The sequence below is a fragment of the Balaenoptera acutorostrata genome, chromosome 1 (assembly GCF_949987535.1).
Source record: "Balaenoptera acutorostrata chromosome 1, mBalAcu1.1, whole genome shotgun sequence".
NCBI classification, from domain to species: Eukaryota; Metazoa; Chordata; class Mammalia; order Artiodactyla; family Balaenopteridae; genus Balaenoptera; species Balaenoptera acutorostrata.
This window is the reverse complement of record NC_080064.1, coordinates 133817413-134043493: the sequence shown is the minus strand read 5'-3', so window position 1 is coordinate 134043493 and position 226081 is coordinate 133817413. Positions and strand designations below refer to the sequence as shown.

At 38.5% G+C, this 226081-nt stretch overlaps 4 protein-coding genes and 1 long non-coding RNA gene across 7 annotated transcripts; 1 reads left to right on the top strand and 4 right to left on the bottom strand.

Annotated features, from left to right (window-relative positions):
• Positions 1 to 12235: 12235 nt before the first annotated feature.
• On the bottom strand, positions 12236 to 15315 carry LOC114237357 (uncharacterized). Its single transcript, XR_003623039.2, has 3 exons — positions 15199 to 15315; positions 14784 to 14968; positions 12236 to 12399 (listed from the first exon to the last, which is right to left on the bottom strand). It is a non-coding gene; the product is annotated as an uncharacterized LOC114237357 (long non-coding RNA).
• A 4-nt stretch (positions 15316 to 15319) lies between these two features.
• Positions 15320 to 166566, top strand: LOC103001493 (ankyrin repeat domain-containing protein 45). 3 transcript variants are annotated; one of them, XM_007165340.2, is made up of 32 exons: positions 15320 to 15426; positions 23223 to 23414; positions 31431 to 31598; positions 47115 to 47209; positions 49004 to 49142; positions 76954 to 77115; positions 78811 to 78911; positions 80331 to 80459; positions 83189 to 83354; positions 86055 to 86171; positions 87361 to 87522; positions 92022 to 92121; positions 93834 to 93977; positions 96485 to 96653; positions 99213 to 99294; positions 103229 to 103395; positions 104001 to 104099; positions 108617 to 108714; positions 109734 to 109853; positions 112874 to 113072; positions 113775 to 113963; positions 116566 to 116715; positions 127074 to 127125; positions 138525 to 138673; positions 140831 to 140956; positions 151917 to 152015; positions 154133 to 154300; positions 155353 to 155484; positions 160966 to 161151; positions 162682 to 162766; positions 164601 to 164656; positions 166307 to 166566. In XM_007165340.2, the coding sequence occupies exons 1-32, from the start codon at positions 15393 to 15395 to the stop codon at positions 166340 to 166342; spliced, it is 4071 nt and encodes a 1356-aa protein (XP_007165402.2). In that variant the 5' UTR covers positions 15320 to 15392; the 3' UTR covers positions 166343 to 166566. The 3 variants fall into 3 exon arrangements, with proteins under 3 accessions (XP_007165402.2, XP_057383684.1, XP_057383686.1); XM_057527701.1 differs by lacking the exons at positions 15320 to 15426; positions 76954 to 77115; positions 78811 to 78911; ... (23 more) ...; positions 164601 to 164656; positions 166307 to 166566 and adding exons at positions 18157 to 18193; positions 61566 to 61756 and having other exon boundaries at positions 23051 to 23414; XM_057527703.1 differs by lacking the exons at positions 15320 to 15426; positions 76954 to 77115; positions 78811 to 78911; ... (23 more) ...; positions 164601 to 164656; positions 166307 to 166566 and adding exons at positions 18174 to 18193; positions 70332 to 73302 and having other exon boundaries at positions 23051 to 23414.
• Positions 35891 to 37370, bottom strand: TEX50 (testis expressed 50). Its single transcript, XM_007165338.3, has 2 exons — positions 37047 to 37370; positions 35891 to 36124 (listed from the first exon to the last, which is right to left on the bottom strand). The coding sequence occupies exons 1-2, from the start codon at positions 37368 to 37370 to the stop codon at positions 35891 to 35893; spliced, it is 558 nt and encodes a 185-aa protein (XP_007165400.1).
• Positions 64850 to 65438, bottom strand: LOC103001222 (60S ribosomal protein L32-like). The gene is made up of 2 exons (XM_007165339.1): positions 65325 to 65438; positions 64850 to 65149 (listed from the first exon to the last, which is right to left on the bottom strand). The coding sequence occupies exons 1-2, from the start codon at positions 65436 to 65438 to the stop codon at positions 64850 to 64852; spliced, it is 414 nt and encodes a 137-aa protein (XP_007165401.1).
• A 4555-nt stretch (positions 166567 to 171121) lies between the features above and the next one.
• PRDX6 (peroxiredoxin 6) lies at positions 171122 to 181645 on the bottom strand. Its single transcript, XM_007165337.3, has 5 exons — positions 181460 to 181645; positions 177467 to 177623; positions 173657 to 173803; positions 172746 to 172892; positions 171122 to 171425 (listed from the first exon to the last, which is right to left on the bottom strand). The coding sequence occupies exons 1-5, from the start codon at positions 181552 to 181554 to the stop codon at positions 171297 to 171299; spliced, it is 675 nt and encodes a 224-aa protein (XP_007165399.1). The 5' UTR covers positions 181555 to 181645; the 3' UTR covers positions 171122 to 171296.
• Between the last annotated feature and the right edge of the window lie 44436 nt (positions 181646 to 226081).

The following is a 226081-nucleotide window of genomic DNA, read 5'->3' as shown; positions in this document are numbered from 1 at the left end:
AAAGAATTGGGATTCTTGAATGTAGTTTTTAAACTACTAATTCTCCCTTGCCCAGACACTTCCCTATTGCTGGCCTTGTAGTTATGTGAGATAATAAATTTCCAATAAGCGAGTTGGGGGTTTCTATTAATTGCAGCCAAAAGCATACTAGTTTGTGTAAAAGGATATAGACAAAATAAACAAGTAAACAAATAAGTAAAATAATTTCAGTCAGTGGCAAATGCTATCTAGGAAAGAGCTAAACAGGTGATGTTATGGACAGTGACTATTTGGGGAAAGGAGAGGCTGCTTTAAGTAGCATGATCAGGTAAGTTCTCTCTGAAAAGGTGGGTTGAGATCTAAAAGGTGAGGGAGAAGCAATCCAGGTGGAAAGCTGGGAGAAGAGTGTTTCAAGTAGAGTGAATAGCAAAGGGAAATGACCTGAGACATAAATAAGTTCATCCTGTTCAAGGAACTTAAAAAAAGCCACTGTGAGTAGAAATAATATTAGATATGAGGTAAGAAAGATAGGCAAGAACAAGATCATATATTGTCTTGAAAGATATTGTAAGAAGTTCAGATTTTATTTTAAATTCTATGGAAGATATTTGGAGATATTTCAGCTCAGTTTAGGTTTAACAGTTGATCCTAAATTCAAAACCTTGAAAATTAGAGGAGGAAAATGTGGATGTTCCATATTAACTATAGGGACAGTCACATGTGGGAAAGAATACAGATCAATATTTCAAGAACTGTTCTTGCTATGGCTGATGGAAAATAAAGGCAGATTTTATTTGATTAAATTGGGGATTTTAATGAAGAAATTTTTCCTTGGTAAAATTCAATAATACAATTAATTAATGGCTATAATCCAAAATAACTGCCGTCCATAGCTAATCATTAGTCCCAGAGTGTGTTAATGACTTATAAAGGAACCAAATGTAGGCACTAAGATAGCTCTCAGTTTTTACTTTCTCATCTGGGAATTTAAGGTTGACTTCAGATGCAAAATAATAAGACTAAGCCAGAAAGCAGTGAGTTTTGAGTTGGGGATAGGAAATTCTAGGGAGTTTTAGGAGGGGTATGTGGTTGGTTTTAGGTAGATTTAATTTAAATCTATGATTTAACATCCATGAACTTGGATATCTTGTGTAAGCAACCCAAACTGTGCTTATATAAACTCCTCTGTAAAATGGAAAACAATTTTACAATATTCATAGTGCTATAGGAAGTAGTAGATAATAATCATCACAAATTCTACAAAAATATCCTTAAAAACAAAACACTAGGAGAGAGAGATTATCCTCACTCTATAGATGAGGACGTTGAGGCACATATGTGTTAAATGATTGACTTAAGATTCTGCAGCTAGTTAGCATTAAACTAGTAAGTGATAAAGTATAGAGTTAAATAAAATCAATCTAATGCCACTCCCCCTCATCTTATAATTAAAAAATTTGTCACATGAATTGTAGGAAACTCTTCTGCACAAAATGAAAAGGCAACCTACTAAATGGGAGAAAATATTTGCAACACATATATCTGATAAGGGGTTAATATCCAAAATATATAAAGAACTCATACAACTTAATGGCAAAAAACAAACAAACAAAAATCAATCTAATTTAAAAATGGGCAGATGACCTGGATACACATTTTTCCAAGGAAGACATACAGATGGCCAATGGGCACATGAAAAGTTGCTCAGCATCACTAATCATCAGGGAAATGCAAATCAAGACCGTAATGAGATATCACCTCACATCTTTTAGAATGGCTATTATCAAAAAGACAAGAAATAAGTGTTGATGAAGATGTGAAGAAAAGGGAATTTTGTGTACTGTTGGGGGAAATGTAAACTAGTGCAACCACTATGGAAAACAGTATGGAGGTTCCTAAAAAATTTAAAAATAGAACTACCATATGATCCAGAAATTCTACTTCTGAGTATTTATCTGAAGAAAATGAAAACACTAACTCGAAAAGATATATATACCCCCAAGTTCATTGGACCATTATTTACAATAGCCAAAATATGGAAACAACCTAAGTGTCCATCAATGGATGAATGGATAAAGAAAATGTTATATATATATAATGGAATATTATTCAGCCATAAAAATAATGAAATTTTATCCATTTGTGACAACATGGATGGACCTTGAGGGCATTATGCTAAGTGAAATAAGTCAGACAGAGAAAAACAAATACCATATGATTTCATTTATATGTGGAATCTAACAAGCAAACAAAAAACAAGCTCATAGATACAGAGAACAGACTGATGGTTGCAAAGGCAGGAGGTGGGCGAAGTGGGTGAAGTAGGTCAAAAGGTACAAGCTTCCATTATAAAATAAGTAAGTCATGGGGATGTAATGTACAACATGGGGACTATAGTTTATAATGCTGTATTGCATATTTGAAAGTTGCTAAGAGAGTAGATCTTAAAAGTTCACATCTCAAGAAAAAATAGTTTGTAACTATGTATAGTGATAAATGTTAATTAGACTTACTATGGTGATCATTTTTTAATAAATGCAAATATCAAATAGTTATTCTGTAAACCTGAAATGAATATAATGTTATATGTCAATTATACCTCAATTAAAAAAAACCCACAAAAATAACTTTTAGAAATTAAGGAGAGCAAACTTTAAATGAAATGGTATTGCTTTTGTCTTTAAAAAATATATATATATGAATTATAGGCAGATTGTTACTGTTTAAATGGCAAATATGTTAATGTTTGAACCTCCTTTAAATGACTTGCTTTAATCATGCTCTTTGAAAACTATAATTATATTCCACCCTTGCTTAAAATATAATATAGACTCAGTTATCCACAGGATAAAATTTAGACTCATGATTAAATTAAAGCCTATCAAAATCTATAAGACTAGTCAGCACCTAATTCAGAGGTTCTAAATCTGAGTGCTGTGTATGCCTTCAGTATACTGTGAACCCTCTGCATTTATTTTTTTTCTTTTTTAAAAATTTTTAATGGAGTATAGTTCTTTACAATGTTGTGTTAGTTTCTACTGTACAGCAAAGTGAATCAGCTATATGTATACATATATCCCCTCTTTTTTGGATTTCCTTCCCATTTAGGTCACCAGAGAGAACTGAGTAGAGTGAAGACATGTGATGTGATTGTCTCCAGAGTCCCATTGCTTTCATTAAGGAGAAAGTGACCTAACTTAGTTTAGAATTTGAAATCTGTTCCCTGCCTCCTACTAACCCTCCAGTCATATGATGAATAAGTCATTAGCTAAGGAAAAGCAAAGTTATCTCACAAAATGGGTTTATTTTGTGGTAGAGAAGCAATCTAACATTTAAGCAACACTAACCACTTACAAATGGGTACCATTTAAACTAATTATTAATGGCTTATAAGGTAACTGGAAACTGAGGTCCATAGAAATGGAGGCAGACTTTAGAGCTATTCCCAGATGTGAGGAAATAGAAGATTTAAAAAAAGTAGAACTCTAAGCATGCTGTGAGCATATTTCTGAGGAAAAACATAGTAAATCCCCTTAGATGAGTTTTAGTCAGATACCCGTTTCTCAATACTGCAGATACAGAGTAAGAGTGAGAAATTCTTTGCCAAGGACAGCTACAAATCTGAGTGTTTCATGACATCATGATACATCTGATTATAGCCCTGGGTTAGAGCCACAGGGATTTGTATAATCCTGAGTAGCTGATCATGATCTGAGACATTAAATTTAGAGAATTTACTTACTTGGATATATCAGATTCCCTCAAGGCTCAAGGAGGAGCCACCCATGCAGACTTTTCTATACATAAAAGTGAAGGAGAATTCCTAAAAGAACTGGGTTAATTCTGTTTGTTTGTATGTTTTTCATAATGCACTGTGAGCCATCCTGTTAGTCAGAGTAAAGCAGGTATGGAATCATAACCCTACCAACATAGGATGTGTGAGAAATTTTCTCCCGTACATTGCAGTTCGACGGAGCCCATTTAAATGCAAATCCTAAGGCAAAGGCCTCATGCACAATTCAGATCTCCGTGTTGAGTAGAGAATTCACATGAGAATCTGTACATATTTATATGTATTTAAATGTGTGTGTGTGTGTGTGTGTGTATACAGACACACACACACATATATATATACATGAAAAATAAACCATACCATTGTAAAAACTATGAAAAAGCTTCATTAATAAAGAAAAAAATCACAATAATCACTGAAGAATCTACTTAGGAAATACACCTAATAGTGTTTAGAGTGTGCTCAAACTTCTGCCAGGTGGAACCCTTTCAATGCTATCAAAAAATGTATATTTTAAACACCAGAATATACATGCCCCAAATAATACCTAATCAAGGTCATGTCTTATCCTGGTCCAAGAAGAAAGTTAATGATGATGTGCTGTCTCGACTTATGAAGAATAAATGTCGTGATACATGTGAAGTACTTAGGAAGTACCTGGAACATCATAGATGTTCAACAAATGCAATTACCTAGATTTTTAAATGAAAAATTTAAGGGAAAGCTCAGTGACTCACAGAAGAGGATGAAATGACTATGAAATAATTAAGAGATAAAAATGGTTCTTAAAAAATGAAAGATGGGGGCTTCCCTGGTGGCGCAGTGGTTGAGAATCTGCCTGCCAATGCAGGGGACACGGGTTCGAGCCCTGGTCTGGAAAGATCCCACATGCCGCGGAGCAGCTAGGCCCGTGAGCCACAACTACTGAGCCTGCGCGTCTGGAGCCTGTGCTCCGCAACAAGAGAGGCCGCGATAGTGAGAGGCCCGCGCACCGCGATGAAGAGTGGCCCCCGCTCGCCGCAACTAGAGAAAGCCCTCGCACAGAAACGACCCAACACACCCAAAAATAAATACATAAATAAATAAATTTTTTAAAAAATATTGTGCTTGGACCCAAGGTTTAGCAGTAAATAAGACTCACAAGGTTCCTTGTTTTATGGAATTTCATTCTTGAGGAGACAGGGGTTCTAAAATGAAACCATGAATTACACAATTAATTGTTTAATCACTATTGGGATAATTGTCTGAAAGAGACCTCTAGCATGCTAAAGAAGATATATAGTAGGGAGCCCAGATCTGGTCTGGAGGATCAGGGGCAGTGAGATGGACAATCTCTAAGATGGCTCCTGTCTTGGTTCAGGCTGCCATGACAAAATACCACAGACTGGGTGGCTTAAACAACAGTTTTGGAAGCTGGGAGGTCCACGATCAAGGTGCCAGCTGATTTGGTTTCTGGGTCCCACATCCTTATAGGCCTTATCTTCAAATGCAGTCACATTGAGACTTAGAGCTTCAACATGTGAATTGGGAGGTGGCGGGGCACAAATTAGTCCATAATAGCCCCCAACGTTCTCTGCCTCATGGTATTCATGCCCTTGTGCAACTTCCTTCTTTGACTGTGAGCTGTATCTAGTAACTGACAAATAGAATATACTAAAAGTGATGGAATGTTGCTTCCAGGATTAGTTACAAAAGGACTGTGGCTTCTGTTGTGGATGTCTTCTCTCACTTCCTTGTTCTGACGGAAGTCAGCTGCCATATTGTGAGATGCCCTGTGGAGAGGTCCTCATGGCAATGAAGAGAGAGAGACCTCTGGCGAACAGTCAGTGAGGAACTGAAGCCCTCAATGCAATAGCTCATGAGGAACTGAATCCTGCCATCAGCACCGTGAGTGAGGTTGGAAGCAAATCTTTTCCCAGTTGAGATTTCAGATGAGATTTCAGACCTTGTCGATAGCCTGACTGCAACTTCATGAGAGACCTTGAGGCAGAAGCATCCAGCTAAGCCATGCCTGGATTCCTGATACACAAAAATTGTGAGATAATAAATGTTTGTGTTTTTAGTTACTAAATTTTGGGTAACTTGTTATGCAGCAATAGGTAAGTAGCACAAAAGATTTCCTTGAGGGAGTGACTCTTACATAGGAATATGAAGGATGATGGGAGTTACTAGGTGGCAGAGTTTGAAGGGAGGGAGGAGTGTTCTAGACAAAGACACGAAAGCCAGAGAGGCAAGGACATCTTGGCAAGAGTTCACTGGAGAGAGCAGTGTGAGACAAAGCTGGTGAAATGGGAAAGTGCTTTGGAAAGTTCAGGAACATAACAGGAGGAATGAGCACAAATCAGACAATGAAAGAGCATTTTCCTAGTTGCCTAGATGCATCCATAGAATTATAGGGTGGAGAGCACCATGATGAGAGCCAGGAGACCTGAGTCCTAGTGCTAACTCTGTGACCTCAATCGATCACTTGGTCATTCTGGTCCTCAGTTTTCTCATCTATAAGATGGAATCTGAATTCTTTACAACTCTCATTCAAGAGTCATTATAGTTATATGAAACCTATATGAGGAAAGCCATAAGACACTCCTGAAAGAAACAAAAGTAGGCTTGAGCAAAGAGAAAGACATCCTATGTTACTGGAGAAGAAGACTCAGTTTCATAGAGATGCCAGTGCTCCATAAATTAATTTATAAATTTAATGCGATCCAAGTAAATCAATATCAGAGTTTTGACAGAGCTAGATAAGTTGATTATAAAGTTCATATGGAAGAATAGACAAATGAGAATACCCAGAAATAGCCTAAAAGTAGAAACAGCAAAGGGGAGGGCTAGCCCTAACATATTATTACAACATGTTCTAAACCTCTATAATTAAAACTGTGATTTTGGTGTATGAACAGACAGATGAATAAAGCAGGGTAGAAAATCCAGAAATAGACCTAGGAACACATGGAAATTTAGCGTGTGATAAAGGTGATATCTCAAATCAGTGGGGAATATATGGACTGTCGCATAAATGATGCTATACAACTATGGAAAAAGATAAAATTGAATGCATTCCATATAAGGAGTTGAACCCCAGTGCAGTCTCAACAAAGGCCTCTGAAGACACTATGGGAAGCTTAGAAGCAGGGATGGCCCCTCAGAGTTTTCACAAGTTGGAATAAAGGAGCTGGGTCTTTCTATCCCACAACAACCAAATGTATCAGAAGTTTAAATGCAAATAATGAAAGTATAAAAATAGTACAGGAAAACACAGATGAATTTTTTAAATTAAGTGTGGAGGAAAACTTCCCTGTGATTCAAAATCTAGAGGCAAAAAAGATAAATTTGACTGCATAAAAAAATTTCCATGGAAAAAATATTACAAATGAAGTAAGAAAATGACAATTAGGAAAAACATATTTGCAATATAGGACTCATAATGTACTACATCCATGGCTCTAAAAAATGGAGACAAAAACCAAATAATACAGATACTTGGGCAATATATGGACAAGCAGTTCACAGAAATAGAAATGGCCCTTAAACACTTGAAAATATATTCAGTCTTATTCATAATAAGATAAATGCAAATTATAGCTATACTAAGACATATCAGGTAGGCAGAAATCCAGAATTGGACAACATGCTTTGTTGGCATGACTGTGGGGAAGAAGGCATTCTCATTCATGGCTAGTGTGTGTACAAAATGATTGAACTTCTATGGAGAGGGATTTGGCAAGATTTAGCAAAATTATATTTGCATTTACCTCTGACCCAGCAAACTCACTATCCCAAGGAAACGCTTGCAAAAATTAAAAAAAATTATGCACCAGGCTATTAACTGCAGGATTCTTTGTGGAAGCAAAAGAATTGAAACAACTCCAAGGCTTCTCAATAGGGGACTGATTGAATGAGCAATGGGATATCCACATAATGAGGATTATGCAGCTAAAAAAAGAAGTGAGGACAATCTCTGTATACTTACGCAGCATGATCTTCAGGGTATATTGTTAAGTAACAAAACCTAAGTGAACAGTGTTTACAATATGCTAACTTCGATTTTAAAAGGGGTAGAAATATGTGCGAGTGTATATATGTGTATTTACTTATTTTTTAAAAAACAATGGAAAGATAAACTGAGAATTAATAAAAATGGTTAGCTAGAGGGGAGAGGAGGGAACAGGGTAGAGGAATTAGAGATGGAAGCCAGATTTCTCTGAAAGTATTCAATTCTATATTTTTATTTATTAAATGTTCTTAATAACTAAAAATTATTTAAGCAAGTTACACTTTTATTTATTATAAATTTTATTTTATAATAAAAATAAAAAATAAAAATTTTTATTTATTTAAATAAAATTTTATTTTATTATTTATTATATATTATTAAATAACATTTATTTTTTATTTCAATAGAATTAAAAGCATTTTATTTAAATGTCTTTAACAATTTTTAAACAAAATTTAATCAAAAGAGAAAAAAGCAATACCTGAATATTGAAAAACAAATGGGCCAAACAAATTGGTGGCATATGGTGAATCCTGTAATGCACCAGTCAGACATCTTTTGGGGAATGAGGGACATGATCCACCAGCCACTAGAAGTGCTAGTGGCAGAGAGATCTCAGCTGGCAGCCCTTTGTGGGAAGCACCTTGGTGGAAGAGAGGGGCTTCCTGCCCAAGGTCTCACTCCCTTCCTGGGGCAGCCTGCAGCCAGTAACTGGTTGACGCAGGGGTACAAGGTACAGCTCCTTTGCCCCATCTTGGGACAGCTCTGTAGGGCCACCCAACTTCAGAGCTCCCCAGATGGTCTGAATCGACCTTTGTTGAGACTATATCGCAGACCAGATTCTCCTTGTGCCCTGTTTCCTTACCTTTCTTTCCAGGTGTTGCTCTCAAGAGCACTCCCTAATAAATTTCCTGCATGCAAACTCCATCTCAGCATATGCTTCCTGGGTCACCCAACTATGACAGTTGGTGCCAGGAATGCCAAGAGTGGGTCAAGAAGCAGTCACTAAGATAGTGGTGTTGGATCACCTGCTGCCAGGCTGGCAGAAGATATCATCACTTCTAGTAGAAAGTGTACAAATAGTCCCTGACGCAATTGCAGTGCATACGTTAAAAACTTTCACTATTAGCAAACTGGTGGGGAGGAAATATTCTAGTGGGTACAGTGTATCAGGTGTTAGAGATATATAGAAGAAATATGGGTGGATGTTGCTAAGCTTATTTGATGCTATTTAATGAAATACTGAGAGTGATTAACTGGTTATTAAAAACTAAACATGAAAGCTAAAGGATTTCCCTGGTAACAAATATAGAGGCTCTCATCTTCTGCAACTGGAGAGCAGGAATAGCTGAGGACCAGGTCCAGGGCTTAATCATAAGAGTAGCAGAGCCTCAGAGGAGCTTAAACTCTCAATATTGGCAAGTCTGGTATGCCAAGGACGTGGTGCTAATTAGGAAAAAGTGGGACCTTGACATATGGAATGGGGATATCTGGGTTCATGCACCTAAAATATTTAATTCCCAAAGGTCCGTGAACACTTTGAGCCAAGGGAATGACTCCCACCTCCCTAGGGCTAGTCCTCCTCCTTTCTGCAGGACAACTCGAGCCCTTTCGGGGTCAGCTCTACCTTCCAGGCCAATACAGTAACTAGAGTTAAGTCACTAACTGGGGATGTGATGGACCTGATGATGAAGGAAAGGGACTATACGTTAAGGTGTTCAGGATCCAGGAGGGTACACATGATGATGGAGTAAAAGGGACTATATCCTAGGAGCTCAGGATGTGGGTGAATACACATGGGACTGAATTCTGAGAGTGCTGGATCAAGAGGGATAGAATACAGAGTTGAGTAAGGGAGTTTAATTAATTTGGAAGCACTCTCCTGGGATACAGGATTTAACAACCTGGCAAGGATCTCAGGACATGGTGTAAACATGCTGTCAGAATGGTTTCATACATATGGATAGTGATGGCCCATACTAAATGAGGTAAAGATGCCTGAATTGCCATAGAAGGCAGTAGAACAAGGGATTAAAAAGTTCAAAGAAGTGAGCATGCTAAAATGGATATACGTACTAAATATGTAAGCCTGGAAAACTCACCAGGCAATAATATTCCATGGGACAGACCAGAGGATACACCATTTACCAAAGTAATAAGGAAGGTGCTAGAGAGATGGGAACCCAGAATCACTAATAAATTCAGTAGTGGCTCTCCTCTATAGACCAGATTGATGGTAGGAGATTCCAATACAAAACTGGGCTCACTGATTGCATTGGGGATGTTAGAGATGGCTCGAGAGGCTGAGCTGATGCTGCATGACCCATGGCCCCACCATAAAGCACATTATTAGCACAGACTATGCAGCATGGTCCAAGGCCTCCAGGTAAACAAAGACAGGCAGGACATACCAAGGGTTTAGAGGTTACCTCCAAGAAGCTGGGGGGAAAGGGCCAACTTTTCTTTGGACAAGGTTAATCCTTTACTGTTCATCTTCTCACCAGAACTTTTTATCCTCATGCACCTTTATCCTTCCGTCACACCCACTTCAGATCAAGCTGGATGTCTGAGCGTTGCTGAAGAAAAGCACTTGACTCTGCAGGTTGGGGGTCACTAAAATTCATGGTCTTCAACCTCATTCACCTCTTCAATGCCATCAACATTTTTAAACTTTATTTTGCCAAATCTTCAAGTCCCTCTCTCATCCCTTCCTCCCTCAGTTTAAGCATACTTTGTTCAAGGCCATCAGGCTTGGTTTCTTTAACTTCCAATACCACAGTCCAGAAAAATTATCTGTATCCACACCACTGCTACCTTTTCCATTTCAGAATTAGAGGACCAAGCCACGTTCCTTCTCTCTGAGGCCAACCCTCCCATCTATACCTTAACCCTTTTCCCTCTAATTTCCTTTAGGATCTTACTTCACCTGTCATCTCCTTTCTTAATCTTCTCTTTCTATTAGTTTCTTGCTATCATCCTATAGATACACCCAGGCTTCTGTGATCCTCCCGCTGCCAAGACATCTCCCTTAATACCTTGTCTTCCTTTCACTTCTGGGCAATCTCCTCCCTCCACATCTTAGTCAAACTTCTCAAAAGAGTAGTGTATATTTACAGCCAGCACTTCATTTCCAATTATAGTTGTTAAATTGATGACCCTGATGTTGTATCTGACAAATGCCAAAATTATCTTACATTAAAAATAAAGATATTTCTTGCATGTAGAGAGTCAAAAAAAAAAAAGCCTTTAAAAAAAGAAAAAAAACTTAGTGGTTCTACTTCCTGACCTCTCTCATTCATTCCTCAGTCCACTGAAATCTTGATTTTGCCTACCACCCTTCACTAAAACTGATCCCACAAAGGTTACTCCTAAGTGCCAAATTCCATTGTCATTTTTTCAGTCTTTTTTGAAACTATTTCCTTGGCTTCTAGGTTGCCACACTCATCTGGGTCTGTTCATTCTCAGATCATTCTTTCCCTATCTTCCTCTGCTTACTTCTATGTAATTGCTCCCCAGGGCTCTGTCCTCAGCCCTCTGTTCTTTCATTCACTCATCTTGGATGACTTCATCTTCTTTTCAGGTTTTTGATAACATTTATACTCCAATGACTCCCAAATCTATATTTATATCCTGGTCTTGTCTACTAAGCTTTGGATTCAAATATACAGTAACTGATATCAGGCACACTGATATTTCTACCTTTTCTAAGACTGAACTCATCATCCTGATTCTGACCCAGCCCTTCTTCAAAATCTCTCTTATTTAGGAAACCACAAGCCACAAACCACCTGGTCACACAAGATAGAAACCTGGGAGTCAGCCTTGGCTCCTCTTTATGCCTGCAGTTTTATCCTCTCCAACCATTCTCCCCATTGCTGTCTGACCTCGTCTAATCTCCCTAACTACGTCTCTTGCCTCTCTCCCAACCACATAGTCTCCTGCTACTTCAACCTACTTAGGTATTCACTAATGCACTTTGCTGTTTATTTTGTGCCTCGTGCATTTTTACATTTCTTTTGGGTTGCCTTTTTCTACTCCTTTGCCTGTTGAATTTCTAGTTATCTTTTGAGTTTGGATTTTCACTCTGCCATCCTCTCTCATATTATTTATTATTCCAAGCCTTGGGTCATCTGATAAGTATGCCTTATATAGTTATATTTGTCACTAACTCAGAGATGGTGAAATGGAGAGGGTGACAGAACATTAGGGCATTTTACTAGAAACCTGCCTCCAGGTTAACATTGATCAACTAACCAATAATATTCAAGCACGGTTGTTCTAAGTGAAACTTGTAACTGCAATATTATCCTTCCCAAATTTCAGGTATTTACCCCTAGGGATAGCATGTTTCTAAAATAAAGCCTTCCTATATATTCCCCCCCCCCCATATTATGGGACACTGATGTTACAAGTAACAAAAATCCAATCTTTGTTTGAATTAGAAAAAAGTAATTTATTGACTTACACAATTGAAAAAGGGGGGTAAAAAATGGCTTTGGGTATTTCTAGCTCCAGGGCTCAAGGAATGGCCTCAGGATTCATTTCTTGGCTCTTTCGTTGCTCTGTCAAACTCTCTCCATATAGTGGCAAGATGGTTACTGGCAATTCAGGCTGACCGTCTCATCAACCCCTGCTGAAAAAAGAATGCCTATTTACCTACTGCTCTGGCAAAAATTCAGGATTAGCTTTGATTACACTGATCTGTGTTCCATGCTTTTTCCTGACCTAATCACTGTTACCAGGGGTGTAGAAAACACTGCTTGGCTGGGACTTGATCTGGAGTGGGACTGGCCCTACCCAAACGACTTGGGCTGAGAGTGTGTGAAAGGGGTCCCCTACTAGAAAACTGTGTGCTGTAACCAGAAGAGGAAGGATGGGCAGGCAGAAACAATGGATGTTCAGTACATTCTCCTTCAAGTTTCAGCTGTGAAGATTAGCTATATGCAGAAACAGTCCTTTAGTCATACAGAGGAGTGGCATTGATATTTTCTAATTACTGCCAAAACAATGGCTCAAGAAAGATTATTTTAAAATTAAATTATCAGTTTGGATGGGCATCCTCTAATACATAATTAGTTTATAGCTAACCAGTGGCAATCCTGTGGTAATTTAAACCACACTGACCTAGGTTCAAACCCTGGTTCAGCTCTTTTCTAGCTGTGTGGTCTTAGGTAGGTGACCCAACTTTGCTGAGTGTCAGTTTGAAGAATAATACTACTACCTTCACAGAGTTGCTCTGAGGATTAGGGATTATTTATAAGAATCATTTCATAGTACTCAGCATATGATAGGCTTTTAGTTAATGAAATATGAATATTAATATAGTACATTAAGTTACCTTGGAGTAACTTTCTCAACTAATTTATCCTGTTATTTCACCAGAAATTAACTTGTATAAAGAACATGATTCTCAGTCTATGAACTATGGAATTTAAGAAATATAATAATAATTAAAATAATTTAAATTCTTTTTTTAAAATACATTTATTTATTTATTTTTATTTTTGGCTGCGTTGGGTCTTCATTGCTGCGCGCGGGCTTTCTCTAGTTGTGAGCAGGGGCTACTCTTCATTGTGGTGCGCTGGCTTCTCATTGCGGTGGCTTCTCTTGTTGCAGAGCACGGGCTCTAGGTGCGTGGGCTTCAGTAGTTGTGGCACATGGGCTCAGTAGTTGTGGCTTGCGGGCTCTAGAGTGCAGGCTCAGTAGTTGTGGTGCACGGGCTTAGCTGCTCTGTAGCATGTGGGACCTTCCTGGACCAGGGCTCGAACCTGTGTCCCCTGCATTGGCAGGTGGATTCTTAACCACTGCGCCACCAGGGAAGACCAATAATTTAAATTCTAATCAGAGGACCCATTGTCCTAGAGTGGAAAAAATGAATTTCAATCAATTTGGAAACCTCTCTACTGTAATTTTTTGGAGCTGACCTGATTTTAGGGGGGCTTGAAGAGTGCTTATCTCATCTGCTCCTTAAGTAATTTGTACGTCAGGCCTTCACTGTCTTATCTGGACCCCCATTGTTAGTACCCACAGGTTGTTGTCGACATGTCTCTTGTACATCCATTTGCCCCCTTCAGATCCAATGGCTCTTTATCCCAAGCTTTGGGTGGCGGGCATGGGAGTTAGAGGTGATCGTAGGAGTCTATCTGCTGCATCTGGGCCACACTGGAGGCGGGAATCTCCTTTGTAAGGCTGTTTCTAACCCAGTCTGCCCCAATGAATCATGCAGCTGTTTCTGACATGGAGTTAAGAAGAGAACAAGGCCCCTTTGATTTTAGGTTTCTCACACCTATTTAGTGTTTTCCCACCCTTTCTAGCATTCAGAGTACTAAAAGTAATCTTTAAGAACTCTATTTAATTTTTAGTTATTTAATTCAATTTAAGACTTTCAAGAAACAATTGTATTTGGGAATTCTTCACAACCAATGAAGATTAATTAAAAACATAATCATGCACAGTCATGCATCATAAGTCATCTTGCATTCAGACATTAAAAGACTCTCCCCAAACCAAAGACTATGAAAAAGAACATATTAAAAGTGAAATGCCTAAAATGTCTTGCTCCTCCACCAACTTCAGTAGGAAATGAGTGTTTAGTAGAGCAAATACGCTGTATCGGTGATTGCCGGAGCAAGCTAGCAGCTGACAAAGCTTCTAGACTACTGTCTCTGTCTACAAAGTCATCTCTACAATTCTGATTACCACAACTTATCTGAATAAGAAATTTTAATACTACAGTTTAAAATTCTTTCAAAATTCCTCTTGTATTTCAGAAGTTCAGATCTATGACAGTGATATTTTGCTTGGGCCTTAGGCCAAATATTCACTTTAAAGCTAGGCTATTCAGCCTTCAGCTAAAATGTTTGGAGTTTCTCTAAAATGGTACCTCTTCCTTAATGATTTCCTTGTAGAAATAGATGATGAAAGAAATGAAGGTTCTTTTCCTTTTCAGTACAAAAACTTCCCGGTCTTCGCTCCGTGATCGATATGAACATTTACATAATTTCTGGGTAAGCTTACCTCTTCTCTACTGGTTTCTTTCGATGCTCCTATCCCACTTCCAGTCTTTTCCCCGTTTTTAAAGGTCGACTGTTTTGGATCTTAAATTCCTGAATCAAAAGAGACACAGTTTCCAAACTGCTTCCGCTCCTGCCATAGTTGGCGCTTGTGAGGTCTCAAGAAACGCCTTTTGTTGGTGACAATGACTGTAAACCATAGGAGAAAGATCCTCAGTAGACTACAAAATTAAGCAAGTTGTCCGTTTTATATTTACAATCTTCCGTTGTTTTAGAATGCATCCTCATATTTCCTGAAAATTCTTTCGTTTAAAGGCCAAACGTCTAAGACTGGCCGGCAACCAATATACACACCTTATTTTTAAATTTTATTTTTTAAATTTGTAAAATAGATATGCACCATATTACTGAAAACTTACAAAACAAAGAAAAAACTAGCACGCCACCGTCCAAACACAGCAATTTAAATCATTTTGACGAACTCCTCCCGGCCTTTGGCCTCTCGCTTCCTGCACCTTGTACCCTTGACGTTTGCGCGCAGCCGGAGCCGCCGCGCTCGGGGTGGCGCTGCCGCGCTCGGGGTGGCGCTGCCGCGCGCCGGTGCGCCGTCGCCATGGTAACCGCAGAAGCCCGGGGCCTAGGGAGCGGTGAGTCCGGGTCGGAGGGTCGCGGGTCCGGGGTCCGAGGGGTCTAGGGTGGGCGCTCCACGTGGGCGTGGAAGAGAATGGGCATCTCCCCTCCACGCTGCTCGGCAGGGGCTGGAGGGGAGTGGGCTTCAACCGCGGCGTCCTCAGTCTTGGCCTTTGCCCCGAGCTTTGCGTAGCCGGTCACGCTCCGCGGGCGGTCCCTCGGGCTTCAGGCGGAAAGGCGAACTATGGTGCCCAGAAATGACCGGTATTCCCTCCGCCCCACCTCCGTGTTCTCGCACTGGGGCTGCCACTGTCTGTATCCTCGGGTCTTCCCTTTGTTTAATCCTGGGAGCCCAGGGCTGCCCTTTGAGGCCTTTCCATTGAGCTGGGACTTAAAATCCTTAAGGGACTACACTTTTTGAAGAAAAAATTCAATTGGCTTAAAAGGCCCTTAAGATCTATTCCTCTCCCACAAGTTCATAGTGTCTTGTCTGTGTCTTGTCTGCCTTCCTTGCCCTTTGTTTATGCTAATCCCATTACTTGGATTGTGCTTTTCTCCTCCTTTTAAGACTCCTGCTCTTCCATACTGAAGGGTCACCTCTTCTAAGAAGCCTTTCCGGGACCTCCCCACTCGGGAGTCTAATTTAGAGGTTCAGCCTCTTTTCTCTCCAAGCCCCCTTTGCTTATGTCCATTATGACCCTTATCTCACTCTGTCCTTGCTGATTTACTTGTCTCTTTCCCACCAGACTGGGATGCCTGTGGAGTAGAGACCTATGTGATTTTCTATTATTAGTGCCTTAGCAGCCTCAAAAGAATTCACACTTAATAGTTAAAATTCACACTAATTCAGTAAGGCAGAACTATTCTCAATTCACAATTGAGAGTAAGTTCAGAAAAGTCTCATAATTAATAAAATAAGTACAAGAATCAGGACTAAAGCATGGGTCTTCTGACTCACAGTCATTCTGCCTTCAGAGTTCCAGCCCTCCCTCTCCCCTCTCCACGCTCATTTTCTATGTGAACTGTTGGTTATATGTAGTGGCGTTGCAATTTTGATTCATGTTATAACTTTTCTGGGCAAAGAAAGTATCTATCCATACAGTAAATATTATAGGTATAGTAAGAATTAGAACTTAAAACTGAGAATTAAAAAAAGTTTATTGTTTTAACAATAACACAAATAAACCCACTATATATTAAACATAAGTTACATATTTCTCATGGGAAAAACTGTTTTCTAAAACAAAAATATTAGTGAGTTAAGTTTTTTCAATATCTAGAATGTTGATAAAAGGAAGAAAGGAAAAGCTATGTATGTTAGTATGATCACCCTGTTACAACTTATATTCACAGTAAACATACTTTAAAATATTCTAAATCTTCTATGTTATAAGAAGAAAAAACCCATAGAAAATAGAATTCTTTGCTCTGTCTTCAAAGGACAATATGATGAAGGGCGTAGTCAGCAATAGACCACCAAACACATGAGAGTTTACTTTTATTCTCCTAATTAGATATTGTCTTTCAAAAGTTAGGCCTAAGGATAAATGGCCTATAAGACTTCACTTTGTCCTTTTATTACAGAAAGGCTGATCCTAGTTCAGTCTAGATTTGGATTAGAACAGTCTTGGGAGCTTGCCTATAGACTGGAGTGGCTTGAGGGTTAGTCTTAGTGCAGTGGTTCTCAGAGTATGGTCTGAGAATCCCTGGGGATCACTAAGACATTTTCAGGGAGTCTGCCAGTCAAACTGTCTTCATATTAATTCTTCGATGTTTTTTGCCGTTGCACCCTCATTCTCTCACATGTCACAGTGGTTTGCTAGAGGCCACATGACATGTGATATCACAGTATCACACATCATTGCAGAGAATGCAGAAACAGATATGAGAATCCATCTGTCTTCTATTAAGCCAGACATTAAAGAGATGTGCAAAAATATAAAATAATGCCACTCATCAATTTTTTGTCTTTATATAGTTATTTTTTATAAGCTATACTTTTATGTTAACATGTAATTGTTTTAAGATGAATTAATAAATATTTTAAAGATTTCTCAGTTTTAATTTCTAATATGGTAAATACAGATAGATATAACCCTCATAAACAAAAACTTTTGGCGTTCTCAATTTCTAAGAGTGTGAAGAGCCCTTAGATCATAGAATTTGAGAACTGCTGCCCTAATCATATTACTTCTGGATTGGTATGGAAATTAAACTCTATTCAAGGGTGTACCAAGGGTAGCTTTTAGTATTCTGGCCTGAATCATATTCCTAGATTTGATCTAATTTATCTCCAAATCTCTGAATTAACCTGGGATTAGATTGATCTCTAGATGCAGAATAATCTGTCTGTAATCAACTGTTCGGTGGTCGTAGAGTAGAAAGCCATTTACTCAAACCCTATGTAGGAAAACTGTGTATTAAAAAAAAAAGAATAGAATTACCATCTTGTCTTTTGCTTCATGGATGCTTTTGCTCTAGGAATGACAGTACAATGATGATGATAGGGTCCGCATACCAAGTGCTCACCATGTGCTTAGCACATGCATCATCTGATTTATTTTAAGTCTCACAATAATCATATAAACTAGGTTCTAGTGTTATTTCTAGCAGAGATTAGGTAAACTTCCCAGTATTATGTAGCTAATAAGTTGCAGGGTTGCATTGTGAACTCAAGTCTTTCTAACTCCAAAATTCATTGCTCTTGGCTGTGAAGAAAAGCAGGGGGAATTGCAAGCCTGATGTTAAGAGTTATTGAATGCATACGACAAGCCAGGAATTGTGGTAAGTCTGAAAGTGACAGAAGAGAAACATAAAGCTTGATACTTGCTCCTATCCAGTTTACAGTCAAATTGAGTTGGTGTCTTAAGTACTTGAAACAAATAGAAAATAATACAATACCATATTTGGTAGGTTGTATGGTACAGAATATATATAATGACCTTTGAAGTTCAGAGGAGGGAGAGGCCTGGGTACATTCTAGAGAGGAGTGAAGAAACGTTTTAGGAAGAAGGTAGGTTTATAGCTTGGCCTACATAGGATTTGGCTAGTAGGAGTGGAGGAGGAAAAAAAGCTATTCTAGGCCTAGCAGGAATACATATGAAATACAAATAGAATTTTCTCAGTATCTTCAAGGTCTCATGTCTGGGCCCCTGATGGGCCAGTGAGGAAAGGCATTTCAAACACATCCTGCCTCTATTCTCTAAGGTTTGAATATGGATATCTTTAGTAGAGTGTTCCAGAATATCACATTATTAGTAAGGTGACAAAATAATTTATTGTGTAGTAGTAATGGACGTTTTGAGAGTGAAAGAGGATGCTATTAAAAATCACACCAGGGCTGGGGCTTCCCTGGTGGCGCAGTGGTTAAGAATCCGCCTGCTGATGCAGGGGACACAGGTTGGAGCCCTGGTCTGGGAAGATCCCACATGCCGCGGAGCAACTAAGCCTGTGCACCACAACTGCTGAGCCTGCGCTCTAGAGCCCATGCTCCGCAACAAGAGAAGCCACCGCAATGAGAAGCCCACCCACTGCAACGAAGAGTAACCCCCACTCACAGCAACTAGAGAAAGCCTGTGCGCAGCAACGAAGACCCAATGCAGCTAAAAATAAATTAAAAAAAAAATCACACCAGGGGAAGAGATGTCACTGGAACTGTCCTGGGTGCATGAGGACATATGTCACCTAAGCTATAAACCACAAGCACATGCTGTCTAACTTCTGTTAGAGTCTCTCTTGTTGATTTCATGGTAGAGTTTCCTTAGTGGTTATTCAAGACTAATATTTTTTCACACTGTGGGTTGCAACCAATTAGTGGGTCATGAAATCAGTTTAGTGGGTGGCACCCAGCCTTAAAAAATAGATGGGATTAAAAACATCAGTATGTTACATGTAGTAAGGATAAATGATATTTTGTTTAATTATATGTATGCAAATATACCCATAAATGCAATGTGCCCAAGATAAAAATGTCCATTACTACTGAACAATTAATTCTTTGGTTACCCTATTAATAGATGTTATATATGTTTACATGTATAATTAAAACAAGATATGACAAACTACTATATGCTATGTATTATAATTGAAGTAATATATATGTATTTGGACAGGACATCTACCTCATGGTCTAAATGAGCTGTGCAAGCTCTAGGTATCAGGCTTGCAATCCAGTGAGAAGGAAGTACACTTTTCTAGAAGTTACATACTATCAATACATATCTACTTACATCTTATTGTTTACTACTTGGACATATGGCCACACCATATTACAAGAGTGCCTGGGAAATAGTTTTATTCCAATATAAATATTGGTTAAAAAAAGTATGGTTAAAAGAAAAGAGGGAGGGAGATTAGATTTTGAGAAAGAACTAATGTCTAAGTGCTATACTTACCAGGGGCCCACATGATTAGGGAGGCTGGATGAGCAGGAACCAAGGGAGCTCTGGGGGGCTCAGACCACAAGAACCACAGCATGTTCTCATAGCAGGAAGTTCGATCAGTACACTGTTGCTGTCACTTGTGTTGAATGTCCTTCGAATAGCCTCATGTCCTTGTGGCCCATGTTCAAGAGTCAAGATCCTGTTTTTCTATATGTAGAAGCTAAAAAAACCCAAAGTCATAGATGCAGAGAACAGATTGGTAGTTGCCAGAGGCAGGTGTAGGGGGTGGGTGAAATAAATGAAGGTGGTCAAAAGGACTTCCAGTTACAAGATAAACTTCTGGGGAAGTACTGTACAGCATAGTGACTATAGTTAACAATATTGTATTGAATTGAATACAATATTGTATTTGAAAGTTGCTAAGAGATTAGATCTTAAATGTTTTTGTCACAGGAAAAAACTTTTGTAACTATGCGAGGTGATGGATATTAACTAAATGTATTGTGGTAATCATTTTTCAATATATACATATATCAAATCATTATGTTGTACACCTTAAACTAATACAGTGTTATATGTCAACAACAACAAAAATCATACAATGATTAACAACAACAACAGCAAAAAGTCAAGATCCTGGGACTTAGTAGCTGATTGGCCGAGCCTAACTTATGTGCCTGCTCCCAAGCTTGTGCTGAGATGGGGAGAAGGAGGATCGTGCCTCTCTGGCTTCTGTAGTGGGAAGTTAGCTTTATCTTCCATTAGAAGAATTTTTTTAAATGGAGATTGGGATTCTTTACGGAAGCGAGTGTGTGTGTGTTTATGTGTACAGGGATGTGTTTTGGGAGGGTGGGTAGTGGATGTCAGGCACTCAAAGGATTATAAGTTTCCTCTATATTCATTCTGTAAAATGAAGGAATTGAATAAAACAGTCTCAAAGATAAGATTTGGACCAGATTTTATGGTGGAGTCATGATTGATTGGCTAACTCAACTCCCATCCCTAACCCCATCTACCTTGCTTGCTTCTGTTATTGAGGCAGGAAAATCAGGAAACTTTTTTTTTTTCCTTCTCTTAAATATAAGGAAACAATCTGGGCTTTGAGATATAACTGGAAGTTTGTTGGGTCTTGTTAGGAAAGATTTTTCTTTTGCTTTCCTCTCAAAAGGGATGAATGCCACTAGTGTCCTCAGGGTGATTCCCCCTTTTTACTGCCATAAATGCAGACGTGATGCCAGGAATTATGACAGTCATCTTGTCACCATTAGGCAACAGCCATGATGATGAAAGTCTTATGAACTGTGATAGAATAGAAAAATAGAGCTTAGATCTATATTTTTGAGCTGCTGAACCATCTCCACCTTTAAACTTCCTGCTATGTGAGAAAATCATCTCCTACTTTTAAAAGTCAATCCTATTATTTTTCTATTATTTGCAATCAGAGAATTCCTAACTTCAACAGATTACAAGTATTATACACATTTAGTGACGGTAGAGATTAATATAGGGCTATGGTATAAAGAGATGTTATTCTGTCTAACTAGATTTCCCTTCCTTCTGACTTGTGAATGACCAAATCTTGCCAATTCTTTATGACGCAGCTTAAATGCCATATTCTTTACTAGAAGTGTGATTCCCTTTATTCCATTTCCTGCATCTTTACTCACCCCCTCAACACTATCCTGAATCTTGTGTTCAATCTTGCTTTTCTTCTTCTTTTTAGAATAGTGTTATTGTACCTACTTATATTCCTAAAAAGTCTATTTTAACTTAATTTAATTTTTATTATTTTAATTTTTTTCCTTGTTGGTTATTTATTTTAAATATAGCAGTGTGTACATGTCAATCCCAAACTCCCTAACTGTCCCTCCCCCCATCCTTCCCCCTTGGTAACCAGAATTTTAATTGCTTTGAACTTTACAAAAATATATCTTGGTATGTTTAATCTTTTGGATTTACTTTTTTCATCTAATACTGTATTGCTAATATTCATTCATATCATTGTGTGCCTTAGTTATTTATAGCTGTATAACAAATTATTCTCAAAGTTGGTAGCTTAAAACAGCACATTCAGTATCTCACAGTTTCTCTGGGTTAAGAGTCAGGGCACAGCTTAGCTGGATCTTTTACTTCAGGGTCTCTCACGAGGCTGCAGTCAAGGCGTTGCCTGGGACCACAGTCATCTCAAAGTTCAGCTGGAGCAGATCCACTTCCAAACTCATTCAGTGGTTGGTGGCAGAATTAAATTCCTCACTGGCTATTGTACCGAGGGCCTCGGTTCCCTCTGGCTGTTGGCCGGAGGTTACCAGGAGGTGGGGTAGGGTCATGGGAGCCAAATCAGAAGCCGCCTTCCACATAGTGTATTACTGTAATTTCTTCATTTTAACTACCATATACAATTTTGTGTGAATATGCCACAGTTTATGCTCCTGTTCATAGGCATTGGGTTTTTTTTTCCTGCCCAGGGTTTTTGCTTTTATGAACAGTGATGCTGGCAAACATTTTTGTACACATGAGGGAACCATGCTGCTCTTCTCTGAATCATCCCCAATTTAATATGTGTTCTGACAGAGTGAGTACTATTAAGACTTACTTGATTAACTTTACCAGGACTTAATCTGGTCCCTTCTAAACTCCCATAGCACTTCATCTTTTATGATTCTTAGCACTTGTCACCATTTATTACACTTATTTTGTACATGTCATATTTTCTCCTTTGAAATAGTAAGTTGTTAAGGGCAGGAAATAAATTTGATTCTTCTCTGTAATTTACATAGTGCCTATACAGCACTTAGTATATTAGTAGGCTTTCAGTAAGTATTACTGAGTGAATGAATTCTGTCTAAATGTCAGTGCCTGATTTTTAAGTTCTTAATAATCTGGCTTCAATGATCCAACTGTATTTCTCACTTCTCCCCACCAGGGACCCTTGTTTAGGCAGGTGAGCCTCTTTAACATTCTCTTTCAATCTTTTCCTAATGAATCTCACCCATGTTGATATTTCTTCTCCTGTTCCTACTGAATTTACTGTTTACATCACACATTCAGCATTTTAGTATATATTCAGGCAGTGTGTTGGTGTACAATAAACTTTATTGAGTGAATGGATGAAGTATCTTCTTTTATAACTGGTTTATTTTGAACCAGTTAAGTACTTTCATTTCATTCAGTTGACTGAATGTCAGTTGACTGATCAAACAAATAAATAAACAAATACTGATTTGTTTGAGTAGATTTCTATTACTTTTTTTGGTCTCAGGTATTTTTGGAGTTAATGGAGTCAGAAGGACCCCCAGAGTCAGAGAGTTCAGAAAAATCAATATTTTTCTCACAGCAAGAAGAGGAAGAAGATGATAATGAAGAAGAAGAAGAATCCAAAGAAGCAGAGGAAACTGCCACCATTAATCCCCTCTTACCCCCTGCTCTCACAGGGGATGTAGAAGGTTTGCAGAAGATTTTTGAGGATCCTGAGAACCCTCACCATGACCAGGCCATGCAGCTACTCTTGGAAGAAGACATCGTTGGGAGAAATTTGTTGTATGCAGCTTGCATGGCTGGGCAAAGTGATGTGATTAGAGCTTTAGCCAAATATGGTGTGAATCTGAATGAAAAAACCACCAGAGGTATTTTGTCTTTTTTCTCTTATCAGTATGACTTATGACTACCTAAAGATGCTATGTATTATCTTTAAATTTGGATAAATTTGATGTGCCTGCTTTATATTTTGCATATGTTGTGTGTGTGGGTGTGTGTATATATATACACACACATATGAATGTGTGTATATGCATGTTGATGTATTTAGTATAGCATAGTAGTTAAGAACACAGAATTCACTATTTATTAGCTGTGTGACTAGGGCAAGTTACTTAATCTTTTTGTGTCTCTTTCATCTACAAAATGGGGATGATTGTATTTTCTTTATAGGGTTTTTCTTATAGGTTATGAGGATTAAATATGATAATAAATATAAAGTTGGTATACAGTAAATGCTCAATAATATTATTATCTCTTTCCTTTGAAGATTTATTTGTTTTTGCAGTCATTATCCAATTAACTCTTTAAATTCAGTCACTTGTTTTTTTCAGATTGCAAATATAAAACATGGTCATTGTAGAAAATAAAACAATGATCTTTAGCAAATAGGGACTATACATTTTCTTCATGCTCACATGGAACAATTAAAAAATTGATATGTTAGGCCATAAGGGAAGTGTCTACAAATATCAAAGAATCCGTAGCATGCAGTCTGTGGTCTCTGACCACAATAAAATAAAATTAGAAAATAGTAACAAAAAAGATAACTGAAAATCCCTATAATTTTGGAAACAAAAACACACTTTAAATTATCTGTTGGTGACAAAAGATATAATAGAAATTATGAAATATTTAAGTGGCAACAGGATCTAGTTATGTCAGGACCTGTGGAATAAAACTAAAATTAAAATTCTAATTTAATGCATATATTAGAATATAAGAAATATTGAAAATTAGAAAGCAGAGTATTTAGCTCAAGCAGTTAGAAAGAGAACAACTGAAAATCCAAAGAAAGAAGAAGAGAAAATAATAGAGTAAAATAATGACATTGAAAATAAAGAAACAAGAGAGGGAATTCCCTGGTGGTCCAGTGGTTAGTGCTCCACTCTTCCACTGCAGGTGTCCCAGGTTCAGTCCGATCCCTTGTTGACTAAGATCCCTGATCCTGCAAGCTGTACAGTGCAGCCAAAAAAAACACCAAAAAACAAACAAACAAGCAAAAAACACAATAGAATCAACAAAACCAAAATCTGGTTTAGTGAAAAAGAGTTGAAAAACCTTTGATAATATTGATAGTTTTTGATATGTGATATAAGAAAGAGAGAGCATAAACAATATTTGGAATTTTAAAAATGAAGCATTCACACAGGAAAAACTAAGATTTAAAAAATTACTAGAAAGTATCATAAACAACTTCATGACAGTACATTTGAAAACTTGGATGAAATGGACAATTTTCCAATGAAATATAAATTACCAAAATTGATTCAAGAAAAAACTAGGAACTTGACTAGAACAATAGTTATTTAAAAAAATTGAATATGTAATCAAAATCTGCCTCATTGTCCCACCCCCACCTAATTCCAACTCAAATGTTTTAAAAGGTAAGGTTTACTACACTTGTAGGGAAAAAGTAATCTCTAGCTGATACAAAGGTTCCAGAGAATGTAAAGAGAGTTGGAAAACTACTTAACTTATTTTATGAGAGATAACTTTTATAGCAAAACTAGTTAAGGACAGCACTAGAAAGGAAAATTATAGGCCAGTCATTTAATAACACAGATGCAAACATCTTAAGTAAAATATTAACAAATTGAATCTAAGATTGTGTGTTAAAACATTTATTGGACTAGGTTGGGTTTATCCCATTAATGCAGGATGGTTTTAACATTAGAAAAAAATGTTAGTATAATTCACTACATTAAAAGATTAAATAAACAAAACCGCATGATCATATCAATAGATGTAGAAAAGTCTTTTGAAAGAAAATGCAGCACTCGTTCATGATGAAAGCTTTTAGGGAGATAGGAACAGAAGAAACCTTCCTTAAGGCTATTGAAAACCTGAAGCAAACTTACCTAGTATTGAATCTTAGCTATGACTTGGGCAAGTTATATAACCTTTCCATGCTACAGTTTCTTCACCCAAAAAATGGGACTAATAGTAATATCTAAAATCATACTACATAAAAGAAAATGAGAGCCCCAAGTCAATATCTGACAGTGTGCCCTCTAATACTATTCAAGGAAGGTGGTGTTCTGACTAATTGATATGAGTATTGCCATCCTCTTGTTAGGTATTTTCCAGTGTGTGGATATAGGTGTACAGTCTTTCAAGTTTGATGATGTGCTCTAAGATAATCCATTTCTTCATTCTGATACCATGCTTGCCATGAAATCTTGTTTAGCGGAGGTTGAAGGTGCATCCTGCTTGCTTCTTGCTGCTTATAGTAAAATGGAGAGGAGAGAAATTGAGAGAACTGGTAAATTAAAAGGAACCAGGACTTGATGATTTGGGAAATTCTAAGCTTATTTGGCATTCCATGAAGATGATTTTATAATGGAAAGTATGCATGAACTGGCCAACCTAGTTGTACCAATTTGGCAATTATTATTTTAATCACTATAAAATAATGAATTACATTACAGTTTACCAGTAAATTTCTTGTTTGGTTGGTATTGACTCAGTTCCCATGAGCTTGTTCATGTGGGAGAACAGATCAATTCAGGGTTTTTTGCATTTTTTTTTGTGAGAACATTTACGTTCTACTCTCAGCAAATTTCAGTTATACAGTATAGTTATTACCTATAGTCATCATGTTATACATTATGTCCTCAGACCTTTTTCATCTTATAACTGAAAGTTTGTACCCTTTTACCAACCCCTCCCTGTTTCCCCCACCCCTCAAGCCCCTGGTAACCACTTTTCTACTCTGTTTCCATGGGTTTAACTTTTAATTTTTATTTTAGATTCCACATATAAGTGATACCATGCAGTATTTGGCTTTTTCTCTCTGGCTTATTTCACTTAGTATAATGCCCTTGAGGTTCATCCACGTTGTCACAAATGACAGAATTTTTTTTTTTAAAGGATGAATAATTGTGTGCGTATATGTGAACACTATTAATTTTTGGAACATAAGAAACCATTGGCCTAAAATTAAGGGACTTTTGGGTGAAGAACTGCAGGTAGATATCTCTAAAGTAAGAAGATGTATGCCATTTATTTGTGGATGATACTCAGATGGATAGGAAGGAAAATGACTTTCCAGGTGATTGATGGATCACATTTACGTTCAGGATTTCCTTTCCTTTTAAATACTGAAGAATTGGACACTTTTGATCCAAAGGGAGGAGAATGAAACAGTTCTTACAGTCTCAGCTCTCTGTACTACTGACTTCTGGTGTATTGGGAAGTGCCTTGTTTTCTGTTTGAGCCAAGGACAGGTGTGTGCAGTTTGCCGTTTATTGATGGTGGAACCTCCTCTGGTTCTGGCAAGGCTTTGGTCTCTAAACCTGGCCATACGCAAACAGGCATGATCGGAACTAATTACTGTTTTAAACTCTGTCTTTCCGTACAATCAGCAAACATTTGTTAAGGATGGAGGACTAGCCAGGTCTTGTGCTGGAACTGGGGAAAGATGAATGAATTCAACAAACTTGGACAAGTTCACAGTTTAGCAGAAAACAGATGTGTAAATAGATAATTAATATACAGTGGGACAAGGTACAGTGATAGATCAGAGGAGAGATTAGTCAACTTTACGTGGAAGTGTTGGACATGGTCAAGGAAGGCTTCACAGAGGAGGCGATATATTGAATCTTTTTTTTTTGGCTGCACCGCGCAGCATGCGGGATCTTAGTTGCCTGACTAGGGATCGAACCTGCGCCCCCTGCAGTGGAAGCGCGGAATCTTAACCACTGGACTGCCACGGAAGTCCAATATATTGAATCTTGAAGAATGACCAAGAGTTTACCAGACAAAGGAGATTGAAGGATTGGTCATGGCAGGCAGTATAGTAACTGTAGTATCAGATTTTAGTGTTACAATATTGTTGTTATTCTGGTATACTTACCCACTATTTTAGGTAATGAAACACTGGCCTTTTTATAGGTATAATAGTTTTATTTGGTATTTAAAAAATATGAAATCGGAGTCATTTATGGGTTGAGAACAATTTCAGTGATTTAATTGCTCAGTGTATATAAAAAGACAAACTGAAGATTACAAACTTAAACGGTCCATATTGTGGTATTACAAAATTTCTACTGTAAGAATAATTTTTAAGTTCACAAACTTCCCAAACAAGTAGAATGTGAATCTCATAGTTTTGAAATTGATCAGGAAACTGAAATGGAATCTCTCTCTGTATATGTGGAAACTAAAAAAGACAAATATGAACCAGAAATGTTTTCTTTGGCGATAAAGATTACAACTTACTCTCAATAAAAAGATTGCAGTTCTATCAAAAAAGCAAAAAGCTGTTCGGAGATATCTCTCTCTTTTAAAATTAGAGTTGAGGTAATTTGAAGGAAAATATTTGGTATTGGTTTATAACTACTTCCAACTAATGTTGAGTGAGAAAAACTTCAGTAGCTGAAAAAATTTGTACAGAAATATCCTGTTGATACCATTGACACACTTAAAAAATCAAATAATGTGTTTTTTGCAATTTTCATGATTATAGTTTCTTCATTTTTATAGTATTTGTGTTTTTTAAAAATTAATTAATTAATTAATTTTTGGCTGCATTGGGTCTTTGTTGCCGCGTGGGCTTTCTCTAGTTGTGGTGAGTGGGGGCTACTCTTCGTTGTGGTGCGTGGGCTTCACATTGCAGTGGCTTCTCTTGTTGCAGAGCACGGGCTCTAGGCGCACGGGCTTCAGTAGTTGTGGCACGTGGGCTCAGTAGTTGTGGTGCACAGGCTTAGTTGCTTCGTGGCATGTGGGATCTTCCCGGACCAGGGCTTGAACCCGTGTCCCCTGCATTGGCAGGTGGAGTCTTAACCACGGTACCACCAGGGAAGTCCCTAGTATTTGTTTTTTAATCTTTAATTTTGATTTGTTTTATCTGACAATTTATATTGCTAATAGAATGACAATTATACTTAATATTCCTATTTGATAGTTGTGCTTTTATCTGATATTTTATGCTTATACATTTTCGTATTTAAAGTGTATTAGTGGGCTTCCCTGGTGGTGCCACGGTTAAGTGTATTAGTTACACTAATTAAAAAAATGAATTCTGAACTCTGAGTTTTACAAAATACCAGTATTAATGCTAAGTAAATATAAAATTTATACTTCTATTTTTTATTTTGCTACTGTAATTACTGTATCAGTCAGAAAAAAGCAGCATATGCAAAGTTATAGAGGCATGAAACAACATGATTTGGGGAATTCAAAGAGTCTGGTACTGCTGGTGGTAGGCAGATTGTGAAAAATATTCTAGGTAGGGGAGTATTTTGCTCCATGGCCTATTACTTGTTTGTGACTATCATCATTGGAGTTTTTGGATTTTGACCTTATTAATGACCTTCATCAATTTATAGCAACCTTGAGAAAAGTACTTATCCTCTCCATGCTTTTGTTTCCTCATCTATAAATGAGAAAAATACTCGTGCCTACGTCATAGGATTGTAGTGAGGATTAAATGAGTTGATACTTGTGAAGCACACAGAACAATGCCTGCATAGAGGAAAAAGATTACTTTTCTTCTTGTCTGATCTTTTGCCTTACTGTGAACTACCTGCTCAATTGACTCTCTCTATTTAGTAACCAGTAGTCTTCCACAAAGAAATTATTTTTCTCTTAGAACCAATCCCAATTTTTCAGAATTCCATTTATGGTCTCTTTCTTCCTGCTGGGATTTCTAAATGTAACCTTCTGTATCTCCCTTCTGGGATCAAATACTCATTGCCAATATTATGGGAGAACTTTAGGAAAATCCCCTTCTTGTCTGGATGCTTTTGAAATCGTCTTATTTAAATGTTCTTCTTTTCCTGGGAAGGCTGTGGGGTTCATATAGTACAAAGATCTGTGTGTTTTCTTCTAGAAAACACACCATCTCTCACAAGGGGAAAAAGAAAACATACAATGGTTTTTTTAAACCCATGGTTTAAATCCATAGGTTTAAAATTCCTTTGTCAAAGCCTGTCTCTGTTTAGAAATCATGTTTTCTTGTTTTTAAACTATGTATATTAAGAAATAGGAAAAAAATGTAGATGTTACTGCTGGCCTGGCCTGTAACTTCAGCCTTAAGAAAAGCAATATCAGGACCCAGAATATCTCATTTGGAATGGCCTCCTGCTCCTGCTACTGCAGTGTCTTTTCCGTAGATAGTGTCCCCCTCTCCCAGCAAACCAGGGGCCCTGGTCCGTTTGGCTGAAGAAATGCATCTTCGGAAGGCAGGAACAATGAGGGTTGGTATCTGGGTATTTCTTGGCCCCCCATTTTGTAGGGGCTAAAGCCATGATCACATTCTTGGGCCAGTCTTTATCTCTTGGTGTTCTGAAATGTCTCACTGTTGTAACATTAAAAAAAAGAGTTGGGGGCTTCCCTGGTGGCGCAGTGGTTGAGAATCTGCCTGCCAATGCAGGGGACACAGGTTCAAGCCCTGGTTTGGGAAGATCCCACATGCCGCGGAGCAACTAGGCCTGTGAGCCACAATTACTGAGCCTGCGCGTCTGGAGCCTGTGCTCCGCAACAAGAGAGGCCACGATAATGAGAGGCCCGCGCACCGCGATGAAGAGTGGCCCCCACTTGCCGCAACTAAAGAAAGCCCTCGGACAGAAACGAAGACTCGTACGCAACCAAAAATTAAATAAATAAATAAATAAATAAATAAATAAATAAATAAAACTATTAAAAAAAAAAAAAAAAAAAAGAGTTGGGCCAAAGAGGGGAAGTAATTCCACTTTTGGCTGATCGTGGAGTAGCTTACTTCATGCTCCTTTTGATTCCTTATTAATTCTTTATTATCCCTTCTGGTTATGATAGCCTCAAGACAAAGATAGTTTACAACTTGGTCTGAGACCCAGGACTGTGGGAATGTGGTAAATAGGGAGCCAAGGGAGAGGTTTCTGGAAGGAAGTGGAGGAGTCCTTGTTCTCCCTTGCGCTACTCTAACCAGTGGCAAACATTTGAGTGCTATTTCCTTTTCCTTATAAACCTTTTATTTGGCAACAGATCTGGGTTTGATTTTGCTTTGGCTGCTTACTACCAGTGTGGCCTTGGGCAAAGTATAGTCTTTCTGATCTGCACTTTCCTCTGTATCCTTTAATGGGGCTGATAATACCTACCTCATAGTGTTAGTGGAAGGATTAAATGAAGTAGTAGCCCATAAAGTACCTAGTACTTAATACATTTAATACATGCTAGTTCATTCTTTTGCTCAACTCTTCTTGTAGTACTACATGCCTCTTTGGCCAGTTAAGTGAATCACAAATGTATCCTCGTGGTTAAGTTAAAACAATCAGTCTTGACTTGATTTTTTTAAACCAGTCTGAAAAAATTTTAAAGATGCCGCCCATGTTTTTCACCTTTACAATTATACCTCATGGTAGTTGCCTCAGTAAATCTAAGAAATAACTTTGTAATTTGATAGGTCATAATTTCCATTTTAATTCAGATGATTAATTTCCAAACCAAAGGCATACCAGTTGTAGTAATTTGTATGATTGTGTTAACAATAATAGAGTAATCAGAGTTGATGCAGATTCCTTAGACTAAAGTCATAGGTCTAATTGTGTTCCAGTAGATGACTGTTAGGGAGATTGCCATCTTCCTTAGAAGATGTTGAAGAGCTCAGGCTTCAGACTGTCTGTGTTGGTCTCCTGTGTTCATCATTTACTGGCTGTGTTCCTTGGGCAAGTTTAGCTTCTCTGGACCTCTGTTTCCTTATCTGTAAAATAGGGATTATAATAGTTCTGACCTCATAGGGTTTTTTATGAACTAAATGAATTTACTGTATGTGAAGCACTTAGAATAGTGCCTAGCCTGTAGTAATTGTTCAATACCTGATTGCCATTGTGATCTTCTAGTCCATAAAATAGCCTAAAACAGCACAGTCTTCTTGACCTGACCATCCTCATTCTATTTGTTAGGTTACACGCTCCTACACTGTGCTGCAGCCTGGGGTCGTTTGGAAACTTTGAAAGCACTGGTGGAACTGGATGTTGATATAGAATCTCTGAACTTCCAGGAAGAGCGAGCTCGAGATGTTGCTGCTCGGTATTCCCAGACTGAGTGTGTTGAGTTCCTGGACTGGGCAAGTAAGGAAGCTCACGAGGTAGTAGCACACTGACTCAAGTTACAGGGTTATAGGCTATGCATTTAACAAATCAAAGAGGTGATTAACATTTTCACCTTCTATCAAGATGTTTTATTTGTAGACCTAACCATAGTCACTGGTGGTGATAATACGTGAAATCTGCCTTTTTTTGTTGTTGCTATTTTGCTATTGGCCTAAAACATTGTACTTAATAGAAACTATATTGGTTGGAAGCTGGTTGATTTATCACCTTCTAACAATTTCACCAGTAATTTTCTGTAAGAATATATGTATAAAATATGTTCAAGGCCATTTTCTGAGAGACCTAGGCAGAGTGGACCATTCCTTAAATGTGTAAAAAAAATGACATACTTGAGGAATATATTTGATTCCCCAGGTAGAAACAATTGTAATAATTTAAAATGGTTTGCTAGGCAAAATTAATCTATGGTGGTAGAAGTCAGAATAGCAGGTATCATTATGGCATGAGGGGGACTTCTGGGGCATAATATTTTTTTCTTAATTTGGTTGCTGTTTCCAAGGTATGCTCATTTGTGAAAATTCACTGAGCTGTACACTTAATAAATTTTGTACTTTTCTATATGTATGTGATGCTTTAATCAAAGGTCAAAAAACTATGTACTGTTTTGAGTTTCACTAATATTTTTCTTGCATCATTTCCGTAATCCTGTAGAATAGAGCTTAGAGATTTCACGAAGATATACCTGTGTAATTATGCATGCATACAAACATTGGTTAAAAAACTAGTACTAAGGAAGTTCATGGCATTCATTTTACATAGTTATCTGCATTTGTGTTTTTTTAGCAAGCATTTATTAAATGCCCACTATGAGCATAGCACCGTTGTGGTACAATGAATTGTTCCTGCCCTCTGGACGTTTGTTAGGTGAGGGATCATAACCTATAGACACACTCCAGAGTTAAATAACAATATCAGAAAGACTATAATTAAGGGTTAAAAGAGGCAGAGCAGGTGGTACATGCTGTGGGGTGGTCAGAGAACATGAAGTCAGAGCATGGTGGAGTTGAGGTGGGCCTTGAAGAAAGGGTGGGATTTGCATACACAGTGTAAGGGGAAAGGGTGTGAGCAAAATCTTATGAATGAAAGTGACACGTTGGGGAAAAAGTGATGAGATTACCTTACTAGAATAGCAAGTCATAATTTACACAGCTAGGCTACAGCACAGGCAGAAGTAAGTACATGGGCTTTTGAATCAGATTGCTTGAGTTTAAATACTCGTGTCTCTGCTTGAAACCTATGTGACCTTGGACAAGATACTTAAATTCTTTATACTTCAGTCTTAATTTCCAGATAAGGGAGCCAATAATAGTTCTTAACTCTTGGGGGCGTTGTTGTGAGAATGATATGAGATGATATAAAGCACTTAGCACAACGCCTGGTGTGTGATCACACTCGAAGAATGATGCTACTATTATTACAGTCAGATTATACTCCCAAATGTCAGGCTAAGGTGATTTCATTTCTGTAGCCTTTGGAAGCCACTGAAAGATTTTACGTAGACGAGGGAGAGGATTAGAGTGATATTTAGGAAGATTCATATGGAAGCCATAACGAGCTTGCTTATTAGTAAAATGAGAAGGGTACTGGGAGAATTAATAGAAGTAAGGAAATTGAGGGAAGGTAACATATTTGGGAAGAAAAAGATGAGTTATACTTTTTAGATTATTTTATACGTAATTGTCCACTTGTACTGAATATTTTCTAGGGGCATTATTTCTGTCAATACCTTCGATTTTGTGATTTTGTGTATATATATATATATATAAGCAAAAAGAAAATAGCAAAGAATTTAATTGATCCCTTCATGAATAGTTATTGTAGGTGAAATTCACATTATATAATTTAAAATCCATTTTTGAAGAATGACCCATGGTACTTAAAAAACACAATCCAGGAACAAATTTTGCTATAACTTTTCTGAAAGTCTGGGGCTTACGGTGTTGAGTTTCATTGGTTTTGTTACCAAATGCAAGTCCATGTGCCTGACATTCAGTGAGGCCAAACAATACCAAAACGTTGGAGTTTGGAGCAGAGAAAGGTTTATTGCAGGGCCATGCAAGGAGATGGGTGGCTTATACCTTAAAAACCCCGAACTCCCTGAAAGCTTTCAGCAAAACCCTTTTATAGGAAAGGTGAGGGAGGGTCATGGTTAGTTGTTGCAAACGTCTTGGTGTCAGATTCTTTGTTCTTGAGGTCAGGTCATGGTCAGGTCACGATGTTCCTGTAAACCTCCACCAAAATAAATGTTATTCTTTGTTCTGACAAGAAAGGGCAAGGTCCCAAGGCTCTGCTTTCGTCCTCTGAGGTCCAGGCCTGGCCAAGAGGAGGGGTCCCTGCACAGGCCGGTTACCCTGCCGGGGAGCGTTTGTCCAGCACCCAGCCTGGGTCCTCCTGCCAGTGCCCAGCCCCGGCTGAGGAGGCAGATCTCAGCTGGTGGCACCCTCAGGGCCAGACCCTGCCCAGCCATCATCACTGAGGAAGCCAGGCTCCCAGGACCCAGCTGGCCCTCTGACTCCTCAGGCCACCCAAACAGTGGCCAGGACCCATGGAGACAGCCACCGCCCTTTGGTCGAGGAGGTGGGGATGGGGGAGAGGTTCGCTGCTGCTTCAAGGCCTGGACCTGGCCAGTGGGCGGCCGTGGAGAGGGCTCTAGAGCTCTGCGGGACACAGCCCTCAGCCTGTCCCTGGGCCCCGCAGCTCACCCGCCAGGCCCAAAGCCAGAAGGCCTGGAGGGCCCGGGGGAGAAGGACGCGATCCGCCTCTCACTGCACTCTCTGCCATGAGGACCACTGTGAGGCTGACTGTTGGCAGAGCGGGACCTCTAAGCGCCAAGCCAACGGTCATGCTAAAGGCTGCGTGCCCACCCCACTTTCCATCTCCCTAATGTCCGTCTGTTTAGTTTGGGTCCTTACAGTCTTAGGGGAATTACACCTACCATTTCCTAGTGATGAAGATAAGAAGACTATAATACTATAAACTAGTCTTCTGTTTCCAGATCAATGATGGGATTGCAAGAATTGGCGCTTCATGGTAATGTAGCTGTGAAATGTCAAAACACAAACTACTCAACATAAAATGTAACGTTTGTTTAATTCAGACTGAACAAGAGTATAAACCACTTCCATTTCTTGCTCTAATGATGAGAGGTTTACGGCGCTGAGGACTCCCTACCCCAGAGACTCCTCTATACTACTGAAAATTTGACTATTAGAGATAAATTTCATTGGGTCTTCAAGGTTTGTAGACTTTTGAAGTGTTCAAGGGTCCTCCATTAATAGAGATACATATCAGTGTTCTCTTAGAGGGAGTTAGTTGACAGTTCAGAACTCTGAAGGTACGGAGCAGACATTCATGGAAATGTGGGAGTAGGGTTGTGGTTAGGGAAGAGTGGAAGTGAGGAGGGGAGTGGAAAGTGGAACCATAAACAAACTTTTAATAATCCACAATAACCCAAGGCAGGCACTGTTCTCTTCTGTTATTTATAAAGACTGTAGCATTATCTATTACTGTACAAAGGATTGTTTTTTTAAAAGTTTTTTTCCCCTTATATTGATGGGAGGTATATTATAGATCTGGCATATTTTTCTGGGATTCTTCAACATGTTGTTAAGAAAATCTGTCCTAGTCTCAGACCAGTCTCTCAGTTTTTGTTTGGAAAATATGGAAACCATACTTTAAAAAATTGAGGTGACTGATCAACGAAAGTGTGGAATATTTTAAAAAACTGAGGCATCTTATCAACAAAAGTTTGAAATTAAAAAAGTGTTGATACTTAATTCCTCATTTATTTTACTGAAAATGGAAACATTTATACTTTAAAAAATTAATCTGTTCCTTAGTATTTCCATACCATTTTAACAATATGAGATGGGAAATTAAACGTCTCAGTGTGGCCATAAAATTTGCGCAGGAAACCAAGAAAAATCACAAATATTATTTAAGTCAGAGATTTACTGAAACACTAAATGAAGATTCTGTTCTACAGATTGCTTAATGATTAGTAATGTAACGCATTAAAAAGAACAAAACACTTAAACATGAAGCAGTGATGGTATACAGTCTTTCCCCAGCACTTTTAGTGAGTATGGAGCCGTTTTAGCTGAATAGAAATAACTGTTCAATCCAGACTTTGTTGGAAAGTTTCAGTAAAGAATGTGGCAAAAAATTTACAAAGCATCCCAAAGAACCATTTTTGTCCTTACATGAGTTCTTACAATAGATTTCTTGTGTAGTCTCCATAATGGACTGAGCTATATTTGCATATGAATATATCTTGTATTCTCTGGCTCCTTTTCCTTCACTCTCTTCCCCTTTAGTTTTTGGTGCTTGACTTTCTTAGCCAGAGGATGATGGGACACCTGATTCAGGTACTTGGTGATCATTGATGTTGTGGCCACCAGTCTGCAGAGTATTTGGTCAGCGTCATAGATGGACTGGCTTTCTAGATCATTAACAGCTGTATCTAAGGAGGCTTGTTTCTTCAGCTAAAAGGAGAAAAAAAATATTAGAGATTTTTTTATTACTGTAGTTCAAATTAAATTTGTTTTCTGGATATATACACTTAAACTCCAAATACCACATGTTACTTATTTATACAAAGAAAAAGTTACTGTAGATGAAAGGTATAAATGCAGAAGAAATGCTCTTTTGTATATGCCCTTGTGTAAAGTTATAGCAATCATTATCACCATCGGCAAACATTTAATAAGTACTTTCTGTGATTAGAGCATTCTGCTGGGAGAAATTATTTGAATATCAGTAAAATATTTTCCTTTACTAAACAGCCTTAAGGTATAATGTGATAAAATCATAGTCATTTTGTAAATATCTAATTGTTGTGAAGGTCAATGAGCTTTTAAGATTGCCTCAAAATATGGTGTCACTGGCAAAGTGGGAAATTAGTCTAAGAGTGCTATTTTCCAGAAAGTTATACTAAAATTAGAAATTAGTTTACAGTCCATTAAAAAAATACGTGCCGACTTTTGTATACTTAGCTTTTTTGGATAGATCGGGAAGGGATCTAACAAGATGTCGTTCCATATCCTTAATTTTATGGATCAGGCAGCTGAGAAAGATACAATCAATGACTTTCCTAAGGGCCCAGACAGATACCTTCACTTCCTATGCATTCTATTCATTGTAGCTCACTACTTTCTTGGTGTGTTTTGTAACTTGAAATAATCTATCTAAAATTAATAGGTTATTTTAAGGACCTTCTAATTGAGCACACCTTTGCTGAACACCCGACATATGCAAGAAACTGCTACATGCTGGGGATGAATGGTGGAAATTGGGGAGGTTATGAAGAAGAATAAGACATGGTTCTTTCTCTCAAAGAAGATGATAATCTTATCTTTTAAACTCTTTGATATTCTATAACTATTACTATTTGCATCACTAATTCACCTTTTTTTGGTGTTTCTTCCATTTCACCCACAGGTAATGAGCCGATAAAACAGACAGGATTAAAAAGAGAGCTTGTACTGAAATGTAAATAAGATGTAAACAACTCTGAAATATATCCATACTAGCAAAATTGCAGCATAGTTTGTCCAGAGGGTAAGGTAGACAGTGAGATGGAGAAAGCTTAACTTTCAAATAATGCGTTTCTTCTGGAAAAATCTCCCATCCAACCTTTGTCCAGGTAGTACCATCACAAATGCAGAAGCTCTCCCTGAAGAAGCAGATAAACAACAGAGGAAAAATCAGGGATAGTCCTTGAGAAGGCATCTTTCTCTCTCAAATGGAAAAAGCATTTATAGTCAAAAATTGGTTAGAGACAGAGCAGAAATGCCCTGAGTACTAGTTAATATGGTGCTCCAGTCAAAGCACTGAAGATACTTTTCCTAGTCAGCAAAATATACACTGATGATCACTGTAACATCATCAGTCATAGTGATTCAGGGATAAATTCAGTGATGTCATAAAGAACCACACTGGACTGAGAAGGTGTTGCCTAGCCAATCACCTTGGATTTCTTAGGAACACTTTTTCTTGTCTTTTTCCAGAATAGTTTGAGCCTCTTCAGTTCTCTGAAAAATACTTTACTAATATTTTGCTAGCTAATAAATTTAAATTGTAATTATATTAATAGAATTTCATGGAAACAACTTACCTATATCCTTTCCAACCCTTTTTTTTTTTACATCTTTATTGGACTATAATTGCTTTACAATGGTGTGTTAGTTTCTGCTGTATAACAAAGTGAGTCAGCTATATGTATACATATATCCTCCCAAATCCCCTCCCTCTGCGTCTCTCTCCCACTCTCCCTATCCCACCCCTCTAGGAGGTCACAGAGCACGGAGCTGATCTCCCTGTGCTATGCGGCTGCTTCCCACTAGCTATCTATTTTATATTTGGTAGTGTATATATGTCCATGCCACTCTCTCACTTCGTCCCAGCTTACCTTTCCCCTCCCAGTGTCCTAAAGTTCATTCTCTACGTCTGTGTCTTTATTCCTGTCCTGCCCCTAGGTTCTTCAGCACCATTTTTTTTTAAGATTCCATATATATGTGTTAGCATATGGTATTTGTTTTTCTCTTTCTGACTTACTTCACTCTGTATGATGGACTCTAGGTCCATCCACCTCACTACAAATAACTGAATTTCATTTCTTTTTGTGGCTGAGCAAAATTCCGTTGTATATATGTGCCACATCTTCTTTATCCATTCATCTGTCGATGGACACTTAGGTTGCTTCCATGTCCTGGCTATTGTAAATAGCACTGCAATGAACATTGTGGTGCATGACTCTTTTTGAATTGTGATTTTCTCAGCGTATATGCCCAGTAGTGGGATTGCTTGGTCGTATGGTAGTTCTATTTTTAGTTTTTTAAGGAACCTCCATACTGTACTCCATAGTGGCTGTATCAATTTACATTCCCACCAACAGTGCAAGAGGGTTCCCTTTTCTCCACACCCTCTCCAGTATTTATTGTTTGTAGATTTTTTGATGATGGCCATTCTGACTGGTGTGAGGTGATACCTCATTGTAGTTTTGATTTGCATTTCTCTAATGATTACTGATGCTGAGCATCTTTTCATGTGTCTGTTAGCAATCTGTATATCTTCTTTGGAGAAATGTCTATTTAGGTTTTCTGCCCATTTTTGGATTGGGTTGTTTGTTTTTTTGATATTGAGCTGCATGAGTGCTTGTATATTTTGGAGATTAATCCTTTGTCAGTTGCTTCGTTTGCAAATATTTTCTTCCATTCTGAGGGTTGTCTTTTCGGCTTGTTTACGGTTTCCTTTGCTGTGCAAAAGCTTTGAAGTTTCGTTAGGTCCATTTGTTTATTTTTGTTTTTATTTCCGTTTCTCTAGGAGGTGTGTCAAAAAAGATCTGCTGTGATTTTTGTCATAGAGTGTTCTGCCTATGTTTTCTTCTAAGAGTTTTATAGTCTCTGGCCTTACATTTAGATCTTTAATCCATTTTGAGTTTATTTTTGTGTATGGTGTTAGGGAGTGCTCTAATTTCATTCCTTTACATGTAGCTGTCCAGTTTTCCCAGCACCACTTATTGAAGAGGCTGTCTTTTCTCCATTGTATATTCTTGCCTCCTTTATCAAGATAAGGTGACCACATGTGCGTAGGTTTATCTCTCGGCTTTCTATCCTGTTCCATTGATCTATATTTCTGTTTTTGTGCCAGTACTATACTGTCTTAATTACTGTAGCTTTGTAGTATAGTCTTAAGTCAGGGAGCCTGATTCCTCCAGCTCCATTTTTCTTTTTCTTTTAAATTAATTTATTTAATTTACTTATTTTTGGCTGTGTTGGGTCTTTGTTGCTATGTGCAGGCTTTCTCTAGTTGTGGCGAGCGGGGGCTACTCTTCGTTGCGGTGCACGGGCTTCTCATTGTGGTGGCTCCTCTTGTGGAGCACGGGCTCTAAGCGGGCGGGCTTCAGTAGTTGTGGCACATGGGCTTCAGTAGTTGTCTCACGTGGACTCAGTAGTTGTGGCTTGCGGACTCTAGAGCACAGGCTCAGTAGTTGTGGCACACGGGCTTAGTTGCTCTGCGGCATGTGGGATCTTCCCGGACCAGGGCTCGAACCCGTGTCCCCTGCATTGGCAGGTGGATTCTTAACCACTGCACCACCAGGGAAGCCCTGCTCCATTTTTCTTTATCAAGATTGCTTGGGCTATTTGGGATCTTTTGTGTTTCCTTTCAAATTGTGAAATTTTTTATACTAGTTGTGTGAAAAATGCCATTGGTAGTTTGATAGGGATTGCATTGAATCTGTAGATTGCTTTGGGTAGTATAGTCATTTTCACAATGTTGATTCTTCCAATCCAAGAACATGGTATATTTCTCCATCTGTTTGTATCATCTTTAATTTCTTTCATCAGTGTCTTATAGTTTTCTGCATACAGGTCTTTTGTCTCCTTGGGTAGGTTTATTCCTAGGTATTTTATTCTTTTTGTTGCAATGGTAAATGGAAGTGTTGCCTTAATTTCTCTTTCAGATTTTTCATTGTTAGTGTATAGGAATGCAAGAGATTTCTGTGCATTAATTTTGTATCCTGTTACTTTACCAAATTCATTGATTAGCTCTAGTAGTTTTCTGGTAACATCTTTAGGATTCTCTATGTATAGTATCATGTTATCTGCAAACAGTGACAGTTTTATTTCTTCTTTTCCGATTTGGATTCCTTTTATTTCTTTGTCTTTTCTGATTGCTATGGCTAAAAGTTCCAAAACTGTGTTGAATAATAGTGGTGAGAGTGGGCAACCTTGTCTTGTTCCTGGTCTTAGTGGAAATGGTTTCAGTTTTTCACCATTGAGAATGATGTTGGCTGTAGGTTTGTCATATATGGCCTTTATTATGTTTAGGTAAGTTTCGTCTATGCCTACTTTCTGGAGGGTTTTTATCATAAATGAGTGTTGAATTTTGTCGAAAGCTTTTTCTGCATCTATTGAGATGATCATATGGTTTTTCTCCTTCAATTTGTTAATATGGTGTATCACATTGATTGATTTGCATATGTTGAAGAATCCTTGCGTTCCTGGGATAAACCCCACTTGATCATGATGTATGATCCTTTTAATGTACTGTTGGATTCTGTTTGCTAGTATTTTGTTGAGGATTTTTGCATCTATGTTCATCAGTGATATTGGTCTGTAGTTTTCTTTCTTTGTAACATCTTTGTCTGGTTTTGGTATCAGGGTGATGGTGGCCTCGTAGAATGAGTTTAGGAGTGTTCCTCCCTCTGCAATATTTTGGAAGAGTTTGAGAAGGATAGGTGTTAGCTCTTCTCTTAATGTTTGATAGAATTCACCTGTGAAGCCATCTGGTCCTGGGCTTTTGTTTGTTGGAAGATATTTAATCACAGTTTCAATTTCATTACTTGTGATTGGTCTGTTTTTATTTTCTATTTCTTCCTGGTTTAGTTTTGGAAGGTTGTGCTTTTCTAAGAATTTGTCCACTTCTTCCAGATATGCATTTTATTGGCATATAGCTGCTTCTAGTAATCTCTCATGATCCTTTGTATTTCTGCAGTGTCAGTTGTTACTTCTTTCTTTTAAAATTTATTTATTTTATTTTATTTCTTTTATTTTTGGCTGCATTGGGTCTTCGTTGCTGCATGCGGGCTTTTCTCTGGTTGTGGTGAGCGGGGGCTACTCTTCGTTGTGGTGCATAGGCTTCTCATTGTGGTGGCTTCTCTTGTTGGGAGCACGGGCTCTAGGCGCGCAGGCTCAGTAGTTGTGGCTCTCGGGCTCTAGAGCGCAGGCTCTGTAGTTGCTCCACGGCATGTGGGATCTTCCCGGACCAGGGCTCGAACCCGTGTCTCCTGCATTGGCAGGGGGATTTTTAACCACTGTGCCACCAGGGAAGCCCCTGTTACTTCTTTTTCATTTCTAATTCTGTTGATTTGAGTCTTCTCCCCTTTTTTCTTGATGAGTCTGGCTACCAGTTTATCAATTTTGTTTATCTTCTCAAAGAACCAGCTTTTAGTTTTATTGATGTTTGCTATTGTGTCCTTCATTTATTTTTTTATTTATTTCTGATCTGATTTTTGTCATTGTTTTCCTTCTGCTAACTTTGGGTTTTTTTTGTCCTTCTTTCTCTAATTGCTTTAGGTTTAAGGTTAGGTTGTTTATTTGAGATTTTTCTTGTTTCTTGAGATAGGATTGTATTGCTATAAACTCCCCTCTTAGAACTGCCTTTGCTGTATCCCATAGGTTTTGGGTGGTCGTGTTTTCATTGTCATTTGTTTCTAGGTATTTTTTGATTTCCTCTTTGATTTCTTCAGTGATCTCTTGGTTATTTAGTAGTGTGTATTGGGGTGTCTGTGAACTTATTATGCTTTTAGGCAGCCTCTCAGCTAATGGGTGGGGTTGCTTTCCTGTCTTGCTAGTTGTTTGGCATGGGGTGTCCAGCAGTGGAGCTTGCTGGTCGCTGAGCGGAGCTGGGTCTTAGCATTGAGACGGAAATCTCTGGGAGAGCTCTTGCCGATTGATATTACGTGAGGCCGGGAGGTCTCTGGTGGCCCAATGTCCTGAACTCGGCTCTCCCACCTCAGAGGCTCAGGCCTGACACCTGGCTGGAGCACCAAGACCCTGTCAGCCACACAGCTCAGAAGAAAAGGTAGGGAAAAAAAGAAAGAAAAATAAAATAAAATAAAGTTATTAAAATAAAAAAATTAAAAAACTAATTAAAAAAAAGGAGAGCGACCAAACCAATAAACAAATCCACCAGTGATAACAAGTGCTGAAAACTATACTAAGATAAACATAAAAATCAGAAACTAGTCTGTTGCATACAGCAAACCCCAAGTCTACAGTTGCTCCCAAAGTTCACAGCCTCAATTTTGGGACGATTTGTTGTCTATTCAGGTATTCCAGAGATGCAGGGTACATCAAGTTGATTGTGGAGATTTAGTCCGCTGCTCCTGAGGCTGCTGGGAGACATTTCCCTTTCTCTTCTTTGTTCACATGGCTCCTGGGGTTCAGCTTTGGATTTGACCCTGCCTCTGCATGTAGGTCGCCTGAGGGCGTCTGTTCTTTGCCCAGACAAGAGGGAGTTAAAGGAGCAGCTGATTCGGGGGCTCTGGCTCACTCAGGCTGGGGGGAGGGAGGGGTACGGTAGTTATAATTCGAATGCGGGGTGAGCCTGTAGCAGAGGCTGGCGTGACGTTGCAACAGCCTGAGGTGCGCCGTGTGTTCTCCCGGGGAAGTTGTCCCTGATCCCAGGACCCTGGCAGTGGCGGGCTGCACAGGCTCCCGGGAGGGGAGGTGTGGAGAGTGACCTGTGCTTGCACAACGGATTCTTGGTGGCTGCAGTAGCATCCTTAGCATTTCATGCCTGTCTCAGGTGTCCGCGCTGATAGCCGCGGCTCGCACCTGTCTCTGGAGCTCGTTTAGGCAGTGCTCTGAATCCCCTCTCCTCGTATACCCTGAAACAATGGTCTCTTGCCTCTTAGGCAGGTCCAGACTTTTTCCTGGCCTCCCTCCCAGCTAGCTGTGGCGCACTAGCCCCCTTCAGGCTGTGTTCACAGAGCCAACCCCAGTCCTCTCCCTGGGATCTGACCTCCGAAGCCCGAGCCTCAACTCCCAACCCCCACCAGTCCCAGCCGGCAGGTGAGCAGACAAGCCTCTCAGGCTGGTGATTGCTAGTTGACAGCGATCCTTTGTGCAGGAATCTCTCCACTTTGCCCTCTGCACCCCTGTTGCTGCGCTGTCCTCTGTGGCTCCAAAGCTTACCACACACCCACCCCCCGTCTCCACCAGTGAAGGGGCTTCCTAGTGTGTGGAAACTTTTCCTTCTTCACAGCTCCCTCCCAGAGGTGCAGGTCCCGTCCCTATTCTTTTGTCTCTGTTCTTTCTTTTTTCTTTTGCCGTACCCAGGTACGTGGGGATTTTCTTGCCTTTTGGGAAGTCTGAGGTCTTCTGCCAGCATTCAGGAGGTGTTCTGTAGGAGCTGTTCCACTTCTAGATGTATTTCCGATGTATTTGTGGGGAGGAAGGTGATCTCCGCATCTTACTCCTCCTCCATCTTGAAGGTCCTCCCCAACCCTTTTGAAGTATGGTACTTTCACATCTACTTACAAAGTAGCTATAGCTGTATCATTTCATACAACCTAGCATCTGCTTCTGTTTTTTTTTTTCTGGAATGTCCTTCCCTTCAAATAGTCAAGCAAATACTGAGTCCCTCCCCCTTTCGACCTATGTCTTTTTGGTGGCAATGTGGTACTATCAGGTAGTGGGTGAGGGGTGGGGAATTTGGCGTGGTAAGTGAAAAAGAGATGGTGAGGTAGAATGGTATATGATAAGAAGGTGATACAGACTCTGCCTTTAAGGAACTTACAGTCTAGAGGTAGAAGCAAAAAACAGGATAACAAAAAATTACAAGACAGATTAAATTCAGAGCTAAATCAAATGATAATCACGTCACAGTTGATAGAACAATGAGATCTACCTGGGGGAATTAGGAGTTTCACAGAAGTGCATTTTAAAGTAAGCTTTGAAGAATGAGTAGAATTTTGGTGGGTGGCAATGCAGAGAGGGCATCTTAGGTTGAGGAAACATAATAAGCAAAGAAATTCTGTGTAAACCTTTAGACAACCATTTATAAATATTTATTGAGCACCTCCTGTGTGCTAAATACTGTTCTAGGAGCTGAGAATACATACACAACTAGGCATAAAACAATCTTTATGGAGTTTACTTTCTAGTAGGGAGACACAGAAAATAAAATTATCTAAATCTATGTATCTATGCAGTGTTACAGAGAGAAATAGAGTGGTAACGGGGTTATGAAGTTGCCAGCAAGTGAATGAGTGAGAGTGTGTTATTTTATAGAGGGCAATCAGGAGAGGCTTCTCTGTTAAGGTGATGCTCGAGCAGAGACCTGAGGAACTGAAGGAGTGAGCCCTGTTGACATCTGGGAGCAGGGGGAACAGGGAGTCAATAATGGACAGGGTCTCTGGATGAATGTTGCAAGGGATGAAGCTGGAAAGATAGTTTGTGGCTAGATAGATCTTGGAAGGCCTTGCATTTTATTCAGTAGTCAAGAGGGAGTCATTTACAGAGCTTTGGGGAGAGGAGTGACATAATAATAAACTTATTGAGGGCTTTACTGTGTGACAGGCACTGTGTCAAGACATCTGCATGCATTATCCTATAATACATTGTGTTTAATTCTTACAACAACCCTATGAGGATGGTACTATAATACTTCCATTTTCTAGATGGAGAAACTGAGGTTAGTGGGGTTAAGATATTACTATGGTCTGAAAGTTTGTGTCCCCCCCAAGTTCATATGTTGAAATCCTAATGCCCAATGTGATGGTATTAGGAAGTGGGGCCTTTGGCAGATGCTTAGGACATGAAGGTGGAGCCCTCATGAATGGGGTTAGTGTTCTTATAAAAGAGTCCCCACAGAGTTCCCTAGCCCCATCCACTATGTGAGGGCACAGTGAGAAGGTGCTGGCAATGAAGGAAGAGGGTTTTCACTAGACTGCAACCATGTTGACAGCTTGATCTTGGACTTCCCAGCCTCCAGAACTGTGAAAGATAAGTTTCTGTTGTTTATAAACTACGTAGTCTGTGGTATTTTGCAGACTGAATGCAGTAAGACAGGTATGGTGGCATTAAGAGGATGCTTGCAGTAAGCTCCTTTCTCTACCAAGCCACCCAAAATACATATATGCTGTTAGTAAAATCAGTGTGCTTATTATATAAATGCAGTTCTATGACAAGTCCCTTAGTCCCCTCTTCCAGCTAATTCCTCTGCTAAACTTCATCCTGTATTGAAATTCTGGAGCCTCTACTGACTCCAGGTCACCCAGCTAGTGGAGCCAAAACCTAAACCTTGGATTCCAGTTTAGGGAATTAATTCTGCTTGCAACATGAATGGTGGGTTTGAAGCTGTGACTGACAAAACTATTCAGCTGCAAAAACGTGCTGTCTTTCATGAAAAAGGAAGGATGACTCAGGCTGGAGCTGAAGGCCAAGAGGATGGAGCCTTACACCACAGATGATTATCCCCAGGCTTTGATACCTAATAGAATTTGCCCTGTGGGATTTCAAAATTACTTGGGAGTGTGGTGACTCCTTTTTTCCTCTAATTTCTCACTTTTTGAATGGCATTATCTATAACTGTTGCTCTGTGCCTGTTCCACAACTGTATTTTGGGAGCAGAGAACTTTGTTTTCTAGTTTCACAGGTCTACAGATGGAGAGGAATTTTACCCCAGGATAGATGGATCATACTAATGTCTCATGCATACCTTGTTTAGATGATGAGATGAGACTTTTGAGCTGATGATATTTTAGATGAGCATTTGGACATGAGTTGATGTTGTAATGGGTTGAAACTTTTGGATGTTGGCGTGGGGTAAATGTATTTTGCATGTGGGATAGGTGTGAGTTTTGGGATTTCAGAGGGCCGACTGTGGTAGGCTGAAAAAAGTCTGCCAAAGATATCTAGGTCCTAATCCCTGGAACCTGTGAATGTTACCTCATATGGGATTTTGCAGATCCTTAAATGAAGGATCTTCCGATGGGGAGATTATCCTGGATTATCCAGGTGGGACCTAGACGTAATTACAAGTGTCCTTATTATAAGTGAGAGGCAGGAGATTTGACACAGAAGAGGAGAAGGTGATTTGATGATGGAACTAGACATTGGAGTGGTGTAGTTTGATTGAAGATGGAGGAAGGAGCTACAGCCAAGGGGTACTGGCTGCCACTAGAGGTTGAAAACAGCAGGAAAATAGATTCTCCCTTCAGAGCCCCCAGAAGGAATCTTCCCTGCCAACACAATCAGCTAAGCTGATTTCAGGCTTTTCGCCTCTAGAATTGTAAGAGGATAAACTATAAACTTGAGTTGCTTTAAGCCACCAAATTTATGGCAATTTGTTATAGCAGCCACAGGAAACGAATACATCAATTGTTAAATTAATTTGTGGCTAATCTACCATTTACTATATTCAGTTGTTCCGTCTAGGAATATGGTAAATCTTCCCATTTATTTGAGTCTTTTATTTCTCTCAAAGTGTTGTAATTTTGTTTAAACAGGTCTTGCAAATTTTGCGACGGGTGCTATAGAGAATGGAATTATTTTAAACACTTTTTTTTTTTTAAAGAGGGAAGCTATTTGAATTTATTTTGAAGGATAGAGAAGGGTAAAGCAAGTGACAGTTTTTCTCTTGGAAGTGTTTTTTGTTCCTTTCCCCAGAGTAGATATTTTGATAGACTATAGTCTCTGTGGTATCAGGTATCACATTTTATATTTATTTGCTCTTTAAAAGTTTTAGCGCAATTCTAGGAATACAGTGAGTGCCCCAAAGTGCTGTGCTAGTTGAATGTTATCCTTTTGAAGTTCCCCAAGGAAAACAACTGCAACAAATCTCCTATGCAGTCTTTGTAAAGCTCTGGAGATATAAATGTACATTACAAACATGTAATGTTTGTAATGCATATTTTTTGGTCTTTGTCTTATTATTATGCACTTTACTGTTCTGTTCTTTCAGATGCAAGGCTGGCGCTGAAAAAATATATTGCAAAGGTCTCTGCAATTGTTACGGATACAGCAAAGGGACCAGGGAAGCTTTTTAAGGAAGACAAGGTACTGCATTGTGATTATAGTTTGCTCTGAAGTCTTCTGAGATTTTTGCCTTGTATCTTTAATTTCTACACTAATGCACTAGAGGTAGGTAGCAGTCCTCACTGCTCTCTTCTCCCTCCCTTCCTTCACTTTTTCCTTTCTTAATAAACTGCTGTATAGGGGAGGGGCACAGGAACAGCATTAATAGTACTGGCAGTGTTCTTGTTCCTCTGTTGATTAGTGGGATCCACTGATACTCATTTCATTATTTTGCTTTAAAACTTAGATATATATCATGTATTTTTGTAAATATGTATATACACAGTACATATTTTTTAACATATCAAATTTAACATAATGGTGAAAAAAGATACACAGATGTAAAGATAGCTAATTGTAAAGCCAGCTTGCCACATTTACTATATACTAAGTACTGCATGTGAACTAGTTTATTGCTTTGGATGTACACTAAAAAAAAGATACACTCAAGGTGTTAGAAACGTGTTTGGGTTTTAAATTATTTCCTGCATTTCTGTACAGGAAGTTCTATGAATTTTCTGTGACTTATAATTCTGATGAAAAAGAATAGCTATTGCTAAACGTATAAGACATCATCAAGTCTGAGAACATGCTAAGTTACACATTTCACTTGTTTGTAAAACACTTTACAGAATCTCTTATGAAACAAAATATAGGCAGAATTCTATTAGAATAGCTATTGCAGCTATTAGATCTGCAAAACAATCTTTCTGGCATGGACAGTGCTTTGTCAAACTAGTTACTATAAAAGCCTTTTTAATTTCAGTTTTCAAATATTTGGTTATTTGAGCTAGAAAATATAGTAATGATTAGAATAAAATAAAAATAAAACATCTAAAGCAAACTTAATAGTTTTCTGTTTTCCCTTTGCAGTCTTATTACCGTGTGGTTCTAATAACAATTTTGTGTTAATCTCATCATGCTTTCCCTTCACTTATATAAACATATGTATGCACACATAGTTTTATAAGAGATTTTGCTTTTATACACATAGGATCATACTATACAAATTGTTCTTTAATTTTTTTTTCCTTTAAAGAATATATTATGGATATCTTTATAAATACACTTTATTCTATATACTTCTGTATATACTACTGCTTATTTAATAATATGGACAGGACATATAATACATTTATTCATGTCTCTTTATTATTACAAACCATAGAGTAATGAACATCTTAAATCAGATATCAGCAGTTTGCTGCTCATGTACAAAGAGATGGTTTTGCAGTGCAAACTGAGAGGTTTTCAGTGAGGTGGAGCTCTTTTTGCATTTCTTGCACTTTCTTCTCCTGTGAACCGCCTGAGAAGGAATAAAATATCCTCGGCATTGTCCGTTGAGTTGCATGCAGCTCATACCATCCACCCATTCTTTTCCAACCTTTGCAAACACTTTTCTTTATCACAGGGCTCATTGAAAATAAAGAATTAGGGAGAAGGTGTAGACTGGCCCAAGGCTTCATGACTCTAGATTATGAGTTTCTTTATACGCACATTCCACTAATGTTAGAGCTGCACTGTCAGATATAGTAGCCCCTAGCCATATGAGATTATTTAAATTAGAATTAATTAAAATTAAAAATTCAGTTCCTCAGCCACTTTTCTAGTGCTCACTGGCTATGTACGTCTAATGGTGACTGTATTGGACAATGCAGATACAGAACATTTCCATCATCACAGAAAGTTCTGTTGCACAGTGCTGGTTTAGAGATACTATAGAGTTTTATTTTTAAATAAACAAGTGGAAAGTAAATTCTTTGTTTCTGTCTCTAGAATACCATCCTCAGTGCATGCCGTATAAAAAATGAATGGCTGGAAACCCACTTAGAAGCTTCCATTAATGAGCTTTTTGAGCAGAAACAGCAATTGGAAGATATTGTGACTCCTATCTTCACAAAAATGGCTACACCACGTAAGTTTTGGATAAAAATGGTTTGAATGTCAGAAAAGGTGAAAATTAGGTTCAATGTTGTTATTTCTGAGATAATCTGATTTCAGCACTTTTCATTAAGTAGCCATTAACCTTGTTACAGGCACTAATCTGTAACTCAGTTTCATTGAGTTACAATATTAATAATAACTAAAAATAATGACAGAGTTATTTCTACAGAGAATGTCTAGTACTAATCTTATTACCATCATTAATCATTTAATTTTATGTAATTTACTATGGTTTTGACCAGTGATTTTCAACCAGGAAGACATGTCCTTCAAGGAGATAGAGCGGCAGAATTTGAAAAAAACATTTTCAGTAATGTAACTCTATAGTTTGAAAAACCTATTGTGGGAATACTGTCCTGTAAGTGGAGAAGGTGCACCGTCAGAACCTTGGTGGCAGGTGTACCTAAGATTTAAAAAATATCAGCTTTATTGAGATAGAATTCTCATACCATAAAATTCACCATTTAAAAAATGAAAAATTCAGTCGTTTTCAGTGTATTTTCAGAGTTATATAATCATCACCACTGTCTAATTTTAGAACATTTTACCAGCCCGAAGAGACACACCACATCTATTAGTAGTCACTGCCCATTCCTCCCTTCCACAAGTCCCTGGCAACTACTAATCTACTTTTTATCTCTATGGATTGCCTGTTCTGAACATTTCAGAGATAGATCATATAGTCTGTTGCCTTTTGGGTCTGGCTTCTTTTGCTTTGCGTAATGTTTTTAAGGTTCATCCGTGTTGTAGTATGTGTCAGTATTCCTTTTTATCGCTGAACAATAGTCCATTGTATGGATTCAAATTTATCCATTCATTAATTGATGGACACTTGAGTTTCTACTCATTTGACTATTATAAATAATGCTGCTATGAATTTTTGTGCACAAATTTTTGTGTGGCCACATGCTTTCATTTCTCTTGGGTATATATTTAGGAGTAGAATTGCTGGGGTCATATGGTACCTCTATTTCTGACCTTTTGAGGAATTGCCAAACTGTTTCCAAATTTCCATTCCCATAAGCAATAGATACGAGGATTCCAATTTCTCCACATTGTTATCAACATTTATTATTATCTTAAAAAATTTTTTTTTAGCTGTTCTAGTGGGTATGAAGTATCTTAATGTAGTTCTGATTTGCATTTCCTTGATTACTGGTGATGTTAAACATTTTTTCAAGTGCTTACTGGCCATTTGTATATTTTCTTTGGAGAAATGTCTCTGAATCTTTTGCCCATTTTTAAGTTGAGTTGTCTTCTTATTTTTTTAATTGAAGTATAGGTGATTTATAATATTATATTAGTTTCAGGTGTACAGCATAGTAATTCAATATTTTAATAGAATTTAAAGTTACTACAAAATAATGGGTACACGTCCCTGTGCTGTTCAATATATCCTTGTTGCTTATTTATTTTATGTGTAGTGGTTTATATCTCTTAATCCCCTACCCCTATCTTGCCCCTCCCGTCTTCTCTCTCCCACTGGTAACCACTAGTTTGTTCTCTGTATCTGTGGGTCTGTTTGTTTTGTTATATTCATTTGTTTTATAAAAAATTTTTTAGACTCCACATGTAAGTGATAACATAGAGTATTTGACTTTCTCTGACTTATTTCACTAAGCATAATACCCTCTAGGTCCATCCATGTTGTTGCAAATGGCAGAATTTCATTCTTTTTTATGGCTGAGTAAACATACATATATAAACACACACACACACACACACACATATACACACACACACACACGACACATCTTCTTTATCCATTCATCTCTTTGTTTTTTTTTATTTTTTTTGGTTTTTTTTTTTTGGCCACGCCAGTCAGCTTGTGGGATCTTAGTTCTGCAATCAGGGATTGAACCTGGGCCCCGGCAGTGAAAGCACCAAGTCCTAACCACTGGACCCTCAGGGAGTTCCATATCCATTTATCTCTTGAGGGACACTTAGGTTGCTTTTATGTCTTGGCTATTGTAAACTGATGCTGCTATGAAAATTGGGATGCATGTTTCTTTTTGAATTAATGTTTTCATTTTCTTCAGATATACACTCAGGAGTGGAATTGTTGGATCATATGGTAGTTCTATTTTTAGTTTTTTGAGGAATCTCCATACTGTTTCCACAGTGGCTGCACCAATTTACATTCCCACCAACAGTGCAAGAGGGTTCCCTTTTCACTATATCCTCGCCAACATTTGTTATTTGTGGACTTTTTGAAGATGGCCATTTTGACAGGTGTGGGGGGATAACTCATTGTGGTTTTGATTTGCATTTCTCTGATGATTAGTGATGTTGAGTGTCTATTTGTATGCCTGTTGACCATCTGTATGTCTTCTTTGGAAAAATATCTGAATTTTGAAAAATTCAGATCTTCTGCCCATTTTTTAATCGGACTTTTTGGTTTTTTGATACTGAGTTGTATGAGCTGTTTGTATATTTTGCATAAAAACCCCTTGTTGGTTGCATCATTTGCAGATATTCTGTAGGTTGTCTTTCCGTTTTGACGACGGTTTCCTTTGCTGTGCAAAAGCTTTTAAGTTTAATTAGGTCCCCTTTGTTTATCTTTGCTTTTGTTTCTTTTGCCTTTGGAGACAGATCCAAAAAATTATTGCTATGATTTATGCCAAAAAGTGTTCTGCCTATGCTGTGTTATAGGAGTTTGATCATTTCAGGTCTTACATTTAGATCTTTAATCCATTTTGAGTTTATTTTTATATATGGTGTGAGAAAATGTTCTAATTTCATTCTTTTACATGTAGCTGTCCAGTTGTCCCAGCACCACTTATTGAAGAGACCATCTTTTCTCCATTGTATAGTCTTGCCTCCTTTGTCATAGATTAATTGACCGTAAGTGTGTGTGTTTATTTCTGGGCTCTTTGTTCTGTTCCATTGATCTAATTATCTGTTTTTGTGCCAGCACCATGCTGTTTTGATTACTGTAGTTTTGTAGTATACTCTGAAGTCAGGGCATGTGATATGTCCAGCTTTGTTCTTTTTTCTCAAGATTGCATTGGCAAATTGGGGTCTTTTGCTGTTACATATAAATTTTAGTATGATTTGTTCTAGTTCTGTGGAAAATGCCATTGGTATTTTGAGAGAGATTGCATTAAGTCTGTAGATTGCTTTGTGTAGTGTGGACATTTTAACAATATTCTTCTAATCCAGGAACATGGGATGTCTTTCCATTTCCATTTATTATCTTCAAATTCTTTCATTCATGTTTTATAGTTTTCAGAGTATAGGTTTTTCACCTCTGAGGTTACAGTTATTCCTAGGTTTTTTTAATACGATTTTGAATAGGATTTAAAACAGGCTTGTTTTCTTGCTTTCTCTTTCTGATAGTTCATTATTAATGTATGGAAAAGCAACAGATTTTTGTATATTAATCTTGTATCCTGCAACTTTACTGAATTCATTTATTAGTTCTAATAGTTTTTTGGTGGAGAATTTAGGGTTTTCTATATAGAGTATCATGTCATATGCAAATAGTGACAGTTTTACTTCTTCCTTTCCAATTTAGATGCCGTTTGTTTCTTTTTCTTCTCTGACTGCTGTGGCTAGGACCTCCAAAACTGTGTTGAATAAAAGTGGCGTGAGTGGTCATCCTTGTCTTTTTCCTGATCTTAGAGGAAATGCTTTAAGCTTTTCACTGTTGAGTATGATGTTAGCTGTGGGTTTGTTGTAAACGACCTTTATTATGTTGAGATATGTTCCTCATTACCAACTTTGACGAGAGTTTTTATCATGAATGCATGTTGAATTTTATCAGGTGCTTTTTCTGTGTCTTTTGAGATGACCATGTGATTTTTATTCATGTTTTATGAATGTGGTAGATCACATTGATTGATTTGCAGATACTGAACCATCCTTGCATCTCTGGGATAAGTCCCACTTGATCATGGTATATGATCCTTTTAATGTATTTTTGAATTGGGTTTGCTAAAATTTTGTTGAGAATTTTTGCATCTATAGTCATCAGAGTTATTGGCCTGTAATTTTCTCTTTTTGTAGTGTCTTTGACTCATTTTTTTTTGCTTTTTAAAAAAATTTTAATAGATATTTATTGGAGTATAATTGCTTCACAATACTGTGTTAGTTTCTTTTGTACACCAAAGTGAATCAGCCATATGCATACATATGTCCCCATATCCCCACCCTCTTGAGCCTCCCTACCATCCTCCCTATCCCACCCTTCTAGGTTATCGCAAAGCACCAAGCCGATCTCCCTGTGCTATACTGCTGCTTCCCACTAGCTAACTGTTTTACATTTGGTAATGTATATATGTCGATGCTACTCTCACTTCGCCCCAGCTTCCCCCTCCCACCCCGTGTCCTCAAGTCTGTTCTCTACATCTACCTCTTTATTTCTGCCCTGCAACTAGGTTCATCAGTATCATTTTTTTTTTTAGGTTCCATATATATGTGTTAGCATGCAGTATTTGTTTTTCTCTTTCTTACTTCACTCTGTATGCCAGACTGTAGGTCCATCCACCTCACTACAAATAACTCAACTTCATTTCTTTTTATGGCTGAGTAATATTTCATTGTATATATGTGCCACCTCTTCTTTATCCATTCATCTTTTGATGGACATTTAGGTTGGTTCCATGTCCTGGCTATTGTAAATAGTGCTGCAGTGAACATTGTGGTACTTGTCTCTTTTTGAAGTATGGTTTTCTCAGGGTATATGCCCAGTAGTGGGATTGCTGGGTCATATGGTAGTTCTATTTTTAGTTTTTTAAGGACCTCCATACTGTCTTCCATAGTGGTTGTATCAATTTACATTCCCACCAACAGTGCAAGAGGGTTCTGTTTCACCACAGTCTTTCCAGCATTTATTGTTTCTACATTTTTTGATAGTGGCCATTCTGACCAGTGTGAGGTGATACCTCATTATAGTTTTGATTTGCATTTCTCTAATGATTAGTGATGTTGAGTATCTTTTCATGTGCCTCTTGGCCATCTGTATGTCTTCCTTGGTGAAATGTCTATTTAGGTCTTCTGCCCATTTTTTAATTGGATTGTTTGCTTTTTTGATATTGAGCTCCATGAGCTGTTTGTATGTTTTTGAGATTAATCCTTTGTCTGATTTGCAGTATTTTCTCCCATTCTGAGGGTTGTCTTTTTGTCTTGTTTATGGTTTCCTTTACTGTGCAAAAGCTTTGAAGTTTAATTAAATACCGTTTGTTTATTTTTGTTTTTATTTCCGTTGCTCTAGGAGGTGGGTCAAAAAAGATCTTGCTGTGGTTTACGTCAAAGAATGTTTTTCTTATGTTTTCCTCTAAGAGTTTTATAGTGTCTGGTCTTACATTCAGGTCTTTAATCCATTTGAAGTTTATTTTTGTGTATGGTGTTAGAGAGTGTTCTAATTTCATTCTTTTACATGTAACTGTCCAGTTTTCGCAGCACCACTTATTGAAGAGGCTGTCTTTTCTCCACTGTATGTTCTTGCCTCCTTTGTCGTAAATTAGGTGCCCATATGTGCGTGGGTTTATCTCTGGGCATTCTATCCTGTACCATTGATCTATACTGTTTTTGTGCCAGTACCATACTGTCTTGATTACTGTAGCTTTGTGGTATAGTTTGAAGTGGGTGAGCCTGATTCCTCCAACTGCATTTTTCTTTCTCAAGATTGCTTTGGCTATTTGGGGTTTTTTGTGTTTCCATATGAGTTGTAAAGTTTTTTGTTCTAATTCTGTGAAGAATGCCATTGGTAGTTTGATAGGGATTGCATTGATACCGTAGATTGCTTTGGGTAGTATAGTCATTTTCACAATATTGATTCTTCCAATCCAAGAACATGGTATATTTTTCCATCTGTTTTTGTCATCTTTGATTTCTTTCATCAGTGTTTTATAGTTTTCTGAGTACAGGTCTTTTGCCTCCTAGGGCAGGTTGATTCCTAGGTATTTTATTCTTTTTGTTGCGATGGTAAGTGGGATTGTTTCCTTAATTTCTCTTTCTGATTTTATGTTGTTGATGTATAGGAATGCCAGAGATTTCTGTGCATTAATTTTGTATCCTACAACCTTACCAAATTCATTTATTAGTTCTAGTAGTTTTCTGGTGACATCTTTAGGATTTTCTGGTATAGTATCATGTCATCTGCAAACAGTGACAGTTTTACTCCTTCTTTTCCAATTTGGATTCCTTTTATTTCTTTGTCTTCTCTGATTGCCATGGCTAGGACTTCCAAAACTATGTTGAATAATAGTGGCAAGAGTGGACATCCTTGTCTTGTTCCTGATCTTAGTGGAAATGCTTTCAGTTCTTCACCATTGAGGATGATGCTTGCTGTGGGTTTGTTGTATATGGCCTTTATTATGTTGAGGTAGTTTCCCTCTATGCCCATTTTCTGGAGAGTTTTTATCATAAATGGGTGTTGAATTTTGTCAAAAGCTTTTTCTGCATCTATTGAGGTGATCATATGGTTTTTATTCCTTAATTTGTTAATATGGTGTATCGCATTGATTGATTTGCGTATATTGAAGAATCCTCGCATCCCTGGGATAAATCTCACTTGATCATGGTGTATGATCCTTTTAATGTGTTGTTGGATTCTGTTTGCTAGTATTTTGTTCTGGATTTTTGCATCTATGTTCATCAGTGATATTGGTCTACAATTTTCTTTTTTTGTGATATTTTTTCTGGTTTAGGTATCAGGGTGATGGTGGCTTTGTAGAATGAATTTGAGAGTATTTCTCCCTCTGCAATTTTTTGGAAGAGTTTGAGAAGGATGGGTGTTAGTGCTTCTCTAAATGTTTGATAGAATTCACCTGTGAAGCCATCTGGTCCTGGAGTTTTGTTGGTTGGAAGATTTTTAATTATAGTTTCAATTTCATTACTTGTGATAGGTCTGTTTATATTTTCTAATTCTTCCTAGTTCAGTCTTGGAAAATTGTACCTTTCCAAGAATTTGTCCATTTCTTCGTGGTTGTCCACTTGATTGGCATATAGTTGTTTGTAGTAGTCTCCTATAATCCTTTGTATTTCTGCGGTGTCATTTGTGAGTTCTCCTTTTTCATTTGTAATTTTATTGATTTGAGTCCTCTCCCTCTTTTTCTTGAGGAGTCTGGCTAATGGTTTATCAATATTGTTTATCTTCTCAAAGAACCAGCTTTTAGTTTTATTGATCTTTGCTATTGTTTTCTTTGTTTCTGTTTCATTTATTTCTGCTCTGATCTTTATGATTTCTTTCCTTCTATTGACTTTGGGTTTTCCTCGTTCTTCTTTCTCTACTTGTTTTAAGTGTAGGGTTAGATTGTTTATTTGAGATTTTTCTTGTTTCTTGAGGTAGACTTGTATTGCTATAAACTTCATTCTTAGAACTGCTTTTGCTGCATCCCATAGGTTTTGGATCGTCATGTTTTCGTTGTAATTTGTCTGTAGGTATTTTTTGATTTCCTTTTTGATTTCTTCAGTGATCTCTTGGTTATTTAGTAACGTATTGTTTAGCCTCCATGTGTTTGTGTTTTTTATGTTTTTTCCCTGTAATTGATTTCTAATCTCATAACGTTGTGGTCAGAAAAGATGCTTGATATGATTTGAATTTTCTTAAATTTACTGAGGCTTGATTTGTGACCCAAGATGTGATCTATCCTGGAGAATGTTCCGTGCGCACTTGAGAAGAAAGTGTAATCTGCTGTTTTTGGATGGAATGTCCTGTAAGTATCAATTAAATCTATCTGGTCTGTTGTGTCATTTAAAACTTGTGTTTCCTTATTAATTTTCTGTTTGGATGGTCTGTCCATTGGTGTAAGTGAGGTGTTAAAGTCCCCCACTATTATTGTGTTACTGTCGATTTCCTCTTTTATAGCTGTTAGCAGTTGCCTTATGTACTGAGGTGCTTGTGTGTTGGGTGCATAAATATTTATAATTGTTAACTCTTCTTCTTGGATTGATCCTTTGATCAGTATGTGGTGTCCCTCCTTATCTCTTGTAACAGTCTTTATTTTAAAGTCTATTTTGTCTGATACGAGTATTGCTACTCCAGCTTTCTTTTGATTTCCATTTGCATGGAATATCTTTTTCCATCTCTTCACTTTCAGTCTGTGTGTGTCCCTAGGTCTGAAGTGGGTCTCTTGTAGACAGCATATATATGGGTCTTGTTTTTGTATCCATTCAGCCAGTCTGTGTCTTTTGGTTGGGACATTTAATCCATTTACATTCAAGGTTATTATCGATATGTATGTTCTGATTACCATTTTCTTAATTGTTTGGGGTTTGTTTTTGTGGGTCATTTTGTTCTCTTGTGTTCCCACCTAGAGAAGTTTCTTTAGCATTTGTTGTAAGGCTGGTTTGGTGGTGCTGAATTCTCTTAGCTTTTGCTTGTCTGAAAAGCTTTTGATTTCTCTGTTGAATCTCAATTAGATCCTTGCTGGGTAGAGTAATGTTGGTTGTAGGTTTTTCTGTTTCATCACTTTAAGTATATCCTGCCACTCCCTTCTGGCCTGCAGAGTTTCTGCTGAAAAATCAGCTGATAACCTTACGGGGATTACTTTGTATGTTATTTTTTGTTTTTCTCTTGCTGCTTTTAATATTTTTTCTTTGAATTTAATTTTTGTTAGTTTGAGTAATATGTGTCTTGGTGTGTTTTTCTTAGGGTTTATCCTGTATGGGACTCTCTGCACTTCCTGGACTTGGGTGACTATTTCCTTTCCCATGTTTGGGAAGTTTTCACCTATAATCTTTTCAGATATTTTCTCAGACCCTTTCTTTTTCTCTTCATCTTCTGGGACCCCTATAATTCAAACGTTGGTGCGTTTAGTGTTGTCCCAGAGATCTCTGAGATTGTCTTCAATTCTTTTCATTCTTTTTTCTTTATTCTGCTCCTTGGCAGTTATTTGCACCATTTTGTTTTCCAGCTCACTTATTAGTTCTTCTGCCTCAGTTATTGTGTCATTGATTCTGTCTAGTGTATTTTTCATTTCAGTTATTTGTTTGTTCTTTAGTTCTTCTAGATCTTTGTTAAACATTTTTTTATTTTCTCAATCCATGCCTCCATTCTATTTCTGAGATTCTGGATCATCTTTACTATCATTACAATGAATTCTCTTTCAGGTAGATTGCCTATTTCCTCTTCATTTGTTTAGTTTTGTAGGTTTTTACCTTGTTCCTTCATCTGTGACATATTTTTTTGCTGTCTCATTTTTTTCTCTTTTTTTAATGCGTGGGATTGTGTTCCTGTCTTGGTGATTGTTTGGCCTGAGGCTTTCAGCACTGGAATTTGTAGGCTGTTGAGTAGAGGTGGGTCTTGGTGCTGAGATGAGGACCTCCGTGAGACCTCACTCCAATGAATATTCCCTGGGGACTGAGGTTCTCTGTTAGTCCAGTGGTTCGGACTCGGAGCTCCCACTGCAGGAGCTTCGGCCTGACCCCCGGCTCGTGAACCAAGATACTGCAAGCCACATGGGGTTGCAAAAAAAAAAAAAGAGAACCATAACAAAGTAAAAAATAGCATTAAACTAGTAAACTAACAGATATATGAGAAAGAATATAAAAATAAAAATGTAGATAAATAAACAACCAGAATTTACAACTGTACCACAATAGTGAAGAAGAGGAGGGAAAAAAAAAAGAAAAAAGAAAAAAGGTGGGGGGAGGCCTTAGCTGTGGAGAGCGGGGCCTAAGCAAGGGCAAGGTTTGGGTGGTGGGCATGGCCTATACTCAGGATCCACAGGGCTGGAAAAGGCCCTGGGGGCTGTGGGGGGCAGGGCTTAGCCTCAACACAAAAAGAAGGGGCTCAGGCTTGCCCACCACCCCTGGTCTCAGAGGGTGGGGGACCTCACCTGGGAGTCCAGGAGGCTTCCTGGGCTCGAATAGGTGGGGCAAATGCCCTCTGCTCCTCTCCCACTCCTCTCAGAGGACCCCTCCTGCCTGCCTCTCCTGATCTCCCTGGTGTCCCCCCCTATGCCCCCAGTACCAATGCAGCCATGGGGAAGGGGAGCCTTGGAGGGCAGGAGACCACCCTGGGAGCTCAGCAGGCTCCCTGGGCCCAAGTGGGTGGGGCAGTTGCCCTCCGCTGCTTTCCCACTCCTCCTGGAAGGCTCTTCCCGCCTGCCTCTTCTGATCTCCCGGCCTCAAGGGTGCTGATCCTGTCTGGCCTCCACTTCTCTTCCCCGCTCAGTCCCACCATTTCACTTGGGGGTTCCTCCCGTCTCCTTGGGCATCAGGGTTTCCCACCAGCGGCTGGCAGGTGCCCTAGTTGTGGGGAGACACTAACTTGGAGTCTTCCCACACCTCCATCCTGACTCATTTTGGTACTAGGGTAGTGGTGGCCTCATAGAATGCATTTGGGAGTGTTCTCCCATCTTAAAAATTTTTCAGAATAGTTTGAGAAGGTTAGGTATTAACTCTTCATTGTATGTTTGGTACAATTCTTCTGTGAAGCCATTCAGTCATGTCTTTTGCTTTCTGGAAGTTTTTAAAATTGGAGTTTCCATTTCACAGGTAGTGATTGGTCTGTTCAGATTGTCTATTTCTTCTTGATTTAGTCTTTGAAAGTTGTATTTTTCTAGAAATTTGACCATTTCTTCTAGGTTGTTCAATTTGTTGGCATGTAACTGTTCGTAATATTCTCTTATGATTTTTTTGTATCTCTGTGATAGCAGTTGTTATTTCTCCTCTTTCATTTCTTATTTTGTTTATTTGGGTCTTCTCTCTTTTTTTTCCTTGATGAGCCTGGCTAAAGGTTTATCAATTTTATTTACCTTTTCAAAAAAACAGTTCTTGGTTTCATTGATCTTTTCTATTGTTTTTTGGTCTCTATTATATTTGTTTTCACTCTGATACTTATTTTTTTCTTTCCATCTGCTAACTTTGGGCTTTGTTTGTTTTTCTTTTTCTAATTCCTTTTTTTAAAATGACAGTACTTTAAATTTATTATTTATTTTATTTATTTATTTTGGCTGTGCTGGGTCTTAGTTGTGGCATGTGGGATCTTCATTGTGGTATGTGGGATCTTTAGTTCTGGCATGCGGACATCTTATTTGTGGCATGCGGACTTCTTAGTTGTGGCATGTGAACTCTTAGTTGTGGCATGCAGGCTTCTTAGTAGCAACATGTGGGCTTCTTAGTTGTGGCACACAGGCTTCTTAGTTGCAGTATGTGAACTCTTAGTTGTGGCATGCATGTGGGATCTAGTTCCCTGACAGGGATCAAACCCCAGCCCCCTGCATTGGGAGCACGGATTCTTACCCACTGGACCACCAGGGAAGTTCTTCTAATTCCTTTACATGGAAGGTTAGGTTGTTTATTTGAGATATTTTTATTTCTTGAGGTATACCTATATTGCTATAAACTTTCCTCTTAGAACTGCCTTTTCTACATCCTCTGTAGATTTTTGGAAAGTTGTGTTTACATTATCGTTTGTCTTGAGGTATTTTCTGTTTTTCTCTTTGATTTATTTTTTGACTCATTGGTTTTTTAGTAGCATGTTGTTTAGTCTCCACATGTATGTATTTTTCTTCTTATTGTTGAATTGTAAAGGTTTTTATGTATCTTGGGTTCAAGTCTCTTATCAGATATATGACTTGCAAATATTTTCTCCCATTATGTGGATTATCTTTTCATTTTCTTAATTGTGTTCTTTGAAGCACAAAAGACTTTAAGTTTGATGAAGTCTAATTTATCTATTTTTCCTTTTGTTGATTGTGCTTTGTGTCATATCTAAGAAACATTGCCTTATCTAAGGTCACCAATATTTACTTTTATGTTTTTCTGTAAGAGTTTTGTAGGTTTTTTAGCCCTTATGTCTAAACATGTCTGTGATCCATTTTAAGTTAATTTTTGTATATGGTGTGAGGTAGGGGGTCCAGCTTCATTCTTTCGTATGTGGATACCCACTACTTAAGATTTTTATGTTTATCAAAAGGGACCATGGTTTTTTAAAGGTTAAGGCACTGAATCTGTTCTAGGTAGTATGACAAACTGTCCCTTGCCAACTGTACCTAACGTCAAATGAGCATACACATAGCACTCTCCTAGGTCCCCTGAAGGGAAATAGATGCCTTTGCACCATCCTTGTCTTTAAGGAGTCCACCAACCACTTTGTGAGTAAACATGCCTACTTGAAAAGATAAACTAAGAGCTGTGTATGTTCAGGGAAGCCTAAGCATAAAGAGAAGGCATCATGAAGAAAGAGGAATTGCCTGAAAGGATAGGTAACCAAGGTGGAATATGTAGGGAATTCTGGAATGAAAGCAAAACATAATGATGAAAAGTTGAAATATGGGACTAGGGAAGTGGTCAGTATCCATTTGGCTGATTGTAGTTGAGTACGCATTAAGGAAGAGTAGAAAATAAGGTTGGAAAGTTAGCTTGTGATCATTTCATTAAAAGTACTGAATTAGGGACTTCCTTGGTGGTGCAGTGGTTAAGAATCCATCTGCCAATGCAGGGGACACAGGTTCGATCCCTGGTCCGGGGAGATCCCACATGCCATGGAGCAGCTAAGCCCGTGTGCCACAACTACTGAGCCTGCGCTCTAGAGCCTGCGAGCCACAGCTACTGAGCCCACACGATGCAACTACTGAAGCCCGCGTACCTAGAGCCCGTGCTCTGCAACAAGAGATGCCTCTGCAATGAGAAGCCCACGCACTGCTATGAAGAGTAGCCCCCGCTTGTTGCAACTAGAGAAAGCCCGTGCATAGCAACAAAGACCTAACACAGCCAAAAATAAAATAAATTTTAAAAAAGTACTGAATTATAAGCTTCAAAGTTTGGACTTTACTTTCAGTGCAGTGGGTTGCCATTAAAGGCTTTGTTTGGGGTAGGAGAGACGAGGGATTAAGTAGTGGAGAATAATCTGGCTGTCCTTGCAAAATGGATTGGAGGGAGAAGAGACCAGAGGGAGTGAGACCAGTATAGTCCAGGAATGAGATGGTTAAGACGAGTTGTTGGTTATACAGTTCAATTCCCACCTTTCCCCCCCAAACCACCACTATTGTTAGTCTGGCCCAACAACCCTCCCTCCTTCCCTTCTCACCTCTGAGGAAGAATTGCAGAGGCTCGAATCAAGATGGTGGAATAGAACGATGTAGAGCTCACCTTTTCCCACAAATACATAATGAATACATCTACATGGGGAACAGTTATCACAGAATACCTATTTAATTCTGGCAGAAAATCTCAGACACGCAGAAGTGCGAGGAAGATCTCCATGTAACCGGGTAGGATGGAAGAAAAAAAAAAAAAAGGAAGCAAGCAGGATAGGACCTATGCCCCTGGGAGAGAGCTATGAAAGAGGAAAGGTTCTCGTACCCTGAGAAGCCCCAGCACTGGTGGGGAGATCACCTGGGACAGAAAGGGAGCTTCAGAGGCTTGGAGGGGAGCGTAGAAGCTGGTTTGCAGCAGGCAGAACAGAGAGAGACCTGCACAGAGGATCCGTGCTACCTTGCTGCAGTCCCCAGTCCGAGACATGGACCTGCTAGTAATACATGCGAGGGCCGGTTGCTAAAACTCGGGCTTCAGAGGACAGACCTGGGGAGAGGACTGGGGTTAGCCCTGCGGAAACAGCCTGAAGGGCCTGGAGTGTGGTAAGGGCTGCAACCAGGAGTGTATGTGGAAGAAGCCTGGCCCACCATAGAAGTGAAGTGCCATTGTTAAGAGGCACTCGAAGAGAAGGGCAGGACCCGCCATTGCAGCCTCACTTTTGGCATGCTTACGGCCAGTGTGTGCCACCATTGAAACCCCGTTGTTAATGCATGAGTGAAGTGGGGGGTGGGGCTTGCCATAGCAGCCTCTTTCTCATTGCCATCTCTACGAGCTCTGGGAGCATGCAAGCACCAGCAGGTTGCCCACATGCGGAGGCGGGGCTGAAAGCAGAGCCTTCCCCCCATGGCATGTGATCCACAGCACCGCCGCTTGCTTTGTAAACTCAGTGCCTGTGGGACATCCGAGTGGAAAACGGGTGCTCCTATGGCTGGGACGGGTCTGACCTTAGCAGCTGTGGGCTTTGTGGGTGCATGCACGTGGAGGTGGGGCCAGAGTCTGGGCTGCTTCCCTAGCTCCCATGGCAGGTCAAGGTACGCAACTGCTGTGGTCCTGGTACCTGATTTCAGTGGATTGACGCCTATGGATCTGTGCTGGTGGCTTTGTGATCACAGTGCCTGAGGGGCACCAGGGCTGATAGCCTGCATTCCCACAGTGGAGGTGGGGCCGAGGGTAGTGTGCACAACATTGTACTTTGTGTGCTCACACAATGGGTGACAGGTGACACCACAGAGTGCACTCCCCGATGGACAGCTCCGGTGGAGGAATACTCAGTGGCTTCTCTTCCAGTGGGAGTGCTCCAATCCTGCCTACGTCACACTGCAGCTTAGAAATGGATCTGGGGGCTTCTATGCCAACAACTAGGGAACAGACCCTGCCCCCAGCAGGGCTGTAACAACACAGAGCAAAAAGGAGGCCCTGTTCAACATCCAGCACCTGCTCCGTTCACCACAACATCAGTCATACCCCCATCAATGGGATAACAGCCAGCAGACACTGAGGAAAGATGCGGCAGCCATCCATACTAAAAAACAGCCCTTGCACCAAAAATATTAAACCCACACAAGCTACACAGGGACACTTCTACATAAAAATAGCCCTCCAAGACCACAGTAGATAATTGTTTCTACTAAACTCATAGAGTAAGAGAAATATAAGTAAAATGAAGAATGAGAGGAACCACTCCCAAATAAAAGATCAAGAGAATTCCCCTGAAAGAACAAATAATGAAACAGACCTCTTCAGTCTAATAGACACCGAGTTTAAAAAGGAGATACTGAAAATACTGAAGGAATTAAGAAGGGCTATTGATAGAAATGCAGATTACTGTAAAAAGGACCAGGAACTATAAAGAGGAACCAAGACAAATTAAAAGACTTACTTGCTGAGACGAAAGCTGAGTTTAAGGTAATAAGTAGCAGATTGAATAATGTAGAAGAACGAATAAGTGATCTGCAAGTTAGAATAATGGAAATCACCCAATCAGAACAGCAGACAGAAAGCCAAATGAAAAAAAAATGAAAGCAATATAAGAGACCTATGGGATAATATAAAGCACGCCAGTCTACACATAATAAGGATCCCAGAAGGAGAAGAAAGAGAAAAGGGAATCAAAAATGTATTTGAAGAAATTATGGCTGAAAACCCCCCAAACCTAAAGAAGGAAACATCCAGGTACAGGAAGCACAGAGGGTCCCAAACATGATGAACCCAAACAGACCTACACCAAGATATACTATATTTAAAATGGCAAAAGTGAAAGATAAAGAGAGGACTCTAAAGGCAGCAAGAGGAAAACAAGGAGTTAATTACAAGGGAACCCCCATAAGACTATCAGCTGATTTCTCTACAGAAATGTTGCAAGCCAGGAGGGAGTGGCAAGATATATTCAAAGTCCTGAAGGGAAAAATCTGCAGTGTAGGAAACTCTACCCTGCAAGATTATCATTTAAAATAGGAGAGAGAAAGAATTTCTCAGACAAGCAAAAGCTAAAAGAATACAGCAATATTAAACCTGTTCTAAAGGAAATATTGAAAGGTCTTCTCTAAATAGAAAAGAAGCAAGAATCTATAGGAAAGAGAAAATCACAATTGGAAAGTAAATTACTTAAATAAATCAGTACACAGATTTTTTTTTTTTGGCCAAGTTTCATGGTTTTATTAACACAAACACAATGTGCCCACGAGCAATCTATTCATTTTCTTTGCTGCATAGCCTGGTGTTGGGATTGGTGACTGTGATAGCCAGCTGGGATGCTCTTTCCACAATGGCTTTGTGGTTCTTGGAGGAGATGTTGTGAGCAATCTCAGCACAGTAAGATTTGTTGCACAACAGCGGCACTTCAAGCTCCTTGATGCTGTGGACCAGGAACTTCCAGATGCTGCTGGGCAGCATGTGCTTTGTTTTCTTGTTGCTCCCATAACCAATGTTGGGCATCAAGATCTGGCCCTTGAACCTCCTGTGCATCCTGTTGTCAGTGCTTCTGGATTTCTGTCAGTTCTGCTTAATTTTTTTTTAAATTTTTATTTCTTTGTTTATTTATTTATGGCTTGTGTTGGGTCTTTGTTTCTGTGCGAGGGCTTTCTCTAGTTGCAGCAAGTGGGGGCCACTCTTCATCGCGGTGCGCGGGCCTCTCACCATCGCGCCCTCTCCTGTTGCGGAGCACAGGCTCCAGACAGTTCTGCTTAATTTTGACATATTGATCTGACTGGTGCTGGATGACCTTCTTGGTCCTCTTTTTGACAACCTTGGGCTTTATGAGGAGTCTGAGGGCAGCCATCATGCCGAGTAGGAGATGGCTGCCACTTCCATAGGCCGTGCTGAAGAAGAGAGCAATACACAGATTTTAAAAAATAAAATAAAAAAGATTTTTCTGTGAAAGTGATGATAAGCACAATGAACAGCAAAAGAATAAACATGAAGATGCAAAATAGGACATCAAAATCATACAGTGTAGGGGAGGAGAGTAAGAACATGTTGATTTTTTTTTTCAGAATGTGTTTGAGCCTATTTGACTACCAGTCTAAAGAAAGTAGATATAGGAAGGCATTAACATACTTCAAAAACAGGGTAACCACAAATCAAAAACATACAGTAGATTCATAAAAACCAAAAAGAAGAGAACACAAGCATAATATAAAAGAAATCATTAAAGCACAAAAGGAAAAACAAAAAGAAAAAGAAAGGAACAAAGAAGAAATACAGAATCAACAGGAAAACAAGGTTTAAAGTGGCAATAAATACATATCTATCAATAATTACCTTAAAAGTCAATGGACTAAATGCTCCAATCAAAAGTCATCAAGTGGCAGATTGAATAAAAAACCAAGAGCCTACAATATGCTGCCTACAAGAGACCCACTTTAGGACAAAGGACACATATAGATTGAAAGTGAGGGTGTGGAAAAAGATAATTCACGCAAACGGAAATGACAAGAAAGCAGTTGTAGCAATACTCATGTCAGACAAAACAGACTTTAAAACAAAGGCCATAAAGAAAGATGAAGGAGGACACTATATAATGATAAAAGGATCAATACAAGAAGATGATATTACACTCATCAACATATATGTACCCAAATACATAAAACAAATACTAACAGACAAAAAGGGAAAAATTGATGGGAATACATCAATGGTAGGAGACTTTAACATACCACTCACACCAATGGACAGATCTTACAGACAAAAAAATCACTAGGGCAACAGGGATCCTAAATGATATAATATAACAGTTAGACCTAATTGATATTTTCAGGACAATACATCCAAAAAAACCCCCTAGAATACACATTCTTTTTAAGTGCACATGGAATATTCTATAGAATTGACCACACTCTAGGGTACAAAACAAGCCTCAACAAATTTAAGAGTACAGAAATTATTCCAAGCATCTTTTCTGACCACAATTGCATGAAACTAGAAATTAACCACAGAAAAAGAAAAGAGAAAAAAAGTCAATTGCAATTTTTTTCTCTTTTCAGTCAAAAAGAAAAGAGAAAAAAAAATTCAATTACTAAAAAAAACCAATGGGTCAACGATGAAATCAAAGAGAAAACTAAAAATATACCTTGAGACAAATGACAGTGAAATTCTATGGGATGCAGCAAAAACAGTTCTCAGAGGGAAGTTCACGGTGATACACACCTTCTTCAAGAAACAAGAAAAATCTCAAATAAGCAAACTAACCCACCACCTAAAAGAATTAGAAAAAGAAGAACAAACAAAACCTAAAGTCAGCAGAAGAAAGGAAATAGTAAAGATCAGAGAGGAAATAAATAAAATAGAGATTAAAAAACAATAGAAAAAATCAATAAAATCAAGAGCTGTTTCTTTGAAAGGGTAAACAAAATTGACAAACCTCTGGCCAGGCTCACCAAAAAGAAAAGAGAGAGGACCCAAACAAATAAAATAAGAAATGAAAGATGAGAAAGCACAACTGATAACTGCAGAAACACAAAAAAACCATAAGAGAATACTATAAACAATTATATGCCAACAAATTGGGCAACTTAGAAGAAATGGACACATTTCTATAAACACACAGCCTACCAAAACTGAATCAAGAAGATATAGATAATTTGAATAGACTGATCTCTAGAAGTGAAATAGAATCTGTTATAAAAAAAATTCCCTACAAACAAAAGTCCAGGACCAGATGGCTTCACAGGAGAATTCTACCAAACATACAGAGAAGAACTTATACCAATCCTTCTCAAACTCTTCCAAAAGATTGAAGAGGAGGGAACACTCCCACCGTCACCCTGATACCAAAACCAGACAAAGACACCACCAAAAAAGAAAATTACAGGCCAATGTCTTTGATGAATATAGATGCGAAAATTCTCAACAAAATACTAGCAAAATGAATCCAACAACATATAAAAAAGATCATACACCATGACCAAGTTGGATTTATCCCAGTGTCACAAGGATGGTTCAACATATGCAAGTCAGTCAGTGTGATACACCACATCAATAACAGACAAAAACTACATGTTCCTCTCATTAGATGCAGAAAAAGCATTTGATAAAATTCAACATCCATTCATGATAAAAACTCTTATGAAAGTGGGTATAGAGGGAATATTATCTCAACATAATAAAAGCTATTTATGACAAACCCACAGCCAATACAGTACTCAACAGTAAAAAGCTGAAAGCCTTCCCGCTAAAATCTGGAACAAGACAAGGATGCCCACTCTCACCACCTCTATTCAACATAGTATTGGAAGTCCTAGCCACAGCAATCAGACAAGAAAAAGAAATAAAAGATATCCATATTGGTAGGGAAGAGATAAAATTGTCATTGTATGCAGATGACATGATACTATATGTTGAAAACCATAAAGACTCCACACAAAAACTATCAGAACTGATAATTGCATTCAGGAAGGTAGCAGGATACAAGATTAACATACAGAAATCGGTTGTATTTCTTTACACGAACGAAGAAATATCAGAAAGGGAATGTAAAAAGAAAATCCCTTTTAAAATTGCATCCAAAAAATACATAAGAATAAACCTGACCAAGGAGATGAAAGACTTATATGCTGAGAACTATAAAACATGAATAAAGGAAATTGAAGATGATTCAAAGAAATGGAAAGATATCCCATGCTCTTGGATTGGAAGAATTAATATTGTTAAGATGGCCATACTGCTCAAAGCAATCTACAGATTTAATGCGATCCCTATCAAATTGCCCATGACATTTTTCACAGAACTAGAACAAATAAGCCTAAAGTTTATATGGAACCATAAAAGACCCAGAATTGCCAAAGCAATCCTGAGGAAAAAGAACAAAGTAGGAGACATAACCCTCCCAGACTTCAGATAATACTGCAAAACTACAGTAATCAAAACAGCGTGGTATTGGCACAAAAACAGACATATGGATCAGTGGAACAGAATAGAGGGCCCCAAAATAAACCCACACACCTGTGGTCGATTAATCTTTGACAGAGGAGGCAAGAATACACAATGGGGAAAAGACAGTCTCTTCAGCAAGTGGTGCTGGGAGTTGGACAGCCACATGTAAATCCATGAAGTTAGAACACACCCTCACACCATACACAAAAATAAACTCAAAATGGCTTAAAGACTTAAATGTAAGACATGACACCATAAAACTCCTAGAAGAGAACATAGGAATAACATTCTCAGACATAAATCGTAGCAATGTTTTCTTAGGTCAGTCTCCCAAGGCAGTAGAAATAAAAGCAAAAATAAACCAATGGGACCTAATCAAACTTACAAGCTTTGAGAAAATATTTGCAAATGATGCCACTGACAAGGGCTTAATTTCCAAAATATACAAATGGCTCATACAATTCAATAACAAAAAAACAACCCAATCAAAATATGGGCAGAAGACCTAAATAGACATTTCTTCAAAGAAGACATACAAATGGCCAATAAACACATGAAAAGATGTTTATCATCATTAATTATTAGAGAAATGCAAATCAAAACTACAGTGAGGTGCAACCTCACATCAGTCAGAATGGCCATCATTAAAAAGTCTGCAAGAAACAAATGCTGGAGAGGGTGTGGAGAAAAGGGAACCCTCCTGTGTTGTTGGTAGGAATGTAAATTGCTGCAGCCACTGTGGAAAACAGTATGTAGGTTCCTCAAAAAACTAAAAATAGAGTTGCCATGTGATCCAGCAATCCCACTCCTGGGCATATATCCAGAAACAATTGTAATTCGAAAAGATACAGGGACCCTTATGTTCATAGCATCACTATTAACAATAGCGAAGACATGGAAACAACCTAGATGTCCCTCAACAGATGAATGGATAAAGGTGTGGTACATATATACGACAGAATGCTACTGAGCTGTAAAAAAGAATGAAATAATGCCATTTGCAGCAATATGAATGGACCTAGAGAAAGAGAAAGGCAAATACGATGATATCATGTATATGTGGAATCTAAAATATGACACAAATGAACTTATCTACGAAACAGAAACAGACTCACAGACATAGAGAACAGGCTTGTGTTTGCCAAGGGGAGGGGCTTGGGGGAGGGATGGATTGGGAGTTTGTAATTAGCAGATGCAAACTATTATATATAGAATGGATAAACAACAAGGTTCTACTGTATAGCAGAGGGAACTATAGTCAATATTCTGTAATAAACCATAATGGAAAAGAATATGAAAAAGAATATATATGTGTATATATACATATATATGTATAACTGAATCACTTTCTGTACAGCAGAAATTAACACAACATTGTAAATATACTATACTTCAATTTAAAAAAATTGCCTCTTTACCCAAGTCCTCTCTGTCCCCTCCAAGCACCCCAGTATCTTGCATGTTCATATTATAGAAATGTTAGATCTTGATGAAACCTCTGAAACGACCCCCTTGTTTTACAATGAAGAAAGTGCAGACACATGAGGTTAAGCAGTTTATTCACATGGCTGAATTAGGAACAGTAATACTGATTATGTAAGTGTGATCTCACAGCTTTAAATATTAAAACAAAAAGGTGGGAATACTTGAATTGACATACAAACATCAAGGTTTCATTAATGACTGGTTCAGCCTTGGACGTTATGCTTTATTTCATGCCCATTGTTTTTAAAAACTGGCTTCATTTTTGTTTTCTGTAGCAAGCTAATTAAATGTAATTTAAAAATCTGCTTCCTTTCAGGTCAAGGGAAGAGTGCCAAATCTGTATTCTAAGCCATGGTCAGAAAAGAAGTCTTATAAAAGGCCGCATCTTCTTCTATATCTATAAAGGCAAACCTATTCATGCCGACTGAAGTTAAATAGATGTGGGGTTTTATAAAAATGTTTAAGTATGAAGTTAAATCACCCTCGTTTTGTTTTACCCCATTCAGCATGCTTATGTCCAGACTCTCTGGCCTTGCCTCTGCCTCCGCAAGTCAGTTTCATGTGAGTTCCACGTGCTCCTTCCAGAGAGCACTTGGCTGTGAGTCACTCACAAAGACCATATGGAAGCTTTAAAAGCTACTTAGAGAATCTAACAATTTTCTGTGTAACTGAGGCAGGAAATTTCTGTTCAAGTGAGGAATTCTATTAAAAAAAAAAAAAAGACATATTGGCCATTTCCAGAAGGAAAATTTGTTCTCCCTCTCTCAGAAGGAAAGCTATGGGATGACATTCTGGAGCAAGGAAATATTAAGGATGGTTTGGATCAGGGTCCTCTGCTTATACAACTATTACTTTTTTATGTCCAAATTAAAATTCACCTTTAAGGTGGGATATAGTCTCTTAGTAAATCTTCCTGTTTCTTTAACACCCTTGTCTTTAAATTAATAAATACAAATCTGTTTAGTTTTATATTTAGATTTCCCCTACTCAGTAGGTTTAGCAATATAGTTATTATATCTGTACTACATGCCATTTTCCTTTTGTTTTATACTACCTACATTTTAGGTATCATTGTTGGTTTCATATTAGTGATTTGGAATGTCCTTTTTTCTACTTTGTCTAAGAGTCCCTGAACCTTCTACTACTCTGTGACTTTCCGGAAAAGTTTTATAGAAAGAAAATAATTCTCTTCTTTGTCCCATCCTGAAAGCTAGTTTTTCGTTGTTGAGGGGAAGGAAAAGAAATGAGCAATTCAGTAATTCCTTGTCAGTTGGCATTTTCTCAACCATGATTTTGAGGTAACACTGTCTCACAAATTTAAAAGTTTTGAGATCTTTTTTTAATGTATGAGCAATTCAGTTTCAGTTGCCTTAAGCAGAAGAAAAGGGCAATGACTCTCACTCCCCTCTCTGGTAGATCCAGTGGGTGTTTATGGAGTAGTGCAAAGAAGACCTTTGTCTGCTCCATTCCCTTAATATTGTAGATTGTGAGAAGTCTATTATCTTTAAGCATCGCAATAATTTGGGAAAAGGCCAGGTGCCGTTTTTGTCATTTCTACTCTAATTCTACATTTTCTGAGCCTTGATCTCGAATATGACAATATTCAATTATATTGTCAATTATACCTCAATAAAGCTGAAAAAAAAGTCAATCCTGACCCTTGGCGAGGCAATCTGTAATTTTCCATTCCATGACCTTTATCCCCAATGTTAGGAAGAATTAATCCCTCCTTCTTTGGGGCACGCATAGCATTAATAGCTTCATACTGTATTCTATTTAATTGTTCACATGTGAACTACGAGCTTTTTGAGGGTAGGGGCTTTGTCTTGTTTTTCTTCATTCCTAAAGAACCTATAACATAGTAAGTTAGTAAATAATAGTTGAATGAATTCTCTTTCGGTGCCACGTTTTTCATAGAACTCAGTAGTCTTCATTCATTTATAAAGCTTGTTCACCTTTATAGAAATGAATCCTGAATCCTTTTCTCCATATTTTGCTAGTGCCAGTGCCCCATTTCAACTCCTGCTCCTCCAGAAGACAAGCCACACACACGTCTAGCATTATGACTGTATATCTAGTTTCTTCTCTAATTGTCTATTTTTAAACTTTCTTCTTGAATGCCACCTTACTTTTTAGGCATATGAACCTAGTGATTACCAAGGAATTCCTGGATCTCATTTCAAAGATTTCATTGATGTGACAGTCTGAATATACATTTATATCTATAGATCTATTACTTTAGTATGTTTTGAGAGATACGATATGTCTTGTGACCTATTGTTGCATTGAATTATAAGTATATTCACAGGAGTGTGAAAGGTCCTTATACTTTGAGTTTTAGCTATTACTCAAGTAGCTGCATGACTTTTTCCACACACCCACAGAGTAATTAATTACTATTTCAAGGTGCATACTAGTAAATTAAATCACATTATTTGAGAGGTAGTAAAGCAAAGGCTACATTAAGTGTTCTGATAACTTCTAGATAGTGGTTCCTTAGGCTTTTGTATTTTTTTTCATTGACTGAAAAACTAAAGCAAAAAAAAAGAGGGAGGAGATCGGTATGACATCATTAAGAAAACAGCTATTATCGCTATCATTTAATAAAAGAAAAGACATATTAACACCAAAAAAGGGGAAGATATGATCTCAGTATAAGGCTCTACTCTTTAAGTTGAATAAATTAAGTTTTATTATAGACTTTTATGTTTTCATTTTGCTATATATGATGGAACTTTTGTCATGAATCACAACTGGCACATGGTCTACCCTTTGATAACTACTGCTCTAGACTGAGCTAAAGCAGTCAGACTGCTACTTAGGTTACCATGATGCCCCAAATTATAAAGGGCTGATAATCCATCCCAATGTTTCATCTAATTTGTGATAGATTGTATTTTCCAAGATGGTCACATCTCCCATCCCACGGTCATGACATTCTTCACGTAGGGAGGTGGGTCTCTGTTCTCTCATCATGAACCTGGGTAGGCCTGTGATTACAGTAGAAGTAATACTATGTGATTTCCATAGATCATAAAAGATAAAAGGTGATACAGTTTCTACCTAGTTCCCTTGAGATGCTGCCTTGGAGAGAGCCATATGGACAGGCGCTGAGGCCCTGGCTGAGCTCCAGCCAGCAGTCATCAGTGATACGGGTGAGTCATCTTGGAAGTGGATCCTCCAGTGGAGCCACCACAGCCAATGCTGTACGGAGCAGAGACAAGCCTCTGTTGAGCCCTGCCGAAATTGTTGATCTCAGCCAAATAAATGATTGTTGTTCTAAACTACTAAGGTTTGTGTCTGTTTGTTATGCAGCAATGTATAGCATAAAAATTTTGGAACCAGGAAGTGAGAAATTGACATAACAAACCCTAAAATGTGGCATTGCCATTTTGGGACTGGGTAGTAGGCAGATGCTGGAAGGGGCCAGAGGAGAGTCTTAGTGAAAGCCTGCAGGGCCTTAGATTATTAGCAGAATCTTTAAGGCTGTCGAGGAGGCTATTAGTGGGAATTTACAGGAAAGAGAGGAGAATGTTATTAGAAGCTGGAGAAAAGGGGCCCTTGTTATGTGATGGTGGTAAGTTTGGCCACACTTTTGTCTAAGTAATGAACTCAGTGATCCTGCTAAGGACTTTTCCAGTGTTCAACTGCCACCTGGATTCTCCTACTAAAATATGAGAGGAGACATATGAGCTGAAAAGGAACAGTTCAGTTTTCAAATAAAATTTAAAAGAAATATAAAGGATTCAGTACTTGCTAGGTTTGAGAATAAAATTAGTTCTCATTTCTAGCCTTTCTAGATGGCAAAAAATTCTCAAACTAAGAAATGGCTTCAGAGAAAAGATAAAATCTCAGGCAGGATTGTGAGGTCATTTTTTAAGACCTCAGAGATCCAGGTGGTATGTCATGGAAACTTTCAGACTCAGGCTTTTCTCAGCCTCAGACTTGAGGTGGGCTTTCTCAGTGCAGCTGGGAAGGTGGCCTCTAGCTGTTCTAGGCAGTCATCACCACAACTAAACTCAGATGGAGAGAGAACAGCTCTCTCCCAATAATGGTATATGTATCAAGGCATCATCTGACTGGTCTTGTCTGAGTCCCATGCTCTGAACCAATCAGTGTTAGAGGGATGGGGAACTATGACTAATCAACCTGTCATGTGCCTGTCTCAGTCAGACAGTATAGTCTATCATCAAAAGATGGAGTTTGGGGGAAACACACTGGAAAGCCTCTCACCTCTCAACATTCAAAGCCACCAAAGTCTATTCAACTGGCTCTACCAAAAATGGTGAAATATACATTTATTATTGCTTTCTTTTTTACTCTATGGGAAATACTGTTATGTAGAAAAATGTGATCATCTCTGTGTATTTTAGTTACGTGCTATCTGTAGCTCTCAGAACTATATGTAACCTAGAGCCGACTCTGTGAATTTTGTTCAAGTTTTCTTGAGGTATGAGTATTTTTCCAAAAGCCATGGAGAATCTGACTTTTGAAATGTAAAACTGCATGAGTCTTACCTGGAGGGTCTAGGTGACCCAGGTGAGCCTGAGAGGACAGCATTGGGATAGGAACTAGATAGAACTGGAAGGACATGACTCAGAGTGACCTGAGGCATTGCAGTGGAGGAGAGAAATCAAGGTGACAAGCAATGTAGATAAGGTTAAGATGAAAATGGGAGAAAGAGTAGTGAACTTGGTAACCAGAAGAGTTCAGTAAGGGCAGGATGGGAATGAGTAAGGAATGGGTCTCTCAGGAGACAGCCTGAGAATAAGACATTTTTTTTTCAACATGGTCCTTGGGATTTATGGTAGGGGGGGACCCAGTGGCTTAAAAGAACCATAGCAGATGACAGCAACAAAATGCTGTCAAACATCTATTTTAGGGGAATGGCGTTGAGTGCCAGTGGTGGTTGCTGCGGTCAGAGGGAGACATAGAGCTGTTGACTGATACTACTTAGTCTCAGGTAGGAATTGGGACTTCTTTTTATTCACGTTTCCTTAATATAGTGACGGAGAAGATTGACGATAGAGTTAGTAATCTCACTGCTGTGGTATTATCCTTGGTGCCCAAGGGAAGAGGATTTGATTAGTGTGGCACAGGGATGAGAGGGTAGAATTTCATTGTCACAAAATAACTTTCTTGAAAGTAAACTACAAATTAATAACTTGTTCATTTGTTTAAATTTATGCTGTATTTGTTTTTAATGATTAGATTTGAGGTAAAAATATCACATGTTAGGCATCACAGAATTTGGGATGCATTTGTTCTGTGAAGAATGGGTGATAGTGTTTCTTCAAGGACCAAAAGCCAATGACAAATAGGAGTTAAGGAGGAAAAGGCAAAACTCCACTGAAAAGAAAAGAGAGATGGAAAAAAGAGAAAACAGAAAAGGATGAATGAAAAGGTCAGAGGGGAGACAAATCAGTGTTGAAAAGGGTTAGGGTTGAAGAAAGAAAGACAGTATATATTAAAAAACCGTATAGGAGGAGGTTCCATCTACATGGTCCATGACCATCTCAGCCATTACATCAGGCAGAGAAAATCAGTTAAAACAGTTGTAAATATAGACACAGCTTAAGCATTAAGAAATGCAAACTTCCCTGGAACTGGGATCACTTAGCTTCTTCTGGATTGGGGGTGGGGATAATGTGTGTAACCAATCAGAATGAAAGTAAGTTGGCAAGAAACCAATAGGAATTAGGCGTGGAAACGGCTTTCATGTGAAATCAGTTGGCAGTACCGTCTGTGGCAAACAGACACAGAGCTGAGCATTTTTTGTGATTTCGAGTGCCTTCATCTTGATTTCAACTCTGAACCTGCTTAGCTTTGGCAGAAGGTATTGCTGGTCTTAATAGTTTAGAGAACTTGATTTGAGTAATGATGAGTGGGCTGTGAAGGTGCCAAGGATGTGAAGTGCTACTTGAGGAACAGGTTTGAAGATACAACACTTTGAATCCCATCTCTGGCCCACCCTCTGCTTCACACCAGAATCATTGTGGCTTGCAGACCAAACAAATGCAAATAAATATCCAGAGATGAGCTCCACATATTATTATTGGGGATACTTCAGGAGCCTCCAGGAATTTTAGGTTAAGTCTAGCTGCAAGGAAAAGAAAAAAAGAATGAGCCCTTCTCAGGACCCCACATAGATTTGTGCAAGCCATGTCCTACACAAAGGTGGCAGCTGAGGTGGGGTGGGTATTGGGGCTGAAGTCCAGCCTGTTATTCATGTGCCAAGCCATGTGCCCTGTTGTTAGCAAGGGAGACTTTTTCTAATTCACTCAAAGCTACCATATGAGCAGAGCTCAACTTTCGTCTCTTCCTTTGTTATTCACATCCTTCCCCATCCCCGACCTTAACTGGTGTGACTCAGCTTTGACCTTGTTTCTCATTTGCCATTTTGGATTTGGAGGGGCCTGAGAGAGGAAAAAAGGGACAAGGGATTGCAGTAGTAAAAGAAAATTCTAGAATGATTTGTACCCGTGGAGAAAGAGTTCCCCCTCAGAGAGTTCAGTTCATCAAATATTTATGGAGAGCCTATTGTGTGCCACATACTGTGTGCACAGCCTTAAGGAAAATCAATAGTCAGCCCTGACCCTCAAGAAACTCACTGTGCAATGGGGAAGGCAAACATTACCATATCGTACAATAAATGGTATGGGCAAAAATCAATACAATCCCTCCCCCATACACACGGAGCAGTATGAGGAAGAAACTAACATTGCTGTTAATGTTCTTAGAGCGAAGGTGCAACAGGCAGTATTAACATGTACCTTGTGGCAAGAAGACATGTGCTCAGATCTGAGTATGGTATATATAATCTTAGGTAGAAAGAATGTGGATGGATTGGGTCCTGGCAAGTCTCATTTTCTTCTTTTTTGTGTATCATAACGGATTAGTCTGTACTAGTGAAAGTGTCAACAGTAACTCTCATCCAGGTTCATCAGTTGGGACTGAAAAAGCAATGGCAAAAGCAAACGTGTCCTTTTGGGTGCAAAAAGAAGGTAACCAGCCTGATTTACTCTGTGGACGGTCAGCTGACTACATGCCAACAAAGGGGCATTTCCCAATTCTTGTATGTTCCACTGTTGTTTTGGGAGGTAGGTGGTCGTTTTTATACCTCATCTCTCCTCTGCCCTCTGAACCTTTCTTACTGCAGAATGTAATCACAACTATAACAAAAGAAGGGGACCAGTGAAATTATAAGATGTTAGTGAATGCTATTAGTCTTGTTTCATTTATTTGTAAGTATCACCTTTACTGTGCTCCTTCATTCAGTGACATTTGCTGGGCACAGCAGTGTGGAGAATAAGATAGTCCTTAAGCTCAAGGAGACCTCTCGTGGGGGAGACAGGCAGACAGATAATTACAATGCAGTGTTGTTAGTATAACTATAAAGGTATGGTCCAGAATCTCTGGGAACAAGGGAGAGGGAGAGCCTTACACTGCTTGGCTGCCTGATTCCCTGCCAGGCCTAACGTGACCAAAATATCTGGGATGAGGGGATGGCAAATGGGGCAAATAGAACTCAGATATATGGTTTATAATTTGCTTAGTTAACATCATCAATTTTGTCCATTCTAGTATAGCTTTTATGTGATTTTTCTTTAGGGAAGATGCACCACCCACCCCACCCCCTAGTGGGGAATTAGGAAAAGCCTCACCTGTAAGGTCTCTTAAACAATGATTAAGAATTCGATAGGTATGGTGAATGATACTCATGCAGATAAAATAACGTATTAAAAAACACATGCATTATTCCATAATTCAATGCTAGCGATTAGAGAAAATTTTCTAGTCCCCTTAAAAATTTTTTTATTTGGGAAAAATGTCAGCTGCTTTAAAATCCTTTCTGGAACTAGGAAGACTATAAAGAAACAAACAACGAAGCACACACGCATGAAGAACTTCAATTTTACTCATTTCAGGGAATGAAATTGCTTTCTCTGGGGTCTTTAAAACACTGATTAGTGACCTTGGTCCCTTTTGGTACTAGGAGGTGCTGTTGACCATGAATTTCGCTAGCTTTGGATCCTTTATGATTACCTAGAGACAAGTGCTCCAGCAGTAAAGGGCATTGCAGAAATAGCTTGAGAAACATTTCTTTGGCTAGCCTTATGCATAAGAAGTATTCAAAAAATATTTACTGATTTGTCATGACCTCTGGCTGGAAGGAAGGAAATGCAGACTCTGAGATGCCAGTGAGTCTTGCCTTAGGCATAAATTAATTGGATTATAGTCGATATATTGCCTCAGGAGGTAATGAGCTGAAAAATCTTAGAGTAGGGAGTTTTAAGGCAAGAAAATGCATATAAATAGGATAGCTAGTGTCTTTTGACACTTGCTGGTGAAGGCAGTTTTCCCTATGGTTAGATCTCAGTTAAAAGTATTTCTGGCTTTTAAGAAAACTATAGAATATATGTTACTGTAGCTTAGGAGGAGTAATGATTAATATAAGGCATACTTTGTAGATATGAAATTTGGTTTTTCATAATTTCTCATCATCAGATCCATAGGCAAGATACCCATACAGTGATCCTAACGTGCCACTGGGTGGGCAAATGGGAGGTTGTTGAAACTTCAGTATTTTCCAAACTCACCTATGAGTGATGCCTCATTATGTGTGTCTTATACTAAGAGACAGCATTTCTAACAGCTGTCAGTTATTTATTCATGATGATATGACATTCAGAGGAAGTTTAAAATCAAATACCTAGAGAGAGGTAATATTAAATTGTTTTTAAACCATACCTTATGTCTAAATAACACATACATGTCTTTTTTTTTTTTTTTAGGACTTCTGAGGGCATTTTTAAAGAATTCTGAAGTCATTGTCTTGACGATTCTTTCTCTTGTTGGATTTTTGATAGGACAACTGGCCTACAATTTTGTTGAGGTGACGTACATACGAAAAATTAGAGGATAGATTAAAGAACAAAGACCAAAAACAAGGTCAACTCCCATCCCCATCCCTGAATGAGTGGAATTATTTTTTTTTTATGTGAGGAGCTACTGAGAAAAATTTATCTGGTGTTAAATTTTTGAAAATGAAAAACCATCCAAGAAAGGAAACAAATTAGAGAGGCTTAAAATAAAGCAGTAATTTGGAAGTGAGTAAAATGTGATTGCATTCTTGGGTTCTTCGTCACCTGCCTTTGGTCCTTACTCTTGTTTCCTTCCCCTGTACATACGCTGGACTCTCCCCTGCTATTGTCTTCAGCACCCTCGGAGACTCTAGTTACAAAAGGCAGCAGTTACTGTCATGATGAAGCAAGGTTACTATTTTCTAACTGCCAGATTAAATGCAAAGCGTGTATCATATGAAACATAATATAGATCCAAGAAAAACTTCATTAATTTAATTTATTGACATGATTTCAAATGTATAGCTGTGTGATCAACAACAGTTTGTCTCCACTCATTCTTTTATTTAAAAAAAAATGGAGACAATGCTTGTACCTATTTAGGATTGTAAAAGCCTTCTTGTTATTCTTCTGAAACACCACACAACTAACATCTTTTGAGTGTTAACTATGTGCCAGGCTCCCTTTTAAGTTCTTTGTTTTTTTTTTAATAAATGTATTAACTTATTATTAACTCTTGAGTTAATTCATTCATCCTCACAGCAACCCAATGGAATTAGGTACTCTGTTCCCATTTTACTGATGAGGAAACTGAGGCACAGAGATGTTAAGCAGTGAAGATTAAACTATTAATTGGGCCAAAGACTTTTGAGGAGGGAATATTTACAGCACTTCAGTCGTTGTTGTTAGTGTTTTCCATTCATCTGTGTATAACCTTCATGATTTATGTCCTATATACACGATCTGTACTATTATCTAGGTATTATTTTTCTCTACTTGACTCACTGAAAGATTTTAAAATCCTAAACAAATATCTGTGAAATCCCAAGTATCCATGCAAAGTTCTTTTTTTCCTCTTATGCAAATTAAAATAATTACCTAACAGTCAAATAAAAAATACCTATCTGTGAACCACCTAAAATCCCCTCAGGGATCACCGATGGTGAAGTACGACTTTTGACAATACTGATTGCTTACCACAAGCAATGTTTGTGTAGCCTAAACTCACATACGTTTCTGGTGAATAGAGGACTATGCATTTAACTCATGTGGATGGTTAGTTAGATGGAGAAATCTACCACAAGACCCCCAGGACTGGCCTTGTAGATAATCTCTCATTAGTTGCAAATTGGAATGTTATAAAATTTATATTGATTGACAGAGCATCAATTTAATTTCTAATACTTCAGAATGGTAGCAAACTAACTTCTTGTTTGCCTTTGTTACTTTAGATGCACCAAGTCGTCTACCCTCTTCTAAGAACACCAAGTTTTTCACTTTATTGTTATTTTTCACCTTTAATTATATTTATGGCTGCTTTGGATGTGGACTTCTATATTCTCAAGAATGTGTTTTGGCAGGTAAGAACACATTTTAAGACAAATTATGGTCCATTCTTGCTTATTCATGTTGACAGAGAATCTGTCTCTCTAGAAAGAAGATTAATAATTCATAAATCTCACATTTTTAGTTGTTTTATCCTGTTCGTTCTGCAGAACCACTAATTAAAGAGAGTTGAGGGGAGGGAGAAGGAATGAATATTTGCTGAGTGACCACTGGGACTAGGCACTGAGTTATTATCTCCATTTCACATATAAGCAGAGTGTAGTTCAGAGGTCACAAGACTGATAAACGGCAGAACCTGGATCCTAATCCCACCTCTGACTTCATCTCAGCTGTCTATCTGTAGATTTGTCCGTTTTCACTGCTCTGGTTGTTTTATTTATGCATTCTCTCTCTCTTTCTTTTCTTAATCATGCTTGCCAGATTATTTTATGTTTCTTTTCAAAATATTTTATTTTCTTTGATTTTATTCTGTACTTTTTCTAACATCTTGAGCTAGGTATTAGTTGATTGACTTTTAGCTTTTTTATTTTTGCATTTTGTACATTTAAGGTTTTAAGTTTTCCTCTAACAACTCTTTTAGATTCACCTCAAATGTTTAGATTTAAGTGTTTTCATTTTTATCCCTCCTACCTAAATTTTATTATACTTTTTTCTTTGACCTGTTAATTATTTAAAAGTCGTTTTTAAATGTCCAAATACGGCTTTTAAATTATCATTTCTCTTGTCACATTGTGATCAGAGAATGTGCTTTGTATATCAACTCTTTGATTTTTGTGGAAGTATTGTTATTTTCCTAATTTTTTCCTCATTATTTAGTTACCCTTTTGTCCCAAATAAATGCCTTTGCCTTAAGTCAGTTTCATCTGGTATTATTATAGTTATACTAGCTTTCTTTTGGTTAGTATTTGCCTGCTAAAAATTTTCCATTCTTTTACTTTCAAGATTTTGATGCCCGTATACTTAGATGTCTTTTTGATAATGTACAGTTGGATTTTGTTATTTTATCCAGGTTGAGAATCTCTGCTGGGCTTTTTTTGGGTTTTGGGGGTAATATTTGTTGTGATTAAAAATAGATTTAGAAGGGAAGAAGATTTTAGCAGATTTGAAACACCAAGGAAGATACGTAGATGTCTTGGAAAGATGCTCAACATCTTAAATGTTATTAGGGAAATATAAATTAAAACCATACTGAGATACCACTGACATTCCTATTAGAATGGCAACAGCAGCAAAAATAACAAACCTGATTAATACCAAGTGGTGGTAAGAATGCAGAGAACCTAGAACTCTCATACATTTGCCGGTGAGATCGCACAACGGTACAGTCACTTTGGGAAACAGTCTGGGAGTTTCTTATATAGTTAAATATACACTTGCCTTATGACCCAGCAATTCCACTCTTACGTATTTATCCAAGAGAAATGAAAACTTAATTTACACTAAAACCTCTGTGTGAATCTTTATGGCAGCTTTATTCATAATCTCAAAAGTCTGGGGAATTCCCTGGTGGTCCAGGGGTTAGGGCTCCGCGCTTCCACTGCAGAAGGCGTGGATTTGATCCCTGGTCAGGAAACTAAGATCCTGCAAGCTGTGCAGTGCAGCCAAAAAAGAAAAAAGAAAAAAAAAAAAAATCTCAAAAGCCTGGAAACAGCTCAAATGTTATTCAGCCAGTGATGAATAAAGAAATTGTGGTACATCTTACAATGGAATACTATTGATAGGCACAATATGGAAGAATTTCAAATGCATTCTGCTAAGAGAAAGCAACCAGACTCGAAAGGGTACATATTGTATAATTCCATTCATCCATTCGTAGACCTTCCTTCTAGCAAAGGCAAAGCTATAGCTTTGGAAAACAGATCATTGGTTGCCAGAGAGTGGGAATGAGGGAAGAAACTGACTACAAAGGGACAGCATGAAAACATTTTTGGGGGTGATGGATCTGCTTTGTGTTTTCATTGTGGTCATGTTTACATGACTGTATGCATTTGTCAAAACTCATATAACTATACATCAGAAGAGTGAATTTTACTGTATGTAAATTAAAGGTAAATTTAAAAAAATCAATTGATTCAGTTTTCTTTATCCTTTTTGTTCCTTCTGCTTGTTTAAAAGTTTTGCATTCTGTTGCTGTTTTTAAGGCAGGCATTGCTGATTGCCTGTTCCTTTCTTTCTCACTAACAGAGTGACTTACTGTATTTTGTATAGAATGGTAGTGGGCCTAGTGTAAAATAGTGCTACATTTCCCAGCATCCCTGACAGATGTGGTAGTGTTAGAAAACCGTTGGGCAATGAAATGTATACAAAAGTTTGCTGACCATGGCTTCTTCCAGAAAGCACTTAATAAGGGAGCCAAATCAGCTGCCATGTGCTTTTTGCCCACTGTTTTACCTTTTTTTCTGCCTGGAGGCCTGCAGATCATCACTTCAGAAACACCAGGAAATGTTTTACACAGAAGCAAGAAAAATTTGCATTCCATTTTAGAACATTTTGATGTGGAGAACTATTAAGCTGGAATAGCAACAAGAAAGATAGGTGAATTGGTCTTTTCATAGTCAGGTAGAATTTCATTTGTTTGGAAGGGATGGTTTCTTTGAGGCAGGTAAACTAGAATACCTTTTACATTTATCTTCCCGAGTAATTGTATAAAATATATAACGAGATCTGATTCTTACAAGAGTAAATGCAGTCATACCATGTTTAGGTGTTAAATCTAATACTGTGTTATGAATTTGTTTCACAGGTTGTGTTAACCGGATTAATTAGCTTCTCTATGGCATTCATCGTAATTGGATATGTGGTTCTGAAATTCAATAAAGATTCATGGGATTTGCAATCTTGCCTCCTCTTTAGCATGACCCTTGGCATTACAGATCCTGTTCATTCTGTGAATTCACTGAAAACTATTGGTATGTCAGATTTATTTCTCTCTCTTATTTTGAAGATATGAGGATAAATTATTTCCTTTTGATAATATTTTTCTTGCATGAATTGTGCATCCAGCAGAGTAGATATTTGTGCCTTTTTTCCTTGGAGATGAGCATTGATTGAAGTATGCAAAGTGAACAAGGCAACCCGGGATCTGGGATAAATAATCTCAAATAATTTTTTTTAAGAGAAAATGTTATCTTTCTAGAAGGTGGTAAAAGTAAGCATTCTACTCCATTCCACTGAGTTTTAAGCCACAAGGTAGGGACTCGGCTCTACCTCTAATGGCACTTTTCTGAGGCCTAGGTACCTCTTGTTAGAACTGCCTTTATTTTGGAGCAGCTAACCTTGGGCATGTGGGAGAGGGAGTTGTAGTTTATTTAAAAGAAATGGGGTGAAAGTACATAGTCTGGCAAATATGATATTCAATAAAAGCTTATTCCCAAGAGGGTTAGGGGTTCTCACTACTTCCCATCTTATTTGGTAAAAGGTAATTGCACTCTGAAATATCCTGTTTTTTAACACAGCAGTAATTTCACTGTGAAATATCCTGTTTTATTAACACAGCAGTAAAAACATAAAATGGTTAGATGCTATGATTTCTGTTTTTGACTCCGAAATATTTAACCAATTTTAAGGTTTCAGTTATATTTAGTGGAAAAATGTTGCCTTACAACTGGGGTGGGACAACCCACCAGACAGGTGATAGTCCCATTTTTACACCCATTTATACTTACAGTTGAGAAAACATAAGAGGTATTGACACTTTTGCTGGTGATATTCTAAATTGTGCCAGATATTTCTCAGAGAGTCTGATCCTGTCCTCCTTCTCTCCTTTTTTCCCCATAGGTACAGTTTTTTCTATCTTTTCTTCATCTCTTTTTCTCTTTTAGCCATTTGTATTTGCCACTTGTTTTTTTCCCTTCATTATCTTCCTGCTCCCTTTTCTGCAATCTCTTGAGTGTAAGAGGCTCTAATAAACTATAAACTTTAGTTATTGCAGTTTCCATATTCAAAATTTTTTTTTCAGAAAGAGTAGAAGTCTTCTATCTCTTTTTTTTTTTTTTAATTTTATGTATGTATGTATGTATGTATGTATGTATGTATGTATGTATGGCTGTATTGGGTCTTCGTTCCTGTGTGAGGGCTTTCTCTAGTTGCGGCAAGCAGGGGCCACTCTTCATCGCGGTGCGCGGGCCTCTCACTATCGCAGCCTCGTTGCGGAGCACAGGCTCCAGACGCGCAGGCTCAGTAATTGTGGCTCACGGGCCCAGTTGCTCCACGGCATGTGGGATCTTCCCAGACCAGGGCTCGAACCCGTGTCCCCTGCATTGGCAGGCAGACTCTCAACCACTGCGCCACCAGGGAAGCCCTTCTATCTCTTTAAAAGAAAACTAGTAAAGGTATTTGACTTAGTTGATATTTTCTTTATGTCAATAATACTAAGGTCGTGCATGGTTCTGGATTCAGTGACATCCTTACCTAGTGACATCTTTACCTTTGTGTGAATTAGATAAAAAATGATCCTTTCTAATTGTCCTAATACATTACTTTTTTAAGGAAAAATGTTTTTTGCCATATGCCTAAAATTACCATAATCATGTACAAAACTGCAGTTCCTACAGTGTGACTGGTGTTTCATTGGATGTGGCACCCTTGTGCACTACAAAACCTGCACAAGCTACGTCTGAGGTGGCCTGGCCCACTGAAAAAAGTAGTGGATGTTCACATGCAAGTTAAAAGGAACTTGTCTATTCATTACCTATTTTAAAAGAATGCACAGGGCTCAAACAATTTTTACTTTAAAACAAATCTGGAATGGGAGCTCGTAAAGGAATAAAATACAAAGTTTTAGCATGACCTCAATTAAGTAAAAGGAATGACATGCTTTGAAAAAGACTTCAACATTCAAATGGTTTTATCTGGGTCGTGGAATTACAGATGATTTTTGTTTCATTCTTTCCTTTTCCAAATTTTACAGTGAATTAGTGAATATAAGTTAGTTCACATTAAGCCAATAAAAAATGTGGGGAGTAATTCTTGTGCTGTTTTACTATTAAAAATAGCTATACATCAAATTCAAAACTTCATACAACAAACATTATGCTTTACTTGCTCCTGGTTGACTCACTGAATCTGAGGGAAGAATTAAAGCGTTTCTTGACCAGCTAAGTCAGATGTGCTAATAATAATCTTCAAACCTGTGTAACCAGTATTTTGTGTCTTCTGTCATAGTCAAAGTTAGTAACAAGTAGTAATATAAGATGATTATAACTTACCTTGCCTTTTATTTTCGGTTCTCTTGGGTATATGTCTAGGAGTAGAATTACTAGCTCATATTTTGTACTTATTTCTAAAATGTGATTCTTTGGAGTCTAACGATTCATATTTATTCAAGCTAAATGTAGTGACCTGAGAAGTGTTTTGTCTCATTGCGAAGCTCTATCATACTTTGAGGCAATGGACACTTCAAGAAGTGCTCTTGCCATGTTCCTTTGCCATTGGAGATATAGAAGGCATAATGGAAAAATTAAAAAATGATCGTGATTGTCATATAGTCCCATCCCATTATGATCTCCTTTTTTTCTAGCATATTCCTTCTCTTCTATTTTTGTGTTTCCTGTGAAAGAGCATCATTTTCATGCATTATATTAAATTATATTTTATATTTCCTTTTCCAGGCATTTCTAAAATGTATACTGATATCATTAGAGGAGAATCAATGATTATCTGTGGCTTCACATCCATTTTTTTTGGAGTTTTTCGGAACAACATACTTAGCATTTCCAATTTTAGGGGTAAGAGCATTATTTTCTCTGTATATTTTCTAAAATCATTCTTATATGGTACATTTCAATTCATACTGAAATTAAAATATATTCAAGATGTCTTAACTTTACTGCTTTCCCTATACTTTACTCATGGACCAATTAAAATAGTATATCAGGTAACAAGAAAATAATTACCATCTATGTGTTTTCTCAGAGATTATGGGGGAAAAATTGTTAAAGAAATGATTTCATCTCCCCCAGTATGCATGCGCACACACACACACACAATTGTGTCATCTAGCTTAGATTTACTTCTTTCCTAGACCAATATGGATCTCAATGAGTGCATGTTAAGAACTGGCTTGGTCCTGGATTTGAGTCTGAGGGTGAAAGCAGAATGGTTCAAGCAGTTCTGGAGAGTCAGGTCCTAGAAGTGATAATAGTCAGACTCATGTGGTTAAAGTTTGCTGGGATATGGACTAGGTTGATATCCTGGGTTTCCAGATGTGGTACTAAGGAGAGAAGAAAGGAGGGAAAATCACAGCATGAAGAGGGAAAATGTGTCTTCCTGATACATTTATGAAATACTAGTAGGAGGAGAGAGGTGCTACAAGGAGAAAGAAATTTTGGTAATAGAGGTTTGCAGTGCTTCTCAGTGGGGGAGCTAAAGGCATTTGGGGTGGAACAATCTTTGTTATTTAGGACTACCCTCAGCTCTGTCTGGTATCTGCTCACTAACTGCCACTATTGCCCCCAGTTACTGTGACAATGGAAAAATTTCCTTCTCCATTTCCCAAATATCCCCTGGGATGGAGGCAGGAGTCACAAATAGACTGGAGGTTGGTGGGGATCCTGGACATGGTGTGCTTGACCCTGCCACAGTTTGTAAAAAAAAATTGAATTTGAATGTCTTTTGGTTGATCATTCACTGTCCAGCTTGTCATAGCTTTTTCACATTTATGCTCCTTGCCTGACTCCTGAGGGCATTTGAGTCTGCTGTCCCCAGGTAAGCAAACCTCAAGCTGCAGACTGTAAGGGAAATATATCCCCAGAAAGCCTCTTTTGCCAGGCTTCCATGGGAAACTCCCATCTGCTGAAGAACAAGGTCCCCACTCAAAATCTCAAGAGCAAACCAAAGTGCATAGACCCAAATGCCATTAATGAAAGAAAAAATATTATAGCTCAACTTTTTTTTTTTCTTATTTTCTTTTTCTAGAGTTACATGTAATCATGGGCCTCAGCTTGGACATTTTGGGAAGCATAATATGTGGATATTGGTGTGCAAGGATCATTCAGTTTATATTGACTGACCTGTTCAGCAATACACTGACCAGTATCGTTCTTTGTATCTCAATGGTGTACTTGACTTTCTACATTGGTAAGGAAGAAACAGATATAAAAAATGCCATCCTTAAAGTGAACTTTATGCATTTAAAGTTTTTCTTCTTCTTGAATCCAGTTGCTTCTTCCCAACCGCTTTCCCCTTGATGTGGCTTCTCTGTGTGTCTTGTCATATTATCTTGCTGCCACCTCTAGCTCTTTCCTGGTCTCTCTTAACATCCCCTCAATTTCAACTCCATGTCCCTTCCCTTTGCATTCCTCCTCCATGTGGTAACTCTCTTACTCTTTTTTAACTCCACCCTTTGATCTTACGTTTATTCACTGGCAGTCCCCTGGAAGAGGAATCAGACCTGAGCTGATTTCTGCTCTGACCGTTAGCAACCCATCTCTAAAATGAGAAAGTGGGAGTGGGAGACATGCTCCTGAGGTCTTTTTCCAGCTCAACAGTACCCATTCAATGGGTACCAAACTGAGGGGACTGTAGAAATGGCAGCCCTTACCTGGGACTAGGAGGTAGGAAAGGAGACAGAGAAATCAGGTATGTCTACATCTGGAAGAGAAGCAGGAGAGTGGAATGATCGCAGGAGTCAGAGTGCCTAGCACTGGTAGACCTTTAACAATGATTTCCTAGTTTAGTCCGGTGAGATTGGGAGCTAAAGTTTTTACCCCACTGACTGGGGTAACCAGTCCCCCAAAACCGTAGTAACCATGGTAAAAATATGGCCCAATTCTGCTTCTGCTCTTACCTCACACAGTGGAGCAACTTCCATCCATGAAAGCCCTCAGGCATCAAGAGGTTAATTACTCCTCTTTTCACCTCCAGTGACCAAACAGAACTGCTTCCTCTACAGATAAATTGCTACCTATTGTTGCTCACTACCCCAAATCAGTAAAATACAGAAAACATTCACTGAAGAGTCATTTCTTTCAACTTTCTTCATTTTTTCCCTCCCTTATGTACCTATTAGGAATGCCTTAAGTGTCCGAAGAAAAAAAATTAATTTAATATTTCCTTTTTTTCCCCATTAGATCCTAAGTTCCTTGAGGTGGAGGCTCTTATTCATCTGTATATTTATTCTGTTTTCTGTGTCCCCCCAGCCAAGCCCAATGCTTGCCATATGCCCAACAGTAATTTAACACATGTTGGTTGAATAAACTGTTAGTCCTTAGAGAGCTCTGAAGTTAGGCAGAGCTAACTTGAAATCCAATCTTTATAATTTATTAGCTCGGTAACCTTGGAATATTACTTAACCTCTCTAAGCTTTAGTTAGTTTCCTCATCTCTAAAAGTGATATAACCTAATTTAGAGGGGCGTTACAGGCACTAGTAAGGTAACTTGTGTTGGGTGACTCCCTCATGCTGGTGTCCTGGAGGTAGCTCTTGCTGGCTCATGAGAGCTGATGGTCCACATCTCTTCCCAGCGCTCTATTCAAGTGACATAATGTTGGTAGCTTGAAATTGGCCATAGTGGGACCATGGAAATTGGCATTCACTACCAACCGGGGCTTTTTTTTTTTTTTTTTTTTACCCCCCAGATTGCCACTTTTAAACATTTACCAGCATACCACTGGGCTCAAGGTAGGGCAGCCAATAAATGTTGGTTCCTTTCCCCTTTCCTCCTAATTCATGGAGGTGCTCCCAGTCTGTGCTTGAGAGGTCTGGAATAGATTCTCCCTCGCAGCCCTCAGAAGGAATCACTACTGCAAAGCCTTGGTCTTGGAAATCTAGCCTCCAGACTATGAGACACTAAATTCCTGTTGTTTATGACACTTAGTTTGTGGCCCTCTGTTACAACAGCCCCAGGAAATGAATATCCCTCCCTCATCCATTACACTTTCCTCTTCTTCAGGAATTAAAAACAATTTCGGGCAGTTCTTTCCTCTTATACTTAATCAGATCCTGACAACAAAAGTCAGCAATAGACAGTTATAAGGAGAAGTTCCATTGCCAGAAAGATAAACATAGGTAAAATTTTCATTTACACATTCTCTAATGTTACATTTCTGTCATGTTATCTAATTTTATTTTTTTCCTTCATTAATGAACACACTGTTAACTGGCTTAAATCCAGGGAGTGTCTGATTGAGGTTAGAGAGTCACCTCTTTGAGCACATTTTTGTCTCTACTGTATTAAATTCACAATACTTGGGCTTTTAGAAATCACTTGTATCAACACATTCATTCTTTTTCATAAAATAAAATAGTCAAGATATTGCACAGACATTGCCGCACAGAAAAAAGACATATTGAAGCATTGTTGGTTGACAGGTAGTGCAGCTAGAAATATTAATATATCAGCCCATGGAAGAAAATGTGAATTTAGTATATAAAAGGCAGCGTATAATTCATGAAAGATGGTGGGTTATATAAAAGTCTAGCCCAGAGGTGCAGCAAGAGAGGTGGTGGGAGAGGTCTGTCCTAGCAGAAGGAATATTTTATCCAGTGACATTGGTCAGAATTTCTGGTGAATGGAGATAATAAAAAGTAGACAGCTTTTAGTCAGTTTTATTGTTTTAAAACTCTCTACAAACAATGCATTCCTTTCTTACCTGTGCCAGGGCTGATTGCTCTCACTCTTTTTTGTTATGTCATTGGTCTAGGCTATAAATGTCAAAGGGCTTCAGTCATCACCCTAATATTTTCTAGTTAGGAAATGTCCATTCCTGAATCCTGTTGTTTTTTGGAGACAAAATCCCTTTGATTCTCCTAGTAGGAGGACCTTCACTTTTTCTCAGCCAGAGAAGGAGAGAGTTTGATGGAGAGAGCCACTTTCCTATGGCATCAGTTTTCTGTGATGGTTTCTTTCCATTGAATCAGAAAAATTTTACAACTCTATTTTTAACTACTTGGGTTTATGCAGATGAAAATTACTTCCTTTATTACATGTTCTATGATTTTTTCCCCCTTCTTGAACATTTAAAACACCATTTAATGTAATAGCATTTGTAATTTTTAAAAGACTTTGTTTTTCTAATTATAAAAGTAATACATGTTCATGTAGAGTTTTGGAAAAATTCCGAAAAGTCAAAGAAGAAATCACCTATAAACCTATGTCATAAAGTTAACCACTGATACATTTTGTTAAATGTACTCAATCTTTAAAAAATACATATAAATGTACATACATGTATTAATGTATGCATTCACACCATATGTTCTTGTAACATTGGGATTATACTAAATAATATCAGTTTTAAAATAAAGTTATTTAGTGGTTTCCTCATAGCAAATGTTGTCTCTAAGTAGTGACTGTTACTAAAAAAGACTGTAAGCTTTAAAATCCCATACTACGAGTCATAGGGAATTGGAAATAAGACTTTGAGAAATAGTTTCCCTCTTATCACAGTTCCCAGTACCACTGGTTTTATTGTCATTTGTTATTTATATTAAATTCAGTTAAATAAGTAGGTTAAAAGAAATCTAAAGTGGATTTAAGTGATTAGATAAACTAAAAGAATAATAAAATCCTCTTCAAATGAATAAACAGTATAAATTTACTAAGCAGTAAGGTGAACATATAAAAATAATTAATAGCATAATAATAATGATGATCATTTATTCCTTGTTCTAAAAGTGTGCCAAGCACTTTTCATGTTATCTAATTTTATCCTCACAACAACTCTGTGAGGCATTATTCTTTTACACCCGTTTTACAGATGCAGGGACACTAATGGAGAAAGGGGAGGTCACATTCCCAGGGCAGCTAGCTCTGCCTCGCTCCAAAGGGCTTCCACTCCTACCTTGCACGTACTTTCCCTTCCGTCTGACATTTATAATGTGCTATTTGAAGGTTCTGCAGCTAGGACTGTTGGTATTTATGGTGTTCAGACATTCTTCATAGTTGGTTTACCTGCCTCAGACTACATTTACACATTTGTTTAGAGCCCAGAGAATTACAGTTTTAGGGGAGCCTGTATCATGCAAAAGAACCGTAGGCTTCAGGACCTGCAGTCACCAAGGAAGCACTGAGCTTGGACCACAACCCCTAGGACATGCAGCACAGTGTCCTTGAGGTGCTGGGCAGAGGTTGTTAAACTTACTTTTCATTAGCTCTATCCTCAAGGATGGTCTATGGCAGGGGTTGGCAAACTATAGCCTGTGGGCCAAATATGCCTATTTTTTGTATAGCCCATGAGCTAAGAATGGTTTTTACATTTTAAAATGGTTTCAAAAAAACCCAAAAGAAGACTATTTTGCAGCATGCAAAAATTATGTGCAATTCAAATTTCAGTGTCTGTTATTTATTGGGCACTCATTAGTTTCGTATTATCTACGGCTGCTTATGCACTAGAACAGCTGAGTTGAGTAGTTGCGACTGGGACCATATGGTCCACAAAGACTAAATATTTACCATATGATCCTTAACAGAAAAAGTTTGTCAACCCCTGATCCTAAGGATTAGGCCAATCCCTTTAAGCAACTTTCCAAGAAATACTGCTACCCTTTTAAGTTTCCCAACAATTCTTCACTCAAGATAAAGTAGCTCAGTGTACAGATTTGAATGCAACTAATTTTATTCATTTTTTTTCTCCCCAGTGGAATTTTTGGGAATGTCAGGTATGGTTGCTTTAGTCGCTGTAGGACTAAATTTGGATTCCTTAAGCTTTAAACCGAGGATCGAGTTAATAATTACTAAGTAAGTCTATTGTGTACTTGATATAGATCTCATAGAAATTTAGTGCTTAAGTGGTCCTGCCTTAATGAACACTAATAAAATTTTTTTATAACTTTTTTCTATGTTTTAATTTTTAATTTTACTGCCAGTTATATTTGAAAAGAACTTAAGCTACCAACAATTATTGACATTAATTGGTATTCCTATTATGAATAATGTATCAGTGGCTCAGAGATCATAGTACTTTCTATACATAACTCTTTGATAAAAAATTTACTTTGAATTGTGGGAAGTTTAAAAAATACTTTATTCCTTTGTTTCCTTCATAACGTACCTGAATGACAGTATCCAAGTATGGGAAGAGCTGGAAAAGAAAGGTAGCAGAAAGATGCAACACCAGCACACTCTTGTCTAGCCTTTACATCTGGTGTCATATGGACATCTGTGGACAGAGGGAAAGCCATTTGTCTTTTCAGACAAATGAGTTAGCCGTTCTATGAGCGACTACGCTAAATTATAGAATTGTTTCAGAATTATCTCACACCAAATCATAGTCTAGTGTAGAAATTCTCATATTGGATGAAAGCAAATGTTGAAATGAGAAAAATAAGCATTATCCTGAGTTTTCCCATGAAGATTCATTGCTTTAATATAAAGGACTATTCTTTGTTCTGAAATTATGTTCTTCCTACTTTTTTGGTGTTTAATATGTAATTTCTCTCATGAAATTCCACTCATAGAAGATGGTACTTTTTTTTTTTTATAACTCTACTTGGCAAAATTTTTAAAAAAATGGCACCTGTAACTTATTCTAGTTTTGTGTATATGTGAATGATACTTTACCGGTTTTTAAAAGCCAGAAGCTTAGGAATAACTAGTTCTTGGAACACATACTTTTTGTCTGTATTTGGACAGTTTTCTGAGCTCAGTCATGCTGTCTGTCAGCATCATTATAAATTACTCATTCTATTCATTCAATTGTTTATTCTTTTAGCTATTCAACCAGTCCTTTCTTAATATCTCCTGTGGCCTGGACATTGTATCCTAGGTTTGGGGATATGAAAATAAGTCCCTTCTCAGAAGACACTCATGTTAAGTGGTGGACATGTTTATGTAAGAAACTAATAATAAGTGTAAATAATTATATGTTTACTGGGATCTTACTATATGTAAGGCATTTTTTAAGGTCCTGTGGAGACATTTTAAAAAGTATTCTACTCAGTCAGTTATTCCATCATTTCTGACTTTTTATAAAGCTAAGCTTTGGGGTTTGAGGTCCCACTCATACCCTTTTCTTCTAGGAGTTCTGAATCAATTGAATCAAGAGACAGGAATCGGATAGAGAATTGGACTATCTGCTTGATTGGAGTAATGCTGTATCAGAGAACGTGGTTTATATCTGTAGCTAAAATGAGGCTTCCTAATGCTTCCTTCCCAGTGTAGATCTTGAGACCTACCTATAGGGAGACTGGTTTGTGGGACAGACACAGTCACCCAGTCCTCTGAAAGGGAAGGTCTGAATAGAGGGGACTAAGAAGAGGCAGGACTTGAGATCTGCTCATGGAAGTCAGACCTGGCCCAGACCCAGATGTGTTACCACATGGAATCAGAACAGCTCCATGCCCTAAGCACTGTGCTCTGGTCTTGCAGTAGGAATCTCTGGGGGTGAGGCTAGACGTGTAGATTTAAAAAACACATCCCTTAAAATGTGATTTCCTTTCCATTTATCCTAGGTTTCTAATAATGTTTTCATGTGTATACCAACATTTAATATACACTTTCTTTGGCATTGTCATTGGATGTGGAGAAATCAAGTATTTTCAGTTTCACACTTTAGTTTTCATGTTCATCTTATTTGCAACAGTGAATTTTGTAAGGTAAGAATTATAATTTAAAGTTTGCTTACTAGACTTAGGTTCTCAAGCCCAGAATTAGAATTGAGAAGAAGTGGGTTATAGCAAGAAGAGCTGTGGACATGCAGTCAGGAAACCTGTATTGTTGTCAAGGTCCTGACAATAGCTTGCTGCACAACTGAGGGAAAGTCTGTTTACTCTTCAAGCTTTCATTGTAAAATGAGAAGGCGCAGAACAACAGCATCAGCATAACCCATGAGCTTGACAGAAATGCAAATTCACGGGCCCATCCCATTTTACTGAATTGAATCTCTGAAGTTGAGATCCAGGAAACTGTTTCAACATGCTTGTTAAAGTCTGAGCACCACTGGACCAGATTAATAGCTCCTAACATTTTGTTGACTTTCATCATCATTTATTATCATCATAACTATGATAAAGCCATTTGTTAAACATTAACCATGTACACTATGCCATTAGTATTAATGCAACCCTATGCGGTAGGTGTTACTGCATCATTTCACAGAGGAAGCCCCAGAGAGGTTAAAAACTTGCCCGGAGTCAACCAGATTGTGAGGACAGAGTTGGGATTTAAACTTGACTCCCAAGAGCGTGCTATTTCTAGAATGACATTGCCCACACTTGGCAGCTGTGTCTTCCATAAGAATTCGTAACAGTGTCTCTGAAAGTATTGTCATTTCCACTCAGGTTAGGCCTGGCTGAGTGAGCTTACTTTATAAGATGTTCTCATGAAACATTGCTTTTGCTGACTCTGAAGGCAACTGCAGGCAACTCGGATAGGCACTGTCACACAGAAGGGTGGGTGTACAATTTATGTTTCTTTCCACCATGGGAGCACAAGTGCAAGGTGAGGTTGGTCTCAGTGTACGCAGAAAGATACATGGCTTTTTGCACGCATCCATTATCTCATTTCATCTGCATAATGACACTGGGAGATAAGAATTATTATCTCCATTTTATAGATTAAAAAAACTGTCCAGGGGACTTCGCTGGTGGTCCAGTGGGTAAGACTCCGCACTCCCAATGCAGGAGGCCGGGGTTTCATCCCTGGTCAGTGAACTAGATCCCGCATGCATGCATGCTGCAACTGAGTTCACATGCCGCAACTAAGACCCTGCGCAACCAAAAAAAAAAAAAAAAAACTGTCCAAGAAAGGCAAGGTGCCTCGCCCAAGGTCAAATGGCTAGTGAGTGCCAGAGATCTTGTGTGAACTTATGGTTCCACCTCACTAGAGGAGAGACTTTAGTGGAGGGAGTCATCCTAAGGGGCCCTGAAAGTATGGGTAGACTTTCTGCAAGAGACTTGCTGAGAAAAATGTTTCAGAGACGATGAGCCAAACAAAGGCCTGGACGTCATAATCATTGCTAACGTGTGTTAAGTGCTGACCACATTCTAAACATCATGCTAAGCTCTGTGAATGTTGCCTCATTTTATTGAATCTTCATAAGAGTCCTTTGAGGCAAGTTCAATGACTATTATTTCTCCATTTTGCAGATGAAGAAATTGAAGCTTGGAGAGGTTAAATAACTTGCCTAAGGTTACATAGTAAAAGACATCTAAATTTGAACGCAGGTAGACTGACTCCAGAGCCTTTGCTATACTGCCTCCCTGTTTTTGATATCAGGAAATGACATAAATTGTTCTATTTTGGCTGGAGTCAGTGGTATTTTAGAGAAAGATCATTTAGTAAGGCTGAAAAGGTTGATAAGAATTACTTTGCAAAAGGCTTTAAATGCAAGGCGGAGGAGTTTGCCCAAATTAATTATATATATTATAGATGGCAAATTGTAGATTTTCTGTTTCTCAATGACAGGAATTCCCTAAATTGTCATACGAAATTCCCGGTTAAGCGACTGATACACAGTATCTTTTTTGAGGCTGAGAACATGTCAATTATATTTCTGCTGAAATTTCACTTGAAGGACAGTACTGATATTTTTTTGGTGCAAGTCTGCTATAGATAGAATCTAGATTTTGGCATAGGGTCCTATAACAAAATTATCTGTAGAGAAAGGAGGCACAAATTGAAATTATTTACATGGCGTTTAGCGTATGGTTCTTGTGGAAGCTCAAGAAAAATTTGGTTGAGCTAAAGTTATTAAAGTGTCTACAATAATTTTACTTTTTCGTCATGATCTACAAGGTCCTTGTGGTCTAATTTCTGCATATAGTCGTGGCCTTCCAGGGAGCTTGTTAATGTTATTTGAAGAAGTTTCCCTGCAGGAATTTACTACCAAGATCCTAAACACTACACCCTAGTGTTAAGGATAATTTCTTATATTTGTATAGAATTTCTAGCATTATTTTTCAAGATTTGAGTATTATATGCAAAATTTAGATCGTAGGTTTGGTTAGTCTCAGAAAGTTTGAACAACGTATCAATAAACTAGATCGTCTTCTCTTTTCTGAAAAAATTTTACATGAAATTTAGTATTTACTAGCTAGTATCATCCATAAATAACATTAATACATAAGATGCGATATAAAAATAAATGTTTTTCTCTCCACAGGTTACTTACTGTTGTATTAGTGAGCCCTATTCTGAGGCATTCAAATTATGAGTATAATTGGAGATGGGGAATTGTTATAGCATGGTCTGGAATTAAAGGAGTTTTTAGCTTACTCTTGGCTCCTGATATTCATAATCTGGCTGAACAAAAAGTAGAGTCACCACAGCTGGTAAGAAAAATCATATCCCATGATTATTCATATTTACTCATTTTAGTTTTGTGGCACTTGTCATAGTAACCAATAATAAAGCTAACCATTTAAAAAATTAGGTTTGAAGAATGCAGTCTTCTAAGTAGGAAGGAACTTTTGGGGGAAAGTTTATTTATGTTGACAGTGTGAAAGGGACCAAAAATCAAATAACAGTTCCAGATGTGGGAGTTGGGTGCACTTGGGATTGAACCCTGGCTGCACCATTCACAGGCTGAGTGGCCTTGGGTAAGTTCCCCAGACTTGTGGCACTTCAGTTTCCAGTGGAGGATCGAAATGATGCTTAGCAAAGTACCTGACACTTAGTAAATGTTCAACATATGTTGTTGAATGTATAAATGCTGTTTTTCAAGAGCTGTCAGAAGGTATGAAAAAAATAATTCCTCATCTAGAGCATTCCAATTCCTATAGCTATTAGAGCAAAAACTGAAATGCTCATTAAATATGCTAAGGAAAGAAAGATTTTATAAATTTTTGAATTCAGGATCTAGTCATATTTATGTCTTTTAGGGCTAAATAAAAAATTAATTTCTTGAAAAATTTTGGCTGAAGGCTATATTATACATAGTGAAAGACAAATCTCGGTTTCCTTTCTACTCTCTCTCAAAGCCTTTTCCCCATGGGCCAGCCAGTGGATTTCTGGGCAGTCTGGTGGTGGCAGCGTTGGTGAGACTCCAGGGAAGGTCCAGAGAGCCCAGAGCATCTGTGGACAGCATGAGGGTACCTCGTCATTCGTGACAGTACTCTGTGAGCTAGCTGGAGAAGTTGTGAGAAGTTTCTAGAAATCCCCAGGACACCCCCACCACTTCCCAGTCAGATGAACCCCAAACCTGCTCCTGGGAGGGAGAACACTTGAATAATGTAAATTAAGAACATTACCCACCTCCCAAGGAACTTTAATCTGGAGGTAGATGTACAGAGTTTCTTGATAGTATCCAACTTCAAGTTCAGAATTTTCTCTTCTTTGCTATTTTACTCCTGTCCTAGAAGACCCTAGGAGCCCAGTATTTTTCAAATATCTTTGTTGGGGGGAGCAACTATCACCCTCTCTATCTTGTATGTAGGGAAACCAAAATAAAGAGAATAGCATGTTAGTGAAAGAACTCAGGCACCCTAACTCCCCAAAGAGAAAGAGTTTATTTTTAATGTTGCTTTTTAAAAAGTGGAGTATCATAGTCCTCACCATCTTTCCTGAGGATTTACGCTTCATATCTGTGGGCATGGTCTGGGAATTAATTTGGAGTTCAAACACACCTGTGGTTTTGCAGGGACTTTGGGTCCTTCCATGTTCCAGAGGAAAAGAATAATGAGCTCCTTCAGTTTTCTTTTGTGCAAGGAATTGGCCTAAAACCAAGTCAAAGAAACGTTAACTAATATTTGAGTATCATTTTTCAGTGTTTCCCAAATCTGTTTGATGTTAAGAATCCCTTTGATGCCACCCCAGACCTACAGAATCAGAATCTGCAGGGAATAAGCCTGGGAGTCAGTATCTTTAAGAAGCATTTCAGGTGCTTATTGTGATCAGTCATTTGGGAAACACTCTCTGAAGACATACTGCTATTAACTCCATTTTTCAGTAAAGGACATTGAGACTCAGAGTGGTAAACTGGCCTCAAATTACATGGCTAGTAAATGGCAGAGCCAAGACCTACAAATGTGGTTCTGCTTCTGCTTCTGCTTCTGCACGGTGCCTCTCCTGACCCCAGCGCAGTTCCTGTCTGCTTCTTCAGAGCTTCTCGTATGGCTGTAGTAAATGCTTGTGGCAGGTGTACTTCCCTGTCACCACTGCCTGCCATTGCCGGGGTTGCTCCCCAGCCCCGCAGGTTCCACAGCAACGTCTGAGAATCAACCACCGTGCTGGCTTTGCAGGCTTTGCAGGCTTTGCAGGCTTTGCACGGCCAGTGTTGACGGCAGCGACCATGGAGAGCTCCTCTCTCAGTGTCCTTATCCCTCCCAGAAACTACAAAAGCTATTTTTTTTTTTTTTATGAGGATCTTGAATCAGATGCGTATGTTTGATTGATTGATTGATTGATTGATTTTGGCTGTGTTGGGTCTTCGTTTCTGTGCGAGGGCTTTCTCCAGTTGTGGCAAGCGGGGGCCACTCCTCATCGCGATGCGCGGGCCTCTCACCGTCGCGGCCCCTCTCGCTGCGGAGCACAGGCTCCAGACGCGCAGGCTCAGTAGTTGTGGCTCACGGGCCCAGCCGCTCCGCGGCATGTGGGATCTTCCCAGGCCAGGGCTCGAACCCGTGTCCCCTGCATTAGCAGGCAGACTCCCAACCACTGCGCCACCAGGGAAGCCCCAAAAGCTATTTTTTTTCTCACTCTGATTGAAAACTGATTTCTACCCCAGCGGATTATATTCAAGCAGTGTCCACAAAATAACCCTTTTGCCTCTTCTTATCAGAGGCAGGATTTTAAAATGTGGATTAAGGTAGAATTTTGTTGGTGGTTAATTGAACAATGATTCCCCTTGGAGAACTTATTAATGTTTTGACTCTGTGTGTTTTGTTTTTCAGTTTATATTGTATGTACAAGTAATATCATTAATGACTATGGGAATAAATTCATACATGATGACTTATTCAGCCAGGACATTAGGTAAAGTCTAATTAATTGGGGAGAGTAATGCAAAGGAATTATTGTTGGGGGGTGGTGGAGACATTTCTTATCGGGCTCAAGGGATTGATTATGAAATCACTCATTTTCATTCACTCCCTATTTATAGATGATGTATGAATTGGGATATTGATTCAGCCAGTTTAACAGAAACCACATTAACAGTGGCTTAAACAAGACAGAAGTTTGTTTGTTTGTTTGTTTGTTTGTTTCCCCTCCACCAGAAAGTCCAGAAAAGTGAGATGGTTCTGTTCCACAAGGTTGTCCAAAGATCTCAGGTCCTTCTCTTTTGTTCCTCAGCTTCCCAGGGTGTTGCTTTTTTTTTTTTAATTTATTTTTATTTATTTATTTATCTATTTATGGCTGCGTTGGGCCTTCGCTTCTGCGCGAGGGCCCTCTCCAGTTGCGGCGAGCGGGGGCCACTCCTCATCGCGGTGCGCGGGCCTCTCACTATCGCGGCCTCTCTTGTTGCGGAGCACAGGCTCCAGACGCGCAGGCTCAGCAATTGTGGCTCACGAGCCCAGTTGCTCCGCGGCATGTGGGATCCTCCCAGACCAGGGCTTCAACCCGTGTCCCCTGCACCGGCAGGCAGACTCCCAACCACTGCGCCACCAGGGAAGCCCCAGGGTGTTGCTTTTGTCTGCAGGGTAGATGCTGGCTCACTGCCACTGTATCTTCAAGCCAGTCAACTAGAAAGGGAAAATAGGGCGGGGGTGATGGTGGTGGTGATGGTGTTAACGGAGGGTAAGCAGCTTCCTTTTAAGGGCACAATCCAGAAGTTGTACATATCATTACCACTCACGGTCCATTGGCCAGAACTTAGGCACATGGGCACACATGGGCAAAGGAAGCTGGGGAATATTATCTTAACTGACTGGCCATGTGCTTAGCCAAAACTCAGAGATTCTATTGTTAAAGGAAGAAGGGGAGAATGAATATTGGGAGCAGTCAGCAGGCTCTGCCACAGTTGCCTATTTCTAGAAAAAAATTGAAGCTGTTGATAATAAAATACATAAATATAATAAAATCACAAATAGACCGATGATCAGTAGAGAAATCAGGGTAAGATAATCAGTGGCAGTGGAGTCAAGGGGGAGAGAAAGGGCAGGGTGGGATTACACAAAGGTTTAGAGTAGGGCCTTAGTATCCTCCAGTGTCCCGTGGCCTGGTCCTCAGCTTTGCTGGTGCAGATACCCGATTTTGTCAGGGTATCTAGAATTAATCAAAAGGCTGGACATTTACATATATCGCACTCACAGGAGAATATAGATGCAGCAGAAAATCAATTTATTAATTTATAATGAGGATGATTTCTTTCTATGTCAGAAATAATTGTGATCATTATTCAGGGTATTCACCTCTAAATACCAATTTCCTTGATAAATCAAATTAGTAATCAGAAGGTTTCTTGGAAAGCGTGGAACTGGTGAGAGGTCAAGGAAGGGTAATGCTGAAGGAGAGTTCTTATAAACAGGGAAGTAGCCCGGTGAATTTAACCCCTCTGCTTGTGTGTTTTCACAGTTCTGCCCACTCCTGAAACTGTGCCCCATCCACACTATTGCAGAACTTCCTGTGATAGCTTACCTCAAAGTCCATGGCCCCAGTATGCGAATAGGACTAGTAAATGGGGCAGATTTTTGGCAGCTCTCCTTCTCCCCACGTCATGGGTTTGCTCTTGTTTGCAGTGGAAAGTAGAGCTTGGATCAGCAAAAGCCTACACTGGAGCATGACTAAAGTTAACTCGATCCGTGAAGGTTTGCTCACACCTCCCTTCCCACCAGTTTTCTTTGGCTTTCAGGGATCCAGACCCACTCTGCTCTCTTTGCTTATGATATAACATCTGGTTTTCTCCCATGCTTGCTTTCTTGACATTGCTCTTACTCTGATACTCAAAGGCAAGAGCAAGAGGTTTTACTATCATGGAAGTATTTTTTTCTTCTCCTTTTCTTCCCATACAATTTTTTTTTAATTGTATTAACTGAACCTCAGAATTTTCATTGTTAAACAAACATGTATGGCAAGTACTTTATCCTCAGAATCAGTGCTCATCCTTTCTAGAAACACTCGCATGTTAACAGGTAATTGACAAAATTGAGTTTTATCAGGAAGAGTTTCAGACCAACTTCTTCCATAGGGTCTAATGCTTTTAAGAGATTCATCCTCTGGACCTAGAGATTATCATACTAAGTGAAGTAAGTCAGAAGGAGAAAGACAAATTCTGTATGATATCACTTATATGTGGAATCTAAAATATGACACAAATGAACCTATCTACAAAACAAAAACAGATTGACAGATATAGAGAACAGACTTGTGGTTGCCAAGGGGGAAGGGAGTAGGGGAGAGGACTGGGAGTTTGGGATTAGCAGATGCAAACCATTACATATAGGATGGATAAACAAGGTCCTACTGTATAGCACAGGGAACTGTATTCAATATCCTGTGATAAACCATAATGGAAAAGAATATGAAGAATATATATATGTGTGTGTGTGTGTGTGTGTATATATATATATATATATATATATATATATATATATATCACTGAGTCACTTTGGTGTACTGCAGAAATTAAACACAACATTGTAAATGAACTCTACTTCAATAATATTTAAAAAAAGAAGAGAGAGAGAGAGATCCATCCTCATATTCTTCCAGGATCATCTTAAACACAGGAGTTTGTTCAAATGTACTGGTGCCATCGAGTGGTCCACTTATACCCGTGTTTCCCCAGAGCAACTGGAAAGTGGCCGTTGCTCCATCCTAATGGGTGGGATGTAATTAGGCAAATGAATAAACTTTCTCCTTGTGTGCTCTCAGCCATGGAAAATTTAAATCCAAAGCCGACACATTCTAACTCTTTAGCATGGCAGTCAGATGCATCTTTGCTCTGGACCATAGAGAACCAAGAGGGATATGATTACAAACCTTTTTGAATCCCTGAAAATTTGAAATACAGCGCACCACAGTGTCCTGTAGAGAATGCAATAAAGTTAAACTGAAACATGTAGAAACATTTAAAACTCTTTATGAGACATCTCATATGCAATTATGAAGAGAGAACAGTTTTGTTATTTATTTATCTATTTAATTGACGTGTAGTTGATTTACAATGTTTTGTTAGTTTCTGCTGTACAGCAGTGATTCAGTTATACATATGTATACATTCTTTTTTATCTTCTATTCCATTATGGTTTATCACAGGATATTGAATATATTTCCCTGTGCTATACAGTAGAACCTTGCTGTTTATTGAGAACAGTTTTATTGAGGTGGAATTCTGAATGAGTAGGCTAAGCTCATTCACTAATTAAATTCTTCTTTTTGGTAAGCAAGCCTCATATCTATAACTTCAAAGTGATACTTCAAGATGATACAAACTGCTACAAGTTTTGGACATGTAGATTTGCTGGCCAGGAAACAGAGATGTTAAATTTGAGGGATCTCTATTGCAGTGGCCATTAAATTTTATTATGTATAAGAATCAGTTGGAGAAGTTGTTAAAATGCAAATTCCCAGGCCACTCTGATTCTCCAGACATGGCGTAAAGCTCTGGAATTTGCATAATTTAATAGGCAGCTCCTTTACCTGTAGACACAGGTAGCTTTCCATACTTGGAGAAATACTGATTGGATGCCTTTAAATAGTGAGTCATGTTTCTAGCTATAGGGAACAAAAAGAAACTAAGAAGACATTCTTTAGCACTTGAGTCAGAAAAAGTTGAGCTGTACAGCCAAAAGGAAATGGATAGTTGGGTAATTTTTTGGAAAATTTTGGACAAATAGTTGTCCTTGCTCTAAGCACTCTGGTTTGGCTATGCAAGTGATGCCAAGATTTCACTACATTATGCGACATTTCACTTCCGTGTGCAATCTTCACTGTATTTTATCAAGGCCCTTCCTTTCCTTTGTCACAGGTTTGTGTGCCATCTCCCTTCCAAGACAAATGGCCATGCAAAATGCCATTAAGCACATCCAGGAGATAATACAGAACAGAATAACTTTATTTAAAACAGAAAAAATTTTGACAAACGTTAACTGGACCTTAGTAGAAGAAAAAACAAAGATTGAATACATCATTCCTGTGAGTTGATACCTGGCAAAAAATAGTCCTTTCCCTTTCTGGCCTGCCTCTTTCTTTAGTTTATTATAAAAAACTTGATTCTGCTAGTTATATGTCAGGATACTGAAGGGAGATACATTTACTAGCTTTGCTATATTGGCAAAAATAGTTTGAATTCTGTCTCTAAAGAGAAGGTGTTGGTGATCTAGCCTTATTTGCCAAATACAGGAGAACTGGTGTTTTTACAAACTGGCTGGTTGAGTAACTATGAATGACCTCTGCCAGGGTGACGTTTCCAACTGGTTGAGGAAGTGAGAGATCTCTCCTTGTATAAGTACTATCAAAAGCAGAAAACATAGGCTGCTCCAGAGAGCAGTCAAGCATACACTAGCCTGGGGAAGAATTTGGCTTCTAAATCTCCCCAAATGAATAGTTACTTCGCCACAACTGAAAGCAACATTTCTAATATGGAGAACGTTTTTCACTTATACACCCCTTCATTTTAGCGATTCTGATTTGAGTTATTGGAATCTTGGTTGAGCGAAGTATTTGACAGCTCCGAATCATTTTTACTTATTTGTAACTTTATCTCTGTGTGTTTTTAAACTTAGTCTGATACTGTTCAGTTTCCTCATGTTTCATGTGATAAAAAAGTGAAGGAGGAGTCCCCAACAGATGAAGTTTTAATAGAAGAGGCCAGATTGCATGTAGCTATAATACAAATGGTTGGTACCCTTCACATAATCTGCTTTTTATTTATTTATTATTCTTGCAATGCTTTTCATTCTTATGTATGGTTTTCAGGTGACTAGAAGATTTTTTTTCATCTTTTGATTGGTTGTTAAAATTTATGTTTGATTTATGAAAGTTAAAAAATAAAAGAAAGAAATCTCTTAGGATTTAAATTCAAGTCACAAATGTTATTATTCTATTTCTAAGTCTAGCTAATTTTAGCAGTTCACTTTTGGGGAGTCTTTGAATAATGTTTGGTGCCATTTATGTACTTAATTAAAATCTTCAAATATTTGAAACTGCTTTTATAAATTTAACATATTTGAGTTCCTTTTATACAAAATTCTCTCAAGTGCTTATTTAACTCTTGTAAATCTAATAAGTTAAAATAAATCTAATGAAACAAAATTCTCTTAAAATATTTATGATTTAATATTTAAATGTTATAAACATAGGAAGATTACTAGGTAAAATCAAGTTTAAATCAACTTATCAAATTGCACATTTAAAATTGGGGTTTTATTCTAATAGTACAAATTTTATTCAATTTTAAAAGTATATAAAATACTCGTTATGCCCAGAATCCTTCTTTTTACTTTCATTTTAGAACTTATTATTATGAAGAATTTCTAAAATATACAAAAGTAGATAAAATAGTGTAATGAACTCCTAAGTACCCATCACTCAGCCTTAAAAACCATCCACACATGACCAACTGTGCCCCATCTGCACCCTCATTCACTCCTCCATCTTCCATATTATTTAGAAACAAATCCCAGATATTATATCATTTCATCTGCAGATATTTCAGTATGTATCTCTAAATTTTGGTCTTTTAAAAAACATAGTAAAATACTAATATTGCACCTAAAAATTAATAATTCCTTAATAACATCAAATATTGGGTCAATGATCAAATTTCCAATTATCTCATAAATGTGATTAAGGCGTATTTTCACAGTGTATATTTTTAAATTGCATTTCATTAAACTCACGTATTGCAATGAATGAATATGTACTTTGTCTCTTTTAATCTATAAATTCCTCCTTTTATTTTTTCTGTTGAAGAACATATTTCTTCTTAATACAAAAATATTAACACTATATCTTCATTTTAAAAACACTTCTATACTTAATTTAAAATGTTCTCAGAATTTGAAAGGCTCTTACCCAGAGAGGTAAAGTATGGTCACAAATTCTTTGTAAGACCTCCTATTAAGAGGTGGTGTCTATATCCCTCCCCACCATTAAATTTGGGCTGTTCTTGTGACTTGTTTTGACCAGTACAATGTAGCAAAAGGACTTTGGGAATGTACTGGAGCCTAGGCCTTGAGGAGATTTGCAATTTCCCCCTTCTTCCACTTTGAATACCACGCTGAGATTGTCATGTGAGGAAGCTGGCCTAGCCTCTGAAGAATGAGAGGCCGCATAGAAGTAACCTGAGGCATACAGCCGAGAGGCAGTACCCTACTACCAGACTTGGGAATGGAATCACTTTAATTTGAGGCTTGGGACAGTAGATTCAACCTCATGATGGTAAGAGATGCAAAGAATTTGTCACCATATTTAATGTACCACGTTCCACTCACTGGCCACAAATATTTTTACCCCTCCTACAAAGCAAAACACATTCATCTTTTTCTAAGACACTGCACGCCCGCCCTGAACCCTGGCAAGCCTTCATCCTATTATGGTATCAGATTCAAAGTCCAGTATCTCATGATGTGCATTTAGTCTAGGTCTGCTGAGGCCTCTGGGTTGTATCTCCTGAAGTATGATTCCTCTTGATCCAGAGACCTGTGGACTAAAAAGAGAAGTTATCTGTCTCCCTCACCTCCACCCACAACATTCAGTGGTGATCAATAGACACCTCTGTTCAAGAAGGGGAAGAACAGGAAGCACTGATTAATCACGGGTCCTTGGCAATTCTGAAATCCAGCTGGGCATATGTCCCAGTTCTCCCCATTCTCTACATTTTCGTAGGAAATAATCCATGTTTGTGGCTGAGTAACCTTCTCAGACTGATTTCTGCCAGTAGAAATGGAAATTCCTATTTATTTAGAACTCTTTCTGTCTTTTTTAGTCCAATCTGATAGTTTCCTTAAAAACTCATGTGTTTTCAATGAGTCTGATTGTAGGCCACTCTACTCTGTAATTCCTTTTCATGCAGGCCACATGTCAGACAATATGAGTCTGAGAAAGCCTTTAGTCTGCTTGAGAGGGTAGGCTAAGGACCACCTTTAACCTTTCAGTGGTCTTATCCAAGGGTCTTGAGCCACACCCTTGATTTGATCTTGAGCCTGAGGCCATATTTTACTGGCAGAACTCTAGATTTGATTTTTACTCCCAGATCTTTTGCCACCTGGAGAGACTTGCAGATGAGAAGTAGGTTTGGTTTTCAACCTGGCAAATCATGGCCTCTTTATATTTTCTGTAATACCTGCTTGCAGATTGAACTGTTGCCCTTCGGTTTATCTCTCTCTTCCCATACCTTATCATATGCAGCTAAAAAGGTTGACACTTTAATATTTCTAGAATATTAGAAGCCAGATTCATAAATTCATTAGGTACATCCTCTACTTTCCAAGTTTGCCTTAGGTGACAGTATTGCCAATTGTGCTGTCTCTTCATAGCACAGCTGCCTCCCTCCAGCCTTCTACATCAGTTTTCTCACTGCTCTTCCAGCTTCCACTAACAGTCTAGCCTCTCCTTCTAGCCTCTGCTCACCACCTAGTCCCAAAGCTAATGATACGTGGTTTAGCGTTTTGTTATGGAAGCTCTGCACAGTTGGTACTGATTTCTGTTTTGGTTAGCCTTTGCTGTATTACAAACCTTAGTGGCTGAAAACAACAATGATTTGGTATTTCTCACAGTTCTGTGGGTTGGCAACCTGGATGATTCTGTTGTCGGTCTTGCCTGGGACCACTCATATGTCTGCCACCATCTTAGCTCAACTGGGGTTGGAGGGTCCAGCATGTCCTCACTCACAGATTTGGCAGTTGACTCTGGTTGTCTTTCAGGGCACTTTGGTTCTCCTCCACATGGCCTCCTATCTTCCACTAGAGTGAACTGGGCTTCTTTGCTACCTGGTGGTCTCTGGGTTCCAACAGGGTGAGAGGACAAGATGCAAGCCCTCTGTATCTCTTAGGCTCTGGAAGTTGAATAACATCACTTTTACGCCCATTCTATTAGTTAAAGTAAATCACAAAGCTAGCCCAGATTCAATGAGTGAAGAAGACCCCACCTTTGAAGGAAGGAGCAGCAGTGTTAGTTACAAAGAGGCATGGGACAGGCATGCTACATTGGGACCATTGTTATAATGACCTACCACATTTACTTTTTAAACCAACAATCCCATGTAATGACCCACTCCATGTTATCTTTTCTAAAAAAATTGAAATATATTTGATTTACAGTATTGTGTTAGTTTCAGGCATACAGCATAGTGATTCAGTTTTTTTTTCAGATTATATTCCATTGTAGGTTATTATAAGATGTTAACTATAATTCCCTTTGCTATACAGTAAATCCTTATTGCGTATCTATTTTATGTATAGTAGTTTGTATCTGTTAATCCCATACCCCTAATTTGTCCTCCCCACCTTCCCTTTCTGGTAACCATAAGTTTTTTTTCTATGTCTGTGAGTCTGTTTCCATTTTGTGTGTAGGTTCATTTGTATTATTTTTTAGATTGCACATATAAGTGATATAATATTTGTCTTTGTCTGACTTACTTCACTTAGTATGGTAATCTCTATGTCCATCCATGTTGCTGCAAATGGCATAGTTCATTCTTTTTTATGGCTGAGTAATATTCATATATATATATATATATATATACCACATCTTCTTAAGCCAATTGTCTGTTGATGGGCACTTGGGTTGTTTCCATGTCTTGGCTATTGTAAATAGTACTGCTATGAACGTTGAGGTGCATGTATCTTTTTGAGTTAGAGTTTTGGGGGTTTTTTTTGGATGTATACCGAGAAATAGGATTGCTAGATCATATGATAACTCTATTTTTAGTTTTTTAAGGAACCTCATACTGTTCTCCCTAGTGGATGCACCAGTTTACATTTCCTACCAACAGTGTACAAGGGTTCTGTTTTCTCCACACTCTCTCCAGCATTTATTATTTGTAGCCTTTTTGATGATAGCTATTCTGACCAGTATGAGGGGATACTTCATTGTGGTTTAGATTTGCATTTCTCTAATAATTAGTGATGTTGAACATCTGAAGTAAACTCTTTGAGTTGTATAGATTTTGAGTTTCCTGAAGCCAGAAGTCTTTGTATCTTTTATAACATCCAAGAGAGTACTTTGCAAAAATGGAATATTCTGTAAATATTTAAATTGAATGAAATTTATTTCTTGCTCTAGAAGTTTTTGAATAGTATATTTTCATATATTGAGTTCAATAATAATAGTGAGGGGTATGTAAAGGTCAAGCAGAGTACGTTACATTAATGTTTTGGTCCTTTGTAATTTTTATTTAAAATTGTATGTTTAGAGTAGCTTTGAAAAACAGTGTAACGATGGAGTCCTCAGTGTAGAGGCAGCCCGGACATTAATTGGTGCAACCAAAAGCTATTGCCACATCCAAGGAAAGTAAGTGTAATACTTCTTTAATTGATATTTCCAAAATTGAATGGGTATGTGATAGAGAATGAACAAACTGAGAGTTCAGTGTCCAGATTGATCAATCTTTTTATCTTATCTATCTGTCTGTCCGTCCATCCATCCATCCATCCATCCATCCATCTACTTCCTATTTTACTTTACTTTACTTTTCTATTTTACTTCCTATTTTTCTTGTTTATACTTTTCTCCCTGAAAATTCGTAACTTTGATGACATTGGGAGTTTCTGGAGGAAGATTTGACTACAGAGCAATTATATGAGAGACAGGGGAGCCATGAAAAAGAACCCATATAGTTTTAATTATGATGATAATTATTTTGTCTTTATATCATATTCACTAAATTACTGCATAGGGGAAGTAAGGAGGCCTGGAGCCTGCCATTAAACTGCTCTCTGGGGTGGAATAGGATCATAGGTTCTGGAGGAATTGATCCAACCCATGGAACTGATAGATGCAATTAAATATGATGGGAAAAGCTCAGTATCTTAGAGATATATTGATATCTGGTTACAGTCCTGAAACATTAGATAGTGGATGGTCTAAGACAAACCTGTGGGGCAACAGTGACAGGAGATTCTGTCTGGGTGATAGTTAACATTTCAGCAGCCTGGTAATATATCTGGGAGATGTAGCATCAATTCCTAAATAAAGTTTGGGAAGGACAGGGACTTCAGAGCCTTTGAGAATCTTGGGCTAGGCAAGGCATGACAAAAGGAAGCTTGATTCTGAACCACAAAGAGTTGGATTCTGAAGTTTTAATTATGTTCTACCTCAGGTCATGGATAGTTCCAGGAACATGGACAGCAGGAGTCTTCCACTAAAAATGTTTCTGTTCCATGACCATGGGTGGGTAGGTGGATGGATACAGAGGCATATTTAATAAACCCATATTACATTTATATTTAGTATAACTTTCTGTTTTATATTACCCAAAGGTATAGCACTTGCTTTTCATTATAACATGTATGTATATTTTTCTCTATTAGATTCATGAGTATTTATGATGTTTCAACTTATGTAAGAGCTAGAAGTTGGCTTATGAAGTTTAAAAACATATTAACTTTCTTGGAATATCATAAAGATAAGGCATCTCTTTCTCTATATGGGTAAGTACTGTGAACCTTTAATAGCAATGTACTTGAAAATATGACCTTTTCTACATTGTCAGAATAGATTACTTTGATTTTCCCTAAAAAAACAAACAAACAAAAAACCCAACTAATATTATAGTCAAGTCTTATTGATTGAGTGAGGAAGGAACAAAGTGCTTGCTTCTCTTTCTCCATTCTGTTTTACCAATTTCATTGGCACCTCTATTAGAGAGTGGGTAGAAAAAAGATGAAAAGGATGGTCATATTTGGATTCCTCAAGTTTTAATTACCTTGTCTTAGGGTCACATTACATGTTGGACTTCTTTCATATTCTTCTGGTATTCTTCTGGGATGAGCAGGGGTGAGAAAGAGCAAACCCAAAGACTAAATCTAGCTCTCAACTTAATTTCATCTGTGCCATGGGATGGTTCTGTTGATGTCTGTAATTAGGAAAAATACAGCATGGCCTTAATAATACTTATAACCAACGTCCAAAATATCGCAAGATACAGATTTTTCTTAAGTTGTGTAGACTCTTTGTTGTATAAGTTGTGAGCTTATATACTTTTTAGAGCAGAAAGACAAGGTTTTTCTACTAACAAAAGATGTCAAATGAGAAAATACTGGGACCATTAATGCTAATAAATTTTAAGTGGGTGTTAACATACTTTTCATAACAAATTATGGTAATTTTTTACTTTCTTCCATTTATTAAGTTTACAGAAAAATATAAAAATTTAAAACCCTAGGATCTTGACATATATCCAGGTAACCTCTTTTTGTCAGCTTCTACTTTAGATGAATAGAAAAAATTTTTTAAATGTCATAGTAATATTGAATAGAATATTTCATTCTGTTCCTAATTTTAAGCAGTGTTGATGTTTTTCTCTAAATTAATTTGTTTCTTGCTTTTGATGTATGAATTTTTGCATTGTTCCTATGTGCGATTAGACTTGATTTTAAAAAATGCTCTCCAGACAAATCTCAAACAAACAATCCAACCTTACACCTAAAGGAGCTAGAAAAAGAAGAACAAACAAAACCCTTAGTTAATAGAAGGGAAGAAATCATAAATATCAGAGCAGAAATAAGTAAAATAGAGACTAAAAAACAATAGAGTAGATAAATGAAACTAAGAGCTGGTTCTTTGAAAAAATAAACAAAATTGATAAACCTTCAGCCCAACTCACCAAGAAAAAGAGAGGGCCCAAATCAATAAAATCAGATGAAAAAGAAGTTACAGCTGAAATCACCGAAATACAAAGGATCACAAGAGAGTACTACAAATAATTATATGCCAGTAAGATGGAAACCTAGAAGAAATGGACAAATTCTTAGAAAGGTACAATCTCCCAAGACTGTAGCAGGAAGAAGTAGAAAATATGAACAGACTGAAATTACCAGTACTGAAATTGAATCAGTAATTTTAAAACTCCCAACAAACAAAATTCCAGGACCAGATGGCTTCACAGATGAATTCTACCAAACATTTAGAGAAGAGTTAACACATATCCTTATCAAATTATTCCAAAAAATTGCAGAGGAAGGAACGCTTCTGAAATCATTCTATAAAGCCGACGTTACCCTGATACCAAAACCAGACAAAGATATCACAAAAAAAGGAAATTACATGCCAATATCACTGATGAGTATATCAATAGATGCAAAAATCCTCAACAAACTATTAGCAAACCAAATTCAGCAATACATTGAAAGGATCATATACCATGATCAAGTGGGATTTGTCCCAAGGATGCAAGGATGGTTCAATATGTATGTATATATTCCATATATATAATGGAATATCACTCAGCCCTAAAAAAGAATGAAATCTTGCCATTTGCCATGTGGATGGACTTAGATGGTATTAGGCTAAGTGAAGTAAGTCAGACAGAGAAAGTCAAATACTGTATGATTTCACTTATATGTGGATTCTAAAAAACAAAACAAATGAATAAACTTAACAAAAGAGAAACAGAGTCATAGATACAGAGAACAAACAGGTGGTGTCCAGAAGGGAGGGGTCGGGGGAGGAAAGAAATAGTGAGGGAAATTAAAAGGTACAAACTTCCAGTTGCAAAATAAATGAGTAACCAGTATGAAATGTACAGTGTGGGGAATATAGTCAGTAACTATGTGGTATCTTTGTATGGTGACATATCATAACTAGACTTATGGTGGTTATCATTTTAAAAGGTCTAGAAATGTTGAATCAGTGTGTTGTGTAACAGGACCTAACATAGTGTTCTAGGTCAATCATACTTCAAAAACAAAGTAACAAACAAATCCATAGAAAAAAAAAAGATCAGATTTGTGGTTACCAGAGGTGAGGGGTGGGAGAGGGGGAAGTGGATGAAAACAGTCACCAGGTACAATTTCCATTTATCAGATAAATAAGTACCAGGGAGGTAATGTACTACACCATGATGAATATAGTTAACACTGCTGCATGTTACATATGAAAGCTGTTAAGGGAGTAAGTCCTAAGGGTTCTCATCACAAGGAGAAATTTTCTATCTGTTTAATGTTGCATCTGTATGAGATAATGGATATTCACTACACTTACCGTGATAATCAGTTTGTGATGTAGGTAAGCCAAACCATTATGTTGTATACCTTAAAACTTACACAGTGCTGTATGTCAATTATATCTTAAGAAAACTGGAAGAAAAAAACACGCCCCCTCCCCTAAAAGCCACCCTCCCAAATGAATATGTATTTACAGTACCTAATGTTTTGGCAAAGGTTAATGAAAATGTTTCTTCTACCTGGGTGCATAATAAGCATAAGCCATTAACTTAAAAAAAAAGCTCCTCAGCCCTGATCTAGATTACCAAGAGCCATATTTTTATCTTTTTCCCTTATGATTTTTATGTCTAGAAAGTATGGTTTGTATTTTTGCTTAGCTATTGTTTCATATTATTTGTATCTTTCTTCAAATTAATGTTAATATTTATTTAAACAAATGAACTTCAGATTTTAATTGTTATACTTTTAAAGTGATCTGACATTTTATTTGATCTCTTTTTTTTCAGGAATAATGAATTTCTGATTTTTATATATCGCATTGTATTTTCAGAAGAATTTGAATATGCCAGACATATTATAGGAATAATGTACATTTATCCTATGATAATGCATCTATGGCCAATGGCAAGAGAATTAAATGTGTCAGCACTGATATTAGTAAACTACTACTTTGTATTTTTATATCTGTTAGAATCAGCATTGAAGGTACTGTTTAAAATAGAAATGTATCCTATAAAAAGAACAGTTTAGATAATCTGAATCTGTTTTTGTCATTTTTTTGAAATAATTGATACTAGAAGCCTTTGGCTGTAACAGTTGATAGGATCCTGGAATTTTAGTAATCTTTTTGAATTTTCTGAGTTTAATAATGAAATCAGTAAAACAGTTAGTGTTGGATATCAGATAAGAGAAGTAGCATAAAAGTGGAGAGAGTCTCAAAGATCAGGCAAAAAAGAATTGAAAGTCTAGACATTTGCTGTTTCCCTCAAATACTCCCTGTAACGATGCAAAGAATAAATAAGTGAATAAAACCAAAATGGTTTGCTAGTTACTTGTCATAATATAAGATGAGAACTACTTTTGAGGATAAATGCTTCAAAGATGATTTATCAGCATTACTGTTTTCATACTTTAATTATAATTAATAGTATTGCAATGAATCTGTTTAGTATTTTTCATTGCTTTTCTTTGGCATTGCAGCTTCATAATAGATTATGTATATTTGGAATCAAATTATAATTTTTGATGTGGGATTTTTTTGAAGTTCAAATGAATGACTTAAAACCCAACTTTTGGAATATAACTCATTTGTAGTTGAGGATTTAACTGTTAATTTTTAAGAATCCCCTCCCCATATCATTGTATAGTGCTATGAAATGATGTACATTCTATATGTTTTCTAAACAGATAACAATTTTGAAAAGCAGATATTTTCATCAACATTGGAATACTTTGGAATTTTTTATCGTGCTTATTGGAATCGTTGATATATTTTGTATATACTTTGTCAGATTGAGACCAGACCACTTGGTTCTTATTCAATTTACAGTAATAATAGGTTATTTCAGAGTAATTAGATTTATTCCTCTTATCAAGGTAAAACTTCACATTTTAAAATACTGTATTTTTTCTATACTCTTTGTCGAATGAATTAAGAAACCTCACTATTTTGAAAGCAATGAGGGAGGGAGCTGTCTTTTCTCCTGGAACCCTCTCTTTATAGATATCTGCATGGTTCACTCTCTGACTCCCTTCAAGTCATTGCTCAAATCTCACCTTCTCATGGAGAAGGTCTTCCCTGACCTTTTACGCTACGTAAAATGGCAACCTGCCCTCCATACTCCCAGCGTGTTCCACCCATCTCCCTGATCCCCCTCCACTTGCTTAAATTTTAATTTTTCTGCGTAGCACTTATCACCTTTTTACTGTATGTTATATGTGCTTTCCACGAGGTAGGGATCTTTGTTTTGGTCACTGATGTAACCTATGGCTCCAGAATGGTACCTAGCGTATAGTAAGTACTTAATAAATTATGTATTGAATGAATAAATGAAAACAATGGTGCCCCTTGCAGCAGGATAACCCAGAAACAAGTTCTCCAAGTTTTAGTAAAATTTTCTCATAAAGCCCTAACTGTGCAGAAGCATAAAAATATTTACCCTAGAGCCCACACTACTTACATAGCCCACTGCCTATGAAGTTCAGTTTTACTGTGGCCTTCAGTCTCCTTAACAATGACCATTTCTTCTTTTCGTGGCTCTGGTTTTGATTCTGAAGGTAGAGCTTCAGATTTTCAGTCTCCGTTCTTAAGCCTCCTTTCTCTTTCCAATGCAGTTGCATTATATAAGCTTTTAGCTTGGGTGCTTTAGATGATTGCACTTGCCACTCCATATTTTTGAGTTGCTTAATTCTTATGACATCAAATAAGTCTGTTAGTATGTATTGAAGTTATAGAGGCTTAATATTAAAAAGCATTGCTGTAAACCCTGACGGCAAAAGGCATACATTAGAATCCTCCAGCTAGTCCCCATTCTCCAAGCAATTTAATAGTGATCTTAAAGGCAGAATCGTCTGAATGCCCAGACTTGTGCGTGTTGACTTCCTTTTTTTGTTCCTTCCTTGATTCTATATTAATGTTACCAAACTTTTGGTGTTCATAAGAATGACTCTACAGAGTTGTATACACAATTTATTTATGATTTTTTCCCTATGAGCTGAGTTTAGAGCAAAGTGCCCACATAAGGTATAACCCACCATAATACAAACGACTCTAGAAATGAGGATATGTAGAATGAGGCTAAGTCTTAATGTGGAAGGTAGAGGCGTCCTTAGATAATCAATTTTTATACAGGGATCTTATGCAGATGAATGTAAAATAATTATTTTAGAAGGAATACTTTGCAAAAAGTCTCTCTGAGTGAAATAAAGATTTAAAGATGTGTTATTGTGGAAGTCAACCCTATTTAAAGTGTGAACTAGTTGCTATTTCTGTTTAACATGCTCTGACAAGTCCCAGTGGAGTGTATTTAAGTAAATATAGTCATGATTAGCTTTTGTTTACTGAGCAGTTACTATGTTCCAGGAACTGTGCAGACCACTTTACTTACATTATCTAGTTAAATTGTTATAAGAGCCCTGTGAAGTAGGTGTCACCACTTTATCAAGTTAGGTGTCCTAATAGCCAGTCTCAGAAGAGTATGGCTTTCAAAAGAAACAAATCTGTGTTGGAAAACTTTGAAGAATATTGGAGACCTTTACTTCAGATCGGCCCAGGGGGTGCCAGTGCATCATGGAATAAAACTTTATAAAAATCCTCTTTAATATCTCTCCCTCTGCCCAAAGTTTCACAACCAGAATAACAGTTTAAAAAAAATCTGTCCCTTCTCTGCTCTTGTGACTCCTTCTCTGTGATGTTCTTTTCCTGGTCACATCTTCCTCTTGTGTTACCTGGCCCCTCACCATCCTCCCTGTGCTCTGATGTGCATCTGTCTCTGTGGTTCACTGCATTGCTCGTGAGGGCCACTCCACTGGAATTCTGGTACTTAGGTATCATTATCCTCATTGAACAGATGAGGACACTGAGTCCTTGGAGTCACTAAGTAACTTGCTCAAGGTCACAGAGCTGGTGAGTAGCAGAGCTGGTATTTGAACCCAGGCAGGTTTATATTTAAAAGTCCCACTCTCCTCAGTCACTGCACTCTCCTTCCTCAGCTTATGATTTGAGAAGTTTAGAGCTAAGGAGGATCTTAGATACCCTGAGGTCCTTATCTTACAAGTGGAGAAACTGAGGTGTAGAGAGAAGATTTATTCGGTTGGTTACTATCACCCAGGTTATTGGGGTGACCTCTCTTGTCTCCTGAAAACTGGTGATATGGAGAATGAGGGAAAGCGCAGGGTAGGGATTTCCCCTTAAAGCTACAGAACAGTTATTCATTGAGCTTTCATTTCTTTAGAGTGGCTCTCAAACTTGAGTGTGCATAGAATCACCTGGAGGACTTGTTAAAGCACCGATTTTGGGACCCATCCCCAGAGTTTCTAATTCAGCAGGTCTGGAGTGGGGTCTGAGAATTTGTGTTTCAGCAATGGCATCGCATTTGTGTTTCTAACAAGCTTGTGAGAAATGACACTTTGAGAACATCTGCCTTAGAGGGTGCTTTTCCTAATTAAATTTTCAGTTTTTTTCTCTCCGTTATTCCAGGTACTAATACCACTGCTGATGAATATTGTAGATGTGCAGATCAAAAAGCGCCTCAGCTTGATGTATAGTATTACAAAAGGCTATGTCAAAAGTCAAGAGGATACCAAGTTTTTAATAAAACAGATTTCTAGCCGAGAATCAATAAATCAGGTGAGAGACAAACACTGGTAATTTGGGGAAAACATCACTTAGGTGTCTGGATTTCTTTGAAGACCATTTCTGCATGTATCTGACCCAATGGATAAATTATATCAAGTGAAAGGGATTCAGTTGTTTATTATGTGATACGAGGTGCTGCAGAGAACAGTCTCTGCTCTTTAAATTTCAGCTATGATTATCACACTTATGATCTTCAGAGAAGAAAATCTATTTGTTTTTATTTTCTGAGTGCTGAGTAGAGATTCTGTCTGTCTCTGTAACACTCTTGAAGGGTAGGACACTTGAAATAGGCTTCATGTAGGAAATGAGACATGAACAAGGCTTTAAGGAAAGGGTAGGTCTGAAGTGGCGGGAGAGAGAGGGAAAGAGAACAAAGATTTGACAGTGAAAACTTCAAATGCTGGTACTGAGGAGTGCATGAGTGGTAGTATTTATTATTATTATTTTTTATCATTCAAGATCCTCCTCATTTCCAGGCAGGATGAGGTAAGTACCAAATGGGAGATGAGGACATAAGCACATTAGGAACTCATAGGTGGAATGAATCACCTCCTAACCAGGTTCCCTCACACCAGTCTGTCCACTTCAGGCCCCTCTGCAATTTAGCAGAGTCACATTCCTAAAAGGGCTATTTTAACTTTCATATATGATTTTCTGCTTCAGAGTATTCAATGCCATGGCCTAAGAGGTAAGGTCTTTGAATATATACACACAGACACACACACACACACACACACACACACAGAACACTTATGGTAAAAAATATCCATGCATAATTTTGCAACTTGAAAATAATATAATAAAAGAAATAAAATTATCCCTCTCAGCCCTCCACTCTACCATCTCCCAGAGACAGCCCCAAAGCCACCATTCCTGGGTTAAATTCCTCTACTGTTTGGCAATAATAATTTTAATAATATGCATATGTATATAATTCTTTTTTTTGAATTTTATTTATTTTTTATACAGTAGGTTCTTACTAGTCATCAGTTTTATACACATCAGTGTATACATGTCAATCCCAATCGCCCAATTCATCACACCACCCCTCGCCCCCCGCCACTTTTCCCCCTTGGTGTCCATACATTTGTTCTCTATGTCTGTGTCTCAATTTCTGCCCTGCAAACCGGTTCATCTGTACCATTTTTCTAGGTTCCACATATATGCGTTAATATACGATATTTGTTTTTTTTCTTTCTGACTTCACTCTGTATGACAGTCTCTAGATGCATCCACGTCTCTACAAATGACCCAATTTCATTCCTTTTTATGGCTGAGTAATATTCCATTGTATATATGTACCACATCTTCTTAATCCATTCATTGTCGATGGGCATTTAGGTTGCTTCCATGACCTGGCTATTGTAAATAGCGCTGCAATGAACATTGGGGTGCATGTGTCTTTTTGAATTATGGTTTTCTCTGGGTATATGCCCAGTAGTGAGATTGCTGGATCATATGGTAATTCTATTTTTAGTTCTTTAAGGAACCTCCATACTGTTCTCCATAGTGGCTGTATCAATTTACACTCTCACCAACAGTGCAACAGGATTCCCTTTTCCTCACACCCTCTCCAGCATTTGTTGTTTGTAGATTTTCTGATGATGCCCCTTCTAACTGGTGTGATATGATACCTCTTTGTAGTTTTGATTTGCATTTCTCTAATAATTAGTGATGTTGAGCAGCTTTTCATGTGCTTCTTGGCCATCTGTATGTCTTCTGTGGAGAAGGTCTATGTCTATGTAGGTCTTCTGCCCATTTTTGGATTGGGTTGTTTGTTTCTTTAATATTGAGCTGCATGAGCTGTTTATATATTTTGGAGATTAATCCTTCATCTGTTGATTCATTTGCAAATACTTTCTCCCATTCTAAGGGTTGTCTTTTCATCTTGTTTATGGTTTCCTTTGCTGTGCAAAAGCTTTGAAGTTTCATTAGGTCCCATTTGTTTATTTTTGTTTTTATTTCCATTACTCTAGGACGTGGATCAAAAAAGATCTTGCTGTGATTTATGTCAAAGAGTGTTCTTCCTATGTTTTCCTCTAAGAGTTTTATAGTGTCCAGTCTTACATTTAGGTCTCTAATCCATTTTGAGATTATTTTTGTGTGTGGTGTTAGGGAGTGTTCTAATTTCATTCTTTTCTGTGTAGCTGTCCAGTTTTCCCAGCACCACTTATTGAAGAGACTGTCTTTTCTCCATTGTATATCCTTGCCTCCTTTGTCACAGATTAGTTGACCATAGGTGCGTGGGTTTATCTCTGGGGTTTCTATCTTGTTCCATTGATCTATGTTTCTGTTTTTGTGCCAGTACCATATTGTCTTGATTACTGTAGCTTTGTAGTATAGTCTGAAGTCAGGGAGTCTGATTCCTCCAGCTCCGTTTTTTTCCCTCAAGACTGCTTTGGCTATTCGGGGTTTTTGTGTCTCCATACAAATTTTAATATTTTTTGTTCTAGCTCCGTAAAAAATGCCATTGGTAATTTGATAGGGATTGCATTGAATCTGTAGATTGCTTTGGGTACTATAGTCATTTTCAAAATATTGATTCTTCTAATCCAAGAACATGGTATATCTCTCCATCTGTTGGTATCATCTTCAATTTCTTTCATCAGTGTCTTACAGATTTCTGCATACAGGTCTTTTGTCTCCTTAGGTAGGTTTATTCCTAGGTATTTTATTCTTTTTGTTGCAATGGTAAATGAGAGTGTTGCCTTAACTTCTCTTTCAGATTTTTCATCATTAGTGTATAGGAATGCAAGAGATTTCTGTGCATTAATTTTGTATCCTGCTACTTTACCAAATTCATTGATTAGCTCTAGTAGTTTTCTGGTGGCATCTTTAGGATTCTCTATGTATAGTATCATGTCATCTGCAAACAGTGACAGTTTTACTACTTCTTTTCCAATTTGGATTCCTTTTATTTCTTTTTCTTCTCTGATTGCCGTGGCTAGGACTTCCAAAACTATGTTGAATAATAGTGGTGAGAGTGGACATCCTTGTCTTGTTCCTGATCTTAGAGGAAATGGTTTCAGATTTTCACCATTGAGAATGATGTTTGCTGTGGGTTTGTCATACATGGCCTTTATTATGTTGAGGTAGGTTCCCTCTATGCCCACTTTCTGGAGAGTTTTTTTAATCATAAACGGGTGTTGAATTTTGTCAAAAGCTTTTTCTCCATCTATTGAGATGATCATATGGTTTTTATTCTTCAATTTGTTAATATGGTGTATCACATTGATTGATTTGCATATATTGAAGAATCCTTGCATCCCTGGGATAAATCCCACTTGATAATGGTGTGTGATCCTTTTAATGTGTTGTTGGATTCTGTTTGCTAGTATTTTGGCATCTATATTCATCAGTGATATTGGTCTGTAACTTTCTTTTTTTGTAATATCTTTGGTTTTGGTATCAGGGTGATGGTGGCCTCATAGAATGAGTTTGGGAGTGTTCCTTATTCCGCAATTTTTTGGAAGAGTTTGAGAAGGGTGGGTGTCAGCTCTTCTCTAAATGTTTGATAGAATTCACCTATGAAGCCTTCTGGTCCTGGACTTTTGTTTGTTGGAAGATTTTTAATCACAGTTTCCATTTCATTACTTGTGATTGGTCTGTTCATATTTTCTATTTCTTCCTGGTTCAGTCTTGGAAGGTTATACCTTTCTAAGAATTTGTCCATTTCTTCCAGCTTGTCCATTTTATTGCCATAGAGTTGCCTGTAGTAGTCTCTTAGGATGCTTTGTATTTCTGCGGTGTCTGTTGTAACTTCTCCTTTTTCATTTGTAATTTTATTGATTTGAGTCCTCACCCTCTTTTTCTTGATGAGTCTGGCTAATGGTTCATCAATTTTGTTTATCTTCTCAAAGAAGCAGTTTTTAGTTTTATTCATCTTTGCTATTGTTTTCTTTGTTTCTATTTCATTTATTTCTGCTCTGATCTTTATGATTTCTTTCCTTCTGCTAACTTTGGGTTTTGTTTGTTCATCTTTCTCTAGTTCCTTTAGGTGTAAGGTTAGATTGTTTATTTGAGATTTTTCTTGTTTCTTGAGGTAGGCTTGTATAGCTATAAACTTCCCTCTTAGAACTGCTTTTGCTGCATCCTGTCGGTTTTGGATCATCATGTTTTCATTGTCATTTGTCTCTAGGTATTTTTTGATTTCCTCTTTGATTTCTTCAGTGATCTCTTGGTTATTTAGTAATGTATTGTTTAGCCTCCATGTGTTTGTGTTTTTTACGTTTTTTTCCCTGTAATTCATTTCTAATCTCATAGCATTGTGGTCAGAAAAGATGCTTGATATGATTTCAATTTTCTTAAATTTACTGAGGCTTGATTTGTGACCCAAGATGTGATCTATCCTGGAGAATGTTCTGTGCGCACTTGAGAAGAACGTGTAATCTGCTGTTTTTGGATGGAATGTCCTATAAATATCAATTAAATCTATCTGGTTTATTGTGTCATTTAAAGCTTCTGTTTCCTTATTTATTTTCATTTTGGATGATCTGTCCATTGGTGTAAGTGAGGTGTTAAAGTCCCCCACTGTTATTGTGTTATTGTCGATTTCCTCTTTTATAGCTGTTAGCAGTTGCCTTTGTATTGAGGTACTCCTATGTTGGGTGCATATATATTTATAATTGTTATATCTTCTTCTTGGATTGATCCCTTGATCATTATGTAGTGCCCTTCCTTGTCTCTTGTAACATTCTTTATTTTAAAGTCTATTTTGTCTGCTACGAATTTTGCTACTCCAGTTTTCTTTTGATTTCCATTTGCATGGAATATCTTTTTCCATCCCCTCACTTTCAGTCTGTGTGTGTCCCTAGGTCTGAAGTGGGTCTCTTGTAGACAGCATATATATGGGTCTTATTTTTGTATCCATTCAACAAGCCTGTGTCTTTTGGTTGGAGCATTTCATCCATTCATGTTTAAGGTAATTATCGATATGTATGTTCCTATGACCATTTTCTTAGTTGTTTTGGGTTTGTTTTTGTAGGTCCTTTTCTTCTCTTGTGTTTCCCACTTAGAGAAGTTCCTTTAGCATTTGATGTAGAGCTGGTTTGGTGGTGCTGAATTCTCTTAGCTTTTGCTTGTCTGTAAAGCTTTTGATTTCTCCATTGAATCTGAATGAGATCCCTGCTGGGTAGAGTAATCTTGGTTGTAGGTTCTTCCCCTTCATCACTTTAAGTATATCATGCCACTTCCTTCTGACTTGTAGAGTTTCTGCTGAGAAATCAGCTGTTAACCTTATGGGAATTCCCTTGTATGTTATTTGTCATTTTTCCCTTGCTGCTTTCAATAAGTTTTCTTTGTTTTTAATTTTTGCCAATTTGATTACTGTGTGTCTCGGCGTGTTTCTCCTTGGCTTTATCCTGTATGGGACTCACTGCGCTTCCTGGATGTGGGTGGCTATTTCCTTTCCCATGTTAGGCAAGTTTTCGACTATAATCTCTTCAAATATTTTCTCGGGTCCTTGCTCTGTCTCTTCTCCTTCTGGGACCCCTATAATGCGAATGTTGTTGCGTTTAATGTTGTCCCAGAGGTCTCTTAGGCTGTCTTCATTTCTTTTCATTCTTTTTTCTTTATTCTGTTCCACAGCAGTGAATTCCACCATTCTTTCTTCCAGGTCATTTATCTGTTCTTCTGCCTCAGTTATTCTGCTATTGATTCCTTCTAGTGTAGTTTTCATTTCAGTTATTGTATTGTTCACCTCTGTTTGTTTGTTCTTTAATTCTTCTAGGTCTTTGTTAAACATTTCTTGCATCTTCTTGATCTTTGCCTCCGTTCTTTTTCCGAGGTCCTGGATCATCTTCACTATCATTATTTTGAATTCTTTTTTTGGAAGGTTACCTCTCTCCACATCATTTAGTTGTTTTTCTGGGGTTTTATCTTGTTCCTTCATCTGGTACATAGCCCTCTGCCTTTTCATCTTGTCTGTCTTTCTGTGAATGTGGTTTTTGTTCCATAGGCTGCAGGATTGTAGTTCTTCTTGCTTCTGCCCTCTGCCCTCTGGTGGATCTAATTCTTGATTTATTATTTCTAAACAGCCTTTATATACTCTTTGCCGTGAAATATAAGGAGATTAAACATTCATCTCCTTTAACCTTTTCTTTTTATCTCTTAAATTTTTGGAGCTCTTATTTTTTACAGGGAAACAGTTTATAACATTTACATTCTATGCTGTAAGTATAATTTTCTTCATTCTTTTCAGTAAATGACTATACTTGGAAAACCAAAAAACAACCTCTACTTTATGATTATATAAATATTATGATTGTATAAATGTTATTCACTCTAGAACCTATCATTTGATTGAATCCATAACAAAGGAAATATGATCCAATGTCATTAAACCTTTCGTACTTGAAGGAGACTCTTCTCTATGAAACAGCAAATGAATTAATTTTTTAAAACAATACCTTCCTTCTCTTCCTTTAGGTTATATTCCTCAGCCACTCTTTCTGGAGTCTCATGTGAGCTCCCTTTTTACTTTCCTTTCTATTATGCCAGATTATGTCCATAAGAAATTTTTTCCATATGTCCAAAATTTTTCCGTAAGTCCAAAATTCTTTGTGTTTTCATTTTTATTTTAATAGTTTGACTCTCCAAAACCATTTTTCTGAAGTCATTGCCCCTCTGTCTTCAGCATTGCTTGTACAAGACTGATTTTACTTTTGCTTTTGTAGGTGACTTTTTCCCTCACTATTTAAAGCCTTTGGGATTTTCTTTTTATTCTTGGAGTTCTGAAATTTCACCAAGATGTGTCTACGTGTGATTTTTTTTTTTTAAATTTGTCCCATTCAGCATGTAGTGGAGCCTTTATAATCTGAAGATTATCATCCTCCTTCCATTACTTCTTGGATTATTTTCTCCCCTCTGTGGTTTCTATTTTCTCCTTTTGGCACTCTTTTAAAGAGAGTTTTGAATATCTGTGTTTGGTCCCTCTTTCAACTTTCCTCATAACTTTCAACTCTTTCCTCTTTGCATTGAGAACCCCCAGTTTGATTTTCCAGGTTCCTAAGTCAGTCTTTAGCTGTGTCTATTCTGTTATTCAGCCCATCTGTTAACTTTTTTTTTTTTGACAAATACTTTTTGTCAAGCAATCAAGAACTTTGATTGCTTCTTTTTCATAGTAACTGTTTCTTTTTTGTTTTTAAATGAATGTGATATTCTCTTGAATCTCTTTATTTTAAGAATTTCTGTTTCCTGTATCAATTCTGGTTCTTTGAGGTTCATTCTTCTATTTGTTGTGTTTGGTTCTTATCTTTCATTCTGTTTTTCACCTGATGTTTGGTGATTTTGGGTTATATTTTCATATATGTAGATGAAAGTCTAAATTGAGTAGTAGCAATAGCTAAAGGGTGTTTTCTCAGCCCAAGTGAGACTCCTGAGTTTTAATCCAAGAATGAATTTAAATCCTAATTACTGAAGCCCTAGATCTTTTTTTTTTTAAGAAATTCACGTTCTTTTATTTATTTATTTATTTATTTATTTATGACTGTGTTGAGTCTTCGTTTCTGTGCGAGGGCTTTCTCTAGTTGCGGCAAGTGGGGACCACTCTTCATCACGGTGCGTGGGCCTCTCACCATCGCGGCCTCTCTTGTTGCGGAGCACAGGCTCCAGACGTGCAGGCTCAGTAATTGTGGCTCACGGGCCCAGTTGCTCTGTGGCATGTGGGATCTTCCCAGACCAGGGCTCGAACCTGTGTGTCCTGCATTGGCAGGCAGATTCTCAACCACTGCGCCACCAGGGAAGCCTGAAGCCCTAGATCTTATAATTGTGTGCATAAAAACAAAATCAGGATGGGCTGGGGGTTATGTCTTCCAGTTGTTATGCCTATTTTTTTGTGATGACTGTTGGTTGCCTCAGGTTCTCAGCCAAGAAAGAGAGCCTCTTTCTTTATCAAATTCAGGAGAGGGAGAGGCTGTGAAGACACCTAATTTAATGTTTTAATTTTTAATTTCTAAAATACATAAAAGACATATTGTTAAATATCTTTAGCATTTAAAATTTCTTTTTTTTATAATCAGGTACCACTATAGGAGGAGTATACCTGAATTTTAGGAAGGCATCTGACATCTTTTACGATATCCTTATAGACTGGATAGAGAAATATTATCTAGATTTATCACAGGAGTATTGATTATTGGATCAAATATTAATGTGCAACAGAATTCTATCCTGTTGATTTACTTAGAATATTGGAGAAGAAAATTAAAAGAACTACTGAAAGTTTAGGTTGATCTATATTAGAAAGAACATAAAGCTATTCATAGGAGAAAATATTTCAGAAACAGGAAGAGGAGAGAAGAAAAACAAGAGCCAGTGGGGGAAATTAAGAATGTGTTTTGAGGAGTTTGGGTGAAGGCGTAGCGATTTGGGGGCAGAGATTTGCCTGGAAGTGTAAGACATGAAAAGAATTCCCCTTCAGCATTTTTAAAGGAGACTTCAGTAAACATTTAAATGTCTTATTGAGATGTGTTTAGATATCAAACTGGTGTTTATTCTGAAAGTGACACGGTTCAAGAAACTGGTCAGTGGTACCTCACCTTTAGAGAAGTCACATGTATGTCCAGGCTTTCATGACTATTTTCTCTTTGTGGGAGGAGTCAGTTCCTAATGGTGTCTTATGCAACGTCATTCTGTGGCAGTTTTACAGAGCTGGTAGTATGAAGGGGGCTTAGCTGCTGTCTATGAACCGTTGCAAGCAGGGCTGGAGCACAGTATGTGGGTGCATGTGCAGGCTAATAATTTGGTACCTTCCCATTGCTGATTCAGTGTTATCAAGTGAGAGGCAACAATTTAATAAAAATTATATACTCAGGGAATTCCCTGGCGGTCCAGTAGTTAGGACTTCGTGCTTTCACTGCCAAGGGCAAGGGTTCCATTCCTGGTCAGGGAACTAAGATCCCGCAAGATGTGCGGTGGCAAAAAAAAAAAGAAAAAAAAATTGTATACTTCATTCTTATATCCAAAATGAGTGATTAATGTGACTTCTCTAAACCAAAAACAATACACACTTAACTTTAACTGCTTAAACTTTAGATAACAAACCAGTTGTTCCTTGTAAATAGGAAGATACCATGCATGATTTGGGTGCAGAATTTCAGCCATCTGTACCTGACCATCCTAGAGAACTGTCAGTTGTTTAGTCCCAGGGCTGTTGATGTGGCCAAGTGGAAGCTCCAGAAGGACTCAAACCTAGAGGACAAGCTCCATGTAGAGCCATGCCTGGGACATGGTGGGAATTGGACAAATACCTATTGCATGAATGAACAGAGATTGGTTAGCCCAGAGTGGACCTCTTTCTTCAGTTATGTCAGGAGTTATCTGTAGGAAACATGACCTACTTGACACCATATTTTCTCATTATTCCACTTGTTTTTGCACTCCCGATAGACTGGCTCCCCAAACAGCTTCTCTGTTGGCCACCCTCTAGTGGCACGCTATCTATGAGAATTCTCCTTGATGCACAGTGAAGTGTACACTAGTGTTTTCTAAGAAATATTAGGCACAGTAGTTATGTGAGCTACTACACAGCATCCATTGCACTATGAGTGTGAGCCTGGGGAAAGCAGCAGAATTGACAGAGAGGGAAGATTTGAGCTAAATATCTCCCCCAAATGCTAATCTAAGTGAGATTTCTTCTACCGTACTTCTTTTTTTAAAAATTTTATTTATTTAATTTATTTATTTTTGGCTGGGTTGGGTCTTTGTTGCTGCACGCGGACTTTCTCTAGTTGCGGCGAGCGGAGGCTACTCTTTGTTGTGGTGTGCAGGCTTCTCATTGCGGTGGCTTCTCTTGTCATGGAGCACGGGCTCTAGGCGCGTGGGCTTCAGTAGTTGTGGCTTATGAGATCTATAGCACAGGCTCAGTAGTTGTGGCACACGGGCTTAGTTGCTCCGTGGCATGTGGGATCTTCCTGGACCAGGGCCCAAACCTGTGTACCCTGCATCGGCAGGCGGATTCTTTTTTTTTTTTTTTAATTAATTAATTAATTAATTTATATTTTTGGCTGTGTTGGGTCTTCGTTTCTGTGCGAGGGCTTTCTCTAGTTGTGGCAAACGGGGGCCACTCTTCATCGCGGTGCGCGGGCCTCTCACTGTCGTGGCCTCTCTTGTTGCAGAGCACAGGCTCCAGACGCGCAGGCTCAGTAGTTGTGGCTCATGGGCCTAGTTGCTCCGTGGCATGTGGGATCTTCCCAGACCAGGGCTTGAACCCGTGTCCCCTGCATTGGCAGGCGGATTCTCAACCACTGTGCCACCAGGGAAGCCCCTACCATACTTCTTTCTCTCAGATTTTAAAGCCAGTAATGCACTTGGTGTAATTAGAAATTAATGTGTTTCTTAACTTCTCACAGAAATTATATGAAATTTTGGAAACCAACAAACGAGATGCTGTCAAAGAACTAGGTAAGTAGTTGGAATATCTAATTTCCTGAAATCACCCCTTATCATCCCATAATTTAACCAAAGGAAGACAAGTTCATGTTTTCATTCAATCATTGACTCATTCGTTTATTCATTCAATAAGCATTTATTGAACCCATTTAATGGGCCAGGTGTACATAAAGTGTAGATCCTGGTGGGAAGTGTGAGCATGTCAATAGATAATTGCAGAAAGAGGAGTTCTATTATTTGCTATGGAAGCATAAAAGAAAAAATGAAGAGTGCAGAAAGTGTATTAAGGTGGCAAGATCAGATTCCTTAAGGCAGAGGTCCCCAACCTTTTTGGCACCAGGGACCAGTTTCCTGGAAAACAATTTTTCCACAGATGGGGGGATGGTTTTGGGATGATTCAAGCACATTACATTTATTGTGCACTTTATTTCTATTATTATTACATTGTGTTGCTTATGTCCAGTCTACTCCGTAATCTCGTTTTGGTGGCTGTCACTGCAGAAAACCCTGCTTCACAAAGATAGGATGTTGGAAATGGAAGCAGCCTTTTCAGGGCTTTTGTGGCAATCTCAGGGTATTCTGCCTTGACTTTAATCCAGAACATATGGAGATTTGAAGTTGTCTCAAACATACTTCTAAGGCCACCGTCATTTGCGACCTCAAGCAGTTGATCTTCTTCTAGCACAGACAAAGTCGATTCACCTGGGTTATTCACAAATGGGTCGCAGATCCATTCCTTCCCAGTTCGGGGGTCTTTTGTGGTTGGGAAGTAATGCTCAAACTCTTTTGAAAGCTGAGGTAGGTGATCATGCACCAGCTGGGAGAGAGAAGGCCCTGGCTCAGTCTCTTTCAAAATCTCTGCTAACGTTTAAAACATGTCAAAAATCCCAGTGTTCCCTCGTCGTCCCCATAATTCCAGTTTGGCTTTGAATGCAGCCACTTTATCTGCCGACTTGAACACAGTTGTCGTTCTCCCCTGAAGTGACAGATTGAGTTCGTTGAGCAGGTTGAATATGTCACACAAGTAAGCAAGTTTTGCGACCCGTTCTGTGTCACTGAAATATGCTGCCAGTGGTGACTGTTTTTCTAAAAGAAATCTCTGGAGTGGCTCTCATAACTCAAAAACTCTGGCCAGTGATCTACCTTTAGAAAGCCATCTCACTTCTGTGTATAAGAGAAGACGTGTGTGCCCTATGTCCATTTCCTCACAGAGCTGCATGAACAGATGTGAGTTAAGGACATGTACTTTAATGTGGTTGATAATTTTAATCATATCCTGCAAAACGTTGTTAAGTTCAGGTGACATTTTTCGGCTAGCCAGCATTTCTCTGTGGATGACACAGTGCGTAGACTCACATTCAGAAGCGACCTCTTTGACCCGAGTAGTGAAACCAGAAAGATGTCTAGTCATGGCAGCCGTTCCATCCATGCATATACCGACACAAAATGACCAATTCAGTTTTCCTGATATGTAATCATTCAGAGACTTGAATAGTTCTGCAGCTGTGGTGTTGGTTGGCAACAAAAGTGCACATAACATATCCTCATGCACATCCTCCTGAAATATATATCGCACAAAAACAAGCATTGTTGCCTTGATGTCAACATCAGTAGACTCGTCAACCTGGATTGTGTACCACGGTGACTCATTAATCCTCTCTAACAGTTGTGCCTCACTAACCTCTGCTATTTCACCAATTCATCTAGTTATGGTGCTAGCCGAAAGATGAACACGTGTCACCTTTTGAACTGCAGCCTCTCCTAAAATTTCATGACAAATGTCCTTAGCAGCAGGCAGGATCAACTCTTCACCAATAGTAAAGGGCTTCTTGGCTTTAGCAATGTGGTTAGCCACTAAGAATGATGCTCTCAGTGCAGACACATTTGATGAAATGGTGGCCTTCAATAATTGCTTCTTTTCTTCGTGTTCACACTTTTTTCTTTTGAAAACTCCAAAGGCTTGTCTTTTAATGCAGCATGCTTGGTCTCCATGTGGCAAAGCAGTTTTGAAGGTTTCATAGTTTCATTGGATAGCAGGTCGCCACATATTATACAAAGTGGGCTTGGAGAATGTGAATCACCTGTTGCAATGAACCTATAATTTAAGTAAGACTCTTGGTATTTTCTTTTCTTTCTTTTTTAATTAATTTTTAAATTTTTATTGGAGTATAATCGCTTTACAATGTTGTGTTAGTTTCTGCTGTACAATGAAGTGAATCAGCTATATGTATACATGTATCCCCTCCCTCTTGGTCCGCCTCCCACTGCCCCCATTCCACCCATCTAGGTCGTCACAGAGCACCGAGCTGAGCTCCCTGTACTATACAGCAGGTTCCACTAGCAATCTATTTTACACATGGTAGTGTATTTATGTCAAACCTAATCTCCCAATTCGTCCCACCCTCCCCTTCCCCCCCGTGTCCATATGTCTGTTCTCTACGTCTACATCTATATTCCTGCCCTGCAGATAGGTTCATCTGTACCATTTTTCTAGAATCCACATATATGCATTACTATACAATATTTGTTTTTCTCTTTCTGGCTTACTTCACTCTGTATGACAGACTCTAGGTCCATCCACATCTCTACAAATGACCCAATTTCGTTCCTTTTTATGGCTGAGTAATATTCCATTGTATATATATACCGCATCTTCTTTATTGATTCACTTGTTGTTGGACATTTAGGTAGTTTCCATGTCCTGGCTATTATAAACAGTGCTGCAATGAACATTGGGGTATATGTGTCCTTTTTTTAAAAAATTTTATTTAAATTTATTTATTTTTGACTGCGTTGTATCTTTGTTGCTGCATGCAGTCTTTTCTCTAGTTGCGGTGAGTGGGGGCTACTCTTCGTTGCGGTGCGCGGGTTTCTCATTGTGGTGGCTTCTCTTGTTGTGGAGCATGGGCTCTAGGCATGTGGGCTTCAGTAATTGTAGCACGTAGGATTCAGTAGTTGTGGCATGTGGGATGCAGTAGTTGTGGCACATGGGCTCCAGAGCACAGGCTCAGGAGTTGTGGCGCACAGGCTTAGTTGCTCTGTGGCATGTCAGATCTTCCCGGACCAGGACTTGAACCCTTGTCCCCTGCATTGGCAGGTGGATACTTAACCACTGTGCCACCAAGGAAGCCCCCATGTGTCGTTTTGAATTATGGTGTTCTCAGGGTATATGCCCAGTAGTGGGATTGCTGGGTCATATGGTAGTTCCATTTTTAGTTTTTTAAGGAACCTGCATATTGCTCTCCACAGTGACTGTATCAATGTACATTCCCACCAACAGTGCAAAAGGGTTCCCTTTTCTCCACACCCTCTCCAGCATTTATTGTGTGTAGATTTTTTGATGATGGCCATTCTGACCAGTGTGAGGTGATACTTCATTGTAGTTTTGATTTGCATTTCTCTAATAATTAGTGATGTTGAGATCTTTTCATGTGCTTCTTGGCCATCTGTATGTCTTCTTTGGAGAAAGGTCTATTTAGGTCTTCCACCCAGTTTTTAGTTGAATTGTTTGTTTTTTTGATATTGAGCTCCATGAGCTCTTTGTATATTTTGGAGATGAATCCTTTGTCCATTGCTTCGTTTGCAAATATTTTCTCCCATTCTGAAGGTTGTCTTTTCATTTTGTTTATGGCTTCCTTTGCTGTGCAAAAGCTTTTAAGTTTAATTAGGTCCCATTTGTTTATTTTTGTTTTATTTTCATTACTCTGGGAGGTGGATCAAAAAAGATCTTGCTGTGGTTTATCTCAAAGAGTGTTTTTCCTATGTTTTCCTCTAAGAGTTTTATAGTGTCCAGTCTTACATTTAGTTCTTTAATCGATTTTCAGTTTATTTTTGTGTATGGTGGTGAGGAGTGTTCTAATTTCATTCTTTTACGTGTAGCTGTCCAGTTTTCCCAGCATCACTTATTGAAGAGGCTGTGTTTTCTCCATTGTATGTTCTTGCCTCCTTTGTCATAAATTAGGTGACCATAGGTGTGTGAGTTTATCTCTGGACTTTCTGTCCTGTACCACTGATATATATTTCTGTTTCTGTGCCAGTACCATACTGTCTTGATTGCTGTAGCTTTGTAGTATAGTCTGAAGTCAGGGAGCCTGATTCCTCCAGCTGCATTTTTCGTTCTCAAGATTACTTTGGCTATTCGGGGTCTTTTGTGTTTCCATATAAACTGTAAAATTTTTTGTTCTAATTCTGTGAAGAATGCCATTGATAGTTTGATAGGGATTGCATTGAATCTGTAGATTTCTTTCAGTAGTATAGTCGTCTTCACAATATTGATTCTTCCAATCCGAGAACATGGTATATTTCTCCATCTGTTTATGTCATCATTGTTTTCTTTCATCAGTGTTTTATAGTTTTCTGAGTACAAGTCTTTTGCCTCCTTAGGTAGGTTTATTCCTAGGTATTTTATTCTTTTTGTTGCGATGGCAAATGGGATTGTTTCCTTAATTTCTCTTTCAGATTTTTTGTTGTTAGTGTATAGGAATGCCAGAGATTTCTGTGCATTAATTTTGTATCCTGCAACCTTACCAAATTCATTGATTAGTTCTAGTAGTTTTCTGGTGGCATCTTTAGGATTTTCTATGTATTGTATTATGTGATCTGAAAACAGTGACAGTTTTACTTCTTCTTTTCCAATTTGGATTCCTTTTATTTCTTTTTCTTCTCTGATTGCCGTGGCTAGGACCTCCAAAACTATGTTGAATAAGAGTGGCGACAGTGGACATCCTTGTCTTCTTCCTGATCTTAGAGGAAATGCTTTCAGTTTTTCACCATTGAGAATGATGTTTGCTGTGGGTTTGTTGTATATGGCCTTTATTATGTTGAGGTAAGTTCCCTCTATGCCCATTTTCTAGAGAGTTTTATCATAAATGGGTGTTGAATTTTGGCAAAAGCTTTTTCTGCCTTTATTGAGATGATCATATGGTTTTTATTCCTTAATTTGTTAATATGGTGTATCGCATTGATTGATTTGCATATATTGAAGAATCCTCACATCCCTGGGATAAATCCCACTTGATCATGGTGTATGATCCTTTTAATGTGTTGTTGGATTCTGTTTGCTAGTATTTTGTTGAGGATTTTTGCATCTATGTTCATCAGTGATATTGGTCTCTAATTTTCTTTTTTTGTGATATCTTTGTCTGGTTTTGGTTATCAGGGTGATGGTGGCCTTGTAGAACGAATTTGGGAGTGTTCCTCCCTCTGCAGTCTTTTGGAAGAGTTTGAGAAGGATAGGTGTTAGCTCTTCTCTAAATGTTTGATAGAATTCGCCTGTGAAGCCATCTGGTCCTGGACTTTTGTTGTTTGTTGGAAGATTTTTAATTACAGTTTCAATTTCTTTACTAGTGAAAGGTCTGTTTATATTTTCTAATTCTTCCTGGTTCAGTCTTGGAAAATTGTACCTTTCCAAGAATTTGTCCATTTCTTCGTGGTTGTCCATTTGATTGGCATACAGTTGTTTGTACTAGTCTCTTATAATCCTTTGTATTTCTACAGTGTCAGTTGTGATTTCTCCTTTTTCATTTCTAATTTTATTGATTTGCGTCCACTCCCCTTTTTTCTTGATGAGTCTGGCTAAAGGTTTATCAGTTTTGTTTACCTTCTCAAAGATCCAACTTTCAGTTTTATTGATCTTTGCTATTGTTTTCTTCATTTCTATTTCATTTATTTCTGCTCTGATCTTTATGATTTCTTTCCATCTACTGACTTTGGGTTTTGTTTGTTCTTCTTTCTCTAGTTCCTTTAGGTGTAAGGTTAGATTGTTTATTTGAGATTTTTCTTGTTTCTTGAGGTGAGGTTGAATTGCTATAAACTTTCCTCTTAGAACTGCTTTTGCTGCATCCCATAGGTCTTGGGTGGTCCTCTTTTCGTTGTCATTTGTTTCTATGTATTTTAAAATTTCTTCTGTGATCTCTTGATTATGTAGTAGTGCATGTTTAGCCTCCATATATTTGTGTTTTTTACAGTTTTTTTCCCCTGTAATTGATATCTAATCTCATAGCGTTGTGGTAAGAAAAGATGCTTCATATCGACATATATACACTACCGAGTGTAAAATAATTAGCTAGTGGGAAGCAGCATGGTATAGGGAGATCAGCTCAGTGCTTTCCGATGACCTAGAGAGGTGGGGTAAGGAGAGTGGGAGGGAGGCTCAAGAGGGAGGGGATATGGGGATATATGTATGCATATGGCTGATTCACTTTGTTGTACAACAGAAACTAACACAGTATTGTGAAGCAATTATACTCCAATAAAGATCTATTAAAAAAAAAGAAAGAAACGATGCTTGATACGCTTTCAATTATCTTAAATTTTCCGAGGCTTTATTTGTGACCCAAGACATGATCTGTCCTGGAGAATCTTCCATGTGCACTTGAGAAGAAAGTGTATTCTGCCACTTTCAGGTGGAATGTCATATAAATATCAGTTAAATCTTTCTGGTCTGTTGTGTCATTTGAAGCTTGTGTTTCCTTATTTATTTTCTGTTTGGATGGTCTGTCCATTGGTGTAAGTGTGGTGTTAAAGTCCCCTACTATTATTGTGTTACTGTCGATTTCCCCTTTTATGGCTGTTAGCATTTGCCTTATGTATTGAGGTGCTCCTATGTTGGGTGCATAAATATTTATAATTGTCATATCTTCGTCTTGGATTGATCCCTTGATCATTATGTAGTGTCCTTCCTTATCTCTTCTAACAGTCTTTATTTTAAAGTCTATTTTATCTGATATGAGTATTGCTACTCCAGCTTTCTTTTGGTTTCCATTTTCATGGACTATCTTTTTCCATCCCTTCACTTTGAGTCTGTGTGTGTCCCTAGGTCTGAAGTGGGTTTCTTATAGACAGCATATATATGCGTCTTGTTTTTGTATCCATTCAGCGAGCCTGTGTCTTTTGGTTGGAGCATTTAATCCATTTACATTCAAGGTTATTATCGATATGTATGTTCCTATCACCATTTTCTTAATTGTTTTGGGTTTGTTTTTGTGGGTCATTTTCTTCTCTTGTGTTTCCCACCTAGTGAAGTTTCTTTAGCATTTGTTGTAAAGCTGGTTTGGTGGTGCTGAATTCTCTTAGCTTTTGCTTATCTGTAAAGCTTTTGATTTCTCCATCGAATCTGAATGAGATCCTTGCTGGGTAGAGTAATCTTGGTTGTAGGTTTTTCTCTTTCATTACTTTTAGTATATCCTGCCACTCCCTTCTGGCCTGCAGAGTGTCTGCTGAAAAATCAGCTGATAACCTTATGGGGATTCCTTTGTATGTTATTTTTGGTTTTTCTCTTGCTGCTCTTAATATTTTTTCTTTGAATTTAATTTTTGTTAGTTTGAGTAATATGTGTCTTGGTGTGTTTTTCTTAGGATTTGTCCTGTATGGGACTCTCTGCACTTCCTGGACTTGGGTGACTATTTCCTTTCCCATGTTTGGGAAGTTTTCGCCTATAATCTCTTCAAATATTTTCTGACTCTTTCTTTTTCTCTTCTTCTTATGGGACCCCTATAATCTGAATGTTGGTGAGTTTAGTGTTGTCCCAGAGGTCTCTGAGATTGTCTTCAATTCTTTTCATTGTTTTTTCTTTATTCTGCTCCTCGGCAGTTTTTTCCACCATTCTGTCTTACAGCTCACTTATTCATTCTTCTGCCTCATTTATTCTGCTCTTGATTCCCTCTAGTGTATTTTTCATTTCAATTATTATGCTGTTCATCTCTGTTTGTTCTTTAGTTCTTCTAGATCTTTGTTAAACATTTCTCTTATTTTCTCGATCTGTGCCTCCATTCTATTTCCAAGATTTTGGATCAGCTTTACTATCATTACTCTGAATTCTTTTTCAGGTAGATTACCTATTTCCTCTTCATTTATTTGGTCTTGTAGGTTTTTACCTTGGTCCTTCATCTGTGACATATATTTTTGTCATCTCATTGTTTTTTTTCCTGATGGGTGGGATTTTGTTCCTGTCTTACTGGTTGTTTGGCCTGAGGCTTCCAGCACTGGAGTTTGTAGGCTGTTAGCTAGAGCTGGGTCTTGTTGCCAAGATGAGAACCTCCGGGAGACCTCACTCTGATGAATATTCCCTGGGGTCTGAGGTTCTCTGTTAGTCCCGTGGTTTAGACTCAGAGTTCCCACTGCAGGAGCTCAGGCCCGACCCCTGGCTCATGAATCAAGATCCTGCAAGCCTTGCAGGGCAGAAAAAGAAAAAAAAAAAGGAGCAGAACAATAACAAAGAGTAAAACAGAAAATAAGATTAGAAAACTAACAGATATGTTAGAAAAAATAAAAATATAGATGAAACAACAACTGGAAGGTGAAACAGAATCACAATAGCGAAAAAGAGGAGAAGAAAAAGGGGAAAAGGCCTTGGCTGTTGGGGGTGGGGCTTAGGCAGGGGCGGGGTTTAGGCGGTTGGTGGGGCCTATGCTTAGGACCCACAGGGCCTGAAAAGGCCCTAGGGGGATGGGGGGTGAGAGTTAGGCTCACTGTGGCAAGAGGGGCCCAGGAGTGCCTCGGGCCTCAGAGGGCAGAGGACCAGGTCCAGGACCCCGGCAGGCTCCCTGGGCACCAGTGGGTGGGGGAAATACTAGGCATGTCCCCCTGATCCTCCGGTCCCAGAGGGTCCCTTCCCATTGGCCTCTCTTCTTCTGCCCCCCACCCCATGCCCCTAGGACCCCCACAGATGGAGGGAGCCTTGGAGGTGGAGGATCAGGCCCAGGAGCAGACTTCCCAGGGCCCGCGTGTGCAGGGAAAGCGCCCACGGTACTTCTCCTGCTCCTCCAATCCCGGAGGGCCCCTCCCTGTCCGCTTCTCCTTTTTGTCCCCCCTCCCCAGGACCAGCATCATTCAGAGGGGGCCTTGGAGGGTGAAAGACTCAGCCTGGAAGCCCAGCAGGCTTCTTGCAGGCCGATTGGGCAGGGAAAACACTAGGTGTGGTTCCCTCTGATCCTCTGCATCCCTGAGGGTCCCTGCAGGCATGGGAACCCCTCCCCTCTCCCAGCCACCCCTCAGCGGTGCTGGTCCTGTCCGGCCTCCACTTCTCCTTCCCCCTCACTCCCCCCACGTCCTATCCGGTCGCTCAGGGGTTCCTCCCGCCTCCTTGGGCATCGAGTTCCCCCACCAGTGTCCGGCAGGTGCCCTAGTTGTGGGGCAACGTGAACTCCGCATCCTCCCATGCTGCCATCTTGACTCCGCCCCCCCCGTATTTTCTTTTAAGTGCAGCTTTCTTTTTGTTGGCAGTCTTAGAGTCTTCTGCTGTATCATCATTGGGTCTTAACCCCTTTTCAAAGAAGCTCTCCAGTGATGCTTGTTTTTTACTCATTTTGGCTAGGGTTAGCTTGTGGGCTTACCAAAACTGTGATTGAGACAAGTGCAGAGTGCGGGAAAGAGGTGCAGATGGAGATGGAGAATAAAATAATGGGCAAAAAAAATAAAATAATGGGCGGGCCATGCACGGCCTAAAATAACTGTCGGATTCTGACTTAAAGCCTGCCCCCAGATGCAGCTGTACAATTGAAGTACCTCAACTCACTTGCCACTATAAAGCCTGCCACCAGATGCAGCTTAATTGTCACTTGCCACTCACTGATAGGGTTTTGATTTGAGTCTGCAAGCAATTGATTTATTATGGTTTCTGTGCAATCAAACCTCTCTGCTAATGGTAATCTGTATTTGCAGCCACTCCCCAGCACTAGCGTCACCGCCTCAGCTCTACCTCAGATCATCAGGTATTGGATTCTCATAAGGAGCACGCAACCTAGATCCGTTGCATGCGTTGTCCACAGTAGGGTTCACACTTGTATGAGAATCTAATGCCGCTACTGATCTGACAGGAGGTAGAGCTCAGGTGGTAATGCAAGTGATGGGGAATGGCTGTAAATGTAGATGAAGCTTTGCTCGCTCGTCCGCCACTCATCTCCTGCTGTGCGGCCTGGTTCCTAACAGGCCACGGATTGGTACTGTTCCATGGCCTGGGGCTTGGGGACCCCTGCCTTAAGGTTGTAAGAAAAAGACACATGAAGATTACCTTTGACAGAGGGTGTTGTTTTTGTTTTGCTTTACTTTGCAAAGGAATGTGGAGCTGCAAGGGATGTCATTTCTTGAGCATTTACAGTCACTCTGCTGGAGTTGAAACGTACGGGGGAGTCCTAGGATTTTATACAAAACTTCTCGGGTCTGTTTTTCTCATATGGGGGCTGTGGGCCAAGCTCTCAGCATGTGCAAAAGTATCTAGTAGAGAGCCTGGCATATGGTAACATCGTAACAAATGGACGTTATTGTAAAAGAAATAAAGCAAAACCACTTTGTATTCATAACCACATTATAAGATGCCATATGGATTTATGAGGATCATACTTTCCACATCAAAACGGAAAGAACATGGTCTAATGAACGAAATTGTAAGTTTGGAGACAATAGGTCAGAATATTTTGGCAGTGTCTCAGAAAATCCAGGACCCATTGTTTCCATTTATGTATTAAGCAGATTTTTATTTCCGTGCTTTTAAAGATTAGGGGCCTAGGAGTTGCTGTCTTATGTTTTAGATCACTATGGAATATTACGAAGTTTTCTTGGTTCAGTCATGTGAAAGGGAGTGCCTGTTCCTGTGTGGTTACTGCAAGCTATTACTGAATGCTAATTATATCAGGAATTGTGTTAATGGCTTTATATGCATTATTTCATTTAATCTGTATAATTGCTCCATGAGGCAAATACCATTATCATCTTCATTTTATAGATAATGAAACAGAGGCTTAGAAAGGTTAACTCCCCTGAGGTCCTATGGCTGGTAAATGGTGAGCTAGATCTCAAGCCCAGGTGTATCAGACACTAAAACCTATGTTCTCTACCATGCTGTCCTTCAATTCACTGCTCAGCTCATTTCAGTTAAAAAACAATCAAGTACCTTCCAGATGTCAGGCGTTGTGCTCAAGGTTAGGATTACAAGGATGAAACAGGTGCAGTTTAAGCCTTGACTCCCAGTTAGTCCCTTGACTTCTCATGCTTGTTGAAGAGGAAAAATATGAGATTTGATCTCAGAAAGACCCACCAGCGAAAGTCCAGGGGCACTTTTATTCAGTCATTTGTTCATCCACCCACCAAAAATTATATAATATGGAGGATGAGACAAATAAGGAAAAATAATAATATTACAATGTAATGAGTTCATAATGTAGATATGTAGGAGATGCCATGGGAATAAGATGGAGTGATTTTCTCTTAGCTGGTGAAGGAAGCCTTTTTTCAATTCTCTCATCTGTAAAATAAAGATGAAAATAACTTTAGTCCTACTGGTCTCACAAGTTCTATATGAGACAGGAATGAAAGGATATTATATAAATACTTCGGAAATTATAACTATTATGCAAATATTTGTTATTATTATGGTTATTGAATTGTTTGCTTATTGATAATTTTATTTGCTTCAGGACTCATAGAGCATGAGGGTCGTGATGTTGTCATTGCTTTGAAGACTAAGCAGGCAATCCGGAACGTGATTGCTAAAGCTCTGAAAAGCCTCACCTTCCTTTGGTCAAGAGGCATTATTGATAAACATGAGGGCATTGAGATGAATAAGGTAAGAAAGCAATTTTCCATATTGCTGGATTCCATAAGCCGAACACTCAAGCCTGCAGTACTACTCTAGCAGAGTGTAATTAGTGAGGGAGATTGGGAAAAGGGTGAGTCATGACAGTTGTAAACTTTGTAATTGCCTAAGTCTTTGTTAATGCCAATGGCAACTAGTGCCAGCACTACCTGGTTCACTCCATGTCAAAACCACTTGGTTGCAAGTAACAGAACCAATCTGAGCTAGGTTTAGCAAAGAAATGGAGTTGGAGGATTTATTATAAGGACACAGAGCACTTTACAGATCCCATGGTAACCAGACCACATGGCCAGGCCTCAGGAAGGGACTTGAACAATGACGTAGAAAGTTTTCAGATTCTCCATTTCTTATCAGGGTTGCCCCTCTGTGGCATCTTCTTTTGGCTCCCTCTACAAAGTCATTAGATTTTTCTGCCTGTCTGTCCATTGGTGGGATATGTAGTGCCCAGGCCCACCAGCTGTGGCAAGGGAGGTGATAATTTCATAATATTAACATAGACAGGAGGGGACCGTCGTGTGTGTGTATGTGTGTGTGTTGGTGAAGATCAGGGAGGGGACGGTTCTGAGAGGAACAGGGAAGACACCCTAAGTGGTTAGCTGATAAATGGACTTTTGAAAAATTATAAATTTGCAAAAAAAAATTAGGAACATAAGAGGAAAAAATGTTTAATGTTTAATCTTACCACTCTATCACTTCTACCATCTAGACTGCGAATTGTGAAAATAGGAAAGTTTTTTTCTATTCTGTACAAGGGTCTATCGGCTTCCTAGCATAAAGAAGAAAAATGGAAGTTCTGGTCCCACATTCTGCCTGTGTATTCCCAAGGATAAGCTGCTCCTGGGTGTCACATGCTTTTCCTTCCTACTGGTGCCTTTCAGCCACAGGCCACATGGACTGTGCTTCTGGATATTTCCTGCACATAGTCCCTCTCCATGGCCCCAGAAGGGAAGTGGGCGTGGGACAGGCCAGCTTTCCCTGTTATAGCTCTATCTCATTAGTCTCTACAAGGTCATGGCCCAGGACTAAATGGGTAATATGATTTCTCCTTAGTGTCTGTCAAAGGGACGAAAAAGACCTCTTTACAGTATTCTTCAAGTTACACCTCTGTGCACATTGTGTTTTGTATTTTTGTATATTGTTCCCTTCTTACTTTGGATATTGTATAAGATTCAGTTGAATGCTTGATACCCATTAGTTAAAATAAATAAATAATAGCCCTTATGAAGAGAGAGTCTTATTTTTTCCTATACGTTTATTTAGAAAGGTAATGGGTAAATCAATCATTCAACAGTTATTTATTGAATGCCTACTAACTGCCTAATTGTCAGCTAAAGAGATATAATTATTAATCCCAGGTCATAAAGAGCTAGGTAAATCTAGCCAGTTTAACTGAGTAAATATTTGTTGAACACCTACTACATGCCATGGGGTCTTGAAAAGTCCATGGACTCTTCCTCTTTTTTTCATTTAGTCACTTATTCAGCCAATCAACAAAAGTTACATGTAACAGATAAGTAGAAATAATAATACTACAATGTAATGAGTTCCATAAGGGAGATTTGTAAGAGATGCCATGGGAATAAGGCAGGTAAGTGATTATCTCTTACCCGGTGAGGGGAGTCAGAGAAGGCTTCTAAGAGGCTACAAAACTAGAAATATATCCTCCAAAATTAGAAGAACTTAGAGAAGCAAATTATTCACATGAAAAAAAATTTGAGAGAAAGTGGCATTAAATCATACGGTAATCAACTGTGAATTTTAGATAATTTGAGTTTAAGATAGCATTTGTCACCATCTGACAGACTATACATTTACTCGTGGGTGTGTTTATTGTCAATCTCTATCCATAAAAGATAGGGTAGACTACAACTGTTAATTGGATTATAAAAATGATAAATTCAATATGAGTTAATATACCAGTGGAAATAGTAATAAAGATAGTAATAAGGGGGAGAATAGGGACAAAAAAAAGGTTAGAGGACAATTTAAATAGGGTGAGAGAAGCTCTGAGTCAAAATCATGGTTAGATTTGCATAACAGTATTTTATTTAGATTTCCTTCATTTTTACCTAATGTCCCTTTTCTGTTACAGGATCTGATCACCGTTATTTTGATTGTTTCTTTTAGGTGCTTCTTGCAAAAATAAAATCACTGAATAACTTTCCAATGGCAATTCCGCCCCCTACTCCTGACAAATATCTTCATAATATCATTTGGCTAGAAAATAAAGATGTTCTCATTGAGTTCTTCAAGGTAAAGATTCTGTCTTCTATTCTAGCTCAGGTTCAATGATAATTGTTTTTCATTTTTTCCACTCCCTAATGCAAGATTAACAAAAAAACTTATCCAAAGCAAGAATCCTTTAATGACCAGTGAAGGGTAAGTCAAAACGGAGGCCTAGCAAAACCCAGTAGAGTAGATTTCATTTTGAGCCTAAAGGGCAAAGATATTTTTTATAATTGCTTATCTGCTTAGGGTGAGTTATCTATGTTACCTGATTATTACCAATTCCATCTTAGCCTCTGTGCCAGAGACCGTTCTAGGTTTGGGGATATGGCAGTGAACAAAATAAATAAGTCCCTGCTTTCATGGACTTTGTATTTTATGGATAGAGATTGACAATAAACACACCCACGAGTAAATGTATAGTCTGTCAGATGGTGACAAATGCTATATGGAGAAAAGGTGAAAAAAGGGAATATAGTTAGGCAGCTATTTTATATGGGTGGTTAGGGAAGACTGCTCTAATAAGTTTCCTTTGGAAAAAGATCTGAAATAAGTGTGGGAGCATACCATATAGATACCCAGGAGAAGACAAATGCAATGCCCTGAGGTGTGTTGTATTCAAGGAACATCACAAAGGCCCCTGTGGCCGGACCAATGATGGAGGGAGGAGATGAAGCCTGAGCAGTTGTGGAGAGCCTGAGTTTGTAGAACTTTGTAGGTCATTGTAAGTACTTTGGCTTTTACTCTGAATTAAATGGAAACAGATTGAAAGGTTTTGAAGAGAGAAGAGACATGATCTAACTTATACTTAGAAACGATCATCTGTTGATGTGTTGAGAACAGGCTGTAAGGGGTCAAGAGCAAGCCAGGGAATCCAGTTAGGAGGTGATTACAATAATGTAGGCAAGAGATGACAGTGGCTTGGATGAGTGAAAGTGGTGAGAAATGGTCAGACTCTTGATAGGTTTTGAAGAGAGAGCATATAGATGTTGATGGAGTGAGTGTTAGAGAGAAGGAATGACTTCTAGGATTTTAGTCTGAAATTAGAAAATAGTCTGAAAATAGAGTAACCATTTACTTGGATGGGGAAGAGAAGATTTATATGGGGAGGGACAAGAATTTGCTTCTGAAGAGGTTAAATTTGAGCAAGCTATTAGACATCCAAGTGGAACTGCTAAGTAGGCAGTTAGATACATGACTGGACGGCAGGTGGGAGGCCAAACTGGAGAAAGACATTTCAGAGTTGTCAGCATAGAGCTGATATTTAAGGTCTTGAAACTTGATAATTTAAGGAATTATTATAGACAACCAAGGATCGAGTCTTGAGCTATCCAACATTTAGAGGTGGGGAGATGAGGAAGAATTAGCAAAAAGAATTGAGGATAGAAAAAGTGATCAGATTGATGGTTACCAGAGGTGGGGAGAGGAAGCTGGGTGAGTTGAAGTGGGTCAAAGGGTACAAACGTCCAAGTTATAAGATAAATACTGGGTATACAACATGATGACTATAGTTATATAGTCATATATTTATAGTATGTTTGAAAGCTGCTAAGAGAGTAGATTCTAAAAGTGCTTATCACAAGGAAAAAAATTTTTTTGTAACTATATGAGGTGATGTATGTTAACTAAACTTATTGTGGTAATCATTTTGCAATATGTGTATGTCAAGTCATTATGCTGTACACCTTAAACTTATATAGTGCTGTATGCCAATTATATCTCAATAAAACTGAGAAAAAAAGAATTGAGTTATCTATCACATAGGAGGAAAATAAAAAAGAATGGTGTCCCAGAGCCAAGTGAAGAAAATATTTCAAGAAGGAGAAAGTGATCAACTATGTCAAATGAGGCTGAGAGATCAAATAAGATGAAGACTGAAAATTAACTATTAGATTTAATAATGTAGAGGTCAGTTTTTTAAAAAAGAGGATCCGTAAATCTGAATTTTTAGGTGAAAATTCCAAAATTTTAAAACTTGGTAACAAGTTCAGAATTTTAAAAATACAGTGCAAACCAAACAAAATATATCTGTGGATTGGGTGTGACTCACGGACCACCAGTTTGTGGCTTTAGTTTTAAATGGCTATTATATGAATTATAGGGATAATAACTTTTTTGTCAACTTGTTAAAACCTGTTAGATTTTTGGAATCAGGAAAACTCTTTGACGAAGAACGGTACTTGCTTTACTACAAATTTGGTTGTACTGTACCTTGTTGTGTAGTCATGGAGATATATGTCCCCATAATGAGGGGACATTTTCCTTGTTTTCTAGAAAGACAGTGATCATAGTGGAGTTTCTACTGAGCTTTGAATATCTGATTTCATTTAGGCCATACTAATGTTTTCTTCATGCCAGAAATATTTGAATTTTTCTTTTGAAATTGATTTCATATTTTGAATTGAGTTAAATTAAGACTTCTTTGGTTGAAAGTAACAAAACCCTTCTTGAACTAGTTTAAGCAAAAGGGGAGCTTACTGAAAATATATTGTGGTGGTATACAGAAGCTAAGAAACAATTGACAAACTAACCTTGAGCAGGGTGGGAATCAGGCCAGCTCTGGGATGTCAGTGGTAGGAATTTGTGGACCCTTCCTGTAGCACTTGGCTATGATGACTCAGTTCTCAACTCCCAGGCTCTTTGTCCCTCAGTTCAAATTCTTGAGAGAGAAATCCAACTGGCTTAGCTTGAACCAGATCTCCAGCTTTGGGAAGGACAAGTGTGGCTGTGAGGGGGAGGAAACCTGATGGGCAGGGGCCATTGGGGGTAGTTTGGAAAACAGACCTCAAATAAACGAGGGTGGGAGGTGAGGGATGGGCCTGGACTGGAAAGAAGGTATCTAAAGGGTGTTTATTACAATCTGCATCCTGTTCAGTTTTTTAAAATATCCAACTTGAAAATAAAATTTGAATTTGGGGTTCTTTATAGGTAATACTTTCACAAGTATAATTAATGGACCATCCTGCAGTGAATGGGGGAGGAATGGGAAAAACAATGAGAGAGAACTCCAGAAATTAATGGTTTCCATACACCTGAGGTGACTCTATAACCAGGGCACAACCTTCTTCTCCTCCTTAACCTGCCATGCCAATGCAAAGCTGCCGGACCCTCTCCACCCACTTACAGATACGGCTCACTCTTTAAGTGGCCCTTTTCCTTAATATGTTGGTTCTTGATAGCCATTTAAGTCAGATTTCATTAGGGTAAAGAAAAATGTGATGAATTGGGAGTACATGGGCATTATTCTCATTAGGAACAGCCCAGGGATTGCGTGGATAACTAAAACTCCTATAATAAACAAAACAAACACCCCTCATTGTAGACATTGATTTCAGTCTTGGTCTCCATCACAGCAACAATAGTTAATTTTCACTACTCCTCCCTTCTTTCACCCTCCAACTGGTGTGGTTAATTAAAAAGGTAATAGTATACGAAGATAAGCCTAAAGACAACAGTTGAAAAAAAAAGGTCCAAAAGAGCTAGAGGGAGGATTTCAGAATGGCACCTGGGAGATTGGTTCAAGATGGCAGAGTAGAAGGATGTGCACTCACTCCCTCCTGCAAGAGCACTGAAATCACAACTAACTGCTGAACAATCATCGACAGGAAGACACTGGAACTCACCAAAAAAGATACCCCACATCCAAAGACAAAGGAGAAGCTGCAACAAGACGGTAGGAGGGGCACAATCGCAATAAAATCAAATCCCATAACTGCTGGGTGGGTGACTCACAAACCAGAGAACAATTATACCACAGAAGTCCACCCACTGGAGTGAAGGTTCTGAGCCCCACGTCAGGCTTCCCAACCTGAGGGTCCAGCAACGGGAGGAGGAATTCCCAGAGAATCAGACTTTGAAGGCTAGTGGGATTGGATTGCAGGACTTTGACGGGACTGGGGGAAACAGAGACTCCACTCTAGAAGGGCACACACAAAGTAGTGTGCACATCAGGACCCAGGGGAAGGAGCAGTGACCCCATAGAGACTGAACCAGACCTACCTGCTAGTGTTGGAGGGTCTCCTGCAGAGGCGGGGGGTGGCTGTGGCACACTGCTGGGACAAGGACACTGACAGCAGAAGTTCTGGGATGTACTCCTTGGCGTGAGCCCTCTCAGAGTCTGCCATTAGCCCCACCAAAGAGCCTGTAGGCTCCAGTGCTGGGTTGCCTCAGGCCAAACAACCAACAGGGAGGGAACTCAGCCCCATCAGCAGACAAGCAGATTAAAGTTTTACTGAGCTCTGCCCACCAGAACAACACCCAGCTCTACCCACCGTCAGTCCCTCCCATCAGGAAGCTTGCACAAGTCTCTTAGGTAGCCTCATCCACCAGAGGGCAGACAGCAGAAGTAAGAAGAACTACAGTCCTGCAGCCTATGGAACAAAAACCACATTCACAGTAAGATAGACAAAATGAAAAGGCAGAGGACTGTGTACCAGATGAAGGAACAAGATAAAACCCCAGAAAAACAACTAAATGAAGTGGAGATAGGCAACCTTCCAGAAAAAGAATTCAGAATAATGATAGTGAAGATGATCCAGGACCTCAGAAAAAGAATGGTGGCAAACATCGAGAAGATGCAAGGAATGTTTAACAAAGACCTAGAAGAATTAGAGAACAAACACCTAGAAGAATTAAAGAACAAACAAAGAGAGATGAACAATACAATAACTGAAATGAAAAATACACTAGAAGGAATCAATAGCAGAATAACTGAGGCGGATAAGTGACCTGGAAGACAGAATGGTGGAATTCACTGCCACAGAACAGAATAAAGAATAAAGAATGAAAATAAATGAAGACAGCCTAAGAGACCTCTGGGACAACATTAAACGCACCAACATTTGCATTATAGGGGTCCCAGAAGGAGTAGAGAGAAAGGACCTGGGAAAATATTTGAAGAGATTATGGTCAAAAACTTCCCGAACATTGGAAAAGAAAGAGGCACCCAAGTACAGGAAGTGCAGAGAGTCCCAGGCAGGATAAACCCAAGGAGAAAGACGCTGAGACACATAGTAATCAAACTGACAAAAATTAAAGACAAAGCAAAATTATTAAAAACCACAAGGGAAGAATGACAAATAACATACAAGGGAACTCCCATAAGGTTAACAGCTGATTTCTCAGCAGAAACTCTACACGCCAGAAGGGAGGGGCGTGATATATTTAAAGTGATGAAAGGGAAGAACCTACAACTGAGATTACTCTGCCTGGCAAAAATCTCATTCAGATTTGATGGAGAAATCAAAAGCTTTACAGGCAAGCAAAAGCTAAGAGAATTCAGCACCACCAAACCAATTCTACAACAAATGCTAAAGGAACTTCTTAGTGGGAAACACAAGAGAAGAAAAGGACCTACAAAAACAAACCCAAAACAATGAAGAAAATGGTAACAGGAACATACATATTGATAATTACCTTAAATGTGAATGGATTAAATGCTCCAACCAAAAGACACAGGCTTGCTGAATGGATACAAAAACAAGATCCATATATATGCCATCTACAAGAAACCCACTTCAGACCTAGGGACACATACAGACTGAAAGTGAAGGGATGGAAAAAGATATTCCATGCAAATGGAAGTCAAAAGAAAGCTGGAGTAGCAATTCTCATATCAGACAAAATAGACTTTAAAATAAAGACTATTACAAGAGACAAAGAAGGACACTACATAATGATCAAGGAATCAATCTATGAAGAAGTTATAACAATTGTAAATATTTATGCAGCCAACATAGGAGCATCTCAATACATAAGGCAAATGCTAACAGCCATAAAAGGGGAAATCAACAGTAACACAGTAATAGTAGGGGACTTTCACACCCCACTTTCACCAATGGACAGATCATCCAAAATGAAAATAAATAAGGAAACACAAGCTTTAAATGAGACATTAAACAAGATGGACTTAATTGATATTTATAGGACATTCCATTGGGAAACAACAGAATACACTTTCTTCTCAAATGCTCATGGAACATTCTCCAGGATAGACCATATCTTGGGTCACAAATCAAGCCTTGGTAAATTTAAGAAAATTGAAATCATATCAAGTATCTTTTCCGACCACAACACTATGAGACTAGATGTCAATTACAGGAAAAAAACTGTAAAAAATACAAACACATGGAGGCTAAATAATATGCTCCTAAATAACCAAGAGATCACTGAGGAAATCAAAGAAAAATAAAAAAATACCTAGAAACAAATGACAATGGAAACACGATGACCCAAAACCTATGGGATGCAGCAAAAGCAGTTCTAAGAGGGAAGTTTATAGAAATACAATCCTACCTCAAGAAACAAGAAACATCTCAAATAAACAACCTAACCTTACAACTAAAGCAATTAGAGAAAGAAGAAAAAAAAAACAAACCCAAAGTTAGCAGAAGGAAAGAAATCATAAAGATCAGATCAGATATAAATGAAAAAGAAATGAAGGAAACAATAGCAAAGATCAACAAAACTAAAAGCTGGTTCTTGGAGAAGATAAACAAAATTGATAAACCATTAGTCAGACTCATCAAGAAAAAAAGGGAGAAGACTCAAATCAACAGAATTAGAAATAAAAAAGGAGAAGTAACAACTGCACTGCAGAAATACAAAGGATCATGAGAGATTGCTACAAGCAACAATATGCCAATAAAATGGACAACCTGAAAGAAATAGACAAATTCTTAGAAAAGCACAACCTTCCAAGACTGAACCAGAAAGAAATAGAAAATATAAACAGACCAATCACAAGCACTGAAATTGAAACTGTGATTAAAAACCTTCCAACAAACAAATGCCCAGGACCAGATGGCTTCACAGGCGAATTCTATCAAAAATTTAGAGAAGAGCTGACACCTATCCTTCTGAAACTATTCCGAAGTATAGCAGAGGGATGAACACTCGCAAACTCGTTCTATGAGGCCACCATCACCCTGATACCGAAACCAGACAGAGATGTCACCAAAAAAGAAAACTACAGGCCAATATCAGTGTTGAACATAGACGCAAAAATCCTTAACAAAATACTAGCAAACAGAATCCAACAGCATATTAAAAGGATCATACACCATGATCAAGTGGGGTTTATCCCAGGAATGCAAGGATTCTTTAACGTATGCAAATCAATCAATGTGATATACCATATTAACAAATTGAAGAATAAAAACCATATGATCATCTCAACAGATGCAGAAAAAGCTTTTGAGAAAATTCAACACCATTTATGATTAAAAAAACTCTCCAGAAAGTGGGCATAGAGGGAACCTACCTCAACATAATAAAGGCCATATATGACAAACCCACAGCAAACATCATTCTCAATGGTGAAAATCTGAAAGCATTTCCTCTAAGATCAGGAACAAGACAAAGATGTCCACTCTCACCACTATTATTCAACATAGTTTTGGAAGTCGTAGCCACGGCAATTAGAGAAGAAAAAGAAATAAAAGGAATACAAATTGGAAAAGAAGAAGTAAAACTGTCACTGTTTGCAGATAAAATGATACTATACATAGAGAATCCTAAAGATGCTACCAGAAAACTACTAGAGCTAATCAATGAATTTGGTAAAGTAGCAGGATACAAAATTAATGCACAGAAATCTGTTGCATTCCTATACACTAATGATGAAAAATCTGAAAGTGAACTTAAGGAAACACTCCCATTTACCATTGCAACAAAAAGAATAAAATACCTAGGAATAAACCTACCCAAAGAGACAAAAGACCTGTATGCAGAAAACTGTAAGACACTGATGAAAGAAATTAAAGATGATACCAACAGATGGAGAGATATACCATGTTCTTGGATTGTAAGAATCAACATTGTGAAAATGACTATAGTACCCAAAGCAATCTACAGATTCAATGCAATCCCTATCAAACTACCAATGGCATTTTTCACAGAACTAGAACGAAAAATTGCACAATTTGTATGGAAATGCAAAAGACCCTGAATAGCCAAAGCAATCTTGAGAAAGAAAAACGGACCTGGAGCAATCAGACTCCCTGACTTCAGACTATACTACAAAGCTACAGTAATCAAGACAGTATGGTACTGGCACAAAAACAGAAATATAGATCAATGGAACAGGATAGAAGCCCAAAGATAAACCCACGCATATATGGTCACCTTATCTTTGATAAAGGAGGCAAGAGTATACAATGGAGAAAAGAAAGCCTGTTCAGTAAGTGGTGCTGGGAAAACTGGACAGCTACATGTAAAAGAATGAAATTAGAACACTTCCTAACACCATACACAAAAATAAACTCAAAATGTATTAAAGACCTAAGGGAAAGGCCAGACACTATAAAACTCTTAGAGGAAAACATAGGCAGAACACTCTATGACATAAATCACAGCAAGATTCTTTTTGACCCACCTCCTAGAGAAATGAAAATAAAAATAAACAAATGGGGCCTAATGAAACTTCAAAGCTTTTGCACAGCAAAGAAACCATAAACAAGATGAAAAGACAACCCTCAGAATGGGAGAAAATATTTGCAAATGAAGCAACTGACAAAGGATTAATCTCCAAAATATACAAGCAGCTCATGCAGCTCAATGTCAAAAAAACAAACAACCCAATCCAAAAATGGTCAGAAGACCTAAATAGAAATTTCTCCAAAGAAGATATACAGATTGTCAACAAACACATGAAAAGATGCTCAACATCACTAATCATTAGAGAAATGCAAATCAAAACTACAGTGAGGTGTCACCTCCCACCAGTCAGAATGGCCATCATCACAAAATCTACAAACAGTAAATTCTGAAGAGAGTGTGGAGAAAAGGGAACCCTCTTGCACTGTTGGTGGGAATGTAAATTGATACAACCACTATGGAAAACAGTATGGAGGTTCCTTAAAAAACTAAAAATAGAACTACCATATGACCCAGCAATCCCACCACTGGGCATATACCCTGAGAAAACCATACTTGTAATGGGCCATTCCACGTAGAGGGGTGGGATAGGGAGCGTAGGAAGAAGACACAAGAGGGAGGAGATATGGGGATATATGTATATGTATAGCTGATTCACTTTGTTATAACAGCAGAAACTAACACACCATTGTAAAGCAATTATACTCCAATAAAGATGTTAATAAATAAATTTTTTAAAAAAGGGTCATGTACCACAGTGTTCATTGCAGCACTATTTACATTAGCCAGGACATGGAAGGAACCTAAGTGTCCATCGACAGATGAATGGATAAAGAAGATGTGGCACATATATACAATGGAATATTACTCAGCCATAAAAAGAAACCAAATTGAGTTATTTGTAGTGAGGTAGATGGACCTAGAGTCTGTCATACGGAGTGAAGTAAGTCAGAAAGAGAAAAACAAACACCATATGCTAACACATATATATGGAATCTAAAAAAAAAGGTTCTCCTGAACCCAGGGGCAGGACAGGAGTAAAGACATAGACGTAGAGAATGGACCTGAGGACAGTGGGAGGGGGTAGGGTAAGCTGGGACGAAGTGAGAGAGTAGCATTGACATATATACACTACCAAATGTGAAATAGATAGCTAGTGGGAAGCAGCTGCATTGCACAGGGAGATCAGCTCAGTGCTTTGTGACCACCTAGAGGGGTGGGATAGGGAGGGTGGGAGGGAGATGCAAGAGGGAGGGGATATGGGGATATATGTATGCATATTACTGATTCCCTTTGTTATACAGCAGAAACTAACACAACACTGTAAAGCAATTATACTCCAATAAAGATGTTAAAAATAAAAGATAACTAATAAAAACTTGCTGTATTTAAAAAAAAAAAAAGAATGGCACCTGCCAAAAAAAAAAAAAAAGAAAAAACAAGGTCTGAATAATACATAAGGGGGATAATTGGCTTTAGGTGAGCTTTTAAAAAAAATATTGTGAAGTCATCCATGTTTATTTCTACACTGTAAAATAAATCAGAAGTGAAAAGTGAAAACCTTTCACTCCCCACCCCACACTTCGAGATAACAACTATGCGTGACTTAAAAGTATGTTTCCCACACATCTTTGTAAAATGCAAATCTGTCACCATAATTCTCCTGTTACAAACCTTTTAGTGGCTACCCCCTGGTTTTGGGAAAAGCCCAGACTTTTTACCGTGCCTGTGAGCTCCTTGGAGACCTGGCTTCGGCTCACCTCTCCAGTCCTGCCTCCACCTGGGCTACAATGTGACTTTCCTGGGCCCCAGGCACTTCTGCCTTTTCCTCCATAAAAAAGCACCAAAAAATTATACTTTATGATCATGTTAGTATAAAGATAAATATATTAGTATTAGATGTTTTAGTATTAAGACATTTTACTCTACCTAAAAGTTCTTTTATGTTCTTTTGATTTTAAAAGAAACTAAAACATTGTTGTAAATCCCGAAAAGTATTGTGAACCCTGGACACTGTGCCTATTGATGCCTAATGCATAACTCAGCCCTGGTCTCCACCCCTCCTTGCCTGCCTGAGATGTACTGAATCTTCTGTGGTTACCCCCAGTGCAGTTATTCTGTTTGCTTCTGGGTCTTTGCATAAACTGAATCCTCTGCCGTAAATGGTCGTCAACTCATCGTATCCTGGCTATCTGTTACTCTTCCTTCAGGTCTCAGCTTAGCTGTTCCTTCCTCTGTGAAGTCTCCCCTGGACACCCAAGACAGGACCCTGTGGCCTTTCTGAATTTTTTTCCCAGAGTGCCATGCCCTTGTCTCCTGATCAGAATTATTACACTTTATTGTAAACATTTATCCACCCTAGCATTTATTGGGTGTTTCTACCACTCTGCTAGGTCCTAAGCACAAAGTCTACAATTTGCTTGCTTGTCCCTTTTTTACCTAAAAGTTAATGAGGTATACAAAAATGTTGTAATTCATTAAGAAACCGAAGAATATAGTTTGTTTTTATGCTTTAAAATCTTATTTCTATTTACAGAAGTAGACTGTAAAGATTTGTGTTAATTCTCTTTTTCTTTCATTTTCTTTTCTTCTTCTTTTTTGTTTCTTTCAGGAGAGAGCCAAACTTGCCTATTTTGACTATGGAGATGTCATTTGTAAAGAAGGTGAAATGCCACAAGGAATCTACTTAATTATTTCAGGAATGGCGATCGTAAGGGACTATTTATTTTTTACTGAAAATGTATTTTGAAATATGTAATTATCACATAAGGAGAAACTTAGGAACTAAGATATTTTGAAATTTTTAACATAATTTGTTTTCCAGATGAAACCATTTCTGTTCAGAGTGAACACTACAGCTGAGAGATAATTATAATGCCCACCATCCGAAAGGTGCTTCCCATCTTACAAAATGCTTTCATAATTATTACTTATTCCTCACAACAGTCTTGGGAGGAACAGTCTTTTCTGTGATGTTCAGATAAGGAACCCAATACTTGGAGTGGTTGGGTTACTCATCTAAAGGAAATGAGTGTCAAGAATGAGGAAATAGACCACAGCATCAGATTCTTCCAGAGGTCAGATAGGATGAAAATCATACAATTTTTAACCTGTAGGAGGCTTTTGGTGTCAGTAGAATGATAGGGACAAGAATCCTTTAGAAACTGAATACTAGTAGCTGAATCCATGGGTGAGCCCCAGCTATGACCAACATAATTCCTAGATGACATTTACAAGTGACAAACCCTTATTATAGTGCAAATAATATATTTGGCTTTCTATTTTTGGAATGGGTGTTTCAGACCTTAAAAATACCAAAATTAATCATGGAAATAAACTATTATAGTAAATCCTAACTAACACATGTGTAGCATTTATTAAGTGTCAGGCACTTTTCATTCATCCATTCACTCATTCATTCAACAAATATTTACTTCATTACTATCATGCAGCAGGCACTGCTCATTCTAGGCATAGAATCGACAAAAACAAAAATCGCTGTCTTCTTAGAGTTTAATTTCTAGTAGAGGCATAGAAGGAGATGGGACAATGGACAAAATACATAAGTTAAATATATAGTATGTTAGCGGTGATGGAGAGATGAAGATGGCTAATTGTGACATTTAAAAGGATGGTCGAGAATGGCAGTATGTTATGACATTTAATCCTTACATCAACCTCATGTAAAGTGGAAAACTGATGGACAGAGAAATCAATTCATTTGTCCCCCCGCCACCAATCTTTGACAACTATTTCCTCTTCTACTTTTGAGGGCTCATGTGATTACACTGGGCCCAACAGGATAATCCAGAATCATCTCTTTAAGTTTAGCTGATTAGCAGTAACCTGAATTCTATCTGCAAAATCCCTTCACAGCAGTTCATAGATTAATGTTTGATTGAATAGCAAAGAGACAGGAATCTTGGAAGGATTTCTTTAGAATTCTGCTTACCACAGATGTTATCCCCTTTCCTTGGTTTGCAAAAAAGCAGAGACATTCTTGATTACTCAGAAGGACTTTGAATTGCATTCAAAATTAAATTAAAAAAATATCAAGTCCTTTGGAAGCATGAATGCCTCTAAACGTTTGAATGATAATCACTAGGAGAGGGTACAGTTTTCATAGCAACTCCTTCAGTGACCTTTTTTTCCGTTTCCTGTGTCTTGAACAATAGCTTTCCTCTTTGATATTTACAGCTAAACTTTCTGGAAAGTTGTGTAATCCTTCTGGTTGATTCCTGCATCTTCCTCCTGAAATCTGATACCTTTCTTTACCCCCACCCACACCTACCAGTTCTTTTCCTGAAGTAACCCAACCGTCCTGTGTTCATCCTAAAACCTTTTCCTGTTAATGTCTCATGGTAATTATTCTTAAGCATCTTACGGGAAGCAAGGCTTCTACTGAAATCACGGCTTGGTTTGGAGGCATATTAATTCATGATATCCGATTTATGCATCCATGCAACCAGAAGTTTTTTCCACCTGAGACACTAGCCTATTATGCTAAGAATATCTAATAGACTTAGAGTGGGTGCTTGCATTAGTGGCAGACTGCAGTGACTACTTTTGGTGGAATTTTTATACAAAGAAGGTAAATAGGGGTAATCTGTAAAGCTAAAGATTAGAAACAATGTTGCCTTGGAGAGTTGAAATGTGAAAGAAACCATGATTCTTGTGAAGCCTAATTCCTCCTTTACACCTGAAAGGATTCATAAAGAATCTTTTCCTTCCATTGTAATAATTGCAAGAAAAACTGGGAGCTCCTGGCGTTTGGTCAAGGGCTTTTAATTTTATACTTCCCTTGGCACAATTTTTTCCCCTTTGCAGTTGCAGAGTTCACCTCCTACCTTTGGAATAGACAGGAGCCTAAGCGCTGATAGAGAGTCCACGACCAGGTTTACAGAGTACTGTACTAGTGGAGACATAATTGGAGAGTTGAGCTGTCTGCTTAAGCGTGAAATTGAATATACTGCCATCTGTGAAACTATTTTACAGGTAAGAAACTGGTTCCGTCTATATTGTGGGTTGTTAGTTAATTCTTCCTCAAGTCAATAAGGAGTGCCAGCATCTTTGCTTCCTCTGGGTTCTGTTATCTTATTTAGTCACCCAACCAGCTACTGTGAAGCAGGTGTAGACTAGCTGAGAGAGGCCAATTTAGTGTCTCACATCTGCTATGGGATCTGGAGGGTGATATTTTAACCAAGGAGACTATGCCAGTTTTTTTTATTAAAAGAGAAAATATCTAACTTTTGATGTTATGAAGATAAGGAAAATATATATGTAAAGTGCCTGGCATGTTTAGGTGCTCAATAAATGGCCACCATAATGAGAGTGGTGTTTTTAAAGTATACTTGTGTTTCAACCCTCTTTCTTCCATTTTTCCCTTGCTAAGTAAGAAGTTTATTTAACAAATAAATGGCCTGATATTGCACTAGCTGTGGGCGATTCAAATTGAAATTAGTGAAAGTTCCCACTTACAGAGAATTTTCAAGCTTTTGGGACTGTTAGATGCAACAGAGCAGGGTCCAGAGTCTTAGGAGTGTGACAAACAGAAAGGAATGTCGCCTTATCAGTTTCATACCATTTCATTTTTGGAAGAGGATAGAAGGCATAAATGTATTCACAAGGCTGAATTGAATTCACTGAAGTTCAGGTAATTGAACTTCAGTGAATTCTCAAAGAGTTGTCTTCCTTATTTGGATTGGCACTTTGCTGGAAACAAATACTATGAATGAGCCAATGTGACCTACTGTGACCATAAAAATAGATAAGTTTATGTGGCTTAGTTCCTTAATCTTGGGCTCATGATTATCCTACCTATTGACTGGTATAAAATTTCCTGGCCTGTTTTTAAGTTTATAGCTTTAATTGGACTGTACATTTTATCATCTTATGCTTAAACGGCAGAGTATCATAATTACTATAGTAGAGTTGATAGTTCTTTCTAGGAGGTTAGGTGAAGGTGAAATCTACAGGCATTTTTTTTTCTGATGGTCTTGTAATTTAGTTTCAAATCAAGCATACTGTTCGATACCTTGTCATTTCAGGCTTGCTTTATCTCCCTGGAGGATTTATATGAAGGCTTTGATGTCTTCTGGCCATCCCTGGAATATAAAATATGGCTGAAGCTTGCTCTCAGTATTGCCTATCAGTATTTTGAATCAAGTCTCATTGATGAGGTAAGTTGCATGATTAAAATATGAATGAAATTTTATTTACTGTATTTTTTACAAAATGCATTTCATATTTTGGAGACAAAGAAAGGAAGGTGTGTCTGATCTTTCAAAGTAATATTTCAAAGTCCTCATCACTCACTTATCCTGACTTCCTATAGGTCATCAGTCCCCTTGTGACAGCTGATTTTCCCAGGCTACCTGCAGTCATCCCTTAAAAATAATAAAGTCAGCAAATCTTAAATAGGTAGATCCCCAAGAATCAAGCATAGCATTAATTCGAATGAGTTAATGAGCATTCAGTCTGGTGTTTATTATAGTCTACTCTATCTACCTACGTTAATATAAATCTCCTGCCTTTTCAAATTTTTACTGAGTTTACTAAGCCTCATCTATGAACTTTCTCTCCAAAAAGTAGTGGTTCAAGTCTGTTCTTGGACTGGCACAATTTACAACCCCATATTTACGTCCCATTTAGTAATTTTTTGAGCCCCTATCATGAGTCAGCAACTGGAGAAGTGACAGACCTGAAGTTCAACAATATTCATTGAATTGTGAGATATATATATATCTGAATATAAATATTGGGTTAAAAAATTAGCATGTCTCAGGAGAATGAGAAGAGAAGCCACAGACTGAGAGAAAATATCTGCAAAAGACACATCAGATAAAGAACTATTATCCAGAATATACGAAGAGCTTTTAAAACTCAACAGTAGGAAAAAAAAACAGCCTGATTAAAAAATGGGCCAAAGATCATAACAGACACCTTATCAAAGAAGATATGCGAATGGCAAATAAACATAGGAAAAGATGCTCCACATCCTATGTCATCAGGGAAATGCAAATTAAAACAACAATGTGATACCACTACAAACCTATTAATTGGCCAATATTTGGAACACTGACAACACCAGCTGCTGGCAAGGGTGTGGAGCAACAGGAACTCTCATTCATTGCTGGTGAGAATGCGAAATGGTACATAGCCACTTTGGAAGACAGTTTGGCGGTTTCTTACAAAACTAACATACTCTTGCCATATGACCCAGCAATCACTCTCTTTGATATTTACCCAAAGGAGTTCAAAACTTATGTCCACACAAAAACCTACACATGGATTTTTAAAAAAATTGAAGTATATTTGATTTACAGTGTTCTCTTAGTTTCAGGTATACAGCAAAGTGATTCTGTTATATATATATATATATATATATATATATATATATATATATATATACACATATATATGTACTTTTTCCTTATATATTATTACAAAATATTGAGTATAGTTCCCTGTGCTATACAGTAGGTTCTTGTTGGCTGTCTATTTTATATATAGTAGTGTGTATTTTATATATATTAGTGTGTATATGTTTATTCCTCCCCTCTCTTTCCCCTTTGGTAACCATAAGTTTGTTTTCTATGTCTGTGGGTCTATTTCTGTTTTGTATATAAGTTTATTTGTATCTTTTTTTTTAGATTCCACATATAAGTGATGTCATATGATATTTGTCTTTCTCTGTCTGGCTTACTTCACTTAGTATGATAATCTCTAGGTCAATCCATGTTGCTGCAAGTGGCATTATTTCATTCTTTTTTATGGCTGAATAATATTCCATTGAATATATCTGCCACATCTTCTTTATCCATTCATCTGTCGATGGACATTTACGTTGCTTCCATGTCTTGGCTATTGTAAATAGTGCTGCAATGAACATTGGGGTGCATATATCTTTTCAAATTATGGTATTCTCTGGATATATGCCCAAGGATGGGATTGCAGGATCATATGGTAGCTCATTTTTAGTTTTTTAAGGAACCTCCATACTGTTCTCCACAGTGGCTGCACCAATTTACATTCCCACCAACAGCATAGGAGGGTTCCCTTTTCTCCACACCCTCTCCAGCATTTATTATTTGTAGACTTTTTGATGATGGCCATTCTGACCAGTGTGAGGTGATACCTCATGGTAGTTTTGATTTGCATTTCTCTAATTATTAGTGATGTTGAGCATCTTTTCATGTGCCTTTTGGCCATCTGCATGTTTTCTTTGGAGAAATGTCTGTTTAGATCTTCTGCCCATTTTTTGATTTGTTTGTTTGTTTTTTTGATATTGAGCTGTATGAGCTGTTTGTATATTTTGGAGATTAATCCCTTGTTGGTTGCATCATTTGCAAATATTTTCTCCCATTCTGTAGGTTTTCTGTTTGTTTTGTTTATGAAAAACCTACACACAAATGTTTATAATACCTTATTCATAATTGCCAAAACTTGGAAGCAGTCAACCAAGATGTTTTTCAGTAGATGAATGGATAAACTGTGATACTTCCAGACAATGGAATATTATTCAGTGCTAAAAAGAAATGAGTTATTAAGCCATGAAAAAGACATGGAAGAAACTTAAATGCATATTACTAAGTGAAAGAAGCCATCTGAAAAGGCTACATACTCTATGGTTCCAACAATAGGACTTTCTGGAAAAGGCAAAACTATGAAGACAATAAAAAGACCAATGGTTGCTAGGAGTTGGGGTGAGGAGGCATGAACAGGTAGAGCACAGAGGATTTTTAGGGCAATGAAAATACTCTACGATACATGTATGATGGATACCTGTCTTTATACATTTGTCCAAACCCATAGAATGTACAACACCAACAGTGAAACCTAATGTAAACTATGGACTTTGGGTGATTATGTGTATCAGTGTAGAGTCAGTGGTTGTAATAAATGTACCACTCTGGTGGAGAATGTTGATAATAGAGGAGGCTCCGCATGTATAAGGGCAGGGGGTTATGAGAAATCTCTGTACCTTCCTCTCAGTTTTGCTGTGAATCTAAAACTACTCTAAAAAATTGTCTTAAAAAATTAGCACATCATGCTAAGGCAGTCATGTTTCTTTTACTGTGTGGCAATAATAATTATCAGAAAAATTTTAACAGAAGGGTAAGGAGATTTAGATTCTTTTCCTTTTGCTTTGCCTCTTCATGAGCAGTAGGACAAGTTTAGAGTCTACTATGAAACTCCAGAGAAGAGAATTGGGACCCAAAAGTTGAAACTCTATGGAGTGAGACTTAACTCAAAAATAAGGTGAATGTCCTTTCATTTTTAAAAAATTCACAAGCAACAAATATTCATTATATAAATTTAAAAAACACAGTTACAAAACATAAGAAGATAATAATAATTTTCTACCCCAATTTACTCCCCAGAAAATCTCTGTTTAACAATTTGGCTTATTTCCTTCTAGTCTTTTACTATTAAAGAACTAACCAATTAAGACTTTTTAGAACCCCCAAGGACTAATAAGATTATGCTGAACCCCCTCCTCTAGACCACACAACTCAAAATTTATATGCATTTAAAAACCAAAATACCTTTTTAAGAGATTTTTCTGGTTGTAAATTTCTAGATAAGTTTGCTAATTTTCTTATGTTTTTGGTGCCCCAGCTATGCTGGTGCCCTCGGCAATTACGTGTTTGACTTGCATGTCAGGGACCAAGATCTGAGGGCTGAATCATGTAGCTGTGTACTTCCTGTGGCTGGAAATGTTCAGAATGAGCTGATGGCTGCTGTCAGGGCACCATCCAGGATATTACTACTGTTGGACTGACCTCTAAGCTCCTATATTAGTTTGCTGGGGCTTCTGTCACAAGGTACTGCAAACTGGGTGACTTAAACGGCAGAAATTTATTGTCTCATAGTTCTCAAGGCTAGAAATCTGAAATCAAGGTCCTGGCAGTACTGGTTCCTACTGAGGGCTATGGGGGAGAATCTAGTCCAGGCCTCCCTCCTTGGCCTGTAGATGGCTGTCTTCATCTTCACATGGAGTTCCCCCTGTATGTATGTCTGTGTCCAAATTTCCCCTTTTCATAAGGACACCAGTCATATTGGATTAGATGTCCACCCTGTTCCAGTTTGACCTCATCTTATCTTAAACAATTACATCTGCAATGACCCTATTTCCAAATAAGGTAACATTCTGAGGTACTGGGGTTTAAGACTTCAATATATGAATTTTGGAGGGACACAATTCAATCCATAACAGCTCTCTTCTAGCTCTAAAATCTATGATTCTGAGCCTTGGCTTATGCTTAAGTTTTGTTTTGTTTTGTTTGTTCCCTTGTCAAGTGGGACGTTTGCTTACTGGAAGGTAAAACCTGTGCATATTTAGGACTCTGGTTCTTGTGCAAATAGAAATCCAAGAGGCATAGCTGACTGCCCTGCTGTGGCTGATTATAAATAAATCAGGGCTGGGCAACCACATTCAGGGCCACTAAACAGTAGCAATATAAAAGCTCTGAATTCAGAATCTTGTCAATATAAAAGTTCTGAATTCAGAATCTTGTCGGAAGTCATTCTGAACTCCAGATAAATTCTATCTGTTGGCCCCAGGGTCTATTTGCCCTTTGGCGCCCTCAAAGAACTCAGCTAAATCAGTGAATTTGCTTTCTTCTTCTTTTTTTAAACTTTTGATCTTTCCTTTATTTTAGTCATTATTTTTTAAATTGAAATATAGTTGACGTACAATGTTATCTTAGTTTCAGGTATACGACATAATGATTTGACATTTGCATACATAATGCAATGTTCACCATGATAAGTCTAGTAACCACCTGCTCCAAAGTTATTACAATGTTATTGACCATATTCCTTATGCTGTATATTACATTCCCGTGACTTATTTATTGTGTAACTGGAGGTTACTACCTCTTAATCCTCTTCACCTATTTTATCCAACCTCCCACCTCCCCTCCCCTCTGGCAATCACCATTTTGCTCTCTGTATCTGTAAGTCTGTTTCTGTTTTGTTTTGTTTGTTCATTTGTTTTGTTTTTTAGATTGCACATGTAAGTGAGATCATATGGTATTTGTCTTTCTCTATCTGACTTATTTCACTTAGCATAATACTCTCTAGGTTCATCCATGTTGTCGCAAATAGCAAGATTTCATTCTTTTTTATGACAGAGTAGTATTCATTCCATATATATATACTGACTTAGAGGTCAGTCCAACAGTCCAACAGTATATATATATATACCACATCTTCTTTATCCATTCATCTATCAATGACATTTAGGTTGCTTCCATATCTTGGTTCTTGTAAATCATGTTGCAGTGAGCATAGGGGTGCATATATCTTTTCAAATTAGTGTTTTTATTTTCTTTGGGTAAATACCCAGAAGTGGGATTGCTGGATCATATGGTAGTTTTATTGTTAATTTTTTGAGGAACCTCCTACTATTTCCCATAGTGGCTGCACCAGTTTACAATCCCAGCAACAGTGCACGAAGCTTCCCTTTTCTCCACATCCTTGCCAACACTTATTTGTTGTCTTTTTGATGATAGCCATTCTGATAAGTGTGAGCTGGTTTCCATTTCCTTGATGATTAATGATGTCGAGCATCTTTTCATGTGGAATATGCTTTCTTCTTGATACCGTGTGTCATTTTGTATGATTTTTAGGACAAAAATCTCATTTTATTTTAGGACTTAAAGTTTCAGAAGTGCGTGGCCCTCAATCATGCATATGTGGAGACTTTATCAAGCTATAACGAAATGACTGTTGATAACGTGAACATGAAATTCGTTATTCTTGTATACGGCAGTGTTATTGATACTAAGACAGAGGTACCATATCTTGCACCTTGCATTTTACCTAAAACCTGTGAACAGGTAAGGAGGATCATTTCTAAAGAGTCATTTGCTTTTCATGGTGCCCCGTAAGTGACTTTAAAACTCAACCAACCACCTTAAAGGGAAATTTAACCTAGAAAGACCCTACAGTTCTCACCTGCCCTTAACAAAACAGTCAAAATGTACCCAGGGCTTCTGTGTACTGTTGTACAAGTTGTGCCCTGCACAAGAGTGTCACTGAGGGACAAGGGGGGCAGGAATCTGCCTGCTCTCTGCTTGCCAAGCTGTTTGCCCTGGCATGGGCTGTGCCTCCCCAGAGGAAGGACGGGGTACATTTTTCCTAGTTCACGCCAAGGCAATGACACTGCCTGCTAGCATGGCTCTGGAAGTTATCTGCACTGGTTGATACGAAGGGAGATGCGTTGGGGCCATGTCACTTTGTTGACACATTAGGGGCTAGGGGCACAACTTGATAGATGGCCCTGGGCCTCATCATTCCACACCTCTGTAAGGAAGGGGGAAGTGTGAACACCTAGGACAAAACAGGGGATGGGAAGAGTAGAAGCCAGGTCCCTACTGGGCCAAGCCATCTGCCGTCGGACCACAGGAGTGATGTGAGGACAGAGCCCAAGAATGAAGAGGATCAAGAGGCCATGAGAAGAGCTGACATCTCTTTAATCTGGTAACAAGTTTGGGAGAGACCCTTTCTGCTTGTTCAGGCCAGGAACGTTCACTAATTTAATGAAATTTTATGTCCTGGAAAAGTTGGTGAACCTCCTAAAAAGTGCATTTGCCACTTTCCTAACTAATGTTCTTATTTTGTCGACCTCTCAACAATTCAGAGGGTGAAGGTAATTTAAATGTTTTTTTTAAATAGAAAATGAAAATCACTTTAGCTTTGAAACAAGGGGTGGGGGACAGTGGGAGCAATCCCACAGTTTAGTTTGTTAAGACACCAGAGTTTGGAGTCAGGCATACTTGGATTTAAAACCTGACACCTGTGCCCACTAGGTGTGTGAGCGGAGGAAAGGTGCCTTCTGACCCTCAGTTTCCTCTTAGTTATGAGGATAACAGCAGCAGTCGTCTCCTAAGGTTCTTGTGGGGATTAAATGAGATAATACATGATAATATCTAGAAATGATAGTTATAATTGTTACTTATGTATGCTCCTTGCATTCTGGGAGGGCAGATTTTGCGGCACATGGGGCAAAAGCTTGAGGAAGAGAGCTCTTTTTCCTATCTGGGAAGGCTGGGGCCTGAGCCCTTGAATGTCAATGTCGGAATAAAAGTAACTCAGTGGATGCTGGGGATTGCATTTTCCAAATTCGTTCCAAGTAAGGTGTAGAAGTTTCCTTTCTGATGTTTATAAATATCCAAAAGATAACCTCCTGGTCCAAGACTTTTTGAAACAAGGTTAAAGAGGATTTGAAATGAAAAAGATAGAGCTTAGGTTGGAGGCCGAGTTCTAGGTTTTGGCTTATGTCTTATATTCTTTGGTAAAGGTTAGGAAGCAGCCATCTTAGAGATCAAAGAATGCTCTTTTGACTAATTTTGACTTTTCTCCTTTAGGTGCAGGGAACTTCAGATTTAAGCAAGCTGCTGGTTATCCAAGCACCTGCGCCTGCCAAAAATAATAATAATGCCAAGGTCACAGGTAAGGGGTAGCCCTTTAGTGGTAAGAAAACCACTGAGAAGGAATTTTGTTACATATGAGATTCATTTTATTCTAAGAAAATGATTTGAGGGCCTTGTGTGGGTTTATCATCCATCTCCATTCTTGGGCCCTCCCTGGCTGCCACATTGCTTCTGGGAGGTCACATATCAGAGATTTCCAGACACTGAAATCCAGGTGGCTCTTGCTCTCTCTCATGCCTTTCCCTCCACAACCTTGTGGGAGGACAGCAGCTTCTACCTTGTACTCTGATCCTATAGGCTGGAGTCCCATAGTGCTGTTGGGGGCGGAGCAGGAATGGGGAGGGGATAGACTCACACAGCAGGCCCAGGTGTGGGAGCCGGTTTTCTCTCAACGACCAAAGGGAATATAGGATCTGACCCATGCTCATTGAAAGCCACGGTCATAGCCACAACTCAAGTGACTTGCTTTGAGGTGCACTTTGATAGTCACTAAGTAATTATTGTCACTTAATGCATATTAGTACCCAATTGCTTATATCATGGTGCTAAGCATACTATAAAGAAGACTGGATAGGAAGGCCTTGCTGTAGGGAAAATACATTCAAGATCTTTCACTCAGTGCTCAGCATCCTGCCTTACCAAGCCTAGTGTCACCATTTTCCAAGCTACCCCAGCTTGAAAACACAATCAACCTTGATTTGCTCCTCTAATTAGCACCATCCCAGTGCTTACGATTCATGTAACCTGCTAGCTCAGGCATTCTTAATGAATTGTTAATTTGTGGGAGAGGGGGTTACGTGATTTCAAATTGTGTGCATAAAGGGCACATTTTATCAATAGTTTACATCTCAGTGTTCCTCATTTGCATAATTCTTATAAAATGCAACCCCACAGTATGCTGGGCACTGTGCAAAGCACTAGTTGGTGAGTGAGCAAACAAGGCCTCTGCCCTTGTCAGAGATATTCAAGAAGTAATTTCACTTCTCCCCTAGAAGCGAATTCAACCTCAGACATTCTTACAGCTCACTTTGCATGCCCTGTTCTGGGGTCATATGCAGCACCATGATATTGGGAGCTCCCTGTGCTCCTGGGTCTCCTGTCCAAGTTGGCTAACACTGAGATGACTATTACCCCAGCCTTCACAGTGTCTTTAGGTCTGTCACTCTGCTACTTCCCCAGCACTCTTGGGGCACAGGAGTGTATGGCAAGGCTGGGAGCTCAGGGTCTAATGTCAGCCCCCTTAGGGCACCCTGAGGGCTATTTTAGAGTGAGGGAAATATATCACTCTGCATTCCCCGATGTGTTTGGGAGGAAGGTCACAAATGGTAGGCCCATGGACTTGATCCAGCCGGTACACTGGATTTGGCCCACATACATGTTTTCTTTAAAAATTTTTAAATTGTCAAGTATGTAAACATCCAGAAATTCACATTTTAAAAAAATCCAGATTTTGAGCTTTACTTGAAAAAAAAATCAGAAAGTCTGCCAACCCTCGGTCCTCATATCTATGTGTGGCAACAATCAGAGCTGAGCATCTCTGGCTCCTACAGGGGAAGCAGATGCTCTAGGGTTTGCCTCAGTCCACTCCCTCTTGTGTTATATCCAAACCATTTTGTTTGTGTGACCTGCCTCTTCTCATTTGGGTTTGCCAGCCCTTGTATTGGACTTTTGGGAGCCTAGTAACAAATGTCTTTGAGGGAAAAAAGTAAAAAGCCTATTTGAAAGGGGAGAAGAGAAAGGCGACACTTACAGGGAGGAAGTAAGTTGAAATTTCAAAATATCCTCCTGCTACCTATACTCTTAAATTCCTAATTTAGTTTTTCTGTTTAATGCATTTATTTGGATTGGCTCAGTCAACACCAGTCTTGGAATGACCAGGAGAGACTATCACTGGAAGAGAAAAAATGAGGTAATAAACTTGACACTTTGATTAGATTTTTCTTACTGTGAATATTAAACTACACAGTGAAAATAAATTGTAAAGTCAAGTAGCAACATGTAGGTGGTGAGAAAAATGGCAGCTCGTTAATATGGGAAAATTGGGATTAAAGTTCACCTGAATTACTTAACAGTTAAAATTATAGAATATTTTTGAAAACTGTAATTTTGCCCTAGCCCCCCTCTCCCAACTTCCCCCCTCCTAACTCCCTTCCCCCCTGATATTTAGTTCAAAAGTAGGGCTATCTGGGATTAAGGATGGGGAGGGCCATTCACCATACACACAGTTAGACATTAGTATGTAAATATGGATGCTTCTCTCTTTGGAGTGCGGGTTCCCATGGATGTGTGGGTCTCTCTGGTGGGGGGTGTGTGGTGCACAGGTAGATCACGGACATCTTCCTAGGGTATCAATTTTATTTGACAGTCTTTCAAAGGGAGAAGTTAACTCATTTTACTGTTAGGTTACTTAAAATATTTTATATTGAAACAAACATACTATGGAGTAGGATGACAAATTTGCATGAATTTAAGATGAAACACGAGACCTCAAAACATTTTATTATGGAGAGTCACTTATGTGTTGCCCTGACATTTTTTCCTAGTTTCCTCAGCAATCAGAGCTAATTTAGAAAAGTTTGAGAAGTGCTGGAAGCCAGGCCTAGAGTTGGGGAGGGAGAGGGCTGGTAGAGGCAAATCTGGTGGGGAGAAGGGTAGCCTGCAAGGGGGTGTCTCTGTGAGGGCCCCTAACAGAGTTCTCTTGGGCCAGAGCCCACTGCTGAGTGGAGGGGAGGAGAAGACAGCTCTGACAGAGCAATAGGGTGATAGGCAAATGCAGAAGTAGGCCAGGTAGCAGTAACGGTGCCAAGAATGGGCTTCAGGGGCCTTCAGCACCCTTCCTCCGCCAGTTGCCAAGTCACTCCAAATACACGTCTTCTAAGGAAAAATGATGTGCTGTGTAAATGCAGCTTCATGAGAAGTCCCTTGGCCCATCACATCCCCAACCAGATAGCCACCCTAAGACCCTCCTAATAGAAATTCTGGTCCTGCCACTATTATTTATGACAATCACGGTGGTTTGCAGTGTGTTTCTTGGGGGAAGGACAGTGGCATTGACCAAACTGACAGTTCTTTGTTCCTTTAAACAAAGCAATTTAAATCTTTTTAGGCGGTCTTCCTAGGTCATCCTCTCCTTTCTTAAAGGGACCCTATTTCACAAATGGGGAACCTAACTGGGAGTCTAGTGATTTGGCTCCGCACTTGCCACTGTCTTTTCCAGGCCCCATTATTAAAAAAATTCTCATTCCAATTTAGGAAAAAAGTTTCCAGCTTACCTTGCAATCAGTCACAAAATTAACTGGAATTCAACTCTCCTAACATTTCTCTTTAAGTGCGCCTTTGATACACTACTCTAATTGAATTAATGTATCTCTCTTTACAAGATGATGTTTGATGGTATAGAGATGCACATGTACTTAACTCAAAGTCCTTAATATGTAAGATGTTTTAAAGGGAGTGTTCCAGATAATGGATGCTTTTCAGTAAGTTTTCTGATTGCACTTGAGTTTTTTTTTCTGAAATGCTCATAGTCAAATATTTTACTTTTGACTTTCTTTTACAGTTGGAAACTGGATCCCATTTTAGAAAAGGACATTAATGGCACTTATGTGATACGTGGAGTCAGGTTAAAGACCGAGCTAATATCCTGACTCAAGTGCTGAAAGACTGTCTGGCAAGGAGTTTACTTAGAAGTTGCTAAAACAACTTACTGCTGCATTTATTTTACAAGCAATTGATGGACTGCTGCAAGAGCTCTAATTTTAAGTAGTTGCATTATACTTAAGATATTCAAAATCCCTCAGGATAATATAAGATATCCTAAAGCTTATGGCCTAGCAAATGAAATCCTGCATCCAGCTGAGAGCAAGTTATAATAGAGCAGGAGTTATCAAAAGCACTGTACAATTAACATACTACTATCTAAAGCATAGGACCTATAATTTTGATTTGTGATATTGCTACGATTAGTGCCTCCCTAATGTTTTTCAGAGTAAAATCATTTCCCCCATCCCCAGTTTAGTAAATACTGAAAAACGGAATAGGTTCCATAACTTTAGTTATTGAAAGCACAGTTTAGGAGAAATTAACAATCTTACATTGCATAGTATTGTTTGATATCACTTTTCATTTTATTTTAAAAAGTCAAATAAAATAGAATTTTATGATCTGATTATTATTTAGAATCTATTATTCCTTTTGCTATTATTGTTACTTTTACTATTATTCTCTACTCCAGGGAAAACCATAATGGAAGTAAGAACAGAAGGAAACACAAGAGAAAAAGTCAAGCCTTTTACGAACCTTCTGGATACCTAGAATAGGAAAGTATTTCTCAGAGTGGCCTGCGGAGCACCTGTGTTTCAACAAGTGCCAGGTGTGGCTGCACGTTACAGACCCACAGGACCGCCTGGCAGTTTAAGGAAGTTATCACAGACCCAGTCTCCTTTTAGCCTCCTTCTCCTTCAGCTTTGGCTTGTGACTTTTATCCTCAGGGTGGCAAAATGACATCTGTAACTTGGGCATCCCATTTGCTTTTCAGTGAGGCAAGGTGCTTTCTCTTTATTAGGCTTTGCCTTTTAGTCAGGAAGGGACCCCCACCCCAGGCCAGCACTATCACATGACCACACTGATCTGTCATCTTAAGATGAATTTTAACTGGCACCTCAACTTGCCACCATTCATACAATCTGGGTATTTTTCGTAAAGAATAAGGGGAAATGGATACCGGGTGAACTACAGTGTCTGCTGTACTCTGCATCACAATCCCATACCTGTTATAGATAGGGTTGTTACAGATGAAGCACTTCTGGCCATCTGTAGAATCCATCTCTGGGGGTAGGCCCCTGGCCTGCACATTTTAACCCATTCCTCATGTGATTTAATGCATACTGAAGCTTGAGATGCCTAAGGTAAGGGATAAAGAAGTAGCAGAAAACAGATGTCTGCTCTACAGTCTTGCTTACGAGGCACACTGCCATGTATTTGAAACAGCTGGAGGATACTTCATTCCATGCATATCAGTTAGGATGCTTTTGGCCTCAGGTACCAGAAAACCCAACTCGAAAAGGCTTAAACACTAAGGTTATTTATTATTTTATGTAATAGAAGTCCAGAGGTAGGACAGGTTCGCAGTTGGTAGATTCAGTGAAGATCATAAAGAATCAGATGTTTTTCTTTCTCTCCACTTGGCTGTTGACCTTTACAGCCTCATTCTATGGCTGGATCCCTGCTCCCAGGTTGTAACTTGGCTGCCAGCAGCAGTTTAATGTTTTCTTGTTCATATTCAGTGTGAGAGAGAAAAGTGCCTCCCAGTTGCTCTCGTGTGAGAAAGAATTCTTGTAGAAACTCTGATGGTCTTCTATTTGTGTCTCAATGCCCATTTCTGAACCAATCACTGAGAAGGTGGCAATGACCTTTTAACTAGTTAATGCACCCTTTAAGCTTGAATCAAAGCTGTACTTCCTCAATTTGCATTGCCCCAAAGTGGAGGGGTCAAATGGAGTAAATCACTGTGCCAGTTCACTGCATCCAATTGGCATCTTGACTTGGCCCTTTAGACACAGCCATTCTGGCTCCTTACCCTTTCCTGAGCTTCTTAATGCATATTCCTACCCTTAGGGTAGACGTTGGAGGGGAGGTCAGACTTCTGGCAAGACCACACAGGAGCCTCAAGTTGATCACTTTGCTAATCTTAGATGACTGTCTCTTCTAGCCAGAGCATTTGCTGATTGTCTGAGAAGGCGCATGGTGGACTGCCTCTCAAATTCCTATGCTTGTCTCATAGCCACAGTGGCCGTATAATTCACTTACAGTTAATAAATCTTTGGATTTATTAAATCTGTTCTCCCTATGAAAACTGAGAGCAACAATCCTGGAAAGGGGAACTCTCCTCTCCAAGCCCCATAGTATATTAAAAAGTGTACTTAGGATCACTTCTACCCTGGCAATGCATATTCATTATGTAACATTTTATATTTGGAGAAGAATACTTTCACAGTCTCATGGCTTCATGGCTGCTTCATGATAGAACCAGAAATCATTTTGTGGGTACATGACCTCCCTTTTCCTTGAGTGTTTCAGCGTTTTCACACTGGCAGCATCTATGTGGGTTGAGTAGATATAGCCCACCAAAGTTTGGGTGCCTGAGTGAGTGATAAAAGGGGCAATAGATTTATTGGGGGAAGAACTGTTAATTTGATTTTGAATTTATAAATTCAATGGCCAATGTTCCATCGATCAGTAAAGATAAGACTCAAGTTTGATTGTTGGAGATTTAGACTTTGAATTGTCACCATAAGAGAAAGTTGAAGCGAGACTCTCCGAGAGACAAGGACTGAAGAAGCAAATAGCCAAGGGAAGACAGCAGTGTGGAACCTCACAGTTAGGGAGGTGACAAAATGCGAGGACTCAGGGATTAGTTCAGAAGAGATGTGCTAAGGAGGACCAGATAGTCTTAGTTCTTTAAGGCCAAAACATTATAGTGACTTGGATAAGAGGTGACAGCAAGATGCCAGTCTTAAGTCTCTTTCAGACCAGCATTCCCTAGGATATAATGTAACTTGGAATTTCCACCTTCCTTCTTAACCTTCTTAGGGTCACCCAAATTTTACATGTGGAGAAATCACGGAAACTAAAAGCTTACTGACTTCTCTAAAACATGGCGCCAGGAATCAGCTTTTACATTATTATACTCAATAAAAGTATAGAGTGCTACAGGCAAGAGACTATACCAGGTATGGGACACTTCCTTCTAAACCTGGGACTTAGCACAGCATAATAAGTCTGAGAGACTATGAGTTCAGAATACTTAGTACTCTTTCCAGAAAAGCAAAAGATGTCCCATTATCCTCAAGATTCATATTCTTTTTTTTTTTTAATAATTTTTATTTATTTTATTTATTTTTTGGCTGTGTTGGGTCTTCGTTTCTGTGCGAGGGCTTCCTCTAGCTGCGGCAAGTGGGGGCCACTCTTCATCGCGGTGCGCGGGCCTCTCACTATCGCGGCCTCTCTTGTTGAGGAGCACAGGCTCCAGACGCGCAGGCTCAGTAGCTGTGGCTCACGGGCCTAGTTGCTCCGCGGCATGTGGGATCTTCCCAGACCAGGGCTCGAACCCGTGTCCCCTGCATTAGCAGGCAGATTCTCAACCACTGCGCCACCAGGGAAGCCCCAAGATTCATATTGTTAAATCTAGGAATCCCATTAAGGTATCAGGTTAGGAGAGTTCTTTGTAGTGGGGGTCACAGATTCCACAGGACCCAGGCAAGTAACATGAAGGAGCAAAGTAGGCCAAGAGATGTGATGGAATACATTTTCTTTTCTATTTTTTTTTTTTTTTCAAAGCAAAGGAAACACTATTTTATTTTATTTTATTTTTGGCCGCACTGGGCAGCATGTGAGATTTAGTTCCCCGACCCGGGATCAAACCCATGCCCCCTGCAGTGGAAGCACGGAGTCTTAACCACTGGACCACCAGGGAAGTCCCTGGAATCACATCTTCATCAGCCGCTCCTCCATTTTCATTATATGAAATTTTATGTATCTGTCTTTGGAGAAAAGCATCAGTGTCAAATCTAGCAAGGAAACATTTGCCCTCAGGACATGAGTCTGAACTAGTACTTGAAAATGTGACAACAGAATTTTCAGATCACGTTTTAACAAAGGATTTACTTGCTGATCACTAAGAAGTAAAATTCAGAAAATAGTCCCCCTCCCCCACCGCAAGAATAAATCTATAATAAAACATTTTCAGTCATCCTCTCCCCTCTTCCCAAGGTGTGCCCTTTCATGTGCACTTCATCGTAGAGCCAACTGACATCCAGAAATACTCTGAAAGGCACCTGGCACTGTCGTGTTGCTCATGCCTCTGGTACACCTCCCTGGCAGGCAAGTGGAACCTTTTCTGTAGCTTCTCACTTTCAATAGAAATTTATTGAAAAATTTTCTTGATCGCAAAATACTTAAAGATTCCTTCCCCCTGCTCATCCTTCAGGTATCTACTGGAAAATTACAGAATTGAAAAGGTTTTGCCCCCAGTTGTGATCAAAACATGGAATACTGAAGAACATCTGGGTTACTCTAAGTTCTTAGGTTACACACGTAGATATGTACAGAGGAAGTTGAACCCCAAGTTCTATTCCTTCCCAAAATGGGTAACAGAAGAGAGGATTTGATTAGAACAGCTGAAAAAACCTGATACTCATTCTATGATGGAGCAAAGCAGGCTTTTTCAACCATAAACTGTTACCACCTTGTTGGTCATAAACCCTGCAGAGATCCAACAAGATGAGCCTCAAATTTCAAAGAGAGTCAGCAGAGAATGCTAAGATATATGAACAGAAGAGAATGCTGCTAAAGGCACAGAGCAAAGAATCCCAAGGAATTTTCAGTGCCATTTTCATTTAATAAGCCAGTAGTATAGCAACCTAAAGACCTTGGCTGTGATCACACCAGGATGTTTTTATGGTACTGCTGCAGGAAAACATGATGGGCAGCTGGCATCCTCTGGCTCACGGTGCTCAGTGAGCAGCTCCAGCACCAACTCCGTGGAGAGCCTATGGCTGGGGGGTGTAGCGGAGGTATTTCTTGCCAGATGGGAGCTCTTTGGTGAAGACTCCTTTAGGGAAAAGTTTTTTGGCTTCCTCTTCAGGGATGGTTGGAAGGACCATCACACTGTCTCCATTCTATTGAAAAGACATTGTGAATGGTGAAATTCAATCTTATAGTGAAGGCTAAAGGCAATAATTAACTTTAGAAAAGTAGCTACAGTTGCTGATGAGAATAATCAAATCTCCTTTGCTCTATCCCCTCTGAGGAATTTTGTTTTCACAAGTTGATCTTTGACACTTTTGGGAAGGGAAGTATTTCCCCACCTTAACAAGAAATAGTCCTGTTTTAAATCTAGTAATGGCTTGCCACCTAAGTCCTTATCATTGCCCTGCGTGACTGAATCCGGCTTCCTCTCCCATCCCCGGCCTCTCCCCACACCTCCTGCTGCTGCTTTTCCAGCATGGTGGCTCTCCTATTCCTTGAACATGCCAAGCTCACTATTAGAAAAGCTTCTTAGCTGTTCCTTCAAGCCTGCCGTGCTCTTCCCTCCTAAATACGCGTGACTTGGTCTCTCACTTTCTTCATGTCCTTCCCAAAGGTCCCTTCAGAGAAGGGCCTTTCTTGACAGCCAAATATAAAACCAACCCTCCCACCTGTGCTCCCCTTCGCCCCACCTCTGCTTGATTACTCTCTGTCGTACTTATCGTTACCTAATATACTATAAACTTGTTTATTGTTTGTCTCTACCGACTGGAATTTAAGTTCTGTGAGGGCAGGGACTTTACACTGATTGTTCATTGCTGCATCCCAGTGTCTATTGTCTGGGCTCAATAAACATATGATCAAAGAATGGATACAGAATATAAATTGTTTGCCTGTCAGAAGAAACAAAATAACAAAACCAGGTGTTCAGGTTAGCATATTAAAAAAATGTAGCAATGGTAAGACACTCTTGTGATATTATCCATGTCCTACATATGGCAGGAATCTTAGAGATTAAAAGTTCATGAACAGGTTTCAGAGAATTCTACATAGGTGTAAAAGACTGACGCTTAAGAGAAATGAAATGTTTCAAGACATTAATATACCACATAGGTTTATACCCATGACTTAAGTGGCCAGTCTAAGTTCTGCTATAAATATTTTGCCATCAGGGAAGAGTTAAAGGTTTTTTAAAAAATCCTTTTATTAGGAAAAGGAATCATTCTGACCAATTAATTTGTCCAAATAATCTAAAAGTTAGAAATACAGGGAGTTTGTATAAAAGGGGTTAAAGACCCTGAAAATGGCCTCTCAGCAAATCTTAAACTCAGCCAGGAGGAAAAGCCCTCCCAGTGTACTTGCATGCCAGAAACAAGAGCCCCACGTATCACTGACCCTGGAGGTAGCCACTGAGAGACTGGCCCCACAGGCCTTCCAGGCAAGTTGGGTATCTGCCCTTTTAACATCTTTACCTTCCAATCAACTGGGGTGGCAACCCTCTTTTCTGCTGTCAGCTGGAGAGAGATAATTACTCGGAGAATCTCATCAAAGTTCCTGCCAGTGGTAGCCGGGTAGAGGATGGACAGTTTTAGCTTCTTATCAGGACCAAAAATAAATACCTGCAAAGCACACAGACATATAAACAGGAAGAACTCTTTGAATGTTTTTGATACTAAAGCCTCTTAGAAGGCTCTTAAGTCATTAAAAATGTTCAAGGGTATAACAAAACAAAACAACAACAAAAATCTGCAACTATCTAGAAAGATACACCAAACAAACTGGGTGGCTGGAGTAGATATGATTTTCTTCTCCATGTTATATTTCTAAACTTGAAGGAAATTATATTTGGCTCTGGCTGTCTCAGTAAGAAAAACTGATTTGCGAACTGAATCCAGGAGAGGCCTCAGGAAGGTACTATGTTAACTACGGAAGATTATCATAGAAATAATACTAATGGGAGTTGATCCCGGTCCTCAAATTGTTGTATATTTCTGCAGATGTGAGAATAAGTTTGTTCTCTAGTGGGTACGGACAGAACAAATAAGAATTCAAAACCAGGGATGCCTTATGAAGAAGGCTATGACCCACCGCCTTAAAGAGTGGGCCGTCAGGAGGACTACAGAAAAAGATTTCTCAATTCCAGGTGACATCCTAGGATAACTATTTTAATGTATTTTCAAAAGCTGTGAATTAAGCAGTTTAAAAGGTTAGCTGAAAAATTTTACTTTGTACCAGCATTTAGATAAAAAGTGAGAGTGCCACCAGGACACCCATATCCTAATTGGACATAGTCCCCCAGTTCCTTTAGTTGGTCCAAGCATTTACTTGGACATATGTAGCCTGGTCAGTCACAACGACTAGGTAATGGACGTATACAACTCACCACACGAGCTGTTACAGGCATGCCCTTTTCGTCCTTCTCTGCTGGGTCCAGCATGCCCAACTGGATGGCAAGGTCCCGATTCTTATCATCAATGATGGGAAAAGGTAACTTTTCTGTGGGCTCGTCACCATTGTAAGCATTGATATCCTGAAATGCAGGGGAAAGAGAAAAGAGAAATCTAAACCAGGCATAGCCTCTGAATTCAGTCAGTTAACAGTCATCATCTTGTAAGACAGGGAAGAGAGGGCCATAATCATCATCATTTCTCTAAGCAATTTTAAGAAGAAAATTAATGAATGAACACTCCTCATCCCAACTGTTCATTGACAGGAATAATGGTAGGGTGTAGTACTTAGGTTATAACCTAGAGCCTTCTCATGCCCAAGTCTCTTAAAATTCAGCAGGTGTTTACTCCTCTGAGAAAGCAGCATTAAACTCTTTAAAAGTTGAATACTATAGAGTTAGACTTCAATCCAGAGTACCTCTGCGTACCCAAACACTATAAAAACCATCAGTAACGATGAGTTCACATCCAGAAATTATAGCACGTACAAAGATAATTTTATAGATCTGGCCCCTGCCTCAAAAGCACCCTGACTCAGACATTAAGCTACTGTAACAAAGATATTAAGACATGAAAAGAAAACACAAAACTTAAAGCAAACACAAGAATGGAGAGTTGAATATTCACTTCAAGGACAAGTCAAAGGTAAAAATGGGTGAAAAGGCAGAGGTGAATTTACACTAGGGTGAAATCCACATAAAAACAAAGCATTTCAAGTCTGAACTAAAGGACAATAATGTACTTGCTTCCACTCTCTATCCCTTCCTCCCCTAGTTAAAAACTTCACTCATTTTTCTATCCTGGGAAGTTTTTGGGAGAAAAAAAAAATCTAGCTTCGTTATTTGATCTGGTGTTGACATTGCACTTAAGGTGGGCTAAGCATTATGGTAAGTACGTGTGGGATACAGATGAGGAAGACACGGTTCCTGCCTTTAAAGGAACTTCTAATTTAGTTGGATGATTGCCGTTAAGAAGTAGCAACAAACGCCAAGACGGTAATATGTAAATGGCAAATGCTGAAGTACACCAGCATCCCCATTTGTAAGACTGCTGAGTTAGGAGCGGCTTCAAGAAAGGCCTGTGACTTTTACCTGGGCCTTTGAAGGGTGGATAAGATTTTCACAGGGCAAAAAAAGGCATTCTAGGGAGGGGGAGCAAAATTAATGAAACATGTAGGCAAGTCTGAGCATAAACTATTGACTAGCGAAAGAGGAATTCATCTGGGTAGAGTTTTAGGAAGTAGTGAAAAAGAGGCATTAAAGTTGGCATAAGGTCTGTTTATTATGTGGAGCCTTGAAAGTAAAACAGGAGTTGATGGCATAGCAGATATAGAACCTTGGTGGATTTCTCAACAGAGATGCCATAGGATAAAAGTGGCATTCATGAACTTTGAAATGGATAACAACAAATTTTAACATGTTTCTTTTTTTTTTTTTTTTTTAAAGGTTTCACATTATTTATTTATTTATTATTTATGGCTGTGTTGGGTCTTCGTTTCTGTGCGAGGGCTTTCTCTAGTTGTGGCAAGCGGGGGCCACTCCTCATCGCGGTGCGCGGGCCTCTTACTAGCGCGGCCTCTCTTGTTGCGGAGCACAGGCTCCAGACGCGCAGGCTCAGTAATTGTGGCTCACGGGCTTAGTTGCTCCGCGGCATGTGGGATCTTCCCAGACCAGGGCTCGAACCCGTGTGCCCTGCATTAGCAGGCAGACTCTCAACCACTGCGCCACCAGGGAAGCCCCTAACATGTTTCTTAATTTTATTAGCTTAACTTCCCTTCTGCTGTCACTGGCGGTCTATCAGGTCGCCACAGCTAAAATAACAATCAATATGGTTTCATGCTAGAGGCACCTTGAGGTTTCCTGCGTAACCAGTTGTGTGTCAAAGTTTGGACACTGCTTCTGAAAGTTGGGACTTGTTTCCTATTTAATGCAATCACAATTTTGAAAATTCTAAGGCACAAGCTCACCCGTGAAAATGAACCTGGGTGTGTTCCTATACTTTAAAGGGTATTATATAATTGGCTATAAACTCTTCCTTCAGCCACCTGTACCTTCAGTGATTGCTCTGCAGTAATTCTCAGCCCTGCCATTCGCATGATAGGCATTACATTACACTCATGAAAAGCAAAGAACAATATGCTTTGGCTTTATCCTAAAATCAAGCCAATTCCTACTCTCTATCATCTAGTATCAGCGAGAGTATTGGTTTGGGGTTCAAATCCCACTGCCACCATTTTCTTGCAGGGAAATCTTTAGTGTGTCCTTCCAGCTGCCTGGGTGAAAAAAGTATTCTCATCTGAAAAGCTGGGGGCAGGAACCATATATCTCCCCTGAAGGGCTGCTCCCAGAAACTAATGAGAAACTGCCTGTGAGCATACTGTGGAAATGCCAGTGACCATTCACAGCCAAGTGTAAGGAATGAAAACAGTCCACCTCAAGAAAGAGAAATGCCTTCCCTTTTCTCCTATACATGATGCTTCTAATCTCAGACACTTAGAATTAACTGGTATAAAGTGGCCATGGGATGCAGCCCCAGGTGGCCAGCTCACAAGTCAGCACTACATCGTATATTCAGTTGCATGTGAAGTGCCTGACATAGTGCCTAGTGCACAGTAAGCATCCTTTGAAAGTTCCCTATCATTATTTAGTAGACACTGTAGCAAAGTCATTAAAATGCTCTCAAGTTAAATCTAGGCCACCACATTTATTATCCAAGTGAATCCTTTGGTTGGGAGTAGACAGTTCCTTCAGTTCATTTGACAAATACAGACTGCCTGCCTGCCTAGGAGGTCCTGAGTACTGAGCACTGTTCCAGCAGTGCAAGAAGCAGGAGTCTGCCCTGCTGAGCCTCCACTCTGGTGGGGAGAAACAAACAAACGAAAGCAGCAATGTGCAGAGTATTTTAGACGGTGACAAGTGCTAAGGAGACAAATCAGGGGAGGATGGGGAGTACAGAGGGGAGTTATAATTTTAGACAAGGAGGCCAAGGGTGGCCTTAATGGGTATCGTTTGAGTTGAGACCTGAAAGATGTGAGGGCAAGCCACAAAGATACCTGGGGAAAGAGTCTTCCAAACAGGATTCTGGATATATTTTGAAGGTAGAGCAGGCAAGTCAGCTGATGAATCAGACATGTGAAGTGAAAAAACCAGAGGAATTAAGGATGACTCCTGGATTTTTGGCCTGAGCAACTACAAAAATGCAGATGCCATTAGCTGAGATGAGTAAGACCCTGGGATTAAGAACAGGAGCCCCGTTTTAGATATGCTGGATTTGAGATGATAGGACATCCCAGGGGAGATGCTGTAGGCGGTGGTTTCACCAATCTGGAAGCCAGGAGAGTCTGGCCTAGAGATGGAAATTTGGGAATCATAGCATATAGATGTGGGTGGATGAGTTTACCAAGGTGAAGAGTGTAGATAAAAAGAGAAGAGGTCCAGGAAGTGAGTCCAGGGCAACTCCAGCATATATTCAGTATTAGGAGTTGGGAAGATGAGGCAGCTCATGCCGCACACGAGCAGGAACAGCTAGAGAAGTGGTGTCCTGGAAGCCAAGAAAGAAGGGGGCTGAGAAGTGACCACTGGATTTAGCAAGGTGGAGGTCACTGTGCAGTCCAAGTCAGACTTTCAAAAAATCAGTGAAGTCTGAATCTGAGCCTTTCTTGTACCTTCACCTCAAAAAACCAAGCTACTCTATAAAATTTATAGCTTAATCTGTAACCTCAAAGCATATGCCAACGGGTACTGTACCTTGCTCCAGGCAAGATGGTCTTCAACACTGTCTATTGAAAGGGCAATCATCTTAACGTTCCTCTTGGCAAATTCTGGTGCCAGCTTTGCTGCTCTGCCAAGCTCCGTGGTACACACTGGGGTAAAGTCCCGAGGGTGGGAGAAGAGAATGCCCCATCTGAATGAAGGAAAAGAAGGTCACAGTTGAATGAAGAGATTATCACCAGCATCATGTACAATGAAAAATCACAAATCCTAGATCAAAAATGACTTTCTTTTTCAAATGAATGCTTATGAAGACAATTACTTTTAAACTTTTCTGTTGAGGAATGCTTTTTGATCTTATCTCCAGAAAAGCCTATGTTTAAAGCCCAATTCAATCAAAGATATGAAATTCAACATGATAAATATTTAAACAGACTGTAAGGATGTTGCCTCCTTTAATAACTCTAGAGCCACCCTGAGTCCTTTTCAGCTAATAAAATCTGTGCTACTCAAACCAAGTACTTACTGAAATAATTTTTTTTTCTTTTTACCCTTTCTACATTGTTTTCTAAGCACAGATATGCTGACATTCACCTCCAATAATGGATGTTCCAATATGCCCTGAATCTAGACCAATGCCTGACTACAATAATAAACAGATTATGTAATCTGAAATAAAGAGGCTTCTATCCTCTATTTATATGTAAAATGAAAGCTGACACTTGGTTCTTTGAAGCGAACAGATATAAAAACTTTTGTAAAACTAGTTTACTGATCTAACCTGCTAAACAGGACACCCAATATTTGTACCCTGACCAAACAACAGTATTTTAAGAGTTTTACCTATCTCTTCATTTGCAGTTTATTCTTCTTTTTGCATTAGACTAAGTGGGTAGAAAAATGATAGCCTCCAATGTCGATTTCTACAATTACAGATTCTTAGGGAAATACTAATATCTAAATCATCATTGCCTAAGGTTAAACTGGTGTAAGTTTTAAGCACATTTCAAGCTAAAAGTCACCAAGAACTTTGGAGTACTGTTTCCTTCTCCTGGGCAACAGAAACTACTCTTTCGACTGAAAAGGAAAACCTAACACGCAGTTTCCACACTCCTGTTGACTTAACAACGTTAAAGCAGGATCCTAAACTAGTAGATGACTAACTCTAGCCTAGATGCCAAGCTGACCTCCCTAAAGTTTGCCAAGTTTCCTGAAGCACAAAGAAGAAAGCAGAGACAAGGTACCTAATTCAAGGTACCTAATTCCCAGCTACATCTGCCACTCAACTCCCAAGGTTTCAGGAAAGGAAAAGACCTTCTTACAAAAAGGATGGATGGCCCTATGGCAAGACCGGAAAGAGAGAGGTAATATTTTTACCATTGTGGAGGGGTGTGGTATGTTTACTTTTGATAAAGGGCAATAAGACATAACGTATATTTTGAAATAAGCTAGCTATGAGTAAAATTTAGGCCTTAGAGTCTGTGGTAAAGGATCTGTTTAAGGGTCAGATGAGACTTAAGGAAAGTCTCCAGAACTTGAGAAAAAATGAGCAGGGCACTTCTTCCTGTATTGTTAAAGGGGTGATTAATTAGAAAAATCAGGCATTCTCTTTCCATTGTGAGTCAAGAGACTGTATTGCTGAATCACGTTAAGGAACTTGTTTGAGGCCACTTCACATCCTCCCCTCTCCCAGAAGCCAAAACTCTATGGTTTGCCACATGGCTAGGAACAGGATAAACTCTGGGAATGTCTTACTATGGCCTGCCTCCCCTCTAAGTCTCCCTACTGCTGCTCTTCAGAGGAATACAATTACATTATCCCCATTCCTTTTTCCTCATTTTCAAAAGACAAAAGGTTTCTTCATTTAAGGGAGGGGTCCCCACTCACTAACCCCCAGAAAACCCAAGGAAAACCCATGTTTTGTTTGGTGAAGATGTACTGTGAGGAAGCTGCTTATACCACACACATACAGAAACAGTGACTGGCCTCAATAAACTCACTAAATGCAGCACCCAAGCCCCTTAGTTGTTTCCAGCTGTCAGGGGCAGGGTAGAACCTGTAACGTTTGAAATTAATTTTCTCCAAAACACACCTGGATCAAAAATTGATAGTATGAATTGAAATCACATTAAGAATGGAGTTTGATAAAATTATATCGGGCAAAGATCCGTGTATTACAATGATATAAAGGGCTCAAACTTATTTTCGGGGGAGGGCGGGGAATAGTACTATCCCATGCCTGACCCAAGGCAGACTTGTATATTTTTGTTTATAGATGCAGATAGTTTTCTCATCTTCCTACTTATGGCTCCCTGAGAAGGTACCACTTTTAATCAAATTAAGATAGATCGAGGACAATAAATGACAACAAAAAAATCCCAAACGAATAGGGTTAGCTTAAATAGTGACATCATTTATAACTATTGCTACAGTAAATATGCTTTATATTAATATTTATCTACAACCTAAGAGTTCTGGGAAAATTTTGTTTTATGAGGGTGAGGGCTGTAGGTAGGAATGGGAAGGAACATTATCTGAAAATCCCATGGAGGTCTGGAGAAATACCAATACCTAAATTCCGAGTACGAGACTGGACGTAGTCTGTATTTCTGAAGTCTTTCCCTGCCTTTATTGGCTGAATGTACCATTTCTCATCCTTTCTCTAGCCTAGTCCTCTCTTGCAAAAAACTTAGCTCTTCCCTTAATCAGTAGCTGGAAAATGGATTTAAGGGACTGTAAGGGGTTGGTTAGGCCTAAGGTATAAGAATCTCTCCCAGGTGCTCTGCACAGGCCTGTCCAATCCTTGATTAATCTCATAAACTGCACCCTCTGTCTGTAATATATGTACCTGGACACTGTATATAAAAGGGATACAAAGCAAGAAGGAATTCTAACACCTTAGACCACAGTGTAGTGGGGCCACTGGAACTCCAGAACCATAATATAACTAGACACATCTGGAATGTTTCACATTAAATCTAATCAACTTAACGTTTGCCGATTCAGGAGCTGTAAAACCACAGTAACGCCAATATACTCCTAGTCATAAAGGTATGATTGCCAGGCTAGATCATGGGTCACCAATTTGGCAAGTCTACCTGCGGCTGGAAGCGAGGCAGAAGGGGGAGGGGGCAGTGAGAGGCACTCTGCAGTGGAACAAAAGGGTCTCAAAGGGGGGGAGGTACGGGTGTCCAGGTGCTTGGCTATCCATGGCCACTGCAACTGAACAACCTCAGAAAAGCCCTTCCCTCAAGGTGTTGCAAGTTCTGGAATGAAGGACACACACACATACAGAGCGTTCTGGGTTCCTCCCAAATCTGTTATCAAATCACATTCTAGCAGCTGGGGGAGGTTCTGGACAAAAAGTCTTTCAGCCACTATCTGGCAGCTGGTGGTTTCAATTTTTTTGTGCTGAGAAGCCTGCAAATACCACTGCAGCAAGTAGAACCCTCACATAACACGCTGGGCCCTTCCTGAACCTTCAGCCAGTAGCAGTGTCCTCTGACTCTGGCCTTGGACACCAACCTTCCCCAGGGAGCAAATTCCATAACGGAGGGAGGGAGGAGGTGCGACCCTGGGCACGAGTACCGGGGAATTGACCGCCGATGCTACCCTCTCCGGCCCTCGGCTGGACCATACTACTTGCACAGTTTACCAAACAGAGGCAAACAGACAACGAACTCTCCTCCGCACCGGCCTCCCGAACCCGGGACCTGCGCGATCCCAATTTTGTTCCCCTCCCCCTTCCTCACCCCGGAGCCGGCCCAACCACGCGGGGGACGGAAGGCGAGAGAGGATCCAATGGCCGGCGCAGGGCGGGCCGGAGGGTCGCGGCCAGCCAGCAGCGCTCGGCCGCCGCGGGGCAGGGGCCACACGACGAGAGGCACGTGCAGGAACCGGTGCGGGGAGGAGGCGGGCGGCGAGCAGGGGGCTGAGCGGTGAGGAGGACGGAAGGGAGAAACAAGGGAAGGCACCTCTGAGTCCGGGCGTAACCCGAGGTCAGGGTAGGGTGAAGAGGTGGCCACTTACGAGTCTCCCAGATAGTCATGGAAACGGATGCGGCCGATGGTAGTATTGGCCTCGAAGTTGGGAGCCTCGTCCCCGAGAAGGAGCCCTCCAGGCATGGCGGCAGCGGTGACACGGAAGGAGGACTAGGTGCAACGGCGACAACCACCAGCGGGCTGGTTCCGGCGTGTGTGCTGTGGGGCGGAATAAATGGAGCTTCCAGGGGCGGAACGGGAGGGGGCGGGGTGGGCGGGACCAAAGCAAAGCCTAGATAGACGGAGTCGCGGCGGGAGCGATGGGAGGGACAAGGGGCGGGGCCAGGCCGTGGGCGGGGCGGGCGGGGTCGCGGCTGGCGTGGGCGCGAGCGAGAGTCCGGAACCGGCGGGAGTCTGGGGCTGGGCTAGGGGAGGACAGACCTGGGCCGGGTCCGGCACCCCGCCAGGCCTCTGCCCTGCCGGGAGCCTGTGGACATTATCGCGCTCTCCTCACGTGACAGGGGACTCAATGACGTCGCCCTTTGGAGGCTTGGGGGTGCGTTCTGGGCTTTGGAGGTAAAGGAAGCGGAACGCAGTAGGAATGGGAGCCCCACGGCGGACAGCCGCCCTGAGGAGCCGCACGAATCCGCTGCTACCCTCCTGCACACCCACTCACGGCCGACTCCTGGCAGAGGGTTCTGGCGACCCCTGCACTCCCCGCTCTGTTAGTGTGAGCGTCTGGCATCCTGAGCGCCCCAGCCAGACTAGCCATCCTGATTTCTGTATCAGAGGATGTGGCAAGACCCAAGCATGTGGGGCACCTTGCGTCAGAGGAAGTGGCTTTCTTGTTGCAGCAAAAATTCCAGCACCCATATCAGTAAGTGCTTGGGGGAATGTGACCAAACTTTTATTTTTATTCCACTCCCAGAGTTCATTATGAGCCATAAGGTATTCAACACAATTATCCTGAAGTTTAAATATAAATTTTAAAACATACTTATTGTGATCTATTGTGTGCAAGTCCACTCTGCCACCCAAGGACGTGGGAAGTTTAGATTCATTTATTTACTTTCTATGTGCCAAGCACAAGGTAGCCAAGATGACTGTTCTCTTGGAGCTTTCATTATAGTGAGGGATACATTTTTTTAAAAAAATATTTTATTTATTTATTTATTTATTTTTGGCTGTGTTGGGTCTCCGTTTCTGTGCGAGGGCTTTTCTCTAAGTTGCGGCAAGCGGGGGCCACTCTTCATCGCGGTGCGCAGGCCTCTCACTATCGCGGCCTCTCTTGTTGCGGAGCACAGGCTCCAGACGCGCAGGCTCAGTAGTTGTGGCTCACGGGCCCAGTTGCTCCGCGGCACGTGGGATCTTCCCAGACCAGGGCTCGAACCCGTGTCCCCTGCATTGGCAGGCAGATTCTCAACCACTGCGCCACCAGGGAAGCCCAGGGATACATATTTAACCAAGAATATATTAGACAATAGTAAATCCTATTCAGAGAAAATAAGATTATGTGCTAGAGGGTAACTGAGGTGCTGCTTGGATTGGGTGGTCTGGTCTGGGAAAGCCTCCAGGGTAATGTAGGTAAACTATAAGTAGTTACTGCCGCCATTGTGCCTGGAGTGTTCCTTTTTGGGGATGAGCTCCCAACTTCCAGGCCAAAACAACCAGTTATCAGCTGCATCTGTTTCCACAACTATTTTAGTTTACATAGTAAGTGCTCTGGAAATGGTAGCTATTATTTGGATGATGATAGTAGGTTATGCAATAACCCTTGTTCTGCCAACTGTTTGCTAGGCACTGTGCCAGACCTGGTGATACAGAGAAGAGATACAGTCTCTGCTCATACAGGGAAAGCAGATGTACATACAGTTACGATAAAAACGTAAGTGCTGATGGAGGGTTGTGGGGAGGGGTGGGTGCCAGACTGTTAGAGTCCCACGGTATGAAAAATTCTCTGGGTGGGGCTCCTCAGGCTTAAAAAAGGCACAGGGCAGTGTGAAGAGAAGTGACTCACATACTAAGATTTGTTTTCATCATAGTGATGTTTTTGTGTGTGGGCATGCTAATCATACTTTCTCAGTTCTCCTCTGAACAAGGACTTGTTGTAAGATTACTGGAAAAATTTCTTAGCCACTCTGGAAAACTCTGTGAAGCTACTATATAAGTTAATCTGTAAACTAATATGACTCCAAGCTTTGGTTTTAAAAGTGCTATGTTTTAACTCCTTTTGTAGGGGAGAAAGAGAAGAAGAGGAAAAGGAGGGTAATTTGAACTTAAGGCACTATTAATAATGTTGTGGAGATAGGCTGGAAAATACAGGTATACCACAAATATGGAGAATGAACACAAACAGATTACGGATCTCTAGAAAAGGCATAGTTATCAAACTGTCTGTTGTACAATAAATTAAGCAACTGTGATAAAATAAATGTCTGTTCCAGAGACTGCACACTGGCAGTCCTCTTGTCGACTGCAGACTTGTTTGCTTTAGCCGTTCTAGCATTTTTAATTCTTTTGAGTTAGCCGTCAACATCTAAAAAATGCGATTTTCCACAAAAATATCTGGATTTCTATCTCCTCAAAAGTCAGAAGAGCTGGCCACACTGGGCTCATGTTGCACCTGGCAAACAGTGACTGGAGAGTAGCCTTCTAAGAGCGCATATATTTCCTATTTATTCAGAAGACGCCCCACCACTTACTGACATTGTCTATTGGCAGTTTAACCACACTCTCGCCCTGTTATTTTTCTTAGGTTAGAATTAGGAGGAAAATGAGTCCCATCCTAATGTAACCCTATCTCTGGCAAAAATTGTAAAAGTGAAAGGTTGACTAAGGACCGTATGTTTCAAGGTGGAACAAGGTAGAGCATATTTCTTCGTAAAAGCAGAGAATGTTCCCATATACTTAATATGCAGACAAAGTCAAAAGAACACCAACTGTCCTGCCTAACTCTCGTAGGTAGTTGAGTTTAACCTCTGTACTACACTGAAGGAAGATGTAGTAGCCAGGAGAAGAGTGGAGAGTGGCAGGAACTCGAGAAGCAGAGCAGCAGGTGACTGATGCTGAAGGGGGCAAGATAACCTATCTAGTCATTAAAGGATACTTTACACAGGATACTAATAGCCTGCTAGCTTCCAAACTTAAACTACAGTGGGCTAAGCCCCACTGTAGAGGGAAAAGCAAGAAGTGCCATGAGAAAGGAGGAGGGGCCAGGGAGGCATCCCAGGGAGAGACCAGAATGTGGAAAAGGGAGAGTTAGGCTAAGGGGAAGGATTTACTTTGCAGAGAGGGTGGAGGCTTTATCAGAAAAAAATGTCTTCTGACAGCTGGCAGGGTTGGGGAGAACTTGAAGTCCTTAGAATTAAGAAGGGTTTGCAGGGGTTTTCAGAGGGCTCTGACTCTTGGCTGATTGATAGTCTCTTCTGTCCTTACTGCTTTGGACAGACTGAAGGAAAAGGTGAAGGGATTGGCAATGGCCATTTGGAAGAACAACAGTACATTAGGATGTCTCCTCTCTCACTAGGTTGTGAACTCCTAAAGGTTAGACCGTATGTTATTGATAAATATTTGTGACCTGTTAGACATAGTGGTGTGGAGCTAGATTGCACAAAGTATTGAAGAAGCGTTTGGGCACCTTCCTACAGGCACACAGCAAAGCTTCTTGCCCACCTTCTGCTGGAAATAAAAGAGCAATGTGTCCCTAGTTATAATTGTAGCTAGGTAAAAATTCTTATGCATGTGGGAGGAGATATATAAAATTTGAAATTAATTTTAGGAAGGTGGGATGATGTTTTTAAAACAATTCTTATAAAGCTTTCTTGTTAAATTTGATTTTCTTTTCAGAAAAAAAAAAAATAGAAAGAGGGCTGGAGTACAGGAAACTCTACTGATCAGGGCAGTGCTATCAACCTGCTGTGTGAGTGGGGCTGATAATCTCTCCACTGCTCTTCTTTATCATGTTTTATGTGGGTACTCCTCCCTATCATATCCTACAATCTGGAAAGAAAGCAAAGTATTGGGCTGGCCAAAAAGTTCATTCAGGTTTTCCTATAAGATTGTACGAAAAACCTGAACGAATTTTTTGGCCAACCCAATAGGATACGTAGGAGTAAAAATGAAAACAAAACAGCTTTTAAAATGCTAAAACGATGAATCGTTCTCAGAGGGGCTTTGGAGCAGTAAGTTCTGACACTTCTTTTCTCAAATAAAGCACTTTTCCTGAAAGTTTACTGCTTACACTGAAAGAGACTGTTTAGTAAGTTTCACAAATTATGATTTTTTTTGGGGGAAAATTTATTCATAAATGGTTAAAGGATTAGATTTTAAAACATGATATAATAAAGACCAAAAGCCAACTTGGAATTGCTTAAAGGATGTTGAGTTAACCAATTTTTTTCTGCTTTTACTTAAGCATAAAAGGCCTGATGCTCTAAAGGAAAAAAATTAAGATTTTTACAGAGTGGGCAGTGAATATCAATTCGTGAAGCTTCATATCTGTGTGTGTGTGTGTGTGTGTATGTGTGTGTATGTATATATATATATATAGAGAGAGAGAGAGAGAGAGAGAGAGAGAGAGAAAGAGATTGTCATAGAGAGGAAGGAGGGGAAAGGTAAAGAGAGAAAGAGAGAAAGCAGAGAGCAAAGAAGTCATAGGAGCTGGGAAAGGGAAGAAGAAAGAAAAAGGGGAAAAAAAAGAAGTGTTTTGGAGAGGAACCAATCTGAATGCCTGCCTTGTCCAGACTCCTCCTAAGGAAAACTGACCACATGGCCCTGCCACTCTTGCCATCAGTGGTTGCACAGGACTGGGTGTCTGGCTCAAAGGCAATCAACCTACAGACTGCCTAACAGCTTGTGGGGGCCTGGTACAAAATGCGTTATTATTGGATCTTCTTTTGGTGGCTGGAATGCAAGAAAACAGATTCAGGCAGCAGTTCACAGTAGGGGTAGAAGCTGAAAGATGGTCAGGTAAGGTAGTAAGCAGAAGCCATGAGACAGCCAGGAGAAGAGTAGAGAGTGGCAGGAACTCTAGAAGCAGAGCAGCAGATGACTGATGCTGAAGGGTGCAAGATAACCTATCTAGTCATTAAAGGATACTTTACACAGGATACTAATAGCCTGCTAGCTCCCAAACTTAAATTCTTTGAGGCCTAGTGCCAGGGTGAACTAAAGCTGGGTGGTGAGAGAAGTCCTCCCCAGGTACAGGCAATCAAGCTATGGATTTTCTGAGAATTTAAAGATGGTGACAATGATAATAATAATATTAACCTGCTTGCTATTATCACCAAGATCTGGCTGTTCCAAGCAATGTTAGTGATACAGTACTCTTAGACAAATCTTGATGCTGGTCTAAATCATAAACAATTGCTGCAGTCACTGTTGAGTTTTAATAATGTATATACCTTAGCTGCAGATTGGCACATTGTAATTACTTATCCTTTATTTTTAAAAAGGTCTTCTACATAGAAGTTAATTTGGAGAATTCTCCATTATATAATCAGCTCTCTCTGTATATAGACCTCATTTATTTCAAGAGTGAATTGATTGTGGTTCAAGCTGTCTTCTAGCACAGTTTCTGTCTCCAACTCCTGTGGTAATAATTCCTGCATTTAAACAACAGATTTGAAGTAAGCAACAATAACTCAATGATTATAAAGTTGAAGTAACAGAACTCAAGTTACTTTATTACGAGGGACCACTTGGAATTTTTGTGTTTAAAATTTAAAACATGTACGTACTATTGTGTCATCTGCAAACAGTGATGGTTTTACTTCTTCCTTTCCTATTTAGATTCCTTTTATTTCTTTTTCTTCTCTGATTGCTGTGGCTAAAACTTCCAAAACTATGTTGAATAAAAATGGCGAGAGTGGGCATCCTTGTCTTACTTCTGATCTTAGAGGAAATGCTTTCAGCTTTTCACTGTTGAAAAGCTGTGAGGTTTTCATATATGGAATTTATTTTGTTGAGGTGTGTTCCCTCTATGCCCGCTTTCTGAGGAGTTTTTATCATAAAAGGATGTTGAATTTTGTCAAAAGCTTTTTGTGTATCTATTGAGATGAACATATGGTTTTTATTCTTCAGTTTGTTAATGTGATGTATCACATTGATTGATTTGCAGATACTGAAGAATTCTCGCATTCCTGGGATAAATCCCACTTGATCATGGTGTATGATCTTTTTAATATAAAGAAATAAAATATTTATTTAATAAAGAAATAAAATGAATCCAAATAGGAAAGGAAGAAGTAAAACTGTCACTGTTTGCAGATGACATGATACTATACATAGAAAATCCTAAGATGGCACCAGAAAACTACTAGAGCTCATCAGTGAATTCAGTAAAGTTGCAGGATAGAAAATTAATATACAGAAATCTGTTGCATTTCTATACACTAACAACAATGTATCAGAAAGAGGAATTAAGGAAACAATCCCATTTACCATCGCACCAAAGAAAATAAAATACCTAGAAGTAAACCTACCTAAGGAGGCAAAAGACCTGTGCTCTGAAAACTGTAAGACACTGATGAAAGAAATTGAAGATGACACAAACAGATGGAAAGATACACTGTATTCTTGGATTGGAAGAATCAGTATTGTCAAAATGACCATACTAACTAAGGCAATCTACAGATTTAATGCAATCCTTATCAAAATGCCAATGACATTTTTTACAGAACTAGTACAAAAAATTTTAAAATTTGTATGGAGACCCAAAGACCCCAAGTAGCCAAAGCTACTTTGGCTACTTGGGGTAGCCAAATCTTGAGAAAGGACAATGGAGCTGGAAGAATCAGGCTCCCTGACTTCAGACTATACTACAAAGCTATAGTAATCAAACAGTGTGGTACTGGCACAAAAACAGATACATAGATCAATAGAACAGGATAGAGAGGCCAGAAATAAACTCACACACTTATGGTCAGTTAATCTACATCAAAGGAGGCAAGAATATACAATGGAGAAAAGGTAGTCTCTTCAATAAGTGGTGCTGAGAAAACTGGACAGCTATATGTAAAAGAATGAAATTAGAACATTCTCTAACACCATATACAAAAATAAACTCAAAGTGGATTAAAGATCTAAATGTAAGACTGGATACTACAAAACTCCTAGAGGAAAACATAGGCAGACACTCTGACATAAATGTAGCAATATTTTTTGGGGATCCATCTCCTAAAGTAAAGGAAATAAAAGCAAAAATAAACAAATGGGACCTAATTAAACTTAAAAGCTTTTGCACAGCAAAGGAAATCATTGACAAAATCAAAAGACAACCTACTGAATGAGAGAAAATATTTGCAAATGATATGACCTCTAAGGGATTAATATCCAACATATATAAACAGCTCATACAACTCAACATAAAAGAAAACAAACAAACAACCCAATTAAAAAATGGGCAGAAGAACTGAAGAGACATTTTTCCAAAGAGGAAATGCAGATGGCCAACAGGCACATGAAAAGATGCTCAACATCACTAATCATCAGGGAAATGCAAATCAAAACCACAAAGAGATGTCACCTCACACCTGTCAGAATGGCTATTTCAAAAAGAACACAAATAACCAGTGTTGGCAAGGATGTGGAGAAAAGGGAATCCTTGTACACTGTTGGTGGGAATGTAAATTGGTGCAGCCACTGTGGAAAACAGTATGGAGGTTTCTCAAAAAACTTAAAAATAGAACTACCATAGGACCCAGCAGTTCCACTCCTGGGTATATATCCCCAAATCCCCAAAACAGTAATTTGAAAAGATACTTGCACCCCAATGTTCATAGCAGCATTATTTACAATTGTCAAGGTATGGAAGCAATCTAAGTGTCCATCAACAGGTGACTGGATAAAGAAGATGTTGTATATATGTACAGTGGAATACTACTGAGCCATAAAAAATAATGAAATTTTACCATTTGCAGCAACATGGATGGACTTGGAGGGTATTATGCTAAGCGAAATAAGCTAGACAGAGAAAGACAAATATTGTATGATATCACTTATATGTGGAATCTAAAAAATACAACAAACTAGTGAATATAACAAAAAGGAAGCAGACTCACAGATATAGAGAACAAACTAGCGGTTACCAGTGTGTGTGGGGAGGGGCAGTATAGGAGTGAGGGAGTGGGAAGTACAGCTATTGCATGTAAGATAGGCTCAAGGATGTATTGTACAAATGGGGAATATAGCCAATATTTTGTTATAACTGTAAATGGAAAGTAACCTTTAAAAATTGTATACAAATAAAAAATTTAAAACATGTCTACACTGAAAACTATAAAGCATTGCTAAAAGAAATTAAGGAAGATACAAATTAATGGAAAGACATCCCATGTTCATGGGTTGGAAGACTTAAGATGTCAATACTACCCAAAGCAATTTACAGATTCAGTGCAATTCCTATCAAAATCCCAAAATTATTTTTTTCAGAAATGAAAAAATCCATCCTAAACTTCATATGGAATTCTAAGGGATGTTGATTAGACAAAATAATCTTGAAAAAGAAGGACAAAGTTGGAGGTCTTATTTTTTTTTTTATTTCAAAACATGTTACAAACCTATAGTTATCAAAATAGTGTGTTACTGGCAAAGACAGACAAATAGACCAATGGAATAGAATAGACAACCCAGAATAAACCGTTACATATATTGTCAAATAATCTTTGACAAGGGTGCCAAGGCCGCTTGATGAGGAAAGATAGTCTCTTCAACAAGTGGTGTAGGGAAAATTGGACATCCACATGCAAAAGGATGAAGTTGGACTCTTACCTTAGACTGTATACAAAAAAAAAGTAAAAAGGAAAAAGAAGCTTTTTTAAAAAATGAACTGCTATGGAAGCTTCCTTGACCAAAATCTAGCCCATAACCTCCATAAGATTACCTATCAAGGGCAAATGCCAATGCTAAAAGTCTTTTCCACAAATATTAGTAAAAAATCTTTAGTGATCTGAGTGGGTAACCTTAACTTGTTCCATCTGCCAGAAACACAATTTGGATCCAACTTTTCTTTTATAAACTAGTGAGTTTTGTGTTCTCGTACATGTCTTATGGCCAAAATTTGCAAATGAAAACGGTAAGATTTCTCTTTGCGTCTGTATCTTTATGTATGTCTGTGTATGTATGCTATGTATATGTGATACTTTTCTACCTTCAGATGGTATTGCCAAAAGTAACTTGTAACAGAGCTCTATTTAATTTGCTTTAAAAAAGTGCTTATATAAATTAAGACTAGTCAAATGGGCTTATGTTGTCTCTATTACATATTTAGTTATAAAATTATGAATTCATAATCTAAGAACAAAAATATAATAAAAAGAAATTGCTTAATGTTTGTAAAGCACAGAAGTAAAAAGAGAGAGAGAGAGAAAAGCCACATGTTTAACTTTTTAGATGCTTTGTTTCCGTGATGTTTGCGGTTTTATATATATATATATTCATTTTATATGTGTGATTCATTTTCAACAATGATTGTTTTATAAAATATGTCTGCTTAAACGTAGTTTCCAAAATATTTTTGGTAACTTGAATCCTTAAATTTACAATAAATTAAATTAAATGATGGATATTCATTGAATATCTATGTCATTTCCAAGTAAGATAAAATACTGAAATATTAAATGCTAAACATAAATGTATCTAATTTTAGCTTCTTATTACAGAGAGAGAAGAGATAGGTCTGTTAATAACATATTCTTCTAGCCACACTGAAAAAAAAGTCTATTAAAAAAGTCATATGCGTCTAGAAATTATGAAATGATGTATTTATAAATTTGCCAATCTACTACAGAAGTTAGTATGTGACAAACAGTTCACAATTGCCTGAGTCTTAGTTTTCACTGAAAATTAGCATTACTAAGAGTTAAATATTTAGATCAATACATGTAACTAAAAGTACTAGAAATAATAAGAACAAAAACTATGCATGCAAGTATACAAGTAAAGTAGGATATGATTTTGGTAAAAAAAAAAGATATGAGGTATAAAGTTGTGTTTTTGTTAAAGAAAATGGAAAGAAATTTTGTCCTAGTTTAGAGGTTATTTAAAGTTGGTTCAGAATTTTTTAAAAAAGAGGAGAATAAAGGACAAAAACTAAATGGATATAGAAAGTTGGGAAGAAGAGAAAGAAGGAGAGAGAAAATTTTATCTTATGTAATCAAGCTGGCTAAAAATTAAATGAAATTATTATAAGGATTTAAAAAATAAGCTTCACAATCAATAGTGTCCCTATGCAAATCTAAAATTTAATTTTATTCCTCTGTTAAAATGACAAAGTTTTCTTGAATTATTGGTCTGCTCTTAATAAGAGACTATAAAAGTTTTCTTTACCTTTTAAGTAATCCTACCTAGGATACCATGTTTTGTTTTTTAGATTTTTTTGGTCTTATCTAATTATTTTCTGTGCTTTATTGTTGTCTTTAACAGGGCTTTGATTACTTAACAAAAACTGAATTTTCTCAATATTAAAAGAGCTAAGGATTTTTGTTCATTTGTTTTTAACAGCTATGTAACGTTCTGTATTTGCCTTCAAAATCTTTAGTTGTCACTTTGGTTAATCATGTCACAATTACCTGTGATCCTATTTAATCCTGTGTTTTAAACCTTTGACATTTTTGACAAACTTCCCAAAATCAAGTTCTAAATGAAGTCTGTTGACCCTGATCTAACTTTGGGAATTTTTTGGAGAGCCCCAGAATATCTCAAGAGATTTGTTCTCTCTCCTTATAAAAAGAGAGATAGTAAACTATTTAGGCTTATTTGATATGTCAAATTACATGGGAAGCATAGTCAAGTAAGAAGTGATGTTTGGCCTTTTTGGGTTATATTTGTGTGGATATATATTATTAATGTAAGTGTTCCAGAAATTGTATGAAATTCTTAGAAATCTGAAATGTCCTGGTATAATGTTATAGTCAAATTCCAGTTATCATCTTAAAATGTATGTCACAGAAATAACAAAATTTTCTTGTCTATTGTATATAAACTCTTATTAGATCCTTAACCGTGGCTATTTTTAAGTCGCTTGTCATTCACAGTTATTGTTTTACTCTGATGCTTTCCCGAAAACTTTTGCAAGCAGCTATGATCCAAAATTGCTTGTCCTCAAAGAGGTTAATGGAAAGGACCCTGACAAATACTCTAGAATACAGAATTCTGATAACTTTTAAGATCATACCATTGTACTGGGTATGAATTTTCAGAACTCTAATGGAAAAATTGGTGGATTCATAAAACTGCAAACCCAATATTAAACATAATAACAATTAATTACATGGCACTGAATGAACTGATGAGGATGATTATAATTTTTATGAGTTTTTGTTTGAAACATTGCTGGTTCTTTAAAATTTTGTTTTTCAGATTTAAGAAAATGTTTTCCTCTTTTCTCTTAGCTATCTCTAACTTACAGCAACTTGGTAAGTTAGGAAAAGGTGTGGACAAAGGTGAAACGATGACTTTTTCTCCCTACCTGATCCCTCCAGAATTTGGAAAAGCTTGTTGAATATTCTTATTTTTGTGACAGTGTAATTATTTTTATAAATTCAATAAGAATCTGTTCTCCTTATAACAGGACACAATTGGAAGCATTGGTTATATTACTGAGGCTTTGACGGGAATGTCATATTTGAGAATGATGCATAGAATAAGATCTGACCAGATAGCTTTAAGGAAGTAAGGTTGACTTTAGTGAGCTAATAAAGACCACTTTGAAAAACCAACTTGTGTCTTGCTTATAGTGTTCTCACCTCACAGTGAGTAAGGGAGATCACTACCTGGCAGGCCCAGGAACCTCAGAATATTTGGGGGACCTTAAGAAGAGAGGAATTCACCCAAATCCATAGGTGTTACAGGCAAAGTCTTGTGGTGACTCCTTGGCTTGGCTTCCTAGCCTTGAGATGCTTTTAAAAGCCCAAATCTGAGATTCCTTATGAAAAGTTCCAGCAAAGCAAACTCAAAAGACCCTTGGTCAGTCACTATTCTTGCTGCACTTACGTAAGTAATCAGGCCAAATTTAATGAGATTAGACTTATTTTGAAAACAAATTTGTCTTATTGTAGACAGAAAAACTATCAGTGCTAGAAAAAGTGGCACACTCTTGTGGATATTAGATTCTAGCCCTGTTCATTGTCTTTGAGATTTTACTATTTACCTATAAACTGTACTGGATCCTGAATTCTTCAAGCTTCCTCCAGCACCTGGCTACAGCTCTCCAAATTATTGTTTTCAATTTTTCTCCCAACATTCTGAACTTGGAATCACTAAGAACGACAACTGCCCTTTTTCCAAAACACTGCAAGTTGCAGCTGGATGAATTGATATGAACTTCAGAGAAATCACCACAACAAATGTGATATATGGACATCCTTCATGCCTGCTGCTATGTAGGCCACTCAGAAAGTTTGCCAGAACACCCAACACCAACATTATAGGCATTCAAACTACAAACCAGGAAATTCATCAAAGACTACCACTGCCATCCTCACTCCACCATCAAATGAAGCCCCATATCTAGATATGGTCTTTACTGGCTGCCCTCCAGACTAAAAAATTTAGTTTATAATTCGCTCCTATCATTAAAATTTGTTTTTAAAAACATTTCCATAGGACTGCCTCATTAAATACCTGATTGCTTGCACATACAGAGGCCGAATTTAGGTGGAAGCCCACCTGCAACACTGACTCCTTAAATGAAACACAACTGTTTAACTGGACTGACCTATTCCCAAGACTAAGGGACTGATTAATTAAGATATGGGACAATGTAATTAGATTTGTTCTTTTCTGCTTGTTCCAATTTATGGTTTTCTTCTCCTTGGCTTGATCTCTTATCTCACAACATCTAACTCATCTTTCTGCAGTGACCAACTCAGCCTTTAATATATGAAACTTTCCAGGACTTCCCTGGTAGCGCAGTGGTTAAGAATCCACCTGCCAATGCAGGAAACGTGGGTTCGATCCCTGGTCCGGGAAGATCCCACATGTCGCAGAGCAACTAAGCCCGTGCACCACAACTACTGAGCCTGCACTCTAGAACACGTGAGCCACAACTACTCAGCCTGCATGCCACAACCACTGAAGCCCGCGCACCTAGAGCCCATGCTCTGCAACAAGAGAAGCCACTGCAACGAGAAGCCTGTGCACTGCAATGAAGAGTAGCCCCCGTTCACCGCAACTAGAGAAAGCCCGTGTGCAGCAATGAAGACCCAACGCAGCCAAAAATAAATATAAAATAAATTTATTTTAAAAAATATATGTATGAAATTTTCCAAAGATAAAGTGTCAAATGGGAAACTGAAGGAAACCAGAATGTCACCTCAAAATATGCCTCTTTCTTTGACATAAAAATTATTTTGAGCTGAAGGCAATTAAGAAGCATCAAAGTCAGAAAAACCTGCCTCTTTCTTCCTAAAGGCAGTATATAAATTCTCCTTTTGCTGGAGACAGACTCTTTGCTCAGAGATGACACCAGAGAAATCTGCAAGCAAACTTTACTCCATTAGTTTCCTCACATATATTTACCTTCCCACAGCTTACCACTCTTGGAAGCCTAAAACAACTTTCCTCTGTCCAGCCATTTCTGTACTAATTTATTTCTCCTTGTTGAAGATGCTATGTAAGCCACAGTTCTAAGCAGGTATCTATCCATCTTCCATCCAGCCAGGTGCCTCAGGGAAGCTGATCTTACCTCCAGCTCCAGAGATAGTCCTAATTGGTCCAAGATAATCCAGCATGACCTGGGAACTTATTAGAAATGCAGATTATCAGGCCCCACACCAGACCTACTGAATCAGAAACTGGGGATTGGACCCTGTGATAATGTGTTTTAATAAGTCTTCCAGGGGATTCTGATGCTACAGACTAAAACAAAACCATGCCATTAATCGGGATTGGTTCAGGGACAGGCATTTGATCTAACTCTTTCTAATGAGATATGCCATCCACTAGGGCAACTTCTGGGAAAAGTGTCCTTGCTCCTAAGTGAAAACCAAAGGGAGTCATTTTTTCATCTTCCTCTGAGAATTGTGCCTGGCTGCTTGGAAATATTGCAGTCATGTTTATAAAAGACCAGGAATGACATAACACCAAGAGTGGCAGAGCAGAAAGATGGAAAAAAAAATCTGGATTCTTAATAACACGATTGAACTACAACCCATCCTGAAACTTATTCTACCTCTAGCCTTCCTGCTGAGTCAAGAAATACCCATATTGTTAAAGATAATTTGAATCAGGGTTTCTGTTACTTGCTGTCAAAAGTATCCTATAGTCTGATAAATTAGAGTTACTAATATTTTACTTTGGATTTAAAAATTTTTATTCATTAGTGAAAATGACCCAAGATTTATTTTATTTTATTTTATTTTTGCTAACATTGATAGTCAGGATAAACTTCTTAATAAAGTAAATTGGGAAGCTTGTCCTAATTTTTATTATCTGAATAATTTAAATAGCTCAGGAATTATTTGTTCTTTAAGATATGTTGGACTTTCTGGTAAAACAGTCTGGAACTAGTGCTTGTTTTGAAGTTAGAACTTTTGGTACATTTTCAAGTTCTTCTCTGATTATTGGGCTAATTTTCTCTCTTCAAGAGTCAATATTAGTAATTTATATCTTCCAAAATGTGTCTATTTCATGTAGATTTTCTAAGTTATTGGCGTATGTTGGAAATTTTATAATTTAAATCTATTTTTGGTTATATTCCCTTTCTCATTTAATGTGTTTTTATTTCCTCTCCCTTTTTCTTGGTTCTACTTACTAATGGTTTTTATGTTGTAGTATTCAAAGACAAAACAAGAACAAAACTATTGTTTTATTTATCAGGTCTATTCAGTTTTGCTATGCTTTCTAGTTCATTAATTTCTACTTTTATTTTACTTAGTTTCTTTCTCCTATTCTCTGTTGGTTTATTTTGATGTTCTCTTTCTAGTTTCTTGAATTGAATGCTTAAATCATTTACTTTGTCTTCTATATGTTAATCAGATCACTAAAAATTCTGAATTTTTCTTTCAGTCAAGCTTTGGTGATATCCCATAAGTTCTGAAATGTAGTGTGTTTTTCAATTTCTAAACATTCTGTATTTTAGCACTGATTTCTACTTTAACCCAAGAGTTATTAGAAAACTGTTTTATAACGTTCATGGGATTAGATTGGGTTTGCTACCTTTTTCTTATTAATTTCTTGTTTTCTTGCAATATAATCTGTACCTTTGGAAGCATATTGAGATTTTATTTGCAACCTAGACCTTGATAAGTGTTTATCAATGCTTCATGGCCATTTAAAAAGAAGGAATAGTCTCTGTTTAAAGACTCTGACAAATATTTGCCTGTGTACATCTGTCTTTCTGTCTGTCCATCAATCTACTATTGTTTCCCCATTCCTCCCTATCTACTAAAGCTTATTAATGTCTTCCTTCTTTTCCTTACTCTTTCTCTTTCTACAGCATCAATCTCTGCTTCTCCACTGCTCATTCTATTAGCATACAAACATGCCCTCGTACAGTTCTGTCTAATAGGGATATAAGGTGAGCCACATATGTAATTTAAAATTTTATGATAGACACCTTAAAAAAGTGAAAAGAAATAAGTAAAACTAATTGTAATATATTTTATTTAACCCAATATATATAAAATATTATCATTTTAATATGCAATCAACATAAAAATTATTAACAAGATATTTTATACTTTTTTGTACTAAGTTTTAAAAATCTGATACATTATTTATACCTATAGCACATCTCAGTTTGCAATAGTCACATTTCAAGTGTTCAATAACTACCTGTGACTAGTGGCTCCCATATTAGACAGCTCAGTTTAAAAGTCCTACCTTGACCCAACATTTCCTCCTGCTACAACTCACTTCTCTGTTCCTTTCTCTTTTTCTTCCTCTACCCATTAAAACTCATCTCGTTAAATCCAATGGAATTGGTGTTTGACAGAACTGACTACTTTTTGGGGAAACGCTTCTTACTCTGCTTCCATAACAACAAACTCTCCTGATTTTTTTCTCCTCTCTCACTGGTTAATCTGTCTCCTTTACTGACTCCTCGTCTTTTCCCTGATTTCTAAGTGTTGGAGCTTCACAGGCACATTCCTTGACCCTTTTATCTAACTACAGTTTCTCTGTAAGTGATGTCATCTAGTCCTATGACCTTAAATAACAACCACATGCTGATGCCCATTTTTATCTTCAGCCAACCTCAAGATTTGCATTGCCATCTATCTGCCATTTGACATTTTGACCTCTGTCACAAACATATGAAATATGTCCAAGATTTAATTCTTAATTCCCCACCTCCCCCACCAAACAAACTCATCTGATACAAGACTGAATATCCCCAGTTTTCCCCTTCTCTCTTAAGAGAAAGTCATCCTGAGTCCTCCTTTAACGCACCTCCAAAAGGACTCGACATCAAGTACAAGTGATTCTGCCTCCCAAGTATATCTTGTAATTGTTTATCTCTCTCCATCTTTACTCCTAGTCTCTGTATTCAGGTGTTCCAGTTATTAATTTATTTTCCTTAAGCTCCAAATCTACCTTTCTTTGTCCTGCTTTATGACCCGCGAGCTATACTCTGCAAACTACATTTTTTTCTCTGCCAGATGTTGGGTTTGGCCAGTTGGGGGTGAAGAGTGTGCTGAAGGGATTCTCAAAGCTGGAGAAGGAGGCACTTATCTTGATTTTTTTTCTCCACATGACAGTGAATGAATCAGCATACAGCTGGCCCTGGCGGTATTCCTTGTGGTGGTGGATTGCTCCCATGGTTCCAGCTAGTAAATGTCCTCCAGAAGCTTTCTTCTTCATCCTAGCGGTGGGTGACATGTTTCTGAGCCATCCCCCTTAGAGGCCTGAATCTTAGCCTGGTACAGCCTTTCTTTACATTTTGACCTTTCCTCCTTGTTTACCTTTCCCTTGGCCTTAAGAGTGATAGTTGTAGTCTGTGTTTGCTGCCTCTATTCCCATAAAATTCTCTTCTGCTCTTTTAGTAGCTAACCACCTTTTCACCAAGTGAACAATTCTTTATATTATGCTCCCTCTGTTTGAATTGCTGTGTGGTTTCTGTGTCTTGACTGGACCCTAACTGAAATAGAAATTGGTACTAGGAGTAGTCCTAGGAGAAAAACTCTCAAAGATTGCTTTCTGTTGTTGGTTTGGTCTGAGCCCCTTGCCAAGGGGAGATGCAGTGCTAGTTATACATGACATTCAGTGGCATCACAATCAAATAATCACACGTGTTGACTGTGATGAAATGCATGTGCTTTGGGGGCTCAAGTGGCTGCTGCACCTGACTCAAGTGGCAGTAGTGATCACTGCAATGACCTCGCTGCAGGTTAGATATTTCTGAGTATAGTGAGTCCTTACAGAAAGAAAATGAAAATCTCAGGACCTTAAACTCTTGGTTCAATTCTTGGTCTGAGAGCCAGAGAGCTTCCACAGCAGCCCTAAAATGATCTTTTTTTTTTATAGTCACAGGGCTGATATTATTGAAAATCAAATGCAAAATTTAGTTGTGCAGATTGCAGAATTACATCAGTTGACTTCACAGCCTTGCAAAGTGTTCCATGTGAAAGTTAGGTCATTAGTCAGAAAGGAATGACCTCCTAAAACTTGAAATGAGGAGTTTTGGTTGGACTCAAATAAAATTGAGAATATTGAGTCACTCTTAGTCCCCCTTGCCTGTACCTCTGTATCTGAGGAGTCTTTTTCTCCCTCAAAAACCTACAATTACCTCACCTGGAGCAGATACCTCACAAAAGAGGGGATGCCCATCCTCCTAAAAACCTACCCCAAACACTCCTATTGTCATTAGACCCATAACTAGGGTTAAGTTTCAGCATGGTTCTGGTGGCCTGGAAGTGGTAGCAGGTCCCTGAGTATAACTGGTGCTGAGTCCAGATTCCCAGATTTGCCCCTTCTTCCAGGAATCACTATTTGCTCTGTAGAGTGAGTTTGGACTAAGATAAGCTCAATAAACACTTGGCTCCAGATTCTCAGCCAATGTCTTTCAACACCATGGCTTCAAAAAACTATTTGAGAGGTAATTTTCAGGCTCTTCAATGGAAGAATTCTCCTTAAACATATATGGTAACTATTGTTCGATTCTGGACCTGTCAGCATTGTTTCTCTTTGATAGCTTTCAGACCACGTGGGTGATACTTAGGTGGCATATAGATATTGGTGGGAGAAATGAGGCATTGGCAGAGGCAGTTTCTCTTTCTCTGAGACTTTTTCTCCTGAACTTCCTGGGCACTGAGTCATCTTTACCAAATGGCTGGTATTTAGCCGTTGAAATAAAGGATCTCTATGTTCCTTTAAGGAGAAGGAAAGCAGTCCTTAGATACTGAGCTCAAGTGTCTCTGAACTAAATTCCTTCATTTTTCAGGAAGCCAGACAATTAAGGTTATATAAACAAAGTATTTACATGTATTATGCAGTCGGTGACACTCTTTCCCAAGGGTCCTCGTGGGCAGATAGGTTTATTTTGCAATTAACAATCAAAACCTTTTGTGAAATTTAGATTTGTGGATTGGAAGTGCAGAATTTCATCTTATACCTCTGGTTTATTTTTTTTGTGTACCCACTAAGGTATGTAGTCAGTTATTGTCAATAAGTATTCAGCCTTCATTTCCATCTTAGGTTGGTTGAGAGTACAGTTCCACCAAAAACCAAACCGTGGGTTTGGGCCTAATGGACATCTCTTAATCTTGCTCTGTTCCATGGCCCTATCTCTGGGATCAACATCCTGGTCATAAAGGGAGCTGGGTAGGCTATATGGCTGATTTATATTAATAGAGGATAAACAATAGAAAGTACACATTTCTGATTGGAGGAGCTGGGAAGGAGTATCATTGGTGTTGTCTTTTTATATAAAAACAGATTTGCTTAATATTTAAAGAGCTAAAGCTACTTACAAGTTAAAACTTATTCATATATCTCGTTTCTCTCCCCTTTTTCCTGTTCATTCATTCATTCATTCATTCATCCATTGAATAAGCATTTCCCTCTCTAAGTGCAAGGAACTGTACAAGGTATTGGTATATGGCCTCAATGAGCTTATAGTGTAATGTTCTCTTTCCTAATCTCTTCTCTACTTTTTCATCCCTTTGTCCTCCTCTTTCCCCTAAACATTTCTTCTTTGTCCTCCTCTTTCCCATCCCCTTTTTCTTTTATACATTATTATTTAAGCATATGATAATTTTTTTTTTTTTTTTTTGCTTAAAGAAACAGCTAACTCATATCAGGAAAGTTTGAGGAGTTCTTACAGCAATGATGGGCTGCAATCCTGCATTTTACCTTTGTCACCAACAATACCTGCTAGTGAGACAGTTGGAGACTTGGGGTAGTACAAGCAATGAGACCCTTACCTTACTGAGATCAGTTCCATGATGATGGACTCTAAGCTCTAACCCTGTGCTATTTCAAAGTCTATCTCCTCCAGCATAAGTGCAACCCCTACTTCCCTTAGAAATAATTTGAGTTTTAGGGGATTCTCTCTGCCCAGCTACCTTGCCCATATGGAGCCTAGAAAATTTAGTCACACAGAGGCATGTCGCCCAATGAAGAGAGTTTGGAATTGCTACATAAACACACTCTGTGAAAACATAAAGGTGTATGTTTACTCTTCATCTAGAATGGACTATGTAGGATTGGGGACTCTGGTTTTGTGTCTTCTCATGGTTGCATAGCACATGACCTGCTTTACTTGTCCAATAAATCTGTTGTAATTACTTAATAAATATTTACTGATAGCAATGAATAAAAATTAAGAATCTAGGCTGGTTATTTCAGTGGTCAAGGGGACAAATTCTGTGAGAACAAACTTTTCCACCTTCCCTTCCAAGCTGGAGTTTGTTTTTGTACTTCAGCTTTGGGTCCTCAACTGGAGCCAGAAACTGTGGGTCAAAGGATTATATAACCACTGATCATAAACAAGGCCAGAGATGGGAATTATGCATATCCCAGCCTGTTTTATAGTAGGTGTTTAGTGAAGACATAATATATAGATTATCTTGGTCCATACTCACTCTGAAGAGCAAGTAGTGTTTCCCTGGAAGAAGGGGCAAATCTGGGAACCTGGACTCAGCACCAGTTATATGCAGAGAACTGCTACCACTTACAGGCCACCAGGACATGCTGAGAGTTAACCCTCGTTATGGGTCTAATGGCAATAGGGGGTGTTTGGGGTAGGTTTTAAGGAGGATGGGCATCCTCTCTTTTGTGAGGTATCTGCTCCAGGTAAGGTAATTATAAGGTTTTTGTGTATTGGGGAAGGCTCCTCAGATCCTCAGATACAGAAGAGCAAGCTCCTTTTTTTTAAAAAAAAAAAAATTGAGGTATAATTGACACACAACATTATATTAGTTTCAGGTGTACAGTGTAAGTATTTGATAATTATATATATTGCAAAATGGTCACCACAATAAGTCTAGTAAACATTGTCACTGGACATAGAGAATTTTTTTCTTGTGATGAGACTGCAAGCTACCTTTTTTTCTAGAATCTTATTAGTTTTAGATTTTACATTTAGGTCTGTGAGTTGATTTTGTATAAGGTGTGGGGTATTGGTCAAGATCTATATTTCTTATGTATGTGTATACATATACATATATATGAAATACATATATTAGTTGCTTTTAAATGTCCAAATGTTCCAGCACCATTTGTTAAAAGTACCATAATTTCTTTGCTGAACTCTTTTGTAGCCTTGTCAATAATCCACTGACCATAAATACAAGGATTTATTTCTAGACTCTCAATTCTATTTCATTGATCTATATTCCTATCTTTTTGACATTATCATTCTGTCTATAAGTCTTGAAGTTAGGTGGTGTGAGATCTCCAACTCTGTTCTTTTTCTATTTGTGTGTGTGTGTGTGTGTGTGTGTGTGTGTGTGTGTGTGTTTAAACTATTCTGGTTCCTTTGGCTTTCCATATAAAATTTTAAATCAGATTGTCTGTATCTATAAAAAAAAGTCCTGCTGGAATTTTGATGGGGATGGCCTTGACTCTATACGTTGATTTGGGGAGAAACAATTTCTTAATAATATTGAATCTTCCAATGCATGAATACTGTATGTCTCTGCATTTTCTAAAGATCTTTTGTTTCTCTCATCAGTCTTTTGTAGTTCTTAGCATATAGATTCTGCACATATTTTGTTAGGTTTATACCTAAGTACTTCACTTATTTTTGGTACTATTGTAGACGGTATTTTAAAAATTTCAAATTTCAATTGTTGTATATAGCAATAAGATTGATTTGTATATTGATATGTATCCTGCTACCTTGCTAACTGATTTATTAGTTTTAGGATTTTTTTGTAGATTCTTTGAAATTTTCGACATTGCCAATTTTGTTATCTATAAGTAAAGATATTTTTGTTTCATACCTTCTAATCTATTGGGTGGGGCAAAAAGTGCCTTCAGTTTTTAAGTAAAAATAAAAGACACATTTTTCATTTTCACCAAGAACTTTACTGAGCAACATATTCACCCTTTTGTTCTACTACCTTCTGCCATTTTCCAGGCAACTTCATAATTCAGTCTTCCCAAAACTTTTAATCTTTTTGAGCAAAGAACCGTTCCAGGTGCCTTTAACAGTCGTCCAGGGAATTGAAATTTTTTCCATTAGGAGAATTTTGTAAAGACCTAAATAAGTGGAAATCCGAAGGTGCGATGTCTGGTGTTTACGAAGGATGAATCAGAACTTCCCAGCCAAGCTGTAACAGTTTTTGCCTGGTCATCAAAGAAACATGCGGTGTTGCCGTTATCCTGATAGAAGATTATGTGTTTTCTGTTGACTAATTCTGGATGCTTTTTGTCGAGTGCTGCTTTCAGTTGGTCTAATTGGGAGCAGTACTTGTTGGAATTAATCGTTTCGTTTTCTGGAAGGAGCTCATAATAGAGGACTCTCTTCCAATCCCACCAGATACACAACATCACATTCTTTGGATGAAGACAGACCTTTGGTGTGGTTGGTGGTGGTTCATTTCGCTTGCCCCACAATCTCTTCCATTCCACATTATTGTACGGTATCCACTTTTCATCGTCCGTCACAATTTGTTTTAAAAACAGAACGTTTTCATTATGTTTCAGTAGAAAATCACATGTGGAAATATGGTCAAGAAGGTTTTTTTCGCTTAACTTATGTGGAACCCAAACATCAAAGCAATTCACGTAACCAAGCTGGTGCAAATGATTTTCAAAGCTTGATTTGGATATTTTGAGTATGTCAGCTATCTCCCGTGTGGCATGATGTTGATTGTTCTCAATTATTGTTTCGATTTGATCGCTATCAACTTCAACTGGTCTACCCGACTGTGGAGCATCGTCCAGCAAGAAATCTCCAGCACGAAACTTTGCAAACCACTTTTGACACATTCGATCAGTCACAGAACCTTCTCCATACATTGCACAAATCTTCTTGTGCATTTCAGTTGCATTTTTACCCTTCTTGAAATAATAAAGCATAATATCCTGAAAATGTTGCTTTTTTTCTTCCATCTTCAATATTAAAATAGCTATACAGGGCTTCCCTGGTGCCGCAGTGGTTAAGAATCCGCCTGCCAATGCAGGGGACACGGGTTTGAGCCCTGGTCCAGGAAGATCCCACATGCTGTGGAGCAACTAAGCCCGTGTGCCACAGCTACTGAGCCTGTGCTCTAGAGCCTGCGAGCCACAACTACTGAGCCCATGTGCCACAACTACTGAGCCCATGTGCCACAACTACTGAAACGCACGCACCTAGAGCCTGTGCTCCGCAACAAGAGAAGCCACCGCAGTGAGAAGCCCGTGCACTGCAACAAAGAGTAGCCCCCACTCGCCACAACTACAGAAAGCCCACGCACAGCAACGAAGACCCAATGCAGCCAAAAATAAATAAAATAAATAAATTAAAAAAAATGGCTATACAAAAATTCACCAATTCTGATAAGTCTTTTTTTAAATGCACGCTGGTATGACAGCTGTCACATACAATCTAATAAAATTGTTTCGAATGAAGTTAAAGACAACTAAGTGCTACTAGAACCATCTTACAGAAAAAAACCAAACGAACATTTTGGCCCACCTGGTATATGTCTTTTACCTCTTTTTATTGCATTATTATACTGACTAGGACTTTCAGTACCATTTGACTAGGAGTAGTAAGAGAGGGCATTCCTTCCCTGTTCTCAATTTTAGGGGGAAAGCATTTAGTCTCATCATTAAGTGTGAAGTTCCTTGTAGGTTTTTCATAGATACCTCCTTTTAGATTAAGGAAGTTCCTTCTATTCCTAGTCTGCTGAGATTTTTTATTATAAATGGATATTGAATTTATTCTAATGCTTTTTCTGCATCCAGTAAGATGTTTATGTGATTATTCTTCTTTAGACTGTTGATATGGTAAATTACATTGATTGCTTTTCAAATGTTGAACACACCTTGCGTTCCTTGGAGCAACCCCACTTTGTTGTGACGTATCCCTCTTATAGACTGTTGGATTCAATTTGTTAATATTTTGTAATATTTTTGTATCTATGTTCATGAGGGATATTGGTTTGAAATTTTCTTAATTGTAATGTCTTTATCTGGTTTTATCGTTTAATGCCAACCTCAGAAAATGAGTTGAGAAGTATTGCCTCCCCTTCTTTCTGGGGAAGAGATTGTGTAGAATTGTTATTTCTTCTATCAGTGTTTGATAGACTTCACCATCTGGCCTGGAGTATCCTTTATGGAAGGCTTAAAACTACAAATTCAATTTCTTTAATAGATACAATATATATAAAAAATAAATAGATTTCTTTAATAGAAATATATCCATTTCTTCCTGTGTGGGTTTGATAGTTTGTTCATCAAAGAATTGGTTCATTTCATATATATTATCAAATTTATAGACATAGAGTTTTCCCTAGAATTCCGTTATTATCTTTTCAATGTCTGTGGGATCAGTAGTGATGTCCCTTCTTTCGTTCCTGTTGTTAGTAACTCATGTTCTTTCTATTACTCTTGTTTAGTTTGACTAGAGGTTTATCACTTTTACTGAACATTTCAAAGCACCAGCTTTTGGTTTCATTAATTTTCTCTATTATTTGTTTTCTTCCTGTGAAAAATGCCATTGGAATTTTGATAGGCATTGAATTGAATCTGTATATTGCTTTGAGTAGTATGGAAATTTTAACAATATTAATTCTTATGATTAATTCCACGATCATGCAATATCTTTCCATTTATTTGTAACTTCTTCAGTTTTTTTCATCAGTGTCTTGTAGTTTTCTGTATACAGGTCTTTCACCTCCTTGGTTAAATTTATTACTAGGTAGTTTATTCTTTTTGATGTAATTGTAAATGAAATTGTTTTCTTAATTTCTCTTTCTGATAGTTCATTATTAGTGTGTAGAAACACAACAGATTTTTATGCATTGATCTTGTATCCTGCAACTTGACTGAATTTGAGTAATATCATGTCATTTGCAAATAGTGACAGTTTTACTTCTTCCTTTCCAATTTGGATGCATTTATTTCTTTTTTCTTGCTTATTTGCTCTGACTAGGACTTCCAATATTATGTTGAATAAAAGTGGTGAGAGTGAGCACCCTTGTCTTGCTCCTGATTTAGAGGAAAAGCTTTCAGCTTTTCACTCTTGAGTATGATTTTTTTTTTTTAGTCTCAATTTTAATTGATTTCTGCTCTTACCTTAATAATTTCTTTCCTTCTACTTGCTTTGTGTTTATTTTGCTCTTCTTTTTCTAGTTTTTAAAGGTGTACAATTATATTATTGATTTGAGACATTCTTCTTTTCCAATATAATCATTTAATGGTATAAATTCCATTTGAACCACTGTTTTAATTGCCTCCCACAAAGTTTGATATGTTGTAGTTTTATTTTCATTTCATTTCCCCCTAGTTTCCTTTGTGGCTTTTTCTTTGACCCATGGGTAATTTAGAAGTGTGTTGTTTGATTTCCAAATATTTGTAGATTTACTAGATATCTTTCTTGTATTAACTTCTAATTTAATTCCATTATGATCCAACAAGATATTTTATGTGATTTCAATTATTATAAGTTTGTTAAGATTTGTTTAATGGCCCAGAATTTGGTGTATCATGGTGAATATCCCATGTGCACTTAAAAAAAATTGTTTTCTACTGTTGTTAGGTAGAGTGTTCTGTAAAGGTGAATTATGTCAACTGGTTTATAATGGTGTTTAGGTTTTCTGTGTTGGTACTGATTTTTTGTCTACTTCTATCAATTACTGTGAGAGAAATGTTGAAATCTCTAAGTATAATCGTGGATTTATCTATTTCTCATTTCAGTTCTATCTGTGTTTTTAAGTTTTTGGAAGTTGTCTTGTTAGGTGCATTCACATTTAAGATTTTTATTTTTTTTGGTGAATTCACTCTTTTCTTATTATATAATATCTTTTTTTCCCCCACCCCTGGTAGTAGTCCTTGAAGTCTATTCTGTCTGATATTAATATAGCCACTCCATATTTTTTTTGATTAGTGTTTGCATACTATTTTTCCATCCTTTAACTTTTGACCCATTTATGTCTCTATTTTAGAAGAGATAGCATATGTTGAATTGTTTGATTGTTTTAACAGATAATCCACTTGGTTTGCTTCAGACTGTCTATGTTCTGTGAGTGATAGTTCCAATAGCACCTCAGTTTTTGGAACCTTTGCTAGGCTGCTTTGAATATGTTGTGTGCTTGTGCAGTTCAGGGTTAAGCATCTTCTTTATCCAGTCATCTGGTGATGGAAGCTTTTATTCTTTTTTTTGTTGTTGTTAATTGGCGTATAGTTGTTTTACACTGTTGTGTTAGTTTCTACTGTACAGTGAAGTGGAGTTCCCTGTGCTATACAGCAGGTTCTTATTAGTTATCTATTTTATACAGATTAGTGTATATATATGAATCCCAATCTCCCAATTCATCCCACCCCCCAGAAGCTTTTATTCTTATTTTCCACTTTATTGTTTATTTTTGACAATGAGAGTATTTTCTCATGGAATTTTGAACATCTTTACCTTGTGGCAAAATTATTTAGAATTTAAGATTTTAGTAGTTTATATTAGATCATATAAATATAGCCTGTATTTTGCTTTGATGGCTTTTAAACTTGACAGATTGTATTATTTTAAGAGAGATTTAAAATGCCTCATCTCACAGTGTGTATAGATTATACCTGGAAACAAAGTTTATTTAAAAATAAATCTGTTTTTGGTCTATTTAGAACTTGGTATGAAGAACATACAATGCAAACAAATATAAATGAGAAAAGATATTTCAACAGGAGGCTTCACTGATTTATTGTTTATTTAGCTGCTTTGAGCAAAATGCTTGGTTCTTACTTGAGTGAGAAAGTGAATGAGGCCCAGTCGTCTACAAGGATGAAAATTAGATTCTGATTGAGGCTTCTGCTGTAAGACAACACTGTCTCCTCTAGCATGGAAGAACAGTATCATCTTCAAGCTCTTGGAATTAAGAATGTACAGAACTGGGTTTCCCACCTGTGAGGAGGGTATATTTGAGAGATTATTTACAAGTTGTGTATTTGATGGTGGTGGTAGGGGCAGGGGTCACGCTTGCCTCTTGGTCACAAGCGAGTCTGCAGAATCATTCAGCAGCTTTTCTGGCAGACTTAGCCTGTGTCCCAGTGTCACTGACTGTCACCTAAAGCAGGGGTCTCCAACCCCTGGACCGCAGACTGGTACCCGTCTGCAGCCTGGTAGGAACAAGGCTGCACAGCAGGAGGTGAGTGGCAGGCAAGTGAAGCTTCACCTGCCACTCCCCATCGCTCGTATTACCGCCTGAACCATCCCCCTGCCCCCATCCGTGGAAAAATTGTCTTCCATGAAACCAGTTCCTGGTGCCAAAAAGGTTGGGGACTGTTGACCTAAAGCAATAATCGGTGGCCCTTAACTTCTCATCACATACAACTTTCCTCTCCTACTCCTCTCTTCTCTTGCTCCTTCTTTCCTTGACTTCTGTGAGGGATAGTGGGATTGTGGCCACTGGCTGCCACTCAGGGTGCATGAAAGTGATGCCCAGGGGTGGCATGGCATCCACTCTTTGAGGAGATCGGGTAGATGGAGGCCACTGGTACCCCTATTTTCACATGCTGTAGACAGTCGGAGATTGAAAGGAAGGCAGCTGTGATCAGAAATGGTGGGGTCTCACTATGGAGATGGTAGAGGATTCTGGAGAAGAAAAACGTTGTCTGGTGCTGAGTCAATAGGAATTGAATGTTGTAGGTAGAAACTGGCAGAGCAGAAAACAGAAACAAGAGGATGTGAGACTGATCAGGGAATAATTGGAGTGAGAAGAGTCCTAGTGGCTGTAACATTGTCAGATATTTGCATGTACAGCATGTTGTTGATTAGAAAAGAGGCTCTTTGCTCTGAAATGTCTTCATCAGTGAAAGTCAAGGAAATGAGCTCAGCAGGGGCACAGTGAACTCAAGTCTACTCCTCTGCATTAACAGGGCATTAGGACTGGTCTGAAGAACTCAAACTTACCTTCTGTAACAGCTTCTCCTGGCTCTCAGCCTACACACTCTCTGTCTCCGAGTTCCTACAGCCTGTCAGCTCAACATGCATTGTTGATTGATGGTGGGAGCAGTCTCAAATTGTTTTGCAAGTTTTTTAACTCTGTTAGGTCAAGGATTATGCTTTATATTTCCCATATACCCCCCTTTATTTGTCACATAGTAGGTACACAAACATACATTCTAAATGGAAATAGAGAATGCAAAGAGTTCTGAACTTGGAGGCAGATGACCTCAACTTTAATTCGGTTTTGTACTTGTCAACTTTCTCATTTCTATGCAGGGAAGAGCGATCTCTGCTCTGCCTACTTCACTGGGTTAATGTAAGAATTCATGAAAAATGCTGTTGGTTCTCAAACTCCTCCCTGTACGTGAAGGGCAAGGAGAGACTGACGAAAGAGTCAGACCACTCCAGATGGGCAGGTGATGGTTTTAATAAGCAAGGGAACTTACTTGCAAGGCTTGCCTTGGGGGGAGGGCACAAGATGAGTAGATCTCGGTACCTGCTCACCAAAATCTTAAAAGTTTATATATAGCTGGGTTCAATCACGTGAACTGTCCAGATGGTCTCAACAACACCTTACTCCTTCAAGGCTATGTCTTTGAAAATGGTTCCCAAGTGTGAGTGGTGCAGGGAACGTACATTCTAAGGACAGGGGGTGCTAATGAGGCACCTCCGATTGCCTGGGTCCAGCTCTAGGGTCAACCTGCGGTCACACCTTCTGAACAACTTTTATCCAACAAATGTGAATCTCCTTTTGTGAGCTTGGAACTACTATAGAAATGTAATACACCCATCCTTTAAGTCTTTATTCAGCTGTCACCTTCACTGTGAGAACTTCCCAGTTCTTTAGCCAGATCTAGACTTGGGGAAGTCCCAAGCCTGGACTTGCCCTTGCCTGTCACACCCTGCCCTGTGGATGGGTTACTTGCAGAGTCTCAACTGTTTTTCTAAATACAGATTTTTTATTGCGGGTGCTTAGAGGTCTACGCTGCAGAGGTGGTACAACATTGGTCTCTTGTCTATAGGCTGCTGGCAGGCTATTTTTCTTGCTTACTTATTTATTCGGCAAATTGTGTTAGATGCTGAAGAATCAGAGATCAATTTAAAAAAAATGCTTACAGTCCAGTGAGGGAGACAGAACACAAACAAGTAGTCATAAAAATATATGATTATAAATTGTGATAAGTGCCAGGAAGGAAACTAACAGGGAGGGTATGGTTGGAGGGAGAAGGTGTCCTCTATTAGCAGGGACCTGAGGAAGAAAACAAGCCAGCCATGCAGAGAGCTGTGATAAGAACATTCTGGGCTGAGGGAACAGTATGAAGGAAGGCCCGGAGGCTAAACAAATTTTCTAAATGAAGAACTGAAAGGTGGCTGGTGGGGCTGGAGTCTAGGGCAGAGAGGAAGAGAATAATGCCCAGGATGAGTTGGGAGGGTGGACTGGGGCCAGGTCATGAGTGACTGAAAACTGTGGAGTGTGTAGTTCTAAAATCACCTCATTGTCTGAGTCCAGGACATTCCCTGTCTCAAAGTCAGACTCAAAACATTGCCTTTGATGCTCACACTTACATACTCATTAAAGCCTGGGAGGTATTCTTATCTCTCCCCTCTCCGTGACCACCCCATCCCATATCCAATCCGTCAGCACATTCTGCTAATTCCATCTGCAAATAGCTTTCCAAATCCATCCACTTCCCTCACCTCCACTGTCACCACCCTAGATCAAACTGCCCTTCTTGCCTGGTCTCCTGTAGAAAACTTCTAGGCAGTACTGTGCTGGTAAGCTGGCTCTTGAGAGCAGGAAGGTAGGAAAGCCCTGATTTGTAGCATTTGTAAGTTTTCTTGGTATAAGGAAACTTATACCATGGCCTAGTTCAGTCTACTAACCTGATGGCACTAGATGTGGCCTTGGGAAGATACGGACACAGTCAAGTTTCTTGAGCCAGAGCAAGCCAGCAGCTGTACACCACGGCTTAGGGGTTCCTGCTCCCTTCTTGCAGTGTTCCCCTCTGTTGTTTCTACAGCAACCAGAGTTCTCTTTTTTTTTTTTAATGGAAGTAGAGTTGATTTACCATGTTGTGTTAGTTTCAGGTATAAAGCAAAGTGATTCAGTTATATATATATATTTTTTCAGATTATTTTCCATTATAGGTTATTACAAGATATTAAATGTAGTTCCCTGTGCTATACAGTAGGTCCTTGTTGTTTATCTATTTTATACATAGTATTGTGTGCCTGTTAATCCCAAACTCTTAATTTGTCCCTTCCCCCTATGGTAACCATAAGTTTTTTTTCTCTGTTTGTGGGTCTGTTTCTATTTTGTAAATAAGTTCATCAGTATCATTTTTTTTTTAGATTCCACATATAAGTGATATCATATGATATTTGTTTTTCTCTGTCTGACTTACTTCACTTAGTATGGTAATCTCTTGGTCCAGACATGTTGCTACAAATGGCATTATTTCATTCTTTTTTATGGCTGAAAAATATTCTATTGTGTGTATATATATATATATATATATATATATATATATATATATACACCATATCTTCTTTATCCATTCATCTGTCAATGGACATTTAGGTTGCTTCCATGTCTTGGCTAAATAGTGCTGCTATGAACATTGGGGTGCATGATCTTTTCGAATTAGGGTTTTGTCTGGAAATATGCCCAGGAGTAGGATTGCTGGATCATATGATAACTCTATTTTTAGTTTTTTGAGGAATCTCCATACTGTTCTCCATAGTGGCTACACCAGTTTACATTCCCACCAACAGTGTAGGAGGGTTCCCTTTTCTCCATACCCTCTCCAGCATTTGTTATTTGCAGACTTTTTGATAATGGCCATTCTGATCGGTATGAGGTGATAACTCGTAACCAGAGTACTCTGTTTAAAGCACAGATCTGATCATGCCCTTCCCCTCCTCAATGCCTTCCCATTATGTTTTGACTTTATCATGACTTGGGCAGTTTTCTTGAAAGAAGAGCCCAGACTTGGTCCTGGTGCATGTCAAGAATTTTAGACCTAATTCTTACAGATGCACAAACACATCTTTGAGCTAGCTAAACTTTTAAACCATTTTACAAGTATTCCATTGACTCCACCCAACTTGCATGTAAATTTCTCTCTCTTTCCCAGTCCTAATACTGCCCAAGGGTGGAAATGTAGTTCGTACTTGCAAACACCCTCTGGCCTGTGATATATGTTGGATCATTATGGACCTCATGAGTCTGGTACAGCTGAAAATTAAAGCAAAAAGTGACAGGACTGTACTCACTCATCTCTATTTTGCTGGCATATCTTTCAGTGCTCCACACATGGTAGGTGTTCAGTAAATGTTATTCCTCTTTTGCCTGCCTAGATGCAGTGCTTACTTTCTTGAAGGCCCTAGGCTTAAGCTAATGTATATGTCTGTCCTGGGAAGTGTTGCTGGCAGGAAGCATGTGTGGTTCAGAAGTGGGGCATGATTGGAGGGGAGGTAGCGGGCGTCCAGGTAGCGTTTCCCCAGGACAGGATGAACAGGCCACGGACAGCAGGTGCTACCTTCTCCTCTTCAGTTAGAGAAGTAGAATAAGTTCAATTACAGGCTAATTAATAACTACAAATATTTTGACCAGTGCTTTACAGTTTACACAACACATTCATATAAATTTTCTCATTTAGTTTTTGCTACAGTCCTATGAGGTCACCGATTTCATAAGAGAGGAAATTGACACCCATTAAAGTGACTTACAAAGATCAAATAATTGGTGTTGGAACAAGGACTTCAGGTTTTCAGATATTCAATATAATATTCTTGTACTGTACCGTATTTGATTTCGGGAGAGGTTTCTGCTGCTCCTTAGCTTTGCTGTGTAGATAGTACGTTGCTGGAAATCTTGGATCAGGTCTGCCAAACACATCTGATTTCTCAGAGGGTTATGTTTCCCGTTGTTTGAGCAGCTTTCTGTTAAGAATGCCAAACTTGTGACTGTAAATTAATTCTTTATACCCTTGGGGGATTGAGCCTTCCAAGTGAATTGTAGAAACACATTTTTATAGACAGTGCTGGTAAAATAACCTCTTTAACTCTTTGCAGCCTTTCAGAGGACTCACAAAAGCCCCAGTGGAATGGCAGCTGGCAGTTGAATGATATTCCACATTCTTTAAGCTAAAAGGTACCTTGTTAGATACACTAGTAAGAAGGCTTCAGATGTAATTGCTTAAATTCCTTTCATAATGAGAACATTTTATTACTCCACTGAAGAGTGTGTGCCAAGAAATTCTGTACTTAAAAATTACTAAGTAAACCAAATAACTTTGACACAGAATAACTTCTGAAAAGAAAATGACCATGGTTCAATATACAGACTCAAACAAACCAACCCTTAAAACTCAAAATGAAACCCAATCTTTATTTCATTTATATCATAAACTGATATGAATCCAATGTGGATATGGGAATTAAAATTTAAACAAATAGAAGAACATATAAATGACTAGAAGAAAATTTACACAAATATATGATCTTTGAATTGGAGGACTTCTAAATATAAATGAAGAAACCATAAAGAATAGATTTGCATAGATGGAAAATTTTAAAATTCTATATATCAGAAAATGTAATAAGCAAAATTAAGAGGCAAATAATGTACTGGGAAAAATACTTCTACCTTGTAAGTCAAAGTGTTATGCTTCTTAATATAGAAAATAGGCAAAAGTTCACAAAGAAAGAAATACAACTAATCAATAAATACATTCAGAATCATTCAACCTCACGAAAAGTCAAAGAAGTGCACATTAAATCTATAGTGAGATACTTTTTTTACCTGCTCAGACTGGCAAGGGGACATTTTTAATCTTATATTTTGTGAAAATTTTCTAGAGATAATATAACAATGTGCATTAAGAGCCATAAAAATTCTTATTTCCTTGAGGTTAACAAGAAACCTGCTAGACCTGTATAAAGAATATCAACTTAAACATTTTTTTAATGTATTTATTTTTACTGTGGGACATATATTTCTGCATGGAAAGCGTCAGCCTTATAAATACATATATCAATTTTCCCCAAATTTTTAAGTTTAATGCAATTCCAGTGAAAAACTCTATTAGTATTTTATTTTGGGAGGTTGATGGGAATTGACAAAGTGATTTAAATTTTTCTTTTATGTTCTGAGTAAAGTATTTTCTTGGGGCACAGAAAAATTTATTAGGAAAGAATAAATAGGAAAGTAAGCCAAGAAGATTTTAAATAGGAACAATATAAATAGGAAAGATGCCTGCAGTGGGATATTAATATGTGTTGTAAATCCAAGAAAACTAAAGGCAGGGTAGTTGAAAGACAGCCATGTAGATCCAACAGAATAGAGTGACCACATATAAACCCTAGTATGTGTGAGAATTTAGCATGTGATAACAAAGTAGAAAAATATGATCATTCAATAGATAGTGCTGGGTCAACTGAGAAACTATTTCGAAAAAAATAACAATAGATTTTTACCTAGTAGCATATAACAAAACAAATCCCAAATGGAATTAGTTAAATAAAGAGAAATGACACTTAAAAAACTAGAAAATAAAGATGAATGCCTATATCATTTTCTAGTGAGAAAGGCCTTTTTAAGTAAACAAAAACTATAAAGGGAAAGATTGATAGAGCTGATTACACAATAATTTAAAACTACCACAAGTTAAATTAATAAGTAAATAACTATTTAGAACAAAAAACAACACAAAGTTAAAATCCTTAATAAAAGAAAAAGCCTAAAGAGCTTGTCCTTGTCCCTCAGGTTTGATAATTCACTAGAAGGACTACAGAACTCAGGAAAGCACTATATTTATAATTAAAGTTTTATTGTAGTCAAAGGAAATAGACTAAAATCATCAGAAGGAAGAGACACATAGGGCAGAGTCTTGGAGGGGTCCAAACATGGGGCTTCTCATTGTCCTCCCCCCACAGAGTCATGGATGGTGTTGCCTCCTGGCCACTATATGTGACAGAATAATGCCAACCTTATTATTCAATACTCACAGAATAATGCCAACCAGGGAAGCTCACCTGAGGCTTTGGCGTCCAGAGTTTTTAGTGGAGCTTGATCACATATTGTCCACATGGCTGGCTTTGTTTCCATCCCCCCCAGGAGCTCAGACTAATGGTCTCTAGTTCCTCCAGAGGTCAAAACTGGTACAGCATGGCTCAAAGGCCCTATCATAAATCACGTCATTAGACTATCTCCCAGGAAAACAAAGATACTGTCATCAGTCAGGGCCTTCTGGCAGCCTAGAGATCACCTACCAGCAGCCAAGCACAAGATCAAGGTGCCAGTGGAGTCCATTCCTGGTGAGGACTCTCTTCCTGGCTTGCAGATGTCTGTCTTCTTGCTGTGTCCTCTTGTGGTGGGGAGAGAGAGTGAACTCCCTGGTGTCTCTGTTAAAAAGAACACCAATCTTATTGGATCAAGGCTGTACCCTATGACCTCATTTGACCTTAATTACTTCTTTACTCCAAATACAGCCACACTGGGGGTGAGGGCTTCAACATATGGATTTTGAGAGGACACAATTCAGTCCACAGCATATATTGGTAAATAACTCAGTTATTTAGTGAGTTCTAGAACTTTCTTATTTGCTTTGCCTTGGCCATTTCCAGCTTCCTGGGTTATATCTTTTAATGAGTATCTCTAGTAGGCACAGCCCTGTCTTCTATCACTTTCTGGATCCATCAGAATAGGGGCATTTGATGTCATTACCCAAAAGATTCAGCCTTGCTTCCTATCATGTGGCGTCAGAGTGCCAGAGATGACCATGAGTACCCATGTAGCTTGGAGTCTCAGCAGTCCCCACAAACTTCCATTTGCTGTCCCCCTCACCCCCTGTCCCCTGTCCTGTTTTGCTGGCCCAGCCTGTAGGTGAAACCTCAGTATTATTCATGCCCAGCATTCCAGTCTTCAACCTAGGGAGGAACCCTAGGCCAGTTGATGAGGGTTCTGTTTATTTAGTGTTTCACCTTCTCCTGCAGGGGCATTGGATGCTCTCCCAGGCAAGAGCATACCTGTCAGCAGAATTTCTCTGGATTTCCTTCTTTTGTCTGCCAGATTAGATCACCTGAAATAAAAGCCCATGTGATCCATGCCTATATTCGCCATTATCTTTGGACACTGTGTATCAGTTACTCAGATGGCATTATGGGTGCTAGCTTCTGCAGAGGAGAGTCTTTGCTGTCATCTCCCATTTGGTCCCTGTGGCATTGAATGCCTGCACATTTTAACATCTACCCCATTTCATGACCCTAAAATCTCCCAAATATTAAATGATAACTTTTAGAAAACTACTAAGTAGTGTGAAGACCCCCCCCACCACATACCTCCCAGCATATCCATGGTCTCTCACCCTGTCTCTGCTCACACCCCATCTTTCACTCCTACTCCCATGCTGAGCCTCACTGCCATCTTCTACTGATTCAGCACTTGGTGATAAAAAAGGTGAAAGGTTAATGATCAAATTGGCTACATCAAAATATCCTATTATGTTGCAGCACACCCATTGTTTGCTTATTCACCAATTTTTCTGCCAGGTCTCCTAAGTGATCTTTTGTACAAAGAGAAGAGAAAATGCCACAAGGTAATTTATGAGACTTAACAGGGACTAAAAAGCAACTAGATCATAATAATAACAGTTACCATGCACATGTAATATCATAATTAGATATAAGGCAAGAAAATATAAGGAAAGGTAAAGTCATTAAAATTTTTTTGTATATTAATTTTCTAGGGCTGCCATAACTGAACACTGCAAACTGGGTAGCTAAAACAACAGATATTGTTGTCTCAGAGTTCTGGAGGCTGGAAGTCTGAGGTCAAGGTGTCACCAGAGTTGGTTTCTGGTGAGCCTCTCTTCCTGGTTTGCAGATGGCCACCTTCTCACTATCTCCTCATGTGGCCTGTCCTTTGTGTGCAGAGAGAGCTCTCTGGTATCTCTTCCTCTTCTTGTAGGACACCAGTCCTATAGGATTAGGTTCTCATCCTTGTGACCACCTTTAACCTTAATTACCTCATTAGAGGCCCCATCTCCAAATACAGTCACACTGGGGGTTAGGGCTTCAACATATGAATTTCAGGGGGGACACAATTCAGTCCATAAAACTCTGGTTCTAACTGCAATTTTCTAATAAAGATCCAGCTGCCTTGGGCTCGGCGGGGCATTTCAGAGAGAACGAGTCTCTGGGTCTGGATTGGGTTCTTTCCTGGGGAACAACCCCTATCACCTTTTTACAGAATATTCCTGAAAAGGGATGTGTCTTATTTCACATTGATTATGTACCAAGTGCTCATTGTGGAGGCCTCGTCTTCCTTCACCTTGTTAGGTGATAGCTATTAGGTATTAGTTATCAATCCTCATGGCTTCCTTCCCCCCACTTCTGGCAGGCTCTCTCAGGGCATTGCCATACCCTGCTTATTTCTCTTTGCAGCTCTCATCACATACATCCGCTGATCCCAGGGCTCCATACTGAGCTTAATGCTAGCCTTATGTTCACGAGACATCTTTGGTCATAAGTGTAGCTGGAGAAGAATAAGTTGGCCAAGGAAATGAGCACATAGTGATGATTCATCTTGACGTTCGCTTCCTCCAAGAAGGACTCTCCATGGCCAGCACAGAGAGGGGGCCAGGCTCTTTCTACTTCCCTTTCATGTGTCTCCATGACCTGAATCACAAGCCACAGGGGGCTGGGGAGAGATTCCTTACCCTTTACCTGGCTCCCCTTTTCAAATTTGCCTCCCATGGAAAGTTTCCCAGCTTTTCTAGTTCTTGGTGTTGTATGTCCTCACCAGAAGGCCCTTGTATACAAGGAAGCTAACATTTTTTGAGCAACCAGCCCTTGGTGGGTGTTTTTATACATTACCTTACTTATTTCTCATATAGCCCATTCTACTATGAGGGTCAGAGGTGCTCAAAGGCTAGGTCATGTCCTTAGGTCACCTGCAAGTAAGTGCTTGGCCAGGATCTAAACTCAACTCCCAACTTCATCAAACATCAAAATCGGGTTATGTTCCTGACTGCTCCTTTTATGTCATGCATACTGAGACCATGGTCTACTGTCAGTAGAGGACAGCATGCAAGGTAATGCATTTGAAAGCAATCTGTCAACTGTGAAAGACTTTATTCAGAAAGCAAGTACTGGCAAAAAGAATCTTTTTAGCAGCCAACCTTCCTCCTGGGGAGAAAGCTCAGCTGAGGTTGGTTCACTAAAGATAGATGAATTGGTACTTTGCCACTGAGGGCCAATGAAGGCACAAGAAAGCAGTGTGTCTCTGTTCTGGTAGGAGGCCCCAGCAGGGTCCAAAGCCCAGGGGACAGCGCAGGGCTCCTCTTCTGTTGTGCTTCTAACAATTACTGCCCCAGTATGGTGAAAGTACCCTCTGCCGCCCAGCATCTCACTCGAGAAAGAAGGTAAAGACCTCTAAGAACCTTAACCTGGAAGGCACCACAGTATTTCTGAATTTCAAACCCAATTTGAAGATTGCTATTTAAGGAACCCAACGTTTTCTTAAAAAAATATTGTATTGGAAGATATTCAGAATGTAAAACTATTCTCTAAAGAAAGTTGAAACAACTATGGTAATTCATTCACTTTAAGTCTGTACATAAGAAATATTCATTTAACAATGTAAACAACATGCTCTTTAGCTCTTTGGAGGATGGCCGCGGGGAAAACCTAAAAATAATTACTGGCTAAATAACATTTTAAGAAATCTTACTAAGATGAAAGGTGAAAATTCAAACATATCCCTTCGGAGGCTGGTATTCACATTATAAACGGATTCTTCGTTTTACAGAAGACTTCGGCATAGTTCTAGGCTTAACCGCCAATTATCCTCACCCCAGCAGAGCTCTGAGAATCTGAGAAGGTAGGGGTTTGTGGGCTCTTTGGGCACTAGGGGTAGAGTTTCTTGTCTTGAGAATTTTTTTTTTTTTTTAGGATTAAGTACACAGCTTGAGTCACATCTGACCTAAGTGACAAATTACATAAATGTTGGGATTGCATATGTTTTATACTACAATTATTTGTTCATACAGAGTATGAAGTTAGTTCCTGCTGTGAACACCTTCCTAGTCTCTTCACCATAAGAATGGAATCCTACTTACTATGCACACACTTTTCAGAAGAATCTGTTGGGGAATGTGAATGCCAAGATAATTATTCTTATAACAAGCAACATGAAGAAAGCAATGAAACCCCTGTTCTATCCTCTTCCCAATGATACTTTCCCCTCTCTTTGCTAAAAGCATCTCCTCTGGCATTCTCTCCCCTAACCCATTTGGCCATCAAATGTTTGTTTTTGAGAAAGTTTCATAACATCTGCTCTTGACACAGAAAAAGTGGAAGACTTTAAAAAAAGTTATTTACATTAAACATAAAAATGTGGAAAAAGATTGGTGACCAGCAGGAGTGTGCTAATAAAGCAGCTGTGAATTCTGCACCCTCAGTATGAAAGGAAATATATTTGTGTCTGATAGGTAGATAGCTGGCTGGGTAAGTAAAGACCATTCTAATCGGCAGGCTGTTCTTTCTCAGTGCTGCCTGAGTATTGGATTCCCCCGAAACCTTCTGTGTTCTTTGACCCCATATTTCTTTGAATAGCAAGCTCAGCAATGCTTCTTTATTGAGGTATGATTGATAGGCAAAAAACTGTACATATAGTTGACTCTTGAACAACTCAGGGGTTCGGAACCTGATCCTCCGGGAAGCTGAAAATCCGAGTATAACAGATAGTTGGTGTGGTGAATTGGGAGATTGGGATTGACATATATACACTAATATGTATATAATGGGTAACTAATAAGAACCTGATATATAAAAAAATAAATAAAATTCTAAAATTCAAAAACAAAACAAAACAAGAAACAGATAGTTGGCCCTCTGTATCAGTGGTTCCTCTGTATCCTTGGTTCCTCCTTATCTGTAGTTCTACATTGGCGGATTCAACCAACCACTGACCGTGCAGTACTGTAGTATGTATTATTGAAAAAAAGATCTGTATGTAAGTGGAACCAGGCAGTTCAAACCTGTGTTCTTCAAGGGTCAACTGCATTTAATGTATACAACTTAATGAGTTTGGAGATAACTATACACCCGTGAAACCATCACCACGATATATTCTGTAAACATATCCGTCTCCTCCAAAAAGTTTCCTCCCACCCTACTTCTTTATGTATTTATGTAATATGTTTATTTATTTATTTTGTGATAAGAACACTTACATAAAATCTACCCTCTTAACAAGTTTTTAAGTATATCATGCAGTATTGTTACCTCTACTCTACAGCATGCCTGCTGTACAGTAGCTCTCTAGCCCGAGAGCAGGATAGGTGGAGTGAGCTTAGGTGTGAGTCAACAGCTGTGGGCGAGACACTCCACACTCTATCATCTTGAGGACTGTGCTAAAGGTTAAAAATAAAGTGCAGCACATGAGTGGACTTGTGAAGAGTAGCTATTTAACTATGGGATTTATTTGACAAAGCAGCAGCTGACAGCTTCAGCCCAGCACCTCCCTGAAAATTCTTGGCTAACACAGGTAGCCCTACATTTGCAGTGGTGAGGTCAATTTACTGTCATGGTGGTTCTAAAACACAGACATCTGTGGAGGATTGGAGGATGTGCCAACCTCCCACTCCATCCTTCCCCCCAACCCCTCCCCCTTGGCAACCACAAGTCTGTTTTCTATGTCTGTGAGTCTGTTTGTGTTTTGTAGATAAGTTCATTTGTGTCATGTTTTAGATTCTACATAAGTGATATCATATGGTATTTGTCTTTCTCTTTCTGACTTACTTCACTTAGTATGATAATCTCTAGGTCCATCCATGTTGCTGCAAATGGCATTATTTTGTTCTTTTTTTTTTAATGGCTGAGTAGTATTCTGTTGTGTATATGTACCACATCTTCTTTATCCATTCATCTGACATTTAGGTTCTTTCCATGTCTTGGCTATTGTGAATAGTGCTGCTATGAACACAGGGGTGCATGTATTTTTTTTTAACATCTTTATTGGAGTATAGTTGCTTTACAATGTTGGGTTAGTTTCTGCTGTATAACAAAGTGAATCAGCTATATGTATATATATATCCCCATATCCCCTCCCTCTTGCATCTCCCTCCCACCCTCCCTCTCCCACACCTCTAGGGGGACACAAAGCACTGAGCTGATCTCCCTGTGCTATGCAGCTGCTTCCCACTAGCTAGCTATTTTACATTTGGTAGTATATATAAGTCCATTCCACTCTCACTTCATCCCAGCTTATCCTTCCCCCCACCGTGTCCTCAAGTCCATTCTCCACGTCTGCGTCTTTATTCCTGTCCTGCCCCTAGGTTCTTCAGTACCATTTTTTTTTTTTTTTTAGATTCCATATATATGTGTTAGCAAACGGTATTTGTTTTTCTCTTTCTGACTTCACTCTGTATGACAGTCTCTAGGTCCATCCACCTCCCTACAAATAACTCAATTTCTTCTGCCTGTTTTTCTGGGTTGTTGTTTTTTAATTGTTGAGTTGTATGAGCTGTTTGTGTATTTTGGAAATTAAGCCCTTGACTGTTGCATCATTTGCAAATATATTCTTTCATTCTTTAGGTTTTCTTTTCGTTTTGTTTATGGTTTCTTTGCTGTGCAAAAATTTCTAAGTTTGATTAGGTCCCATTTGTTCATTTTTGTTTCTATTTCTCTTGCTTTGGGAGACTGACTTAAGAAAACATTGGTATGATTTATGTCACAGAATGTTTTGCCTATGATCTCTTCTAGGAGTTTTATGGTGTCATGTCTTATGTTTAAGTCTTTAAGCCATTTTGAGTTTATTTTTGTGTATTGTGTGAGGGTGTGTTCTAACTTCATTGATTTATATGCAGCTGTCCAACTTTCGCAATGCCACTTGCTAAAGAGACTGTCTTTTTTCCATTGTATATTCTTGCGTCCTTTGTCGAAGACTAATTGACTGTAGGTATGTGGGTTTATTCTGTTCCATTGATCCATATGTCGGTTTTTGTGCCAATACCACGCCATTTTGATTACTGTAGCTTTGTAGTATTGTCTGAAGTCTGGGAGGGTTACTCCTCCTACTTTATACTTTTTCTTAAGAATTGCTTTCGTGATTCTGGGTCTTTTATGGCTACACATAAATTTTAGAATTATTTGTTCTACCTCTGTGAAAAATGTCATGGGCAATTTGATAGGGATCACAATAAATCTGTAGATTGCTTTGTGCAGTATGGCCATCTTAACAATATTAATTCTTCAAGTCCAAGAGCATGGGATATCTTTTCATTTCTTGGAATCATCTTCAATTTCCTTTATTAATGTTTTATAGTTCTTAGCATGTAAGTCTTTCACCTCCTTGGTTAGGTTTATTTCTAAGTATTTTATTTTTGGGGGTGTGATTTTACAAGGTATTGTTTTTTTACATTCCCGTTCTGATATTTCATTGTTAGTGTAAAGAAATGCAACAGGTTTCTGTATGTTAATCTTGTATCCTGCTACCTTGCTGAATTCGTTTAAAAGTTCTAGCAGTTTTTGTGTGGAGTCGTTAGGGTTTTCTATATATAGCATTAGGTCATCTGCATATATTGACAGTTTTACCTCTTCCTTTCCAATGTGGATATCTTTTATTTCTTTTTCTTGTCTGATTGCTGTGGATAGGGCTTCCAATACTATGTTGAACAGAAGAGGTGAGAGTGCGCATCCTTGTCTTGTTCCAGATTTTAGTGGGAAGGCTTTCAGCTTTTCACTATTGAGTATTATATTGGCTGTGGGTTTGTCATAAAGAGCTTTTATTATGTTGAGATATGTTCCCTCTATACCCACTTTGGTAAGAGTTTTTATCATGAATGGATATTGAATTTTGTCAAATGCTTTTTTCTGCATCTATTGAGATGATCATGTGGTTTTTGTCTTTTCTTTTGTTGATGTGGTGTATCACCTTGATTGATTTGTGTATATTGAACCATCCTTGTGAACTTCAGATGAATCCTACTTGGTCATGGTGCATGATCTTTTTTATGTGTTGTTGGATTTGATTTGCCAATATTTTGTTGAGAATTTTTGCATCTATATTTATCAAAGATATTGGCCTGTAATTTTCCTTTTTTGGTGGTGTCTTTGTCTGGTTTTGGTATCAGGGTGATGGTGCCTTCATAGAATATTTTTCGGAGGGTTCCCTCCTCTTCAGTGTTTTGGAAAAGTTTGAGAAGGATTGGTATAAATTCTTCTTTGTAGGTTTGGTAGAATTCTCCTGTGAAGCCATCTGGTCCTGGACTTTTCTTTGTAGGGAGGTTTTTTTTTTGTTATAGATTCTATTTCACTTCTATTGATCAGTCTGTTCAAATTATCTATATCTTCGTGATTCAGTTTTGGTGGGCTGTATGTTTCTAGAAACAAAACATGTCCATTTCTTGGCATATAATTGTCCATAGGTTGTCCAGTTTTTTGGCATATAATTGTTCATAGTATTCTCGTAGTTTTTTGTATTTCTGTGGTATCAGTTGTGATTTCTCCTCCTTCATTTCTTATTTTGTTTATTTAGGCCCTTGCTGTTTTCTTCTTGGTGAGCCTGGCCAGAGGTTTGTCAATTTTGTTTACCCTTTCAAAGAACCAGCTCTAGACTTTATTGATTTTTTCTACTGTTTTTTAAATCTCTATTTATTTCCTCTCTGATCTTTATTATTTCCTTCCTTCTGTTGAATTTAGGTTTTGTTTGTTCTTCTTTTTCTAATTCTTTTAGGTGGTAAGTTAGATTGTTTATTTGAGATTTTTCTTGTTTCTTGAAGAAGGCCTGTATCGCTTTGAACTTCCCTCTAAGAAATGCTTTTGCTGCATCCCATAGATTTTGTATGGTTGTGTTTTCATTGTCATTTGTCTCAAGGTATTTTTAAAATTTTCTCTTTGATTTCATCGTTGACCCATTGTTTTTTTTTGTTTTTTTTATTTTAATTTTTTCTATAACATCTTTATTGGAGTATAATTGCTTTACAATGTCGTGTTAGTGTCTGCAGTGTAACAAAGTGAATCAGCTATATGTATACATATATCCCCATATCCCCTCCTTCTAGACCCATTGGTTTTTTAGTAGCATGTTGTTTACTCTCCATGTGATTTATTTTTTCTCTTTTCTTTTTCTGTGGTTGATTTCTAGTTTCATGCAATTGTGGTCAGAAGAGATGCTTGAAATAATTTCTATACTCTTAAATTTGTTGAGGCTTGTTTTGTGCCCTAGTATGTGGTCAATCCTAGAGAATATTCCACGTGCACTTGAAAGGAATGTGTATTCTGGTATTTTTGGATGTAATGTCCTGAAAATATCAATTAAATCTAACTGTTATATTGTGTTATTTTAGGATCTCTGTTGCCTTATTGATTTTCTGTCTGGAAGATCTGCCATTGATGTGGGTGGGGTGTTAAAGTCTCCTACTATTGTTGGTTTCCCATCAATTTCTCCCTTTATGTCTATTAGTAGTTGTTTTATGTATTTGGGTGCTCTTATATTGGGTACATATATGTTGACGAGTGTAATATCCTCTTCTTGTATTGATCCTTTTATCATTATACAGTGTCCTTCTTTATCTTTCTTTATGGCCTTTGTTTTAAAGTCTATTTTGTCTTATATAAGTATTGCTACAACCGCTTTCTTGTCATTTCTCTTTGCATGAAATGTCTTTTTCTATCCCCTCGCTTTCAGTCTATGTTTGCCCTAAAGAGGGTCTTTGCCCTAAAGAGGGTCTCTTGGAGGCAGCATATTGTAGCCTCTTATTTTTTTAATCAAATCTGCCATTCAATGTCTTTTGATTGGAGCATTTACTCCATTGACATATAAGGTAATTATTGATAGATATGTATTTATTGCCATTTTAAATCTTGTTTTCCTGTTGCTTTTGTATTTCTTCTTGTTCCTTTCTTTTTCTTTTTGTTTTTCCTTTTGTGGTTTGATGATTTTCTTTTGTATTATACTTGTGTTCTCTTCCTTTTTGGTTTTTGTGAAGCTGTTGTACATTTTTGATTTGTGGTTACCCTGTTTTTGAATTATGTTAACCCCTTCCTATATCTACTTGCTTTAGACTGGTAGTCAAATAGGCTCAAACACATTATGAAAAAAAAAATCAACATTTCCTACTCTCCTCCCCCACATTTTATGATTTTGATGTCCTGATTTACATCTTCATGTTTATCCTGTTGCTGTTCTTTGTGGTTATTGCTGTCACGAAAATGTCTTGATCTTTAAAAAAATCTTGTACTGGCTTGTTTAAATGATTTGCTTTCCAACTGTGATATCCTCTTTCCTATAGATTCTTGCTTTTTTTCTGTTTAGCAAAGAACTTTCAATATTTCTTTTAGGATAGGTTTAGTATTGCTGTATTTTGCTTGTCTGAGAAATTATTTCTCTCTCCTTATATTCTAAATGATAATCTTGCTGGGTAGAGTATTCTAGGCTGCATATTTTTCCCTTTTAGAATTTTGAATATATCTTGTCACTCCCTCCTGGCATGCAACGTTTCTGTAGAGAAATCAGCTGATAGCCTTATGGGGGTTCCCTTGTAACTAACTCTTTGTTTTTCTCTTGCTGCCTTTAGAATCCTCTCTTTATCTTTAACTTTTTCACATGGCATTCTTTATAATGTCACTGTGGTTTCTGAACTTAGTTGAGGCCTGTAAGACAGGGTTTCTTAATCTTGACACTATTGAAATTTTGGACTGGATAATTCTTAGTTGTGGGGGGCTCTCCTGTGCATTACAGGATGTTGAGTAGTATCCTGGCCTCTACTCACTAGACGACAGTAACATCCACCCTGTGGTTGGGACCATCAAATATATCTCCAGACTTTTCCAATGTCCCCTAGGGAGGCTGGGCCAAATCACTCATTGAGAACCACAGTAGACCAGCCATCAGTTCCTAAATGTTATGTGTCCACAACCTTTCATTCCTCAAGGGCTAATCAATTGAATAGCCTAGGCCATTCACCACACCTATTATATTAGTTTCCAATTGCTACTATGACAAATTACTGCTGAAGAAGTGGCTTAAAACAATACAGATTTATTATCTTATAATTCCAAAGGCCAGAAGTCTGAACTGGGTTTCACTAGCCTAAAATCAAGGTGTCAACTGTGCTGTATTTCTTCTGGAGCGTC

Coding starts and splice junctions, on each gene's coding strand:
- PRDX6 (XM_007165337.3), bottom strand. CDS start 181,554: ATGCCTGGAGGGCTCCTTCTCGGGGACGAGGCTCCCAACTTCGAGGCC. Junction 177,624..181,459: donor CATGACTATCTGGGAGACTC/GTAAGTGGCCAC, acceptor TCCTTCATTCAG/ATGGGGCATTCTCTTCTCCC. Junction 172,893..173,656: donor TGCCTGTAACAGCTCGTGTG/GTGAGTTGTATA, acceptor TGTGCTTTGCAG/GTATTTATTTTTGGTCCTGA.
- TEX50 (XM_007165338.3), bottom strand. CDS start 37,370: ATGCCTTCTCAAGGACTATCCCTGATTTTTCCTCTGTTGTTTATCTGC. Junction 36,125..37,046: donor GGAAGAAACACCAAAAAAAG/GTGAATTAGTGA, acceptor TTCTCCTTTTAG/CTGAAGAAACAAGCCTCCTT.
- LOC103001222 (XM_007165339.1), bottom strand. CDS start 65,438: ATGGCTGCCCTCAGACTCCTCATAAAGCCCAAGGTTGTCAAAAAGAGG. Junction 65,150..65,324: donor AGCAGAACTGTCTGGAGCCT/GTGCTCCGCAAC, acceptor CAGAACTGACAG/AAATCCAGAAGCACTGACAA.
- LOC103001493 (XM_007165340.2), top strand. CDS start 15,393: ATGGTAACCGCAGAAGCCCGGGGCCTAGGGAGCG. Junction 87,523..92,021: donor GTACTTGACTTTCTACATTG/GTAAGGAAGAAA, acceptor TTTTCTCCCCAG/TGGAATTTTTGGGAATGTCA. Junction 109,854..112,873: donor GCATCTCTTTCTCTATATGG/GTAAGTACTGTG, acceptor CTTTTTTTTCAG/GAATAATGAATTTCTGATTT.